General features: G+C 42.4%; 7 protein-coding genes, 2 long non-coding RNA genes and 2 pseudogenes across 21 annotated transcripts in view; 8 read left to right on the forward strand and 3 right to left on the reverse strand.

The window, feature by feature from the left end:
* Positions 1 to 13,275: 13,275 nt before the first annotated feature.
* Positions 13,276 to 15,516, reverse strand: CH25H (cholesterol 25-hydroxylase). 3 transcript variants are annotated; one of them, XM_005225361.5, is made up of 2 exons: positions 15,235 to 15,516; positions 13,276 to 14,764 (listed from the first exon to the last, which is right to left on the reverse strand). In XM_005225361.5, exon 2 carries the CDS (start codon positions 14,650 to 14,652, stop codon positions 13,840 to 13,842), a length of 813 nt encoding a protein of 270 aa, XP_005225418.1. In that variant the 5' UTR covers positions 14,653 to 14,764; positions 15,235 to 15,516; the 3' UTR covers positions 13,276 to 13,839. The 3 variants fall into 3 exon arrangements, with proteins under 3 accessions (XP_005225418.1, XP_005225417.1, NP_001068711.1); XM_005225360.5 differs by having other exon boundaries at positions 15,162 to 15,516; NM_001075243.1 differs by having other exon boundaries at positions 13,279 to 15,337.
* Positions 15,517 to 25,369: 9,853 nt separating this feature from the next.
* Positions 25,370 to 154,797, reverse strand: LIPA (lipase A, lysosomal acid type). 2 transcript variants are annotated; one of them, XM_059881711.1, is made up of 10 exons: positions 154,635 to 154,797; positions 63,993 to 64,104; positions 60,975 to 61,092; positions 43,773 to 43,971; positions 42,548 to 42,657; positions 39,792 to 39,928; positions 37,595 to 37,741; positions 36,619 to 36,690; positions 27,710 to 27,781; positions 25,370 to 26,843 (listed from the first exon to the last, which is right to left on the reverse strand). In XM_059881711.1, exons 2-10 carry the CDS (start codon positions 64,101 to 64,103, stop codon positions 26,610 to 26,612), a joined length of 1,200 nt encoding a protein of 399 aa, XP_059737694.1. In that variant the 5' UTR covers position 64,104; positions 154,635 to 154,797; the 3' UTR covers positions 25,370 to 26,609.
* Positions 74,349 to 82,206, forward strand: LOC112444523 (uncharacterized). The gene is made up of 2 exons (XR_003032885.2): positions 74,349 to 74,634; positions 77,577 to 82,206. It is a non-coding gene; the product is annotated as an uncharacterized lncRNA (long non-coding RNA).
* LOC100138795 (DNA fragmentation factor subunit alpha-like) lies at positions 93,304 to 96,516 on the forward strand (annotated as a pseudogene).
* Positions 101,730 to 109,914, forward strand: IFIT2 (interferon induced protein with tetratricopeptide repeats 2). The gene is made up of 2 exons (XM_002698356.6): positions 101,730 to 101,931; positions 106,990 to 109,914. Exons 1-2 carry the CDS (start codon positions 101,927 to 101,929, stop codon positions 108,374 to 108,376), a joined length of 1,392 nt encoding a protein of 463 aa, XP_002698402.1. The 5' UTR covers positions 101,730 to 101,926; the 3' UTR covers positions 108,377 to 109,914.
* IFIT3 (interferon induced protein with tetratricopeptide repeats 3) lies at positions 117,014 to 127,693 on the forward strand. Of its 3 annotated transcripts, XM_024985567.2 has the most exons (3): positions 117,014 to 117,096; positions 120,261 to 120,380; positions 125,516 to 127,693. In XM_024985567.2, exons 2-3 carry the CDS (start codon positions 120,376 to 120,378, stop codon positions 126,966 to 126,968), a joined length of 1,458 nt encoding a protein of 485 aa, XP_024841335.1. In that variant the 5' UTR covers positions 117,014 to 117,096; positions 120,261 to 120,375; the 3' UTR covers positions 126,969 to 127,693. The 3 variants fall into 3 exon arrangements, with proteins under 3 accessions (XP_024841335.1, XP_024841336.1, NP_001068882.1); XM_024985568.2 differs by lacking the exon at positions 120,261 to 120,380; NM_001075414.1 differs by lacking the exon at positions 117,014 to 117,096 and having other exon boundaries at positions 120,321 to 120,380; positions 125,516 to 127,434.
* On the forward strand, positions 141,302 to 151,114 carry LOC100139670 (interferon-induced protein with tetratricopeptide repeats 1). 3 transcript variants are annotated; one of them, XM_059881981.1, is made up of 3 exons: positions 141,302 to 141,400; positions 142,311 to 142,476; positions 145,936 to 151,114. In XM_059881981.1, exons 2-3 carry the CDS (start codon positions 142,472 to 142,474, stop codon positions 147,365 to 147,367), a joined length of 1,437 nt encoding a protein of 478 aa, XP_059737964.1. In that variant the 5' UTR covers positions 141,302 to 141,400; positions 142,311 to 142,471; the 3' UTR covers positions 147,368 to 151,114. The 3 variants fall into 3 exon arrangements, with proteins under 3 accessions (XP_059737964.1, XP_024841889.1, XP_059737963.1); XM_024986121.2 differs by lacking the exon at positions 142,311 to 142,476 and adding an exon at positions 142,937 to 143,059; XM_059881980.1 differs by lacking the exon at positions 142,311 to 142,476.
* On the forward strand, positions 147,464 to 151,114 carry LOC107131864 (eukaryotic translation initiation factor 4E-like; annotated as a pseudogene).
* Positions 154,772 to 164,734, forward strand: IFIT5 (interferon induced protein with tetratricopeptide repeats 5). Its single transcript, NM_001075698.1, is given in 2 exon segments — positions 154,772 to 154,946; positions 161,761 to 164,734. Coding segments are annotated over 2 exon segments (1,449 nt in total). The 5' UTR covers positions 154,772 to 154,941; the 3' UTR covers positions 163,205 to 164,734.
* Positions 164,735 to 175,682: 10,948 nt separating this feature from the next.
* On the reverse strand, positions 175,683 to 279,185 carry SLC16A12 (solute carrier family 16 member 12). 3 transcript variants are annotated; one of them, XM_010819766.4, is made up of 8 exons: positions 279,064 to 279,185; positions 250,087 to 250,157; positions 198,272 to 198,520; positions 189,931 to 190,034; positions 187,091 to 187,234; positions 184,699 to 185,278; positions 181,974 to 182,233; positions 175,683 to 178,488 (listed from the first exon to the last, which is right to left on the reverse strand). In XM_010819766.4, the coding sequence occupies exons 3-8, from the start codon at positions 198,379 to 198,381 to the stop codon at positions 178,226 to 178,228; spliced, it is 1,461 nt and encodes a 486-aa protein (XP_010818068.1). In that variant the 5' UTR covers positions 198,382 to 198,520; positions 250,087 to 250,157; positions 279,064 to 279,185; the 3' UTR covers positions 175,683 to 178,225. The 3 variants fall into 3 exon arrangements, with proteins under 3 accessions (XP_010818068.1, XP_024841659.1, XP_024841662.1); XM_024985891.2 differs by lacking the exon at positions 250,087 to 250,157; XM_024985894.2 differs by lacking the exons at positions 187,091 to 187,234; positions 250,087 to 250,157; positions 279,064 to 279,185 and adding an exon at positions 206,309 to 206,441.
* Positions 277,940 to 288,358, forward strand: part of LOC100847358 (uncharacterized) — a 12,216-nt gene continuing 1,797 nt past the window's right edge. The window contains exons 1-4 of one of the 4 annotated variants that reach the window (XR_009492957.1): positions 278,338 to 278,631; positions 279,566 to 279,858; positions 280,899 to 280,950; positions 283,077 to 283,257. This is a non-coding gene — a long non-coding RNA (uncharacterized lncRNA). The other 3 variants (XR_009492956.1, XR_815618.4, XR_009492958.1) reach the window with 3 other exon arrangements.

The raw sequence follows: 288,358 nt of genomic DNA on the forward strand, positions 1-288,358 counted from the left end.
AAACACTGTAATTTTTTAAATGAAAATAACAGGTATTGAGACGATATGAAGAAATTGGAACTTTCATGCATTTCCAGTGGGAATACAAGGTGGTACATTCATTTTGAAAACAGCTTGGCAGCTCCTCAATAATTAAACAGTTACTATATGCCCCAGCAACTCCATTCCTAACTATACTCCAGAGAAGTGAAAACACATGTTCCCACAAAAAGTTGTACATGAATGTTTATAGAAGATTACCTAAGTAGACCTGTATCTATTAAAGACATTCAGTTTGATGGTAGGAGGGGTGGGGAGGAGGGAATTATCCCACAAAAATACACTAGGTCCATGGCTTCACTTAGACAACATTTAAGGAAAACACAGTACAAGTTCTACATAAACTTTTCTGTAACATTTAAGAGGAAATAATATTTTACAGTTCATTCCATGAGGCTAGCATTATATTGCTATACTACCAGAAAAAATAAATAGAGGAAAAGAAAATATAGAACAATATTCCTCATAACCATACATGAAAAATTCTTAACAAAATTCTAGCTAATCTATCAATATAATGAAAGGATATTACATCATGACCGTGTAGGATTTATAATAGGGATGCAAATTTGGTTTAACATTTCAAAATCAATCAATCTGATTCGCCGTATTAACAGGCCCCAAATCAAAACCATATAATCATCTCAAAAACACAGTAAAAGAATTGGTGAATGAACGCTTTCCACCATTCATTCTCATAAAAACTTGGAAAACTAGGAAGAAATTCTTCAATCTGATAAAAGGCATATACAAAAAGCTGAGAGATAGTATCATATGTAACGATGAAAGAATGAACACTTTTCGTCTAAGCTCAAATACAAGTCAAGGTTATTTTGTACTATTATTTTTATTTAACAATTTACTGGAAGTTCTATCCTGTTAGCCAGAGCAATTAGGCATAAATAAGCCAGTACAATAAGGAATAAAAGGCATCCAGATTGGAAAGGAAAAGGAAAAAGTTTTCCTTATTTGTATACATACCTCCTTTGTGTATTTCCACTCCATTTCAGACTCCAGTCTGTCAGAATTTGACTATCATCTTTATTCTACAGGCTGGGATCTAGAATGGACTGGAAGCTCTCAAATGCAGCATCCTGCAGACAGTGACAATGTACACACCACCGCCCATCCCATAGTAACTGCCAAGACAGAAATGTTGTTTTTAAGGATGCAAAACAATCAGACACGTAGAATGCCTGAACCATAGTAAGCAATTGCTGTCTAAGAGCTGTTACTATTATCATTGTTATCATCCTTATTTATTATCACGCTGTAAGTGCTCCTGAAACTGTTGACTGAAGAAGAGCTGGGCATGAGGCCAGGGAGGCACACAGAGCAGTCCTGAGTGGGCTGATGTGTTGGGCTGTGCTCTAATGACATGGTCAAAAAAAAAAACTCCCCCCCTCCAACCCCCACAACTTAAGCAGGCCATTCATGTGGGTAAACCCCTGGACTTCCAGACCACAGTTTCGGCTGTTTGCAGCTGGCTGGCTGGCTGGTCAGAGACCAGGACTCATTCATGAGATCCACTTCCACAGTCCCTTACCAATTCCCTCTTTACTTCCCTTCAGAGGGTCACCAACCCATCTCAGCAGAAGAATGTATCTGAGTTACCAATGAAATTTCCTTTGCAAACTTCTTTCATTTGTGATCCCCTCTCCCTTTTGTCATTGATTTAGAAAAGGCAGAGCAACCAGAGATCAAATTGCCAACATCCACTGGATCATCAAAAAAGCAAGAGAGTTCCAGGAAAACATCTCCTTCTGCTTTATTGACTATGCCAAAGCCTTTGACTGTGTGGATCACAATAAACTGAAAAATTCTGAAAGAGATGGGCATACCAGACCACCTGACCTGCCTCTTGAGAAATCTGTATGCAGGTCAGGAAGCAACCGTTAGAACTGGACATGGAACAACAGACTGGTTCCCAATCGGGAAGGGAGTACATCAAGGCTGTATATTGTCACCCTGCTTATTTAACTTATATGCAGAGTACATTATGAGAAACACTGGGCTGGATGAAGCACAAGCTGGAATCAAGACTGCCAGGAGAAATATCAATAACCTCAGATATGCAGATGACACCACCCTTATGGCAGAAAGTGAAGAGGAACTCAAAAGCCTCTTGATGAAAGTGAAAGAGGAGAGTGAAAAAGTTGGGTTAAAACTCAACATTCAGAAAATGAAGATAATGGCATCTGTTCCTATCACTTCATGGGAAATAGATAGGTAAACAGTGGAAACAGTGACAGACTTTATTTGGGGGTGAGGGGGCCTCCAAAATCACTGCAGATGGTGACTACAGCCATGAAATTAGAAGATGCTTACTCCTTGGAAGAAAAGTTATGACCAACCTAGACAACATATTAAAAAGCAGAGACATTACTTTGCCAACAAAGGTCCATCTAATTAAAGCTATGGTTTTTACACTGGTCATGTATGGATGTGAGAGTTGGACTATAAAGAAAGCTGAGTGCCAAAGAATTGATTCTTTTGAATTGTGGTGTTCGAGAAGACTCTTGAGAGTCCCTTGGACTGCAAGGAGATCCAACCAGTCTATCCTAAAGGATATCAGTCCTGAATATTCATTGGAAGGATTGATGCTAAAGCTGAAACTCCAATACTTTGGCCACCTGATGTGAAGAACTGACTCATTTGAAAAGACTCTGATGCTGGGAGGGATTGGGGGCAGGAGGAGAAGGGGACAACAGAGGATGAGATGGCTGGATGGCATCACCTACTCGATGGACTTGAGTTTGAGTAAACTCAGGGAGTTGGTGATGGACAGGGAGGCCTGGTGTGCTGCAGTCCATGGGGTCACAAAGAGTCGAATATGACTGAGCAACTGAACTGAACTGAACTGATGGTGTTGGTCCTCCCATCCAGTCTTAAAATATCCTGCTGAGTAAGCCCAGTTGTGGGTAATATAGGGAAAAGCTGCCTCTGGAAATGTCCTCCTGAATGAGTTCATCTTCCAGCCTCCCTCGATGACAGTATAAGCCCTGCTTGTAGGAAGCCGTCTTTTTCTTGCAGATAGAGGAACAGGGTCACAAAGGAAAGACCATATACAAACTCTTCTAAGCAAAGTTTGGGCTTCCCTGGTGGTTCAGATGGTAAAGAATCTGCCTGCAATGTGGGAGACTTGGGTTCAATCCCTGGGCTGGGAAGATCCCCTGGAGAAGGGAATAGCTACCCACTCCAGTATTCTTTCCTGGAGAATTCCAGGGACAGAGGAGCCTCGCAAGCTACAGTCCATGGGGTTGCAAAGAGTCAGATATGACTGAGCAACTCACACACCCAAAAACTTTTGACTCATTTTTCTGCAAGAGCATGAGAATCTGACATGACAAAGGAAAAGCAAACTACTGAGGAAGAGTGGCAACAAGCGTGGGTTCTGGAACCAGTTGGTCTGGTATGTGTCACAGCTCTGTGCATACTAGCTGAGTGATAAGAGGTAGGTTTCTTAACCTCTCTTTCACTCTTGGGGTTGCTGTGAGAAATTAAACCAGTGACCATATGTACAACGAGTCGAATAGAGGTTGGCACACAGTACACGTTTGATAAACGTTAACTGGAGAACAAAGCAAAACAAAAATGAAGGAAAATGGCAACCGTAGAGACACAACAGGAGACAGAGACAAGGAAAGCACCAAGATCCATCAAATAGAAAATTAGGCCAGCAGAGGAAGTTGGGCTATGTGCTGCTGCTGCTGCTGCTAAGTCGCTTCAGTCGTGTCCAACACTGTGCGACCCCATAGATGGCTTCCTACCAGGCTTCCCGTCCCCAGGATTCTCCAGACAAGAACACTGGAGTGGGTTGCCATTTCCTTCTCCAATGCATGAAAGTGAAAAGTGAAAGTGAAGTCGCTCAGTCATGTCTGACTCTTAGAGACCTCATGGACTGCAGCCCACCAGGCTCCCCCACCCATGGGGTTTTCCAGGCAGGAGTACTGGGGTGGGTGCCGTCGTTAGCAAGCTGCTAACATCAGCAGAGACCTCATGCCCATGGAGACTCCAGTGGGCCCCTGTTGGGCCCATTACCTGTTAGGAGATAGAGATATGTCCCCTGTGGGGAAAGCAGGAGTTGTGTGGGTGTGGGCTTCCAAACAGGCTTTGATTCAAAGTCTCTTTGATGGGACTTAAGATGTCTTAGTACAAATTTGATCTGCACTTATAAAACAGCATTGCTTGCCCACCTCAGGCAACAGAAGGTCAAGATGAGATTTATTGCTACTATCAATAAAAGTGACAGACTTTATTTTCTTGGCCTCCAAAATCACTGCAGATGCTGACTGTAGCCATGAAATTAAAGGACCCTTGCTCCTTGGAATAAAAGCTATGACAAACCTAGACTGTTTATTAAAAAGCAGAGATGTCACTTTACTGACAAAGATCCGCCTAATCAAAGCTATGGTTTTTCCAGTAGCCATGTACAGATGTGAGAGATGGCCCATAAAGAAGGCTGAGCACCAAAGAACTAATGTTTTCAAATTGTGGTGCTGGAGAAGACTCTTGAGAGTCCCTTGGACAGCAAGGAGAACAAACCAGTCAATCCTAAAGGAAATCAACCCTGAATGTTTATTGGAAGGACTGATGCTAAAGCTGAAGCTCCACTACTTTGGCCCCCCTGATGCCAAGAGCCAACTCACTGGAAAAGACCTTGATGCTGGGAAAGATTGAGGACAGGAGAAGAAGGGGCGACAGAGGATGAAAAGGTTGGATGGCATCACAGACGCAATGGACATGAGTTTGAGCAAACTCTGGGAGATGGACAGGGAAGCCTGGCATACTGCAGTCCATGGAGTCACAAAGAGTCAGACACAACTGAGCAACTAAAAAGCAACAACAATCAACACATAATGTTAAAACAACGCGTGCTTCCCGTTCTCCTAAGAACCACGCAGGGTCAGTTTGTCCATCTGGGCTGCGGAGCCACACAGCCTCTGGCCATCACATATGATGTGCCTGTTCATTGTTCACTGAAGACAGCATCCATAACCCCTAGACTGATTACACCAAAGAGCTCTCCTACTTCAACCTAAAGGCAGGAGGACAGCACAGAACCCTCATGCTTTCATCAGTGTTCTCTGTGACAAGAACCAGAAAGCCATTTAAATAGTTGAGCAGTATTGGAAAGTCATGGAACAGGCAGGAAGTACAGCAGGGCTTACTTTCTGGAACCTGTAGAATCCCCAGAGGTTCTGCAATGGAGACTGTGGAGTCTCCATTTTGGAGAAACCAAAATGACCGATTGCCCTTACTGCTCTCTCTCCCCTACTCTCCTTCCCAGGCTGTATGTGTCTCATCTGTCCTCCTTGGAAATCTGCTCATCCTCCCTTTGTTCTGTCGATGATCTTTCTGTGCATTTCCATGCACATGGCACAGGACAGCAGACTTGCTTAGTTCCTAAATTCTTGGGAAATAATAATAATATTCCTATGTGGATCTGATTCCAACCCAGGACCAGAAAGCGGAGGCCACAACAGAGGATCAGAGAGTCAAATATGGCTGCTCCTGAACTCTGGGGAGAGGTTAGAAGGGCATGTTGGGGAGATGCTTAGAGAAAGCAATCTGGATTTTTCAGGATCTCACACAGGTCTTTTTCCACCTGAGGCTGACTCTTACAGGTCAGGAATGCAGATAAGCAAAGGACGGTTCTTAGACTGCTGATGTGTGTGCATTTCTGGCTATGATGTTATCATTAAGTCTCCTGCCATATTTTTTTCATGGCAAAATAGCTTTGAAACTAAAATTAAAATATAAGGTCCTGGATTAACTTATCATCACTGTCATCATTATCATCTACTGTAATTGATATACAATAAACTACACATATTTAAAGTACATGATTTAATACATTTCGATTATGTATACACCTATGAAATCAAACCCACAATCAAAGATACTGAGCAGTCATCATTTCTAAAACTTTCTCATGCCCTTTCATCCATCTTTGCAGCCACTCTCCTTCCCTCAAACTACTACAGTCATACAAATTTCTGTCCTATGAGTTCATTTACATTTTCTGGAATTTTATATACATGGAACCATATGCTACGTGCTAAGTTGCTTTAGTCATGTCCGACTCTGTGTGATCCTATGGACTGTAGCCTGCCAGTCTCCTCTGTCTCTGGAACTTTCCAGGCAAGAATACTGGAGTGGGTTGCCATTTCCTCCTCCAGGGGATCATCCCAACCTGGAGATCAAACCCCACATCTCCTGCATTGGCAGGCAGGTTTTTTTTTTTTTTTTTTTTACCACTAATGCCAACTGGGAAGCCCAGGAATATATATGGAATCGTATAGTATACACTTTTTTGGTCTGGCTTCCTTTACTCAGCATAATTATTTTAAGATTCATCTTTGTTTTTGTATGCATCAATAGTTCATTTTTGCTTATTGTTGAGTTGTATTTCATTGCACAGATGCTCTTAGATGTTTTCTAAAACAGGGTTTTCAGAGTTCACAGGAATAAAAGTTTACACCAGCTACCCATGAAGGAAAGCAAAATAGATCTCAGCAAAATTTGAAATGAACACTTCACTCAAGTTCCCACAAATCAGCAAAGTTGTTTATGTTGTATTTATGCAAATGATTAATGAAGAATACAGATTGCAACAATTTCTAAGCAGTGTCCCGTAACTGCACTTCTGCTACTCAGCAAGAGATAGTTTCCAGGACCCAGAAGATGGGAGGGAAGCAGCAGGGAAAAGCAGGAGAGCATGGGTCTTTGAATTTTAACCCAGCTGTGTGACCCCGGGAACATCACTTCCTATCTCTGAACCTCAGTTTCCGTATTCATAAAATAGGGAAACTGGAATGCGATGTATCAGCCTAAGCATTTGTAGACTCTCCAAGCTTGACAATGTCAGCACGTGAGCTATCTTCCCTTGGTGAGATCCTTTGATCTCAGACAGATCGAACCCACTGCCAAGCATGGGCCACTCTTCCTTTTTGCATCCTAACAGGGAATTCAAACTGCTGAGTGGAGGGTGACTTCTTTGCAGTTACTGTCCAATTCCAAGAGGCTTCTTCTTTTAAAAGCCTTTTCTACTTATCCAGCAGGCTGCAGCTCCTGGCTTGGAGCCTGTCCTTAGCACAGAAAGAAGAGCCCTCTCCTGGCGTGTCTCAGTCACTACTTCTGACTGTGGGACAAACATTATCACTGGCTAATTTTACAAACTGTGTTACCCTGGGGCCAGTTTCTTCTACTTCTGGTCTCTCTGAGGCTTCCTGCTCCTCCTATGTCTCCTGAGATTCATTCAGTAGGGCAGCAAGAGCCAGGGCGTGCAGAGGAGAGGAATACAAGTAAAGGGAAGTCTGGAGCCCTAGAGGCAGGAGCTTGATGGAAGAAGCCCTCCACCCATGGAGGAGTGTGGTCATGGCAGAAATGGAAGGAGATGGCAACCGTATAGCCTTCATGCCTCCATAGATGCGGAAGGTCCACATCATCCCATAGCCACTCAGCAACTTGTTCTATCTCATTGGAGAATCACAGCAGCCTGAGGAAGTAGGCAAGGTCAGTTATTACCCCAAACTCCACCCAATTCGCAGAGAAGCAGAGAGAGAAAAACTCGTGCTCAGAGTGATCCAATGAGTTCTCCCAAAGCAGAAAAATCAGGCAGCTCAACCCCAGGTATTTCAGACTCCAAGCCCTTGAACCTCCACGCCAGAGACATTTATTGACCTTATTTCAAGTGTAAGATCCTTGAAGGGATCAAAGATCTGTAAGACAGGACCTCTTCTTTCAGAAACCTTTTTCCCCTGGGAGAGAAGGCAATTGCTTTGCTAGAAGGCAGAGGGTAAAGCCACCGTTGTTGCTTTTCAGCCTCTAAATCATGTCAGACTCAGCAACCTCACTGTGAGAGGTGCCAAAGAAGTGCCACAGGCATGAGAAGGGGAAGCGAGGAAAACTTTGCTTTTCCTCTGGGCCGGACAGTTCAGTGACACCCATGCGACCTGTGGATGAGAGACAACTCGAGTTTCTCTTCTTGTTTTGTGTAATGATCAAAAGGAACAGAAAAAAGAAATAAGCAAAAGATGTTTAAAGAAAGGAAATGCTCTTGGGCCTTTGTCCAAAGAATTTCTGTTCACAATTTCCTTTTATGCATTGATTTAATGCAAACCATTGAATGCATCCCAGCTGATAGGGAGAGAGAGAAAAAGATACTCAGTGACTGACTTTGGGATTGGTATCCAAAAAAGGGTTAACTGTGATTATATCTGGGGTGGAAGTAAGTTCATTAAATGGAGATGGATGTTACTTTTTACCTTACACCGTACTCTAGGTTTGACATTTTTCTATGAGCATGTATTGTTATTGTTTCGTTACTAAGTCATGTCTGACTCTTTTGAGACCCCATGGATGGTAGCTGGCCAGACTCATCTGTCCATGGGATTTCCCAGGCAAGAAGACTGGAGTGGGTAGCCATTTACTTCTCTAGGGGATCTTCCCAACTCAGGGATCAAACCTGTGTCTCCTGCATTGGCAGGTGGATTCTTTACCACTGAGTCACGAGGGACGCAATGAGCATCTTTTATGTTAAGAGAGAAATCCATGTCTTCCTCTCCACCTCTCTCAACTTGTTTTGCAACACAATTATCACCTCTCACCTGAAATCCTAACCCTTCTGTAACAATTTCTAACGAAGGAGCTACTATTTACAGTTTGCTCTAGGTGGAGCAGAGTACTAAATTCTCTAAGCATCTTCCTTATTCCTCACTATACCTTCTTTTTCCAGACGAGGAAACTGAGCCTTAAATGAAGTAATCTGTTCAAACACACAAGTTCAAAAACAGTGGAGGAAGTATTGGAATCCAGGCAGAACCTGCAACGGTCCTAGCTAGAATCACCACTACCATTCTCTGCTGCCAGTTACTTTCTTCCACTAGATGTGATTATATCACCCCTTTGCTTAAGATCTGTGCAACTCTCACTCATATCCCACTCACCAGCCATTGCCTAGCATATCATTTCCAAGTGCAGTTTTCAATTCATCCAGAACTCATCATAAACCAACAAGCAATAGCAAAGCCTAACCTTCTTTTCAAATCAATTTTCCATACAATTTCCCAAGTCCCTGTGACAAGGGCAAATGAGCAAGCAGTTCTAGGCAGCTTCAACGGCTTGTCAAGCAGCAAGACAATATGCCTTGATGCTCCTTCCTTGTTCACCCAGTGCTCAGAGCTCTGATTATCTGTTTCTGTTATCTCATCTCTCTCTGATTTACAGTGCTGTTTCTTCTTCCAGGTATATCCTTTATCCCATCCAGTGAATGCACACAAATCCTTCATGATTTCTAGTGTTCAAATGACCAGTCTTTCTTCGGGCTCCCGTACAAATCTCTTAACACCATCCCTGCATTATAGCACAAACTACATTAGATTAGATGCACTTGCTTGCCTGATTCTCTTTCCTAATATACTGTGACCTTCTCTAGAACATGGGTTGTGAGTGTGGCCTTAGTCAGGAAGCGGAAATTGATGGAGGAGAGAATGAATGAAGAAAAACATGATTAATGGCAAATCTGTGTTTTCACTGCTTCCAGGATTCATGCAACACTGAACCAATATTTATCAAGAATGAGACATAGTACTAAGGGCACAGATAACTGATAAACAGGACAGAAATGATAGTATGTGTGTGTACTTAGAGAAGGAGTATATATATATACACACACATATACATATATGTGTGTGTGTATGTGTGTGTGTATATATATGGTGGATGTACATATACAGTATCTCTCTTTATGTGTATATATATATAATACATGCATACACATATATATGTCACATTTGTACATACATATATATTCATATTATGGGTACATATACATGTGTATGAGCTTCCCTGGTGGCTCAGTGGTAAGGGATCCACCTGCCAATGCAGGAGACACAAGTTCAATCCCTGGGTCAGGAAGATCTCCTAGAGAAGGAAACAGCAACCCATTCCAATATTCTTGCCTGGAGAATCCCACAGACAGAGGAGCCTGGTGGGTTACAGCCCATGGGGGTTGCAAAAGAGTTGGAAATGACTTGGTGACTAAACAACAACAAGATATGCACGTATAGGGTTATAAAGTGTGTTGTACACATAAAGTGTTTATGCATATATTGTGTGTGCTCATGTACACATATACAGTGGGCAAATACATGTCTGTGTCTGTATGACGGTATGTGGACATATAGTCTGTGTGTGGTAGGTACATGTACAGTGCGTACACGTATGAGGTGCATACAAGCACACTCACATGGCCTGTGCATGTTTGGGTGCCTGTGTGTTCACTAGAACGCAATGCGAGTGGAGATTTAGAGGGTAGAGCAGAAGGGCAGGAAGGATGGCCAGTGCAGGCAACATAGATGCTTTTCAGTAAAACGAGGAGAAGCTTGAGGCTGCCTGTCTGCCAAGGAGAGTGAGGAGAGTGAAGGAAGAAGAAAGAGCTGGAGAATTAAGAAGGAAAACAGCTTAGAGAAAGTTCACTAAACCCAAGCAAGAACCATATTCTGAAGGTTGGTAAGCAGACACAAATACCTTTAAAACAAAGCCGGGGAGGTGGAAAACCAAGGGGTGGGAAATAGGGAGTGAAAGCCTCAGGAAGAGGTGGGGGGATGACTCAGTGATGAGGAAACAGAATCAGACAAACACAGACTTGTGTCTCTTTCCAACACTTGGGCTTTGAAAGGATGATGAGAGAAGCAGCTTTGATAAAAGCAGGATCAAAAACTTGGCTTTTTTGTTTTGGTTCTCTGTAAATGCAAAAGGTCAAACATGTGTGTGGACAGAAGGTTATGATTCTGGTGCTGTCCCGGGGCTCACATTGTAAAGCTTCATTTGCAGCAAACACAAATACAGTCAAGACCTCTAACCCTCATAGCACTCACATATAGAAGCCCAAAATCTCTCACAACAGGTCTGGGAGGTAGGTTCTATAATTATCTACATTTTACAGATGAAGAAGCCAAGCACAGAGAGGTTAAGTAACTTGTCCAGAGTTGCTTAGCTAGTTAAGTCCCAAATTAAGTCCCCTTCCCTCTCCCAGGCAATCTGATGTACAATGAGAAATACAGAAAATAGAGCCTTTGACATGCTTCATGCTTTCCCAAGTCCTGCTAAGACTGACCTGGCTTTCTCCCCTGCCAAGCAGAGGCTTTGAATTTGGGGCGGGGGTGGGGTGGGGGGGAGCTGTGTTTGATGGAGGAGGAATAGCAGAAGGAGCCCATTTATTGGTGTTGCAGAGTTTGCAGCTCAATTGCCAGTTGTGAATATTATCATAAGCATCATCCACAGACAGTTACAGTACACACTATGAGACCTAGGTTCAAGAACTGCCTCTAACTCCAAATATTTTATAATCTAGAGCAAGTCACTTAACTGGTGCAGGTACCAATTTTCCATTCATAACATGGAAAAATAATAATAAATTATTCTACATCCCTTAGAGTGCAGTTGTGAGGAGCAAGTGAAAAGATGTGAGAAAGTTCAAGCAAATGTGCACTATTTCATTATTATTATTATTCTCTCAAAACTGAGAAATTGCTCATTCTCTCCACTTCCCCATTCCACTTTCAGAGGTATTAAAAACTGGTAAGACATCCAACTCTGGGAAAGTGTTTCTAAACCTAAGTAATTTCCATGTGTACAATTTGTCCTAAGTGGGAAATTCCCTTACACAGTGAGACAGGATGACCCATTTCAAAATTTCTCTGGAAGCAAGCTTTAATTAACTGTCATTATCTAAGATTTGCAGGCTGTTTTTGGATGCTTAAAGCTGCTCAAAGCAACTAATACTATATATTCTACACCAGTCTGTTCATCCTCCTTTTCTTTTTCCACTCACCATGTGGATCATGATATTAATACACTAACTCCAGTGCAGCATTTTCCCCTCACTACCTGCTTCTGTGAATTTCACTTTTATTCATTGATATAGTCTTTAAGTCCCAGCATGGTCCTGCTGCAGATGATCAAGGAGGTGACTTCAGCAGAAGCCAACAAGGTACAGGCATTGGAAGGGAATGTGAGAAAATCAGCCAGGCAGCCAGGCAATCTGATTGTATTTTGCCAAATGTTTGGAGCACCGATACAGAGTGTGGCTATCAAGTCTTCAGATGGATTTTTTCATCTTTAAACAAGACAGTTTGGTGCATATATAATGAGCCTAGAATTCCATGCAAAGCAGCTGTCCTTCAGATTTTTAAATCATCTTGATTCTTTTTAAAAACTTTACCCTTTCTATCTAAACTATGTCCCAAAGATAAAATTAAAACAATTAGGCAGCAGTATGATGGGGTATATGAACAGGTGACTGGTGTGTGGTCAGTTGTAGGCACATTACTGTATCTGTGAAAACATCTGGGCCACAATCAATCTTCTTTGCAGGTGAGAAACTAGGGATCCAGGGCGAAATTTCACTTTTTCTTTCTTTGAGAAAGGAGTATGCAGTTTGCATGTATGGCTTCATAAAGAAAAGTGAACATACAAAAATCTCAAATTGCAGAGACAACCTGTGTGATGGTCATTTGTATTAGACAGCTTTATGAAAGGTTGTTGGGGTGGGGGGTGCTCATTCATAATCCCTTCCCTATCTGCATGCAAGCTCAGTTGTGTCTGACTCTTTGCGATCCCATGGACTGCAGCCCGCCAGTCTCCTCTGTCCATGAAATTTTCCAGGCAAGAATACTGGAGTGGCTTCCCATTTCCTACTCGAAGCCATCTTCCTTACCCAGGGATAGAACCTGCAAGTCCTGCCTTGGCAAGAGGATTTTTTTTTTTACCACTGCACCACCTGGAGCCCCTTTAAAGCAGACACTTAACAGTTTTGCAAAGCAAAGGACTTCACTAATTCTATTCATCTCCCAAGACAGCCCTTCTCCCCAAATAATGAAATGGTGACCCCACTGTTAATCTCGCTGTAAAATTTTACAGAGAGCAAAAACTTTTAAAATTTACTCTCTGTAAAATTTTAGAGAGTAAGTCTCATTAGTTCCCTGTTATGCAGAAATCAGCTGAAACACACCCACAACAATGGTGTTTTCCCCTCTGTGAAATCTCTAGACCAAGACCAACACACAGCTCCCTTCTCCTACGGCCATCTTTCCTTCAAGTTCCATCACCAGATCCCTGTCTTTCCACAGCTGGGCTGATGCAGACTCGTGAGCCTCTACCATCCCACTGCTCTCTTCCATTCCAGTTTTTATCAGCCAAACTACTAGTGAAAAGGACAGAAGCCAGCACTTGTTGAAGTTAGGTGCTTTACTCTTTTTCAAGCACAAATAACATTTATTTCAATATAAATATACAAGTCTACAAAAATATTTTTTTAAAGTACAATAATCTGAGTCACTGCCCAGCAGGACCATGCTTCACTTTTACAGAGATCAGATGCTCCACAAAAATATATTCTTTTAGCCTAATTCTAGGACACCTTCAAACATAGTAAAATTCCTCATTCTACAAACAAATCTTTTTAGAGATTATTTACATATGCCAGTGATTTTGGATACTTTATACCCAGAAATCAAGACTATTGAAGTGAGTTAGAATTCCACGTCAAGAATACAACTGTTGATACACAAACATTACAATAAATTACCATATTAGATTGTGAAAAACACATCAGATTCTCTGTAAGTTTCTAGCAGATAATAAGTTACCCACGGGAACAAGAAACAACAAAATAAAACCACCTCAAGTCCACCTCAAGCGTGTCTCTCCTGATTCAAGTGTGAAATGTCCCAGGTCTGAGGTGCACCCACACCTCACCGCAGCACGCACTATGCCGGGAGGGGTGTGTGCACATTACTTGGCGTGAGCAGACCTCAGAGTTCCCAGTATTTTGTCCCAGTGTGTGAAGTAAGGCGCAAAGTTGCAGTTAAACTGGGAGTGATGCAGGTCGTGATGCGCCACGCCCCCAAACCACCCGAAAGGTACCAGTCTGTGCGTGGACCAGGGGAAGTCGTAGCCGGAGTGGTCCTCCACCGACAGCCAGATGTTGACAACGTGGAAGGTCAGGGAGGTGAGAGGGTGACACTGGAGCAGCAAGACGTTCACCATGTCAAAGACACCCAAGGAAAAGAGCTCCCCGACGCTCATGTACTGCGTGGACAGCGCGAACGGGGACGAATTCTGATGGTGCATCTTGTGGAAGGTCCGGTACAGCCAGGGCACCTTGTGATGCAGCAGATGCCACACGAAGAACTCGGTGTCAAAGAGCAGCAGGCAGAGCGCCACGTGGCTCACCAGCTGGAACAGTTCGGGGGCTTCGGCGGGCAGGAGAGCCGGGCTGACAGCCCAGTGCAGCAGCGTCATGGGGAACACGAACACCACGTGCTGGTAGAGCGTCTGCCCCAGGCAGGGCAGCAGCTGCCGCGCAGAGGGCGAGAAGTCCGGGTGGATCTTGTAGCGCCGCAGCGTGGGCACCCAGGGGCACAGCACGTCCAGCACCACGAAGGGCAGGCAGAAGCCCACGTAGGTGGTGATGGAGAAGACGACAGGAAAGAAGGGCGACTGAATGAGAGCGTCCCAGGTCCTCAGGCGGTCCCAGAGGGGCTGCAGGAACAGCTGGCCAGAGCTGCAGAGGACGTGGAGCTCGGAGCGGTTGTGGCTGTTCATGGTGAGGCTGTGGCGGCGCGGCTGCTCCGGTCCTAAGGCTTTTCTTAGGGCTTTCGACCCGCCCCCCGTGATGTCAGCCGCCGTTTGTCCTCCCTTTCCCGTCTTCGCGGAGCTTGCAAAGATAAATAATCCAACAGAATTGCGCTTAGTTGCTAAAAATACTCAAGTACAGCTGCGTTCAATGGCATTCAGATATGCAATTACGCAATGACACGTAGTAATTTCTATGCCTACAGGATTACGTTCTGATGTTTTAAGGGATGTACAATTTATATACGATACAATGCACAGAGCTTCAGTGCAGAGTTTCTACGAGTTTTGACAACTCAGTTTATGGATTATCACCATCCCCAAACAAGAGAGAATATTTCCATCATCACCAGAAACAGCTCCTTTGCAATCAAGTCAGAAGTACTTGTGTTTTTAATACATACATTAAATTGCGTCTGTGTGTTTTAATAAAGACAAATGTGGCTGCATTTAAAAAAAATCTTTAAAAAGCGACATACCTTTCCTACTTCGGAACTTTTCTTTCTGCCGGCGCGCTCTATTGATCTAACTAGCAGCGATCCGCAAACTAACCTTTCTTAAATGGAACCGCGCAGGTAGCTGGCCGCGAACCGTGGCGATGTGCGCAGAAAATCAGCCGGAAAGGGTAGCGGGTCGGGAACTCCTCCAGTTCCCGTATCTTTCCCGGGCGGGCTCGCGGAAAGCTCCAGACCCTACCGCACGCAGACTCCCTCGGAGGAGCCCCCCAAAACCCGGCCGGAGGGTCTTCCCTTCGCGGTGCGCCCGAGTCGCCCAAAGCAGCGACGGGAACCGGGAGGTACTGCGGCGAGAGAGGGGACAGCGACTTTTAGCCTTCGCGTTACCAAAAAAAAAAAAAAAAAGTCAAGGGCTGGATTTAATATCCAGAGCCTGCCCACCCAAATTTGGCTAAAAGCCGCTGCATCTCATTTGGGATAAGAGCAGTACAATCAGTAAACCACCCACTTTGAGGGGAAAAGGGAAGATTTTTGCGTTCCCTGAAGCCTACGGGGAGGCTGTTGATTGAACAGATGATGTCGCGCCCTCCTAGCGCTTCCCTTTGCTGGCTCCGCGACGCCAACTTGCCCCACGTCCTTGACCCCGCCATCCCCCAAACCATCCCTGGTGCTGCGAGCCCAGCGGCGAGGCCACCCCCACCTCTGCGTTTCTCCGCCATCAGCAGTGGTCAACTGGCCGGGATTGAGCCTGAGAAAGTCGGTATTAGGAGAGCTCAGATGGGTCGTGGCTGGGCCGGGAAGGGAGTGGGGTGTGTGTGACCCCAGGCCTTGCAAGAAGAGCAACCTCCGCGTTTGACCCGGGGGCCTGACGAAAGAGACGTCTAGAGGGTAGAAGTTTGAGATGGAAACTGAAGCCAAGGGTCACTCCTAATCCTAGCTTTGTCCATTCTTGTGTCTATGAGGTTGGGACCAGCGCCTCGCTTCCAGGAAGTTCTGCTTTATCTTAACCCCCCTTTCCAAAGGGAAATAACAATCATACCCATCTCATGAGGCTACTGCAAGCATTAAATGAGAAAATAGTAATAATGATATTGTTAAAGTTACCCTGTAATGTCTGCTAGACATTAAATGAGAAAATAGTAATACTGTTGTTAAAGTTACCATGTACTGTCTGCTAGACAGTAAATGAGAAAATAGTAATAATAATATTGTTAAAGTTATTGTGTAATGTCTGCTAGACATTAAATGAGAAAATAGTAATACTATTGTTAAAGTTACTGTGTACTGTATGCTAGACATTAGCTAAGTGTTTTACTTGAAGTGATTAAATGCAGTCCTTGGAAGAGCTGGGTTTGCCAGCTGCCAAGATTATTTTTGCCATAATCTTAACAGAAGTGAAAATATAGTGCCTGGAGCCCAGTTACAGAATGAAACACCTATTATTTTAAATGCATACTCTACGTTTTACCTAAGGAGCAAGTGAGGAAGCTTGCAATTAAAATCAAAGTCATATAACAAGAAATAAAAGATATAAAGCCATATGTTATACTACAAGGAAATAATAAGTACAACAAAAATACAGACCAATATATAGGCCTAGAAATGAATGATATATAATAGTTCAAATCGTAATATATAATAATATATCAATATGTAAGTCTCAGACTTACAAATGAATTCTGCTCAGAGGCAAAATATCACTCACATCTGCCATCAACAAAAATTAAGTCAACCTTCAACTTTCAGTTCAGCACATGCTGTTCTTTTGTGGTTTCAGCTTTATGCTAGAATGCTTTGGATTCTCTCACAGCTTTTTTTAAGTGGGTGGCTTAATTTGGACTTCATTATTAGATTGCTATCAGGACTGCCTGCTTTGAGCCCCCAGCCTCGACCAACCTGTTCTTTTACTTACTCGGTTCTTCTGTCCCTCTATCCCTAAACCTGTTAGAATATGCTTTGTAAAACGCTGAGCAGCAAGACCTGGAAGCCGCAGCTTCAGCCTGCTTGGCCCTGGCTCTCCCCTCTAACTTGCAGCACTTTGAAGAACAGCTACCAGCTTCTCTGCCTTTCCAGCCCACAGAGCGGCCCAAGTCCTCCTGTGTACAAATGTAGTTGTCTCAGGGAAAGCGGTCAGTTAACTTCTCATCAGTTGTCCACTCTGTGTCATGGAGGATGCTGAAAAGATAGGCACAACATTTTGACTAGTATCATTCAACTGACTCAAATAAAATTGAGCCCTATTTACTCTTAAGTAGTGCCATTTCCTAAACTGGCATGTACCTTTCCTAAACATGTACCTTTAAACACTTCTAATTTACACAAAATGTCTTTAATTACCTGCTAGATGAATAAGTCTTTTTAGGGCACAGAGTCCATCTCCTAGGATGTTTTTTCAGCGATGTCAAGCATTATACCTTGCATGTAATGAGGTTCAAAAGATATTTGTGTGCTCAATGCTCATTTTAGAATATATTGGCTTTAAGGGTTAAAAAGGAATCATTTTTTCTGGGTCACTGGTTGGTGTCATTTAGGTCTATTTACTTACTGGGATGGTTTTCCATAGAAAGAGATATTTCCTGATGTCTGATGGTATTAATCATAAGGGATTTGATTTAGGTCATTCTTGAATGGTCTAGTGGTTTTCCCTACTTTCTTCAATTTAAGTCTGAATTTGGCAATAAGGAGCTCATGATCTGAGTCACAGTCAGCTCCCGGTCTTGTTTTTGCTGACTGTATAGAGCTTCTCCATCTTTGGCTGCAAAGAATATAATCAATCTGATTTCGCTGTTGACCATCTGGCGATGTCCATGTATAGAGTCTTCTCTTGTGTTGTTGGAAGGGGGTGTTTTCTATCACCAGAGCGTTCTCTTGGCAAAACTCTATTAGCCTTTGCCCTGCTTCATTCCGTGTTCCAAGGCCAAATTTGCCTGTTACTGCAGGTATTTCTTGACATCCTACTTTTGCATTCCAGTCCCCTATAATGAAAAGGACATCTTTTTTGGGTGTTAGTTCTAAAAGGTCTTGTAGGTCTTCATAGAACCATTCAACTTCAGCTTCTTCAGCGTTACTGGTTGGGGCATAGACTTGGATTACTGTGATATTGAATGACTTGCCTTGGAAATGAACAGAGATCATTATGTCGTTTTTGAGATTACATCCAAGTACTGCATTTCGGACTCTTTTGTTGACCATGATGGCTACTCCATTTCTTCTAAGGGATTCCTGCCCACAGTAGTAGATATAATGGTCACCTGAGTTAAATTCACCCATTCCAGTCCATTTTAGTTCGCTAATTCCTATAATGTCGACGTTCACTCTTGCCATCTCCTTTTTGACCACTTCCAATTTGCCTTGATTCATGGACCTGACATTCCAGGTTCCTATGCAATATTGCTCTTTACAGCATCGGACCTTGCTTCTATCACCAGTCACATCCACAACTGGGTATTGATTTTGCTTTGGCTCCATCCCTTCATTCTTTCTGGAGTTATTTCTCCACTGATCTCCAATAGCATATTGGGCACCTACTGACCTGGGGAGTTCCTCTTTCAGTATCCTATCATTTTGCCTTTTCATACTGTTCATGGGGTTCTCAAGGCAAGAATACTGAAGTGGTTTGCCATTCCCTTCTCCAGTGGACCACATTCTGTCAGACCTCTCCACCATGACCCGCCCATCCTGGGTGGCCCCACATGGCATGGCTTAGTTTCATTGAGTTAGACGAGGCTGTGGTCCTAGTGTGATCAGATTGACTAGTTTTCTGTGATTAGGGTTTCAGTGTGTCTGCCCTCTGATGTCCTCTTGCAACGCCTACCATCTTACTTAGGTTGTTCTTTCTTTGGACATGGGGTATCTCTTCACGGTTGCTCCAGCAAACCACAGCTGCTGCTCCTTACCTTGGATAGACTGCCTGAGGAACTATGGACTGAGGTTCATGACACTGTACAGGAGATAGGGATCAAGACCATCCCCATGGAAAAGAAATGCAAAAAAGCAAAATGGCTGTCTGGGGAGGCCTTACAAATAGCTGTGAAAAGAAGAGAAGCAAAAAGCAAAGGAGAAAAGGAAAGATATAAGCATCTGAATGCAGAGTTCCAAAGAATAGCAAGAAGAGATAAGAAAGCCTTCCTCAGTGATCAATGCAAAGAAATAGAGGAAAACAACAGAATGGGAAAGACTAGAGATGTCTTCAAGAAAATCAGAGACACCAAGGGAACATATCATGCAAAGATGGGCTCGATAAAGGACAGAAATGGTATGGACCTAACGGAAGCAGAAGATATTAAGAAGAGGTGGCAGAATACACAGAAGAACGGTACAAAAAAGATCTTCACGACCCAGATAATCACGATGGTGTGATCACTCACCTAGAGCCAGACATCCTGGAATGTGAAGTCAAGTGAGCCTTAGAAAGCATCACTATGAATAAAGCTAGTAGAGGTGATGGAATTCCAGGGGAGCTCTTTCAAATCCTGAAAGATGATGCTGTGAAAGTGCTGCACTCAATATGCCAGCAAATTTGGAAAATTCAGCAGTGGCCACAGGACTGGAAAAAGTCAGTTTTCATTCCAATCCCAAAGAAAGGCAATGCCAAAGAATGCTCAAACTACCACACAATTGCACTCATCTCACACGCTAGTAAAGTAATGCTCAAAATTCTCCAAGCCAGGCTTCAGCAATACGTGAACCGAGAACTTCCAGATGTTCAAGCAGGATTTAGAAAAGGCAGAGGAACCAGAGATCAAATTGCCAACATCTGCTGGGTCACTGATAAAGCAAGAGAGTTGTAGAAAAACATCTATTTCTGCTTTATTGGCTATGCCAAAGCCTTTGACTGTGTGGATCACAATAAACTGTGGAAAATTCTGAAAGAGATGGGAATACCAGACCAGCTGACCTGCCTCTTGAGAAACCTCTATGCAGGTCAGGAAGCAACAGTTAGAACTGGACATGGAACAACAGACTGGTTCCAGATAGGAAAAGGAGTATGTCAAGCCTGTATACTGTCACCCTGCTTATTTAACTTATATGTAGAGTACATTATGAGAAACACTGGGCTGGAAGAAGCACAAGCTGGAATCAAGATTGCCAGGAGAAATATCAATAACCTCAGATATGCAGATGACACCACCCTTATGGCAGAAAGTGAAGAGGAAGTCAAAAGCCTCTTGATGAAGGTGAAAGTGGAGAGTGAAAAAGTTGGCTTAAAGCTCAACATTCAGAAAACGAATATCATGGCATCTGGTCCCATCATTTCATGGGAAATAGATGGGGAAACAGTGGAAACAGTGTCAGACTATTTTTGGAGGCTCCAAAATCACTGCAGATGGTGACTGCAGCCATGAAATTAAAAGACACTTACTCCTTGGAAAGAGAGTTATGACCAACCTAGATAGCATATTGAAAAGCAGAGATGTTACTTTGCCAACAAAGGTTTGTCTAGTCAAGATTATGGTTTTTCCAGTGGTCATGTATGGATGTGAGAGTTGGACTGTGAAGAAAGCTGAGCACCAAAGAATTGATGCTTTTGAACTGTGGTGTTGGAGAAGACTCTTGAGAGTCCCTTGGACTGCAAGAAGATCCAACCAGTCCAATCTAAAGGAGATCAGTCCTGGGTGTTCTTTGGAAGGAATGATGCTAAAGCTGAAACTCCAGTACTTTGGACACCTGTTGACTCATTGGAAAAGACTCTGATGCTGGGAGGGATTGGGGGCAGGAGGAGAAGGGGACGACAGAGGATGAGATGGCTGGATGGCATCACTGACTCGATGGACATGAGTCTGAGTGAACTCCGGGAGTTGGTGATGGACAGGGAGGCCTGGCGTGCTGCGATTCATGGGGTCACAAAGAGTTGGACACGACTGAGCGACTGAACTGAACTGATGGTATTAAGATTTTGGCCACATTATTTCTTCTGCTTCTCTAGTTAGTTTTGATTTCCTGTGTATTTTTACCTTGGAGTGGTCTTTGTGACAGGATTGGAGGATAGGAATTCTTTCTTCCCTAGCTATCCTAGAGATCATATCACTTTGCTGAGCATACACCCACTAGGTGTGTACATATTTAACACAATCTTAAAGCTGGTTGGTACCAACTCACCACAAGACTGTGTAAAGCACCATCTCACAGAAAATATAGAACATGTAGTTGGAAAAACCTTTTACCAATGACACAGTTTCTTTTTATGAGTGACCTGTATGATTTTTTTTCTTTCCAAAATTAGGTAAGACTGTCTTAGCAACTATGTAACTGAAATGATTATTCTTAGATATCAGAAATGAGACATGTTGTAACATCTTACAGTGGTAATCCATAAACTTTATAGAAGGGGAAGATAAAGATCACAATCTAACCCCTCATTGTGGAGAAGGCAATGGCAACCACTCCAGTACTCTTGCCTGGAAAATCCCATGGATGGAGGAGCCTGGTGGGCTGCAGTCCATGGGGTCGCTAAGAGCTGGACACGACTGAGTGACTTCACTTTCCCTTTTCACTTTCATGCATTGGAGAGGGAAATGGCAACCCACTCCAGTGTTCTTGCCTGGAGAATCCCAGAGACGGGGGAGCCTGGTGGGCTGCCGTCTGTGGGGTTGCACAGAGTCGGACACGACTAAAGTGACTTAGCAGCAGCAGCAGCAGCATTGTAAAAATGAAGATTCAGTCTCAGAAAAGTGAAGACCAGCTAGGGTTCAATAGGAGGTTACAGCCAAACTGAGAGCAGAACCCCATCAGTGTCAGTTTCAAGACTGACACCTCTACAGGAGGAGTTTAGTTTTGGAGTGGGACACGGACAATGCATTTATAGGGCAGTTTACAAAAGACTCCAAAAACCAAACAGTTTAATTACCAGCACCCAAACAGTAGGGTATGCTGATGATGGACATGGCAGGGGGTGGGCAGTGTTAACTCCCCCAAGAGATTCCTTGACGCCCTATTCGACATAGATGCTAATGCGTATTTAGTTTTAAACACTTTATATTTCAATCCATCTGTGTCATGTGTAAATGAGTGCTTCTACTGAGATTGTTGGAATTCTCATCGACCTGCATGAAATATAAAAGCATATAAAACCATCTCCTTTAAGAGGCATACCACTGTCCCTCACCCATCAAATGGGTTGTTGTAAAGATCAAAGCCTTAGGCTGCTGCTGCTGCTGCTAAGTCGCTTTGGTTGTGTCTGACTCTGTGCGACCCCATGGACTGCAGCCCACCAGGCCCTCTGTCCATGGGATTTTCCAGGCAAGAGTACTGGAGTGGGGTGCCATTGCCTTCTCTGAAAGCCTTATGAGAAGGCTTCAAAACCCAGGAAGGCACAGGGTAAAAATACAAAGTATTTGCTGTAATACTATTAAAACAAGTTGACAGAGAAAAACTTTTACTTGCTTAGTTTGAAACAGACCTTGAAACTTGCACAGTAAAATAAATACTCAATAAATACTCTTGAATGAATTATTAACAAACTTCTTAAAAATCAGTATTATTATAACCTGATGTCTTTCAGGGGTCACATTTTGAAAATCTCTCCATATATTAAAAAAATGAGTTAAAATTATAGGGTATTTTAAATGTTTACATTTAACAAGTTAACACCTTTCATACCCACAAACACAAAATAATCATTGCTTGAAGATAATGTCAACAGTCTTATTAAGTGTGAAGCCTCCATTTAAACCTTCCCCAGTTCCTCCCTCTTGTCTGAGTCTCTGACCACTCTTAACTATTAGGCAGGTTTTCATTTTTATGTCCCATCTGGGACTCAGTTATTCTTTGAGAACATTTTTCATATATTATGCATTAGGCAAGAATTAGTTGTAATCTTAGATAGAAATGACCACAGACATGGTTGGTTTAAGCAGTCCTCAAATTAACAACTGGCTCCTAAATCCACAAAGTTCTCGTCTAGTCCAGGAAATGGAGAACGAAATGGCAACCCACTCCAGTGTTCTTGCCTGGAGAATCCCAGGAATGGGGGAGCCTGGTGGGCTGCCGTCTCTGGAGTCGCACAGAGTCGGACACGACTGACGCGACTTAGCAGCAGCAGCAGCAGCAGTCCAGAAAAGGTGAGGAAGCAAAGCCAAGAGCGCCCCCTTATGGCGAATGAAAAAAAAATGACTTGATTCTCAACTGTGACTTCATGCACACGCACATGGGCTTTGCCCAAGCACACACAAGATCTTGGAGTTCCAAGCTGACAGAATATTAACTAGTCTTCTCCTTGCCCTAGAGGTCTCTGGAGATCTTTGTGTTCTGCTCAAAAGAACATATATCAAACACAGTGGAAAACAACAGACTCAGAACTCCTCCCAACCTATTACGGGACTTCTGAAGCCACAAGGTCCAACAGTGTTCTGTACTGTCGGCCAACCGTGAAACAAGCCTACATGAATCCAGTAGGGCTGTAAGGATACAAGAGCCTACACGACACATCAGGAGGAAGAGGCCGACAACAAAGGCAAATGCCCCACGGCCCCCAACCTTTCTGGCTCTGGGGACTGGTTTTCTGGAAGATCATTTTTTCCATAGACGGGGTCGGGGGGTGGTTTCGGGATGATTCAAACGCCTTTCATTTATTGTGCATTTTATTTCTAGTATTATTACATTGTGATACATAATCAAAGATCCAACTCACCATAACACAGAATCAGTGGGAGCCCTGAACTTGTTTTCCTGCGACTAGACAGTCCAATCTGGGGGTGATGGGAGATAGTGGAAGCCACCCCCTCCAGCATTAGCATCACTGCCTCAGCTCCACCTCAGATCAGCAGCCGGCATTAGATTCTCATAAGGAGTGACGCACCCTAGATTGCTCGCATGCACAGTTCATAGTCCCGTCGGAGCTTTGACAGGAGATCTGACAGGTGGCGCAGCTCAGCTGGTAATGCCAGCGGTAGGGAACAGCTATAATTACAGATGAGGTTTCGGCTCCCTCACCAATGCTCACCTCTGCTGTGTGGCCAGGTTCCTAACAAGCCATAGGTGGTCCTGGTCTGTGGCCTGGGGGGTTAGCGACCCTGGTGTAACTCAGCTGTAGTAAGAACCACCGTGCAACATCTCCACCTCTGGCTTGGCCCATGTACTGATGAAAAATCCCCAAAGAAAACTTTGGCAAGGAGGCGAAGAGCAAAACAATAAAAGGTGGACTCTATAGAACTTAGGCCCTGTTCCTTCACTCCCATGTTCCGGGGAGTGGCAGATTTACTCCCCACGAGTTCACCAGGGCATCTGAGGGAGACTCCGTGATAGCAACCAAAGAAGGGAAACCAAGTCACCTAAAACCCGGAAGCCATTCTCTGGCCAGCTCTCTCTCACTACTGGTGGGAAACAACAAAAATAATCATGCTATTTCTGGCCCTATACTTAAGGATCTTGTACCTGGTTGGCAAACCAGTTTGCCTTGGTCAAAGGAGAAAGAAGTGTTCTTCCTTTAGGGGAACATAAGACCAGCAGGAAGAGTGTCATCCCCCGGGGTCATATATCCTTCCCATCTAGCACAATTTTACTCTTTTCTGCACAATTTTACTTTAGTTGCCATGAAAAATCAGATTCCACTTCAGACTCTCCCAGCAGTTACTTGTGCATCTAATTTCATTCAGCTCAATGACAAAAGTCTGCCACTTTTCACACATTCTGTCAGTCCACATATATTTATTGACTCACGAATATTCCAGGCTTTGTGTTAGATCCTAGGTATACAAAGGTGAGTAAGACAGATCTTAAAGCTCACAGAGCAGTGGGAGAGATCACATTAGACCCCTAAATCTACGTTTTGGGAGCCCTGTGACGTTGCCTCTGCTAGCTTCGGTCGCTTCATTTGTTTAAGGAGAGCAGGTGATGGACAGAGCTTGAATCTAGGGTCCCGTCTGCAGCCACTACCTGCAGACGGGGTTAATCAGGGTTTAGTCTCCGCTCACAGCCTCGCTCAGCAGACCCTGAAGATTCCCAAACCATCCCCCGACTCCTTAGGTTTAAGAGCAGACCCTGAAGATTCCCAAACCATCCCCCGACTCCTTAGGTTTAAGAGCAGACCCTGAAGATTCCCAAACCATCCCCTGACTCCTTAGGTTTAAGACCACTCTCCTCCCTATGGGAGAGGACCAAAGGTCCACGGGCAGTATCAATGAGGTTTACAAAGAGTAAGGAGGAGCAGGGGGAAAGACAAGAAGGAAAACTAAGTCCTGCTGAAAGAAGGAAGTCCAGAATGACTATTAAATAAAGGCGAACTCACACCTGCACACAGTGCTTCAGGCCTGGGAGGCTGAGTTTTATTGACAAGTTTAAATAAGGTCACTTGAATGTTATAAAGTAGTCTTACATTGTCTGCACAGATTAACCAATACCAAGTGTTGTTTATTATCGCAAAGCAACTCTATCAGAAAACCAGAGCAACTGTCACTGTTCATCTGCCAGCACTGTAAGGAAACGGGGCTGCGAGAGAAGCAGGTGAATGTGGGTGTCCTGACACAGGGATGCAAATCAGGAGTATTAAAAATCTGAACACATACAAAAGGAAAAAACAATCCCTGAGCTTTACTGAAAACAACCAAGTTCACATTCACATCTCTTCTGTGCACTCCACCTGAGTGGCATCAGGGCTTCTGCTCTACACATGCCATCGCCAGGCTCCAGCAGCTAGTGAAGTGAACACTGCAATTTCAGGAAAAATAGTGCTATCGTGTCTTCATAGGACTCTTCTTCTGAAACAAGTGGCTTTATGGCCTGCCACACAATGAAAAGTTCATGCATATCAGTGGTTGGCTCTACCAGTCAAGTTACTTAAAGTATAGTGGTGGTTGTTGTTGATGAATGTATTTTTTTTTTAATGAATGTAATTTATTTTTGAAGACTCCAGAAAATTATTTCCCTCAGTCTGAGCAATTTAAATATTTGCTAAATAGCAGCTCTCGCAATTAGGCTTGATAAAATTCATCATAGGATCATTATAACCAGCACTGCTGAGGTGTCACTGAAGTTGATTTCGTACCTACTACATGAGAACATGAGGAGGTGTCACTTAGATCTCTAAATACAAGGCCATTCGACCGAGAGCCCTTTAAGGCAAGCAGGTAAGAACTGGGTACTTATATACTGAGCTTATTTCAAGTCTGTGTCAGATTATTTACTGATGAACAAGGCATCTTGAAAATTCCAACATGTGTCAATACGTCCTGTGTTGAGAGTAAAAAGGCAATATAGTGTATTCTAAATAGTAAGGATAAATGGAATGGTCATGATCGTTTATGAATCAGTGTCATTTTTAAGACTGGTTGAGGCACCAGCTTTCTATTTGGCCATGATTAAATGAAAAAAGCAAAAGCATTTCTGATCCTAACTGGAGAGAATCAGGCATCTTCAACAGCATAATTTCCTTGGTTATAAAAATATAAAAGGCCTGGGAAAGGAAACGAGTATTTTAGAGAAATTAAGCAAACACACTTGACAGCGACTTGACAGTGAATGTCTCCAGTCTGACACTCACTGGTACTTCCTCATTAGATTTATAATTTCATTATAGAGTTTCCACGGGGCATCCAAGCCCCAGATGAAGTCAAGATGCTCCCACTCAGGAATGCGCTTGTGGTACACCAGGTTGGAGATCTGCATCTGTAAGAGGACGATGTCCTTGTCGTCCGCGAGCCAGTCCCGACCTCCGCTCCAGATGGCAGTCGGCACCAGCATGTCTTTCACGTTGTAAAGGGGAGGGGAACTCTGTAATGAAAACCCACAGGAGCCTCTGTGTCTGTTGTTTTCATTGACAAAAATGCGATCCCCTGAAAACACTGCCTAGAAAATCTGATCCAAGAACAAAAGACCAAATTTTGAAAACTGCTCTCAGGTTACTTTTTAACTACTGCCAGAACAAACAAGAAGACTAACCCAGAAGAAAGAATACTATAATGACTGCTGGCTATCGAATTGTTACCCTGTGCTGGTAACATCCTTGAGAGGAAGGCATCATTCTCCCAGGTGGTTGATGCCAAGCTGCAAAACCAAACCAAGTGGTTGGGAAGGGGTTTTGAAGTCATATCCCAAACCTCTCCTCCCTCTGGAAGTCATAGAAATTCTCTAAGTCTCAGTTTCTTCCGCTTTAATAATAATAATGACATCTATGTCACACGGATATTCTGAGAATTAAATAAGGAAAATATGGGCGTAGGGCCTCACACTTTAGACTCCTTAGCACTCAAAAAAAAAAGGTCAATTTATTTGTATATGGAAGAACAGGTTTAGGCAATGTAATTTGGCCAAACACCACCCCCCCGCCCCCCGCCACCACCAGCCACCAGCTACCAGACCTTGGTTTGTCTGACTCTAATATCTGTGCCTGATCACTATCCATGACATATGAGCAAGACAGTTGCACATACAGAGCCAGAGAATGGACAATGCTCAAAGAGTGAACCAGGAAGCTTAGGCTGTTCTAGAATTGACTAGGACAAAACAAAGGCTACCTAGTCAACCCTCCTGGACATTTCCCCAGCACCTGAGCCCAGCCAGAATTCTCATAACTCAGGCTGGCTTCTCTGATGAGTTTTCAGGGCCCATTTAAATTCGAAAAACTTTGAACACTTTACCTGGTTGTAATGAAAATAATTCTTGGCACTGCTTCCCCAGTCAAAGGCTTGAAACTTGTGCAATTTAACAACCTAGATAGAAGATAATTGGGGGCGGGGGAGAGTTATCTAACATAGAAATTTGATTTAACATCATAGGTTGCAAGAGTTAGCCACCTCCCCAGATACCAAATTTATTAGTTCAGTTCAGTCGTTTAGTCGTGTCTGACTCTGCGACCCCATGGACTGCAGCAAGCCAGGCTTCCCTGTCCATCACCAACTCCCAAGTTTATACTGAAACCCAGTTCACTCTTCATTTCCAAACTGATTTAAAATAAAATGGCATTATTTTTTTCTCCATTCCGAAATGATTCAGTTTCGCACTGTATGATTGGAAAGTAGCTATTACATGACACAATAAAGCAGCTACACCTGTGTGCTGTAAACGATACTCGATCAACAGTGCATCCACTGGGTAACCTTTATGATGATGTTCTTACTGAAATTTGAATCTTAAACTTTTCTAAAGTGTTAACTATCTAACTTGGGAAAGGAATACATATTACAAATAAAATATAGATTAATATACATTTATACATGATTAATGTATATTTATATGGGTAATGGCAGAAGGCAATGGCACCCCACTCCAGTACTCTTGCCTGGAAAGTCCCTTGGATGGAGGAGCCTGGTGGGCTGCAGTCCATGGGGTCGCTGAGGGTCAGACATGACTGAGCGACTTCATTTTCACTTTTCACTTTTCACTTTCATGCATTGGAGAAGGAAACGGCAAACCACTCCAGTGTTTTTGCCTGGAGAGTCCCAGGGACGGCGGAGCCTGGTGGACTGCCGTCTATGGGGTTGCACAGAGTCAGACACGACTGAAGCAACTTAGCAATATATGGGTAAATATATTTATATTAGTATGTAAATATATTAATTGTATTAGCAAACATATATAGCCTAATATTAACACAATATACTTATATTAATGTTAATATATTTATATATTATTACATACAATTTCCATCATATTTCCTATATCCATTCTATTTGATTAGTCATATTACTTAACATTTTAATTATTTTATTTAATATTTTTCTTGAGTACCAGTACCAGTATAATCACCAAACTGTACTGCACACCAGAACATTTCTAACCACTTGAGGATACTGGAGCCATGAAATGATGTATTTGAAACTTAAATGTGTGCTTATTTTGAATAGCATGATATAAAAATATTAATAAAAAGTCACTTATTCATAAATTTTGAAATAATGCAAATTCATACTTCCTCTATATCCCCCAATTAAAAACATGTGGAGAAACAAATTCAAAATGGGCGAACTAAATGAATTGGAAACTGTTCACGTTTTGGCCAGAGGGTGGTGCCTGCTGCTGCTGCTGCTAAGTCGCTTCAGTCGTGTCTGACTCTGTGCGACCCCATAGACGGCAGCCCACCAGGCTCCCCCTTCCCTGGGATTCTCCAGGCAAGAACACTGGAGTGGGTTGCCATTTCCTTCTCCAAATAGTAAATGGAAAAAAATCTAGACATTTTTGCCAAACTGCTTTTGATTTATGAGAATACTGGAATGGATAGCCATTCCCTTCTGCAAGGCATCTTCCTGACCCAGGAATTGAACCCGGGTCTCCTGCATTACACGCAGGCTCTTCACCGTCTGAGCCACCAGGGAAGCCCCAGGAGAAGTTTTCAGCTCTTACCAACTGCATGAAATTCTACTGTTTCACGCAACAGAAAACAATGTGAGATGAGGTACTACAGGGGAAATATTTAGCATCTGCTTTTGTCATCACGAATGACAGAGATTAATATCTGAAGCACATTGAACAAGCAGAATAAGATATGAATTTACAGCACTTGTTAGTACATCTGTTCCCCAACTCTAATTGTCAGTGAAAATATATGAATGCAAGATTGTTCTGCCCCTGGAGACAGACATCAGTTTGTCCCTTTCTCACATATGTCTTGAAAGGGCATTTCAGAAGATGGGAAATGTGAAGAAGATTATTTATAGTAACAAAAATCTATTAATAAGCTAACATTCAATGACAGATACTTAGTTAAATATATCATATTGCAATATTCACATAGTATGCCACTGTTGTGAATGGATATATAATAAAATAGAAAGAGAAAACTGTTTATAAACAATATTAAGTGGAGAAAAGTCAGAAAATAAAACTGAACAGCACTATGGTTATACTCAGGGTCAACCTTTCTAAAGTACCATGCTGCTGCTAAGTCACTTCAGTCATGTCCGACTCTGTGCGACCCCAGAGACGGCAGCCCACCAGACTCCCCCGTCCCTGGGATTCTCCAGGCAAGAGTGGGTTGCCATTTCCTTCTCCAATGCATGAAAGTGAAAAGTGAAAGTGAAGTCGCTCAGTCCTGTCCGACTCTTAGCGACCCCATGGACTGCAGCCTACCAGGCTCCTCCATCCATGGGATTTTCCAGGCAAGAGTACTGGAGTGGGGTGCCATTGTACATATCTACAAGTCTTAAAGATATACTTATCCTCTGATCATTAAGTCTACCAAGACCATATCCTAAGAAACTCATCTCCCTAAGGTATAAGAACAGATGTCTAATTCAAGAATACTTATTCTAGGATGTTTTATTGCCCAAAAAACACTATCATTGTAATAATAAAAATAATAATAAATTCAAGCAATAAAAAGCTGTTCTCAGTTAAAATATTTCTAAGTATAGTTACTGACCTGGAAAAGTATTTTTGACTATGGCACAGACTGTTGTTTGTCCCCCCAGGACCCAATCTTGCCTTCTTCCTTTCAGTAATAAAATTTCTAGGTTTTTTGCTAAGGACCTAGCTGCCAGAGTAGGAACTCTGGGCTTCCTTCGTGTGGGCTGAAACTGCCATGAACGTGACCCAGTTTCAACCAGACGAAGAGGCCAGTGCCCCGGAGATGGTGAGCTACACTGCAGGGGGCACCGGGTCCCTGCAGAACTTCCTGGAGCAGTCATTCCCCCCACTCCACAATCACGGGCCACTCATGTCTGGACTGGATTCTGAGGAAGAAAACTATTTAGCTGCTGTATTTTAGAGTCTCTGATACAGCAACTTAGCCTGTACCTAAGAAATACAATGCTACTTAATTCAATAAAAATAAAATAATTAAAAAGTGCACGTAGCATCATTCTTCTTTTGTAATGGAAACAACTATACCAAAAAATTATAAGATTACACTGAAAGAGTTCAGGACATGCCAACTCAAAACATGCCGCTTTGGCATAATGATCATTTGGAGTTAAAGGCACTTGAAAAACAGCAGATGCAAGGAGGACACTGACCTTCCTTTTTCTTTCTAAAAGGAGACAACAAAACTTGCATGTGAATGAAGCCCTCCCTACATCAGGGGGAAGAAGCGTGCACAACACCAGAGCCTGAGAGAGGAGGCTGTGGGAAGCTAAACACACAGACCTTGTAAAAATCACTCTCATATCCTGTAAGTCTCCCCAGATATTTTATTTTTCCACAACTACTACTCTTTGTTCAACCTAGTATTTTAGCACCTCGGCAGAGTTACTTCTTTGGGTCTTCATTTTTCTTGTGAGGGCTCCCATGAACACAGAAAAATATCCATATACTTTACTCCTGTTAATCTGTCCCACAGTAGTCCCAGTCAGAAACCCTAAGGGGGTAAAGGAAAAATTATACCTCCCCTATAATACCCAAATACTAGTAGTAGTTATCATTGGTGGTAGACATGGGATGTATTTTCTTCTTTGTACTCACATATTTTTGAAAATTTCATAATGAACATATATATGTAATAAAGAATTACTAAATGTATCTTACAGTGTTTTGAAGAGCCTAACTAATGTATATTTCTTAAGCAGCAGGTTTCAAACAATAGAGAACATCAGATCTTACAAGGTACTTATTAAAAAACAGATCCCAGGGCCATACCCTCAGGAATTCTGATTCCTAACAAGTCTTGGATAGACCCAAGTTATCTTAGAGTGCCCTAAATAATTCTGAGGGCTTCCAGGGTGGCTCAGATGGTAAAGAATCTGCCTGCAATGCAGGAGACCTGGGTTCAATCCCTGGGTCAGAAAGATCCCTTGGAGAAGGGAAAGGCTACCCACTCAAGTATTCTGGCCTGGATAATGCCATGGACAGAGGAGCCTGGTGGGCTACAGCCCACTGGGTCGCGAAGAGTCGGACATGACTTAGCAACTACTACACACACTTCTGAATAGCACTGAAAAGATATGTTAGGACCTGCCTTTTTCAAACAGGAGCAAGGACCTGGGCTCTGGGCACAGCCACCAAGGCGATTAGAGATTCTGGAAGAAATCTGCAACACGTGAGGCTTATACTAGAGGATAAGATTTTAAGCTAAATACTAAAATCCAGTAAAGAACTACATTTAGAATTATTGAGCAGCGAATGCTAATTACTTAAACAAAAGATTCATTTCAAAAGGTACTATGAATACAATGGCCTTTAAGGGCCAAAAAAAGCAACTATCTTCTTGACAAAGGGAACGCAAGGAGCAGAAGAGCAAAAGGGTAGGGCCACCTTCTGCAGGGAATCTGGACTTCAGAAAGACTCTTGGGGCACATTCCAATGCACTTAGGACCTAAAACCACATGGTCACCCCCGGGTGACCTGAGAGTGCTGCTCGTATCCACAGCCAGCAGCTTCTGACTCCCACCAGCTATTTGAGAAAAGGGCTAGACAAGAGCAGGAGCCTGGCTTATAGCCCATCCAAGAGCTCCAGGCAAACCCAGAGGACAGGGAGGCGTGCAGCAGGAAAGGCCGAAGGAATGCCAACCTGGGGGGCAAACGGGGGAATCTGACAGCCCTGGCCGCCACACTCCCAGGGGCTCTGAGAAGCCAGGGCTGGGGGTCCCTGTGCTGTGCTAAGAAACAAGGGTGCAATGCCTGGACGCTCAGCATATGCTCTGAGCTCAGCTCAGTCATCCTCTGCACGAGGAGCACTGGCCTCTGAGATGACAGACGCTGGGCCTTCCTGAAAAATGTCCATTAGGGGTGAGGGTAAAAATGCTCATGCAGACCAGCAGACGTTGATGGCAGGGCATACAAAGAAAACCACTGGCTAAACAGAGATGTGGTTGAGGAGAAAAGCAGGGGCCTGAATGGATACTTAGCAGTGAACATCTGAGGACTTTTGAAGGTTTTAGGACATTACTTCAGAGGTAAGTGTGTGCTCTTCTGCCTGTCCCGAGCTCCCTGCCTTACAGATGCCTCTTCTAAGCCAGACTCTGACACTGAGTCACTGATGCTTAGCACTGGGCCTCATAGTCACCATGGCAATAAAAGCCTCACGCCCCATCCTGCCTGGTTCGTAGGGACAAGCCTAGGGGGAGGTGACCCACGGCACTCCCAACAGCCAGGGTTCCCGGGACATGAACGTGCCAGTAATGTCCTGAAGCAATGGGTCCCAAATCCTGTTGAATAGTAGAATCTAATGGGCAGAATTTTTAAACAATATTTAAATTCTCACCACTCGGCACCAAAAGCAGTCCATCCTAAAGGAAATCAACCCTGAATATTCAATGGAATGACTGATGCTCAAGCTGAAACTCCAATACTTTGACCACCTCATGCGAAAAGACCCTGATGCTGGGAAAGATTGAAGGCAGGAGAAGGGGACGACAGAGGACGAGATGGTTGGATGGCATGACCAACTCAATGGACGTGGGTCTGAGCAGGCTCCAGGAGTGGGTGTTAACAGGGGCCTCTGGGGGGAGAGAGATGTTTATTGTCTTGACTGTGGTGATACATTTGCAGGTGTATATGGCAAAACAGACTACACTGTACACTTTAAATACTGTATGTCACTTATACCTCGATAAAGTTGTTTTTAAAAAACAAAAGTTTAGGCTCTCCAGTCCGAATGAATTGGAATCTCTAGGGATGGAACACAGGAGTCTGTGTTTTAAAACACTGTTGTTGTTATTCAGTCATTAAGTCAGGTCCAACTCTGCAACCGCATGGAAAGCAGCATGTCAGGGTTCCCTGTCCTTCACTATCTCCTGGACTTTGTTCAAGCTCAAGTCCACTCAATTGGTGATGCCATCCCACCATTTTATCCTCTGTTGGCCACTTCTCCTCCTGCCCTCAATCTTTCCCAGCATCAGGGTCTTTTTCAATGAACTGGCTCTTCACATCGGATGGCCCAAGTATTGGAGTTTCAGCATTAGTCCTTCCAATGAATATTCAGGGTTGATTTTCTTTATGATTGACTGGCTTGATCTTCTTGCTGGGACTCATAGAGTCTTCTCCAGCACCACAGTTCAAAGCATCAATTCTTCGGCAGTCAGCCTTCTTTATGGTCCAATTCTCACATCTGTACATGATTACTGGAAAAATCATAGCTTCGACTAGATGGACCATTGTTAGCAAAGTGATGTCTCTGCTTTTTAACATGCTGTCTAGGTTAGTCATAGCTTTTTTTCTAAGGAGCAAGCATCTCTTAATTTCGCAGCTGTAGTCACCATCCACAGTGATTCTGGAGCCCAAGAAAATAAAATCTGCCACTGCTTCCACTTTTTCCCTATCTTTTGCCATGAAGTGATGGGACTGGATGCCAGGATCTTAATTTTTTGAAAGCTGAGTTTTAAGCCAGCTTTTTCACTCTCTACTTTCACCTTCATCAAGTGGCTCTTTAGTTCCTCTTCACTTTCTGCCATTAGAGTGGTATCATCTGCATATCTGAGGTTGTTGATATTTCTCCCAGCAATCTTGATTTCAGCTTGTGATTCATCCAATCTGGCATTTCGCATGATGTACTCTGCATATAAGTTAAATAAGCAGGGTGACAATATACAGCCTCATCGTACTCCTTTTCCAATTTGGAACTAGTCTGTTGTTCCATGTCCGATTCTAACTGTTGCTTCGATTCTAACTGTTGCCTCTTGACCTGCGTACAGGTTTCTCAGGAGGCAGTTAAGGTGGTCTGGTTTCACCATCTCTTGACAGGTTTCTCAGGAGGCAGTTAAGGATGGTCTGGTATCCCATCTCTTGACAGGTTTCTCAGGAGGCAGTTAAGGTGGTCTGGTATCCCATCTCTTGAAGAATTTTCCACAGTTTGCTGTGATTCACACAGTCACACAGTGCACAGTCACTTTAGTGCAGTCAATGAAGTAGAAGTAGATGTTTTTCTGAACTCCCTTCCTTTTTCTATGATCCAGGGGATGCTAGCAATTTGATCTCTGGTTCTTCTGCCTTTTCTAAATCCAGCTTGTACATCTGGAAGTTCTTGGTTCATGTACTAATGAAGCCTAGCTTGAAGAATTTTGAGCATTACCTTGCTAGGATGTGAAATGAGTGCAGGCTCAAAAGCCTGGACTGTAGTTAATCCAACGTGCAAGTGTGGTCAGTCGTGTCCGACTCTTTGCAACGCCATGCACTGTGGCCTGCCAGGCTCCTCTCTCCATGGGATTCTCTGGGCAAGAATACTGCAGTGGGTTGCCCATTCCCTTCTCCAGGGGATCTTCCCAACCCAGGGATCGAACCTGCATCTCCCACATTGCCAGGTGGATTCTTTACCACTGAGTAGCGCTACAACAAACCTACTCCCCCTTTCTTTTTAAAAACAGTATTTTATTAAAAAGTGTATTTTTAAAGGCAACTCACATGATTCTGATGCAGGCAGTGACTGCCAGATGTTTGGAAACTGCTATCCAAGACACCCCCTGCATCTTGGTTTGGTATTTAAATGGTGAGTTATTTCATATTTAAAAAGAATCTGGGGGGAAAATTGTACAATTGTACAAGGGGGAAAAAACACGCCCCAAGGTAGAAATAAGTCCTTGACATATTGTCAGGTGGGAAAAAAAATTAAGCTATAAGAGTAAGAAGAAAATAAATCAATCTATTTCTATAATTATGATCTCTATCTATATCTTTAACTACTACTTTTTGAAATGACATGCAGCCAGAAACAGTACAATGCAGAGACATTTCATATCCCTGGGTACACATTTTCTCCATGGGGGATTACAGAATGATATAAGAGAAACCTTATTATTATAGCCATATGTAATTTATACATTTTCTAGAATAAACATTGGAGAAGGCGATGGCACCCCACTCCAGTACTCTTGCCTGGAAAATCCCATGGACGGAGGAGCCTGGTAGGCTGCAGTCCATGGGGTCTCGAAGAGTCGGACACAACTGAGTGACTTCACTTTCACTTTTCACTTTCATGCATTGGAGAAGGAAATGGCAACCCACTCCAGTGTTCTTGCCTGGAGAATCCCAGGGACGGGGGAGCCTGGTGGGCTGCCGTCTATAGGGTTGCATAGAGTCGGACACTACTGAAGCGACTTAGCAGCAGTAGCAGCAGGAGAATAAACATGCATATTTTTGTGATATGTGATCATTCAATCAAAAGTCTATATTAAAACTCAGTGACTCTCATTTATATCCATGATTGATTTAGCTGCTCATCCACTGATGTTTCAGGTAAACTGTGTTCATGGGTTAATGCTGAAATGCTCCGTGTGCTTAGCTGCACAGTCATGTCCGACTCTTTGTGACCCTGTGGACTGTAGCCCACCAGGCTTGTCTGTCCATGGGGATCCTCCAGGCAAGAATACTGAAGTGGGTTGCCATGCCCTTCTCCGGGGGATCTTTCCAACTCAGGGATCGAACCTGTGTCTCCTGCAACAGCAGGCGGATTCTTTACCACTGAGCCACCAGGGGAGCCCTCAATAGCTGTTTGGTGAATCTGCATGTAATGCAGTCTCCCCAAGGAAGGATAACACAGACAACGCTGACACAGTGACAAGAGCCTAGGGCACTGGAAGGAAGGCAGCCCAGATGTGTGAGCAGACTTTCTGTTTCTTAGACTGCACAGAACTTTCCAATGCTGATTTTCTACAACCTCCCACCACGCTCCTGAAAGGCCTACCTGGAGCCAGTGTATCATGTTTTGCACAGAAGTTCCGGCAGGATTGTGTGTTGCATACACAGCCACTCTAGACTGCAAAATAAATATGTGGAAATAAAGAATGAAAATAGCATGAAGGAGGCATTGATATTAAACACAGTTCATACTGGGAAGCATTAAAAACTACAGAGCCATAACCTCAAATACATGAGATTGAGAACCAGAAAAAATTCTTTGACCACAAGTATTAATACATCCTATAAAAATATGCATAATCACACACACACAAAGGAAATACATAAAAAAATTAAAAATAAATAAATTAATTAAAAAAAAGGAAATACAGCAACATTGCAACTGTGGTGCTTACCAGCTGAGATTACTGGTCATTTCTATTTTCTTCTGCATGTTTTTCTGAATTTCCAAAGTTTTCTATGACAATCACACCCTGCTTTTTATTCATCAGAAAAATCAACATCCCTTAAAAATGTCCTTGAGTCTTCCACTTCAGAATTTTAAAACTTATTTTCAAACTATAACTCAATAAATTACAAATGTAACTTGTAATTATAATATATCAGCACATTGCTGGCCAAAGGTTTACATTTTATAAAATAAATAAGTAGATGTATATAAATGGGTGTTTGTGTATCAGTGGACATTCCAAAAGTTAAACACAGCTAAATGTGTCTATTATTTTAAAGAAAAAATTCCTTAAAAAATATAAATATCAGAATTTAGATGATGAGCAATCTCCTCATTGCATAGTTTTCACACAGGTGCAAGGCAGGAACCCGACAAGCACTGGCCAGAGGCTGGCCGCAGATGGTGCTTCAGGCACCTGCCAAGGTGGCTTCTCGTGCCTCTGCAATGAGATTCTTGAGCTCTACTGAGGTCACTCCTGCCTCTCCCACATCCTCCAACACAAAGACACATATTCACAGATAAAATAAAATCTCTGAAAGTTTAAAGCAAGTGTTATTGTAAACATACATACCATATTCAAATTTCTCTCATTAAATCCACACAGAACAAAAAAGACATTTCCGCAAAGCTCCTTCAGAATGACGTGAGTGCACATATGGGTACTCAGCCACTTCAAAAACGTATTCTGTGGAAAAAATTCTTTGATCCCAAATAAATCCTATAAAATAAAAAGACTGTCTCAGCATTTCATTATGATGTAGCGGCCTCCATGTCCCGCCTCACAAGCAGATACATGCCACCTATCTCCACAGAGGGACTCAGACGAGAAAGGGCAACCAGTCATGCAAACCAGGATTCCTGGGTGATGTGCTTACTAAGGCAACAGCAGATGTGACACGTGTGAAAGTCTCAAATGCAAACATGAAGGCAGCGAATCAAATAGGTCCACAGAAGGCTTTTACAGAGGGAAAGGGCCTGAATGATCCCTCATCCCAGGGCCATCCCCAGAAGGTTTCATCTGACGTTGATAGATGGCTAGTGACTTCTGAGAAACAGATGAAACTGTAATTGGTCAGCAATGTGTTTCCTTAGAACACATATGTCTAATCCAATTCCTACTGGCCAGTGCGCCAAATCCTGCCCACTCCTTTTGGGGGCTTTTTAATATTTGATATAAAATTTACCATTTGAACCATTTTTCAGTGTTCAGTTCCGCATCAGTACATTCACAGTGTTGTGTGACCATCACCACTATCAGTCTTCAGAATTCTTTTAGCGTCTCGGACTGAAACTCTGTACCCATTAAGCAATAAAGCCCCATGCCTCCTCTGTCAGCATGCCGTTTTTATAAAGCTTTATGAGAACACAGCTGAGCTTATCTCTTTACACACTGTCTCACATGATAATGGCAGAGTTCGGTGGTTGCAATGGCAATGATGTGACCCATAAAGCCAAAAATATTTACAGAAAATGTTTGCTGACTCCTCGTGTACAGCAGGCTTGATCAATGGCCCCTGGACCTGTGCTCAAGTATTTCTGGGGTAATCACCATGCCTTCCAGGCAGATCTTCACAGATGTACATACCATGAAACAGGAAAAAGATCTTCCTTATAGTGAACTCAAATTATCTCCTTATAATTTACACTTTTGCTAATGCCTATCCAGAAGGATAAGCAGAATGAAAAATTCAAATGCTTATAAAGGCAGTTTTATGGGTTGAATTGTGTCCCTTCCCCAAAAGACATTCCTTTTATCTCACTATGTGACATATTTGGAAATAGGGTCTTTATCAAGGTACTCGAGTTACACAGTTGAATACGTTAAAAAAATATGTTTCTCTCTGGACCTATACAGGTATGTAAATTCACCCACAAGGTCCATAGGAAAAGACCCCAAACTGAGCACCATGAGGAAAGTACTAGGAGAAGCCTTGGTAGTTGAAGGTACTTTGCAATCTCTAATTGTTTATAATGAAAACTGAAGCTTCTATTATCCAAGGTACTTAAAATAAATCTGGTTAGAGGGACCCATGTCTTATCTGCCTGTCTGACCACTGGTACAGAGAATCTGGGTTCTGAGGTCAGAGAAGGGTCTGTATGTCCTGTGAACATACTTCTTAAATGGCCAAGAGATATGTATACATTAAGGGTATATTCCTGTATGGGGTTTCAAATGTGTGTGTATAAATGTATCATGTCCAGAATATAGATAGTGCATCTGGCCTCAGCTGGTTCTCAACTTCTCATAAAAATTACTGCCTCCCTGAGTACAGCTTGGGGGCTTCACGCATTGATCTCTGATGACGTTATCAGCCCGCGCATAGGGGTCATATAATAAAATATAATAGGAACTGTATCTTTAGATCACCATCAGTGTGGCCAACGTCAGGCACGTGGACGCTCCCATCTCCCACTTCCTGCCTATTCCTCTACGCTCAGGCCCATCCTATGGAATAGAGGGCAACTTCAAGGAGGTTTAAGCTGCCTTTCTCCTGGTCTTCCTCATGCTCTCTTTCTTGGCAGGTAGGGCGCTGCACTGATATGTTAACCATGAGAACAGGAGGCTCCAGTGTAGAGTTAAGGATACCTTCCCTGACTCCCTAGGATCTGGAAGTAGGGGTGAAGCAGGGAAGAAAAATCATGGAAAGAAGGAAACCCGCTACTCCATTGGTGGGGGAGGAAGACACATTCTTCCACTAAAGGCCAGTTCTTCAGCACCAAAGGAAATCTGTGAAGGAAGGGAGTGGGGGTGGGGTGGGTCCAAATACCTTGAGAAAAAGTTCTGGAATTTGTGCTAATTTAACTACAGGACCAGTCATGAACTCGGTTGAAGCCACAGGAGCCAGGGCAAAAAACATTTTAATCTTTTTGGCCAGCTCGGGGATCCGTGAAAACGTTATAAAACCTGTGAGAACAAAAGGAAAAGAACAGAATTCCATCTTCCAGGACTCCCCTCTGCAAAGGCAAGGCTGGGTGTGCATGCTGCCCTCTAGTGGCACCTTGAGAACCATGCAAATAATAGTGAAGGCGTTCAGGTTGTTGTGCCTGACTCTTTGCAACCCCATGGACTATACATACAGTCCATGGAATTCTCCGGGCCAGAATACTGGAGTGGATAGCCGATCCCTTCTCTGAGGATCTTCCCAACTCAGGGACCAAACCCAGGTCTCCCACACTGGGCTTCCCTGGTAGCTCAGCTGGTAAAGAATCCACCTGAAATGCAGGAGACCCCGGTTCAATTCCTGGGTCGGGAAGATCTGCTGGAGAAGGGATAGGCTGCCCACTCCAGTATTCTTGGGCTTCCCTGGTGGCTCAGCTGGTAAAGAATCTGCCTGCAATGTGGGACACCTGGATTTGATCCCTGGGAACAGCTAGCTACCCAGGGATCAGCTAGCTACCCAGGGCTCAGCTGGTAAAGAATCTGCCTGCAATGTGGGACACCTGGATTTGATCCCTGGGAACAGCTAGCTATCCCAGGGAACAGCTAGCTACCCACTCCAGTATTCTGGCCTGGAGAATTCCTTGGACTGTATGGTCCATGGGGTTGAGAGTTGGACATGACTGAGTGACGTTCACTTTCACTAGATACTGAGTATGGTTCCCTGTGCTATACAGTAGGTCCTTGTTGATTATCTATGCAAGCGATGCCAGGAAGCAAAACTCTAGAAATGAGGGCCTCTGAAAGCCTACGTAGCTTCCCAGGTGGCACAGTGGTAAAGAATCTGCCTGCCAACGCAAGAGACTCCAGAGACACGGGTTTGATCCCTGGGTTGGGAAGATCCCCTGGAGAACGGAATGGCTACCTACCGACTCCAGTATTCTAGCCTGGAAAATTCCATGGTCAGAGGAGCCTGGAGGGCTTACAGTCCACGGGGTTGCTAAGATTTGGACACGACTGAGCACACATGCACACACAGACACCTACGTGTGCACACACTGAGTTTGGTTAAATCAGTAAATCAAGTATTTGTTAAGTGCTTGTTTCGATTTTCAACCTAGATATACACTGGAAGAAATCCAAGTTGCTAGAACCAGGAGATGTTTCCCATTCCTTTATGATGTAAGCCAGACTGAAGACTGTATTCGTAATAGCTCCACCCCTGGTCCCCATCCCTTCACGCTAAGAATGATGTACAAAGGTACTCAAAGCGATCACGATGGACTCAAAAGGAACTCACACATTTAGGGTTCTCTAGCTCTAAAATGGAGAAGGCAATGGCACCCCACTCCAGTGTTCTTGCCTGGAGAATCCCAGGGACGGGGGAGCCTGGTGGGCTGCCGTCTATGGGGTCGCACAGAGTCAGACACGACTGAAGCGACTTAGCAGCAGCAGCTCTAAAATATCTTTTAGCTTCCTTTTGGGTCACTTCTTGCCTTAAACTTGGCCCCAGAATGTCAACTTTGAAAGCAGTGGAGCAAAGGACACAAATAAACAAGTCAAGGAAGAAGGAATATAGACGAAAAAGCGGTTAAGTCCATTAATAAGAAGAGCAGTTATGTCCATGTCACTTTTTGCTTGAAGGCTCTCAAGCTGGCTAAGAGCGGAGGGGTGGTAATGAGAGCACGGCTGCTTGACCACATATCTGGAGACACTTTAAAGTATTTTTACCTTTCATATCATAGTTTTCTTCTAGAGAAGTATTCTAAGGAGATTGTGTAATAGGAACACAAAGATATTAGTCATAACTTACCCTTAAAGAGGGAATTAAACCAATTATGACACAGGTCTCTAGTCCGTATTCAGGGGAACTCGTTTGCTCAAATTATGGGCAATTCTTTTTTTTCTTGAAACTTTGCTAAATTTTGTTTCTGTTACAATGAACACATATTACTTTTATCATCAGCATAAATTAAAAATGCATGTGACTTTTAAAAACTGTAAATAAAGCATATTATGGCATCCTTATAATTAGTTTAGTCTACTTTACTTTTAAAAATCAGCATATTTCCTTGTTTTCTTTATAAAAGCTCCTACATTTATACAACTCCTTGTTGTCTGTCTGCCCTCTCACATCCCCATAGTATTTAACTAGGAAGATATGTAATATGCGTGTGTGTGCGTGCTCAGTCATGTCCTACTCAGTGGCCCCCTGGACTGTGGCGTGCCAGGCTCCTCTGTCATGGAATTTTCCAGGCAAGAATACTGGAGCGGGTTGCCATTTCCTGCTCCAGGGGATCTTCCTGACTTGAACCCACATCTCTTGTATCTCCTGTTTCTCCTGCATTGGCAGGTGGATTCTTTACCACTAGTGCTACCTGGGAAGCCCCGTAATAGGCTGTGGCTTACATTAATTCCTTCAATCAAGGGAGCCATATACAGCATGTTTACCTATTTACGTTTAAGTCTGAATTTCCAGAGAAGACTCGGTTTTACAAAAATTCTTTGCCCTTTTCACTATTTCTGCTTGGCATTAAAAAACAAACATAAAACTCCATCTGAACTAACCATTTTTTAATATTTCACTTTTAAGGGCAAACACTGTAACGACATTTTATCCACCTTCCGTTTTTACTATATACATACCTATTGTGGTGCCTTGAGAATGACCCACATAATACAGTTGTTCTTGGCCAGTTTTATTCAGAATGAAGTTAATTGAAGCTGGTAGGTCATAATTTGCCATCTCATCAAAACTGTAATCCAAATAAAAGGAAATCTTTCATGGAGACATGGTACACAAATACAACAGAATACAAATAACAAGTGTGTGGGTCTGATGAGTCATTACAAGCTGAACACAGCTGGGTACACCAGCCCTGAGTGCAGAAAACTGAACTTCACCGGATTGCAGAAGCCTCTCTGGGCTTCTTGATACCCATGCCTCCTGAAAATAACTGCTTTCCTCACTTTTCAGAGTGTGATCCATTTTTGAAATTTTCTATGATGGCAGACTTCATCTCTGCCATCGCATATAGCTGTCGGTTGGTGACTGTGTCAATACATCACACTTTATTTGTCCATTCACTGCTGATGCGCATTTGGGAGTTTGCAACTTTTTGCTATTACAAATAATGTAACAACAAATATATTCCTGGACAGGCCTTTGGTAAAAAGCTCTCATTCTTCTGTTTTACGGCCTTGGGTAGGTTCTGGTATTACAAATGGGAAGCAAGCCCGAAGGAGTCCCTGGTGCTGACTTTCTCCAACGCCTGGTTTGGGGACACAGCCCTGAGCCCGTGTGCACGCGTGCTGTTACCACCACTCCCAACGTGTCAGGCTCTCTGCCAGTCTCTTTCCAGCTTGCATCTTCTCTGTTAAGCCCCCAGTGACCTTACAAGATAGGTATTTATTATCCCCATTTTACAGACACAGAGCATGCCGCATGCATGCCTAATGTCATGCAGTGATTAACTGGTCCAGCTGGAATTAAAGAGAGAAGAGAACTTCTGGAAATAAGAAAAGTGAACACTTGGAGGACACGTTTATGAAGGAAAGGAGAAGGTTATGGGACACAATTTACTCAGCAGAACCCACACCACCAGGAATGCCAAAATAACTAAAAACTCCTTACTGAATCTAATCCTTCAATGTAACCATTTATTTATAATTTACCTTACTGCTATTTATTAAATTCCTCATATTTGGAGTACACGTTTATGAAGGAAGGGAGAAGGTTAAGGGTAGAACCTTCCATAAACCATCGGTTTCCTGTCATACGGTCTTGAATTCCCCATCTATTAGCCTCCCCAGTGTTTACACTGAGGGTACCAAGGAAATAGACCCCTGCCATAATCGACTCAAAAGATACCTGAAGGCCCAGAATTCATCCTGAGAAACTGAAAGAGTCTTGTGTTTCCGAGACCAGGTGTTTCCCCTGCTGTTCCCCATCCACACGTCAAAACCAGCATCTGCCAGGATGAAGCCCAGGCTGCTGTTGGGCAGGTTTGTGACCCAGTCGCTCGAGTCTGCCAGCAAGCCATGCTGCAGGAACACCACTGGTTTGGGACCTGGAAGGCAATCATGTGAAGAGTTAGCAGCACAAAGCTTCAAAACTGACATGATATCAGGCTAACCAGATAAGTCGCAAAAGATCACAAAGCAAATAATGAAACAGAAACAAAAGACCGAGGTGGTGTTACCATTCAGGGGTAACTGTACTGTACATAATGTGTGAAGAGAGCGTGGGAGCTGTTTTTCTTGGGCACATGAAGACACTTCTCACCCATCAAAGGTGTTTTGGTACTGGGCCGTGGGAAAGGGAAAGTGAAAGTTGCTCATCTGTGTCCGACTCTTTGCGACCCCTTGGACTATACAGTCCATAGAATTCTCCAGGCCAGACTACTAGAGTGGGTAGCCTTTTCCTTCTCCAAGGGATCTTCCCAACCCAGGGATCGAACCCAGGTCTCCCACATTGCAGGCAGATTCTTTACCAGCTGAGCCACAAGGGAAGCCCACGAACGGTTAGCCTATTCCTTCTCCAGTGGATCTTCCTCACCCAGGATTTGAACCGGGGCATCCTGCATTGCAGGTGGATTCTTTACCAACTGAGCTATCACGAAGGTCATGGGAAAGATGATTGGACATTAAAAGACCAGGAAGTCAGGCTGACCAAGGAAAGACCTTAGGGACCAGTGGGGCAGGACTGCCTTGTTCCAAGAAGCTCTGGTGCTGGTCCTCACTAACAGAAGGAGCGTCTGTGCTCCGTGGTGTCTGCTGGGGAGGGTTAAGGGAAGGCAGGAGGTTAGCACACAGGGAGCGAAACTCCTAGCTGCTGGTTCCAACCTGTGCCTCTTCAGATCCTTAATGGAAAACCTGAGGCTGCGTAGTAGCAAACTTCGCAGGGCAGAGTCTTGAGAAAAGAGGATGGGCTCCAGTGGGTGTGGGAGAACCGAGGAGGGGACAGCAGCATAAAGGGTGGGGCAGCTAGGACTGAGCGGGACGGGGAGGCAGGCGCCAGTTTGTGGGGACCAGGAGTCAGCTCCCTACCTTTTCTTGAGGGAATATTTCAAATGCCTCTGAAATCTCTCTATACTTCCCTCCCTATCCCCCCAGAAGGTTCAAAGGATTTTTGAAACGTCGAGTTGGCAACTTGAAGATATACCAGGAAACTCTTTAAACGCCACCAGTAAATAAGTTCTGGATTCCCACAAGCAATTAGGAACCACAGATGCTTTTGCAAGAGGTGACCGTGAAGCCCAGAAAAGTGCAGGCTGCCAACTCAGGCATGTGCCCACCATACACGGTGAGCCGAGGGGCCAATTATGGCAGCTAAGGGGCTTTCAACAACATCTGCAAATACTTCTACTGAACCCCGAAGCTGCCATTACCCCTGTATGAGGCTTACAACGTTCCCAGACCCCTTGCTCTGTAATGTATGGAAGGGTTTCCCAAAACTTGTATTTACCCCACATTTTGAATTTCCATGGACTTGGCCTTGCCTAAAACAACCTCTATTGCAATCCATGGTTAAAAGGAGTCTGTGTGTAACAGAAAAAGAAAGAAAGAAAATTGTTTCAAAATGAAACAACCCAGGTACCTGGATTGCAGTTCAGTTCAGTTTAGTCGCTGTCATGTCTGACTCTTTGTGACCCCATGAATCGCAGCACGCCAGGCCTCCCTGTCCATCACCATCTCCTGGAGTTCACCCAAACTCATGTCCATCGAGTCGGTGATGCCATCTAGCCATCTCATCCTCTGTCGTCCCCTTCTGCTCCTGCCCCCAATCCCTCCCAGCATCAGAGTCTTTTCCAATGAGTCAACAGGTGGCCAAAGTATTGGACTTTCAGCCTCAGCATCAGTCCTTCCAATGAACACCCAGGACTGGTCTCCTTTAGGATGGACTGACTGGTTGGATCTCCTTGCAGTCCAAGGGACTCTCAAGAGTCTTCTCCAACACCACAGTTCAAAAGCATCAATTCTTCGGCACTCAGCTTTCTTCACAGTCCAACTCTCACATCCATACATGACCACTGGAAAAACCATAGCCTTGATTATATGGACCTTTATTGGCAAAGTAATATCTCTGCTTTTTAATATGCTGTCTAGGTTGGTCATAACTTTCCTTCCAAGGAGTAAGCATCTTTTAATTTCATGGCTGCAATCACCATCTGCAGTGATTTTGGAGCCTGACACTGTTTCCACTGTTTCCCCATCTATTTTCCATGAAGTGATCAGACCAGATGCCATGATCTTTGGTTTCTGAATACTGAGCTTTAAGCCAACTTTTTCACTCTCCTCTTTCACTTTCATCAGGAGGCTTTTTAGTTCCTTTTAACTTTCTGCCATAAGGATGGTGTCATCTGCATACTGAGGTTATTGATATATCTCCCAGCAATCTTGATTTCAGCTTGTGTTTCTTCCAGCCCAGCGTTTCTCACGATGTACTTTGCTGCTGCTACTAAGTCGCTTCAGTCGTGTCCGACTCTGTGCGACCCCATAGACGGCAGCCCACCAGGCTCCCCTGTCCCTGGGATTCTCCAGGCAAGAACACTGGAGTGGGTTGCCATTTCCTTCTCCAATGCAGGAAAGTGAAAAGTGAAAGTGAAGTCGCTCAGTCGTGTCCGACTGCTAGCGACCCCATGGACTGCAGCCCACCAGGCTCCTCCGTCCATGGGATTTTCCAGGCAAGAGTACTGGAGTGGGGTGCCATTGCCTTCTTCAGATGTACTCTGCATATAAGTTAAATAAGCAGGGTGACAATATACAGCCTTGACATACTCCTTTTCCTATTTGGAACCAGTCTGTTGTTCCATGTCCAGTTCTAACTGTTGCTTCCTGACCTGCATATAGGTTTCTCAAGAGGCAGGTCAGGTTGTCTGGTATTCCCATCTCTTTCAGAATTTTCCACAGTTTATTGTGATCCACACAGTCAAAGGCTTTGCCATAGTCAATAAAGCAGAAATAGATGTTTTTCTGGAACTCTCTTGCTTTTTCCATGATCCAGCACATGTTGGCAATTTGCTCTCTGCCTTTTCTAAAACCAGCTTGAACATCTGGAAGTTCACAGTTCACGTATTGCTGAAGCCTGGCCTGGAGAATTTTGAGCATTACTTTCCTCGCGTGTGAGATGAGTGCAATTGTGCGGTAGTTTGAGCATTCTTTGGCATTTCCTTTCTTTGGGATTGGAATGAAAACTGACCTTTTCCAGTCCTGTGGCCACTGCTGAGTTTTCCAAATGTGCTGGCATATTGAATGCAGCACTTTCACAGCATCATCTTTCAGGATTTGAAAGAGCTCCACTGAAATTCCATCACCTCCACTAGCTTTGTTCATAATGATGCTTCCTAAGGCTCACTTGACTTCACATTCCAGGATGTCTGGCTCTAGGTGAGTGATCACACCATCGTGATTATCTGGGTCATGAAGATCTTTTTTGTACAATTCTGTGTATTCTTGCCAACTCTTCTTAATATCTTATGCTTCTGTTAGGTGCATACCATTTCTGTCCTTTATCGAGCCCATCTTTGCATGAAATGTTCCCTTGGTATCTCTAATTTTCTTGAAGAGATCTCTAGTCTTTCCCATTCTGTTGTTTTCCTCTATTTCTTTGCATTGATCGCTGAGGAAGCCTTTCTTATCTCTCCTTGCTATTCTTTGGAACTCTGCATTCAAATGGGAATATCTTGTTTTAAGCAGGGGAGGATGTGGTAGAGAAAACTCAGAGACTTGTTAAGATACCTGTCACAGGGGATGGGAGTGGATCAAAGTCAGGTTTTTTTCTAATTCTCTTTTTGTTTTTTAGGGTTCCCCCATCCCTCCCTTCAAGCTGGATCCAAAAGCCTAATGAACCACAGATACAAAGGTGAAACCAGACAGGAAGAAAGGAGTGAATCTGATCTTTCAAAGTCAGGTGTTTTCAAATCTGGAGGATCTGGGCCAAGAACTGCAAAGGGGAGGGCAGACCCCACAGCTTTCTCCTGGGAAATGCCAACAGGGGAGGAAAGGGGCTGGCATGGAGAAGCACATGGTTGAGAAACGGCTCCGCCTGACAGCAACCTCAAGCCTCTCAGCTATGTCCTTTTCAATCATTTGAGGAATGTTCACTGAGAGTTTCACTGGATAATAAGCAAAACACTGGAAGTAAAAAAAAAAAAAAACAAAACAACAACAAAACATCAAGTGATTCAAAACACACATTACATTTTCTGTCCTGGTACGTACTCTGTGGCAGTCACTGAGCTAGCTTCAGGGATAAGAAAGTGGGTAAGCAGTGCTCCCTTCTTCATGGAGCTTCATTCTAGTCAAGGAGACAAACACGATTACCCTCCAGCCCAGTGTGGAAGGGGCTAGACTACCACACAGTAAAACTCAGAGGAAAGATAAATTTCACTCCGCCAGGAGATGAAGAGTTGAGACAAATCTCAAGTGACAGACAGACTCCCCACAAAGGGCTCAGCCGCGTGGATCTGCAGAGACCTGACATTGTATCCGGGGCCTCAGCCAGACGGGACCCCAGAGGGCACTGTAAAAGCGCTGAATCACAGGGGTTTGGGGAACCACTGGCAGGGCGTGGTGCCTTATCTGATCTGGGCACAGAGGCGATATGAAGGACTTCCTTCAGGGGCGCATATCCTTGCACGTGGGGCCAGCTCCCCTTCCTCCCAGAACGAAAGGGGCCTCCGAGGAAGAAGCCACAGAGAATATACCCCACTGGGCTTCCCATGCCTGTGACTCCAGGAGACATGGTGGGCCACCAACAAAGAGAAAATACTAACAAACCCAGGCCTGGGGTGGAAAATACGTGCTGAACTGCCTGTCCCTTCCCTTTGACATTTAGCGAATGCAAAACGGCAGCAGAACAGACAAGGGCACTGTGACAGGCCTACCCACCTGTCTGCCAGCTTCTCCTACCTGCTCCTACCTGGCTCCCATGAGATGGGGCAGGCGGAGGAAGGAAGGCACGATGTCATCTCCTCCAACCCGCCACCAGTCAAGGATTTGCTGGAAAAAGAAGTTTCTCTCCAGGAGGGTTAAGCCTACTGTCATTCTCATCTTCCAGTGAATTACTTTAATCAGATTTCTCTTCATCCTGCTGAGAGAAGCTAACTGAAGTAACAGCTAACTATTACTGTGCACCCCTCTGTACACAGGCGATTCTCCCAAGGACCAGCCTATCCACGCATGCCAGCACCTGCAGCCTGGTATGTCTGAGCAACAGACCAACACAGCGGGACAAGGGCTGTCTTTCCTGAAGAGCCCTACTGTGAGTTTGTCCAAACTGGCCGTACGAGGGCTGCAGGCTGAGGAAAAGGCCTCCGGGCACCTTTAGCCCAGAGAGGGTGAGTGACTTTATCGGTTACCTACGTAGTCAGCACAGAGCCAGCAAAGAGATGCAGTCCCGTGATGGCCCTGATAGGGCCAAACGTGGGTGGGAGCCCAGAAGGGATTACTCAGGCTTCAAAAATGAATCTGCTGAGCCCACAGCCTCACAAGACAAAGATGACTGGGTGCCTACGGAAGTTCCTCCCACCTCCCAGGGCACTGGCCTTCTCTACCAGTGCAGTGTGCCTCCACCACCCTGGAAACCGCTGTGAGAACTCAGCTGAGGTCCAATGAAGAACTGAAAGGAGGAGGTGGAGGAGCAGATCACAAAGATCAGGACATTGGCATGAAACAGACTGTGGTTCTTACTGGGTATGAAGCCCTATAGGATTTACTCAATCTCTCTGGAATATAGATGTTCTTATCTAAAGTGGGGGATGACACAGTGGTTGATAAATAATAGTGACTCATAATAATAATACTAATAAATGTACTACTGTAATTAATTATTATTAGAACAGTTCTGTGAAGAAAGACAACATGAACGGGCATTCTTTGGCCACGGTAACGTCATCTCAGTTACAGTAGGAGTGAGAGAGTCATTTCCTAGGCAGGTTGATAGGAAATCTAGGGATCCCCAAGGAGAGAGGGGTCTGGAATTCTCAAGGAGGAAGAAAGGACAAACTTTTCACAGTCTTTGTAGACCAGGACCTGGGGACTGGAGTCGATGAAAATGAGAGGGTAACAGGCAGGAAGGCCAGGGGTCTCCAAATGGAGGAAATAGCCTGCAAGTGTCAGACATTTTTATCTCTCTTAAGCGGCAGGAGGAAACAAACTAGCAATACTTTTTCCTTCTCTATACAAATTTAAAGGGAGGTTTCTCTTAAAATACTGTGTTGCCATAATGACACCCGGTTTCCCCTGAAGTTAGCTATTCTTGAGCCTAGAGATAACCAATGCCTTTTTCTTATGGAAATGTTTGTCTTAAGCTATGCTAATGTACTATGCCTTTACCCCAAACTCTGTCTCCAAGTCGGTTCCGCCTCTTGGCCCAGAACCTACTTGACAAACAGGTATGTTATACTCAGATATTGTTCCCCTAATCTATGTAAATGAAACTATTTGTATGGTGGTCTGCCCTTCTTCAAGATTCAAGTTAATCATTTTATGGCCCAGGATAAACCATTTGGCGCCAAAATTATCCCAAAATGCATCTTATGGGTGAGGGGCCTGGTGCCATTCTGAATTTTAAGACATTCCTTTCTTTCATTAACAGACTGCTAGTGACTATATAACATCCAGCTGAAGACTAGCAGGGGGGTACTCTTTCTGTCCCCTTCTGATGCCTATGTCAGAAGCTTTCTCTATCTCCTTTATACTTTAATAAAACTTTATTACACAAAAGCTCTGAGTGATCAAGCCTCGTCTCTGGCCCCGGATTGAATTCTTCTCCTCCGGGGGCCAAGAATCCCGGTGCAGTCCCGTGATTCAACAACAACCTTTCAGGAGCGCACTAAGTGTTGACTGGGTCAGGCACCATGCTACATGCACCATCTCAGATAAGAAACCATGCATCTTGCTGAGCTGGGGCAGCAGACTACACGGTGGCCATCAAAGATGTTGTGTTGTCTAGTCACTAAGTTGTGTCTGACTCTTTTGAGATCCCATGGACCATAGTTGGCCAGGCTCCTCTGTCCATGGGATTTTCTAGGCAAAAATATTGGAGTGGGTTGCCATTTCCTTCTCCAGGGGATCTTCCCAACCCAGGGATCAAACCCACATCTCCTGAATTGGCAGGTGGATTCTTCACCACTGAGCCACTGGGGAAACCCATTCCCAATTCCTGGAACCTGTGAACATGTTACCTCATGTGGCAAAAGGAACTTTGCAGATGTGATTAAGAATCTTAAGATGGGGTATCATCCTAGGTTATCCAGTAGCCCCAATAAGGGGGGTAGCTTCCAGATGCTGGAAAAGGCAAGAAAAGGGATCTTTCCCAAGTGCCTCCAGGAGGCAGCCCTACCTTGATCTTAGGACTTGCGACCTGCAGAACAGTAAGATAAAAAAATCTGTGCTGTTTTAAGCCACTAAGTTTGTGGTGGTTTGTTACAGCAGCAATAGGAATTTAAGGAAATAGTTGGGTACTAGCTTTTACCCTCATTTTTCAGATAAGAACTCTGAGATACAGTGTAGCTAAGTTATCTGTGCAGAGTTACGCAGCTGGAAATCCCAGATCAGGACTCTCTGCAATCCCATGGACTGTAGCCTGCCAAGCTCCTCTGTCCATGGGGTTTTCCAGGCAAGAATACTGGAGTGGGTTCCCATTCCCTCCTCCAGGGGATCTTCCCAACCCAGAGACTGAACCCAGGTCTCCTACATTACAGGCAGATTCTTTAAAGTCTGAGCCACTAGGGAAGTCACTGCACTCACATTTCACAGTCACCCTGCTAGAAAGGTCATGACCCTCAGCAGGAAGGAACACAACAGTGCTGGGATCACAGAGCAGGGAAGAAAAATACCCCGTCCTCAGGGCGCCTCTCTCCCCAGCAGTAGCCATGGTCACGATGATTGCTAAGCAACAAGAAGGCAGAAACCATTCGTCTCATCCACTGCAGCATCTGTGGCACCTGATGCTGAGTCTGCCATGTGGTGCTCACGGCAGGGAAATTTGATAAATAAATGCAATAGTGAAGGAATGAAGAAAGGAAAGGAAAGAAAAACAAAACAGTGCATACTCAAAGCTACGGATTTTCCAGTAGTCACATATGGATGTGACAGCTGGAACATAAAGAAGGCTGAGCTCTGAAGAAATGATGCTTTTGAATTGTGGTGCTGGAGAAGACTTTGATATTCTTTTGGACTGCAAGGAGATCAAGCTGGTCAATCCTAAATGAAATCAACCCTGAATATTAACTGGAAGGACTATAGCTGGAGCTCCAATACTTTGGCCACCTGAAGTGAAGAGCCAACTCATTGGAAAAGACCCTGATGGTGGGAATGACTGAAGGCAGGAGGAGAAAAGGGTGACAGAGGATGAGATGGTTAGACAGCATCACCAACTCAATGAACATGAATTTGAGCAAACTCCAGAAGATAGTGGAGGACAGGGAAGCCTGGCATGCTACAGTCCATGAGGTGGCAAAGAGTCAGACACAATTTAGCAACAGAGCAACAACAACAAATTCACACACACACACAGATACACCATGTGCACTTTCCAGGGCACAGCCTTCATTAGAGCTTACTATGTACCCACGATGGTGCTAGACCATTTATGTTACTCTTCCCGCGTTATAGATGGGGTCTCTGAGGCATAGAAAAAAAGAAATAATTTGCCCCAGGATGCAGATACAATTAGTATATGGTGGAGCTGGGAACCATGTGATCACGTGACATTAAAGTGCCCATTATCTCCATGCCAAACTGCCCTTCCACTTTCCATGCCCTTCTCTGTTACCACAGCCTGCCTTTAAACAGAGGTGCCGTGCCTCTGAGCTCAGGAGGATCCTACCCCGCTGTGGTCATCATAAAGTGTAGATGCTTCGGTCAACCCAGGCCCCAGGAGGACCAGGACTGCACTAACAGGCAGACTAAAGCCCTGGACCAGAGAGATTATCAAGTAATCAGAAAAGGTCTGGGCCCTCCGACAGCTCACAGTTTAGTGGGGAAGCCAGAGATTACAAGCATCATCACCCACATAAGCTAAGCTAAGCTAAGTCACTTCAGTCGTGTCCGACTCTGTGCGACCCCATAGACGGCAGCCCACCAGGCTCCCCTGTCCCTGGGATTCTCCAGGCAAGAACACTGGAGTGGGTTGCCATTTCCTTCTCCAATGCAGGAAAGTGAAAAGTGAAAGTGAAGTCGCTCAGTCGTGTCTGACTCTTAGTGACCCCATGGACTGCAGCCTACCAGGCTCCTCCGCTCATGGGACTTTCCAGGCAAGAGTACTGGAGTAGGGTGCCACTGCCTTCTCCGCACCCCCATAATACACTATTATTTATTGTCTTAACTGTCTTAACTGCTGTGAGGGAAACACACAGAGAGCTATGAGAATGTGTAGCCAGAGGCCTGACTGGGTGTGAGTGGCTGGGGAATTCCTCCCTGATACAACACTGAGGTTAGACAGGAGGAAGACAGGGAGTCCAGGGGAAGAAGGGGTGCTGAGCCAAGCATCTCCTCTTTCACTCTGACTCTCTGCTCCTGGCCCCAATCTGCAAATACAAAAGAAAACTGCTGTGCAGCTGACACTGCCCCGCGGCACTCAGTTAGGCAGAGGGTCTGAACACAGCCCCACACCCAGTGCGTCATCAAGGTCCCAGGGCATGAGCTCAGAGAGCCAGAGTCAACACGTCCAGGCACTGCCTAATGGCCCTACATCTTCCCAATGCCACCCCGGGGGGAGGAATTGCATCCTAGTTGATCAAGGCCTCTGTTTAGCTTGGCAGGGCACTGCATTTTGGAAATGGTTTCCTTAGGAATCACATATAAGAACAGAAAATTCAGAAATTGGATGGAATCCTAAAACATATAACCAAAATTAATTAAAAAAAAAAAAAAAACACAGGCTGATGGACTTTTCCTGCAAAACCTAACTCACAAGTCAGGTTGTGTATTTTCAATTATAACTCAAAAAGTACAATGGGCAACCCCTGAGGAGTTTTACCAAGGCAAAGTTCAGAAAGCCTGTTTCTTCACTAAGACAATTACACTCCAGAATGCACTTCACTCATCAAGCCAGTAGAACCACCGCTTTTCAGATATGAATTTTCACTGTTGGTACTTTATCTGATGGCTGCTTTAGTTTACAGTTTATTTCGCAGTTAAGCAAGAAGTCTGCCTCACTGATATTGTTGCTATTTTACCTATTTGGGACAAGGCCTTTATTTCTGTGTTGTAGCCAAATAAAATAAATATTTTGACTCCCATAGATCCAACTTGCTCATTACTTATTAAACACATAAGGTCACACACTCCGGCTCAAAGAATACTGAACTGGAATCAGACTGGCTGGGCCACTAGCCTTTGATGTAAAGCAAATTCCTTTCCCTCATTGAACCTAACTGTTCTGCCCAGTAAAATGAGGGTGCACTGCTCTAGAACCCGAGTTCCCAAACCCTAGGATTTTACCTTGGAATCCACTAGGGAGTTATGTTAAAAATGCAAGCTCTCCAAATCCTCGGTTCAGGCAGGACTCTGAGATCCTTCCAGTGCCAGCATCCCATGACTTTCTGAAATAAGGCTCAGGAGATGAAAATATGACCACTTCCCTATAAAGGATGAATTTTTGAATTTCAATTCCCTTACAAAATTAGTGTAAAGGAGGGGGAGCTCAACACTTGAGAGAGAAGGTTGTGTAACACAGAGAAACAGCCCACACATGCTCTACTGGTCACCAAGAGCTTTCTAAATACACATTTCAAGCCACCTTACTCCTTAGAAGGAAAGTTGTGACCAACCTAGACAGCATATTCAAAACCAGAGACATTACTTTGCCATCAAAGGTCCATCTAGTCAAGGCTATGGTTTTTCCAGTGGTCATGTATGGATGTGAGAGTTGGACTGTGAAGAAAGCTGAGTGCCGAAGAATTGATACTTTTGAACCAACCAGTCCATCCTAAAGGAGATCAGTCCTGGGTGTTCATTGGAAGGACTGATCTAAAGCTGAAACTCCAATACTTTGGCCACCTCATGTGAAGAGTTGACTCATTGGAAAAGACTCTGATGCTGGGAGATTTGGGGGCAGGAGCAGAAGGGGACGACAGAGGATGAGATGGCTGGATGGCATCACCGACTGGATGGACGTGAGTCTGAGTAAACTCCGGGAGTTGGTGATGGACAGGGAGGCCTGGCGTGCTGCGATTCATGGGGTCGCAAAGAATCGGACATGACTGAGCGACTGACCTGAACTGAATTAGTAGAGGTCTGACTAGACAGATTGTAAATGATTGTCTAAATCAGGGGATTCTCCACTGGGTGCATAAACTCTCTGCATCTGAATATAAAACCTGTGTGTGCACAAGTGTCTATTCTATTTTACTTGAGAGAGGATCTGCTGCCTTCATCGCCCTCAGAATCCTAGTTCTGATGACTGCCAGGTACACCTCTGAACGAGGCCAGCCATGCAGACAATACGGCCATGCTCCTTGCTGTGAAGAATAGAAAGGTGATAAAGACGCAGCCTCCTCCTTCAAAAAGTGGCTGCGGGAAGGACTGGGGGCGGGATAGAGAGAAGTACACACCTAAGCCAACCCCACCACAGAGTAAGGCAAGGACCTCAAGAGGTGTATCAGCAAGGCCTTTGGGAGTTCAGAGGAAGTGGTCTCCTTCCTGCTCAAGCAACCAGGCAGAGTGGCCAACTAAGCCGGGTGGGATGGCAAGGGTGGGGAAAAAAGCGTTTTTACGGATGTGTAGAAATGAAGATGGTAGGCACAGTGACCACCGTTCCAATGGGTTGAGTCACCAGCTGAGGCCCAGAGAGAAATTAGCAAAAGGGGAATAAATTATTTGGATTTGAGAGTGTGAAAGAGTGACTCTTTAATACTTACAAACTGATACAACTTAAATGATACCATTTGCAATTTGGCTATGGTGCCAATTTAAATCTGTGCCAGTAAGAAATGTTTCTTAGACAATGGGTAAAGATCAATGGTTCTCAAGCACTCCTCATAAACCAGATGAAAGAGACAGTCTATCCCATTCTACAGAAGAAGACACCATAGACATCCTATCCTATGACTGTAATCACTAACTTGGGGATTCACGAAGTTCTCTGCACACACCCAAAGTGAACTTCAAAACTCCACTGCTCTACAAAATGACGGTGAATAGTACAGACATCAGCCAGGACACAACATTAAGGAATGGTGTTATCTTTATTCATTAGATTCATGAAGATTGTTGAATGGCAGTATCATATAATTATACTTGGGCTCTAAGAAACTTAATCCTGCAGAACTACATGAGATGGATGAGAACAAGGAGATTGGCAGAAAGGAAAGCAGTTGACATGGTAGAGGAGTCATGCAGCCAAGGCCTGTGATAAAAATCTTTTGATGATCCCCAAGTGAGGCTCTACATAAAATCGGAGGGGGCCACTGAGACAGGATTGAAAGATGCTCACCACGCAGCTTTAACTAAGGTTCCACAAGGAATGTGGTATCTATAAAGTAATGGAGGTGACATTGGCAAGATGGAGAAGGGACAGGCTACCCACTCCAGTATTCTTGGGCTTCCCTGGGGGCTCAGAGAGTAAACAATTTGCTTGCAATGCTGGAGACCTGGGTTCAATCCCTGAGTTGGGAAAATCCCCTGGAGGAGGACATGGCAACCCACTCCAGAATTCTTGCCTGGAGAATCCCCATGGACAGAGGAGCCTGGCAGGCCACAGTCCATGAGGGTGCAAAGAGTCAGACACAACTGAGGGACTAAGCACAGCACAGCACAACCCTAGTCCCCTCACAGCAACTCCAACTTTGCAACCACCTATAGAAGGGTTGTTAGCATCCCTGAACCCAGGGGTAAGGTTGTTACCCTTAACACAAAAACTGAGAAAGAAATGAACTACACTAAGAAGGGCAGGGGCTTCCCTGGTGGCTCAGTGGTAGAGAATCTGCATGTCAATGCAACAGGTTTAATCTCTGATCGGGGAATATCCCACATTCAGCAGGCAGAGCAACTAAGCCTGTGTGACACCACTACTGAGCCTCTGCTCTAGAGGCCTCGAGCCCCAACTACTGAGCCCAGTTCAGTTCAGTTCAGTGGCTCAGTCGTGTCCAACTCTTTGCGACCCCATGAATTGCAACATGCCAGGCCTCCCCGTCCATCACCAACTCCCGGAGTTCACTCAAACTCACGTCCATCAAGTCGGTGATGCCATCCAGCCATCTCATCCTCTGTCATCCCCTTCTCCTCCTGCCCCCAATCCCTCCCAGCATCAGAGTCTTTTCCAATGAGTCAACTCTTCGCATGAGGTGGCCAAATTTCAGCTTCAGCATCATTCCTTCCAAAGAACACCCAGGGCTGATCTCCTTTAGAATGGACCGGTTGGATCTCCTTGCAGTCCAAGGGACTCTCAGGAGTCTTCTCGAACACCACAGTTCAAAAGCATCAATTCTTTGGCACTTAGCTTTCTTCATAGTCCAACTCTCACATCCATACATGACCATAGGAAAAACCATAGCCACTACTGAGCCCACTCGCCACAAATACTGAAGCCTGCCCCCCTGAGCCTGTGCTCAGAAAAAAAGTGAAACTGAAAGTGAAGGTCACTCAGTCATGTCTGATTCTTTGTGACACCATGAACTATACAAGTTCATGGAATTCTCCAGGCCAGAATACTGGAGTGGGTAGCCTTTCTTTTCTCCAAGGGATCTTCCCCACCCAGGGATCGTACCCACGTCTTCCACATTACAGGCAGATTCTTTACCAGCTGAGGCACAAGGGAAGCCCAAGAATACTTGAGTAGGTAGCCTATCCCTTCTCCAGGGTCTCCTGCATTGCAGGTGGATTCTTTACCAACTGAGCAATGAGGGGAGCCCACAAGCCACTGCAATGAGAAGCCTGAGAACCACAATGAGAGAGTAGCCTCTGCTCATCACAACTAGAGAAAAACCCACACAGCAACATAGAGCCTGGATGGTCAAAAATAAATTTAAAAAAAATTATTTTTTAAAAAAAGAAGAGTAGGAAGAGCAGCTTCACTTCATTCTTGATAAATGAATTATGTTTTAAAGGATCATGTAATGACTTATAAATAGTACAGATATATGGCATTATTCTCTTATGCATTAAGAGCATTAATCTCTTAAAAGATAAGCAGAATGAACAGCCCTATTCTTGTTTTGAAATTATTTCTCTCTCTCAGATTCTGAGTTTATTTCAGATGGCCAGGTAAGCAGTCACAAGAGCATAAGGTAGGGTGGTGGCCTGGCAGACAGGAAAAGGCTAAACGGAAGCCATGTAACATGGGAGCCTAGAGAGGACTTGTCAGCTCCTGGAGGATGGGAGTCAGGAGTGACTGTGCAGTTTCTGGTCGTGGTCATTAGGACAATGAGGGTGTTATTAACAGAAGAGGAAGTCGGGAGACGGAGCGGCATGGATGAGCCAGCTTCCAAGCTGGGTGTGAAGAATTTTATGTATTCTTTCTGTCTATCTGGCTTAAATAAGCCAAACTAGCACCACTGACAACACTGCTCCAGGATGGGAGTGAAGGACAGGGCAGAACCTCAGCGCCATGCTCGGCCGTGGACCAAGGAAACGCAAACCATCAGAGAAGAACCTATGCAGCTCTGAGGACAATCACAAACTCCTTTAGATAACTGACCACCTTCATAGATCGCTTCCAGACTTGTCTCTGAGCTTAGCTCATAGAAGGTGTTACACACACATCACTGATCTACAGGGAGGCCTCTGCAGAGCAGAGGAAAAGGGCGGGGACTTGATGCTATGACCAGACTATGAGTGCCTTCGATCTGTTCCCCATTCTGAAGACCAAAGATAGTCACTGCCCCAATCCACATACCCCTGCCAAAAAAAAAAAGAAGAAATCTAACCCATATAACTAGGGAGCAATAAAGACTAATGGGGAACTTTGAGATCATCTCAGGCAATCGACTATTTTTAAAAATGAAGAACCCAAGACCTACAGAGGTGAAAGCACAGAAGTGCTTATGGGCAGACAGAATTCCCCCGTCTCTTCTTCTATCACCTGAGAACAAGTCAAGAAGGATGCTCGCTTCCTAGGGTACAGCAATTTCACCTGCGGTGGCTGAGATAAATACCACAGGAAGCCACCTGGCACTATTTGCTTTGATTGCTATAGGAGAGAAAAGCCTGGAGGAAGGAGGCACATTCTTTAAGCTTGTTTTCACTGAGGTTTCCTGTATCTTTTAACAATGGCTCACATTAGTAATTATATTAGTCAACTAGCCACTTTTAAGAGAAACAGTATCAATACATATCTTTCTTTATATTGACTCTGAAATCTGTATACAAAGTTCACTTTAAAAGTAAAACAGAGGAAGGAAATCAAGATCATATGTTCACTCTGAAATGTTTTGCATGTCTTGAGCAGAAGAAAAACAGAAGCCCTTGTTGTAACTCATTTCCGATTTTGTAACATACATTTAGCAGGATCTATAAATCATAAAACTCTCAAGAGTCAGAAATTAAATTTCAAAAAGAGCACTGGCTGTCTTCACCAGGTAACATCATCAAAAGACTCATTATGGCTAGAATTTATAGGAGAAAAACATAGATAAGTCAGATTTTATTAAGAGAAAAATAGACAATGATATAAAGCTCAATTAACACAGAGGGCTTTTAAATTCATTTTGAATAAATATTTTCTACTCACATAAAATTTTGAAGAAGACAGTTATCCATTTACCTTAATCTCACCTTAGTAGCCTAAGGAAAGTTTCTAAAAACAAAAAGTGTTAAAAAAGAAAAAAAATCTGTATCTAGAGAGACAATTGACTAAGGATCAGATCCTTATTCTGATGTCTGTTCAGTGATTTCAAGAAGTCTATCTAGAAATTCTTCAATCTGCACTGGAAACCACAGTTTTGCTTGAGTTATGAGACAGAAAAAATATGCATATATTTTAAGCCAAAGCTCAAGTATTCCCAATAAGTGTAGTTACCAGAACAAGACCACATGGAAAGTAATTTAACAATATCTGGGTCTTCCCTGGTGGTTCTGATGGTAGAGTCTGCCTGTCAAGGCAAGGAGACTTGGATTTGATCCCTGGGTTGGGAAGATCCCCTGGAGAAGGGAATGGCAACCCACTCCAGTATTCTTGCCTGGAGAATTCCATGGACAGAGGAGCCCTGAGGGCTATAGTCCATGGGGTCGCAAAGAGTCGGACATGACTGAGTGACTAACATACACACATCAAAATCACAAATCCACATATCCTCTGACCCAAAAATTCTATTTCTGAAAGTGTATCTTATAAATAAACTTGCACACAAACAAGGTTATTTACAGCAGCAGTACTTGTTAAAGGAAGAGTAGAAATAGTCCAAATGCCACTAAGAGAACACTTGCTAAATAAATCATGACAGTTATACAGTGGAATACTATGTATTGGTAGGGATGAATGATCAAGTACTCTTTGTACTGTATGAAAAATACTCAAAACATTAAACAAAAAAATTCAAGAAACAAAAATGTGCGTTATATGCCACATTCTGAATTAAAAGGCAAGCAGGGAAAATAGTAATTTATGTTTGTTTCTAAAGAGGCTTTTTTAGAGATAAATTTAAAATAAAGAAATTTTGGAAGGATACATAAAAAAACTGGGGAGGTAAAGAATGAAATAGGAGGGAGGTATTTTACTGTGTAGCTTTTCATTCTCTTCAATTTTTGAACTATGTGACATTACCTACTCAAAAATTAAGTAATCTTCAAATAGCAAGAGCTATCTACTTAATGTTCAAATCACTTTATTAAATAAAATGCTTCCTTATAACAATGAGATATTTTAGCATATTCTCAAACAAACCTGACCTTTGAATTTTTAAGTGAAAATGAAATTAGATGATTCTTGTCCTTGCTTCTTTAAAAGAAGTGTTTTTATATATCTGGCATAAATTTAATATGTTGAGTACTTTGATCTAAAAGACAATCCCATTTCAATGTTTTCATGTTAAATCTGAACTTGTGACTGGTATAAAAACCAGCCAAATTCCAGCAATGCAATTAGATTTTCAGAACTTTCCTGTCTCAGCACTGAAGATACCCATACCTTTGTCGGAACGGTTTTTCCTCCCATGGGGAATTCGGTTAAGGCAAAGAATATACCCATCTGCTGTCACAACCAGGTGTTCCTCACTAGGGAATCCCCAGTGAGAGATAATTTCACTCTGTGGAGCAAAGGAAAAGACAAAATGTCAATGACCAAGTTTTATTTAAGAAACCATTACTGAAATTTTAGTCTGCTCTATCTAGTAGCCAATCTCCATCACAAGAGTAAATCCTCCCCTTGTTTCACCCCTGCATTCTACTCACAGATGCTTACTTAAACCTTGGATTCACCATTCTAACATGTTCTGCACCAACTGTGCCTTATTTTACCATAGCTTTGGGCTTCTTTGATTCCATCCTGGCTCCCAGGCACAAATAACCACTTCTTTCTTTCTTTTCTAAATATGCCAGTTAATTCTGTAATCTACAATTTTCCTTGTTTCAAGAGACCCCATCCTGGGAAATGAAGGATAAAAAATATTAATCTGTTTTTAATCAGTGGACCAATAAATCTACACTAGAATGTCAAGGTAGAGTTGAACAAGATAAAATGATATAGACCCAGAGCAAATCACTATCTTGTACATCTTAAACTAATTCAATGCTATATGTCCATTACATTTCAATAAAACCAGGGGGAAAGATGAAAAGGAATAATGATCAAATTCACATAAGGAAAGATCCATCGGGCAATTAGGTTTTCTTTCTTTTTTTTTTTTTTATTGAGGGAATGCTCAAACTACTGCACAATTGCACTCATCTCACACACTAGCAAAGTAATGCTCAAAACTCTCCAAGCCAGGCTTCAGCAGTATATGAACCATGAAGTCCCAGATGTTCAAGCTGGGTTTAGAAAAGGAAGAGGAACCAGAGATCAAATTGCCAATATCCACTGGATCATCGAAAAAGCAAAAGAGTTCCAGAAAAGCATCTACTTCTGCTTTATTGACTATGCCAAAGCCTTTGACTATGTGGATCACAATAAACTGCGGAAAATTCTGACCACTTGACCTGCCTCCTGAGAAATCTGTATGCAGGTCAAGAAGCAACAGTTAGAACTGGACATGGAACAATAGACTGGTTCCAAGTAGGGAAAGGAGTACATCGAGGTTGTATATTGTCACCTTGCTTATTTAACTTACATGCAGAGTACATCACGAGAAACACTGGGCTGGATGAAGCACAAGCTGGGATCAAGATTGCCGGGAGAAATATCAATAACCTCAGATATGCAGATGACACCACCCTTATGGCAGAAAGCGAAGAAGAACTAAAGAGACTCTTGATGAAAGTGAAATAGGAGAGTGAAAAAGTTGGCTTAAAGCTCAACATTCAGAAAACTAAGATCATGACATCTGGTCTGATCACTTCATGGCAAATAGATGGGGAAACAGTGGAAACAGTGGCTGATTTTATTTTTCTGGGCTCTAAAATCACTGCAGATGGTGACTGCTGCCATGAAATTAAAAGACACTCTTTGGAAGAAAAGTTATGAGCAACTTAGACAGCATATTAAAAATCAGAGACATTACTTTGCCGACAAAGGTCCGGCTAGTTAAAGCTACGGTTTTTCCAGTAGTCATGTATGGATGTGAGGGTTGAACTATAAAGAAAGTTGAGTGCCAAAGAATTGATACTTTTGAACTATGGTGTTGGAGAAGACTCTTGAGAGTCCATTGGACTGCAAGGAGATCCAACCAGTCCATCCTAAAGGAAATCAGTCCTGAATATTCATTGGAAGGACTGATGCTGAAGCTCAAACTCCAATACTTTGACCACCTGATGGGAAGAACTGAGTCATTTGAAAAGCCCCTGATGCTGGGAAAGACTGAAGGTGGGAGGAGAAGGGGATGACAGAGGATGAGATAGTTGGATGGCATCACCAACTCAATAGACATGAGTCTGAGTAAACACAGGGAGTTGGTGGTGGACAGGGAGGCCTGGCGTGCTGTGGTTCATGGGGTTGCAAAGAGTCAGACACCACTGAGCGATTGAACTGAACTGATAGTTGATGTTTAATATAAGTTTCAGGTATACAACACACTGATTCATAATTTTTAAAGGTTAAATTCCATTTATAGTTATTATAAAATATTGTCTATATTCCCTGTGCTGTACAATATATCCTTGAAGCTTCTTTATTTTACATATAGCAGTTTGTACCACTTAATCCATTGGGCAACTGTTAATTAGGAGCTCAGTGGCATACAGCTAACTCAGTTATCCAGAAGACAATGTGAATAAGTGCTTGTGATTCTCTCTACCACAAACACTTGAAAGGATTTAAGTTTATCATTCTTACAGAAAAAATTCAAAAAGAAAAATGCTTTTAATTTTAAAAAACCTTAAAAAGAAGAAATCAGGAACAAGAGATAAAATGCAACCTTAAGACCCTGATAACAGGTCGCACTCTCTTGACTATAAATTTATCAAAATCTCCAAAGCTACCTGGTTCTTCAGTTGTGTCATTGTTTTAAACCTGCTGTTTTCTGTAGCAATCTACACTTTCCTGATATTTTATGCCTAAATAAAGTGTCTCCAGATTTAATTGTTTGCTTAAGACGAATAACTTTCAAATGTTTTCATTACTTGACGGATTATATTTTTATTTGTTCTAACAAAATTGTTTTCAGATACTTTGATTTTTGTACTGAACTATGAACACCGGTAATCTGTCCTTGTTCAACACACTCAGTATTAACATTCTTCGGAAGTTTTAACACTTTTTTACTGTTGTTTAAACACAATCAGTGAGATTTAAAAATGAAATGCATGTCTAAAAATATCACTTATCTTATTAAGAAGTATATCATTTCATCAGTAAAAAGAGGTTTGTAAAATACACATTACCTAGTGGGTAAAGTCCAGCTAACTGAACTGGAGATTCAGAGAACATGAAAAACACAATGAGATATAAAGAGAATGGAGTTTGTAGCTTCATGTAGCTGTGTAACTGGATTTCAGAAATAACATTGATCACAGATGCGTTTTAAGAAGCAGACGCCTTTAAGAAACTTACCACATTCATATTTGTTTCAGGATCCACAGGTGTCTGCTTCCATCCAGATGCCTGGGAAGGCAGGGTCCCAAGGACCAAACAGACCAGCAAACCCCAGAGCCACATTTTCATTCTGTATAAAACAGTCTGTTGTTATTTGCCCACACCAATTTTACTACACAAAATTACACTGGTAAATAATGCTCCCATACGAGGTTCTGAACCAGTTTACGTCAGCTAAAAGTTAGGCAAAGGCCAAATAGGGAACAAATGACTCAAGCCACACCTCAAAGAAAAAATTCAGGAATTCTTTTTAACTAGGAAACCTCCCACCCACCACCCTCAGTTAATTTGTGACACATGGAGCCCAGAACACCCACCCACCTGCTCACCACAAAGTTAAACGTAATGTTCCTGGAGCAAGAGCGGAAGAGAGGACTATACGTTAAGAAAAGGGAAGATCCCCAAAATTCCAGAGCCTGTTAACCTCCCACCTTTTCCTCTCTAACTGTGATTCAAATGTTCTGAAGTTCAGCTGATATGAGCTCCTATTCTCGCTAGTTATTCACTTCCCTTCTTGCACAAAGTTACACGTTAGGATTTGAATTTGTCACCCAAGGGGAAAAAAGTGAAATGAAAAAAATACGAGAGCATGCAGAAGAAATAGAAGGAAAGAAGATTGCCCCTCTCTGCTTCTGAGACCCTCTCCAGGGATCAGTTCTAACAGTGATGGCACAAAATCACAGCACAGCAAAGACCTTGGGGATGGATATTAAAGGCAAAATGAAGTGACTCTTTCAAGGACACGCTGATGGTTAGAGGCAAAAGTGGGACTACAGCCCCAGCCTCCCATATATTTTAAAATAAATATAGTCCCTTAAAGATATGAATGATGGCAGATGAATGGACAAGAAGTTGTGGCACATATACACAATGGAATATTACTCAGCTATAAAAAGGAACACATTTGAGTCAGTCTAATGAGGTGGATGAAACTGGAGCCTATTATACAGACTCAGAAAGAGAAACACCAATACTGTATATTAACGCATAAATATGGAATTTAGAAAGATGCTAACAGTGACCCTATATGCAAGACAGAAAGACACACAGATGTAAAGAACAGACTTTTGGACTATGTGGGAGAAGGAGAGAGTGGGATGATTTGAGAGAATAACATAGAAACGTGTATATTACTATATGTAAGACCAGTGCAAGTTTGATGCATGAAGCAGGGCACTCAAAGCCAGTGTGCTCTGGGACAACCCAGAGGGATGGGGTAGGGAGGAATGTGGGAGGGGGATTCATGATGGGGGGACACATGTGTACCTGTGGCTGATTCCTGTCTATGTATGGCAAAAGTCGTCACAATACTGTAAAGCAATTATCCTCCAACAAAAATAAATAAATTAATTTTTTAATAAGATATGGATGAGTGTATCCCAATACAAAGACTTGTATAAAGATGTTCATAACAGCTCTATGGGCAATAGCCAAACACGAGAAAAACCCAAATGCCCTGAATGGGTGAATGGATCAATATATTATGATATATACATACTATTCAGCAATAAAAAGGAATGCACATAAATAACATGGATGAATCTCAAAATAATCCTGGTGAGTGAAAGTCCACAGTCCCAAGCACATGATGTGTGCAGTCGCTCAGTCGTGTCCAACTCTTTTCGGCCCCATGGACTATAGCCCGTCAGGCTTCTCTGTCTATGGAATTTTCCAGGCAAGAATACTGGAGTGGTTTGCCATTTCCTACTTCAGGGGATCTTTCTGATCCAGGGATTGAACCTGCATCTCTTGTGTCTCCTGCATTGGCAGGTGGATTCTTTACAAAGCCAGATCAAATAAATAGATATGATTTCATTTCTATAAAACTCTAGAAAATGCAACCTAATCTCTATTGACAGAAAGTAGATAAATGGCTGCCTGGGGAAATGAGGGGCAGGAAGTAAGCATTGCAAAGGGGTACCCAATGCACAAGGAATCTTTTGGGGGTAACGGATGGGTTAATGACGTTGAATAATCATAGTTTCACATGTATAAACATATCAAAATGCATAAAATGTACATTCTAAACATGTCCTGCTAGTACTACATGTCAGTAATTCAACAGAGCTGTTTTTAAGATGGGCTTAAACCCAGAATTCCACAAGTCTTAAGAAATTGGTTCTCAGATGATTGCAAAAGTGAACTAGCTCCCGTCTGCTGATGCATCTCCTGCTGGTGATGGAGTGATTTCTCCCAGAAGTGGTGAACCTGCAATTTCTAGACAGGAACAGATATTATCTTGAATCTGTACAGACAAAGTCACAAGTTTGCATTTCTTTATGGTGGTTAGGAAGGGCTGTACAGTTCAGGTCTACCTTTATCATAAATACAACCTTCCGAAAGCCTATTATTACTAGGGAATACCAAGTAGATTGAAAAAGAAAAGAAAAAGTTTGTAACCACAGTTTCAAATAGTAACACCTCCGGTGGCAGCTGCTTTTCCAGTCAGTGCCAATGCTCCTGGATTTGGGGCTGCTGCTGCTGCTAAGTCGCTTCGGTCGTATCCGACTCTGTGCGATCCCATAGACTGCAGCCCACCAGGCCCCGCCGTCCCTGGGATTCTCCAGGCAAGAACACTGGAGTGGGTTGCCATTTCTTTTTCCAATGCAGGAAAATGAAAAGTGAAAGTGAAGTCGGTCAGTTGTGTCCGACCTCCAGGGACCCCATGGACTGCAGCCTACCAGGCTCCTCTGTACATGGGATTTTCCAGACAAGAGTACTGAAGCGGGTTGCCATTGCCTTGGCAGCTGTCTGCAAAGAAAGCTCCAGAAGGATAACATCTGAAGCTACTCAACTAGAAAAATCATCCAACTGATTTTTCCCTCCAACAAAACACTGGACAGTTTCTCAACCTATCAGTCAAGTAACTGTCATAGGATGATGACTAAGAAGTTCAAGGAGAAAAAGCCTCCTCCAAGATGGATTCAGTGGGCTCTGCAACTTTATCTCAATTCTTTTGGTACTGTTAACAGCCCAACTAAGTACTTGTCTGTCTTCATTTTACACCAGCCTGAGGGCAGAGCCAGTCTCTGGGTCAACTCTTAACTCCCAGGACCCAGCAAAGGGTGGACACAGAACAGATTCTGAAAAACAGGATTGGGGCAGTCCAGAGTTCAGTAGCTGAAGAAAAGATAAGCTCCAAAGCAGCTTGTTATTCAGCTAACAATAAGAACAACACTAGTAATTTTGACTCCCATTTAAGCTCTTGCTATGCTCCAGATTTCGCAGGCAGCGCTTCGGTCCTACTATGTTCATTACGCCTCCAACAACTCTCTGCAGTACCGTTAAATCCTTTTTCCAGGAAACTGATGCTGACCCAGGTTTATTACTGGAAGCAAAATGTCCAGTGGTTAAATAGTATCTCCGGGATATTCACCAGGACAGGTATCAAGCCGTTCCTTGACTATGCCTTTGGCTAAAAAGTAAGCGAGGTCTGGGGGCTGCCTGGCGGAGCTAATGCGAGTGAAGGACGAGGAGGAAGTAGGGGAACTGGGAATCAGAAATCCCGGGTGTCGCTGCAGCGCAGAGAAGGACGGGCTAAAGTTGCCCGTCCTCGGGTGCTCCGCGAACCAGCGCAGAGGGGTCCTGCAGAGGTTCACAGGCGGTGAGACTGAGCACCCGGCAGGGTGCGAGGCCCTCGGAGCCCGCGGAGGAAGGCCGATGCTGCGGAACCCTAGCAGTGCAGCAGGGCCGGCACTCACCTGCAGCCGTCCTCCCGGGCCGCTGTCGAGAGCCGCAGTGCCTGCTCGAGAGGCTGGGGCGGCCGCAGGGAACCTGGAGGGGGCGGAGCCTTGCTGGACCCGGGGCCCGCGCCCGCGCCGGGCTCAGGCTCTAGCGCTCCCAATCAGATCAGCCTGCCGCCGGGAAGTGCAGCGGAGACTCCTTCGCTTCCGAGCGGGCTCTCGGCTCCCGCGGAGCATGCGCCATGGGCGCGCTCGAGAGCTGCGGCGTCCCGCAGCCGGCTCCCGGGCGGAGCGGATCACCAGCTCCACCCACTGGCCGCGCCGGCCGGGTCTAGTAGGCTGCGTGGGCTCCACCGCAGGAGCTCCTGCAGAGCCACTAAGCTCCGCCCCTGCCACAGAGAACGTGGGCTCTGTAGATGTAATTACATGCTACTTATGAATCCCTCAGCGGCGTGCCTGAGGCAGGGCAATCTTGCTGTACATTTTATTTTTATTACTAAAATGCCCTAGTGGATAAAGAGTTTGCCTGCAATGCGGGAGAACAGTGTTCGATCCCTGGCTTGGGAAGATCCCCTGGAGAAGGAAATGGCAACCCCCTCCAGTATTCTTGCCTGGAGAATTCCATGGACAGAGGAGCCTGGTGGGCTACAGTCCAGAGGTCACAAAGAATCGGACACGACTGAGTGACTAACACTTTAACTTTTGAAGATACTAGGGGTATAGCAGCCAAACAAGAACCGTCATCTCCTGCTTACATTCTAATGGGAAGAGACATCATGAATAAATATAAAAATGAAGTAGTGAAAATGCCATGATGAACAATAAAGAGATAATGAAGGTGGGTGCTATGTTATGTCTAAAGTAATCAGGAAAGGACCCTCTGATGGCACTTCGAGCACAAACAAAAAGAAGGTGATTTCGAACCATGTGGATACTGGGAAGGAGCATTCTGAGATGAGAGGATAGCAAGTGCAAAGGTCCTGCGGCAGGAATATTCTTAGTGGTGTTTAATAAGCGGAATTTGGTCAGTGTCGCTGGAACAGAAAGTGGGAGGTGGAGAGCAGTAGATCATGATGTCCTAGAGGTAACTGGGGGCCTTGGGGACCAACTGGAATGACTCTATTACTTCTTACCAAGAAGAGAAGCCATTGGAAGGTATTCAGGAAAAAGCAACATAACTTTGTTGACCATATCGTTTGTAACTATTGCCACCTGTTCCATAGATTGTCCTTTTATCAGTGATGTCCTTTGCTATGCAAAAGCTTTTAAGTTTAATCAGGTCCCATTTTTAAGTTTTTGTTTCCTTTGCTTCAGGAGAAAGATCACATATATAAAATATAATTATAATGTTATATATATTATATATATTGCTGTGATTTTATGTCAAAGAATCTTCTGCCTATGTTCTCTTCTAGGGGTTTATGGTTTCAGGTCTTACATTTAGGTCTTTAAACCACTTTGGGTTTATTTTTGTATATGATATGAAGGAAATGTCCTAATCTCATTGTTTTGCCTGTAACTGTTCAGTTTTCTCAGCACCACATGTTGAAGAAACTGTCTTTTATCCATTGTATGTTCCTGCTTTCTTTGTCATAAATAAATTGGCCATAGGTGTGTGGGTTTATTTCTGGTCTCCCTATTCCATTTCCTCTTAATAGTTTAACTCTTAAGCAGGCCATTTTTCACTTTATCACATAGAAGGGGATGGTTGAGTCAAGCTGAAGGAAATAGGGAGCTTGCCCTGTCAATATCAGAGCAGCAGAGCATACCAGCTAGAGATTCAGAGGATGGCAGGGATGGGGGTAAGGATGGGGGAGCCCATCATTTATGTATGTGAAGTGAAGTGAAAGTCACTCAGTCGTGTCTGACTCTTTGTGACTACATGGACTATACAGTCCATGGAATTCTCCAGGCCAGATTACTGGAGTGGGTAGCCTTTCCCTTCTCCAGGGGATCTTCCCCACCCAGGGATCGAACCCAGGTCTCCCACATTGCAGGCAGATTCTTTACCAGCTGAGCCACAAGGGAAGCCCAAGAATACTGAAGTGAGTAGCCTATCCCTTCTCCAGGGTCTCCTGCATTGCAGGCAGATTTTTTACCAACTGAGCTATGAGGGAAGATTGTATTCCCATCTTCAAGAGATAGGAATATACAGCCTTGATGTACTCCTTTCCCAATTCGGAAACAGTCTGTTGTTCCATGTCCAGTTCTAACTGTTGCTTCTTGACGTTCATAAAGATTTCTCAGGAAGCAGGTAAGGTGGTCTGGTGGTCCCATCTCTTGAAGATTGATTCCCATCTCTGCGAAGAACTGATTCATTGGAAAAGACCCTGATGCTGGGAAAGATTGAAGGCAGGAGGAGACACGGATGACAGAGGATGGCATCACTGACTTGATGGACATGAATTGAGCAAGCTCTGGGAGTTGGTGATGAACAGGGTAGCCTTATGTATATATGGTCACATAAATCCTTCTGAGAACTTTGGCTTTTACGAATTTGGAAACGTTCTTATTCTAATATTGGTTATTATTGAGTTTGCAGTTGTTCTATAAAACACATGATATTTTTAAGCAATGAAATTGTGCTGATATCTTTAACAATTTGTCTGCAGCTTCTTCAATACCACCTGTCACAGTATAATCCACAAGTTTCTGTTGGAGTTCCGTAACATTATCATTTTTAAAATGATTCATGGTTCAAATGAATCATTTGACAAATGAAATGAAAATGACATTTCAGACAAATGAAAAAAGGCAATATTAAAGTAGAGGGACAGTAGGCAATTACATTTTTTGTCTGTACCATTCATTTTATTATAGAGAAAGAATCTTTCAAACCAGAGAAGAACCAGGCTAAATCCCTGGGATCTTCAGGAGAAAAGGAGTGAAATGGAGCAGACTGAGACCTGAATAAAGGCTACAGTGGTCAGCAGTCCTGAATTCTTCCACAAGATCCTGGTTAACTGTAAACCCTGGGAATATGGAAATCAGTGTCAATTCTAAGTGCCAGTCAGTTCCAGACAAGCCAATCTCACAATTACACTCATGAAATTTGTCTTTTCAAGTATTACAGAATTTATTTGCATTTTATAGAAAGCACAGATCTGAATATAGTTAAGAAGCAACTATAGACAGAACTAGCAGATGCAGCATTAGCTTTAAGAGATGATCTGATGGCTTTTTCCTTATTTGTGCAAGTGACTTTCTAGAATCTCTTACTCTCCACCTCCTCCTCCAACCCTTTCCTATGTGAGTCAGAACTCAGCTGTTAGAGCAGAGAATTAAAGGCTGTGTCCTTGCCTCAAATTTCGAAGAAAAAAAAAAAAATATATATATATATATATATGGAGAGAGAGAGAGAGGGAGGGAGAGATAAAACTTTTGTATATTATCACCGTCAATCTGTTGGGTACAACAGAAAAAGGCAGATGCCTCAAGGGAGTGGAAGAGTGACCAGGTCATGACTTGTGGTGTTTGGCTATTGACGTCTCAGAAGTTGCAAGTCCTCAAACATCTGTTCTGCTCAGACTTGTAAGAGTTCAGTAGTTAATGAGAAAGGTCTCAACATTAGAGGACTGAGAAAGCAGGGAAGGAACTGTATTATTATAGCTTTATGTTATCTTGAGCAGAAGATAAGTCCATAAAACATTCTGACTCAAGTCTGTCTCAGCTTCTATTTTGTGTTTCTGTTTCTAGAGAGGTCCTATCTAATGACCTCGTGAATCTGTTCCAAATAAAGAGTTGTCTATAAAATGCTCTATGATTCAATGTCCATGCGTGTCACAAGCTCTGTAAATTGCTCTGAAAACCAGTGTGAGAATTACTTTGCTATAATTACTTCTGACACGGAGATTGCAAAACTTCAGAGCGCATCTTGATCGCCATGCAGCATGCTTTACAGACATCTCTACAGCTAAAGAGGAAAATAAGAATGGAGAATAAGATGCAGGTGGCCAGGAATATGCAACTTAAAACACCTTAGTTTGTAACCATCAACCTTACTCCTACAGATGATCTCTTTTTATACAGTCTTCAGCTTTCCTGTTCCTGAGGTATATGCCCCAAGTACTCTATGTCAGCTTTTTAAAAACAGAGATCACACCTTGCATCAGTTTGGATTCTAACTAGGACACTTAAAATGGGATGTTTGAGAGAGCTGATTTACAAAGGGGCAATTTAACTGTGGTTGGATAGGAGAATCACAAGATGGCACAGTTGTTAGCCATCCCTAGGCCCAAAGAGATGAGATGGTTACCGGAAAATGGAAGGAAAGCATCTCATAGAAGCCCCCGTGAAAGGAACAGAATCCTTCTTCAGAATGACACAGCCCTTAGCCTCTCAGCAGGGAGAGAAATAAACCCTGTGCCATCACCATCTCCCTCCCTTCAGTCTTCTGCAAAGCATTCCCTGTTGACAAAACCCAGCCAGTAGCTGGAGGATCAAGGAACCTGTTAATATAGTCCATTCCATAATCTTCCCACTTTACAAGGCTGGATGGAAAAGGATGAAAAGTGGAGCCAGAGAGGGAAATTCAACATAATGTTCACATGATCTTTCTATATTCTATGTTGGCAAAGTAGGAGGAAGTCCAGAATTGTGGTCAGGAGTGCAGACTCAGGGGTCAGACCACTCAAGTTCAAGCCAATATCAACAATTTGTTAGCTGTGCAAATTTGGGCAAGATTTTTAACTTCTTTTTCTCAGTTTTATCACCTGTAAAATAAAATTAGAAGGGTCAAAGACCATTTCAAAGTTTAGACAGGATAATATGTGTAAAGCACTTAAAATTGGTCTGGCATATAGCACTCAATAAATGCTAGTTAATCGTTTTTTTTTTAATGTTTTCTTACAGTAAATTCCTTTCTATAAATACAATTTATCTTATTATTAGTGGCTTCTAGTTATCATATAGGTTCAATGTATTTCCACTTGTGTGTATAGCATCTAACCCTATTCTCCTCTGCATACATAATTTTACAAAACTGGGCTCAGACCACATATATTATTTGTCTGCTTTATTCCCACTTAATATTGAAAATCTTTCTATGTCATTCAACATTTTAAAAATCATTTTTAGTGGCTACATGTATGATACTGTTATTTGGAGTCACAATAATTTACTAACAAATCTCCTTTGTTGTATGTTTAAGTTATTTTTAAAAACCAATATCACCTACTTATCCATGGTAATTCCATTAGGATAAAGTCTCTGAAATAAAACTTGTAGGTCTAACATAGGCTCTCCTTTAAGAATTTTTTAATTCTAATTAATATTTTACAATTCTTTTAACATTGTTCAAAGGTGCTGACATATTAGATAAAGAAATCTTTGGTAACATAAGTGTTACCTTCTCTGGAGACAGCCGTACAATCCTTTAAGATGACATGAAAGTGTGTATAAGTGAGACTGACGTTTCTGTAGCCTAGATGTTTCCCCATCTTGGGGAAAATTTAAAATGACATATTAGCAATATGGCAGTTCAACTGTAGCTTTTGAAAATATTTTCTTGCCAAATGTTAACATCCAATAAATGAACATATTCCTTGTTAGATCAAAGAACTCAACACAGGAAAAATACAAGCTTGGGTATTCCCTTCACCTCCATTCATCATCTAAGACTTTTCTGATACCCCTGGCTGCTTCAGGAAAATATGATCACCTAGAATGATCCTTCACCTCTACCTCCTATGGGAAGTACTCCTTATTCCCAAAGAGATGCAAGATAACAGTCTTCCTAAGGGAAGGCAGAAGGAGGAAACATATTTGTTAAGCATGTCTTATGAGTGTCTTCCTAAGTACCTCACATCCAATATTTCAATAACCCCTTGCAAATATGCATACAATTCTCTAGACTGCTCACTTCTTTATGCAGAAAAGAAGGACGCTATCTACGTCTTTCTAATTCATCTTAGGTGACACCTGGCACAACTAAGTATTTTACTGAGAGATAAGTAGTAAGTATTGGACTTACTTGCTTTCATCTGGCTTACAGTAAAAAAGAAAATACTCTATTAAAAGCAGTACTCAGAACTTCCTTGGGTGGCTCAGTGGTAAAGAATCTGCCTCTTAATGCAGGAGACACAGGTTCAATCCTTGATCAGGGAAGATTCCACGTGCCACGGAACAACTAAGCCTGTGCGCTACAACTATTGAGCCTGTCCTCTGGAGCCCAGGAACTGCAACTACTGAGCCTTTGCTCTGAAACTTCTGAAACCTGTGCACCCTAGAGCCTGTACTCAGCAGCAAGAGAAGCCACACATCAAAATTACAGAGTAGCCCCTGCTTGCTGCAACTAGAGAAAAGCCCACACAGCAACAAAGACCCAGCACAGCCAATACATCAAAAAGCTAATAAATAAGTAAAATTATTTTTAAAAAAGCAGTACTCAGACCAATGCATGATATAGTACAAAACTTTAATGCACTACTTAAGTACATGAAAGTCATCTTCTGACAGATGAACTGGAAATTTTTTTCAAGTTTCCTTATATAATTGTAACCTTATAAAATTCCTCCTTTCAAAAGTGACACCGATCCTGATACTTGTTGAAAAGTCTAAGATACATCGCTACAGTGATTTAGGAGATTATCCTAAAGCCCATCTTTTGAATACATCATCAGAATGTAACAGAGCAGGGTGAGCACAGCCCTTAGCAGGCAGCCATTGCTGTGCCTCATTGCTGCCCCGCCCTCCACTCTGTCACTAGGCAACAGGTCTAGCGAAGCCATTGATCAGTGCCTCAGTGGGCCCCGCCCACAAGCAACCAACTATCAGTGAGACACCGGGTTAGTTGTCCTGCTCAGCTATTGGTCAGCACCGCAGTGGGCTCTGCCCACAAGGAACTGTCAATGAGGGGCCATTAAGGAAGTGATTGAGCCAAGAGTCAGTGGTGTAGTGGTCATCAGGTGGAGAGTAAGGTAAGAGGCAGATTCAGACCTTTTCCTGGAAGCCCTCCAGCTCACCCAGGTTTGGGCCAGCAGGTGAGCTGGAGGGCCCAGGGAACAGGCTGAGCACTATTTCCTGCAGGGCTCTAGAGCCCTCACTAAGGCTTTCTAGTAGCCATAGCCCAACCCTTGAGGTAGGGGTGAACCTCTCCTCTATCCCTGTCTCTGTGGTCTAGTAACAATGAGTAGCAATGGCTGTCTGCATGGGTTGCAGTCTGTGAGACCTGGTCTTACCATTTGGGTTGGCCTGAGGAGACTGAGGGCCAGTTGTGTTGGGTGTTTGGCTCCCTTAGGGGTTGCAGCTGGGAAGCATGTGGGAACCTGGCCCTGAAGGAGCTACCAGCTGAGATCTGCCTCCTCTTAGCCAGGACTGGGACCTTGGAGGGTGAAAGTTGTATCTTGGGACCTTGCCCTTTCTTGTCAAGACAAAGAATAACATTCCTTTAGTAGAGATTTATGGGAACATCATTACCTGACCATGCAATGACTCAAGAGCAAAAGATCTGGCATCAAGAAGTTTGCAACAACTAACCAGGCCCCTCCCTCACATTTTGCCTTTAGAGGGGCTTGCTGAACGCTTTCTGTAACATAGGGGTTCTTAGTGCATGAGCCACCCATCTCCCTGTATGAACCTCTAATAAAACCTTTTTCTGGTCCAGATTCCAATGTTCTAATTTTGATTTGCCTCACAGTGCGTCAGGCACTCGGACTTGTGATTTGGTAACAAGAGAACTGATCACTGTCTTCATCACTTCTTGGGATTTCCCCCAAAGTCTGATTCAGTTCAGTTCAGTTGCTCAGTCATGTCCAACTCTTTGCGACCCCATGAATCCCAGCACGCCAGGCCCCCTGTTCATCACCAACTCTCGGAGTTCACTCAGACTCACGTCCATCCAGTCAGTGATGCCATCCAGCCATCTCATCCTCTGTCGTCCCCTTCTCCTCTTGCCCCCAATCCCTCCCAGCATCAGGGTCTTTTCCAATGAGTCAACTCTTCGCATGAGGTGGCCAAAGTACTGGAGTTTCAGCTTTAGCATCATTCCTTCCAAAGAAATCCCAGGGCTGATCTCCTTCAGAATGGACGGGTTGGATCTCCTTGCAGTCCAAGGGACTCTCAAGAGTCTTCTCCAACACCACAGTTTAAAGGCATCAATTCTTCAGCGCTCAGCTTTCTTCACAGTCCAACTCTCACATCCATACATGACCACTGGAAAAACCATAGCCTTGACTAGACGGACCTTTGTTGGCAAAGTAATGTCTCTGCTTTTGAATATGCTATCTAGTTTGGTCATAACTTTCCTTCCAAGGAGTTAGCATCTTTTAATTTCATGGCTGCAATCACCATCTGCAGTGATTTTGGAGCCCAAAAAATAAAGTCTGACACTGTTTCCACTATTTCCCCATCTATCTGCCATGAAGTGATGGGACCAGATGTCATGATCTTTGTTTTCTGAACATTGAGCTTTAAGTCAACTTCTTCACTCTCCTCTTTCACTTTCATCAAGAGGCTCTTTAGTTCTTTTTTACTTTCTGCCATAAGAGTGGTGTCATCTGCATATCTGAGGTTATTGATATTTCTCCTGGCAATCTGGATTCCAGCTTGTGCTTCATCCAGCCCAGCGTTTCTCATGATGTACTCTGCATATAAGTTAAATAAGCAGGGTGACAATATACAGCCTTGACATACTCCTTTTCCTATTTGAAACCAGTCTGTTGTTCCATGTGCAGTTCTAACTGTTGCTTCCTGACCTGTATACAGATTTCTCAAGAGGCAGGTCAGCTGGTCTGTTATTCCCATCTCTTTCAGAATTTTCCACAGTTTATTGTGATCCACACAGTCAAAGACTTTGGCATAGTCAATAAAGCAAAAATAGATGTTTTTCTGGAACCCTCTTGCTTTTTCCATGATCCAGCGGATGTTGGCATTTTGATCTCTGGTTCCTCTGCCTTTTCTAAAACCAGCTTGAACATCAGGAAATTCACAGTTCATATATTGCTGAAGCCTGGCTTGGAGAATTTTGAGCATTACTTTACTAGCATGTGAGATGAGTGCAATTGTGCAGTAGTTTGAGCATTCTTTGGCATTGCCTTTCTTTGGGATTGGAATGAAAACCGACCTTTTCCAGTCCTGTGGCCACTGCTGAGTTTTCCAAATTTGCTGGCATATTGAGTGCAGCACTTTCACAGCATCATCTTTCAGGATTTGAAATAGCTCAACTGGAATTCCATCACCTCCACTAGCTTTGTTCATAGTGATGCTTTCTAAAGCCCACTTGACTTCACATTCCAGGATGTCTGGCTCTAGGTCAGTGATCACACCATCGTGATTATTTGGGTCGTGAAGACTTTTTTGTACAGTTCTTCTGTGTATTCTTGCCACCTCTTCTTAATATCTTCTGCTTCTGTTAGGTGCATACCATTTCTGTCCTTTATCGAGCCCATCTTTGCATGAAATCATGAAATATTCCCTTGGTATCTCTAATTTTCTTATTACAGGTCTGCATTTTAATATCCGATCTTTCAGCTAATCTTTGTCCTGTGAGCTTGGTTCTCATCTCCGCATAACTATTTCTGCTGTTTCTGAAGTGCCAAAGATCCTTCTAGAAAAGCAGCTGATCAGGTGTGTGGTGAAGTGTTACAAGTCTGGCTTCTGCGATGCCATCAAGATGATGCTTCTCCCTGTGCCCTCCTTCCTCAGAGGAAACAGTCCCCCTTCTCGCATAATGGCAAAAGCTAATACATTTGATTTAAACATATGCCATGGGGGCACTGGGTTTGGGGTTCAAATTCCTAGAACTTCCACGGATGAGGCTTCTTCTGGGTCCCACTATGGAGGTACTACTGTCAAGGTAGAGTACTTGTGTTTTCTGCCTGGTGATGTTCACCTCGTGATCCTTTGTAACCCATCAATACAGGAGCTGTCAGAGCTGGAGTCTCTTACAAGTCACCTGAAGATGAATGCTGAGGGAAGGTGCTCACCGGCTTCAGAAGAGGGAGGCGCCTGGGCTCTGCAGCAGGAAGGTCGGCGCTCACCCTCGGGGGACTCGCCTCTTCTGTCTCCATAGCTTGTGAAGGGGGCCTGCAGCCCCATTGTGTGACGTTGTTTTAGACGACCTGCTGTTACCTGCAGAAGAACAACCAGAAACTGTCCCGAAATGTCTCGAGTAGCTGTCAGCATCCTGGGCCTTCTCCGTGTCCACATCCTCCCGCTCAATGGCTCTCGCCTTGGTGCACCGTCTCCGGGGTGAAACCCTTCACTCTTCCTCCGAGCTCCTCGCGTTCTGCAGTTTGGTCACAGAGTCGAAGTTCCCACCCTCAGTGGGCAACTTGTAAGTGAATTTGTCGTGGTCATGGTCTCTCCTGGCGCTTCAGCGCCTCCCAAGCTCTGCCGGGCTCCGCGGTCCGAGTCCCTGGAGCTGGGGCTCAAAGCGCGGCCGGCGGACCCGGGTGAGGCCGGAGGGCAGTAGACACTTGGCCGCTCGGCAGTCCCGCCGCTCGCGCTGTCTGAGCCGTTAAGGATGTTGATTGTTACCAAACCGCCGGCTGGGAAGCCGGTCACAATTCAAACATCCATCAGAGATCATCCAGTTATTGAAGGATTGTATCATATTTTGGGCACCTACTTTTGCAATCTCTTAATATTTCACATCGGAGAAGGCAATGGCAACACACTCCAGTACTCTTGCCTGGAAAACCCCATGGACGGAAGAGCCTGGTAGCTGCAGTCCATGGGGTCGCGAAGAGTCCGACACAACTGAGCCACTTCACTTTCACTTTTCACATTCATGCATTGGAGAAGGAAATGGCAACCCACTCCAGTGTTCTTGCCTGGAGAATCCCAGGGACGGGGCAGCCTGGTGGGCTGCCGTCTATGGGGTGGCACAGAGTCAGACTCGACTGAAGTGACTTAGCAGAATATTTCATATTGGAAAGAAGGTGAATTTTTTAAATTTTCTTCACCAAAAATTGAGAAGTCCTAGTAATGAATCCGCAGGTCCAATTTGTGATGGCAACTGGATATGATTACAGAATCACCGAGGTCTTATGATGTAAGGACATGGGCTTAGACTTAGGGGCCAGAATTCTGGTCGGAAATCAAAAGGGGGCAGGGGTGGTCTTCTTCCCTCCAGGCAGCTGGCTGTGCTGTGGTCCTCTGCCCTGTCCCCTGATCCTCCCCCAGATCTGCCTTCCTCCTCCAAGTGCTCTTGGTAGCAGTTAAAGGTGGGGATGTGGTGCTTGCAGTTGGCAGGGACCCTGTGCTTCACCTGGGGTGTGGGCAAGGAGGGCTGCTGTTGGTTAGATTGTCTGATGGCTGAGGCTTCAGGGTGATCGGGCAGCCCTCTGGCCTCAGATCTCTTATAACCGGGGAGTGATACTAGAACATTACCTCTTATTTCTGGCCTATCAGTGAGTCCTGGATCTCCAACTCCACGTGAAACTGTGGACGCCAAGAAGTCAGTCTGCCCAGTCCTTGTAGCTCCATGTAAAGCTTTAGTTCCTCATATCCATGACCCACAATAATCCTCGGATCCTTCACAATCTGCTTTAAAGTGCCTCTCTAGTTGGGATGGAGAATGAGAAATTCCCCCAGCAGATTTTCTCATTCCATTGACAAGAATGGAATGTGATACGTTCTGCTCAGACCCTGCGTCCATAGCTCCTTGAGTTTCCATAATTCTAAAGGCAGGGAATCTCTTTGTAGACAGGATGACTTCCTATGGTTCTTCCCTGAGAGAGTTCTGGGGCAGCATGAGGGGGACCACCCCAGAAGGTGTCCAGTTTGTTGTAAAAGGTGAATTTGCTGCTGAAGCCAAAGTATGATGCTTGTGCTCACATCCAAGAGCAGGTTTTCTGCTTGTAAATCTCTGTGGACAGAACCCTCCTGGTGACCACACAGCACACACTACTGGTGGACTCTGCCCTCAGCCTCTCTGCTTTCCTACTGCCCTGAGCCACGGGTGCTCACCCACCTCTCCTCCACAAGCATCCTCTGAACAAGGCAGGGAGTTTCCTCAGCCTCTGTCACTTCAAATATTTCACTATGTTGGGATGATCCAAGCCTTCATGATTCCTGCTTTGTGGCACAGTCAGCAGAGGCTGGAGAGTTCTGCCGAGATCAGTGATCTTTATGGCTGTCGCTTTCCCATCCAGGACGTGCTGGCCAGCTTCACTGGAGCCCAGTCTCCCTTACTGACAGTCTCGAGGGCCTGGGGGAGACCATGTGAATCTGAGTGTCTCCTCAGCAGAGAAGGCTCAGAGGGCCCTTGGCATGGTGAGACCCCTGGTCTAAATCAAAACAAATTCAGTTCAAAATTCACCCCATGAACTGGTCTTTATGATGAGTCAAAACACAGTGCCAGACAAGAATAAAATAAGAAAAATGGGAGGTCCAGTGGCTAAGACTCTGTTCCTAATGCAGGGGGCCCAGGTTTGATCCCTGGTCAGGGAACTAGATCCCACATGCTGCAACCAAGACTTGGTACAGCCAAATTAAAAAAAAAAAGAAAAAGAAAAATGGGAACAGAAGTAAAAGAATAAAGAAAAAAATGAGAAGAAAAAAAAAGAAACAGACAAAAATGCCAAAGAAGAAACAGGGTACCTCTTCAAAGTCTCTCAGGTGACTGAGAAGCAGCTACCTGAGCCAGAGGACTGACAACCTAAGCCCAGTCAGGGACTTAGATACATGCTACGAACTCCAAAGCCATAGTTTCATATGAGGTCATGGAAAGACATGAACCTATCAACAAGGCTGGCATAACCCACTGTGATTTTCTCACTGTTCGATTTCACAACCTCCTTATTCTTAAATAGTAAGGATCTCAGAGAGCTTTTTACCTGGGTTAAAGTGACATTACCTTATTAGAAACTGAAACTTGTAGGATGCTTCAGTGGCCTTTTCTAGTTTGGAAAGGTGTGATTATTTTTGGCTTTTGAAAGCCTCATAAAGGTCTACACTTAAAATATTCAATTTCCTTTAAATTCTGAATGACTGGGCTCAAAACAACATCACAACTTAACTGGCATTATGAAACACATGTGATACTGTATGAAGTGCATCAGACACAATAAAGAACCTTGTTAGTATCTCTAAAGCCAAGGGGAAGCTAGCAGACATCATAGTTTAATTTCTTCTTCACAGATCTGCCCATTTCTTTGAAGTACATTTCTCTTTTCCCACAGTCCAACCTCAAGACTCTGCTCTAGCTCCTACCTCTTCCTGAAACATTCTCGGAGAGCCATACGGCTCCCTCCCCCACCTCATTTGCTCCAGCGTCATTTTCTTAGACTCTGGTGACAGTAGGCGCATGAAACCAGTTACATTTGCTGAAAGCCTGTCATTGATGGAACTCATTGAAAGCAAGCCTATTTCACAAAGCCAGCGAAAAGAACTTGTAAGAGTTGTTGTAATTTAATGAAATTGATCAATGCAAATAATTTACCTTGTATAGATGTGAGGTTTTGTAACTTGAGTTACAAAACCCCCAGGATTAGAGCCCATGATGGACGTCATATACTGTCTTCTTTTTCCATCATAACCTTGTGGTCGTGTGGCCCTCCTCTGTCCCTTCTGTCTCTCTCAGCCATCTCAGACCTATTAGGAGGTGTCCAGTATCTGGAAACATTTCGGCATCTCAGGCCTCCACTGACCCAGCAGCTGCTTGCAGAAGAGCAGCTGGGAATCCTGGGGATCAGCGACTCTCACTGGGTCACCATTAATTGTGAGGAAATGTTCTGGCTTTTCCATCAAGTGTTGTAGTTACCATGATCAAGGCGCTGTGCTAGGCAGAGAGGGGGACTCTACGTCTCCACACATCTTTAGGAGTGTTTGGGGAGAAAGAACACACACTGAAATTAGAAAGGAAGAGAGGGGCATCCCTGGTGAGCCAGTCTTTAATAATCCACCTTCCAATGCAGGGGATGCTGATTCGATCCCTGATCAGGGAACTAAGATCCCACATTCCACAGGGCAACTAAGCCTGCATCCACAACTAAGACCTGATGAAGCCAAATAAATTTAAAAAAGGAAAAAAGGAGAGAAGAAAACAGAAGGACAATGTCAGGTAGTGTGTATGTTCTGATGCAATCTTGGTTGTTTACTTTTGCTTTTAGTGCTCGTGCTTCTGGTGTCATTTCCAAAAAATCATTGTCAAGACAGATGTCAAGGAGCTTTTTCTACAAGGAATATTTTAAGAGACGCTGGAGGGGTCGAGGGCGCTGTCCGGTTTCCCCACTAGGGGGCGGGCTTGGTCACTAGTTGATTGCAGTGTTTTTCCCACTTGTGCACACACAAGCTCAGACTCCTTCCCAGCAAACCATTCTAGTCCTTTGCTACCAATTCATGGGAGTTGATGTTCAAGACGAAATGTTCTGCTCATCTTGACTTAGCCATAATATACATTCTATTGAAGCCAGTTCTCTTACAATGCCTCTGATGGATGATTCAAGACTTCCCACATTTGCCTCCAACTTTTCTAACTCTAAACAATGACATGCCATCAAATGGAATGCTTTCTGGTGCTCAATAAAGCCTTCACTGTTCTTGTATTACTGTGTAAGTCTTTGGAAGTCTCCAGAATTGCTCCCATCTCAATAACATTCCAGCATCCTTCAGCCAGCGTTTAAGAGCTGCTTCTGTAGCAAAGTCTTCTAACCATTTAGGCCTCACAGAATTTTATATGATCACTTCATTTAAATGGGAGAAGGCAATGGCAACCCACTCCAGTACTCTTGCCTGGAAAATCCCATGGACGGAGGAGCCTGGTAGGCTGCAGTCCATGGGGTCGCTAAGAGTCGGACACGACTGAGCGACTTCACTTTCACTTTTCACTTTCATGCATTGGAGAAGGAAATGGCAACCCACTCCAGTGTTCTTGCCTGGAGAATCCCAGGGACAGAGGAGCCTGGTAGGAGGCCATCTATGGGGTCACACAGAGTCGGACACGACTGAAGCGACACAGCAGCAGCAGCAGCAGTGTTTTGCCACAAGATTTCTTCCTTGGTTAATGCTTTTTTTTTCTTCCTATTTAAGAAATCATGTCTGCCCCAATTTACCTAAGTATCAATAAAAATGCTAAAAAATCAGAGCTGACAACTAATACATTTTTGACACCCAGGAAAGAGGTCTGCTAGGAAAAATATTGTAAAGGGGAGCATCGAGGACCCTGCTAAGGACAGGCTCAGGTCACAATTGTCAGGACTATATTGATCACTTGGTCGAAAGATTTAGCCAATGTATAGATGGAGATGGTATGTTTGGGATGTTCAATGACATTTTCCTGAGCTTTAGGTCATTTGTAGTAATAACAGAAATTCGAAGCAAAAGGAGGTAGACTGGATAACTGTTGCTGTGCTGTGCTCCAGTGTGTTTGACTCTTGGCAACCCCATGGACTATAGCCAGCCAGGCTTCTCTGTCCATGGAATTTCACAGGCAAGAATACTGGAGTCGGTTGCCATTTACTTTTCTGGGGATCTGCCCAACCCAGGAATCAAACCCATGTCCCATGCGTCTCCTGCACTGGCAGGAAGATTCTTTACCACTGAGCCACATTAGGTGCCATTTCCTCAAGATGCTCTGTGACTATGAAGAACATATTGGGCCACAGAGCAAGGACTAACTCCCAACAGCTAGTGGACTCAGTATAATCAGCTACTTGCTTATGTAAACAAGTTTTACTGGAACATATATTGTCTATGACTGCCTTTGCACCTTAACAACAGAGTTAAGGAGTTGAGGCAGAGACTGTATTGCCCACAATGCTGAAAATATTTACCATCTGGCCCTTTAAAAAAGTTAGAAATCTCTCCTAGAGAACATTATTATAGCTGTGAATCCCATTCCTGGGATCCTTGACACTCAGCATCTGGAAGAAACTGCTGATGGTGTGCTAGTAATCCCTGGACAAAATACAGGCACCCACTGAGGTATTTTTTGGCTATTTGAAATGTTTCAATGCTTTGCATGAGATATAATTTAAATAATAAGAATCTAAAATAGAGCAAGGATTATCCCTGGTCTTGCACTCTACTGTAAGAATATTTGCACATTTGTTGCTTTGAATTGTCTTTGTTAGAGACAAGAGAATGAAAACCCAAATGAAAATGAGAAACTTATATATGGCTGTAGACGTTGTCAGTCATTTGGGTATAATTAGAGAAGTAGACGTGACCTCGAGGGAAAGGACTATATTCATGGACACAGGATACATTCATGGTACCTGAGTCCAGACAGCCTTTAGTGTTGATCCTCTTAGAAGGGGGGATGTTCAAGTCTCTGCTCTGCTCAGTCCTCAAAAGCAGCTCACAAATTACAAAGAGAGACCTCTGCATTGAACAGCTAAGAAACCAGAGCAGGTCATTGTCTATACTATCTTGATTAGGATATAAAAGAATTAAAAAAAAATTATTTTGATTGATGTCTGCCCCTTAGCATCCTAGACCTTGTATTCATTGACTCATCCAACACTACCGTTTACGCTACTAAAATCTGGCAAGATGAATATTTCCCCTGATCCTTGGACCACGACAAGAGACTGTGGATAAGGGTGGGGACCAGGGCTCCCAGGAGGAACTGTCATTTCTGTGTCTGATGGAAGGTAAGTGACTTCGTTGAGGACAGACTTCCTTGGAGTTTTCTTCAGAACCCACACAGAGGCAGAATGATTGCATTTGTCAGTGCTGCTGCTGTCATCAGAAGAGGCATCTGGTGCTATGATTGCTTTTCATCATCCCGTTGCTCAACGCTGACCTTTCTTTCCCTATATTCTGTTCCACTTTTTTTTCTGAAGTTAAAAGAAACAAATGAGTTTCTTTTTCTTAGGTTTCTTTTCACCTTCTCAGCCGCAGATCTTTTCAAAGATCCGCAGATATTTGCAAACATTAGGTAAGCTGCCAGTTTCACATTTCTGTGGAAATCACTCACAGGACCCACTCCTCTCTACACAGCTTGCTTTCCAGGTGGCTGCAAAGTAGCAGATATTTCTGTCCCTTCCCCTCCATCCAGAGTTCTTCCTCCAGCTCCCTTAATTAAGGTTTTTAAAAATATTTATTTGACTGCATCAAATATTTAAATATTTATTTATTTATACTTACTTATTTAGTTGTGTCATATGGGATCTTTCTTTGTGGCGCATTGACTCTCTGGTTGCAGTGCCTAGGCTTAGTTGCCCCAGAGCATGCAGGATCTTAGTTCCCCGACCAGGGATCAAACCCACATCCTCCACGTTGTAGGGTGGATTCTTATTGTATGGACATTCTCTCACACTGGGTCCTGTGTCTCCTAAATTCTATTTCTTTATTCACTCCTAATTTTGATGGGACAATCCCTCTCAGCTTCCTGAAGAAGAGGGCACGGAAAGGAAATTTTATTTACATGTATAAAAGTATATTTTTCCTCATATTTAAATAATTACTTGGCTATGTTTAGAATTCTAAGTTAGAAACTATTTCTCCACAGTATTTCTGAAGGCATTTCTCCACTGTCTTCTAGCTTTTACCAGTTGTTGAGAGGTCCAATAGCATGTGGATACTTGTTACCAGTTGTTGAGAGGTCCAGTAGCATGTGGATACTTGCTTACATTAATCCTTTTTCCCCTAGAACCTGTAGAATTCTCCTTGTCACCAGTATGTTCTAAAAGTTTACAATCGTGTAGTTGGGAAGGATTTATTTTTATCCATTTGGAAACATACCGCTCAGCTCAGGGAAATTTTATTGGATTTTTCTTGACAATTTTTTCTTCCTTTCATTTTTCTTTGGCCTCCCTTCCTAGCACTCTTTGGTTAGATGATGGTCCTCATAGTCTGATTCTCTAATTTTAAAATTTTATATATGCTATTTTCCTTTTTTAGTCTGTTTTTCTATTTGAAAGAATTTTTTTCTGTTTTGTTCTAATCTTTCTTTTGAGTTTTTCCACTCAATTGTTGCTTTAATTTCCAAGAGTCCCTCCAAGTTCTTTAAATGTTCGACTTCTTTCATAGCATTTTATTTTATTTTATGGATGCAATGTCTTCTCCAATATCTGAATTTACTGATGGTAGTTTGTTGTTGCTGCCTTAACTCTTCTCCCTTCAAATCGCTTGTGTTTGGCCACTGTCCTCTATATTTGAGGCTTTCTTAAACTATCTGGGGATCCTTTGATTCTAATTCAGAATTAAGAGTGGAACACTAACTGGCCAGAAGCATGTGTGTGGGCTAGATGACTGGGTTTCCTTTTCAGGTGATCTCACTGTGCCATTTTACTGAGGTCATGCTGAGACCATGATCTTTAGGCTTTTTCCCTGGACTTCCCTGATTTCCTTCATCGGTCCAGTTCAGTCACTCAGTTGTGTCCGAGTCTTTGCCAGCCCATGGGCTGCAGCACACCAGGCTTCCCTGTCCATCACCAATTCCCGGAGCCTGCTCAAACTCATGTCCATCGAGTCGGTGATGCCATCCAACCATCTCATCCTCCACAACTGTCTTCTAATCTCTTGCCTGGAGGGAATAAGTCTGGGTGCAGTATCTGACTCAGGAAGAAGACACGGTCTCAAAATTTGATATACAAACATAAATTTAGCACTCCTGTTTTCAGTATAGTATCCCAGAGTTTCAACTGTGCCTGTAACCCCAATCCAGGCCCCTTCATTTTATCTTCTATCTAAAATAAACCTACCATCTTCTACATAAATTGGGGAGTGGGAGTTGCAAAGACTAGAGGGAGAGTCTTTAGGTATAGATTCTCCTTAAACTTTTCATCAGTCCTCCTAGTCTTAGCTTCAGTTCATCCCTACATACACATATACATTCGATTGATTGAAATGGCAATGTATTTGCTTTGTGATATTACGTAAGTAACTAGCTCTTTGAGTTTCACATCTGAAAATGGGAATACTGACCACCTACCTCCTGGGGCTGCTGTGAATATGTGTATGGCCTCATTTGATTAACATAACTTATTGTTACCCATAGAGATAACAATACTAATAAATAGCCTTTTCAGATGCTTTCTATGTGCCAGGCAATGTTACAGGCACTTTTTATGTATCTCATCACACCCTCACAAAAAAGATGAGAAATCTAAGCTCAGAAAGGCTAAACAACTTGCACAAGGTCACAAAAAGAATACTGTAACTTCATCTGCCAGTTAGTTCTCAGGTTCTGAGTCCTGATTTTTAAAGTTTCCTTCCTTTTTCTAAGTCAGATTCCTGGCAAGAAACTGACAAACTCAAGCTGAGTCATTGAAGAAAGTTGAATAAGGAAGTCCCTTGAGAGTCCCTTGGATTGCAAGGAGATCCAACCAGTCCATCCTAAAGGAAATCAGTCCTGAATATTCATTGGAAGGCTGGACACTGAAGCTGAAACCCCAATACTTTGGCCACCTGATGCAAAGAACTGACTCATTGGAAAAGACCCTGATGCTGGGAATGATTGAAAGCAGGAGGAGAAGGGACGACAGAGGATGAGATGGTTGGATGGCATCACCAACTCAATGGACATGAGTTTGAGTAAGTTCCAGGAGTTGGTGATGGACAGGGAAGCCTGGCATGCTGCAGTCCATGGGGTCACAATTCTGCTTTATTGACTATGCCAAAGCCTTTGACTGTGTGGATCACAATAAACTGTGGAAAATTCTGAAAGAGATGGGAATACCAGACGACCTCACCTGCCTCTTGAGAAACCTGTACGCAGGTCAGGAAGCAACAGAACTGGACATGGAACAACAGACTGGTTCCAAATAGGAAAAGGAGTACATCAAGGCTGTATATTGTCACCCTGCTTATTTAACTTATATGCAGAGTACATCATGAGAAACGCTGGGCTGAAAGAACACAGGCTGGAATCAAGATTGCCAGGAGAAATATCAATAACCTCAGATATGCAGATGACACCACCCTTATGGCAGAAAGTGAAGAGGAACTAAAAAGCCTCTTGAGGAAAGTGAAAGAGGAGAGTGAAAAAGTTGGCTTAAAGCTCAACATTCAGAAAACGAAGATCATGGCATCCGGTCCCATCACTTCCTGGGAAATAGATGGGGAAACAGTGGAAACAGTGTCAGACTGTATTTTTGGGGCTCCAAAATCACTGCAGATGGTGACTGCAGCCATGAAATTAAAAGACGCTTACTCCTTGGTAGGAAAGTCATGACCAACCTAGATAGCATATTCAAAAGCGGAGACATTATTTTGCCAACAAAGGTCCATCTAGTCAAGGCTATGGTTTTTCCAGTAGTCATGTATAGATGTGAGAGTTGGACTGTGAAGAAAGCTGAGCGCCAAAGAATTGATGCTTTTGAACTGTGGTGTTGGAAAAGACTCTTGAGAGTCCCTTGGACTATAAGGAGATCCAACCAGTCCATTCTAAAGGAGATCAGTCCTGGTTGTTCTTTGCAAGGACTGATGCTGAAGCTGAAACTCCATAATACTTCGGCCACCCGACTCATTGGAAAAGACTCTGATGCTGAGAGGGATTGGGGGCAGGAGAAGGGGATGACAGAGAATGAGATGGCTGGATGGCATCACCGACTCAATGGACATGAATTTGAGTGAACTCCGGGAGTTGGTGATGGACAGGGAGGCCTGGAGTGCTGCGATTCCTGGGGTCACAAAGAGTCGGCCAGGACTGAGCGACTGAATCGAACTGAACTGAGCCACTGAACTGAATAAGGAAGTGGGTTGGATTTAGAGATAAGAAGAGGTGATATAATACCCTGGGGCTACTAACAAACTAAGCCCCACCCCAGAGGGTCACGAAAAAAGGAGAAGTTATAGCAGCGTAAAGAAATAGAAGAAAACAATAGAATGGAAAAGACTAGAGATTTCTTCAAGAAAATTAAAGATACCAAGAGAACATTTCATACAAAAATGACTCAATAGAGGACAGAAATGGTTTGGACCTAACAAAAGCAGAAGATATTAAGAGGTGGCAAGAATACACAGAAGAACTGTACAAAAAAGACCTTTACAACTCAGATAATCATGATGGTGTAATCACTCACCTAGAGCTAGACATCCTAGAATGTGATGTCAAGTGGACCTTAAGAAGCATCACTACAAACAAAGCTAGTGGAGGTGATGGAATTCCAGTGCAGCTACATCAAATCCTAAAAGATGATGCTGTGAAAGTGCTGCACTCAATATGCCAGCAAATTTGGAAAACTCATCAGTGGCCACAGGACTGGAAAAGGTCAGTTTTCATTCCAGTCCCAAAGAAAGGTAATGCCAAAGTATGCTCAAACTACCACACAATTGCACTCATGTCACATGCTAGTAAAGTAATGCTCAAAACTCTACAAGCCAGGCTTCAACAATACGTGAACTGTGAAATTCCAGTTGTTCAAGGTGGTTTTAGAAAAGGCAGAGGAACCAGAGATTGAATTGCCAACATCCGCTGGATCATGGAAAAAGCAAGAGAGTTCCAGAAAAACATCTATTTCTGCTTTATTGACTATGCCAAAGCCTTTGACTGTGTGGATCACAATAAACTGTTGGAAATTCTGAAAGAGATGGGAATACCAGACCAGCTGACGTGCCTCTTGAGAAATCTGTATGCAGGTCAGGAAGCAACAGTTAGAAGTGGACATGGAACAACAGACTGGGTCCAAATAGGAAAAGGAGTACATCAAGGCTGTATATTGTCACCCTGCTTATTTAATTTACGTGCAGAGAACATGATGAGAAACGCTGGGCTGGATGAGGCACAAGCTGGAATCAAGATTGCAGGGAGAAATATCAATAACCTCAGATATGCAGATGACACCACCCTTATGGCAGAAAGCAAAGAAGAATTAAAGAGTCTCTTGATGAAAGTGAAAGAGGAGAGTGAAAGAGTTGGCTTAAAGCTTGACATTCAGAAAACTAAGATCATGGCATCCGATCCCATCACTTCATGGCAAATAGATGGAGAAACAGTGGAAACAGTGGCAGCCTCTATTTTGGGGGGCTCCAAAATCATTACAGATGGTGCCTGCAGCAATGAAATTAAAAGACACTTACTCCTTGGGAGCAAAGTTATGACCAACCTAGACAGCATACTAAAAAGCATAGACATTACTTTACCAACAAAGGTCCATCTAGTCAAGGCTACTGTTTTTTCAGTAGTCATGTATGGATGTGAGAGTTGGACTATGAAGAAAGCTGAGTGCTGAAGAATTGATGCTTTTGAACTGTGGTGTTGGAGAAGCCTCTCGAGAGTCCCTTGGGCTGCAAGGAGATCCAACCAGTCCATTCTAAAGGAGATCAGTCCTGGGTATTCTTTTGAAGGAATGATGCTAAAGCTGAAACTCAGTACTTTGGCCACCTCATGTGAGGAGCTGACTCTTTGAAAAGCCCCTGATGCTGGGAAAGATTGAAGTTGGGAGGAGAAGGGGATGACAGAGGATGAAATGGTTGGATGGCATCACCGACTCAATGGGCATGAGTTTGAGTAAACTCTGGGTGTTGGTGATGGACAGAGAGGCCTGGCATGCTGCAGTCCATGGGTTTGCAAATAGCCAGACACAACTGAGTGACTGAACTGAACTGAAAAAGGGAATTGTAAACAAGCCAACTGATGGCATCTGTGGGCTTCAGGAGAGGAAAGTTCTGCAGTGTGGAAGCCCCAGAAGTAAATACTCAGGGATACCATTCCCTCTCTCTGAGATCTGGTTGTGTCTCCCTTTGGCCAAACCCCTTGGGAAGCCAGAGACCATAGAGCTCCTTGTCTGACGGTGACAGTCAGGTGGAGAAGGATGCAGAGTGGAGCTGTAGGGGCAAGTAGAAACTATCATGTCCCAATTCCATGGACTCATAAGACCTACATTACTTAGTTTTCAGAAATGCATTACAGCATTACAGCTCAAAAGCAAAAACTTAAAGGTGGAGGATAAAAACACAGAGAAGTAAATAAAGATGAAAAATATCTTCATCAAATACTTCCATCAAAGTATTTCACCAAAAGTATATTTTGGTGTCAAGTGAAAGTCACTCACTCATGTCCGACCCTTTGCGACCCTATGTCCATGGAATTCTCCAGGCCAGAATACTGGAGTGGGTAGCCGTTCTCTTCTCCAGGGGATCTTCCCAACCCAGGGATTGAACTCAGGCCTCCAGTACTGCAGACAGATTATCAGCTGAGCCACCAGGGAACATTTTGGTGTAGACCTTCCCTTAGAAGCAGACTTAGAGAATCACCCTCATGTATCACTACCAAATCTTCTGCCTGTGTAAATCTGTGGCTTCAGGATGCCTTCCCTTCCATAATTTGGATGAATTATTCCTAGTATTTTTTTTTAAGTCAAGCATCATAATTTTGTTCTAGTACACATCCCATTTCACCTACTTAAAACTCCTCTCCGGCAATTATGAGCTCTTTGGTATCCCAGTTTTCCATCTCTCTGATCAGCACATATACATTCATTAAGTGAAGTGAAAGTGAAGTCGATCAGTCATGTCGGACTCTTTGCGACCCCATGGGCTGTAGCCTACCAGGCTCCTCTGTTCATGGGATTTTCCAGGCAATAGTACTGGAGTGGATTGCCATTTTCTTCTCCAGGGGATCTTCCCAATCCAGGGCTTGAACCTGGGTCTCCCTGCATTGTAGACAGACGCTTTACTGTCTGAGCCACCAGGGAAGTCCATTACATTCATATCACCCAATTCAAAAGCAATATTGCCTCAGTCCTCTCTAGTTTTACCCACCCAAGTTTCTGCTTTTACAGTGAAATTTAGAATTGTCTCCTTACTTCTTGTTTTTTTGTTTACTCATTCCACACAAGCATTTGTTTCATCACTCTTGATTCACACACAAAGTTACCAGTGACCAACATGTTGCCACTTTTCTGTCCTTGTTGTGGTTCTTTCTCAAGAACTAATTCTACAGCTTCCTCTTTGGAACTTCTGTTTTTAAATTGGTTCTTAGAGCAGCATCACCTTCTGGTTTTCTTCCCTCCTCACTGGCCACTCCTTACCTCTTCTGCAGTTTTTCATCCTCTATCCAATTTCTCTGACTGTCACTGTGTACCAAGTCTTCATCTGGGCCAGCCCTCTCCTCTGCCTCTAGTCTTTCTATAGGTAATGGCTTGCAGACCCAAGGCTTTCAGAACTACCTACACGCTCAGGAATTCCAGATTTATCACTCCAGCCTGGACCTTTGAAGTCCTGACTCAAATATCTAGCTATTGCCTTATTAGTTCCACTTGGATATCTACTAGGCATCTCAATTTGATGATCTCAAAACAGAACTCTTAAATCTACTCCCAAAGTCTACTATTCTCCCATAAATCTGCTATTCCTGTTGTCTTCATCTCAAAGTTATCAGGGTCTATCAAGTTGCCCAGGTCAAAAACTCACTATAATCCCAATTTCTCTTTTTACCTTATACTATATACCATCAGTTCAGTTCAGCTCAGTCACTCAGTCATGTCAGGGTGACAATATACAGCCTTGACATACTCCTTTTCCTATTTGGAACCAGTCTGTTGTTCCATATGAAGTTCTAACTGTTGCTTCCTGACCTGCATACAGATTTCTCAAGAGGCAGGTCAGCTGGTCTGGTATTCCCATCTCTTTCAGAATTTCCAACAGTTTATTGTGATCCACATAGTCAAAGGCTTTGGCATAGTCAATAAAGCAGAAATAGATGTTTTTCTACAACTGTCTTGCTTTTTCCATGATCCAGCAGATGTTGGCAATTTGATCTCTGGTTCCTCTGCCTTTTCTAAAACCACCTTGAACATCTGGAAGTTCACAGTTCACGTATTGTTGAAGCCTGGCTTGGAGAATTTTGAGCATTACTTTACTAGCGTGTGAGATGAGTGCAATTGTGCGGTAGTTTGAGCATACTTTGGCATTGACTTTCTTTGGGATTGGAATGAAAACTGACCTTTTCCAGTCCCATGGCCACTGCTGAGTTTTCCAAATTTGCTGGCATATTGAGTGCAGCACTTTCACAGCATCATCTTTTCAGGATTTGAAATAGCTCCACTGGAATTCCATCACCTCCACTAGCTTTGTTCGTAGTGATGCTTCCTAAGGGCCACTTGACTTCACATTCCAGGATATCTGGCTCTAGGTGAGTGATCAAACAATCCTGATTATCTGGTATTACCATATAACATAGGGAACTATATTCAGTATCTTGCAATAACCTATTAATAAAAAATAATATGATATACATACGTATATTATATATATAACTGAATCACTTTGCTGTATACCTGGAACTAACACAATATTAATTAACCCCCAAAAATGTAGGCTTTCAAGCTAGACTGCCTAGATTCAAATTCTAACTCTACCAGTTAATAAACTATATGACCTTGCACAAGTTATTTAATGCCCCATCTGCAGATAGTAGCTCCTTCCCTACAGAGTTGTGAGGATTACATGAATTAATACAAGTGAAGTCCCTAGGACAGTACCTGGCATATAATTAGTGATCAAGAGATGTTAACTCTTATTTTCATTATCATTATCTATCTTCTTTCTCAAAGTTCTATCATATTTTACATTCAATAGAACACATGATATCCTGCATTTGTCTTAGTCATGGACTTTGACCATTTCCTCACACCAGTTAATGCACTTCTGCATGTTTAATAAATATTCTTGAAACGCCACCTGCCTTGGTGTGAAGAAGGTACACTGTGAAACTTTAGGAGGTGAAAGAATTCAAAATCAGTATAAAATAAATTAGATTTGAGTATAACATTAAAAATCCAGGCTCTTTAAAGCAGTGTCTGCTGTGCTGCAACAATAGCCAGGAACAGCATGGTGTGGCCATTTCTTGTCTCAAACAGCTGAGGAACAAGGCTTGTGACATTCTGGCCATTGATAAGTCCCTGGCACCAGTCACCCTGCCTGGCAGACGATGTCACTATAGCGGATGACAATGATTACTTCCTGTGTCTTCCTACCAATACTAAGTTTGTGGCTTGGCTGGGAATGAGAAGTGGACACACAATTCAGATGGAGGTACAGCTTGGATTACCCAGGAATCCTTCAACAGAGGTGAAACAGCAGGGCAGGGTTGAAGTGGAAGAACGTCGCCAGGCAGCTGAAGGAAGACCTATCCAGTATCATCCTGCTGTCTGAGGAGGAGCTCCAGATGCTCATTAATGTCCTGTGTTTGGAGCTGGCTCAGGAACTCGGCCAAAGTCATGTGGCAGTCCAGGGGCTCCAGCAGGTGCTTGACCAGAAAGAGGAAGCCCGTCAATCCAGGCAGCTCCTGGGACTTTACCTCTGGGCTTTGGAGAAGGAAGGTAGCATCTTATTGAAGCAGCAAGAGTCCAGAACTGACCTCAGGGACAAGAGGGAAGTTGTTGACATGAGTGTTAGAGAGAGCTCCTCCAAAGTTACACCTGCGAGCCAGATCCTCTTGGAGCTAAAGGAGAAACCTGCCCCAGAGCTGAGTTTGTCTAGTGAGGATCTGGAGGTGGGCGAGCACCAGGGACCCTGACCTTTGCAGGGAGACACTTGTATCGGGCTTTTTTCACCTCTGCAAACCCTGAATCATAGCTGCCAATTTGCCTATTATTATGTGCAAAACTTACCTTGTTGCTGAGTTGGTAAAGAATCTGCCTACAATGCAGGATACCCAGGTTCAATTCCTGGGTTGAAAAGATCCCCTGGAGAAGGAAATGGCAATCCACTCCAATATTCTTGCCTGGAGAATCCCATGAACTGTAGCCTGTCAGGCTTCTCTGTCCATGAGGCTGCAAGAGTTGGACATGACTTAGCAACTAAGCCACCACCGTAACATTAAAAATAAAGATCATTATTTGGGCACAGAGTGAATTTGTGAGCTATTGATAAATATGCTTGTCTCCCTTGGATGGTCACTTGACAAAGCAAATTCTTTTCTTTCCCCCTGTCCCCCTTTGCTTCCCCTCTTCCTGACTCTGTAGATATGAGTTTGTCTTCCTTTCTCTCTCTTTCTCTCTCTTGTCCCCAGACTGATATGCATGCATTTAGAAAGACTAATGGAAAGAATTCAATCAAATCTAGGAATGAATCAAATCTTGGTGAATAAAATGGTCTCTTGCACATGGATTGATCTGGGAAGGACTGCTGAGCTAATTTTTAGCCACTGTTGTCTGGAATGAATGCCAGCTCCCTAATTAGTACAAGAATTTATCCTTCTCCCATGTCTTGTCTGTCAGGTAATATCTTAATACTGTCTCCTCCAAGACAAGTTGAAACAGCCTGCAAAAGAAACCACAAGGTTCATGGTTCATCTTACTACTGTGTGAAGGTAGATGAAGGACTATAAATCGGTACATCTTCTGTATATTTAACCTCTTCTAAGAAGTGGCCCAATGCCTACGCCTTAAACCTGTTACTTTGTACATCTGCTTACTCACATTCCTAGATGTTCACTTTCCTTAGCTACTGTGAAATCAACACACATTCCTTAGAAAATATCTTTCTACAACTGAAATGCCATTTTACCTGGAATGTACGTGGTGAAGAAAGCTCCTTAGATGATTTAGAAGACAGAGGATATGATCAGGTAGAGTTTTTAAACACAGAATTCAAAGCAATCATGTACAATCTGTTTGCCTATATTAAACACTGCAGAGGCCAATACCAGGTGGCTCTGGAATACTTAGAACCAGCAGAGGAATTTATCATGCACAGACAGGATCACCAAGGCAAAATTTGGACATCTGGTCACCTGGGGAAGCTATGCCTGGGTCTGCTATCACCTGGGCAGGCTTCTAGAAGCACACACTTACATCTGTGCATGCGTGCATGGTAAGTCACTTCAGTCATGTCTGACTCTTTGTGACCCTATGGACTGTAGCACACCAGGCTCTTCTGTCCAAGGGATTCCCCAGGCAAGAATACTGGAGACATTTACATCCACAGGGTGGGAAATCTTTGCAAGAAGTGTACAAATTCCTATAGAATTGAATGTCCTGAGATTGACTGTGAAGAGGGAAGGACACTTCTAAAATGGGGAGAAAAGTACTATGAACAGGCTATGCAGTGTTTTGAGAGGCTCTGGAAAAGAAACCCACCAGCCCAGAATTCTCCCTGGGACTGCCCACACACTCTACTGTCTGCATGACAAAGCACCAACAGAGATCACCATTCACCGTCTGAGGCAGGCCACCAAGTCAGAGCCAGATAACAGGCACATTAACACTCTCCTGGCTCTGACTCTTCAACCGATCAAGAAAGAAGCAGAAGAGACAAGCTAGTAGATGAAAACACCAAGTCCAACAGACATACTCTGTGGTGCAGCCAAATATTACTGAAATAAAGGCACTCTGGACACAGTTATAGAATCATTGATACTTAAAAGGCCTTAGAAGCAGTGCCAAACAACATTGACTAACATCCCGAGGTTGGATGCTGTCTACAGAGCAAAAATCAGATGAATACAGAAACCAAATAAATGTTCAACGAATAAGGACAGAGAACTACAGGAAATTATGAAAGGCGCTGTGCAGTTGAATATTAACCCCCCTGTACCTGCTCAGACCTTGCCTGCCTCTACACATCAGATCGGTATGGTGAGGCAGAGTATTGCTTCTAGAAAGAATCCAGTAAGGATCTCTCTCCAGTGGAGAGACAAGTGCTCAGCTGCACTATGACCACTCTCAGAGGCCAGCAGATGTGCAAAGACCACACCATCTGCCATTACCCAGAGGGCTACACCACTACAGCAAGTTAAAACTGAGTAGGAAAAACCGATCCTAGACCTAAGAAGAATTGCCAGACTCTGAAAATGCCTCAGACATTGTGGGTTGGCGAGTCTCCAGATTCCCTCCTAAAGTGACTAGGAAAGGGCACCCAAGAGCTGATGGCTGTTGGCCCATCCAGCCTCCAACCCTGGCAGATTTGACCCCTCCTCGTCTCTGGCTGAGAAGGGCAGTAAGGAAATGGTAGAGGGTGCAGGGGGGCCCACGACTCAGAAAAGCAGGAAGCCCTAGAGAGGCCATAAGCAGGCCTCCGGGCTTCAGAGAGAGGGGGGGAGAGCAAGCAAGGCCTGGTGTGGTGGTCACAAAGGGCAGGTTAATGGGGGAGAGAGAGAATCTGAAACCTCACAGGAGTGCGGCTGAATGGTGGGGCATTTCATTTTGCTGTTGCTTTTTCCTGGTTCTGAAAATTCTCTCATCCAAATCTGGAAATTCAGAATCACATTTCCTCTGCTATATAGATGTTCTGGGGGCTTCTCTGGTGGCTCAGAAGATAGAGAATCTGCTGCAATGCGGGAGACCCAGGTTCAATCCCTGGGTCTTGAAGATCCCCTGGAGAAGGGAATAGCAACCCATCCCAGTACTCTTTCCTGGAGAATTCCATGAACAGAGGAGCCTGGCTGGCTATAGTTCATAGGGGTGCAAAGAGTTGGACATGACTGAGCAAGTAACACTTTCACTTTCACAGATATTTTGAACAAATGTTGCTTTGAGGGAAAGGACTTGCTTTGGGACTATATGATCCAGGCTTATTCTCAGTTTGCGTCGTCCAGATTTCCCAGCTCTCACTCACCCAGTGACTTGCACACGGCCTGACATACAGCATACATTCAACATTCGCTGAGTGAATTAGTGACTAGAACGTCACTCCAGGGTGGTCCTCTTTCCTCACTCTTTAAACTCCAAAATAAATTCCATGTATGTCAAAGTTTTAAATGTTTAAAAAGTAGAAATCATAAAATTACTATCGAAGTGTTGAGATATTTGTAATCATGGGGTCTAGAAGGTATAAGTATGAAAAAACACAAAAGGGCATAAAATATTAATACATATACATTAAAAACATATTTCATGGAAGAGATAACTTCAGAAAGTCAAAAGATAAATGACAAACAAAAATACTATCTCAACACATTACTAGGTAAAGGACTAATTTCCTTAATGCTGAAATAGTTTCTGTTTATCAATAAGGGAAAAGAAACTCAGTGGGAAAATGGACAAAGGTCAGGAACAGACAGGAAATGAAGAAAGCTGGTAGACATGTAAAATGATATCAGTGTCACTTTTGTTAAGAGCAAAGTACACCGACACTGCAAGGGAGACTGTCTCAGGTCAACAAAGAAAATGCCCTTCCTAAGTGTAGACTAAAAAGGACTTGGAAACAGGCTGTATCATGCACTGCCATTGAGATTAGAAATTGTATAGCTGGAGGGAATTTGTTGATGGTTATTAAGTATTTGTGAATCCTTCCCCAGCAATTTCACTCATTAATTTACTCTGTATTTGCATGTGTGTGCAAAGATGTGTACATGGATGTTCATGAAGCTTTGTTTATAATAACAAAGGACTGAAAACAACTCAAACATCCATCATTAGGGGCCTTACTTATTCAATATTAACATTTCATAACATGAAACAGCATGTCCATACTTTTAAGAAGAGTTCTAAATGTAATAATACAGAACATTATAGCTAAAATATATTTAAAAAATAAAGTGAAAGTGCAGAAAAGCGTGTACAGAATGCTAACGTTATTTCCCAATATTAGCTTTGTCCATCCCATGTTCTTTTTGGTTTTGAAGGGCTCACCTCTCTGTCATCAGATGTGTGAAAGTTTAATCTTGCAATCAGATTGTAAACTCTAGAAAGGCAAGAACCAGGCTTTTTATTTCATAGTGATACTTACCTTCCCTGACTTTGAGGGGCAATCTTAGCTGGTATTGCTTGGGCCTCACATGAATCTTGGGGTCTCTGCCTTCAGCGCTGTAGTAAGCATAAAAGGAGTCTAAAAGCAGGTGCACAGATGGGCTGGAATCTGTGAAGTACCCGTGAAGCTTTGCCCAGACTGGGGGAGGCAGCTGAGGAGAGAGGTGAAACTGCTCCTACCACTAATTTCAAGAACTTTCTTCAAGAATTCATATCCATGCAGAGAACACTCAATCCACCCATTTCCTCTGACTACTCTCCCTGTCTTTTGTACCTTTAGGTGGTCTTTTTCATCTCTCTTTTACCTACCAATGCTTCCATGAAATTATATATTTTTCAAACGCTCTTTATGCTCAGAACCAAACATTGACAAATATCTGAGGCATTCTTTGAGAGTATTAATATTTTGGATAAATGTTCTCCTTAGAATGCTATCAACAAAAGTTTTATGTGAGTATAGGAGTCTCTGGTACCAACAAAGTGAAAACAGAACCCCTAGGTAAGGCAGGAGAGGTGAGAATAACAGAGAAAATGAATGAACTCCCAGAGGCTGGAGTCAGGGATATGGAGAACAACGGCAGAATTGTTCCCATCAGAGAGCACAATCAGGATCTAACTAAGAAACTTCCACCATTGCCAGGATAGAGGATCTTCAGAATGTCTTCCCATCAGAATGTCATCATTGCCACAGACTTCCGCCTTCTGAGATTTCTCCATGTTCCCTTTCTTTCAACTGAGAGTATTTATTACAGTTATCATGCCCCACCGTTGCATGTGGTACACATGAGTTATCTAATCTTATCTAGTCTTTTAGGTTTTGTAATCATCAGACTGAAAGGAGTCACGCCCAGATCATTGGCAGCAGATCCCTGATCATGAGCTGGGTGCAATGATTGCCTTGATTCCCAAGGGCTGACTCCCGTGGAAAGGTCTGAGTATGTTTGGAAAGAAGGATACATCGTGGGTATTTAGGACCAGAGCAAGGTACTCACGGCCCACCCAAATTAGTGCTCCCACTTGCACAGTATGAAGTTGTCATTGGTAAAAGCAGTCCCCAGTTTGAAACTACATTTTCCAGGCTTCCCTTACATCTAATTGGTCCCTGAATTGCTGGTCCATGAATTCCACCTGAGAATTTCTGATTCATTTGGTCTGGACTGGAGTCTGAGAATTCGCATTTCTAGCAGGGCCCCAGGTGATGCTGATACGGCTGGTGGTTGATGACAGTGTTCAGACTAAGGCATTACACCACTTTGTAGCTGATGCAACCCCTTAAGGTGGCTTTCCTCATTCTTGGGAACAGCAAATCAGGACTCTCCCTTAGTCTATACTGAGACAGGGGCAGCCCTAGGCCTATATTTTAGGACACAGAACCATAAATATTGGTAATGAGCTGAGTAACCAGAACTCTCACTGTCTCACTTTTTTCAAAACAGAAATACTGCTAGAGGTGAACTGATTTTCTTCACAGTTTCTGTTTTGCAATCACTCAGTGAGTTCTCGAATTAACCCAGCTGCCAGCTCAGCTGATGCATTCCTGTTGTGAAAGCATTATACACAGGCACTGGCCACACAGATTTCTAAAGAATAAACCAGCACCTCTACACACTTTGAAACACAGTGAGCATGTTCTTTCTCTGTGCCTCTCCCCAACCAGGACCTTTATTAACAAGACTTACACATTTCTATCCTATAGTTTTCTTGAATGTAAATTCCAAAAACCAAAACAAAAGCCACAGTGTTCTAGTTCCCTGATCAGCATTTCTTGTACATCTGACCTGCATTTCTATAAATACATCACAGAACTTGTTCATAGAACTAGAACTTGTAACTCTTGAGTGAGACCTACAAGTAAGGGTTACCAGCTTAGCTGTAATCCTAATGAAATGGTAGGGAATCTCCAAGAAGCATAGGTTCTGCTTTTACCTTGCCCTAGGCAGAAAAATCCACCGTAAATAATGCTTTCCCCAAAACTGAATAACCTGCCTCAGCAACCTCGGTTTTACTGGGAATGTTTCATCTGTTCTCTGTGTAATTTCCTGACCTCAAAGACAGTTGGTGTGATTACCTTTTCCCTCTTGGGTCTACGTACATTGTAATTCCTTTATGATTAGGGATATGCATAAGGATAAAGCACATTCCCTCTGTTAGAAGAAACCACTCTGGCTGCAAATTGTAGTGTGCAGATGCTAAATTCTAAGATGACCCACGGGGATTCAAACTGCGGAGCTCAGGAGAGCCAAGAATGTGTAGAGATGCTAGGAATTGTTTTTCTTTGGTTAATGATTCATTCCATGATGGATCATGGAATGTCAAACCGAGGCTCTGGAAAAGATAAACATCCGAAGTTTCCTTCCTGGTCTCTTTGGTTAATGATTTAGTTATTAATTATAATAAACACTGACACTTATTATGTTCCAGGCATTATTCTAATGTATGAAGCCATTCGATCCTCACAACAAACACCACAAGATCGTGGCAGTGTCTTCATTTCACAGGAGAAGAAACTAAAACACAGAGACATTCAGTAATTTCCACATATAAATGGAGCCTGGTTTCCAATGCAGACAGACTGACATCAGAGCCCACAGTTCCAATCACATATTCATTCATTCAGCTACTACTTTGTGAATGCCTGCCATGTGCCAGGAGGCATGACTTCAGGAACTGGAGATTCAGTACTGAGTAAAATAGAAGAAACACCCCCTGCCCTGTGGAAGTTACATAACTGTTCATCACAGGGGCCAGCAGGACTTCCCAAGTGGCGCTAGCGGTAAAGAACCCTCCTGCCAATGCAGGAGACATAAGAGACGTGGGTTTGGTCCCTGGGTCGGGAAGGTCCCCTGGAGGAGGGCATGGCAACCTACTCCAGTATTCTTGGCTGAAGAATCCCCATAGACAGAGGAGCCTGGCGGGCTACAGTCCATAGGGTTGGAAAGAGTTGGCTGAAATGACTTAGCACACACTCAGCATGCACAGGGGCCAGCAGGTCATCTTGCTGTTAATAGTGGACAGAGTGAAGATGGGTTAACATTCCAATAATGAGGCAGCTGCTAAGTCACTTCAGTCGTGTCCGACTCTGTACAACCCCATAGAAGGCAGCCCACCAGGCTCCCCCGTCCCTGGGATTCTCCAGGCAAGAACACTGGAGTGGGTTGCCATTTCCTTCTCCAATGATGAAAGTGAAAAGTGAAAGCGAAGCCACTCAGTCGTGTCCAACTCGCAGCAACCCCAGGGAGTGCAGCACCAGGCTCCTCCGTCCATGGGATTTTCCAGGCAAGAGTACTGGAGTGGGTTGCCATTGCCTTCTCCAATAATGAGGCAGAGTACTTGGTAAAAGTATCCTTCCTGGAGCTGGTAGCTTCCGTTGATGGCAGCTGATATTACCACATCAAAACAATTCACAAAGAACTTCTGACTAACTGTAGGGGGAGGGGGAGGAAGTCACCCTATCAGTTTGGCTCTCACTTAGCACCCAAGATTCATTTCCTCTTAGAGTCTTGTCAATTTCAGTTTCCAGTTTCATTTTCTCTTTCCTAAAGTCTATTTTGGCAAAGGAATCTGGTAATGCATTCATATATAAGTCTCTTAACATTCCACTGAAGCAGAGGAGGAAGATTTCTGAAGAGCGCAGAAGCCCTAACTGCAGTCTTTCAGAACAGCTGAGAAGTGCACGGCAATCATGAGGTAAAAGACTCTCTCTTCTCTGATTGTGGTGAAAATGCCTAATCCTTCTTGTTGTGGAAGCTGAATTGTCAATAGCCATGCTCCTAAAAGACAAATTTCTAGGTTGTTTTGCCTTAGTATTTGATTACAGCCTTACACTCTTCTATCTTCTGTAGGTCTTTAGGGTGTTGGCTTGTTTACTCCTAAATTATTTCTGCCTCACACCTTCAAGTTTCCTGCAGGATCTCTCACCGGGAAGCTGAGAATTGAGGCTGGAGAACAATGAGGCAGGAAGGGAGGGGCAGAAGGAGAGAGATTAAAGCAGGCAGGTGCTTCACTTAAAGATCCATCTAGAGAAATTGCTCCTGTAGACTGCCCTGTGTTTCTTATCCAAAGGAATAAGTGAGGGGCTTTTAATAAGATTGTTTTTTAATGATCTAAATGTTTTTCATTTATTTTAAATGCAACTTTGTTTCATAAAAATGAATATTTTTAATGATAAAAGGTACACTTCACAAAGAAGATAATCATAAACCATTAGATACCTAACAACAAAGAAGCAAAGATACATGAAGCAAAAATCAGAAGAAATATAAGGGAAAAGAAAACATATATATAACCACAGTGAGACATGTCTCTTTTTAGCAGATACTGTTAAAAATGTACTCAGGGTAGCAACCTCACTTCATGCTAAGGTGGAACATTTTTAATGTATTCATGCATCTCAGATTTGTATTAAGGCTGGCAAAATAACAAATATTTTCACCCCAAAATGCTACTGACTGGCTAGCATCCTCCTACCTGACATAAGAATTGGAGATAAACTGCTTGGAGAAAACAGTCCCCACTTCTAAAATCTTCTCATATTTCAGAAACATCAGATTTCCCTGGGGAGGAAGAGTTCCCACAGTGAGTAGGAAGAAAGCTTTCTATTCTATTTTCTCCAGTTTAAGGGTCAAGAAGTCAGACTGGATAGCTAAGCCTCAGTCCTAGGAGCTCCAGAATCTAGGGATACCAGCCCTGGTACTTACTTCCTAGAGGAAATACATTTTTTCTGCTAGTTTGCACCTCTGCCTGATAGGAAGAAAATAATAGTTTGAGATACTTCCAGATGTCAGTTTCTATAGTAATTCAGAATTTTTAGAAACTTTCTTCCTGTTTCTTAGAATTTTAGCATGTCCTTCTCTTAGAGTCTTTCCCATAATAATACTGACCCATCAGTTCATTTTCTCTTTTCCTTTGATTCTTTAGCTACAGGGATTGTTATTGGGCATTGCTCCTGTGGTGTAAGAGAATGTGTAAGGCTCAAACTTGAGCCTGAGTAAGATTCACAGAAAGCTTGTTAAAGACTGATACTTGAGCTCAAATACTAACCTCCCCAAACCCCAAGACTCTGACTTGGTAGGTCTGGCTTGAGATCCAAGCCTGTGCGTTTCTAATAGGCTCCCCCACCCCCAACCCCACCCTGGTGGTGCTGGTACTGCTCTAAGACAATGTGGGGGCAGCACTGGCTCTGAGCCTGGCAGACAGTGGGACTGTGGCTTTCATTCAGACAAGAAGCAAGGGGAGAAATTGTTTGCTGTGTAAATACTTGGAATTTCTAGGGGCATCAGGGGCACAAATCTCACAAGTCTGAGTTCAGGATGCAAGGATCTGGGACCAGGTTCTAATTTACCAGTAGAAATAAAAACTCAAAACCACACAATAAAATTGGATGCCTTTTGAATGACCACTCAAAAGAATTTAACATACATGTATATATTAAATGTATTTATCTTGTAAATGTAGAGTTGACTATATGTATTGTATGTGAGAGATAATCTCAACTGTATTCACTCTCTCTGCTCCTGTACACAATGAGAAAGGAGCTAAAGAACCCATGTGCTAAGTAAGAGAATCTTCCCATAACCTCACTAAGAAGGAAGAGAGACCAGATTGGACATAAACTTTGCAAGGAGAGGCTGGTGTCATTACAAGGTCAGATAGCAAGTGAGGCTCTCTCCTGGCTCACATTCCCTGTGTTACATCAACAGCCTCAGACAACCCTGATCTTCACTAAGATCTTCCTGATCCCTGGTTCAAGAAGATGCCCTGGAGGAGGGCATGGCAACCTACTCCAGTGTTCTTGCCTGGAGAACCCCATGGACAGAAGGCTTTGAAAAGAAGAGTTTTTCCCTAAGCAGTAACTCCTACCCATTTTCCCTCCTAGTTTTTGTTTATTCTGCTTGGGTAATTATAGCTCCATTTCTTACAAGTAACAGAAATGAGCAGGAACTGATTTAAAGTTCCTAGAATGGCGCAGAGAACCCATGCACAGGATCTAATGACCCCAGGAGACTAGACTAGGACACTGGTGAGCTTGGGGGACCCAGTCACTGAGTCTTCTCCACGTGTATCTGGGTCATTCTCTCTACAGCAGGTTGTATGGAACTTGTCCACCATCAAACCCCAGCATGCACAGAACTCTTCTTAATGTATGAAGACTCACTGACTCCCTCTCAGTTGCATTTCCAGCTTCCACTTGAATCTGGGTACCTGGCCCTGGTCTAATCAAACTGAGGGGAGGTATAAAAAGTGAAAGATAGAGAGTAGGAAAAAATGAAGGACTATTATCTTCCATTTAGACGATTATTTCAAAAGTGATCCTTGCCACATAACAAGACTTCCCAGATTTCTATTGGTTGTCTATGTCAGAATCCATAATATATAGAATATCAGCTTCTGATATGAGAACTGATTAATGTATATCATGAAAAACTTTGTAAGTGAGAATAAACAACATTTCAGGGACCCTAATACATAGACAACATTGAAAACAATTTTAGGTAATGAATGATTTTTAACCTACTCTTTTCCAAATTTACTCAAGATAGGGATTTTATTTGATTGCTGTTTCTGTTGGTTGGTTTTTGCTTATTTATTTACTTGTTTGTTTATTTAGTGGACTAACACAAAGGAATAAAAAAAATCTTTCCAGAAGAGTTGCAAAGGCACCCTCAAGGAGAAAGAACATTTCCCATAATGAAAGATGCTAGCTGCCCATGACACTCCTGTAGCCCCCTGCTTGCTCTTTTACGAAAGTGTATGTCTGTGCATAGTTGCTTCAGGAGTGTCTGACTCTTTGCCACCCTATGGACTGTAACCCACCAGGCTCCTCTGTACATGATGGGATTCTCCAAGCAAGAATATCGGAGTGGGTTCCCATGCTCTCATTCAGGGGATCTTCCTGACCCAGGGATCGAACCTATGTCTCTTATGTCTCCTGCACTGAATCTACTGGGTCTTGATTGCTTTCCACTCAAAACAGTCCACTTGCCAAAATGGCACATTTTGGGAAGACTTGTTCTAAACTCCTTCAAAAGCAAACCATAGGAGGGTCAAAGTTAAATTTCAAAGGAAAATTAAAACAAGTACAAAATTATTAATAAATCAAATCAGTGAAACATTTTAAAAAAAGGAATTGCCAAAGAAGTAACACATTGAATGGCTCTTTGTTTCTGTATTTCCTTCTTACCTAGCACTTACTTTGAAATTTCAACTGTATAGTTTTATAGTTCTTTATTGTTTTAATAAGGACATCCTCATCGTGCTTCTGAACTTCAACTCTATTTTCTCTTCGATGTTTTAAATTCTTTAGTTCTCCCTACTTTGTCTTTTTTTATTTTTATTACTTCATGTTTCCTGTCTAATTATGTGAGCTTGTTGTAAATCCTTAACTGATTTTCTTTGTCTAGCCAAACTTTTGGAGCTTTTATCAAATTGGTTTTGTTTGGTTCTTTTATTATTTTGACAGTCTATATTCTCTTTTTTTCCAAAGTTTTCTATTTTGACTATTACTTCTTTAAAACTATATAAAATCAAACCTGAAATCAGTTACCAAAGATTTGGCTGCTCCTGTAGAGACCCTTGGGCTTCCCAGATGTCACTAGTGGTAAAGAAAGAAACTGCCTGCCAATGCAATAGATGTAAGAGACGCAGGTTCAATCCCTGGGTCGGGAAGATCCCCTGGAGGAGGGCATGCCAACCGACTCCGGTTTCTTCCCTGGAGAATCCCATGGACAGAGAAGTCTGGTGAGCTACAGTCCATAGGGTCACAAAGCATAAAAGTGACTTAGCATGCACACATGCATGTAGAGACCCTCGCAGAAAGCCAAGAGCCAGCATTCCTAATAAAAATTCCCTTTTTCAGGAAAGACTAGCCTCAGACTCAGATTCCTGCCCACTGCCCTCTCCCTAATTCTTTTTTTTTTTTTTTAATATTTATTCATTTTACTGTTGACTGTGTTGGTAGGGCTCTTCGTGCAGCACGCAGGCTTCTCTCTAATTGTGACCTGAGGGCTCTGTGTTGCCCCAGGGCACATGGGCTCTTAGTTCCCTGACCAGGGATCAAGCCTGTGTCCCCTGCATTGGAAGGCAGATTCTTTTTTTTTTTTAATTTAAATTTATTTATTTTAATTGGAGGCTAATTACTTTACAATATTGTATTGGTTTTGCCATACATCAACATAAATGAATCCGCCACGGGTGTACACGTGTTCCCCATCCTGAACCCCCCTCCCACCTCCCTCCCCATACCATGGGTCATCCCAGTGCACCAGCCCCAAGCATGCTGTATCCTGCATTGAACCTGGACAGGCGATTCGCTTCTTATATGATATTATACATGTTTCAATGTGGAAGGCAGATTCTTAACCACTGGACCCCCGGGAAAGTCCCTTCCTAATTTTTCTGCTGCCTGTGATCACCCCATTTCTGCTTCCTTGTGTATTTGACACATATACCAAGACTGGAAAAAAAAAAAAAAGAAAGGATATTCTTTTTTTTTTTCTTTTTTGGCTGAGCTACACACAACATGGGATTAGTTCCCTGACCAGGGATCAGGCTGCAGATGCCCCCTGCAGTAGAAGTGTGGAGGCTTACCACTGGACCATCAGTGAAGTCCAAGGAAAGGATACTCTTCTTTTTTATTGGAGTTAACACTGTTAAGGAGAAGGAGAATCCTATTTGTCATGCTCCCCTTTTCTCGTGGGTAAACCTGTGCTATGTCTTAGAATGTTCATTTCTGTTTTTCCTTCACAGTGAGACCACAAAGAACTCCTTGGAGCATAGTCTTCAGCAGCTCAAGAGCCATTTCACCTGGAACTTGGTAGAGGGAGAACATTCTTTGGATGATTTTGAAGACAGAGTGTGTCACCAGACTGAGTTTCAGAACAGCGAATTCAAAGCCACGATGTGCAACATACAGGCCTTCATAAAACACCGCAGAGGCCAGCATCAGGCAGCCCTGGAATGCTTGCGGCAAGCCGAAGAGTTCATCCAGCGAGAGCACGCTGACCAGGCGGAAGTCAGAAGCCTGGTCACCTGGGGAAACCACGCCTGGGTCTACTATCACCTGGGAAGGTTCGCAGATGCTCAGCTTTATGTAGACAAAGTGAAACGAGTCTGCCAGAAGTTTTCCAGCCCCTACAGAATTGAGAGTCCTGAGCTGGACTGTGAAGAAGGGTGGACACGGTTAAAGTGTGGAAGAAACCAAAATGAAAGGGCCAAGGTGTGTTTTGAGAAGGCTCTGGAGAAGAACCCCAAGAACCCAGAGTTCGCCTCTGGACTGGCCATCGCGAGCTACCGGCTGGATAACCAGCCACCATCTCAGAACCCCATTAACCCTTTGAGGCAAGCCATTCAGCTGAATCCTGACAACCAGTATGTCAAAGTCCTCCTGGCCCTGAAACTTCAAAAGATGAATAAAAAAGATGAAGGAGAGAGATTAGTTGAAGAAGCTCTGGAAAAAGCCCCATTGGCCACAGATGTGATTCGAGGGGCAGCAAAGCTGTATCGAAGAAAAGGTGACTTGGACCTTGCTATAGAACTCCTGAGAAAGGCTCTAAAATGCATGCCCAACAACATCTACCTGCATTGCCATATTGGGTGCTGCTATAGGGCCAAAGTCCTGGAAGTAGAGAAAATGGGCGGGGAGAGAGAGGAATTACAGAAATTAGTAAGACATGCTATAGATCATTTAAAGAGAGCTGATGAGAGTAATGGAAATTTCTTCCGTATCGGCTCCTATCTCGCCTGCCTCCATGCACAAGTCGGTCAGTATGAAGAAGCAGAGTATTACTTTCAAAAAGAATTCAGCAAAGAGCTTCCTCCCGTAGCCAAACAAGTGCTCCACCTGCGATATGGCAACTTTCAGCTGTACCAGAGGAAGTGTGAAGACAAGGCCATCCACCATTTCATACAGGGTGTGAAAATAAACCAGGGATCAAAGGAAGGAGAAAAAATGAAAAACAAACTGCAAAGATTTGCCGACATCAAGCTCTCGAAAAACAGAGCGGATCCTAAGGCTTTGCATCTCTTGGCGTTTCTTCAGGAACTGAATGAAGACATGCAGCCAGCAGAGGAAAACTCTGAGAGGTGTTTGGACTCTGGAAACCTCATCCCTTTAGCATCTTTAGCTGAGGAATGAGGAAGTGGAATGTGGTACCCACAGGGCTACTGCTAGAGAGATCTGAAACCCCTCCACCAAGTTGGTATTCAAAATATTTAACAATTGGCACAGGCGTGGACTTAGACCCTGGCCACACAGTACTTGATCAAGGTTGGGAAGGAACTCTGCTGGGCCAGTGTTAACATCTGAATTGGGTTCTGGGAGGGGGACTGGACTGGGGGCAGGTCCGGGGGCTCAGTAAAGGGGCTATTTCCCAACTGACCTCTTGGGAACATTGGCATTCCCTCTGTGGGGTGATGTCATGGCTATGTTTCTATAAAGTAGTCAGATGTCTCACACCTATAACACTGTGGTCGCTTTCAGCAATGTTTTTCTGTTTTTGGAGTCATTTTAGATCCTGTACAGGTTGGTCCTGTGATACATTTCAGGGCAGGCTTCCCTCAAATATGCCAAAATGGAATATTGATTATTTTGAAGTTATTACTTGAGAAAAGTCTGACCCTTCTCTCAGAGCAGGAAATAAATCTCCCATGAGAAAGGTACCTTCACTATGCCAGGAGGCAGAGAGACATCCTTGTCACTGGCGGTAGGGAATTGAGGGCTGGGAAGGCTACATAAATCAGCTCTGCTTAGATTCTCCACTAATTAGTACCCAAGCCCAAGTTTCTTTGCCTTGCCAGTTTCTCATGAATTTATTATTTCTTTGTCTAAAAGGTATAAAAGCTGCCAGCTTTGGTCACTTCTTAGGCTGTATACTAGGAGACCTCCATATGTATGAAATTAACTTAGAGTTTCTCCTGTTAATTTGTCTTGAATCGATTTAATTATTAGATCAGCCAGAAGAACCCTGAAGGGTAAGCAGAAATTTCCCCTTCCCAACACCCTGCACAGACACTAGAGTGCTGTGTCCATCCAAAGGCTGGGGGATGGAAGCCTAGGGAGGCCTGGGGGGTCCTCTCTCCCTTCTTTCTGCCTTCTGCCTCGCCTCCCCAGACAAGTCTTAATCTAGGACTGTTTATACAAACTCTATACAACATGAGTTCAAGCGTCCCATTGACTGAAGGGAGGAAAGAGGTGTTTTTTTTTTTTTTTTTTTTTAAAAAAAGAGAGAGCAGAGAACATCAAATCTGGAAGGAATATAGCTAGAAGAAGTGGGGTCAGGTGACCAGAGTACAAGTGTTTCAGGAAGCAGGCAGGGAGGTTTCCCCCTTCTCTGTCCTCCCTGTAACCACAACACAGCAAGTGAGGGTAAAAAAGGTAGATTCTGTACAATACGCTAGAAACCAAAATAATGCTTTTCTTTAAAATATCTTGAATTGGTTTATAGTGCTCTTCAGGTCTACTATATGCTTCTATTCTCTGTATATTCATTCTTTTAATTTTTGAGAATTTGATATTGACACTCCAACTAAAAAATCTTATCTGCTTGAAAAATAATTGTAATATATAGTGAAACTATATGTAATCTTGTTCTGTATTTTCCAAGTCTCCTATAGATGTGTTATAATCTTTCATAATTAAAAAAATAAAAAAGAGAAAAAATTCTGACTCTTAAATTTGTCCATGGAGGTTTGAATAAAAAGAAAGGGGGGGAAATGTGTATGGAAAGATGTCTTACCAGTAGGGAGAGGGAAAGAGTAGGCAAAAGGGAAGGAGAGAAGAATGCTGCTTTGTCATTGTAGATTATAATCATATGGAGAAAATGTCTTGGCAACACAAAGACTTGCTTTGATGAACTCAGTTGCTTTGATGAGCCCAGATTCAAAACGATAGGGAAGCAGCAGGACAGGGGAATTATTTGGTGATTAAGGACCTAGTGCTCGTTTCTGGGAAATGTCGTCAATAATGGAGGTTCCCCCCATTAGAAATGTTGTGTATTAGGTGATATAAAACTCCATTTAATCCTGAAAGTCTTCAGGGAAACCATGAAAGTCATGGTATGCCTGGGGCAATTGGGATTTTCTGGGTAAATACTGAATGACCAGGGATAGACATCAAGGTTGGTGTGAACCAAAACAGTCAGGTGACCCAGCAAGAGACTATCAATCACCCTCTGGGTTGCAAAATGATTGCCTGTTGGAATTAAATTTAGATGGTAGTTACCAGGGGCTGGATGTGGGGGAATAGGAGAGATGTAGTTTAAAGGTATAAACTTACAACAAGTAGATAAATAAGTCTTGGAGATTTTATGCACAGTATAGTGAATATCTTTTGTATTAAAAATAGTGTAGTGTGCACTTGAGATCCTCAATATACATAGCGTGGATGCCTGAAAAATCATTAATTAATAAATAACTTAGATGTGATCAAACATAAAGGTGTGTTCTGGTTTTTCTGAAATTTGGCTGTACCTTAAATCTTCCAGACTCAGCTACTGAGAAATGCAATGTTACACTGGGCATGAACTGGTTCCAACTAACACAGACTGGTCTAACACTGAGGGGATAACAGGCAGGAAGGACAGAGGTCCCCAAGTGGCAGGAGGAAATAAACTGCAAGCTGCGGACGGTTTTTTCCTTCTCTACACACACACACACACACACACACACACACACACACACACACACACACACACACGGCCTCTTTTAATTCTGTGCTGACAACACTTGGTTCCACTTTGAGCTAACCAATGCGTTTTTCTTATGGAAAGGTTTTTCTTAAACTATGTTAATGAAACCATGTATTTGTTTTGGAATTTGCCTTTCTACAAAATGGTTCCACCTAAGACTACATTTTTTTCTCTTCTCACACCTTGGGCTGATGATAGCTTCACAAACCAGTATTCCTGTCAATTTTTTTTACGGCCATCCTATCTCAAAAGGCATATTGTGGGAGAGGGGCCTGGTGAAACTCCCTCAGCCTTGAGGTGTCTCTCTTATCTGATTAATAGTTTTCTAACAGACATAAAACACCTTGCTAAAAACTAGCAAAGGGGCACTCTTTCTTTCCCCTTCTGATGTCTATGTCAGAAGCTTTCCCTATCTCTATTATATTTTAATAAAACTCTGCTACACAAAAAAGCTCCAAGTAGTCAAGCCTCATCTCTGACCCCAGATCGAAATCCTCTGGAGGTCACAAATCCCAGAGTAACACATAGCTCGCAGCAGCAACCTTTCAACAATCTTTTCACTGAATATCAGAACAAACATTTTTCCCTACAGCTTTTAGAGTCCAGGGCTTTATCTTACATCCTGACACCACCATGAGGTACCTTTGTGTACATAAACACCCTACCCTGCCCTCCACAGAAGCAGATCTTGTTATATCTTGTGTTCCATCCCTGTTCTCTCTCCTTTTCTGATGTCGATTAGGAGAAATGAGGAAGTATCTCCAGTTCTGTTTTAGGCCCCATCCTGGAGGCAATCTAAACACATGTGGGAGAATTTTTCCTGTTAAGTAAAGAATAGAAAGAAACATGAAGCGGTGAAATCTTTGTTTGTCAAAAGGCTTCTGATGGAAAATACAATTCACATCAGCTGCAAAGGTAAACTCATTCCATTGGACTGACTGGACAAGTAACCATTTCAAAAGAAGGTTTTAGCTTACTTGGCCTGAGTAACTTATTATCAGGGGCACCCCACTCTAGTACTCTTGCCTGGAAAATCCCATGGATGGAGGAGCCTGGTAGGCTGCAGTCCATGGGGTCGCTAAGAGTCGGACAGGACTGAGCGACTTCACTTTCACGCATTGGAGAAGGAAATGGCAACCCATTCCAGTGTTCTTTCCTGGAGAATCCCAGGGACGGAGGAGCCTGGTGGGCTGCCGTCTATGGGGTCACACAGAGTCGGACACGACTAAAGCGACTTAGCAGCAGCAGCAGCAGCAGCATGGTGCCTGGGGGGAAGAACTGGGAGTGTTCTTAGTGGAAGGTAAGATGGGCAGGCACACTGACCTTGAGAGAGGAACCCTGGCACCTGTATAGTGCTAAAGAAGGCACACCGGGTATCTGTAACCTCGTCCTCGCAAGTCATGCCACCAAAACCTTTGCTACAGCAGAAGCCCCAAAAGAAAAAAGGAAGGAAGGGTAGAGAAGAGATATATGTCATGTTACACTTAATATTTATTTGAGGACTTAAAGTTGAAAGAAATGATGGGAAAACAATCAACAAAATTACATATATAATTCATGTTTCTTGAAATCTCACTATCCACGAATAACAAACAGAAACACATTAATTGGAATTACTTTAATTCCCTGCCCCTTGACCACATCTCTCAGTGCATCTCCCTCTCCTCCAATACCAAGGACTGACTGAGGAGAATGTCTCTTATCCTGGTCTGGGTTCTTAGTAATGCCAATTACTTAGTAATTACAGTTACCTCGGTCCCCAGCCCCCTTTTTCACAGCGCTTTCCTCTTTCTTCCCCATCACGTCCACTGACCTGCACAATTGTGCACAATGTGTGTCCGGTGCGACTGGAAGCGTGGAAGTGTGAGAATCCTGAAGATAAACAGGACTGTGTCAGGATCCCTACTATATGCACAGTCAACCTGGGATGCCAACCTGAAAAATGTGGGATCCAACCAGAGACCATATGCTCCCGTCTTCTCCCCTTCCCCCACCACTTCTCCCATCATCTCTTTTGGGAAAGGAGGTAACTTGATTTGTCTAATTGCAAATTTTCCTTATGATTTACAGCACAGCTGCCTCATTGCTGGTAGTCTACACCTTCTTAGGAGGCAACAAAGAGGGAGACCGACTAAAACCTTTACTGTAAAAATGGTGCAGTGCCTTTGGAAAAACAGTTTAGTAGTCCCTCAGTTGGTTAAACATAGAGTTACCACATGACCTAGCCATTTTATTCCTAGGTATACAAAGAGAAATGAAAACATACATTCATACATAAACCTGAACATGAATGTTTATATCAATGTTATTCACCTCAGCCAAAAGGTGGACCCATCAACTGATGAACTGATGTATTAAAGTATATCTTCACAGTGAAATATTATTCATCAATGAAAAATAAAGTACTGTACATGCTACAGCATAGATGAAATCTGAAAATGAAAGAAGCCGTTCACAAAAGGTCACATATTGTATGATTCTATTTATATGAAATGTCCAGAGTCGGCAAATTATAAGAGATAGAAAGTAGCTTAGTGAAGAGATAGAAGTAGATTGTCTAGGGCTAGGAGGACCGGTTGCTGTGCTTTGTCACTCAGTCATGTCTCACTCTTTGTGACCCCATGGACTGGAGCCTACCAGTCTCCTCTGTCCATGGAAATTCTCCAGGCAAGAAAACAAGAATGCCCTCCTCCAGGGGATCTTCCCAACCCGGGGATTGAAGCCAGGTCTCCTGCATTGCAGGTGGAGTCTTTACCATCTGAGCTATCAGGGAAGCCCAGGAAGACTGGAGGGGAGAGCAATGAAGTGTAGGTATCCTTTTTGGGGTAATGAGAATGCTCTAAAATTGACTATAGTTATGGTTGTACAGCTCTATAAAATACTGAATTGTATAGTTTCAGTTCAGTCTCTCAGTCATGTCCATCTTTGCAACCCCATGAGACGGCAGCACACCAGGCCTCCCTGTCCATCACCAACTCCCGGAGTCTACTCAAACTCATGTCCATTGAGTTGGTGATGCTATCCAGCCATCTTATCCTCTGAGGTCCCCTTCTCCTCCTGCCTTTGGTCTTTCCCAGAATGAGGGTCTTTTCCAGTGAGTCAGTTCTTCGCATCAGGTGGCCAAAGTATTGGAGTTTCAGCTTCAGTATCAGTCCTTCCAATGAATATTCAGGACTGATTTCCTTTAGGATGGACTGGTTGGATCTCCTTGCAGTTCAAGGGACTGTTAAGAGTCTTCTCCAAAATGGGTGAATTGTATGGTATGTGAATTATGTTTCAATATGACTGTTTAAAAAAAGAATGAGTATTCTTGTTGTTAGTTAGTCGCTCAGCCGTGTCCAATTCTTTTCCAACCCCATGGACTACAGTCCACCAGGTTCCTCTGTCCATGGGATTCTCCAGGCAAGAATACTGGAGTAGGTAACCATTCCCTTCTCCAGGGGATTTTCCCAAACCAAGGACTGAACTCGAGTCTCCTGCATTGCAGGCAGATCCTTTTACCATCTGAACCACTAGGGAAGCCATCCTTATTATAAATGTACATAAAGAAGGTAAGCTTTTCTTTCAACATCTTCTATTTTTAACCTCTAAATTTGTTGGCACTGTGTCGTGCCCTTCTTATTATTCCAATTTTAACTACCATCATTACTTTTGCTCTCAAGAGACATGTTGGAGAAATTCTATATTGTATTTTCTGGATAGGGTGTGGGTATGAAAATCTGGTCCCACTTGATTTTATTTTTAAACATCCATTCTCAGGAACCATTAATCAGCAAGTTGGCACCAAGGAAGAGTTTAAAAGCAGAAGAAAATATGACTCAATGCGTAAGTCTAAATCTACAGGTGTATAAGTCTAAGTATACTATGAATTTCTTAACAGGCATAATATTATTTAACTACCATATGCAGCTGTTGCAAATACCATGCTTATTCACGAGCACTTCATAAGCCAGGGATAAGAACAAGAAGAGAAACAAGAAATGGGCAGCTGGTACAACTACCCTGGAAAATAACTTCATACTGTAAGATTGCAGTTGGGATGAGAGGACGCCTTCGGCCAGTTCAATAAATTTGCCTTTTCTCTGATCTAACGACTTCTGATCACTTCTATCGTTCAAAATAGTGTCTATCCCTAAAATCAGCACCCTCACAACACAGAAACCTTCATGACACAACTTCCTTTCTCTCTGAGCAAAGAAGGCAAAAGATAGAGACACATTTTCCCTGGGCTGGATGTTTAGGGTTTCATGTCTGGCTATGCCAGGATTAAGCACCAGGTTCTCAGTAACAGAGACACCATGAGTTATTTTTGAAATGTACATTTTGTTGGGAATTCCCTGGCGGTCCAGTTGTGTGATGCAGTCAAAAAAGCAAATAAATGAAAATGTACGTTTTATGTGTCTGTGGTGTGTGGGGCCCTCTAAAGCACGGGGCCAAATGCAGGAGCCCCTTTTACCTGGGTGACACTGTAAAAGATATAAAGGTACGTTACTTTATCACTACCAGTGTAACATATTGTTAAGGAAGACAACCAACAAAATTACATACTTTCCCAGGTGCAGGTTACTTTGGCTGGACATAACACAGTCTCTGAACTTGAAGTATTCTATGATGCTCCCATTGGTGCAAAAAAACAAACAAGTGTCAGTCTTGTTACACGAGAACCTCTGCTTGCTGCAGCTTCAGAATAGAAGGAGTCTTTCTCCTAGGCAACTGACATTCCTTGATCTTCAAATCAGCCTTGAGAATTATCCTCCATCTTTTTTCATGGATATTTACATCATAGGAAATTCTATTTTTAAAAAAATCTCTCAGGGTATTATCACTCCTTCAGAGCTCAAAGCATATATACCTAAATTTATCAGCTAGGCAGCTCACCCAACAATACTACATGTGTTACTATTTCTCAGTTTATAGCTGGGAAAACCGAATGATTGCTTTGGATCTCAGAGACCCTAAGTGCCCAGGGTTTATTCCAGGGCTTGGCTTCTTATAGTTAGCATGGGGGTGGGGGGCGGGGGGGACTCAGGCTCAGTGATTTGATTCATGGATAATCCCAGAGATAGTAAATAACACACTGAATTAAATCCAGGTGGCTCAGATGATAAAGAATTTGCATGCAATGCAGGAGACCTGGGTTTCATCCAAGGGTGGGGAAAATCCCCTGGAGAAGGGAATGGCAACCCACTCTAGTATTCTTGCCTGGAGAATTCTCATGGACAGAGGAGTCTGGTGGGCTATGGTTCATGGGGTCACAAAGAGCCAAACATGACTGAGAGACTAAGCATAGAGGCGCCTGAGCCACATACATCAAGGTGCAAATTGTCTCCCACAAGTAAGATGACTTGTCTAAGCTACTTTTTACAACAGTATTTCTTGAGCAGTCTTTCACATCATGTGCTCCCAGAAACCCTTACATAAGAATCTCCTGGAAAAAAAGTGAAAGTATTAATCACTCAGTCCTGTCCCACTCTTTGCAACTCCATGAACTGTAGCCTGCCAGGCTCCTTTGTCCACAGAATTCTCCAGGCAAGAATACTGGAGTGGGTTGCCATTCCCTTCTCCAGGGGATCTTCCTGACCCAAGAATGAAGCCAGAGTCTCCTGCATTGCTGGCGGATTGTTTACCAGCTGAGCTACCAAGGATGCCTTTCCTTCTCCTGCTGCTGCTGTTGCTAAGTCGCTTCAGTCATATCCGACTCCTACATACTATTAAAAAATGCAGTTTCCTGGGACACACCCTAGCGTTAAGGTTAGATTCCTGAAATCGCGATTTTTATTTATTTGCCGCTACACACCTCTTGTGAGGTCTTAGGTCCCCCACCGGGTATGGAAACCTGCACCACCCCAACCCCCACCCCAACGGTGCTCCGCTTGCTCCGCTTCCCCAAGTGGAAGGATTTGCTTCTTCTGAGTCATGATAGATTTCAACCTTGTTTCCTTTTCCTCCCCTTGATTTTAACACAGCTTCACTTTCCATTTCTTCTGTTTCATAAAGGCAATCACTCAGAAACTGAGAGAAAGCATCAGCTGACACATTCTCCCCACCCCATGTCCCTTTTAATAGCTCCTTCAGTCTTTGCTTGAGGCAGACTCGGAAGAGTTCTGAAGAGCAAACCAGCTTGGACCCCAGCTATTCAGAACAGCAGAGAGCAGATCGCCATAATGAGGTGAGTTAAGGTGCAGGCAGCCTTAATCTTGAATGCAAATTGTAAGCCGAGCTTCTCGAGTGCAGGCAAGTTCCGGAGTTTGTCCTGTGCTTGTGGACTAAAGTTCCTGTATCAGTATGGGCACATTTTATTTCTGTGACTTTTTCTGGTGTGTGCACTCACACTCTCTAAGCTTCACGGGGAGGAGCTGGGAGCAGGGAGCTGGATGAGAGGGAGGTTTGACAGGAGTGATTAAATCCAATCAGGCACTAAGTTTGCAAATTCAAATTTAGATCTAAACAAATTACTCTTTGGGGGCTTTTCTGTTGTTTCCTTTAAAAGAACTAAGAGGCTTTCTTTTTGTCATTCTAAAAGGAAGCATTTCTTTTCAGCAGATGTTATTAAAGATGGAGTTGGTAGTATAAAGCCAAGTCGTGTTGGGAATTCTGCCCTGAAAATTTGATCACTTCAAGATGGGAAGTGGAAAAAACAATCCTTACAAATGGACATTTTTTTCCATTTCTTATACAAAACAAACCCGAAGCTTAGAGTTTATTTTTATTGCTGTAATGAAAGCTTGTGAGCAACAGAAAATAATTTTTCTTCAAAACTTAAGGATGTAATTGCCTTCCTATGTGTGTGTGCTTAGTTAACTCAGTTGTGTCCAACTCTTTGTGACCCCATGGACTGTAGGCCGCCAGGCTCCTCTGTCCATGGGGATTCTCCAGGCAAGAATACTAAAGTGGGTTGCCATGTCCTCCTCCAGGGCCTCTTCCCAACTCAGGGATCAAACCCAGGTATCCCAGTTTCTTTCCTAGTACTGATCTAATTTCTAATGAATGAAAGCAGAGCAATTATTGCCTGGGGATGGTGGAGGGTGGGATTGGGCTTGACTAGCAGGGCACACCAGGGATGATACAAATAGTCTACAAGAAGGTAGTGGTGGTGGTTACATGGGTATATCCATTTGTCAGAATTCATCAAACTATAAGTGGGTACTTTTTAGTAAAGTATAATCGTGGTAAACTTGATTTTAAAAGATGTCCATAGATCTGCTTGAGTTCTACCATCAGATAGAGCCTCAGGAAAGATACAGCCAAAAAAAAGGAAAACTTTCCCATCAAACAACAATGGGAAGGAATTGAGAAGCTGACTGACTGGGGAGGGGCATTCTAGTGATCTTTTAGCGAGTGAGTACAAGGAGCCCCAAGGGCTCCCAGATGCTCTGCAGGCTTGTATCTGGGGATGGGTGGTTAGAGGAATTTACCGTCAAATGCCTCAGATCAGCTTTCCTATATAATGCGCTCCCGGTTAAGAATATGTTAACTGTGTCTGCATAAGTGAGTTGACCAGAAAAACCTAGCCCTGCCCAGTGTCTTGGTATCCCGTCTGCCTGAGAAGTTTGGTAGTGACCTTTGCTTGGGTATGTCCAAAGCCACTGGCCCAAGGAAGTCTGAGAGAGGCTCTCTGGACTATGGTGGACTGAAGCCCACATCAAGGTGCCTGTTCCCAGTTGTTTAATCGCTCAGACATGTCCAACTCTTTTGCGACCCATGGACTGTAGACTATAGCCTATCAGACTCCTCTGTCCGTGGAATTTTCCCAGGCAAGAATACTGGAGTGGGTTGCCATTTTCTTCTCCAGGGGATCTTCCCGACCCAAGGATGGAACCGGAGTCTCTTGCTTGGCAGGTGGGTTCTTTACCACTGAGCCACCAGGGAAGCCCTGTTCCCAGAGGCTGTGCTAAAAATTACCAAACAGGGAAGCCCCCTGGGGAAACACCTCACACCTGCGGGCTGAGTGATGAGTGCCTTCCTCTGCCCAATCCACTGTGGAACTCTGTTGGCCCCCTTGCACACTCAGAATTCACTTAAAATGATAACACTGATACGCCAGTGACCATGGCAGTAACAGTTTTCATGTGATCAGTAGTTGCTAAGAGGTCTACATGCCTTGTATCATCCTACCAATAGCCCCAGGAAAGCAACCCTATTATTTTTAACTAGGCTCATTTTGTAGATGAGAAAAATGGGTCTCAGAGGGCAAATTACTTGGCCAAGAGGTCACATAAAAAGTAGGTGTCAGAGCATGGTCATTATCCAGGAGCCACACTCCAGTGCCAAGCATCTTCTGGCTCTGGTCAGTAGCGCAAATGTCTCCCTTATGCTTGTGTTAGAGAGGAGGGGCAGGGACTGGACGGTCTAGGCCCTTGGAGTCCCTAGCTGGAGAGGGAGGACTATTCCTTAGAGTGCTCAGAACCATGCCTTAGATAAGGGTAAAAGCGTACCCCTAGGGCACGGTCTCCTATCATTTGGTTGTTAAGAAAAAAAAAGGTAATTTAGAAGATATCTTCTAAAATGGCCTGGAATAACTTATAATTTTGCTGATTCGGTGTTTGCTAATAGATTAAATATGTATTTCATAATTTGATCATAAATCTACCTTACCAGTTCATGCATTTTCATTTCTGTGGCTCTTTCTGATCTACAGAGTCAGGTGCTGAGGACGTCCTCCCAGCAGAGCCAGCATCTGGTAGCTGGGCAGGGATGGGAGCTGAGGAAATGAGGCTAAGTGATGTGATTCAAGAACTTTCCCAGAGGCTGGTCAAAGAGAAGACTGAAATCCAGGATTTCTGGGGTTATTTTCCTCTCTTCCAGATTGTCTGCCTCACTGATACATTACATGATCTCTCATAAGTAAATGGAAAACTTTTCAAAATACCTCCAGGGACTTGCCTGGTGGTCCAGTGGGTAAGACTCCACACTTCCACTGCAGGGAGCATGGGTGTGATCTCCTGGTCAAGGAACTAAGATCCCACTGGCTACACAGCCAAAAACACCAAACCAAAACAAAATAAAGGAGCTCCAGGACTATGCTCCTCAAAATGTGATACAGGGGCTCCTACAACAGAATTTCCAGGATGCCTGTTAAAATGCAGACTTGCTGAGCCCAGGTCCACCTCCAGGCTGCATCTGAGTCTCTGGGAAGAGAGCCTGTAATATGCACAGCACCCACAATGCCTTCTTTCAAACTCACAAGCAGTTACAGGAGCTGTGTAGAAGGGTACTCCCAGCGGGGAACTGAGTTCAGCTCTGCACGTTCAGTTTCAGTTTTCAGTTTCTCCTCAGCAGGAATCTCACTAGCACTGCCTCAGTTTTTTCCTTTTCTGTTTTTTAAAAGCACAGACCTAGCAGCTAGCATCCTGAGTGGGAACCTGCTCTGCATTTGCTTGTGATCCACAAGCAGAAAATAAAACCTGCCTGAACCCCAGCTTTTCAGAATGGCAGGCAAACAGCCATCATGAGGTAAATATTCTCTGCTTCTCTGATAGGAAGTTGAGAATCTCGTCCAAATCTTGTTCGTGAGTGTGATGTCCTTAAGTATGCTGATCCAGTGTTTGCTAATAGATTACAGATGCATTGCACTCATTCGATCGTAAATCTGTTATTGACTCACGCACTTTTATTTCTGTGGCTTGTCTTGTGCAGAGTCAGGCACTAAAAACTTCCTCCCAGCAGAGCTAGCAGCCGGTGGCTGGAAGGAATGGAGGCTGTTAAGACAGTCTAGGAAGGCGTGCTAAGATCCCTTTAGCAGCAAAATCTGGTCCGTGGGAGCTGGGGCCTGGAAGAAAGTTGCTAGGGGGATCCTGTTCTTCTTTTGTTTCTTATATTTGAAAGGACTAAATCAGAGGTTTGTGTGTTTTGTTGTGGCTATCCCGGTCATTTTTAAAGCATTTCCTTCTCAGCAAATGTGCTAAGGATTAGTTCACTGCTGTAAAACTTCATGATGAGACTGTTTTTGCCTTGAAATCTGCCTTTTAAGGACTGGAGAATATGTCTCTCTGAACGGTCTTCTTACTGACCTGCTAGACAGGGAGTAAGTGTCTCAGAGACATGACTTAGCGACTAAAAAACAACAACAACTATATACATATATATATATATCTGTGTGTGTGTATATACATATATATATAGAGAGAGAGAAAGTATTTAAAGCAACTTGCAGAAATACATGAGCTAAATTAGTAACTGAGGATACTTTGGCAAATGGAGTATTAGTTTTTGAAAAGACAGCAGTATTTTTTTTTTATTAAATCAGAATTATCTTCAAATATTTTATTTTGATCTACTCAAATATGTTAACATCTTCATAAACATCAATTACATATGACACATGTAAACATATCAACTAACATACAGTTAATAGGTAATAAAAATACAAAAGGTTTTGGGGGGAACTGAGTATTTCACGTACCTAAACTATATAGAAGTGACCAGAATGTCTAAGATAATTCTTTTTAAAAATGTTTATAATTGATATATAAAACTGTAAGATACTGAAAGTGCACACTGTAGTGATTTGATATATGCGTACATTGTGAAGGGATTCCTCCATTTAGTTAATTAACATATCCATCACCTCATATATTTTTTGGAGGGTGAGACCATTTAAATTCTACTCTTAGCAGATTTCAATTATACAACAGTGTTATCAAGTGGGCTCGCCATGTTTCACATTAGCTCCTCCAACCATATTCATCTTATAACTGAAAGTTTGTGTTCTTTCACAAACCTCTCCTTATTTCCCCCTATTTCTTTTGTACATTTATCATAAATTTTTGCTTTGTGGTTACCGTGAGGCTTTTTACAAAACATAATAGTCTATTTTAAGCTGATAACAAGTTCAAACACATACTAAAACTCTACCTTTTTAACTCTCTCCTCCTCCCATAGTTTATATTTTTGTTGGCACAATTTGTATATTTTTACCTAGTGTGTACATTAACAAATTACTGTAGTTATAGTTATTTTAAAAACTTTTTCCTTTTAATCACTAGATTCACAAATGATTCACCCACTGAGGCAACAGTATTTTAACGCTAACCCCTGGATACTGGCTCTGGGTTTCATGTTTCTTCTTATCCAGATCTCAGGACTCCCAACCCAGTATACTCTGCTCTAAATCATACTTCCAGGGGAGATCAGGTATCAAATATCTAAGCAAACTGGCAACCTAGGGTGGAAGGCTTAGGGAAATCAACAGACCTGATTTCTAACATTCAATAGGTTTTGTGATCATGAAGCCACATACATAGCTGGCTATCCTCCTGAATAAACTGTTCAGCGTTACCACACATTTCTTAACATGGCCAGCTTTAGCATTGGTGAACTGGTGGTATGGATGCAATGTCCCCAGGAGTTCCATACTCCAGGCTCTCTCACAGGTTTAGGAATGTTGGGTGAGCTTTTCTGCTTGCCCTACTTTCTTGAGCAATTGAGATCTTCTGAAGTTTATGAGAAGATTGGAATATGTTTCATCTTGGAAGAAGAATATCAATAAGTGCTTTTAAATTTGATGTGCAAAGATCCCTCTGGTTCATTGATACATCAAAGCCTGCTGTCTGCCCCGACAATGCACCCCCACTACTACCCTTGGGGGGAAAAAAGTGTTATCAGACTGGTAAGGTGATTTCTGGTTCTGCTGAAATGAAAACATCCAAGGTCACCTGTCTTTCTGCAGACTCACTGAGAAGTTGGATGTATATTCTCTATTAATCCTTGGAGTATTCACCTGTTGTTCTCAGGCACCTAAATAACACCTACAAATCTGCAGACACATTTTATTGACCTGAAACTCATGCTTTTTTTTTCTCTAAACTTCCTAATTGGGCAGTTAGCAAAGTTAACATGTGTTGAAACATGAAATGCCTTTCATATTTGAACCCAGGTCTCCCACATTGGGCTTCTCTGGTAGCTCAGCTGGTAAAGAATCTGCCTGAAATGCAGGAACCCCCAGTTCAGTTCCTGGGTTGGGAAGATCCCCTGGAGAAGGGAAAGGCCACCCACTGCAGTATTCTGGCCTGGAGAATGCCATGACTGTGTCAGTCCATGGGGTCACAAAAAGTCAGACACAACTGAGCAACTTTCACTGTAAGGGCCAGTGCTGGGCCACGGTAAACTGCCAAATACAGTCAGTGGCTCCTCTTACAGAAAAATGTGTTTGACAATTTAAAGAGCTTTCCTTTATTCGGAGGTTACAGTCTCACTTCTTCGGTGATAATAAAAGTGCTTCTTTTCTCTCTTTTTCTCTTATTTAGATAAAATTTTAGCAAACGTAGATGGTTGGTTCCTTTTGATGAATTTTCTCCCCACGTCAGTGTTGCCAAAAAGTTGGCGGCCCTGTTTGCTTCAACAATTTTCTGAAACTGTGCCAGTCCATGAAATCCAAAATTGTGGACAGTGGTGGGTTTAATGATTCTGGAGGTTCTTTCCAATTTCATGGTGCCAAGAATCTACTGAGAAAAAAGGAAGAGTACAAAATCCATAAACTATACCCCAAGCCCCAGGAAAATATAGACATGAGAACACATTTTGAGAATTTAGGTAATTTATTTAACTAATTAAGGCAACTGATTTCCCTTGGTATCCTCCAACTACAAAACACAAATATGTCCATTTTGTTTGTCATTTTTCAAAATAAATGTATCCTCTCTGGGGATCTGGCCTATTTAGAGTGACTGCTTCAATCAAACTGAAACCAGGCCTTCATGGGTCTTTGTGTCACCGTAGGGAAGTGTGGAAAAGAACAAAACCATGTAACACAGTGGCAAACATCCCTGGGCTTTCGTTTCTTTCTTTACGTGGTTCCTAACCAGATTGTGAGCTCTGAGGGTCAGAGATTACCTTTATTTTTCTCAGCATCCTTAAACACTAGCAAAGTGACACCAAGAGGCAGCCTTGTGAAGGGTCACTGGATGGCTAAATAAACCTGACTTCATAACTGAAACAGGCAAGAGAGACCTCAGTTCCTCCAACTGTGGCGCTCTCCTCTTATCCACCTTAACCCTACTTCCTACATAGCTGCTCACACGATAGAAGGGATGGGCTTTGTGGGTTTCCTGCATAGACCATAGATGTAGAAAGGTAAATCTAGGAAGCAAGAGAAAGTACTGTCTCCTCTGTCTTGGAAAACTTAGAGGTATGTATTAGTGAGAGCTACACACACACACTGCAGGTTGCTGTCAGCCCCAATTCATGAAGGCTGGACGTAGGCAAAAGGCATTTGCTAAATGCTGTTGTTCCAGGCTCTCCCATGTGTTTGCTAGCCAAGAAGTAAACTATTTTGAGCACTGGAGTGGTGGGAATCCATTCAGCCAGGGATAAAGCTGAAGGTCCATTCTGGTTTCACTGCTGAAAAACATACAGAATAACACAGGAAAACCAGCTGAGATCAAATATGTAAGCCCATTCCTGGTACCTTCCCACTTAAGCTCTGAGGAAAGCTGATGACCGCAATGCAAGGCAAAGCTGGTAGGTGGGCAACCAAGAATTCTCCATCCCAGGAATCCATCCTACATTAAGGATGTAAAAGCTAGAAAAAGAAGGCTTTAGTGAATTTTGAGCTCAAAATTGGTTTTTCTATGTTATTCTGTATGTTTTTCAGCAGTGAAACCAAAATGGATCTTCAGCTTTATCCCTGTTCCTTGTAAGGAAAGAAGTTTTATATAACTGGACACATTTTGGTTTACCCTCATTGAGAATTTTAACCTGTTTTTGTATGACTGCTACAAGAATTTAAAAAATTTTTTATTTATTTACGGCTGTGCTGAATCCTCGCTGCTGTGGAGGCTTTTCTCTAGTTGCCGTGAGTGGGGGCTACTTTCTAGTTTGTGGTGCTCGGGCTTCTCAGAGCATTGGCTGCTCTTGTTGAGGAGCATGGGCTCTAGGGCATGTGGGCTTTAGCAGCTGTGGCTCCTGGGGTCTACAGCACAGGCTCAGCAGTTGTGCTACAGGGGCTTAGGTGCTCCACGGCTTGTGGGATCTTCCCGGATGAAGGATAGAACCCGTGTCTCCTGCATTAAGAGCCAATGCACTGAGCCACCAGGGAAGCCCAATAATTTTTAAACATATTTATTTTATCAGCTTAAAGCATGAGGGCAACAGAGAGAGAGATTTACTGTAAGGAACTGGCTCAAGTGGTTATGAAGGCTGAGACAATCCATGATCCCCTGTCTGTGAGCTGCAGACGCAGGGAAGCCAGTGGCATAAATCCAGGCTTGAGTCCAAAGACCTGAACACTGGAGGGCTGACGGTGTAAGTCACAGTCAGAAGGGAGGAGAAGACCAAAGTCCCAGCTAGTGCAGACAGGCAGAGAGACCAAAGTGACCCTTCCTGTGCCTTTTTGTTCTACTCAGGCCTCCAACAGACTGGACGATGTCCAGCCACGCTGGGGAGGGCAATCTGCTTTACTCAGCCAACTGATTCAAATGCTCTTCTCTTCTGGGAACATCCTGGCAGACACGACCAGAACTGACGTTTAACTGGATAGGCTGGACACCCCGGGGCGCAGTCGGGTTGACACACAAAATCACCTGTACTTGCATTGCAGGGCGCCACGCTGGGCAGGCGCACACCACACTGACTGTTTCCTTTCTCCACAGTGAGGACAAGAATTCTCTGGAGCAAATCCTTCCCCAGCTGAGATGCCACTTCACGTGGAATTTATTTAAGAAAGGAAGTGTCTCTCATGACCTCGAAGACAGAGTGTGTAACCAGACTGAATTTTTAAACTCTGAGTTCAAAGCTACAAAGTACAACTTGTTGGCCTACATAAAACACTTGAAGGGTCAAAACGAAGCAGCCCTGGAATGCTTGCGGCAAGCCGAAGAGTGGATCCAGCGAGAGCACACTGACCAGGCGGAGGTCAGGAGCCTGGTGACCTGGGGGAACTACGCCTGGGTCTACTATCACCTGGGAAGGTTCGCAGATGCTCAGCTTTATGCTGACAAGGTGAAACGAGTCTGCCAGAAGTTCGCAAATCCTTACAGTATTGAATGTCCTGAGCTGGACTGTGAGGAAGGGTGGACACTGGTAAAGTGCGGTGGGAAAAAAATTGAAAGGGCAAAGGTGTATTTTCAGAAGGCTCTGGAAGAGAAACCCAACAACCCAGAATTCTCCTCGGGACTGGCCATCGCGATGTACTACCTGGATGACAGGCCGGAGCAGCAGTCTTCTCTGGAAATTCTGAAGCAGGCCGTTGAGCTGAGTCCTGACAATCAGTACATCAAAGTTCTCCTGGCCCTGACGCTGCAGAAGACAAATGAACAATCTGAAGGGGAACAGCTGGTTGTAGAGGCTCTGGAAAAAGCTCCTTGTCAAACAGATGTCCTTCTCAGTGCAGCCAAATTTTACCGAGGAAAAGGTGATCTAGACAAAGCAATTGGACTGTTGCTAAGGGCACTGGAATCCATACCAAACAATCCCTACCTCTATCACCAGATAGCATGCTGCTATAGGGCAAAAGTCAAGCAAATTCAACATACAGGAGAATCTGAAGCTATCGGGAAAGGAGAGAAGATTGAAGAACTGAGGGAACATGCTAGAAACTATGTGAGTAAAGCAATTGAGAAGGGACTAAATCCTCTGCATGCATGTTCTGATGAGTTCCTGGAAAACGAAGAATGTTATCAGACAGCTTTCAGTAAGGAGCTCCCCAGCACCAAGGGACAAGAGCTCCATCAGCATGATTGCAATCCTCAGGAGGATCGTGAGATATCCGAACACACTGCAGTCCAATGTTCTTTAGATGGTTTATCCATAAGCACAGAATCAACTGAGAAAGAAAAGATGAAATTCCAGCTACAGAATATAGCTAATAACCAGCTACCACAGAATGTACCATATTCTTGGTCTCTCCAAGGCTTAATTCACAAGATGAATGGAGACCTGCTTCAGGCGGCTGAATGCTATGAGAAGGCTCTGGATCACCTCCTAAAGAACAGCCCTTCGGGCATAGGCAGCATTTTCCTGCCAGCAACTGAGCGTGAAGAAGGCAGTGAGGAAATGGAGCAGGATGCAGACAGCTCTATACTCAGAGAGCTTCCCGACCCCTGAGCTGAGACAGAGAGGAAGAAAAGGAACAGAGAGTCAGGGAGCAAGCCTGGTATTGTAGGGGAGAAGGCTGGGAAAGCAGATCCCCAGTCTGAGCTTACTGAGCAAGATGGTCCTGCTTATCGCTTTAAGGCATATTTCTAGAGAGTGGCTTGCTCACGACTGTTTTCCCTGTCCATACCAGCTACACACAGTTCTTTGGTCTGCAGGTCTTAAACTGCCAGCAGAAACAGTGCTTCAGGCCTGCATGAGGCATTCCGTTCTCCAGACAGCCCTGTGTCTGCCCCTCTTGCCAGGGTCATAACTGGTGACTATCAGCAGAATCTCATGTCCTTCATCCCATTATTATCCAGGCTTCTGGGCCCCCTGGAAGACTAGCTTTTGACCAAAAGACTAGCTTTTGTCTTGCTTTTGGCTTCAGCTATATATTATTTTTGTTAGTGAAAGTACAATAAATATATATTCTTGATTTGTTGTTGTTATTTAGTTGCTATGTCCAACTCTTTTGTGAGCCCATGGACTGCAGCCCCATCAGGTTCCTCAGTTCATGGGATTTCCCAGGCAAGAGTACTGGAGTGGGTTGCCATTTCCTCCTCCAGGGGAATCTTTCCAACCCAGGGATAGAACCCATGTCTCCTGCATTGCAGGTGGATTCTTTACCACTGAGTCACCTAAGAAACCCATATTCTTGATAGTAACACTATAATAAATTTTTGTGATAGATTTAATCATATGGTGTGTGTGTGTGTGTGTGTGACTAAGAGTGACATCAATTCTCAAACTTTCTCTTGCAATGGATGGTAAGTAATCGCTACAGGCATACTAGACTATTCTCAACACACCCATTTTATCTTCTCCTTGGCACTAATACCCTCACCCTGTAGCCAGTCCATCTGTGGCTCTGGGAACTGTGACTCTCATTCTAGCCCAGGGGCCTCAGCTGAGCCCAGGGCCCAGTTAACATCTGCTGCTGTTGACCAAGGTGCACCAGAGTGTAAAGGGTACCAAGACTAGGCTGGCCAAAGATATTTAACCTCCAGGGTGAATAAAAACATCCAAGTATTCTCCTCTCAGCTGGGAAATCCACAAGGGTTGTTTGCTTTGTGCAACCAAGTGATGGACCAAGAGCCCTATCAACCTCCGCTCAACCCACTAAAAGGCTGGTGCTCATAAACTTTTCCAGTGATATCCTCTGACTGACTGTGTGCAGAGGAAAATTGTTAAATTAATATACCAGATCCCAGAGAAGACAGAAGAACTGGCATTCCCACTTGGACTGTGAGTAGAAAGCCAGAAAGTTGGATCTTTGTCATGCAGCAGAGTAATCCTGAAAAGCTATTTAGTCAGCTACACTGGCTGTGGGAGCAGCAGACTTCAGCGAGGGTGCCCCCCACCCCTGAGTTATCTGCTGGCTCCAGCAAGGCTGGGGAGCCATTAGGTGTCCAACAGTGAACTCTTGACTCCAGGCCAGCCTTGACCTTGAGCAGCACTGTCTCGTGTGACCAGTTCCAGAGGGGACACTGGGCCCCTATGAGGGATATGACCATGGAGACTAACACTGAAAGCCTGATTGAGGTAGAAGAGTGATTTGGGATGAAGGCAGGGCCTGGCTATTTCTTGCCCTGAAAGACAGCTAGAGCTCTGGGGTAGGTGAATAATTACCTATCTTTATGCCAACACATATACTCAAGGACACAAAGAGTTTGGATACTCAGGGGAAATTGGAGGCTTTCTGCACGGCTACTCTAACAGGGGTACCTAGTCCCATCCTCAGACTATATAGGTAGCTGACTCACAGAAGGATCATGAACACTGCCCAATGCAGTCCCTCTGCACTCTGAAGGAGTCTCATTCACTCTCCAGACGGTGCTGAAGCTTCCCAGAAAACGCAGCTGACTGGTCCTGACCTACAAACTGGGCTGTGATTTATTTTTCGCCTGGATAATGTTATTGAAAAGATGCCTGCAAGGCAACAATCTACCTTTGTCCAAGAACACATCCCCAACCCGCATTCCCTGGTGTGTGACTCTGATCTCACAGATCTTTGCCTCTGGAGACGCAGAAGGAGTCACATGAACTGCCGGTATTCACTGTCATCTGCTCCTTCTTACTACCTGGGGCTATACTCAGTGTTACCAAAGTAGTACCCAGTGGGGACTTCCAGATCAATTCCATTTTACCTCCACCCTGACTGTCACAAATATCTGTATGGCAGGTTTGACTTGCTATCACGTAGCATGTCCCAGGAGCTTCTAAGATTGTCCACAAAAAGACAGTTGGAGGAGTGGGGTAAATCTCCACACAGGCAATCGCGGACCTCTCCCCTTAAGTGTGTCAGACCAAGGAGGCAGGGACTCCATCTCCTTTGCTCACAACTGTGTGCGCATCCCCCAAAATAATGCCTAGAATGAATTAGGCCCTTAAGAATTTTTGATGAATGAAGGAACGTGTGTGCATGCTCAGGTGGTTCAGTTATGTCCGACTCTTTGCAACCCTGTGGACTGTAGCCGGCCAGGCTCCTCTGTCCATGGGATTTCCCGGGTAAGAATACTGGAGTGGGTTGCCATTACCTTCTCCAGGGGATCTTCCCGACCCAGGAATTGAACCTGCATCTCCTACACTGGCAGGAGGGTTCTTTACCACTGAGCCCCCAGGGAAGCCCTCTAAGCTCATTGCCGGCACCTAAAACCGGTAGGGAAGTTATGAGGCTCAAAAAGGTTTAGTAACCTAACTAAGGCCACACGGGAACAGACTGGCAAAAAATGATTAAATAAAGGAGGAACAGCGGGCGATGGCCTTGCAAATTGCCTTCTTTTCTGAAGATGTGATATAAAAGGCTTGAGAAAAAATAAAAAAAAATAAAAGGCTTGAGAGTTTACACTAATATTAATTTTTTAAAAGATGTATTTTTCTCTAAACGTTAGAGAACTGATATCTTCAATATCACCACAGTAATACCATTACCATATGCAAATGATTAATATGCACACTTCAAGACTCCCAGGTCTCCATGAATTTGACTTTAGAATGTGTTTCTATAAAGACAAGAGAGATCACTGGGGTAAGAGAATGGTCTCTGGTGTCAAGCTCCAGCATGACTGATGAAGGATGTCTTGATGTTTTCCTCCTCTCTTCCCTGGCCTACTGAATGCAACTGCACCAATTCCAAACATCTTCCTCTCTGCAAAAGAGGATATTCATGACATTTTCTGGAAAAGGGACAGTTTAACTGAAGTATATTTCTATATTAACAGCAGGCATGGCTGCCTCCCACCACCCCTTTTCTTGTCATTCCAAATCAAGCATCTAACAAGTCAAGAAAAAGGACTCAAAGGTAGCCATCTGCCAGTGAAGTGACAGTCAGATCTACTCCCTGACCCTGAGGATCTCTTTACTTGATTCAGTTTCAGAGTTTTTACAGCATCAGCACCTGGGTCCCTAAAATTGTTCCTGGCTCTCAATCATTGACTAACCTGGTCCTGACAGTTGTCCAAAAGAAAACAGTATGTCAGAAATACAATTCCTGGGTAAAAGCAAGCAAAGTTGCTTTCCTAATGACTCCTGTATTCTATATATATCCTGGACCCAGCATCCCATCTTCTCAAACCTTAAACTGATAATGGCTCAGCAAACCAGTACATCTTACTCATGGAAATGTTTTTCTTCAACTATGTTAATGAAACTATGCATTTGCTTGGAAATCTGCCCTTCTTCAGGATTCATGTCAATTGTGTTATGGCCTGAGATGACTCCCCTTGTGCCATTCTATCTCAAAATGCATGTTGTGGGAGAGGGGCCTGGTGCAACTCTCTCAGTCTTGAGGTGTTTCTCTTATCTGATTAGCAGCTTGCTAACAGGTATAAAACACCTTGCTAAAAACTAGCAAGGGGGCATTCTTTCTGTCCCTTTCTGATGTCTATGTCAAAGCTTTCTCTATCTCTTTTTATACTTTAATAAAACTCTGCTACACAAAAGCTCCGAGTGATCAAGGCTCGTCTCTGGCCCCAGATTGAATTCCTCTACTATGGAGGCCACGAATCCTGGGGTCATTCATGGCTCTCAGCCACAACCTTTCATAGGGGTGGGGAGTACACTGAAACCAGCTATTAGCTGGAGCTAATTTCTAACATCCAGGAGCAGTTAGGAATTCAACCACTGGATGATGCCTTTACAATCTTATCATAAGAAAGAGCACTGATATACTTTGCTTCCCTGTGATTGGCTTAAGGGCAGGTGAGCAGCAGAAAATATTTTGCCCTGGAAAGTGTACTGACCTAAAAAAATCATCAAAGGACACAGGAGAAGAAATGAAAGGTGTGAGGTTGGGGACTGTGATAATAAGCTCCAACAGTGCAATGAGGAGAGATGAGATCAGTCAGGGAATAGGTAGGGAACTTGCCATTAACAAAGGGGTCAGATTGGAGAGCAGGGCCTGACCCCTAGGTCCTCCCAGTTGCTCTGTGGTGCAATCACTCAAGTATCATTCAATGAATTTCATTAAGATTTTGGAAAGTGCCCTGGTGTTGGCTCTAGACCTGTTTGAGTCTCATCTCCAATCTGCAGTGCTGGGAAAAAGTATTTTGACTTCTGTGATTCTGAAATATCCCAAAATAAAACCTGAAAATAATAATTATTCCTCCCAGTGTTTCATAAAGATTAAATGGTTTCTTTACAAGTATTAAGGTAGACCAGATATACAAAGAATAAAGCCTATATAACACAATAAAAAGATCTGAGTAGTATGTAAAACGTATCTTTATAAATGCCTAGCTGCTCTGGGAAGGGACTAGAGAATTCCAGGAAGTCCAGAAATAACAAGAAAGAGAATGCACATGAATAAGAACTCACTAGCTCCGGTGATACACATCTCTTACTGTGGTTGAAGCCATTAGTTTTAACAGACCGTTATCAAGGAAATGACAAAGCCTGGGACCCACACATGGGAGGTTACATCATAGAGCCTATGTTAAACCTGGGTCCACGCAGAGGATGAATTAGAAAAACTAACACCTCACAGACCTGGATGTTGGGGAGACACCTGCTTTTTCTACTTTTGACCCTAGGTGGAGAAGAAAAAAAGTCTTTCCTCCGTAAGTGAAGGGAGTTGACTCCATGCTAAACACAAGCACCATACCCCAGACTGGGGACATCTGGGCTGGAACTCAAAATGGGGAAGTGGTGAGGGGGAGTGTTATGGAGGAACTTATCAGAGCCTTACTCAGCAGCCAGGCTCAAGAAATGACTACATCTGTTTTTTTTTCCCCTTTTTCTTTTCCCCTGGGAACTGATTTAACCTTTTCTTCCTCCTAAATAGCAATACAGACTTTTACTACTTTTGGTCAACCCAAACTCAACTTTAGGAATGTTTCAGCACTTTTTCCTCCCACTTACAGGAGGGAATTAAAGCCTAAGGAAGCGCCCTGCCAGCGTCTTTTTCCCCTCACTCCAGCCAGCTGGGCCTAAAGAAGCCAGAGAATCCACAAGCCAACTCTGTTGGGGCTGGATTTATCATTTTCAAATTCCACAGGTAACTGTTATCTCTTACCAACAGACAGGAGGTCAGCTACAATTTTAGGCAATTAGAGGGAGGTTAAGAGCTTTTCCTATACCTACTGACTCTCAATTGTCTTTAGCTCAAAAGTAATCCATATGCCGAAGAAGCATATTTTAGGGTGGCACATTTTGGTATCCTTCAATAACACTGTAATAGAAGATCAATAAATTTGCAGGAAAAAAATAAAATAAAATAAATTTGCAGAAAAACAATGAGACAAAGGAAAAGGGTTTTATGTTCTTAGGGGCAGTCAACTGTGGGCAGGTAAATATAGGGGAAAACTAATGGAAGACAGGGCTTCCCAGGTGGTACAGTGGCAGAGAATCCACATGCCAATGTAGGAGACACCAGAGATGGGGGTTCAATCCCTAGATTGGGAAGAAGCCCTAAAGCAGAAAACAGCAGCCTGCTCTAGTATTCTTGCCTGTGAAATCCCACAGACAAAGAAGCCTGGCGGGCTACAGTCTGTAGGGTCACCAAGAATCGGCCACAAATGGACGACTGAGCACACACGCAGTGGAAGAAGATAAGGGTTACTCTAGCAGGGTCTGTCTGCATAGACTCTCTGAATGCCATCTAATCTCTGGTAATAAGGTTGCAACCTTTTTCTCGGTACAGGAAATAGGAAGGCAAAGAGCTTTTCTTGTGTTTGCTGCCTTTTAACTGATTTCAGCTCCAAATAATCTTTATGCTTGACTGACATATTTTGGGGTAGGACACTCTGACCCTCTTCAACAACAAAAGGATACAAAGCAAAATCAGCAAGAGAAAGGCACGTGAAGAAAACCAAGTACGATTTTCCAAGAATCTTGTCCCAGTTGGAGTCACACAAGATGTGCTTAATTCCTGCTGCATCAAATTATGACAACACATGTAAAGTTCTTGTCTACCAGAAAAGCTCACCAGAGACCTAGCACCTAAGGCTTCTCAAGGAGGTTGGCCACATAGGCCCCATCTATCCAGTATGTAGCCAAATTCCAGACTCTCAGGAGGATAGCATGAAGTTGCCATAAACCATAGTGTTTGTACAGTTTAGGCACAGTGAAAGCTGTTTGTATCAGAAAACAGTGTTCCCAGAAACCAACTATCAGGTAGGCTTTTCTAAAAACAGTCTCAAGCCTGTTAACTCTTTTCTGCACAGACGTGTATCTCCAAGGAGATAGTGGAGTTGAAGTACTTAGATCATAATTTCAAATTCCCCAGGGAAGGGGCAGCCAGATGATCAAGACCTACTCAGAGCTTATTAGAAATCTACATGAATGTGGAGTAGTTGGACAGACAACAACTAAGATGCCATCACTAACACAAGCCTAGTTCCCAGCTCAAGCCCCAGCATGAACAAGTCTCTCTCCTTTTCATCACATACATTAGGAATTGGGCCCCACAGCAGAAGGGGAGCAGCTCACCATCACTTGCATTACCGGCTGAACCATCCTGCCCCCTCTATCCATGGAAAACTTTTCTTCCACTGGTCTCTGGTGCCAAAAGATTGAGGGCCACTGAAATGCATTATAAATTTTGTGACAGAATGGTATTTGGGGATCTGGGAAATTTTTCTGTAATCATTCTCCAAAAGTCAACATATTCAGTAACTACAGATTATATATACAGTTTAAATGCAGAGAAAACATATATGATTAAAAATGAAAATATTAATTGATTTAATAAAAATGGCATTTTTTATTCAAAGCATAGAATGGGTGCTTTAATTATGTTTAAGTTTTTTATGAGAAATGGAGTATTTCCTGCCATATCAGTAAACAAGTTATGTCACAGTCATCAGTGATACCTGCCCTCAAAATGTAAACTTCTGAGCCCTAGGCACAATCAGGAAGGAGAACAATACCTGCCCAATATGGCAGCCATCAGGCTGCAGCCACTCCCTATGGTGAGCACTGAGGAACTCAGGCTGTAAAAAGAAAACACAGGAAACTGGCCCCAGATAGCTGAGATGCTTATGAAAGGAGTAATTTCAGTGAGCCCAGACTCCTGCATCTTCCCATACATACAAAAGCACTAAATTCCTTAACTTGAGCTATCTGAAAGTGAAAGTGTTAGTCACTCAGTTGTGTCTGACTCTTTGTGACCCCATGGACTGTAACCCACCAGGCTCCTCTGACCATGGAATTCTCCAGGCAAAAATACTGGAGTGGGTTGCCATTTCCTTCTCCAGGGGATCTTCCCCACCCAGGGATTAAACCTGGGTCTTGCACACTGCAGGGAGACTCTTTATCAACTGAGTCACCAGGGAGCCTGATCTAGCTGGTTTTCCTTAATTAACAATAATCTTTGGATGTTCAGACTACTTGCCCCTTTGTTGCAAATGTCTATATAACCGGACTCCCCACCCCTGCCTCCCTGAGCAGTACTCTCAGGGTTACTTGAGATGCTGTCTCCCAGTCTTGACATCCTAAAAATTCCTACCGAATAAAACATAACTGTCAACTTTTAGGTTGTGATTATCTTTTAAGTTGACACTGAAGACAAAGAGTTTAGAATCATATGTGTGATCTTTAATAAGAGAAGAGGCTCATGAGTCTGGCAGGAACTCTTGTATGTTATCCAACAGGTTAAGCCAACAGGTTAAGGGGCTGAGGCTTAGCCAGTTTTCTCAAGCAGAGATGAGGATCAGTGGGTCATTAGGCAACTGAAACTTTTCTAATGAACGAGGGAATTTTAGCTCTTCTTGAGTAAGAAACACTAGGAAATAAGAAAAAAAGCACATGAAGACAGGTTCATATTTGTAGGAGAACACAGGCACTGCTGTATATGCACCGTCTCTTCCTAAAGAAGAGGACAGAGGTATTGTCCATTCTCTTGATGGGGGCAAAAAAGGCCAAAGACAATGAAGTTTCCAAAGCAAGGCCTTTCAGAGTCAGGGCTACAAATATGGTTCCAGGTTATATTTTCAGGAATTGTAAGCTCTAAAGGATCATGAAATTTCCCCTAATAACCTCTTTTGTTACAGTGATAGGAAACTGAGGCCCAGAGGATAAGAGTAAGTGGGTCACCAAATAGCCTATTTGCACAGGCCACCTAGCTCTAGGCCCAGTCCTCATTCCACAGTGCTGCATATTCTAAGTTCCAGTGCTGCTCTGATAGGCCACTTTTATCCCACAGAGAGGTAGTATGAAAAAGCTGCAACTCACAACTTCCCTCTCAGAGAGTTTAAAGTTTCGGTTTAATTTCCTTCAAATTGGCATCTCCCTGCCATATTTGTTTCCTTTTTTGCTTACAATATTCCTGCAGTTGTTATAGGTCTTTTCCCCCATCAGATCAATCAAATCTGACACCAACTCTACATCTCTCAGATTCTCTGAATACCAACTGGCTGTCCAACAATTCTACTCTGTTCTAATGCTAACTACCTGGAGTTAGCATGAGTCCCCACAAGTCTAGGGTGTAATCCAATTAGATTGTCCTCTCTTTAGTTACCACTTACAAGTAGTCGGTCCCCAAGTTATTTTTACTTCTGTCTGACTTAGCTACACATTCAGGAGTTCCCATAAACCCTTCCTCAGTTTTGATAATTCACTAGAACCACTCAAAGAACCCAGGAAAGTGTTTTACTTATGACTGCCAGTTTGTTATAAAGGATGCAGCTCAGGAAAACCCAAATGGAAAAGATGCACAGGACAATGTGCGGGTGAGAGTGGCACGGAGAGTGCACACTCTCTCCTGGTGTGCCATCTTCCCATATTGCCGAACATCTACATTACACAGGCGTGACTGATTATATGAGGTCACTTATATGTGGGATCTACAAAATAGTACAAATGAACTTATTTACAAAACCAAAACACTAACAGACATATAAAACAAACTTATGGTTACCAAAGGGGCAGGAGGGTGGGATAAATTGGGAATATGGGATTAACAGACACACACTACCACATAAAATCGATAAATAACAAGAATTTACTGTGCAGCTCAGGGAACTATAATTCAGTATCTTGTAATAAACTATAATGGAAAAGAATTTTAAAAAGAATATAGCTATTTACATGGAAAAAATATATATATAATTGAATCAATTTGCTATATACCTGAAATTAACACAATTTGTAAATCAACTATACTTCATTTAAAAAAACAGAATATGCAGAGGCACATTTCTTTTTTTTTTTTTAATTGTAGTTGATCTACAACGTTGTGCCAATGTCTTCTATACAGCACAGTGACTCAGTTATACATATAGATATATATACACTCTTTTTTTATATTCTTTTCCATTATGGTTTATCATTGGATATTCAACACAGTTCCCTATTCTATGCAGTAGGACTTAGTTGTTCATCCATTCTGAATGTAATATTTTGCATCTACCAACCCCCAAATCCCAGTCCATCCCTCTTCCTCCGCTCCCCCACCCTTGGCAACACCATTTCAACCTTGTGGATACTAAACAGAGCAGATTTATTAGATTTAGACAGAAGAAAACTACTAGAGCAGGAATACCATCTTTTCCTTGTAAACAAGGTCCGACTAAGTTAAAACAATACATATGCTGAAATGTTTTATCAGTTAATCATACTGATTATCTTCTTACACAACAACAAAATAAGATAAATTGATTGGTAGATCCAGAAGCTGATAGCTGAATATGTGACAAAGCAAACATAGTAAAATGTTAACTGTAGAATCTAGGTGGTGAGTACATTAGCATTTGTTGGAAAATTCTCTGAACTCTATGTTTAATGATGTTCATAATAAAATGTTAGGGTAAAAAAAAGTATTTAAAGTAAATCAAAACAAGGAAAATGAATATATATACATATATATATATATGGGATAAAGGCTAAAACCACATAGAGAAGTATTCCAAGTGATTTTTTTTAACACATTGTAATTCAACTTTTTAAAAGGATATATCTTGTGAACAAAAGAACAGCAAATAAGCAGTCATTGTGAATTGTTTTGTTATTCTGAGACTTCTTAGTGTATTGTGGAGTAGAACATATGTACACTGGTATCACTTAGAAATGAGATAGTCAATTCAGGAGAAAAGAAACAGAGATGTAGGATCAATTAGGTTAAGTAAAATTTTGGTAAATTTGAATTTGTAAGATGAAATCACAATATATTCTATCTTTAAAATATATACGGGGCTTTCCGGGTAGTTCAAATGGTAAAGAATCTGTGGGAGACCTGGGTTTGATCCCTGTGTTGGGAAGATCACCAGGAGAAGGGAATGACAACCCACTCCAGTATCTTGCCTGGAGAATTCCACGGACAGAGGAGCCTGGCGGGCTACAGTCCATGGGTTCAGAAAGAGTCGGACATGACTGACTGACTAACTCTTAACAAGGGATACTGAGCTAGGCTTCTAACAGACCCCCATGTAGTTTTCTGAGACTTCCCAAAGTAACTTTCAGGAGCATCGCCCATGACCGTACCTCCCTCTTTAAAATATACACACAGTACCAATATCATTTTCCTGGTTTTGATACTGTACTACAGTTACACAAGATGCTGCTATTGGTGAGGGGGGGTGGGTAGTCAGGGGCTGGTGGCTCAAGACTTCCTACAACTCCCTGTGAATCTATTCAAGAGAAGCCTGAAATGTAAAGGAGGAAATGGTACAAGTTCAGTTTGTACTTGACTGTGTTGCAACAAGCCAAACTGCAGGTCAAGGTGGGCTGAGTGGATGCCTGAAAACCCATAAGTATGTGAACATCTGGAGAAGGCAATGGCACCCCACTCGAGTACTCTTGCCTGGAAAATCCCATGGACTGAGGGCCCTGGTAGGCTGCAGTCCAGGGGGTCGCTAGGAGTCAGACACGACTGAGCGACTTCACTTTCACTTTTCACTTTCACGCATTGGAGAAGGAAATGGCAACCCACTCCAGTGTTCTTGCCTGGAGAATCCCAGGGACGGGGGATCCTGGTGGGCTGCCGTCTATGGGGTCGCACAGAGTTGGACACGACTGAAGTGACTTAGCATAGCATAGCACGTGAAAATCATCAGAACATTCACAACAAGAGACTTCTGATGTCTCTGAGTTCTTCACCATGGATGTGAGGGGAAGTATTTAGAAATAATCTCAAAAGCCAGGAACATACTCTTTCTGTTGGTTTATCACATTATGTAAGTTTTATATGTACAACACTATATTTCAACTTCTGTACACACTACAGTGCACTACCCACCAAATGTTTAGTTTCCACCTGTCACCACAGAGTTGACCCCCTTAACCATTTTGCCCTCTCCCATCCCTGTTTCCCTCTGCTGCTGCTGCTGCTGCTGCTAAGTCACTTCAGTCATGTCCGACTCTGTGCGACCCCATAGATGGCAGCCCACCAGGCTCCGCCATCCCTGGGATTCTCCAGGCAAGAACACTGGAGTGGGTTGCCATTTCCTTCTCCAATGTATGAAAGTGAAAAGAGAAAGTGAAGTCGCTCAGTCTTGTCCGACTTAGCAACCCCATGGACTGCAGCCTACCAGGCTCCTCCATCCATGGGATTTTCCAGGCAAGAGTACTGGAGTGGGGTGCCATTGCCTTCTCCGCTGTTTCCCTCTAGTAGAGGTCAAAACATTCAGAATCCCATTCTTCTTCCATGCCATCCTGTGAATCAGGAGGAAACTGAGGACTTCATTGCCCGCCGTGCAGGTGGGGAAACAAGTCACAGTCACGAACAGACTGAAGCTGGGCCTCACAGAAAGGGAAGGAGGCTCAGGGACTGAGTCCCACATCGCTCAGTCAGAGAATTTCCGTCATACAATAGACAACAGTACCTTGTTCTAGCCCAGGCATACATCAAAATCACCTGGGCATTTCCTTTTACTACTGAGATGGGGAGAGGGGCATTCCCAGGGATGTCTTCAATTGGGCCCAGGTGAGGCTGAATTAGCATTATTCTGAAGTCTCCCTAGATGATTCTCGTGTGCTATGATGATTGAAATTCAATAATCTATTCCCAATCACTTCTGCATCAGTTGAGGAAACTGAGGCTCATAGAGCTGAAGTAGTTTATCACAGCTGGCCAGTCACTCAGGGAGCCATCTAATCCTACTATACTCCTGGGAATGGACTTATAGCATAGCGCTGAAATTCCATTTCTGTAAGTCTCATTTTCTCCAGTTCTTGTTTTCTTTTCCTAGCTGTAAGTGTACTCTTGGACACACACATACACAGACTTTTTGGGGGGCTGTTTTCTTCTCTACTGCTTTGTCTTGTGTTGTTCAAAGATCTATTTACTCCACAGAGACACGAGGCAAGATTCCGAATATCTAATCAGTCCAAGCCACAGTCCCATAGACCCAGGACTGCTGCCAAATTCATGGCAATGGTGCGATAAACGTTTTGTGTGCGTCTCTGCGTTCTATCTAGTGCCCTGGAAAATTACAAACCCAACTGTTTTTCTTCACACGAATTCCAAAGACATCTCACTCCCCTGCAAAGAGAGGTTGGCTCTCTAATTAATTTATCTTGGCATCTGCTTATTGCCTGAACATTTATTAGAATACAGTTTATTCAGAAATTTTTATTTGTGTAGAACTTTCTAACCAGTTCAGGATGACATGGCAGATGAGCTGGGTGGGAGGGATTAAGCAGGAAGGGTTTAGATTTGGCAGTGTGTTTAAGTGTTTCTAAGAGGAACACATTCTTACAGTTCCTCCTTTTCTGATTCTTTTTTAAAAGAAAGAATATAGGTGTTGTGTGTGTTTTTTTTTAAGAAAGCACTATTTAAACTTGATGACAGAAAATACCACTACTACTACTACTATTATTACCACCATCATCAATAGTCACCTTTTATTTGCAAGCTTTTATGTGCCAAGTAGTTGCTAAGTACTGGATTGGCCAAAAATTCATTCGGGTTTTTCCATCATATCAGCACTTACTCTTCTCAACCTCTTACCACAAGCACCATGACTCTGTAAGATTACACAGGCCAGGCTGAGGCAGGCCAAAGTGGATGCCATGGGCACCAAGAGGATAACAGTCTTACACAGATATGATAATCATGTCTAGTGAATACGAACACTTTAGATGGCTACAACAGAGGGCATTACAAATAAGGAAATATTTTCATTCAGGCCCAACATGTTTTATTTGAAGTCTCAAGATTCTAGCAGATTTTCTTGGTTCCCATGAACAAATAAGCAGTTTTAGGACTCTTTTTTTTAAATCACTGATCATTCTCCAGAAAGAAGGGTATGCAAAAGCACAAAATAATTAGTAAGACTGATCTCTCAGAGAAGAGGAACAAATTTGAGTTAAGGCTCCAGTTTACTGACTTGCAGAATTTTATACCATATAAAGAACAATGTCTGTTTCCAGATGAGCAAACAAAGGCACAGATTGAGGGCATGACTTTGGCCAGTTCACAGAGCCAATTTTCACAGGACTCCCTGGCTCTAGGTTCAGTGGACTCTACATTACTGGCATCTCTTAGTTCCTGGGTTTCTAAAAGGCCTTACAAAGTCTGAGAGGAATTTGTTGTCATTCAGTCGCTCAGTCATGTCTGACTCTTTGGGACCCCATCAACTATAGCCCCCCAGGCTTCCCTGTCCTTCACCATCTGCAGGAGCTTGCTAATTCCCGAAGAGAGGAATCAGTACATCAAAAAGCTGCTTTCCACCAGCCTTTTCTCAATCCATTTTCAAAACAACAAAGGAAGCATTAGCTGTTTAAGTTTCATTTTCTGCAATTCTGCCTACTTTAATTTCACTTTCTACTTTCAGTTTCCAACTTATCGTTGCAAAAACACACCCACAAGTTACATCATTAGCTGTGGTTCATCTCCCATATATAGCCCTGACCTGGGGCATAAATTTATCTGAAAATCCGTAAGACGGACAGAACAGACCTCAGAGAAGACCATCCAGCTAGACAAAGCATTGCAGAACTGCTGCCTAATTCACAGCAACCATGAGGTAAGCCTTTCTCTGTTTCTCTGCCTTTCTGTATAAAGCTTCTGGAAAAAATTTTAACCATACTATATCAACAGACTTAGTCTCGGTGATGCCATTTCCTTATTTTTCTATTTGACCAACTGTTTCGGACTGAACGTATACGTGAGTGCACTCACACACATGCACATTCATACATGCCCATAAACTGTTTTATCAGTTCATTTTCCTTCTTTGTCAGCATCTTCCTGAGGAATTTGCTGAAACCCAAAGAAAGGGAGGGAAACAGAAAGGGTGGAAGGGAGAGAACAATCCCAGTCTCTGAAACAATTTTCCACCAATCTCCCTTCTGTCTGAGCTAGGGGGGGAATGGACAGTTAATCTGGATACAGATGTTGCTTTCTGGCTCCTCGACAGGAGGAAAAAAGTAGAGTGCACACAGCTGTGTGAGCCACAGCAGTGGCGTCTCTCAGCTATCTTGAGAGAAATATTGTGGTGGATGAGGAAGAGATGCTCACTGCTTAGAGAACAAGACCTTTCTCTGCTGGCATCTGGTCTCACTATCTGCACTGCTGGGCTCCTATGTCAGGCTTTGTCAATCTGACTGGATCTAAGATTCGCAGGTTAACTGTCCTCTGGGGCAGCCAGGTGGCCTGCGATCCTTGACAGCCTCCTGTTCACAGGGCTCGGCTAGAGTTCTGTGCTTGGGAACTCCCACATCTTCCTTAGCTAAAGGGCCTAAAGTAAACTGTATTATCTAAACTGAATCTTGATTCAAAGAACCTTGGATCTTATCAGATCAAAAAAACATTAATATTGGCCTGCAAATTTGCCCTCAGTGTTCCAGTGTACAAAACTTTGAAGGGGCAACAGTTTCAGAAAATGCATAATTACAGACCTATTGTCAACCCTTCTCCCCTCCTTTGGTTCACAGACAAATAAGAGTGGATTATCACTGATAAGAAAATAATAACAACAGCAACAAAAATCATCATCATAATAATAGAAAAGTAGATATCATGTCCTGGATGCTTATCAAGTGCCAGCCTGGCTTCCAAAGTATTATGTAAATTATTACATTTACAAAAGAAACTTATGAGGCAAGTACTCGTATTATACTTTTTTTTGCCAATAACGAATTTTAAATTAAAAAGTTAAGACTACACAGATAATAAGTGATAGAGCTAGACATGAACCAGAGTCTCTATTCAATGATACCTTATTTAATCTTTAAACTGATGTTTCTTAAAAGGTACCAACGGAGGTTCATGAGATCATTTCAGATGGCATAGTAATTAGCTTTTATATTTTAAAGGAAGATCCCCTAGAGGAGGGTATGGCAACCCACTCCAGTATTTTTGCCTGGAGAATCCCACGGACAGAGGAGCCTGGTGGGCTATAGTCCATGGGGTTGCAAAGAGTCAGACACAACTGAAGCAACTTAGCATGCATGCATGCATATTTACATAATTTGCAGAATTTTTACTCAGGCTAGTAACATGAATTTTTATAGTGATAAAATACATGTATGATAAAATTTACCATTTTAACTGTTTTCAGTTCAGTTGAGTTCAGTCATTCAGTTGTGTCCGACTCTTTGTGACCCCAAGGACTGCAGCATGCCAGGCTTCCCTGTCCATCACCAACTCCTGCAGCTTGTTCAAACTCTCGGCCATCAAGTCGGTGAGCCATCCAACCATCTCATCCTCTGTAAACTCCTTCTCCTCCTGCCTTCAATCTTTCCCAGCATCAGGGTCTTTTCCAATGAGTCAGTTCTCTGCATCAGGTGGCCAAAGTATTGGAGTTTCAGCTTCAGCATCAGTCCTTCCAATGAATATTCAGGACTGATTTCCTTTACAAATGACTGGTTTGATCTCCTTGCAGTCCAAGGGACTCTAAAGAGTCTTCTCCAACACCACAGTTCAAAAGCATCAATTCTTTGGCGCTCAGCTTTCTTTATAGTCCAACTCTCACATCCATACGTGACTATTGGAAAAACCATAGCTTTAACTATTTTAAGTATACAATTTTGCAGTATTTAGTACAACAATGTAGTGCAACCATCACCACTATCTACTTTAAGAAAATTTCGTCACTCTGAGAAGTCACTCACCTCTCATCCTTCACTCCAGGACCTGGTAACCATTAATCTGCTTTCTGTCTCTATAGATTTGTCTATTGTGGATATTTCATATATATGGAAGCATACAACACACGGCCTTTTGTGACTGACTTATTTAACTTAATGCCTTCAAGGTTCATCCATACTGAAGCATGTGTCAGAATGTACTTCCATTTTAAAGCTGAATAATATTCCATTGTATGCACTGACTACATTTTGCTTATCCATTCACCCACTGGAGAACACTTGGGTTTCTCCCACTGTGAATAATGCTGCTATGAATATAAGTATACAAATATCTATTCAAGTCTTTGCTTTATTTTGGGTATCTACCAGAAGTGGAACTAATGAAGTATATGATAATTCTATATTTAATTTTTTGAGGAATCATCATTTTCCACAGCAGCTGCCCCATTTTACATTCTCCCTAGCAATGCACAAGGGTTCTAATTTCTCCACATCCTTGACAACATTTGGTATTTTCTGTGTTTTTGATAAATACCCATCCTAATGGATGTGTAGAGGTATTTTATTATGGTTTTGATTCACATTTCGTTAATGACTGGTGATGTTGAACATCTTTTCATGTACTTACTGGCCATCTGTATATTTTCTTTAGGGAAATGTCTATGCATGTCCTTTGCCCATTCTTTTTATCAGTTATCTGTTTTTCTGTTGTTAAATTGTAGGAGCTGCTTATTAGTCTAAATATTAATCCCTTATCAGGTACATGATTTGAAAACATTTTCTCCCATTCTGTGGGATGTCTTTTCATTCTATTGATACTGCCCTTTGATGCACAAAACTTTTTAGTTTTGCTAAAGCTCAACTTGTTTATTTTTACTTTTGTTACCTTTGTTTTTAGCATATCCAAGAAATTATTGCTAAATCCAATGTCATGGAGCTTTTTCCCTGTTTTGTTTCTAGATTGTTATAGCTTTAGATGTTACATTTAGATCTTTGACACATTTTGAATTCATTTTTTGTATATAAGGAACAGGTCCAACTTCAATCTTTTGTATATGGATATTCCTCCTTTCTGCATATATCCCAGACTGAGTACTGGAGAAGCCAGAAACCTAGAAATGCTGGTAGGCATGAATAGAAAAGTCCCATGAAAAACCTGCTCTCTCTAGCCAAAGGACCCAAAAAGGAGACAGTCTAGCAAAACAAAAAATTTATAAACAACCACTACTCTAGCCAAATACCACAGAAAAAGTCAAACAAAAACTAAGGCCCCATTCCCAACTCTGCTAGTAAAGGCTGAGTGGGTAGCCAAGACTTCTATTCTCACCAGGCTATGAGCTAGGCATCTGGACTCTTCCACTCCGTCCCCCAACAGATGATGTCAGAGAAGGCCAAGTGGAGTGCATTGCCTTCTCTGGTTCAAAATCACTAGCATTAGGGAAATGCAAACTAAGACCACAAAGAGCTACCTCTACATCTATTAAAAGAGCTAATAACATTTTCTTTAAAAAAGTGGAAATATCAAATTCTGGTAAGAATACAAAGAACTAGATCATTCATACATTACTCTGTATGTGTGTTAGTTACTCAGTTGTTTCTGATTCTTTGCGACTCCATGGACTGTAGCCTGCCAGGCTCCACTGTTTATGGAATTTTCCAGGCAAGAATACTGGAGTGGATTGCCATTCCCTTCTCCAGGGGATCTTCCCAATCAAGGGATTGAACCTGGGTCTCCAGCACTGCAAGCGAATTCTTTACCGTTTGAGCCACCAGGGAAGCATACGTTACTAGTAGGAATGAAAAATGAACAGTGTGCATATTGTACCACTGTCAGTTTCCTAGTTTCGATGTTGTACTATAGTTGGATAAAATATAATCTTTGGGAGAAACTGGGTCAAGGATACACTGCCTTATGTTCTATCTTTGCAAATTTCTGTGAATATATATAAATAAATAAATATTTCCCACAAATAAATCCAACTAAAATAAATGGGTCAAATATGATCACATTTAGATAGTCTTAATTTGTTACATAATCTGTAGACTAAGGTCGTGATGTCAATAATATTTCCTAAGGCTCTGCGTTTTTTACTGGTCTCGACCTTAAATACAGCAATAGGAAAACAGAAAACTCTTATATAACATGAAATATGCATGCTCTAAGTGTTTTACATAGATAGGCTTATTAATTCTCACCAAATCCAGTGTGCTAAGTTTATCTTCTGTGCTTTACAAAGGAGGTTCTGAAGCACAGAGAAGTTTCATGGCTAGAAAATGCTGGAGTCAGTGTATGGAGCCAAGCAAACTGCATTCAGAGGCCAAATGGATCTTAGAAATACAGGAACTCGATGGAAGATCAAAGCAGGCAGGCCCTTTTCAAGGCTAGGCTCTAAATAGGAGGTGTTTTACTTGGCTTATTTCTATTGGCTGTTTGTTACCTAACAAAGAAAATCTGCTTTTGTTTTTACAGTTATAAAGCTGATGAGGATCAGCTCAAGGATAAGCTGCTACTGTTGAGATGTCACTTTACATGGGATATGATCATTGCAGAGACAGAAATACCGGATTTAGAAAACAGGGTCTTGGAGGAGATTATGTTCCTGGACATCAAATACAATGTGGGAATATACAACTTACTGGCCTATGTGAAACACCTGAGAGGCCAGAATGAAGAAGCCCTGAAGAGTTTACAAAAAGCTGAAGACTTAAGCCAGCAAGAACATGCCAACCAATCAGAAGTGAGAAGTCTGGTTACCTGGGGCAACTATGCCTGGCTGCATTACCATATGGGCCAACAGGCAGAAGCCCAGATTTACCTGGACAAGGTGAAGAACACTTGCAGGAAACTTGGGAATTCCTCCAGCTATAGAATGGCATGTCCTCAGATGGACTGTGAGGAAGGATGGGCCTTGCTGAAATGTGGAGGAAAGAATTATGAACGGGCCAAAGTCTGCTTTGAAAAGGCTCTGGAAGTGGACCCTGAAAACCCCGAATTCAGCACTGGGTATGCAATCGTTGTCTATCGCCTGGAGGGCTTTAACAAAGCACAGATTAGTGCGGAATTTTGTCTGAACACCTTAAAACAGGCTGTCAAGCTAAATCCAAATGATGCATACATTAAGGCTCTTCTTGGCCTGAAGCTTCAAGATGTAGAACAAGAAGCTGAAGGAGAAAAGTACATCAAAGAAGCACTGACCAATGCGTCCTCAAAGGCTTATGTCTTTCGGTATGCTGCCAAGTTTTACCGAAGAAAAGGCGTTCTGGATGAAGCTCTTCGGCTCTCAAAATTGGCCTTGGAGGAAACCCCCTCTTCTGCTTTCCTGCATCACCAGACAGGGCTTTGCTACAAGTCACAAATAAGCCAAATAAAGTTCGCTACAAACTGTCAGCCTAAAGGACAGGATAAAGAAAACATCAACAGAATAATACCATTAGCCATACATCATTTGGAACGTGCTGTGCAACTAAAGCCCACATTTGAGTTAGCTTATACAAGCCTGGCAGAAATGTACGCAGAAGCAGGTGACCACAGAAAAGCTGATGATACTTTTCAAAAAGTGCTCTGCATGAAAGCACTCGACAAAGAAGTGCTGCAACACATACATTTGCACTACGGCCGATTTCTGGAATTTCACAAAAAATCTGAAGTCGATGCAATTAGCCATTATTTAAAAGCAATAAAAATACAAAGCCCATCAACAGATAGGGATAAAAGCATCAATTCTTTGACGAAATTGGCTTCAAAGAAACTCCGGAGAAATCCATCAGATATAGAAAGCTTGAGTATCCTTGGGTTCATCCACAAAGTAAAAGGAGAAATGAATGAAGCCCTGGAGTATTATGAGCGGGCCCTGAGGCTGGCTCCTGGCTTGGAGAACTCTGCTGTGATCCCTAGGCACTGAAATACGGAATCATCTTTTCTGCTTGTGACTTTCAGAAACGCATTATGTAACTCACCACAATGCTGTAATCTTTGAACAATTACTCAAACCTGATAAAACATTAGTTGTATTCAGAAAATAGGGAAACAGCCTTCAGGAGCGACTGTGCGATCAGATCGATCTAAGACGGCGACTGTAGAACCGGAAACCACCCCTATTCCCAATCCCCCGCCTACAGAAGAGAAGACAGAATCTAATCAGGAGGTCACTAACCCAGAACACTGGATTAAATAAACACCCTTTACAGAACAGATGGGCACTCTGGTTTTTTAAAAATGATAAAGGCAAAACTTGGCAAGCAAACCTTCGATTGACCTCTAAGTTTGATACTATTGAAGACTTCTGGGCTCTGTACAACCATATCCAGTTATCTAGTAATTTAATGACTGGCTGTGACTACTCACTTTTTAAGGATGGTATTGAGCCTATGTGGGAAGATGAGAAAAACAAACGAGGACAATGGCTAATTACACTGAACAAACAGCAGAGACGAAGTGACCTCGATGTTTTTTGGCTAGAGACACTGCTGTGCCTTATTGGAGAATCTTTTGATGACTACAGTGATGATGTATGTGGAGTTGTTGTTAATATTAGAGCTAACGGTGATAAGACATGGACACGAGTTTGAGTAAACTCTGCAAGGTAGTGATGATCAGGGAGGCCTGGCGTGCTGCAGTTCATGGTGTTGAAAAGAGTCGGACCGACTAAACGACTGAACTGAACTGAAAGGTGATAAAATAGCAATATGGACTACTGAATGTGAAAACAGAGAAACTGTTAGACATATAGGGAGGGTATACAAGGAAAAGTTAGGACTTCCTCCAAAAATAGTAACTGGTTATCAGTCCCATGCAGACACAGCTACTAAGCAGCTCCACCACTAAAAATAGGTTTGTTGTTTAAGAAGACACCTTCTGAGTATTCTCATAGGCAACTGCCTCAAGCAATCAAGATTTGGGAGCTGAAGGAATGCCTCTTCAAAAGCAGAATGGACTGCATTTAAATTTGAGTTCCATCTAAATGTTGCTAAGATAAAAGGAAGTTTCATTAGCCTTTGTCTTGTACTTCTGTATTCATATTTTCTTTTTTTTTTTTAGCTAGAGTGTCCATTATCCCAATCAAAGTATTACAGTACACATCATATCATCCCCAGAATCCATACATGTGTTCCTGGCCCACTTTGTAATAGCTTAATAGAATTAACCATTACAAAAACATTTGACCCATCTACAATATTAAAAAAAGAACTTGCATTTCTATACCTTACAGGAGAATGATTTTGCTTACATTCCTTTATATGAAGGAGCGTATTTTGCTGGTTTGAAAGAGTATAATGCATAGTTTTCTGGCAATTTTCTTTGTTTCTTTTTACAGCATTATCTGTCCTGTACTCTTGCTGATGGCTGCTAGATTTTATTTGCTTCCCTACTTGATAACATTAGTGATTCCGATTTCAGTTTTTCATGTGTTTTGGTTTAGTTTTTCTTTCTCATGTAACATTGGTGAAGAATCTAGGAATATGACATAAAGGTAGAATAAACAGTAGTTTTGTGCATTCTTTGGTAATTTTTTTTGTAACTACAATGCTTTGCTACAAATTTATGCTTTTCATTCAAATCACTGATCTATGTTTGTGTGATTTCCTAAACTTAATTGTGTATTATAAAAAATATAGTATCATAATTACATTCCTAATTAGAATTAGTATGTCTGTTTTTGTATCTTTACGCTGTACTTTAACACTTTGTATTACTTAGGTTATTTTGCTTTAAAAATTGCCTCAAGTAGAAAAGCAATCCCACTCATATTAAGACAGTGTACAAAACTGTAAATAAAATGTGTTCAGTGAGTTGTCTTTAAAAAAAAAAAGAGTCAATCAGAACATACATGCCTCTACATGTGAGAGAGAGAGAAGAGAGAGAAGAACCATTTCTCTGTGAATGTTATAGAGTAGGGAAAAAAAGAAAACAAATAGTAGTTTGTTGAGTAGATTTAAAGCAAAAAAAAAAACAACACTGGACTTACATAAAATAAAATGTTCAATTCATTCACTTTATCAATAAATAGCTTTCAGTGCTAGATACCAAAAGTACTAGGGTGAAGGAGCGAAGAGAAGGTTCTTTCAGCTCTACCCATCTTAGGGTTACTGGCTACAGCCTGAAATTAAACTGTCAAAAGACAGATTAACAAGAGAACAACCAGTTTATTAACACATGCATCAGGCATATACATGAGTACCCAGTGATGGGTAACTCAAAGGTGTGACCAGAATGTGGGCTTATATAGCATCCTAACAACCAAATGATACATTTTTAGAGAAATGATAAGGCAAAGGCAAAGAACTTCAAATTGCTGAGTCGCAAATTGTATGAAGGCAAATATCGGGGAAACTAATGGAAAGTAAGAGTTTGCCTATAAGGTTTGTTACATGTGTCTTTCTGTCAGTGTCTCTGGGCTGTTTAGGGACTAGAGCTGTCTCAGGTGATTAACTTCTGTCCTTCCTGGTAGAGAGAGGAGAGACATTATTTTCCAGGCAGATGGGGGAGAACAGAGAGCTTTTCTTATATCTGCTTCTTTTCAATTGCCTTCAGCTCAAAATAACCCTTATGGCAAGGTGGCATATTTGGGGATGGCATATTCTGCTACCCCTCAGTGAACAAAGCAGACATTTTCCTCCAAACCTCAAGCAGCTTACCATCTAGTGAGAGAGACAGACAGGAAAACAAATACATAGTCAAAAAAAAGAAAAAAACAAATACATAGTCAATGAAAGGTCAGTTTTCTACATGAAGATGTTTGAAATGTAATTCATTGTCAAATTGTTCCAAGCAATTTCTATTGCTTTATGCCATTTTGCTCGAAGCACTATTGATTCAGTCATTTGCTAGCACTGATTTAGTTAGATGAATAAATAGGAAAAGGATGCTAAAGAGTCTGAGAGACCATCTGTAGCAATCACCTTTGATTATAACATTTTGTTAAAAGACAATGCCCTATAAATAACATTTTTAAAAGGAAAATTAAGGAAACAATGTCATTGTTTTTTCATTCTTGTCCGTCTTTGGGGGGAAGATGTATGCATTCCTATTGTGGCTCTCTAATAAATTACCATGAACTGGGTGGCTTAAAATCACACTCATTTATTATCTTACAGTTCTAGAGGCTAGAAGCCTGAAATGGGTTTCACTGGCCTGAAATCAAGGTGTTGGCACATCCAAATCCCTTCTGGAAGCCCTAGGAGACAATCCTTGTGGTACCTTTTCCACATTCTGGAGGCTGCCTGTGTTTCCTGGTGGGAATCCTAAATCCACAGAAAAGACAAGTCCCCAAGGAATTCACAGACCTACTGGACAAGGCTTTGGATTTCTACTGAAATTCTATTGGAACTGAAGTGAGTAAGGTTTGTATCAGGAGCAGGCCTGAGAGTTACAGAGAAGCAATCTTCACAATTTCCGTATCACTAAAACTAGAGGTTTATTAGATTAACAAAAACATGACTTAAAGCGCTTGTGTTTGAGGAAGGAGGCTGTAAGGTACTAAAATAAGTCTACCCACTGCCAACTCCTCCAGGTCAGAAATATGAAAATCAAATAGTTATTGGATAAGTGTCAATTCTTGAATGGCTAACTCTTCTCCAATATTGTTATACACCATCTGTACCCAGAAAGCAGAGCTCATTAAGGCAAAATAAATCTCTGGATTATGCAATGTGTTTGTGTGATGTGTTTGACAAGCTTCAAGGATCACATTTACTTATTGTGTTTAATAACCTAACAACCATCTCTCTCACCCATCTTTCCCAACTCTGGAAGACATCTCTGCTCTTCGGGCAGTTCAGTAAAACTAAAATGTGGGACAGCCTGGATGTCTGCAGAGGAAAACAAGCAGTGAATCCAGGAAAAGAGATGCTTTCTGGTATTGAAAATACTACTGCCGAATTTACAAATGAGGATCTCCAGGCATTACCAAGAAGTTTTTAAATTGACAGCTGAATCTCAGGAGCTTGTTACTCCCATGTAAATGACTGGCAGAACCTCAGTTATTCACTGTCCTTATTTAGAATTCCCCGAGTGCCCAGGGAATGTCTCTCATGTACCCTAAATCAGGCCAAACCTTAGCTCAGGCCATTCACTACTATTATAAGTGCCCCAGCCTAGGTCTTTGATAACCACTGTCTACACACCACCACAGGATCCACCTACTTGGGAACCATCCTGGCCACCAGTATCTCCATTCTCCTGAGGCTGCTAGAACTGGACCTGCATAGGGACTAAGAGCCTCCACCCTACGGCATGCCCCAGCTTGAACTTCCCACCTTCAGTCGGTGTCCATAGCTCTGCACCTTGTCCCCAGTCAGGCCCAGCCACCTCCACTTCGGAGCTGGTGCTTAAGGGAGTAAGCATTCTCTGACATTGTCCTGGATATCAACTCTTTCACCTGGGCCACCTCCTGAACTCCAGTACCACCCTTGACTTTCTGTGATCTGATTTCAACTTTTCCTCTCCGACCTAAAGTCCATCTTCTATCTCTTGCAGCTTGGGCTGTGAAGACTAATTCAAATAAATTAGGTATATACATGAGGGTGTTACATGATTCTCAGTTGTGGGGGAGAGAGAAGGATTTTGCCCCGAAGGCAAAAAAAAAAGTTGGGTTTGGCAATCTTTGGAGTTAATTTCGTTTGTCGTAACTGCAGGGTGCTACTGACATCTAGTGGATAGGTGCAAGATTGCTGCTTAAACATCCTAAAATCCACTGCACGGCTTCCCACAACCCAAATGTCAATAGCACCAAAGTTGAGAAACTCCGGCTTAGATCTGTACCTTGGAAGAGTTACGAAGTTTTCAGTTTCCCAAACAGATTTTCTATTAGTTGCCATTTTTCATGTTCTACTTCTCTTTTTCTCCAGTTGCTGTGTTTTACAGGTTGATAAGAATAAATTCAGAAGACAATACACTGCTAATTTTCCCAAGAATTCACCCAATCCGACAAATTATGAAAAAAATACTGATATTCAAATTCCATCTAAAATTCAGCATGTTCAACACCTACTCAACAGCTGGGTCTTTGCTTCTTCTCAATCCTGATAATGCATATTCCTTTAAACTTTTTACAGATCGTTTTAGTCTTTCTGAATCTGAAATCCTAAACAAACAAGCTGATAATCAGGATTTTTTTCCCCTTTTGATTTTTATCATTTACTGTTTAGTTGCTGTTCATTCAAACTGATAACCAAAGACTATCTCTTGGCCCTACAGCTAAAAGAAAGGAAAGAAGTAGGAACAAGGAAGAAAAAAACACAATCAACAAACTGGAAATATTTTTCAACAGAGGTCTATTAAATATTCTAAATCTTCAGGAAGGAGGAGATTCTGGGCATATCTTTGTACCTCCAAATAAGTCATTCAGTACTTTTTCTAAAATGTGGTTTCCCACTTAAAGGTTACCATAGCCTACAGACCCACCACATCCACATTACCTCCCAACCTCATTTCTTAGGACTTCTTCCCTGCCCTCTCCACTCCAACCACACCATCTGTGCATGCCAAGTATGCATCCATCTCTAGGCCATTGCAGTTCCTGTTCCCCCAGTCTGGAAGGCTCTTCCCTGACCCCATATCCACAGTGCTCACTTCTTCCCCCACCTCAAACCTTTCCTCCCCAATATATTTATAACAGTAAAACACCAACCCTCTCTCTGCTTTTTCTCCATAGCACAATCTGACATAAAATATTATGTTTGTTCTTTACCTTCACCTCTCACACTAGAAATTAACTCCTAACAAACAAGTGTAACAAAATCAAAAAGGCACAACAACCTACCGTTCCGGACCTACACTGTTAATTAGCCACGCTGAACTTAATTCTGAGGGAGCAACAACTGGCTTTAGGCATAAGCCCCCTTTTCTTGCAAAGCCAAAGTCAGCATTATTTAAACTAACGGACACATAGCAAAACCTGTACATTGTTGTCCATTCATTTGAAAAACAAAGTGCCCAGCACGGCATTTTGCCAAGGCATAAAAGTGATAAGCTTGTGCCTTTTAAACTTTGTGATGATGAACACTTTTTCTCAAAGTTTGAGAACTATCTCCACCCTGTGCATAATCAGGAACAAAATGCAGAAGACAGTGTGTTGGGCGAGGAGGGAGGAAGGAGGAGGGCTTGTCCCTTGTCTGTTTTATTCCATGCTATATTGACTGGGCCTTGAGCAATGTCTAGCTCTTAGCAGTTGTTTAATAAAATGTGTTGAGGGGCCTTCCCTGGTGGCTAAGACTCCGCACTCCTAATGCAGAGGACCCGGGTTCGATCCTTGGTCAGGAAACTCAATCTCACATGCTGCAACTGAGAGTTTGCATCCTGCAACTGGAGATCCTGAATGCTGCAACCAAGACCCAGTGCAGCCAAATAAATATTAAAAAAAAAAAAAGTGTTGAAAGAACGAATGAGTGAATTTGAAGGGGGTAAAGTGTATGGGCATTCGATATTTTCTGCTTAGGTTCCAAACCACCCCATCTTTGTTGTGTGTGTTAGTCGCTCAGTCATGGCCGACTCTTTGTGACCCCCATGGACTGGGCTCCTCTGTCCATGGGGATTCTCCAGGCAAGAATACTGCAGTGAGTTGCCATTCCCTTCGACTGGGGATCCTCCCTACCCAGGAATCGAATCCAGGTCTCCTGTATTGAAGGCAGATTCTTTACCATCTAAGCTACCAGGGGAAGCCAACTCCATCATAAAGATGGGACCTTATTATAGGATTATTATTATATTATTATAGGACCTTATTATAGGAAGCTCAGTTGTCAAGGGCATGGAAGGGAAGGGAATTTTCATAGAATTGTGGGTGGGGTGTAAAAACCTCTTTGCAAAGGGAACCTGGAATAGCTACCAAAATTTTGAATATATACATGTTTTGGCCCCCAAATTTCTCTAGGTTTACCCAGTGAAAATCACGGCACAAATGCACGGCATTGCACTTGTGTTTGTTAACTCAAGACTTGAGTTTTAGCCTAGGATGCACAAAGCTATAAAGAGCATCGGTGCCACCCAACAAAAATAACGCTGAAATATTTCCAGTCATCTTAGCTAAGGAAAAAAAAAAAAATCCAACAAATAACAACCACCCGCAAAAAGCTAAGGCACGTAGACTCAGAAGGCAGCTGAGCAGCCAAGACCAAAGTCTCAAGGCCCAGCTGCAAATTCCACCCGGAACGTCCCCCTGCTGCGCAAACCTCTCACAGCGGTTCCTCAGCCCGGCCGGGGGGCGCCCCGACTCAGCTCTTCCAGAAGTTTCTGTTTCCCGGAGCTGGACTCCGCCTAGTCGGGGATCAGATTCACTTTCTAGTTTCCCTTTCCCGCTCCTGTCCGCCCTTTAACAAAGACGGCCGCCCTCGCGCGCGCACGCAGCGCTGCGGTCACCTCGCCCGCGCGCCCACGCACACGCACGCGCGCCGCCGCTCAGCCGCAAAGGAGCAGAGGGCTGAGGAGAAAGCCCGAAGGGACCTGCACCTCCCGGCACTGCAGCAGAGCCCAGCCACCATGAGGTAAGGGCTTCTCCCCGCCTCTCCTCCCCAACTCCCTGTGGCCTTTGTTTTACACGCCATTCTCTCGTGTTCCGTTTGCCGGGCAGCGCCGCGGCCCTTGAAAAGGCCGAGCCCCAGAGCCCGGCCGCCGGGCGTCGGCGTTGGGGGCGCTCCCCTGCTGGGAGCTCGGTCCAGGTCCGGGGCGGCTGAAGGTGGGCCTGCGGGGGAGGGTGGCCGAGTGGACCCTTCCGCCAAGTCCCAGGCATCCGCGATCGGACTCTCGGGCCGAGTCGGGGGGCGGGGGTGGGGGTGGGGGCGCAGGGGCGACGCGCCCCGGGGACTTGTCACTTCCCTGCGGCTCCTGTCGCCGCCGCCCCCGGGCCGGTGCTGAGCTTCTGCGGTGCAGGTCCCCGCAGGCCGCAGCCTCGCGTCACACGCGTCCACTTCTGCCATTTTGCCTTTTTGATTCTTGGGTCTGACTTCCCCTCCTTTGTACCGTGGACAGATTGTTCCGGCTCCTCCCCATCCCCCGTTTTGTGGGGCTTTCTTTCTCCGTTTCCGAGACTGGCCTGTGGTGGGGGTCCTTGGCTGACCCCTTTTCATCTGGTCCCCTGCCCTGCACGGGGATGGTGAACGGTCTGCATTTAGGAAGCTGAGGCCTGAGGAGGTTCAGATGGTGGACTCCTGCAGGCCTTACAGCCTTTTGTTCTAAATCCTGACTCCGACCACCTACTAGTTGGGTGACCCAAAGCAAAGTTTCTTCAACTCGGTGAGGCTGTTTCTTGTCTGTAAAAAGTGATGGCATCCATCTCTTAGGACTGTGGAAGCGGTTGTTGCTGAATGCCCAGCTCAGCTGAATGCCCATCTGCATATATTTGCACATGTTGACTTTTGTTAGGTATAAAACTGTTTAATAAATGCCTTACTTCTACCCTTTGTAAGAAAGGAGGGAAGTGGGAGGTATAGGGAGGAAAAGGCCGATGGTGCCCTGCGAGTGTCTGGTGGATGGGATGAAGAGGGGTGAACCCCACTGGGCACTAACTGTCTACCAAGGAAAATGAGACTGCTCCTTCCTGGCAAAAAAAACAAACACAATAAAATAACTCCCCACCACACACACACAAAATGGCCTAAAGATAAATGTTGCCTCTTCAGACACAATAGCCTCTCTCTGCCAGCTTCCCAGAGACAAAGTTAAAATAGTAAGTAGACAGAGTTGAAAAAGTAAAATTTGTCATAGTGCCCAGTTGTGCGTAAATTCCATAGAGTGTAGGCAAGACACTTACATGGCTGACTGAATGTCCCCTGGAGATCTCACAACCACATGACAATCCCTGGGCAGCCCTCCCTCCTCATCCGCCTTGGGCAGAGGCAGATGTTCATTTCACTCTGTGGATGGGCAGAGGCTGGTAATGGTAAGCCCATATTGTGGATCTGAGCAGGCTGTTAAGGGCGTGGCATGTCTTGCCTATGATTTTGGTGCATTTACACCAGAGAAAGGAACAACTACCCAGGGACAGTCATACCATGTTTCCCAGTCAGGACCTTAGGACCTTAGTCCAAAACCTATTTTCAAAATCTAAACAGAGAGCCAGAGAGCATGCCAAGATGGAAAAACAAATAGGACAGGGAAGACTGAAGTGGCAGAAAGTTTGGAACCAGTAGCAGGATGGAAAGAACTAGCAGGAATTCCCTCATCTGAAATTCAGGTGCTTTTTTTTTTTAATGCTAGGCTCATGCCTCTGGGTTGAAAATGCCAGAAGCTACCAGTATATAACTGCATTCATTCATTCATTCACTCTGCAAGTATTTATTATTGAGCTCCTCTTATATACGGAAATCATAGATTCTGGGGACACACGGGTGAAAAAAATCAAACCAGAACAAAGTCCCTGTTCTCATTTAAATGGGAGAAATAGACAACCAAAAATAAGTGGGTAAATAATCAACATAAATAACCAAAAATGAATGAATATATAACATAATTCAGAAGGTGGTAAGAGCTATAAGGAAAATAAAATGGTGTAGTGGGCTAAGAGAGTGACCAAGAATGGAGGGGGTTGTTTTAGATACCTTTGCCACAGATTGCCACTTGGATAGGGAAATTTTTGAGCCAAGTTAAAGGAAGGAGCTAGTCACACAAGGATTTGGGAGCAGAGCTTCTCAAGTAGAGTAAAAACAAGTGTAAAAGTCTTTGAACTTGATATGTTCAAGATAGGAAGAAGGTCAGTATGTCTAAAACACAATTAAGAGGAGGAAAGGAGAGATGGTTGGGTGGGTACACAGATCTAGCATCTTTAGGGACTTGTAAGACGTGGCAAAGGCTAGATTAAGGTTTCAAATCTATTGGGAGTTTTTAAACCAAAAGACTGACATAACCTGGTTTACATTTTCAGAAGTTTACTAATATTATATGGGGACCAAGAGTAAAAACAGGGAGACCAGATTTTTACCCCAGCTCAAAGGAAAGGTAGTAGTCTTTTAGACTAGGAAAATTGAAGTGGAAATGGGGGGAAAAAGTGGATGGATTTGATATATCTGGGTGGTAGAATTAACAATTTCCCATTGGATTAGATGAGGGGTTGAGAGAAGAGGAATCAAGAGATTACTTCTAGGTTATTTGGCCTGTGGGACTAAGAGGTACCAAAAAAAGGTGGGGAAAACTAAGGTATGAACAGACTCAAGGAACCCAGATTTCTGTAATGAATATATTTACTTGAGATCCCAACTGAACTTCTAATTGAAAATGTAAACTAAAAACTAGAAGTCTGGAATTCAGGAGGAAGCAGAGATAGAGGACATACCTTAGGAGATCATCAGCATATACTATATCTTTAACTGGTTTATGGGGGAAAAAGATGTTTTAATTTCCTTACATTAATAATGATGATAATTATATCTTTGATAACTACGATTTTTAGTCTTTCTTCAGATCAGTTTTAACACATTTCTTCTCAGATCCTTTATTACTTGAAATAATCAATCCTCTCTGTCACTCCACAGCATGTCCTAGTGAGCTCCATCTCAAAATAATTCCAACAATGTAGAATGCTGTGACTTCAGATTGAGGGCTTATATTTGAAACCATTGTTTTCTTATCCCGAGACTTTTAACTGTTTGGCATGTCTTTCTCAATGAGCAGTTACACAACCTCTACCCGCTCTTTAAGCTGCTCTAAAATCTCCGTTTTTCTTCTAAGTCCTTCCCAGGCAAAGTGAATTTTACATACATTAGACATAGCCTGTATTTTAAAGCAAATCATTTTTTAAAACGAACTCCAATTTTTATATGAAAGATGTTGTATAGTATTATGGTTAAAAGGCATAAGCTTTTGTTTGAATTAGAAGTAACTTTGAATCTGTACTTGGCCACTTTATAGTATATAACCTTGGATATGTAATTTAAACTCTATTTCCCAGTCCTCATCCATAAAATTGTAAAAATAATAAGAAGTTATAAAAGTAAATATAATTTGTGTAAATTGCTTGGCACTCTGCCTGGCTTGGGTAGTGTGGCAAGTGAATGGTTTTGGGGGATGTTTGGGTTTTTTTCTGTTTTGCTTTTTTTTTTTGAGCTCTCATCTGATTCTGGAAGTATATGTTACACGTGTAACATTTGTACTTTTGAGTTGAATCTGTAGTGAGCCTAGGTCATATGCATAAAATTTTCTTCTCAAGTATATCCTTGTTTGCCATTTAATTTAGCTTTTCACCTTGAATAAAACGGGGAAAATTTCAAGTTAAAGGAGAGGTCTAACCTTTCGAGCTTAAGGTTTTCTTATGCATTAATCTCTATAGGCCCAGTGTCTTCAACTCTCCTGTCACATACAATAACCACTAGTCATGTAATATTTAAATTAACTAAAAGTAAATAAAATATAAAATTTCAGTTCATAGTTGTACTAGCCACCATTTCAAGTGATCAGTGGTCATGTGTGGCTAGTGGCTACCATACTGTACAGCATAGATAAGAACATTTCCATCTTGGCAGGAAGTTCTGTTGGAAAGCTCTGGTCTAGAACCTGCAATCGCTAAAATGTGGGACCTGTATATATATGTTTATATGTATACACAGATGATAAAAGAAAGAAAATAAGAAAAAAATTATAAAATTAATAATATAAGTGAACATGTCTACTAAATATCTAAATATATTAAGTAAGCTATTAATGTTTAAATTTAGTATTTATAAAAATTGGGAAACATTTCATGAAGTATACTATTAGGTTATAAATATGAAGTGGTTTTATTTTTCTGATCACTACTACTAATTCTGTTAATTAACCCGGTTCTCTAACTCTTCAACCACTTTTGGCTATTAGGGCAGCCTCTTTCCAGTTCCTGAAACTCAGCCCAATTCATTTTAAAGCCTCAATCTCATTTTGATTCAAAGCCCACTCCCCTTCCTCCTCAGCTCCCAGAAAATATTGATAAAAGTGCCATGAAGAACAGGAAAACGTGATAGACTAGACTTTAGAATGTCAGGCAAGGTGGAGATGCAGTTTAACCTATGGTGGTCAGGAGTCAACTTCTTTGAAGAGCTGAGATTTGAGCCAAGGCCAGAATTATGAGAATAAGTATGCCCTCTACTCTCCTAGGGCTTCCCTGGTGGCTCAGATGGTAAGGAATCCGCCTGCAGTGCAGGAGACCTGAGTTCGATCCCTGGGTTGAGAAGATCCCTTGGAGGAGGGCATGGCAGCCCACTCCAGTATTCTTAGCTGGAGAATCCCCATGAGAGAGGAGCCTGGCGGGCTACAAGTCCATAGGGTGGCAAAGAGGTGGACACCTCTGAGCAACTAAGCACAGTACTCTCCTAGGGAGAGTTCACAGAGTGAGAGAATTAAAAGTGTATTAAAGTACACCACCACATAATCCCATTACTCTGATTTTTTTCTTAACACTTATTAATATCTGGAATTATGTTGTCTGTTGATTTGTTTACATGTTTATTTTCTGTCAACCTCTATTGTTCCTTCCTCTCCTATAATGGGATTACCATGGAGAAAAGGCCTTTTTCTATCTTGCTCATTACTATATCGACTACAACTAGCATATTGCCTGGCATGTATGACATGAGGTGATCAATAAATGTTTCTTGATAGAAATATTACTATAGTTCTCATAAACATTTATACAAATATGCATACATATATATAAGGGAAAGGGTCCTGTGTGCAACAGAAAGGGAAATAAATACACACACACTGTTCATCCAATAATTAGAACATTTCCTTCTTCGAGAGAAGCCTTAAGCAGCTTTGTTCTGTAAATTTCTTGTGACCCTTAATTATGCCCAATACTAGATTTAGAAAGTCTTTCCTGACTGCCTCAGCACTACCATAAGCAAAACAAACAAAATTAGGTATATTAATCAGCTTCAGACAGGAGAAATCCAGTTCATACTGGCTTAAGAAAAGAGAGATTATTTCCTTAAAAAGGTAGAAGTACAGGGATTGACAGGGTGATCCAGGCAATACCTGATTTCAGGAATTTAGTCAGCATCACAAGCAATCTGTCTTTGTTCCCAAGCTCTGTTTTCCTCTGTGTTTGAGTCTCTCTTAGGCAGGCTGTCCCCAAGGATTTGGAAAGATGGCCACCAGCAACTCCAGCTTGTATTCTACCAGCTTAAAATTTTTGGAAGAGAGAGAGTTCCCGCAAAGCCCCATTTCAGCAAAATTATGTTTTAATTGAATAAATCTGAATAAATCACTGAGGCCAGGGAATGGCTGGAATACTGTGTGCCTTCACATGCTGGAGGAAGTGTAGGCAGCCTGTCTCAAATCACATGGATTGAGACGAGGGGGAGATGTTGCTCCGCCAAATGAAAGCCACAGATGTCTACATCTGGACTGTGTGCCCTTCCCGAGTCACTTCCATGGCACTGTATTGGAATGCTGATTTGTAATTGGCTGTGTACTTATAAGCTGTGTATAAGTAGGCCTGTGTCTTATTCACAGTTACACCTCCAGGGTTATTCAGAAGATCTTGGGCATAGAAGCCTATCAGTAATGAGTAAATATTTCCTAACCCCTTCCTCTTCATCTTCCTGGTTTCAGAGATGAAACTAGGCCCTGAAGAAATTACACTATGTTTCACAAAGGGAGTTTAACAAATATTTGTGACGAACATTAAGGGCAGTAACAGGTGACAGTCTTTATTGTTGCCCACAACCCTAAAGGTCAGAAGGATGTGGCATTTAACATTAAAACCTACTAAGCCTCCTTTTGCCTTTTCCCCATTTTCTCTAAATCTTTGTTATCTCTCAAACGTATACTTCCTCCCATCTCCTGGTGTACCTGTTCCTATCTGACTCTGCTTTTTTTCTGTGTGGAGTTCCCTTTCTTTTTCTGCAAAACTTATGTATTCATGTGGCTTCACTCTCTCCTTCAGTTTTTTCTTTTTCTTATTTTTCACTTTCTCCTCTTTCCCTTCACTATTCATAATACAGAGATGAAATTTTTATGTTATTTATTGTGTATATATCTATTATTCTTAATTTTCAAAGCTAGTAAATAAAATAATTTAAATTCCCCTCTCTAAAAACAGGTGTTCCATATGGGTTAGTGACTGCCTAAAGGAAATAGATACCTTGTAAGATAGAAAACACTGTTCTCTGTAGAATTGATTTTGCAATAAATAATGTGAATTTAATGGAATATTTCTAGAATACAAGTATACACAGAGGAAACTAGTATAAACTTACAGAAGCCTAGTGCTTTAACTATAAAATCAAGTAGATAAAATAGGTTGTTAAGCAAAGAACTGTATTTAAGATTTAAAAATTTATTATTTTCTTTATTTCTTCAGAAATTAAAAAGTGTTTTTATCTTTAACAGTGAAATTCCTAAGGACTGCTTGAAGACCATTCTTTTGGAGTTAGAATGTCACTTCACATGGAATTTACTTAAGGAAGACATCGATCTGTTTGATGTAGAAGATACTATTGGGCAACAGCTTGAATTTCTTACCACAAAATCCAGACTCACTCTTTATAACCTATTAGCGTACGTGAAGCACCTCAAGGGCCAAAATGAAGATGCGCTAAAGTGCTTGAAACAAGCGGAAGAAATCATACGGCGAGAGCACTCGGACAAGGAAGGAGTACGAAGCCTGGTCACTTGGGGAAACTATGCGTGGGTTTACTATGACATGGGTCAGCTTAAAGAAGCCCAGAAGTATATAGGCAAGATAGGGAGCGTCTGCAAGACATTGTCTAGTCCTTCTGACTACAAGTTGGAGCGTCCAGAGATTGACTGTGAGAAAGGATGGGCACTCTTGAAATTTGGAGGAAAATATTACCAAAAGGCTAAAGCCGCTTTTGAGAAGGCTCTGGAAGCAGAACCAGACAATCCAGAATTTAACATCGGCTATGCCATCACAGTGTATCGGCTGGATGATTCTGACAGAGAAGGGTCTATAAAAAGCTTTTCTCTGGGCCCCCTGAGGAAAGCTGTCACCCTGAACCCAGATAATTCCTACATTAAGGTTTTTCTCGCACTGAAGCTTCAAGATGTGCATGCAGAAGCTGAGGGGGAAAAGTATATTGAAGAAATCCTGGACCAGATATCAGCCCAACCTTATGTCCTTCGTTATGCAGCCAAATTCTATAGGAGAAAAAATTCCTGGGACAAAGCTCTAGAACTTTTGAAAAAGGCCTTGGAGGTGACACCAACCTCTTCTTTCTTGCATCACCAAATGGGACTTTGCTATAGGGCACAAATGATCCAAATCAAGAAGGCCACTCGCAACAGACCTAAAGGAAAGGATAAACTGAAAGTTGATGAGCTGATTACCTCGGCTATATCTCATTTCAAAGCAGCCGTGGAGCGAGACTCTATGTTTGCATTTGCCTACACGGACCTGGCCAACATGTATGCTGAGGGAGGCCAGTATAGCAATGCTGAAGACATTTTTCAGAAAGCTCTTCGTCTGGAGAACATAACTGATGATCACAAACATCAGATCCACTACCACTATGGCCGCTTTCAGGAATTTCACCGAAAATCAGAAAATACTGCCATCCACCATTATTTAGAAGCCTTAAAGGTCAAAGACAGGTCATCTTTGCGTCCTAAACTGACAAGTGCTCTGAAGAAATTGGCTACTAAGAGACTTGGGTACAATGCTTCAGATGTGCAGAGTTTAAGTGCCCTAGGGTTTGTTTACAAGCTAGAGGGAGAAAAGAGGCAAGCAGCTGAGTACTATGAAAGGGCCCAAAAGATAGATCCAGAAAATGCAGAATTTCTTACTGCTCTCTGTGAGCTTCGACTTTCCATTTAAGTACACACTAGGAAATTAGTTCTAAGCTTTTCTCTCCTTTTTGCGTTCTTATATTTTTGTTTATTGCTTTAATCCATTGTTCATTTAGACCTAACTTTTATTGAATGGTTACTGTGTACCTGGCATCATGCTAAATACTTTATATACATGATGATGAATCTTTTGTTTTTAAAAAAATTTCCATTGAGAAACAGCAAAATTTCAGCTGTTGTAGCTTTTAAAAATCATATGGTCATGATGACTTTATATCCTTTATCTGTGCTATTTATAATTTCTGATTAAGTTTTGTCAGATTTTCCATATGTATGCCTAAGTTTAATCCTACACAAGCTTTTGACACCTAAGTCATGAGCACTCTTTCAGGAGTGCAAAATTATATCAGTTAAGCACTTAACTTGTAGCTTGCAAAGATGGAAACTTCCAAGTTACAGATGTTCTGACTTTGATGAGGATATTTAACCACAAGCCTGATAGTTATCTAAAGAATCCTCTTTGTTGGAAGAAAAAAGTTTATAATAATAAGTTTGTCATCCCTGATGACTTCAATAAAAGGAGGAAAAATTAGAACATGAGAGAAAAGATCTTCCCAAATACAGAACTTCAGGGACTCATGAGAAATCCAAAGTATTAACTCCCAGAATGTTCATCAAGTAGCTAGAAATAGTGATGAGAAAAAACAAGGATGGGAAAATCATTAGTCTCAGTTTTTTCTAGTTGTTTTAACTGGAAGAATAAACCTAAAGCTAATTAGATGGAATTAATTTAATTCCTTCCCATTAAAATTGCAGTATTTTTAGGGTAAAATTGAGATTAAAAAGCAGACCAATTGAAAATTTGGGAGAAATAATAAACAAATGGGTAAAATAGATACCCCTAACCTGTTTCCCTAGATTACCAAGACTTCAGTGATTTAGTTTTGGGTCTGAACTGGGTCATTTCTGGCCTTTGGTTAGCTGTTTTAGAATTCCAGAGTTACTTCTGTGAAGCTTTTCCTTTTGTCTGAAGTTTTCAGATTGACATGTTTTCCTGTAGATCCTCTAGAAACAGTTAAACCCTGTTTTCAGTTTTAATATTCACCTTGAAGGGTCACTGCTTAAGGGCTCTTATCCCAGAGGACTTTTAAAATTGAGATGTTGCTAAAAGTATGCAGTTATATTTACCACCACAGTATTAGTGGGGAAATGTGCCATATGATTTAATTCTCTGTACCTCCAATGAAGCTCTTAAAACTATTGTATATATGTGTGTGTTTTTCACTTTTTCTTACTATGTTTATTTTTTAAATTTCTATTATGGTTTTCATTATTATAAAATTAATAAATTCTCATTGTACAATTTCACAAAATACAGAAGTGTAAGAATTTAAAAATAAGAGCACTGTCTTCACCCTACCCCAATTCCACATGCCCAAGGTAAACTGTTAATAATCTGATATGTATCCTTCCAGATATTTTTTCTATGCATATTCAAACATACCTAAATACTTCAGTGTATCTCATAAATTAAAATTTTTAATGTTTGTTTTACTTACATCCCTGCTGTTTTTATTTTGCTGTTTTGTTTATTCAAGAAGGAAGAATAGGCAAGGAATGATTTTATGTATTTCAGTAATTTAGGACTGAAGTCCTAACCTATCAGTAGAAGTATTTGGCCTGTTTTGTAGCAAATGTTTTATTTTGCAGTAAGTCATTTTTCCCATAGAGAACAATACTATGATTAAGGCTGTGTTCCCAAGTAGAGACTTCACAGTGAATAAAATTACAGTTGTGATATCAAAACAAAGATACAACTATAAACCTCTATATCTAAACATTAGACTTTTAGGTCTATTAAATGACTTTAAAATCCACTAGATACAAAAATTTTGAACTATATAAGAAGCATAACATACTAAGAAAATGTAAAATCAGTACAAAATCATATGAAAAATACAACTCTATTAACCTAAAATTAATTAACTTTAAATTTTGTCAATAATTGTGCTTGCCTACTTAAAATTTGTAAGTATGTAGAGATACTTTCATAGACTCATTTTTTAAAAAAGACCTCAAACTTCACCTTTATTAATTAACCATCAAATTTTGAATACTGAATTACCTTCCTAAATGATAATTTCATCTTTGAGCCACCAGGGAAGCCCCAATTTCATCTTCAGATAGTCCTTATTCTTTGAAATTTGTTTCTTCCATTTAACAAGAGACGTCTAGCCTGTAGTCTACACATTTTGGTCTATAGGGACCTCAGAGATCTAAGCCTTCCTAGAGATTTTGCAGTAGTTAAAACTCTTGATTGCAAATCAGAAAACTCAGCTAAAATGACCTAAGCAAAAATGAGAATATAGTGGCCGATGTAATTTAATAGTCCAGGGACAGCACTAATTTCAGATAAATTTGCAGGGACAAATAAATCACCAAATACATATGGCTATTGTTGGAAGTCAAGTAATGCTGAATAGCCAAAAACCAAATGTCTACTACATATATCTTAAAGTAATTGAAGACTATCGCCATGTGTCCCTGAAACTTAAATTTAAGTTAAACATGCAGTTTTCTTCCACCCACGCTCATAAGATATTGAAGTCTCTTCCTCATCATGGTTATTTTGAATTCTCTCCAAATTGTCCTTATCCTTTGCCTGGGTTTAACTTCATAACCAAAATGAGGCTTTAGGACTCTGGTAGAATGATCCCTTGTCTGTTTTTTCTAGGGATTATATGTATATTAATTTAGGGAAAATAATATCCACTTACTACCTACTTACGTGTAGTTTTTTCCACACACGCCATTTTAAGACATGTCTTTCATATCCTAACCCTGAGCATTTGGCTTTTGAAAGTGTTTTATGTTACTTGGTAGCATTTAACACTTCAATTCAGATGATCCATATCTCTTCAAGAAATTGTTGAGGAAATGTTTGTATCTAATATGCTATCCATTGCAAATAACAGAACAGATAATAGAAAACCCAGGTTAAGCTGTCTTTAATAAAAACCAGTACATCATGTTTTCCAACAAGGCTTGATCTCAAAACAGTGTAATCAAGACAAAGTCGCAGTCTCTCCTCAGTACTGAGTTATCAAATTTGGCTCTATTCTGAGAAAAATAACTGTGATCCTCATATGGAAGACACATGTACTCTTGTCTCTATGCAGTGGAAAAGTGCACATCTCCTCCCACAACCATCTGAGAATGCCAGGTTTGCTCTGATAGGGCCATCTTGGCTTATATAACCATTTTCAAATAAGTCATCCTGGCCAAAGAGAGACAACGTTCATTAGTTAGGCATGAGTCACAGCTGACCCAGAAAGCCAGGAATGAAGACAAAGTTGACTTCCCTGGAAGCATATGGACTGCAAGAGGTAGGGGTGGAATTACCAAGAAAATCAGGATTGGAACACTGACAGCCAAAAATACCAAAAGTACGTAGATTCAAGTTGTGCCTTCTTACCCACTCCATACGTTTCTCTGTAGCAAGTAGAGTATTTCAAAAAGGAGCTAGTCATTCAAACTCTAGTCAATAATGAAGGCCCCGGTAAAGTTTTATCTGTCGGGATTTTAGTCTGGTCCTCTTATTCCTCTTTATCCCTTCAGATCTGTTCTCAGCATCATTGAAGGCAGCCTGGTAGGGGCAGTAGTGTGTGGAAGGTGAACCGAGGGAAGTTATACTCACATTGTAGTAACTGCCACCAACTGTGATTCAGACAACTTCAAGAAATAGGTAGAATAACCAGAGGCATTACAGCTTGTGAGTGTACCTGAAGTACCAGAGATGACTGTGATGACCGAAATAATGACCTGTATTCAACAGAGCTGAGCAGCCCCAGAAGAAGCCTTCACCAGCTTATTCACAGCTGCCATGAGGGCTACAGGCCTTGAACCAGACAAGTCCAAATTCAAAGTGACAAAGGGAGATGATAAAAGTGAGTGTGGGATGATTTAGACATCAAAAGACAGATTACCCATGTGGTCAGCTTGTACAAATATATATGTCTGTAATGGTAGAGGCCCATATCAAAATAACTGCTTTGCATTCATTAAAAGGTACTTCAATACGTTACCTTATTTAACTATATCAACACTGCAAATGAATGGAGCAAGCAACTCCTCAGAAGTCAGTTAAGTAACAATCAGAATCACACAAGGGAGGATCTTACCTCTCCACTCCCCTCTCAGGACCACAGCCTCTTGTTCCTCTGCAGTTGTCTTCTTAGCCAAAGTTCTCTGGATCATTGAGATGTGGTTTCTTTTCCGCCTTAGTTTCATCTTGTCCTGTGATCAAGCCACACATACCTATCCCACCCCAAACAACTCCAACCCTCTCTGGCAGTGTCTTATTTCCTAAGATAAATGTGTTCATAAAGTATTTTATTGTACTTCAAGTGAATTAAAAAACAGATCTAATTACTAGAAACATGTGCAGAAGTGCCATGTATATATTCCTCTATTTGCTCTGAACTTAGGGGTCCTCTATAAGTGATTAACTAGAATCTTCTTCTTAATATCTCCTATCATGATGGCCTAAGCAGAGTAAGCAGCAGAATAAGGAAGGTGAGACGTGTGTTTTGGGAAAGCCATATCTCATGGGAGCACACAGGTGCCTCATGGGTAAACTCTGAAGGACGAGCATGGATTGGTGTCTCTCGGATTGAACACCGAAGACTGAGCACACTGGCTTTTCCTGTCCTTCAGGAAAAGCGACGCCTGTCTAAGCTGCTCCCAGCATCAAAGGGTAAAATGGGCTGAGGGTAAAGAGAGAGAGATGAGTACTCCAGAGTTCAGAAGTGAGCTGATAGGTCAGTTTCCTCCAAACATGTCCCTAACTCACCACCAGACTGGAGCAAAGCCCTGGGAAAGAGAGAATGCTAGTTCAGCCATATATTAGACTCTAGTTGAATAGCCGTAGCTAACTCATAGCTACATAGAATATAATGTGTACTATGCTGTTCTAAGTGCATTGCATGTATTAAACTTATACAATGTTCACAAAATCCCTATAGATAAACATTTTTGTTATTTCCTTTTGCATATGAAGACACTGAAATTTGGAGATATTAACTAAGCTCAAGGTCACATAGCTAATAGGTAAAAAAAGGATTCAAATCCTGGATGTCTGGTTCTAAAATACAATATACTATACAATATTATCTAGATAGGTCTGAAATTTGGAATGAAGGATGTGGGGAGATAGGACCAATCTTTATAGAAACTTAGGAGAATGCCACAGAGAATGACATGAGAGACAGACGTTCTACAGTCATAGGTCACCCAACACTTTCACAGAGAGTTCCAAACTCCCTGGAAGGAATTGTGAAAGGGACAGGGATTAACAACTGCTCTGAAACCACTGGAGAGAATGGCCCAAGAAATCAAGGGACTCAATCGTCTTACGAGTTGGATGTTAAAAATCAGAGATTTGGGATAAATTCCTCGAAAAAGAAAGCAAGCCTTGCCTTGAACCTCCAAGCCATGGACCTTGGAAAGTACCTCTGAGCCCCTAATTCCACTGATTATTCCTTTAGCTTAAGAGACACTTCACCTCCCTTCACATCCTTTCCCTCTTCCATACCATTTTAACTCTAGCAACCTTACCCCCAATCTCACCAAAACAAACAACAAACATAAAAACCAAACAAACCCTGAAAATGAAAACTGCTTACAGGTCATTTGTATAGAAAAGCCTTTTATTGACAAAGTTTAGGAGAGAATCTATAATTTAATAATTTAATATTAGATAAACACTTTTTTAAAGGAAGAGAAAGGAAGAAAGCATAGAAGGAAAGATGGAGATGGGAAAAAAGAAGCAAAGAAAGAAAAGAGAGAGATGGATTGAAGAGAAACAAGAAAGAAGAAGGAAACACCCTCAACCATTTCTTGATAGTTCCACCTCTTGCCCTGATTCTGGGCCTTACCTCCTTCCCTCTCTCTACTGTTCTGAAATAAGAACCAATTCTACTGATTTCCTTAAAAAGAACAATTCAGTTTTCTCTTATCTTCATATACAGACCCACTTATGCACAACCAAATTCAAGTTGCTTAGTTCAACAAAAAGTTCTTAATGCTTATATGATACACTCTCATTTGAAGGCAATTGTTGCTATAAATAAATAGCAGCCCCTTACAATTTCATAGGAATTACACATTTAAAAATAAATTCAGTCACTAAATCCAGCATAATTTGTATACAGTAAAACAAGGATGCTTTATGCTTCCAAATTACACAGAATACACTCCTCTATTCATTTGGTTTCAACATTTCTCAAATTCGACTCTGGTATGTGTTTGAGCTTTATCTTATACTTTATTTTTTTTCTTTATCTTATACTTTAATTAAATCCTTTATCAACTCACATCAAACCAATTAACACAATAGTAGGGGACCAAAAATGGGAACCAGGACAGCAACCTGAATTCCCAAAAAAGTCCACAAAGGGCTCAAACACTTTTTCACATTAAATTTTGCCTATGGCACGCTGCAGTCCATGAGGTTGCAGAGTCTGACATGACTGGGCAACTGAACATAACAATCCCTCGTTAGGTCAATTACAATCATCACTTATTTTAACTTTGATATGCTAAATAGAGAAGTGACCTAGGAAATAAGAATATATACAGAAAAATACAACACAGCACCTTTATCCCTATATTTGTATTGATACTTGCAAGAGGAAGAGGATAAATGTGGAATGGGTCGCAAGTAGGAAATGAGGGAGGGAAGAGAAGGAAATAACAAATTTTAATATTTGTTCTAAGCCTGGTCTTGTCCAGTTAAGCTATAATTGGAGGCACCACCAACTTTAGGGACGTGGTCTCAATAATTCCAGCAGATGGCAGTGCAGTGCTGCATAACAGGTATTATAGTTATTTCAAAATAAAAACCACCAAAAAAACCTTCTTGAACCTCTGGACCCCTTAAGAAGAAAAAAACATACAAAGTATTCCTTTTTAGGGTTGAGAAGTAATTATTAAAGTATAACCCCATGCTCTGAACATCTTTTTAATTTGTGAAGTGAACGTGAAAGTGTTAGTCACTCAGTCCTGTCAGACTCTTTGTGACCCCATGGACTGTAGCCTGCCAGGCTCCTCTGTCCATCCGATTCTCCAAGCAATACTGGAGTAGGTAGCCATTCCCTTCTCCAGGGGATCTTCCTGAACCCAGGGATTGAACCTGGGTCTCCCGCATTGCAGGCAGATTCTTTACTATCTGAGCCACCAGGAAGGTTTTAATTTGTAGACAGCAAATGCAACCCCAAATCCCAGCAGTCCCCAAAGTTCCAGACACCTCTGTGGATCCCCTCATCAAGGTTTTTATTACTGTCAGCTTATGCATGGTTTTGCATTGGCCTCAGGAATTGGCTTCCCTTGTGGCTCAGCTGGTAAAGAATCCCCCTGCAATTCAGGAGACCTGGGTTTGATCCCTGAGAGAGAAAAGGCTACCCACTCCAGTATTCTGGCCTGGAGAATTCCAGGTCACAAAGAGTAGGACACGACTGAGCTACTTTCACTTCTAGGAATCAACTAGAGCCCCAGGTAGCTGCATAAAGCAGCTTCCCCACATCCTTTCCCCTTACTCCCCAGCTTCTTCCCCTGAAAACAGAACAGGCTGTTTCCAACCCACTCAGTTCCATACCAGAGTTCCTCAGAATCATCTCAAAATTTGGCCCTTCATGAATTCTTCCTCTCCTAACCTCCAGCGTGTGCAGTGCCCTTAGCCCCAGGTCAGCATTGAAAACCTCTTGTGATCATTCTCACCTGTGTTCGTTTCAATTTACCGATTAGTCAGTACACCTGAGACCACTGGACAGGGCAGTACGTGTGTTTTGAATTCCCCGCTATATATAACATGGTGCCTGATTCCAAGGAGGCGCTTAATAAATAGTTGTGGTTGATTAACTCCTCTCACCAACTCTTTAAAGAGTTTGTCAGCATGCCATCTGATTTTCAGTCACACCCGGTGAGTTAGAAGCCAGCCATTAGAGCAGGTTGACTCTAGCGGGGAACTTCTGCTACTGGCTGAATCCTGGTGCAAGGTTTTCGTGTCAAGTAAAAGCAGCTTGTTTGGTCCCTGTAACTGAAACCCCAGCTTTTCACACTTGAGGCACATGTGCTCCACTTTTTCCCAACTTTCTAGGGTTTCCTTGCATGGGCAGTGCTCCATGCCTGGGCCTGGCCCTGGGCCTAATTTAAGCACAACACAGTTATTTAATTAAACTAGTCTCAGTTCAACATTGGAGAAGGCAATGGCACCCCACTCTGGTACTCTTGCCTGGAGAATCCCATGGACAGAGGAACCCGGTGGGCTGCCATCTATGGGGTCACACAGAGTCGGAAATGACTGAAGCGACTTCGCAGCAGCAGCAGTTCAACATAGTCGTATCATTTTTACATTCAGGCCTCAATCTAAGTTTTATTTAGTGTATTTCTACCAGCTCTTCTCTTTGCCACTTTTATTCCCTTTCCCAAACCTGCCCCATGATACTCAATGCTCTGGAAGTCCTGCTTCTTATATAGGACACTTCTCATCAGGTGTCCTATTTCGGCCCACTGAATTGGGAACATCCAACATATCCTACCTTGGGGCTTCCCTGGTGGCTCTGATGGTAAAGAATTTTGCTGCAGTGTGGGAGATCCAGGTTTGATCCCTGGGTCAGGAAGATACCCTGGAGAAGGGAATGGCAACCCACTCCAGTATTTTTGCCTGGAGAATCCCACAGACAGAGAAGCCTGGTAGGCTACAGTCCATGGGGTTGCAAAGAGTAGGACACCACTGAGCTACTAACACTCGCACTGTCAACATATCCTGTGCATTCTGAGTGCGAAACTTCAAGCAAACCTGACCTTCTTTAGCCCCACCCTTGCTGCATTATAATTCTCTTTAGTAGCTGCTTCCTTTGTTCTTTTTTGTTTGTCCATTGGTTGTTTTTACTCATTCATTCACCAAGTATTTACTGAGTGACTATGGATTAGGCACTGGACTCCGGCAAGTCAGTCAGTATGATCTCTAACCCCAGAAAGCTTGTGATTTTGTAGAGGTGACATTTAAAAATAAACACACAAATGAATATGGAATTATAATTAAAATATGTTCTCTGGTGGGAAAGAGCAGGGTGCTATGAGAACGTGTCGTGTGGGTGGTGATAGTGTGATAGGCAATTTGTGTGCCTGTGTGCTCAGTCGTGTCCAACACTTTTGGGACCCCATGGACTGTAGACCACTAGGCTCCTTTGCCCATGGGATTCTCCAGGCAAGAATACTGGAGTGGGTTGCCATTTCCTACTCTAGGGACTCTTCAGGCACTGTGATTGAACCCACGTCTCTTGTGTCTCCTGCAGTGGCAGGCAAATTCTTTACCACTGCATCACCTGGGAAGCCCATTAAGTAATTTAGATGGAGGCAACAGTTCAGGGTAGTGAAGTGACATTTATATTGAAGCCCAAAGGGTGAGAAGTGAGTATCTTGAGGGATGACATATGCAAAACGACTTTGGAAACAGAACAGGGCACTGCAGTGTGGTGAGAACAGTGTAGCCCAACAGGAGGTTTGGAAGTGAAGCAGAAGCTCACCACGCAGGACATCATGGGCCATATTCCAGTGTGTAACGTCAGTGATTCTGAAACAGGCTTGCCCTGGGACTTCCCTGGCAGTCTAGTGGTTAAGATACCATGCTTCTAAGGCAGGGGAGGGGTGTATTCGACCCCTGGTTGGGGAACAAAGATACTACATGCCATGTGGTGTGGCCAAAAAATTAAAGAAAAAAAAAAAGGCTTTCCCCCTCCCTGTTTGACCTTTAGAAACTTTTGAGTCAGATGTCCAAATTCTCCCCCCTCGGTGTTCCCACCTGATACACATTCAGACTCTGCTTAGGTCCCTGTTGAAAAAACAGGGACTGAGAATATGTCTTCACTTTTCCTAGGGTCGGGACCACCAACCCATCCATCATTTCAAGTGCCAGGAGGAAAAGACCTAACCTGCCATCACAGGAGTAACGGTTTTATGGGAAAACTTTAAAGGGGCTGCACTTTAAAATGCTAATTTTAATGCCTTTTAATGTCAATGCATTTTCAATGCATTACTTTGCCAACAAAGGTCCAACTAATCAAAGCGATGGTTTTTCTAGTAGTCAGTTATGGATGTGAGAGTTGGACTATTAAGGAAGCTGAGCACCAAAGAATTGATGCTTTTGAACTGTGATGCTGGAGAAGACTTGTGAGAGTCCCTTGGACTGCAAGGAGATCCAACCAGTCCATCCTAAAGGAAATCAGTCCTGAATATTCATTGGAAGGACTGATGCTGAAGCTGAAACTCCAATACTTTGGCCACCTGGTGCGAAGAACTGACTCATTGGAAAAGACCCCGATGCTGGGAAAGATTGAAGGTGGGAGGAGAAGGGGACAACAGAAGAAAATATGTTTGGATGGCATCACCGACTTGATGGCCATGAGTTAGAGCAAGCTCTGGGAGTTGGTGATTGCTGGCATGCTACAGTCCATTGGGTCACACAGAGTCGGAAACAACTGAGTGACTGAACTGAATTGAACTGAATGTCAATGCAAATCTTCAGTGGAACATACACTAACTCCTCAAAAATAGGGAATTCCCTGGCAGTCCAGTAGTTAGGACTCCATGCTTTACAAGTGCCTGGCTTCAATCCCTGGTTGTGGAACCTTCAAGCCTCACCATGTGGCCAAAAAACATTTTTAAGGAAAGTATAAAAGTGTTTGTATTTAATTTTAGACCAATCTTAGAGCCTGGATCCCTCAGAGAGGCCTCTGACACTTAAATAATTAACAGTAATGAGTGAGTGAGTGAGTGAAGTCGCTCAGTCATGTCCAACTCTTTGCGACCCTGTGGACTGCAGCCCACCAGGCTCCTCCGTCCATGGGATTCTCCAGGCAAGATTACTGGAGTGGGTTGCCATTTCCTTCTCCATGGGATCTTCCTGACCCAGGTCTCCCACATTGCAGGCAGACGCAAGTTAAAAGTGATCACTCTTTTCCAGAATTGAAGCACTTTTCACTTATTTGACACTTCCTTAAGCTTGGTGGTGCTAGTGGTAAAGAACCGCCTGCCAATGCAGGAGATGTAGGAGATTCAGATTCCGTCCCTGGGTAGTGAAGATCCCCTGGAGGAGGGCATGGCTACCCACTCCAGTACTCTTGCCTGGAGGATCCCATGGACAGAGGAGCCTGACGGGCTACAGCCCATAGTGTTGCTAAGAGTCAGACATGACTGCAGAGACTTAGCATATAGGACACAAGCTTCAGGTAGCTAGATCACATGGGGGCTAGGAAAGGAAGAGTTTTAGCCTGCAATTCAGACACCTGAAGGAAGTCCACAGCAAGGGGTCCCCATCAGCCTTGTAGGTAATGATGTGGCCCTTTAATATGTGACACTGACCACCCATACCCTCGACTAGCATGAATAAATTGTTCTTGCCAAATTTAGTTATTCCTTGACAACTGAAGGAAGACATGTCCTGTCAACATCTCAAATGGCTTCATCAGGAGTGGAGGCAAAGACGTAAAGAACTGTAGATGCTGGGACAATGGGTACTTCAAGTACATTGTACTTTTCTTTCTGGCTTTGTCTATGTTTGGAAAGTTTCATTATTAGTAAAATGATCTAAATGTTTCCTTTTATGTCATTATTTATTATTTTCCTCACTTCTCCCACCAAATGTTTCTCTGTGCTAATGGGACAAAACCCCAGTTATCTCTTACTGGGAGCTGCTCTGGCAACAGGTTAAAAAAGACTCACAGCTTTGAAGTATAAGAAGAGAAACTCGGGTATTTATCTTGAATTCACACTATTTCACATCAATGAGCAGTTTCTGCGTTAGATCTATTTGGCCCAGAAAGGTGAGTGCCAAATAGATATCACCATCTTCATCATCACGGGGCAATGGGGTTTCAGAAGGAACACACTGCCTGGCTGAGTAAGCATGACTTTGGTTATGCACAGCGTGCTCCCCAACCTTTTCCATGTGCCCCCACACGCAAACGCTCCCAAAGAGGAGTCTGGATCAACAGACAGCAAATTAAACCACTAAGCCTGAAGTAGTGGTCTTAATAGAACCAGGCTCTTAGGAAGTCTTGGAAATTTCCAGTCCAGGGTCTTCTCATCTATACTCATTGGAAGACTGAAGCATAATCTAAAGGATTTTATCTGCCCAAGGAAGGGCTTATTTCCAAATGGTGCAGTGACTACTGAGTCAGAAGTCATGGGACCTGATGCCTCAGTTTCCATGTTCATGAAAGGGTGAAAAGATAGGTTATTATGGGGATTAAGTAAGACATTGCATAGGAAGCGCTTAACACGGCAGCTAACACACTGAAGTACTCAATAAACGGTTTTGGCTTTTGTAAATTATTTGATTACTTACAACATCTTTATATGCCAGTGACATCTTGGCTTGACCCCAGATAGACCCACTCATAATCCAATTCAAACCCCTCGTGCAGGGGAAAAATGTTTTCCAAACATGACTATAAACTCATTTTATTATGCTTTTGAAATAAGAAAATATTATCATAAATATGTGATCTATTAGTGAAGTCACAATCTGAAAAAAAAAAAAGTCAAATGGTACAGTGTATCTGCAGAAGTTACATATTTCTTTTGCTTTTTTTAACTCAATTTCAAAGTAGAACTTGCAGTGATATAAAGAAATATTTAAGATGTAAAATCATCCCACCACAATTTTGTTCTTGATTCCACAAAACAAACACATCATTCTCATGAATCTCTCCATTTTAAAATAAACAGTATAGGCACATGGAACGTGACAGTAAAATTTTGTATAGATGACAATGGTAACCTCTAAAATCTACATTTTCCTTACTGGTTTTATAAAAATGCTGCTCCAAAAAGAAAAATAAAATACAAATGTATGCCTGTATAAAATCAGAATATCCCAAATATTTTATACAAATTTTTAAAAGCTCTGATCTCTATGCTCATTTTTCATGAATATTTATAATACTTTAGAGAAATTACATTGCAGAACAAGATAAACATAATATTATTGTGACCATCATAGGAAAAAACATGTATAAGAATATTTATAACTCTTCATATTTCAAACAATCTTTAGGTTTGAAGATTTAAGAAATAACATTTAATATAAAGTGTTATTCCAAACACATACAACTTCATTTTAACTTTGACTGTTTACAGATATTTTCCAAACATTGCTTTTAAATGGCAAATGACAAAGAAAGTGGTTTCACAACTAAATCTTCAAACTAAGTATAAAAATAACAGGAAACATTCAAATTTCTCTTTGGAAAACATTTATGAGATACCAGCTTTCTGCTATCAAATCAAGTCAGCATTTCATTCTGAAAGCACTGTATTAATATGTAATTTTTAAAATAATCCAGTTATAGGCAAAGACTCATGCTGAATATACTTAGTCAACCTGGGTGCCCCTCATGGCTGTGTTTTTGCTTTCAGTACCTGTGTCCAGGCATTTGTGAGACCTCTCTGGAGACAGTGGATTGAATGACCTTCAGGGTCAAAATATTTCCTTGAGGTTCAAGACTTAATTTTTTTTTTTTGGCCATGGGGCTCAGCACGTGGGATCTTAGTTCCCCAACCAGGCATCAAACCTGAGGCCCCTGAATTGGAAGTGTGGAGTCTTAACCACTGCACCTCCAGGGAAGTCCCCAGATTTAAATTTTTTAATTAATTAAAATCTCCTTTCAAATGTATAACTTGCCCCTATTTACAAGTGCAGCATGATTTGGATTCAGGATTATAGTTCAGAGGACTTAAAATGGTTAGGGACAGGCTGGGGGTCTGACCTCTCTCTTATCTCCCCATGCCCTCCCCACTTCAATCTGAAGACCCAAACCATACGGAGATAGGGTACTGGGAAATGAGAGAACTCTTCTAATCCAGTGACTTAAGGTGTGTGAAAGAGTTCTATGAACTATAAAACAACACACCACTAGCCTTCTTAACTTTGTCCTTCCTCTCTCCTGACCAAAGCTATAATTCGTGAGAGGGCCATAGTGCTGAGGTTAACTCCCAAAGCCTTCTCATTCAGCTGAGAAGGATCACCAAGTTGCTAATGGTTATCTATAAAGAGATGAGGAGCAGTGGACGCTGGAACAATAATTGACACAGGGAGAAAGGAATCTCACTTTCAGAACATCTCTAGAATAATATTTTTCAGGCAAAACTCTCACCCTGTTTTGGATAATGATGAAGTTAAATGTCTGATCTGAAATGAAAACTCTCACCAGAGACCTGCTGATTCAAGAATTCAATTCCTGCCCAGCTGGAATGCTGCCAACATTTTCCCATTCCTAACAGGAAAGTCTACGGTTAAAATAAGTGCTTTATTTCTGAAGAAAAAAAGGGAAATGTTAGTGTCAACATTTCTGGTAAGATTTAGGAATCACCCATGTGACTTTGTGTGTTCTATCAATTTAAAGTATCATATGTGATAGCAACAGAGGCGAGCACCTGGCCGGAGGAAATGAGCTTTCAGTGGTGGTGGAGGGTGAGGATGCTAAGCCTTCTTCCTAGTGGAGCTTCTCATTAGGATATGAAACAGAATGCTTAAGCAATAGATTCTTCAAACAGCAGTGATTAAAATGGGATGCCCCCTTTTCCAAACAGCATAAAGAAACCACATGTCAATGCTTCTGGCTTACCTTCTAACTGAAGAAGGAAGGTGGAGGGACAGAGAGTTTGAAACAAAGCTGTTCCAGTGTTATCTGCTTTAGTCATTCATTGAAATTTCTCCTGTTTTCAGGAAATTATGTCAGTTGTGTCCTAACATTCTCCTTGGTGTGATGCTCTTTGAGTTCAATTGTGAATCCCAAATAGGGAAACTCTCAGCCAGTCCAGTTTGCTTTGTTATTTGCTATTTTCCACCCCGCTACAAACATATTAATAAAACAATAAATTTCCTTGGAAGGCAATGCTTCTGCCAAAATAAAGTCCTTCAGAAACATATACAATCCGGTGTCCCACCTCTCTCAGCCCTGAAGATTCCTAGGCTCAAGGCCACTGGTCATGTGGGGCTGGAACCAAGCATTGCTAGAGCCACAGATTCCCCATCTCTCTGATCTAATTCTCTTGCTACAGAATAAGCCACCGAGCCATTGGTCCATAGCTGCAGCTTGGGATCTGATTCTTTGGCAAGGAACCGCAGCTGGGTTCTTTTCATCTTCTTTACAACTCTAGCAAAGCCAAGCAACAAAGAACTAAATATCATTGAGAATCCACAGAGAAGGAATGCTGCAGTGTAGCTGCCAGTCGTATCTACGAGCCAGCCTGTAACAAGCAACAGCAAAATGATATTGTTGAGGTGAAAATTTGACTATTTACTCCCTCAAGTCTAATAATTTGTGAGGATAATAACAATAGATTGCTAGCACCACCACTATCATTTTGACACAAAAAATAGATCTAAAAGCATTTTGCAACAACTGAAAAATGCATTCTATTTTCTAGAGAACTTCTAAAACAGATTGTTGTTATTATGTAAAGTGTTTGGAAGTACCACATTCTATACTAAGAATAATATTATTCTTAATACACAATAAATATTAGTTATTATTAATTCCATGAAATATGGTAGAAAAGATAAAAACATCATTCAAATTACAGAGCTTAGGATGATCTCTACCTAGAGTGTGAAGAGAATATAATTGTACAGAACCCTAGTAGTCATGTTCCCAACACTCATATACTGTCTATCTTGAGTAACTGAACACGCTCCTAGATAAAGCAGAATCCAAATTTCCTATTAGATCCAGACATTTTACCCTATCCAGTTTGAAAATCAGATCGTTGGGCCATGTTAAAGTTTCAAATGCAGATTTCAGGAAGCGTAATTCTGTAATCACAGTTTTTTAAAATTTACCTGTTGTTGCAACAAATTAACCACAATATCGACTCCCGCTCTAAATTTTGAGGAGAACCAGAGTATATGATATGCAAAATGTAAGTCCCAATAATCAGGGACTCAATGGGGTAAAATTAGACATTGGCAGGAAATTATTTTGTAATTAAAAAGGTTTTTAAAGTTCCTCCAAACTTTACTTATGTGCCAAGAAAATCCACCACAGAAGTATATGACTTCTGCTCTCGTCTACTTCAACAATTAGTCAAAAATGGCAGGCAAAAATTATTAGAAGCCCCATAAAGTTTCCTACAATCCAAAGTGAAAATGAAGGTTGCTCAGTCATGTCCAACTCTTGTGACCCCATGGACTATACAGTCCATGGAATTCTCCAGGCCAGAATAATGGAGTGGGTAACCTTCCCTTCTCCAGGGCATCTTCCCAACCCAGGGACTAAACCCAGGTCTCCCACATTGCAGGCGCATTCTTTACCAGCTGAGCCACAAAGGAAGCCCAAGAATACTGGAGTGGATAGCCTATCCCTTCTCCAGTGGATCTTCCTGACCCAGGAATTGAACCGGGGTCTCCTGCATTGCACGTGGATTCTTTACCAACTGAGCTATGAGGGAAGCCTACAATCCAAACTGTTACTCTCAAATATTTTAGTTATGTGATTTACTTGTACATTTCTTTAGCAGCAAACAAGAGACTGAGTAAAGAACTGTCATCTTAAAAGTCACTAAATAAGAGAAGTATTACAACAGGAACTCACACACTAATCCTCTAATACCTAGCAATGAGTATAATGTCTGATATGCCAAATGCTGGAGAAGACTCTTGTGAGTCCCTTGGACTGCAAGGAGATCCAATCAGTCAATCCTAAAGGAAATCAGTCCTGAATATTCATTGGAAGGACTGATGCTGGAGCTGAAACTCCAATACTTTAGCCACCTGATGCACCGACTCATTGGAAAAGACCCTGATGCTGGGAAAGATTGAAGGCAGGAGGAGAAGGGGATGACAGACAACAGATGGTTGGATGGCATTACTGACGCAATGGACATGAGTTTGAGTAAACTCCAGGAGTTGGTGATGGACAGGGAAGCCTGGCATGCTGCAGTCCATGGGGTCACAAAGAGTTGGACACGACTGAGCAACTGAACTGAACTGATGCCAAATGAAGGCCATGGTTTGACAAAAGGATCCAGGAATCCTCATTTATGTTCCATGACTGTTTAACAGAATCACAGCGTTCCTAAAGGTTGGTAAATACAAAAACTGTCTATGGAGGGAGGATGTGAGAACATATTGGGGGTATTTTCTAAAACTGAAGCACTAAACATATCCTTCTATATCATGGAGTTTAAACTGACCAGGAATTTTATCCGTAGCCATCAAGCAGTCACAATTTTCCCTGGTTTGACACTTTAGCAATTGCTGGGTTTGGAAATAACTTGAACTGTTGTCTATTTACAACAGTTGCTAAGGCAGAAATCCTGCCTTCTTCAAAATATCCCCTTCTTTCCTTCTAGGCAAATGTTTACTTCATTTCTCTTTTGCCTGTCTTCAGAGACCTTCTTCACTCTCAGTTTTAATCTAGGCAGGTAATAATCTGGACCAATCATTCTCATTCTTTAGTGTACGGGAGCATCACAAGAAAACTGCCTGAGAATGTAGGTTCCTGGAACTCACCCCCAAAGATCCAAATCACGGGTGGAGGGTCATGGAATCTGCAGTCTCACAAGGGTCCCAGGGGATTCTGTTGCAGTGATCTTAAGACCTCATTCTGAGAGACGCTGGTCTAGACTACACACCCCAAGAAGACGGAATGGGTTCTTACCTGTTTGCTGCTACACCAACAGCACCAGACACAGTGCTGATGTACCAGCAATAAACATCTGATGAATTACTTGTTTAAGGCATGCAATACGTATTTCTTGAATTATTTAATACACTCAATGAATATTTGTGGAATTACTTAATCATGTTTTTAATGTCTGTTATCATTTTACAAAACATTCTAGATGCTTTATCTTGAGTCCCAAACCTGTGTATCCAAATCTGGCCTCCCTCTAATGCTCGGATTTCATCCTTAAATACCTTATTGGGTATTTCAGATATCTGAGTATGTCTAAACATTACATTTATTATTTTCTGGCAAAGCTACTCTCTTCAGCTTCCTTATTTCTTTCAAGTGTGCCATCATCTCCTGATATATTGGAGTTGTTTCCCTCCTTCATATCCCCACGTGCTAAAATCAGCTGATTCCACCCCCCCAACATTTCCTCCTTTGACCCCAGAGTTCATTCTCATTTCTGCTACAGAAGCCATAGTTCAGGCCTTTATCAGACGGCTCCTGAACTATCAGAAAGAAATTCTGCTTCTCCACTAAAGTACTAGATCATCTTTCTAAAACACATCCTTTGCACAAAAGCTGTAATACTTTAGAGACCCATATTCTCTGACATATATAGGGCCCCACCTCCTTTAGTGGGCACTGGAGACACTCCACTATGACACCTGTACATTAATATTTCAGCTCACCACCTACCTCATCATTCTACCTCTATGGCCGCCAACCTTCCCTCTGAATGTGCCCAACTTATATTTAAATCTGAACAGCTGTTTCATTCCATTGCTCCCATCATTTGTGTGGAACAGAATCAAGATCCTAATTTGGGACTTTTTTTCCCCAAGTACACTAAGGTCCTCCATTAGTTGGAAGAAGATTATAGAACAAGGATGTAGGTGAGACCATGGTATTTTGGTGGCTCGGCCATTCCTTTCTCTTTCATTCTTCCCAACTTACTTTCACTTCTCATAGTATGTTGTGTGAGTTCACTGTTTTTACATCAATATGACGAAGAGAAGAGGTGACTGGGGTGCGGGGAGGGGGTTTCCTCTGGAAACTTACCTGCGATGGGTGGGCTCACCAAGTACGGCACTGCATGCAAGAAGTATACCACGCCGAGCGCTGATGACAGAGAGGTGGTCCCCACAATTTCTGCGGTCACTACTGGGATTAGAGTCACGTAGGCACCATCGAAGTAGCCAAAAGTACAAGCGAAAGGCACGAGCAGGGGAAGGCTTTGAAGCATTGGGAGGCAGAGATAGCACAGCCCATCCAGTCCGATGGCAAAGAGGTAGCAAACGTACTGGTAGTTCTTCAGACACCTGTGGATTTGAGACCAAGAATGAGTGCAGGATACACAGCTTCTATCAAAGAGCTCTAGAATCCTGGCCATGTAGCAGTAAGCACTTCATTTATAGAGATGGCCTCCCCATTGTGTGCTTTCTACCTTGTCTTCCTATCTTTCTTTTGGTATATGCAAATGCAAGAATGTTATCTTCCCAGGAAGCATTATGGTAGAAAATAACCCATGCACTAAGATTAGAAAGATAAGACGTTTGAATCCAGTTCTCCCATCTACTAACTGCCTAACTCTAACCTCAATTCCTTTAGCTATCAAACAAGATGTTGTCTATCTCAGAGTTAATCAAGGAAATTTGTGAAATAACACATAGAGTGTCAGGAGACTAATATTTTCTATAAGTCTACCATATTAGATGCTTTCACATATGTCATCCACTAGTCTCCAGCTCTTCATATATGTTCAGTAACCCAAGGGGTTATACAAAGAGGAAGCCATAACATGAAGAAATGAAAATGATTTGCCAGAGATTATGATGGAAGGCAATGGCACCCCACTCCAGTACTCCTGCCTGGAAAATCCCACGCATGGATGGAGGAGCTTGGTAGCCGTCAGTCCACGGGGTCGCTAAGAGTCGGGTACGACTGAGCGACTTCACTTTCACTTTTCACTTTCATGCATTGGAGAAGGAAATGGCAACCCACTCCAGTATTCTTGCCTGGAGAATCCCAGGGACAGGGAGCCTAGTGGGCTGCCATCTGTGGGGTCGCACAGAGTCGGACAGACTGAAGCGACTTAGCAGTAGCAGCAGCAGCATGATGGTCATGCATTAGGACTAAGTCTTATTTCAAGATCTCCCCAGTGGTACATCCATGAATATTTTCCCTTTGTAGATCCAAACCCATCTATGATATCAATTATTACAAAGACTCTGTATTATATCAGCATCAGCAATTTACACTTTATAAATTATGTAATAAAAGCAATTTATGCTTTTCTGCTTGTAATCTCATTTGAGCCTCACAAAATGCTATAAAGTCCTTAGGCAAATATTGAACTGGTCCATTTTACAGATGAAGACCCGTGAGGATCTGAGAGTTGGGTGATTTTCTCTAAGTCTCAAGGATAATATGGGGCAGAGCCAGGACAAGAACTTGGGTCTTTTATATCTTAGACTAGAAATCCCTCTTTCAGATCTGTATCAGACTGCTTCTGGTTGGGTTATTTGATTGTAAAGAAAGATACCCTTTTCTCTTCCCCACATTCCTTAGCTATTAAAACTGTGGCTTTTATATTTAATCCTAAATATTGTATTCATGATACCAGTGAATGGCAGTTGGATCCTGATTACTTCCCAAAGACATAACAGCTAAGAAGCCACATGATGATAGCTCTCCCAGCTCATAGCTCAAGTGTGAAAAGTCTGTCATTTAGGAGAATATGAATAGTTTGCTCTCTTCAATCTAGATTAGCATTAGCTGAAGAAACTGCTTAGATTTCTTAAAATACTGGTTTCTAAGTCTAAAATTATAATGAAACGATTTGCTACTTGCACTGTCAAACATAAATATGTGGTGCTACAGATAATGTGTTATTATTGACCTGGTCCTCCTACCTAGACTGGAGTCTATTCCTCTGTCTGTTGCCAGCCAGTCTCTGGGGTGGTTCAAAAGACACTAAAACCACAGTGACCAGTCAGAAGTTGTTTTACTGGAGGACTGACCTGACTTAGACTGGAATTAAATTTGTTACCAGAACTTGTAACTATCCTTTGCTTCTGCCATTTAGACATACTCATCATTCTAAATGATCTAGATCAGGTGTCAGCAAATATGGCCAAATCTGGCCCACCACTTGTTTTTTGGACTTAGAATGGTTTTCCCATTTCTGAATGATTGGAAAAAATCAAAAGAACAATAAAATGTTGTGACATGCAAAAACTGTATGAGAAACTAAAATTTTAGTGTCCTTAAATAAAGTCTTATTGGAATATGGCCACTCTCTTTTGGTCACATATTGTCTATGGTTACTTTTGTGCTACAACAGTAAAGTTCGGTGGTTGGGATCATATGACCTACAAAGTCAATGAGACTTGATCTGTTTAATGTCTATCCCTGTACAAAAAGTTTGCTGACGCCTGACTAGAAGAACCAACATGGGAGTTGCCTTCAGATATTGAAAACCTGTTAACATTATTTAGACTTAGGTATTCTAGAGGGTAAGGTGATGAAAGTGAAGTTAAAGTCATTCAGTCATGTCTGACTCTTTGCAACCCCATGGACTAGAATTCTCCAGGCCAGAATACTGGAGTGAGTAGCCATTCCCTTCTCCAGGGGATCCTCCCAACCCAGGGATTGAACCTGGGTCTCCCACGTTGCAGGTAGATTCTTTACCAGCTAAGCCATCAGGGAAGCCCAAGGTGATGAAAGGAAACTCAAAGCTTAAAGTTCCTTGTGGGGAACCAGCGGTGGTTTCACAGGTTTTTACCTTCTGTCAGTTAGCCATCCGAACGTGATATTGCCAATAATGTCAATCACCCCAAGAATAGACATAAGAAAAGCAGCTTGCTGATGAGTCACTCCGACACTCAACGCATAAGGCACGAAGTACACAAACAGAGGACTACAGCCATAAGCCATAAACAGAACAGAGACGGCCAACACAACGAAGTCCGACATCAGTAAAAAACTGTATTCCTGCTGCAAAGAGCCACAGAGGCAGGTCTGCACCCATTCTTTAGTCCAAGTCGAACAGGGAGACGCCTGCTTAAAGTCTTGTGTCTGAGTTCTGCAGACATGGTTCTGCTCTGGAGTGGTTTGGTCCTCTTTAAGAGTGATTGGCCGCATCAAGGCACCGCAGACACAGAGATTCAAAACGAAGCCCCCAAGGATGAGTAATGCTCCCCTCCAGGAAAACTGTTCAATGAGGAGCTGAACCACAGGAGCCAGGATGAAGATGCCAATGCCACTTCCTGACAGGGAGATCCCATAAGCAAGGGCTTTCCGTCTGCTGAAATACTTGCCAACCATGGCAATAGCTGGAGAATAACAAAGTGCAAATCCAAGACCTGGTGATAAAGAGAAGTCTATGAGTCTAATGGCATGTCATGAATAGCCACTGAAAGAACGTCTCTCAGAATCATACTATTGATAGAGAGAAGTCTATGAGTCTAATGGCATGTCATGAATAGCCACTGAAAGAACGTCTCTCAGAATCATACTATTGATAAAGAGAAGTCTATGAGTCTAATGGCATGTCATGAATAGCCACTGAAAGAACGTCTCTCAGAATCATACTATTGATAGAGAGAAGTCTATGAGTCTAATGGCATGTCATGAGTAGCCACTGAAAGAACATCTCTCAGAATCACACTACTGGCATTTAAGAGGATCTGAACCTCAGGTAAATCCCTTTAAAATTGCTTTCTACATCAAGCTGAAAATGAGTCTCCCCTCACCAGCCATCCACAATTTGGAAAGTATAGCATCTGTATGACTTTCTTCTTGGGAAGAAAAGCTTTAAGGGACTATGACTTAAGCAAAATAAAATGAAGACTTTAAAAACTATTATACAAGTTAAATTTGAATTAACTAGAAAATCAGGGTAACACTGACCTGAGAAATGTATTCTCACCACAATGATTCTTTTTTAAATAAATTAAAGTTAACTTTAGTAAATTAAATGATCTCTGGGTAATTTAAGTAGTGTTAAATTATTGACAATACTTACATTATTAATAATACTTAAATTATCCAGAGAATTACTTCAACTCTTCACTGCACGTGAAGACACAACCCTGATTATCTGGACCACTTTGGAATTTGTGTTTAAATAGCATATGTAATCCTGTGAAAGTTCCAGAGTACTTTCAAATATTAAGAAACATGCTCATTTTATCCATGAACATAGCATGTACATAGAGCAACCTGAAAATACCTCCAGCAGAAAGTCTCTTCAAGATTTTCCAGTTCTATTTTTTTTAAGTCAAGAAAATCAGAAAGGCTTTAAACCTGGAATTTAAACATCAAGGAAGGAAAAGGAGAACTGCCTGCACCTCCTATTTCCATCTTCGGAGCAGGGTGAGCAACAATCCCAGTTTGCTTGGACGGGGGTTTCCCACATGTGAGGCCTTCAGCACCAGACCCAGGACAGTTTCTGGTAAACTGGGAGGATGGGACACCCTAGTGGTCAGGCCTTTTGGGTGACAGGGGACAGACACCTTTTTAGCTGACAGAGCTAGATTTATAACCTCACTGTGAGATTATATCTTTTATTGGCCAAATCATGCTAGTCCCTCCAACCAATCTTGATCCTCTGCAGTCCCTGTAAGTGTGATTTATGGAATGCACATCGGTTGCTTCTCTTTCTACGGACTTCATTCTCTAACATATATTTCCATAACATTGAAAGAGAATGTGTGATGTAAGAATATTCACAAGAGGCTTTTTTTTTTTTTTTAACTGTAAACCCCCCTTTATTGGACAATGATACTCACTAAAAAGTAAGGGCAACTCAGGTCAACCACAGATAGTATTTCAATGTCTTGGCAAAGACGTTGGGAGAATGATCATTGCTAAAAATTTATGTTGCCCTGGCTAATGTTGCTCTGCTTCTGAGTGAAGGATCTCAGCCATACATGGTTGCCCAAGGAAAGTCAGCAGTCACTGTTCTCACGTGGCTGAATTAAAGTGGTGACACAGTTTCATTACGTATGACAGTCCATTAAATTTCTAGCCCTTTTGTTTAATGTTTGGTAGGCAGACGTTCAGCTAAATTATACATCCAACAATATGAATATTTTATGAATTACTGCTCTGTGGGAAGGCTTAATAACCCCTGGATAGGGTGGGATGAGAAGGGTGGTAAAAAGTGCCCTTACCTGTAAGAACTCCCAGAGTGAGGTAGAGATGCTTCAGGCTGGTGGCAAATGAGCCCAGGATGAGACCAGTAGATGCAAGCAAGCCACCCAGCATGATTCCCACTTGACAGGAAAAATGGTTACTGACAACACTCCCAAGTGGAGCTTCAAAAACAATAATAAATAGGTTCAACATAGAGGCCTTGAGGGCGCTGTGTGAAGGCTGTGGTGCATCAGTGGAGCAGATAACCCTCCATCCTCAAATCCTTGAGCCCACCCCACTCATTCTATGGATAGAAACCGAGGGGAGAGGAAAGGACTTGTCCATGGCCCCACAGAGAACAAGTGGCAGGGCTAGAATCAGGATCAGGTTTCCTGACTAGCATTTGACTGCTCATTCCATTTCTCCATTTAGAATGGTCATAATCCCAGGAGAATGGGCTGCTTTTCAAACAGCAAGTCAGCTCCTTTAAACAAAGGCCTTGGATAGAATGTAAACACACTGCATCTAGTGTGACCCTGATTTAGCTCAGCGGTTGCACAGTGATATGCCTTGTATGTTTCACATAATGTGGATCATACACAGTTAACGATAGTCATGACAGGTAAATGGTGGAGAAGAAAGTGGGCAGCACTGCATGGCCAGCAGTGTTATGCGAGAAAAGGCCAGGGAGAGAGATCATAGACACGCTTCACAATCTGGCACTGCTTCCGGGCTTTTGGAAACCCTGTGCATGAGAAATGAAAGCCCAGAAAATCTAGGAAATGCGATAACATTTCAGTTAGCCTCATTCTATCTATGGTTTAACAATGTGTCAGAATTATGCCAACTTCCAGGTTTATAGGATAATAATTAAAGCTGGAAGAGACCAAAAAGAAACTAAAGTTCAGGGGAATATGACATACCCAAGATCACTAAAAAATATTCAGCTCAGGGAACCTGACACCGAGCACAGTATTATTTCACCCTATTATTCTGGCTTCTTGGGTCTTTCAGGCAGAGGAGATGGGTGGAGGAAGCATGTGAATTTCTTTCTAAAGAACAATTCATGCAGACACCAGTACTCATGGTAACAAGATCAGAACAGCCAGTTCTCTGGGTATCTGTGGAGTGTAATTTTTATATAGATCAGGTTAAAATTGGGGCTTGATTCAAATGTACATGATAGAATCAGTCATCAGCCTAATATCCCATCTAGTTAGAATAGTAGCTGGATGCATATGTAACCTCTAGATAATAGGAATGAGCAAATCTCCTAAAAATATATTTAATTCTCCAGGCTGATGCTGTGATGGCTGTTGGAAAGTGACAAGATGTATATGAGACTCCATGAAAAATGTTCACTTCTCTGCCCATCATAGTGCAGATATGGCCCCAAGTATGTCCCAGATTTGATTCTGCAGCCTCTTGTCCATACTCCGAACTCAACCAATGAGCAAACGGTATACAGTAATTGTGTACAAGAGGACTCAAGGCCTTGGATAGAATTTAAATACACTGCATCTAATGTGACCCTGCTTTAGCTCAACGGTTCACACGGTCATTGTAACCACAGTGGTCACTGAAGGCCATTTATTCCTCTTTGGGGGATTATAAATATTCTCCAAAAGATAACAGTGGGAGAAATGAGTCACCTGCATCCTTCATGAAAGATAAACATGGCAGTTCTCAGTGCCATGAGCACAAGTGTGCTCACACAAAGACAATGACTACTCATCTGACCCTGAAAATCAAGTGATCATCTTACCGTTTTAAATTAAAAAGATAGGCTAGAAAACCCGAGTTACGATTTTCTGATCCCTTCTGACCTTCCAGTGTTATCAGTAGTGTCAACTTAGTGGTCTTGTGAAACCTAGAATGGCACTCAAATTCCTTCCAACCAAGGAACTACATCAGAACAAATCAACCAGCTCCTGATTATGTACACTTTTCTAAAAATAAATATGAATCAGAACCTAGAATGGAATACTGATGTTATTTATATTACTAAACCATATAGTATTTTCTTCTGCAACCAAGATATGGCCTGAAGAGATCACAGTTTTTTAAAAATATTCAGGAGTCAATAAATGAAAGGATTAAGTGGGTCAAGCCTGCAAATAGATGATTTCAACTGGACCCGATCTCATAACATTTCTATGACGCTCATGTAGTAACTTTGGTTGGAAATTTTTAAAAATTTACTGTACAGATGGAATGAGAGACTCCATGAATCTTGAGATCACTCTACACATTATATATAGCACCTCTGTGGTTCTGGAAGGATACAATAGCCATTGTGAATACGCTTATCTTATGATTGCAACATTCTATTTTTCCACAATACTTCTCTAAGAATGAAGACTTATGCATGAAAAATGAATCAGTGAGCCAAATTTTGAACCCTCTGGGAAGGAAAGAGAGTGAAAACAAAACTCGAGGCATGATGTACATGTTACTGGCACTTATTTAAGGAGACTGCATGGAAATGACTCACAGTGCCTTTTAATGGCTGTTTACATGGCTGGAAAATAAGGGGGCAACAAGACAGAGTGTACAGTGTACAGTTAGCTGCGTCCAAAATCAGGACGAGTCCTGTGATGCCTGGCTCCCTAACTTGATACAGAAGAACCAATGGTAAGTATCCAACCGACTGTACTCACGACCTGGTCCATCCGACATCAACCAAGAACATGAATTCCAACACCATGTCTGATTGAGTTTGGTTAAAGGCAGGATCATATTTTTCCTTTATATACTTTTAGTCAATTTTTACCATAGCCCTTCTACTCAGAAAAACAGGTCATCAAAGACAGTGGAAGGTCACTGTTATGTACAGTTCAAAGGGAGCCACTAATTGTCTATCCCTGGAGATACTTACCACAGAGCATGGTCACACAGTCTACAATGGAATGGATCCAGGCTGTCTGTGCATAATCCTGAGAGAAGTATGTCTGGAACTCCACAAAAAAAATTGAAATACATCTGAAAAAAAGTGCAAGTATTTTATACAAAAAAAAAAAACCACAATGAATATAGATTTGAACAAGAGCTTCAAGTTTTGGTTCAATCAGCTGTTCCAGTCTCTAAGGGTTTTAATTGATTTTGACTGATTTTCAATGATACATTGCTGGTCCATTGTAAGTGGGAAATCAGAAGCTAACCATTGGACATTCTAAGGGATAAGACCAAGTGTTCATTCACTACAGGGGCTGTGAAGCCAAGTAGATGTGAAGATCACTGCTGTAGGAAAAGTCTTGTGGAAAAGACGGCAGGTCAAACACATGGGTTCTTACTCAGCTTAGTGTTTCACTAACATCTGTAGCTTCTAAGAGATGGCTGTACAAGTTATGATTTGACAATAAACAGTTATACATCACCCAGCAATTTCACTTCTAGGTTTTAACCAAAGTTAATAAACAGATAATGGTGATAATAATAATAGAAAATAATAATACAAAAAAAAGATACACATATATTGTGGATAACTATTTATAATAGCCAAATGTTGTCACCAACCTATTTGTCCACCAGTAGGGACTGGTTTAAAATTAAAAGATGCTGAAATGATACGGGACTGAAGTTAAAAGATGCTTGCTCCTTGGAAGAAAAGCTATGACAAACCTAAATAGTGTATTAAAAATCAGACATTACTTTGCCAACAAAGGTGTCTAGTCAAGTCTGGTTTTTCCAGTAGTCATGGATGGATGTGAGAGCTGGACCATAAACATGGCTGAGCACCGAAGGATTGATGCTTTTGAACTGTGGTGTTGGAGAAGACTCTTGAGAGTCCCTTGGACTGCAAGGAGATCCAACCAGTCCATCCTAAAGGAAATCAGTTCTGAATATTCATTGGAAGGACTGATGTTGAAGCTGAAACTCTAATACTTTGGCCACCTGATGGGAAGAGCTGACTCACTGCAAAAGACCCTGATGCTGGAAAATATTGAAGGCAAGAGGAGAAGGGGACGACTGAGGTTGAGATGGTTGGATGGCATCACCAACTTCATGGACATGAGTTTGAGCAAGCTCAGGGAGTTGGTGATGGACAGGGAAGCCTGGCATGCTGCAGTCCATGCGGTTGCAAAGAGTCAGACATGACTGAGTCACTGAACTGAACTGAACTGAGGGACTGCTTAAGTAACTTAGACATAGTAGACATAACGTCCCATGTCTGGCCTCTGGGAAGTGAGGTCACTCAGTCGGGTCTGACCCTTTGTGACCCCATGGACTGTAGCCCACCAGGCTCCTCCATGCATGGAATTTTCCAGGCAAGAGTACTGGAGTGGGTTGCCATTTCCTTCTCCAGAGGATCTTCCCCACCCAGGGATCGAACCCAGGTCTCCCACATTGCAAGCAGATGCTTTTACCATCTGAGCCACGAGGGAAGCTCCCTTGTGGAGTTATAGCATATTAATAAAATGAAATATTTATTAGGTATTTGATTTATTGACTTGGAAATAAAGTCATAATATAATGTTAAGAAACAAAGTAAGTTACAAAATAGTTCACATAGAAAAGGCTTATTGTTATAAAAACACAGTTTATGTAACAAAAAAAGCCTCAAAGCATATAAACCAAAACGTATCCAGCCATTACATGTGCATGGTGATGTTGTAAATGTTTTTTATTTTGTTCTGCACTTTGAATTATTTGACAGTGAATATTTCTTATACAGAAACTTATGTGTGTGTACATATACATATATACGAGAGTATGTATACACAGACAGAAACAAAGAGACAGAATTTTTTATGTTGAAAAACAGAAAACTACTTGGGAAAAACAAGACATAAGTGAGTCAGAAGCAACAGTTTATACCATCGTACAACTCAGAAGGAACCTCACACAGATTAGTAGGGTGTCTAATGCAGGCCAGGAAGCTTTTAGAGCTCTAAGATACAGGGAAAGAAATCAGGCTTGCAGCTGGGGATGAGATAGAAGGGTATCTGCCTCCTGGGACAGGCCTTACATTCCAGCTCCTTATGCTTCAACAACTCCTGTTGCTGCTTCTGCTGTTGCATCGCTTCAGTCGTGTCTGACTCTGTGCGACCCCATAGACGGCAGCCCACCAGGCTCCTCCATCCCTGGGATTCTCCAGGCAAGAACACTGGAGTGGGTTGCCATTTCCTTCTCCAATGCATGAAAGTGAAAAGTGAAAGTGAAGTTGCTCAGTCATGTCCAACTCTTAGTGACCCCATGGACTGCAGCCCACCAGGCTCCTCCATCCATGGGATTTTCCAGGCAAGAGTACTGGAGTGGGGTGCCATAGTAGCCTGTTATTTATTCTCCCTGACTCTCCAGTTGCTGTTGGAAGTGAAGGTGAGTAGATGGGAAAGTTAAAGAAGAGGGAAGAGAATGAGGAAGCATGAGGACAGCAGTGTTAGGCAGATCTGGCTTTACAGTTTACAACCTATACAATTGCACAGAATCTGACACTTAGAGGCATAAAACTTGGTTTAACTCAGCTGTCACTGTCTTAAAATTCCTTATAATTTTATCTTTGAAGTTGGGTTTGTAAGTGAAGTCCACTGGGATAATGAAGCATGCGTGTGAGCAGAGAAGAGCCACAGATTCTTCAGTCTGCAGTTCTTAGAGATGCTCCAGGGCACAAAACTCCAGTAGACTCTTGTGTGGGAGTCCAGTAAAGCTCAGACCGAGTACAAGGTAAGTGTGTTATACCTACAACTGAGTGATCATGGACAAAGGGCAAGAAGAGAGGCCAGGCTTTTCTTTCAAACCAAATCTTGCTTCAGATGCAGAAGGCAGTGATGCTGTAAGAAACACAAAGGTCAAGGATTCCTATCAGATCCTTTGTTACTCATGTTGCTTCTCTGTATTATTTGGTCCCGTATGCTGAAAATGATGACACAGAAGGAAAGAAAAAGATGGGGCTACTGGTAATATTAAGATGATCAGTGGATCTGTGCTAGTTTCCATTTTTCTTTACTCAGAACAACACTAAAGAGAAAACTAAAAACATCATGAAAAATCAAGATAGATTACTGAAAAAGGAAAAGCTTCCTATTTTAGTACACTTTTGTGTGCATAAGTCTGTGCTCAGTCGCTAAGTCATGTCTGACTCTGCAATCCCATGGATTGAAATTCACCAGGCTCCTTGTCCAAGAGATTTCCCAGGCAAGAATACTGGAGTGGGTTGCCACTTGCTACTCCAGGGGGTTTTCCCAACCCAGGGATCAAACCCAAGTCTTTTGCATTGGCAGGCGGATTCTTTACCACTGAGCTACCTGGGAAGCCTTTTAGTATATTTACCAGCCCTTTATTTCCTGCCTTTTGGACAAGAGGCCTTGCATTTTCCTCTTGCATTGCTGCTGCTGCTAAGTTGCTTCAGTCGTGTCTGACTCTGTGCGACCCCACAGACGGCAGCCCACCAGGCTCCCCTGTCCCTGGGATTCTCCAGGCAAGAACACTGGAGTGGGTTGCCATTTCCTTCTCCAATGCATGAAAGTGAAAAGTGAAAGGGAAGTCGCTCAGTCGTGTCTGACTCTTCGCAACTGGGTCCTGCAATTATGCTGCCAGTCCTGGTGATAGGAAAGAGCAAAGGGATGGGATAGGATGCTAAATTCTAAGTCCCAAAGGTGCTGGGGTGGAATTTGATGTGCAGAGGATAGATTAGGTTCAGCACTTGTAGAAGTGTCTTCTCTCCACTAGACAGTTTTGGGAAATTTAAAATCTGTGGGGCTATGTTTGTCTCTTGTGACTTTTTTTTATCTTGTTCTATTGTCATTTCGTTTTGTTTGATGCTTTTTTTTCCAACTGATATGATTAGTCATATCAAACTGTAAGCATGCAAAATTCAAAAGTAACACTTGAGATTCTTATCTAAACATGTGAGTAGGCTTGTCAGAGGTAACATTTAATAACTACATACACAGACTTCTGAATGACTGTGACTTTTATGAAATATGAGAGGGATTATTGTTGTCCTTTCCTTTATTCTCCAAATGGAAAGGACCATGGAACTTTTTAGATGGTAAAGTTTTATGATTTATGCCTTCTAAACACAGACAGTGAAAACTAGGAGTCCTAACCACTAGAGCACCAGGGAATTCTCTCTATAAATATTTTTTGAATGAGGAAGAATAACAGACAAGAAAGGTACTTCGGCTCAGATTTTTCCAGAAGGTGAGAATCACAGGCATGCATATTGGCTTTGACAGGCTTTACCCAAGTGTTGGTGCCAGAGGTGTTTGCCTCTTCAGAATTGAGAGGCCACCAAGAGGGGTGCTGCACAATGATGAACGCACATATTACAGAAATATAAAATAAGCCTAAAGCTCCATGGATATTCAGTTGAGGAATTAATCTAATTTTGGTCCATTGGGAGTGGTGACTAGACAATCAGGAAGTCTCCATGAAAGGGGCTTCCCTGGTGGCTCAAAGGTAAAGAATCCGCCTGCCAATGCAGAAGACTCAGGAGATGCAGATTCAATCCCTGGGTGGGGAAGATCCCCTGGAGGAGGAAATGGCAACCCACTCCAGTATTCTTGCCCAGAGAATCCCATGGACAGAGGAGCCTGGAGGGCTACAGGCCATGAGGTCACAGTCAGACACAACTGAGCGCACACACAGGCTAACACTGGCATGACCTTAAAGAAAACAAATGTTATTGGCTGTACATGTGCTTCTCACCCCAGATTATTTTTGCTGTCCCTTGGAATATTTGGGCATCTGACAGATGTCAGCAGACCTGGTTTCTGATCTCTGATTCCCATGCTGAATAACTGAGGGTTGCAATAAAGCTTCTAAATCTCTCAGGGTCTTGATTTCCTCATCTATAAATTAAGCATTTGGAGAAGCAAGACTGTATCAGTCAGATTGGATTAGATTGTGCTGCAATAGCAAACAACCCTGAACAGCCTCCAGGGGTTAGTAGGTTTTGTTCATGGTATCATCCAAGTGGTGTCTGCTATATCATTCTCAAAGATACTTTCTCTCAAGGGGTCAGCATACCTGCAGCCTCTGTCTTGTCACTGTGCTGGAAAATTCTTCTCTGGCTCCTGGAGAACTGGGAGCTGACAACAACTGATATTTGGTGAAGACTTTTTTTCCCGGTTGATGACGTTATCCACTAAGTCAGCACAGTAAGTAATCCACTGGGCAGCGCAGCCCAGTGGTTAGAAGCACTGTCACTCACCCACCATGCGACTTTGGACACATTATTCAACCTCTGTGTGTTATCATAAGGATTAAATGACTTAATCAATGAAAACTGTTTGGAATAATGCCCAACAAACACAGAGTAAGTGCTCAGGTAACATGAGAAATTATTTACAGGAATTGAGCTGTTGCTATAAGAGCTTCACAGTTTCATAGGACTCTAGATATCTATTACAATTAAGTTAATTTAGCCCCAGAAGAATTTGAGAAAAATAGGTCTCAGAGATGGGGGTTTCCTTTAAACAAACATTACTTTTCAAGTATCAACTCCAATTAATTTTTCAAGTACTAATAGAATGCCATGTAATTCCACAATGAAATGAATTTATTAACATAGACAATGTGTTTGGTAATAAGACATCTTGAAGCAAAAACAGGTAATCAATGCATATTAACAAGCACAGGGAGCAAATAACAAGAATGACTGCTTTAACAGCCTGCACAACCTTAAGCTTTTTATAAATTTTATGTGTAAGAAAGCATTACCAGTTACAAGGCAAGAGTGAAATATGATTTAAATGGTAGATTTAATGGTAGCATTATTTGTAAAGCAAAAGCCAGGAGACAATATAAATGTCCACCAATAAAAACATTTTAAATACATTATGGACTCATCTATATGAAATCTTAAGTACCTATTTTCAGTGAGGTAACCCTTGTGCATTGTTGATGGGACTGTAAATTGGTACAGCCACCATAGGAAACAGTATGGGACCCAACAATCCCACTGCTGGGAATAGATCCAAAGGAAATGAGAGCCCTAACGAGAAAAGATACCTGCGTCCCCATGCTCACAGCAGCGTGATTTATAATCGCCAAGACGTGGATGGATAAATGGATAAAGAGGGTGTGGTGTGTATATACAATGGAATATTATTCAGCCAGGAAAAAAACACAAGGAAATCCTACCACTTTGCAACAATATGAAAGGGCTTTGAAGGTATTTTGCTAAGTGAAATAAGTTAAACAGAGAAAGAAAAATACTGTATGATCTTACTCATATATGGAATCTAAAACAATAATCAAACTCATATAAAAAGAGATCAGACTTGTGGTTACCAGAGACAGAGGGTGGGGGAAAGCGGACTGGTGGGAGGTGGTCAGTTATGAGATAAATAAGTAGTAGGGATGTCACGCACAACATGATGACTACAGCTGACACTATGGTATGACATACAGGAAAGATGTTAGAAGACTACATTCTAAGTGTTCTCTTCAGGAAGAGAGATTTTTTTCCTCTTTTCTTCTTTCTTTCCTTTTCAGTGTAGTTATATGAGAAGGTGGATGTTAGCTGAACCCATAATATATGTAAATCAAATCATCATGCTTATAAACGATTATATATAAAGTAGATAAACAATAAGGTCTCACTGCATAGCACAGGGAACTACATTCAGTATCTTGTAATAAACCATAATGGAAAAGAATAGGCGTCCCTGGTGGCTCAGTTGGTAAAGAGTCTGCCTGCAACGCAGGTTCGATCCCTGGGTAGGGAAGATCCCCTGGAGAAGGAAACGGCAACCCACTTCAGTATTCTTGCCGGGAGAATTCCATGGACAGAGGAGACTGGCGGGCTACAGTCCATGGGGGTCACAAAATCGAACAGCTGAGTGACTCACACTTTGACTTTGCTGTACATCAGAAACTACCACCACACTGTAAATCAAACATACTTCAATAAAAAATCATCAATATGTATGCCTCGAACTTACATAGTGACTAAGGTTGATTATTTCTTAATAAAACTTGAAAAAAGTGGAAAAAAGAATTAACTGCCCGGTAGGCACTGATCCTCTGAACTGACAAACCCCCGTGTAGGCTGCTCTCCTTGCCTCTGTCTTCAGTTCTCTTGGCTGCTTCCTGGTGCTTCATACTTTTCTCCTCCAAGCTTATTCTGCTCAAGGACCCTGCTCTCAGCCTCTCCCAGGAAGCTCTGAAGACAAGTCTTTGCTGCCAGCCACAAGCCTCTTTTTTAATTTCCAGCCGCCCTTCTTATAAAGCACCAAGCTCACTTCCAGAACTTTCCTCTCATCAAATTATATATAAAATAGATCAACTATTGATGAAATGCTTAAATGAATGATGAAAGCTTCTGCATGGAAGAACCAAGATGAAAGATTCCTTTTAACTCTATGACCCCTCACTCCCAGAACACAGGATCCATAAAATAGATGGGAGAAAAATCAGACTCAACCATCACATTATTTTAAATAAATCTACAGTTTATGATGACACATAACAAAACCTTATTGTAGCAAAAACAAACACTGCTTCTTTCCTGCATTATCTGTTTGTTATGGGGAACACATCGATGCTTTTATGGATGGTGCCAATCAAATAAAGTTATGTAGAGCAGCCTAGGGAGAGTTGCCAGAGAAGAGAGTTCAGTCTGAACAAAGGTACCTCTAGAGGAAAGAGCTGGCACATGCAGATTTCAAGTGTGTATTTATTCCAAACGTAAATAAGGTGAATGCATCTCAGTGTATGGCCATTTAATGCAAGTATATTCAACACTATGCTCTTGAGTAAAAGAAAAAGAGGACCCATGACCAAAAGAGATGAGAATCCCTGCATTTGTGCTGTTTCTCTCCTTCAACCTAGAGTTCAGCCTCCACTACCACAGCCAAGTGCAAAATGAAGCAAAAGAATTTCAATTTTGGGCTTTAAGCTTCCCATGGCTTGGTATCCTGGTGAGCTGAGAGGCTCTCGTGGCTGTTTTGAACTTATAATTTTTGTCCTTTGTGGGATGAACTGCTTATGAAAATAAATGTCCGGCAATAGCCATGATATTTAGTCAAAAGTGTCGTAAAACTCCAGGTTTATAGGTCAGATATTATAAAAAGAGATCCCTATCCAGTGTCAGAAAATGACATTCCTTGCAAAGAAGAAGATATCTGAGCAGTCAAAGGAAACACACACACACATAACACACATATACACATTTATTTTCACAAAGACAGGTTCAGAGATAGAATGAAACTGAGTTAGGAAAAAAGACAAGCCAGATCATAATAATGAATCAAGAAGAAAGTCCCGCCTACCTGGTTACCGCTCGGGTGCAGATGGTAACAAGGAAACAGCCAGCCACGATCATCCAGCCCCAGCCTCCATCGGGAGGGGAGGTAGACCGAGCTCTTTTTACTTTAGCCATGCTTTCAATTCCTCTTTCTTCTTTTCCAAGTTACTCCAACAGCCCAGTTATGATCTTGGAAGGGTTTGCCGTCCAGTGACTTCCTGTTGGCATTCAAGATTGGCATAGAGTGCTACCTGGCACATGGGTTATTGGCCATCTAAAATAAAAAATCAGGACATATTTGTATTTCATTGCCATATCCAAAGATAGTTCTTCACTTGCTGAAAATGATTATCACCTTTCTCTTAAATATGAGTATTTGTGACTATGAAAACTGGACTGCAGCAGAGACAAGTAGTTCTTCTTGGAACCCATCCCTCATCTTCTTTTTAATAACAGATCCTCTCAACTTTCAAGTCAAGTCTAGGATGGCTGTTTAAACTATTTTCCATACCTTGAAGGTAGATGTGGCAACGTGGTTTAGTTAGACTAAAGGGATGTGAGCAACATAATACATGCCACTTCTGGTTCCTCAGCTCAAAGGCAAAGGATGTCTCAAGACACGCACCACCTCCTTTCCCACAGACCGGAACATGGATGAGGAGATGAGACAGCTCCAACCATACATGCCTGAACATTGCCCTGGGGGCTGGCAGAGCTACGGAACAGGAAGAGCCTGAGTTCTCAAACGACTCTGTGGGGAAGAGGTGCCTCTCCAGGTCTGGGTTTCACCTACTCACTATTATGCCAAAGGTAAATATGCCTCAGCTGTATTTGTGCTGTGCTGTGCTGAGTGGTTTCAGTTGCGCTGACTCTCTGCTACCCTATGGACTGTAGCCCCCCAGGTTCCTCTGTTCATGGGATTCTCCAGGCGAGAATACTGAGTGGATTACATGCCAGCTCGCTATGCTGGAGTCTTTCAACAGCTTAGGCTATGTCTTAATTATTATACTAAATGATTCTGACAGTAACTGCTTTGGCATTTCTGACCAAGAATGCTATAATTCTTAGATGGAAAAAACTGAAACGAGAATGAAAAATAATGAAACAGAATACAAAGCCCAGAAACCAGTACATAATAATTCAATAAAACTAAATAAGGTAGCGAAGAGGGATGGATGGAAAAAAAAGATCATTTGCTACATCCTGTTATAACTCTCCATTTAATTTTTGACTTTCTAGATAGATCAGAATTACATGGGAAAAAAAAGTAATTTAAAATCTAGGTGAAAATACAGGCAAACATTTATCTGATCTCTGAATGGGAAAAGGACTCCCTGCGGTGTAAAGTGATATCAACAAATTAAGGGAAACTTTTGTTGATTTGTCCAAATCAAAATTTAGCATTTATATACATTAAACCATATAATAAATACAACCAAAAGGTAAACCATAGACTTGGGTGGGGGAGGAAATTAGCAATGCATGATTCAATATCTGCAATGTTAATTCATTAATTCAACTACTGACACTTATGGAGTATCTAATATATGTTAGGCATTATTCTGGACACGAAGGATTTGATGGTGAGCAAGACACAAACACATCTCCTTTGGGAGATTCTAAGGCTCCCCTATGGTCTCACCTCCTGCCGCTCTGTTCTTTGTATAATCCTGTTCCTTGCATTTCCGCAGGACCTATGATTCCCTTCTCACCAGAATATGGCACATGTGATGGGACAGGTGTGACTAGTTCATGCTGAGTAAGACTCAGACCTGGGCTTCCCTGATGGCTCAGTAGTAAAGAATCCGCCTGCCAATGCAGAAGATGCAGGCTCAATCAACGGTCTGGGAAGATTCCACATGCCACAGAACTAAGTTCATGCTGCTGCTGCTGCTGCTGCTAAGTCACTTCAGTCGTGTCCGACTCTGTGACCCCATAGATGGCAGCCCACCAGGTTCCCCCGTCCCTGGGATTCTTCAGGCAAGAACACTGGAGTGGGTTGCCATTTCCTTCTCCAATGCATGAAAGTGGAAAGTGAAAAGTGAAAAGTGAAAAATGAAGCTGCTCAGTCGTGTCTGATTCGCAGTGACTCCGGGACTGCAGCCCACCAGGCTCCTCCGTCCATGGGATTTTCCAGGCAAGAGTACTGAAATGGGTTGCCACTGCCTTCTGAACTAAGCCCATGAGCCACAACTACTGAAGCCCTTGAGCCCTAGAGCCCATGCTCTGCAACAAGGGAAGTCACTGGAATGCAGATAGAGAGTAGCCCCCATGAGCCACAACTAAAGAAAAGCCCATGCAGCAACGAAGACCCAGAAGAGTCATAAACAAATCAATAAATATTAAAAAAATAGATGTTATATCTATATATAGTTTTTTTAAAAAAAGCCTCACTCTTGCCAGCTGACTCGCTCTTGCTCTTTCACAGGCCTTAAAAAAGGAAGCTGCCGTGTTACATGCTGCCATGGAGAGGGCCATGTGGCAGCAAACCACGTGGCATCTGAGGACAGCCCCCAAAGGCTAAAGTGACAGCAAAAAGCTAAAGTTCTCTGTCCTACAAGAGAAAGGAAATGAATTCTGCCAACATGCCAAGTGAGCTTGAAAGCAGATTTTTCCCTTGTTGAGCCTCCAGTAGAGAACACAGTCTGGCTGACACTCTGCAGCCTTGGGAGACCCTGAGCCAAGCACCCAGCTAAGCCAGGCCTGGGTTTGATCCCATAAGAACTGTGAGATCAAGTGTTTCTTATGGTATACTTTGGCATGTCCAGCAAGCTTCTTAATTAGAATTAAAGATGAATTCTTTATGCGGCTACATAAGAGTTTTAACAGGTGATTTTTCCATTGGATTGAGCCAATCACCAGTTTTGGGTAGAATTTTATTATGATCAACAGAAAAAATTTTAAGTAATATTAATTATATGAAACATTATGTCAAGTATGACTAAGCATGTATTGTTTGGCGAACACAGACCATGCACCATCTGATAAATTATAGACAAACCAATTTAAAATTTAAATTTACTTTAAAATCACAACTTTCTCAAGAAAATGGCACACAGTAAAATCTTGCAAGCATGGATCTTTTAAGCTACTGGAACAAATTGGCAGCTTTGAGTTCAAAGAGCAAATGCAAAACAAAGATAGGGAGCCCAAGACAACAAGAGTGACTCCATGTAGACAGACCTCTTAAATTTGCTTCTTTTCAAGACTCAGAAGGGCCCCTCCTTCATCTTAATTAGCCATCCTGTGAATGTGGAGAGACTGACAAAGCAGATGGAGTGAACGGCTGGAGAGGATAAATCTGTCAGAAGTACTAGAAGAGCAATATTGGTACAAATATTCAGTCTACTGATTGACAGAAAGTCAAAATTATTATCTGAAATGCTAATATTGCTAATCACTGGGCTGGGGACAGTGAAAGTGAAAAGCGAAAGTATTGTTCAGTTCAGTTCAGTTTAGTTCAGTCACTCAGTCATGTCTGACTTTTTCAACTCCATGGACTGCAGCATGCCAGGCTTCCCTGTCCATCACCAATTCCCAGAGCCTATTTAAACCCATGTCCATCTAGTTGGTGATGCCATCCAACCATCTCATCCTCTGTCATCCCCTTCTCCTCCTGCCTTCAATCTTTCCCAGCATCAGGGTCTTTTCAAATGAGGTGGTTCTTCATATCAGATGGCCAAAGTATTGGAGTTTCAGCTTCAGCATCAGTCCTTCCAATGAATATTCAGGACTGATCTCCTTTAGGATGGACTGGTTGGATCTCCTTGCAGTCCAAGGGACTGTCGAGAGTCTTCCCAACACCACAGTTCAAAACCATCAATTATTCCGTGCTCAGCTTTCTTTATAGTCCAACTCTCACATTCATACATGACTACTGGAAAAACCATAGCTTTGACTAGATGGACCTTTGTTAGTAATGCCTCTGCTTTTTAATATGCTATCTAGGTTGGTCATAGCTTTTCTTCCAAGAAGCAAGCATCTTTTAATTTCATGGCTGCAATCACCATCTGCACTGATTTTGGAGACCAAAAACATAAAGTATCTCACTGTTTCTGTTTCCCCATCTATTTGCCATAAAGTGATGGGACCGGATGCCATTATCTTAGTTTTCTGAATGTTGAGCTTTAAGCCAACTTTTTCACTCTTTTCTTTCCCTTTCATCAAGAGGCTCTTTAGTTCTTCACTTTCTGCCATAAGGGTGGTGTCATCTGCATATCTGAGGTTATTGGTATTTCTCCCAGCAATCTTGATTCCAGCTTGTGCTTCATCCAGCCCGGCATTTTGCATGATGTACTCTGAATATAATCACTGCAGATGGTGATTGCAGCCATGAAATTAATAGATGCTTACTCCTTGGAAGAAAAGCTATGACCAACCTAGATAGCATATTCAAAAGCAGAGACATTACTTTGCCAATAAAGGTCCATCTAGTCAAGGCTATGGTTTTTCCAGTGGTCATGGATGGATGTGAGAGTTGGACTATAAAGAAAGCTGAGCATGGAAGAATTGATGCTTTTGAACTGTGGTGTTGGAGAAGACTCTTGAGAGTCCCTTGGACTGCAAGGAGATCCAACCAGTCCATCCTAAAGGAGATCAGTCCTGGGTGTTCATTGGAAGGACTGATGTTGAAGCTGAAACTTTAATACTTTGGCCACCTGATGCAAAGAGCTGACTCATTTGAAAAGACCCTTGATGCTGGGAAAGACTGAGGGCAGGAGAAGGGGATGACAGAGGATGAGATGGTTGGTTGGCATCACAGACTTGATGGACATAGGTTTGGGTGAACTCCAGGAGTTGGTGATGGACAGGGAGGCCTGGCGTGCTACGGTTCATGGGGTCGCAAAGAGTCAGACATGACTGAGCGACTGAACTGAACTCTGAATATAAGTTAAATAAGCAGGGTGACAATATACAGCCTTGATGTACTCCTTTCCTGATTTGGAAATTGTGTTCAACTGTTTGTGACCCCATGGACTGTAGCCTGCCAGGCTCTTCTGTCCATGGAATTCTCCAGGTAAGAATGCTGGAGTGGGTAGCCATGCCCTTCTTCAGGGGATCTTCCCCACCCGGGGATTGAACCCAGGTCTCCTGCATTGCAGGTGCATTCTTTACCATCTGAGCCATCTGGGAAGCCCCAGGCTGGGGACAGAGTCATACCCAAAACACTGGGCTAAGCGAAAACAGCATGGAAGTAGCTTTTCAGACCATTTCGATAGGCCACGCTGCTATGATGTATCGTTATAGACAGTATCTCATTTAACTTTTACAGTAACCATAGGTGTGTGTTTTAGTTGTTCAGTCATGTCCCACTCTGCAACCCCATGGACTGTAGCCCACCAGGCTCCTCTGTTCATGGAATTATCCAGGCAAGAATATTGGAGTGGGTACCCATGCCCTTCTCTGTGGGATGTCCCCCACCCAGGGATCAAACCCAGGTCTCCTGCTTTGTAGGCAGATTCCTTACCATCCGAGCCACCAGGGAAGCCCACAATAACCACAGACAGTAGGTATTATTATCCCTATTTTATATATACACCAGCTCAGACTAGAGAGAGTCAGTAATTTTCCTATTATTAACACTATCAAGCAGCAAAAGTGGGACATGAATCAGTCTTTTCCTAACAATGCCTGACACTGTTTCCACCACCTTTCATCACTCCTTGATGTAAATTCATATACACTTTTATTTAATCAAATGCAAGTAATTCTTGCTGAAGACACACCAGTAGGATGACATTAATTACAGCCTGATGCAGCTAGAAATACAGTTCTTTAAATGGTACCATTGGCATTCCCCTGGCATGCCTAAGGTCACTGACTTAATCAGCCAGGGAACTCGCCAATGTGATGATATTTGGAGATGGGGGCCTTTGGGAAATGATTAGGTCATGAGGGCCCCGCTCTTGCAGAATGGGATTAGTGCCCTTTTAAAAGAGACCCCAAAGAGCGCTTTTGTCCCTTCTGCCATATGATGTCACAGTAAAAACAGGACCCATGAAGAGGGTTCTCACCAGACCCTGAGTATGCCAGTGCCTTGATCTTGGAATTTCCAGCCTACACAACTATAAGAACTAACAATTTGTTGTTTAGGCAACCCAGTCTGTGATATTTTTGTTGTAGCAGCTGTATCAAGAAACCTAAACATTCAGATTTCCAAACTGTCTTGAAAAACTTAGAGCACTGAAGACATTGGTCTGGCATTCATCCGTGGCCCCATCAGCTGGAGCCAAGAATGGCACTCCTCCTTTGGATAAGGCCTGTACATCCCCCTCCACCCTCCCCTGACCTCCTGTGCTGCCCAGTCTCTGCGCCGTTTCACTCATGTATGACCCCTGCCGGGTCCCTGGAGGCAATAAGATCTTCCACTTCAGCCGGTTCTGTGTCGCTATAAACCAGCTTCTTGAACAGCCACATCTGAGTCGTGTTCGTGGCATGCTTTATGTCTAGCCTCTGACACTTTCAATAGGACTAGCATTCGAGTTCTACCAACACTTGCCTACAAATGCACATGATGTAATAACTCACAAATTGGACACAATTAGGTGTCATGAAATGACAGAATCCATTGTACAAGTGAAAAAGCCAGAGCTTAGAAACATCTGCCTTGGTATAATCCTAGCCTCTTCCTAGGGTTCTCCATTAAAATAGTCCCCAAGGTTAAACTGTCTTCCAATTTAAGATTATGGATCCATCTACCCATAAATGGCCTGTGTGAGACGTCTGTGCTGCCTGGCACTTGAAAAACTTTGAGACAGGCAGTGCGATGCAATAGCTCTTTGGAAAGCAACATAGTGCAACATATCAAGAATTAGAAAGTTATTCATGTTCTTTGAAGAGTAATCTCAGTTCTGGGAAGTTAGCCTAAGAAAACAACTCAAGAGAAGCTAAACACTATGAGAAAAAAATAATAGCTGTGCTTTGAATAACATGTAAAACCAAACCAGTGTAAATGCTTGACAACTGGGAAGTGTCTGGAGAATCATGACATATGAAACAAATGGGACAGTAGTCAATGCTTTAAATTATAAACTAAAAGATGATACTGTAATATGGGAATCATTTATGATACAATGTTAAAACAAAAAGAGGACTCTAGAATTGTGTGTACAATGTGAGGTAAGCCATGCAAAATTTCTATAAGGGTTGTATACTTGTGTCATATGGAGTGGGAAGACTATACAGAAATATAGCAGGATGGTATAATTAAGTTGGGCTTCCCTGGTGGCTCAGCTGGTAAAGAATCCACCTGCAATGCAGGAGACCTGGGTTCAATCCCTGGGTTGGGAAGATCCCCTGGAGAAGGGAAAGGCTACCCACTCCAGTATTCTGGCCTGGAGAATTCCATGGACTGTACAGTCCATGTGATAATGATTAATTTAAAAACTTCATTCAATACCATAATATATACAATTTTCTGAAATAAATATTTCAGGTTACTCCTGCCGTATAAATATGAACACAAAAATCTCTTTTGTATAGTTTCTCTAGGACTAAAAAAACCCGTATCATTTATTGATGCTGTACATTAAAAATTAGGTGATTATCCCATAAAAGACACAGGGAAGGTAACAGCCCCTGGCAAAATAAAATGTCCTGTTTCCTTACAAAGATATTAAACATCATTAAGTCCTGTTTCCTTACAAAGATATTAAACATCATTAATTTTTACTTTGCCTCTGCTATCCCCAGATGATTCCATTTTCATTTGTTTCAATTAGACATCTTCTCTTTGGCGTTCCCACATCTTATAAGTTAAGAACTAACTGGTGAGTGTCTCTCTAAAAATATAATTGCATAAATCCAAATTAAAAGGTAAATAACAGTATAGTAAGCAAAGGTCTGCTGATTAGAGTCAAGCTGGGCAAAACCACAGACCACGGAACCTCCTCACAGGGTTCCAGGGTGGGAAGAAGGGACCTCTCTGAAAACATCAGTATGCGAGACTATTAATAGTTCCTCATGAATAGTCACTCTGGAGCCTCACAAATCTCAGAGATAGGCACAATTTTCCCTCTTCCACGAGGATGAAACCGAAGCTCACAGAAGCGAAGGCACTCACCTGACAACACTGTATGAATTGAAATGGAGATAAGGAACTCTGGTAGAGTTTAGATAGCACACTCGCCCATCTGCCCTCCAGACTTCAAAACTGTTATTGCGCATTTGTGTCAACAAGCCACGGTAAAGCTTGAGCACTCGTTCATGTGAGTGAGTGACCAAGACCAAAGGAAGTGGGGGTGGGGGGGTGGGGGTGAGTTGAGGAGAGAGGTTAACCACAGGGTTAACTCAAGAGTATGCGGCTGCTCACAAAACAACACGTGAGTCTCTTTCAAAACAAGTCATGTAATAGATTTATATGTATTCAGAAGAGATGCACAGGTTAAACAAAGCTAATCTAGTTTCCTAGACACTTTGGAGCAGTCTGTGGTTCCCCTGGAATATTAGCCTGAGCTTCTTGTAAATAATTAACCCACCTGATATGACACAGATATAATGGAAACATCGTTATTAAGAGCATACCTAAAACTATAGGCAAAGAGAGTACATTTCCATCAGGCCATTCTTCATTTTCCCAAGCAGCCTTCCATTTATTTCATTTTAACATCCAACCACTAAAATATAATTGCATTCTGCATTTCATTCTGGCTTCAGGAAAAAAAAAATTGAAACAAAAGACGCTCTATATCATGATGTTCCTCTAAGTGAACGTGAAGGTGAAGTCGCTCAGTCGTGTCCGACTCTTAGCGACCCCATGGACTACAGCCCACCAGGCCCTCTGTCCATGGGATTTTCCAGGAAAGAGTACTGGAGTGGGGTGCCATGGGATATATGTTCCATTTCACTTTGTCCCCTTTCAAAAATCTACTCATTTGCAAAGAATTCTTGCTAACAGTCAATCACCTTCAAATAAAGCACTCCATTTGTAGGGCAAATCTGTCACATTGCCCTCCGTAAAGTTTTCTGAAGTGATCCCTCTATCACTAGAAAAACTGCACATCTTATAGACAGAAAAGGCACTTATTTGGGTAGGCTTCCAACACTGTCTTTCCGTTATTCTTCCCTCCTCAATCCCTCCTTATTTCCAGTGTCTTAACTTTCAGTAGTATCCGTACTTTTTAAATTGGTTTGCTGCCTTGAGAGGTAAAGGTGAGGCAGAAAGATACCAAGAGTGGGATTCGAGACCACTGGGTCTGAGTGACACTACTTACTTGCACGACACTGCGTGATATCACTTCCTGTCACTGGTCCCCAATCCATAAAAACAAGCCATCAAATTACTGATGTCAGACTTCAAACCAGTTGGCTGATTGTTAAGTGTCTCTCCCCCAATATCTAAGATACCTGGTAGACGTGGTATCGTCTTTTTTACTGTGGAAAACAAGGACATGGATTCCATCCAGAATAAATCCATCTGTAAACAAGAAGTCACAGGAGTGTGTTGCAGGGGAAGTTCCCACCACACAGAAAGGGAGTGTAGAAACCTATGCCACGAAAGGAAGCGGAAATTTTTTTTTGCCACTATGAGTGGCATGTGGAACTTCCCCAGTTTGTGTGTGTGAACGGTCTCTTGTGTCTGACTCTTTGTGACCCTGTGGATTGGGCCCACCGGACTCCTCTGTCCATGGGATTTTCCAAGCAAAAATACGGGTGTGGGCTGCCATTTCCTACTTCAGGGGATCTTCCCGACCCAGGGACTGAACCTGTGTTTTTGCATGCCCTATGTTGGCAGGCATTCTTTTCCACTGCCCCACCTGGGAAGACCATGGAACTTCCTGGACCAGGGATCAAATCTGCCACCCCAAATAGTGGAAGTGCAGAGTCTTAACCACTGGACCAGTAGGGAAGTCCTGAAAGAGGTTACTCTAAATGTGAAAACCTGTTAGAAACTTTTTTAGATTGAGGTATAATTTACATACAGTAAAACACAACCATTTTATGTCTACATTTTGAAGACATTTGACAAATGTACACACTCATGTAACCTCAACCACCACAATCAAGATACAGAACACTTTCATCACCCCAAACATTTTTTCATGCTCCTTTGCAGTCAGTCTCCACCAGCCTCAGCATTGCATTACCACAGGTTTGCTCTCTGTTGATAAAGATGAGTTTTGCCAGTCACTATTTTCATAAATATGGAATCACACAATATGGACGATTTTGCTTCTGGCTTCTTTCGCTTATGATAATATTTTGAGATTCATTCATGCTGCTGTGCATATGTGCACCTGATTCATTTTGTATTGTGAGCAATAATCTGTTTTATGAATATATTACAGTTTATTTATCTGTTGGTGGACATTAGGGTTGTTTTCAATTTTAGACCATCATGAATAAAGTGTCTGTGAACATCTGTATACAAGTCCTTTGTGGACACATGTTTTAATTTTCTTGAGTAAATACCTAGGAATGAAATTGCTGAGTCATACTGTAAGTGTATATTTAAACTTAGAAGAAACTGCCAAACTGTTTTTTGACATAGCTGTGTGGTATTACCAGTAATATATTAGAGCTCGGAGGAGGGCATAACAACTCACTCCAGTACTCCCACCTGGAAAATCCCATGCTCCCAGAGGAGCTGTGGGGTCACAAAGAGTCAGACATGACTGAGGAGACTCAGCACAGCACACGTATTAGAACTCCAGTGTGTAATGCAGTCTCATTGTAGCTTTAATTTGTACTTTCCCGACTACTCATGATGTTAACCATGTTTTATTAACTATTTATATATCTTCTTTTGTGATGTTTCTGTTCAAACAGCATGCTCATTTTTAATTGGGTTTTTATCTTATTGAGATACAAGAATTATTTATATAGTCTAGATATAAGTCTTTTGTAGATATTTGTATTATAAATATTTTTCCTTATCTGTCAGGAAGCATTTAACAGGAGGCTTCCTGTGTGCTGTTTTGGATCTGTCAGGAATTCTCTGTTCCTTATTAATTCCTGAATACCCAGGAATTAAGAGGAGAGGCAAGCCTCTCCCGGGGGCTGAGGAATCCGGGCATTTCCTTCATTAGTGTTTCTATATGGTGATAAGTACCCTCTTCCTTCTTGTGAACCATACGGTAAAAGTGATTGTTTACAACTCTCTCTCTCCTTAATATGGATTGCCTATGTTTTGTAAGTCTGGAATTTTAATCTTTATCTTTGCTGAGAACAACTACATTGTAAGACAGTATATATGCCCACACCATGTTGATTAAAACACCTTTGCTCCATCAGAGCTCTGGTCCCCGTGTCTTTCTTTCTCTCTCTCTCTCCCTCTCTTTTTCAGGCTGATCCCCTGGAGCACAGAGGCTCTCTGAGTTCACTTTCCTGCCCGGGCTTCTAAGACCCTCTCGAGAAGGCGCTCTGCACCTTCACCCCATCGAGAGGGCGCCTGAGGCCTTCGTGAACAGAGCAAGCCCCGTGTAGGGGCTTTATTGGCTTTCTGTGTAAACCAAGGAATATCAGCCTCTTTCTCTCCTTTACTTTCTTATCGTCGACTCTGGACCACCAGGTTCCGGTCCATTAAAGGACCTCAACACTTATCCTGTGGCTTTCCCATTAACTTCTCAATGGTGCAGTTTTGAAGAGCAGAAACTATTACTTTTGGTGAACTGAAATTTATTATTTCTAAATATTAGTAGCTGTTGCTGAAACTCAGCAAACTGGCACTCAACCCGTGCCAAATAGAAACACGGGAGTGGGGTTTTAGGTTAAATAGAAAAGAATAGCTCTTACTGTTTTGCCAGGCAAAGGGCAGCACAGTAGGCTAATGCCCTCAAGATTATGTGTCCCACCCTGGAGGGGGCAGTGAGGACTCTTATAGTGTTCAAGTAGCAGAGCACGATCAACTTGTGGACAATTCTTGGATTGGTTGGCATCAGGGTGAAGTTTCGAACATCATCAACCTGCTAGTTTCAACCAATCTAGGTCAATCTGGCCTGGTGGCCAGCAATTTTCATTTGGTGCAGGTCTGCTTCCTGTAAAACAACTTAGGAATGTGTGCCAGCCCTTTATCTATATAATTTGATGATTCTGTTATGTGGTGGATTTACAGTCTAAATTGTTACCAGTTTCCCAGCCCAACAGCTATTCTTTGTTCCTGCATCTTTACATGTACCAATCATTAAATCTTGATTTGATTAAATCAGTATTTTGCTTCAAGGGCATGGGGGCTTGTACACAATTTTAGAGTGAACAATTAGAAATTGGAATTTTAAAGTATTGCCTTACATTATATTTCATCAAAAGTCATGAGATGCCTGCGAATGATTTTAACAAATGTATGCATTATTTGCTCATTGCTGTTGTTACTGTACAGTCGCTAAGTCATGTCTGACTCTTTTCAACACCATGAACTGCAGCATGCCAGGATTCTCTGTCCATCACTATCTCCCAGAGTTCGTTCAAACTCACGTCCATTGAGTCAGTGATGCTATATAACCATCTCATCCTCCATCCCCTCCCTTCTCCTCTTGCCCTCAATCTTTCCCAGCATCAGGGTCTTTTCCAAAAGGTCAGCTCTTTATAACAGGTGGTCAAAGTACTGGATCTTCAGTTTCAGCATCACTCCTTCCAATGAATATTCAGGACTGATTTCCTTTAGAATGGACTTGTTGGATCTCCTTGCAGTCCAAGGGACTCTCAAGAGTCTTCTCCAACACCACAGTTCAAAAGCATCAATTCTTCCGTGCTCAGCCTTCTTTATGGTCCAACTCTCACATGACTACTGGAAGAACAATAGCTTTGACTAGACGGACCTTTGTTGGCAAAGTGATATCTCTGCTTTTTAATACACTGTTTAGGTTTGTCATAGCTTTTCTTCCAAGGAGCAAGCATCTTTTCATTTCATGGCTGCTGTCATGGTTTACAGTGATTTTGGAGCCCAAGAAAAGAAAATCCGTCACTGTTTCCACTTTTTCCCTATTTGCCATGAAGTGATGAGACAGGATGCTATGATCTTAGTTTTTTTTTTTTTTTTTTGATCTTAGTTTTTTGAATGTTGTGTTTTAAGCCAGTGTTTTCACTCTCTTTCACCCTCATCAAGGGGCTCTTCAGTTCCTCTTCGCTTTCTGCCTTTAGAGTCGTATCATCTGCATATCTGAGGTTGTTGATATTTCTCCCTGCAATCTTGATTTCAGCTTATGAGTCATCCAGTCTAGCATTTCACATGATGTACTCTGCATGTAAGTTAAATAAACAGGGTGACAATATACAGTCTTGATGTACTCCTTTCCCAATTTGGAACCAGTCTGTTGTTCCATGTCTGGTTCTTAACTGTTGCTTCTTGACCTGCATACAGGTTTCTCAGGAGACAGGTAAGGTGGTCTGGTATTCCCATTTCCCATAGTTTGTTGTGATCCACACACTCAAAGGCTTTAGTGTAGTCAATGAAGCAGATTTTTTTTTTAAATTCCTTTGCTTTTTCTATGATCAAACTGATGTTGGCAATTTGATCTCTGGTTCCTCTGCCTTTTCTAAATCCAGCTTGTACATCTGGCATTTCTCCGTTCACATACTGTTGAAACCTGGCTTGGAAAACTTTGAGCATTACTTTGCTAGCGTGTGAGATAAGTGCAATTGTGTGGTAGTTTGAACATTCTTTGGCATTGCCCTTCTTTGGGATTGTAATGAAAACTGACCTTTTCCAGTCCTGTGGCCACTGCTGAGTTTTCCAAATTTGCTGGCATATTGAGTGCCGCACTTTAACAGCACCATCTTTTAGGATTTGAAATAGCTCAGCTGGAATTCCATCACCTCCTTTAGCTTTGTTTGTAGTGATGCTTCCTAAGGCCCACTTGACATCACACTCCAGGATGTCTGGCTCTAGGTGAGTGATCACACCATTGTGGTTATCTGGGTCATTAAGAACTTTTTTGTTCAGTTCTTCTGTGTATTTTTGCCATATCTTCATAATCTCTTCTGTTTCTGTTAGGTCCTTGCTGTTTCTGTCCTTTATTGTGCTCATCTTTGCATGAAATGTTCCCTTGGTATCTCCAATTTTCTTAAAGAGATTTCCAGTCTTTCCCATTTTATTGTTTTCCTCTATTTCTTTGCATTGTTCACTTAGGAAGGCTTTCTTATCTCTCCTTGATATTCTCTGGAACTCTGTATTCAATTGGGTATATCTTTCCCTTTCTCCTTTGCCTTTCGCTTCTCTTCTCAGCTATTTCTAAGGCCTCCTCAGACAACTAGTTCCCTGACCAGGGATTAAACCCAGGTCCCCTGCATTGGGAATGCAGAGTCTTAACCACTGAACCACCAGCAAAATCCCTCATTTGCTCATTATACAAAACAAAGCTAAGAGAAACTTACAAAGGCCTGAGAGAGAGAGTGTGAGTGAACAAATTCATTCCACGGAAGATGGAGAAGATGTCATATCTACACAAGTCGGTTGTTTCACTGAAATCCCAATCAGCAGCCTTATTTCAAGCTGACAAGCTGATTTCAAAACTCATACAGAAATGCAAAGAACCTAAAAAATAGGAAATAATTTTCAAAAAATAGAACAAAAGTTGAAGAATTACACTAACTGATTTCAAAGACTTGCTCTAAAACCAAAGAAATCAAGAATAATATTGGCATATTAGATTAGTGGAACAGAATAGAGAGTCTAGAAATAACCCCACATGTTAATTCATATGGGAAGAAAATTACTCTCTAGTCTAACCTCACACCATATATAAAACCTAATTCAAAATAACATATCTAAATATGAATGCAGAAAAAAAAATCTAGAAGAAAACATAAGAGAAAAACCTTCGTAACTGGGGGAGAGGCACCAGATTTTTACACAGGACATAAAAAGCAAAATGGACTCATCACTCTCACTTTCATAGAGGCTTGTGATGAAATTTTATTTTTTAACAGCAACAAAAGTTAAAGTGAGTGCAAGTTGCTCAGTCGTGTCTGACTCTTTGCAACCCTATACAGTCCATGGAATTCTCCAGGCCATAATAGTGGAGTGGATAGCCTTTCCCTTCTCCAGGGGATCTTCCCAACCCAGGGATCAAGCCCAGGTCTCTGGCATTGCAGGCGGCTTCTTTACCAGCTGAGCCACAAAGAAGTTGTTATTTCTTTCACATCTGTGTCCTTATAGAAGCAAATCTCAACCCCACCACAGCTCACTGCTGCTGCTGCTGCTGCTAAGTCGCGCCAGTCGTGTCCGACTCTGTGCGACCCCATAGACGACAGCCCACCAGGCTCTACCGTCCCTGGGATTCTCCAGGCAAGAACGCCATTTCCTTCTCCAATGCGTGAAAGTGAAGTTGCTCAGTCATGTCCGACTCTTCACGACCCCATGGACTGCAGCCTACCAGGCTCCTCCGCCCATGGGATTTTCCAGGCAAGAGTACTGGCGTGGGGTGCCATTGCCTTCTCCAATACAGCTCACTAGAGATTTCCAAATGAACTCTATTATTGCTTCTACAGTGGGATAATATTGTTTAATAGTAGATTGTAGCCCTTAGGGTGTCCCATTTGAAGTTCCTTACCTAGATACTCACTCCGGTCTCTGTAAAAACAAGAGGAAAACTCAATGTCCTCAACGACGGCATGTTGGCTGAGGACTGTCTGGTCCCATCTGCACCCCATCTATATGACCATGAACTTAGTCAAATATCAGCCTCACTCCCAGTCCTGCATCCCACTCCCACCTCTCTTATGATACTATAAGTTCCTTGCAACCCACTAAATACTCAAGCTTTAGTATTTTTTGCATGCTCTCTTCCTTGCCTTCAAATTTCTTCCTTCCCCACTTTCTCATCAGACTTATCTATCATTCTGCTTCAACTGCTGCCACCCACCCCCACTCTTCAAAATAGTTATCTCCCTTCCCCAGACTCTTGGAGCTCTCCGCACATACCCTTCCTGGCCCTTATCAAATGCAGTGTTGTTATCTATTTAATGTCTCTCTCTACCACTGGACTGTTTTAACTCCACAGAACAGAAGCTACCTTAAGTTGTCCTTGCTTTTTTTCCCCAAATTTTCTCCACCATCTTCTAACTCCAACACACACACGCACACAGTCTGATGCACAGTAAGAGCTCATCAGTGTCTAATAAATGAATAAGTTTTTCCTTCACCAGAGAGAACCCCAGCAAGTCATAAGAAATAAATTAAAAGCATAAATAACAGTCACTAGTTCTAAAATGGTAATTCAATTGAAAGAAATAGGAAAAGCAGTTCATCTGCATCAGAAAGTTCTAATCTTCAGACATCAAGCAGGAGAATCAATCACCGGCGCTAGAAAATGAAGAATACTCATCACAACCAGGTTCTCTCTAAAGGACACACACCCAGGGCCAAACAGTCCAGTCACAGAGGAACCAGCCAGTACTTAGAGTTCAAGTCTCTGATGCCAGTGCCAGAGAGTAAGGCACACAGTACAAGAGAAACAACAGTTGCCGTTTGGGGCACCTAATTCACCAAGCTCTGAATTTACCATTATACGTATGTTATCTCACTTTAGCTTTATCCCAGCCCTGTGAAGGAGATATTATAATTTCCATTTCACAGATAAAAAAATGCTCTAACTATCCAAGATTCAGCCTTGGCCTGAGTCCAAAGCTTGTGGTCTTCATCTCTGGATCCTGCTGCTCTCCACTTGGCCTCCAAGCTAGCTGCTGCTGGAAGCTAGCACGGTTATGTTCAATCTTGTGTCTCCAGCACCTAGAGCAGTGCCTGGCATATATTTGCTAAATGTTGCGGTGAAATATGTATGAAATATGTATGGCAGAAAGTGAAGAACTAAACAGCCTCTTAATGAAAGTGAAAGAGGAGAGTGAAAAAGCTGGCTTAAAACTCAAAAACATTAAAAAAACTAAGATCATGGCATCTGGTCCCACCACTTCATGGCAAACAGATGGGGAAACAATGGAAACAGTGACAGACTTTATTTTCTTGGGCTCCAAAATCATTGCAGACGATGAGTGAAGCCTTGAAATTAAAAGATGCTTGCTCCTTGGAAGAAAAGTTATGACCAACCTAGACAGCATATTCAAAAGCAGAGACATTACTTTGCCAACAAAGGTTCGTCTAGTCAAGGCTATGGTTTTTCCTGTGGTCATGTATGGATGTGAGAGTTGGACTATAAGGAAAGCTGAATGCCAAAGAACTGATGCTTTTAAACTGTGGTGTTGCAGAAGACCCTTGGGAGTCCCTTGGACTACAAGATCAAACCAGTCCAACCTAAAGGAAATCAGTTCTGAATATTCATTGGAAGGACTGATGCTGAAGCTGAAACTCTAATACTTTGGCCACCTCATGCAAAGAACTGACTAACTGGAAAAGACCCTGATGCTGGGAAAGATTGAGGGCAGGAGGAGAAGGGGATGACAGAGGATGAGATGGTTGGATGCCATCACCAACTCAATGGACAGGAGTTGAGCAAGCTCCAGGAGTTGGTGATGGACAGGGAGGCCTGATGTGCTGCAGTCCATGGGGATGCAAAGACTCAGACACAACTGAGCAACTGAACTGAGCTGAACAGCGAAATATGGGTTTCCCAGGTGGTGCAAGTGGTAAAGAACCTGCCCGCCAATGCAGGAGACATAAGAGATGCAGGTTCGATCCCTGGGCTGGGAATATCCCTGAAGGAGGGCATGCTAACCCACTCCAGTATTCTTTTCTGGAGAATCCATGGACAGAGGAGCCAGGTGGGCTACAATCCATAGGTTAACAGAGTCAGATACGACTGAAGCAACTTAGCACACATGCACAGTGAAATATCTTCTTGGTAAAAAGAGACCTCTCTCCTAGTCCCTGGACATTTTTATTACACCCTCTAACCAAGGACTGAATGTCTGGTTCCATCCCACTCCAAGCCTCAAGGCCCCACTGAACACGCAAGCCTGGGGGATGTGCATTAAATGGCCATCTTCCAGGTGTGATGTGAGGGAATTCCAGCACTTTCCTGCACAGCCTTTATCGCAATGGAGCAAAGCATCACAGATGATCCTTGCAGACTTTTATCCAGGGCAAACTCAAACCCCAAAAAGGGCTGAAAGTGGGAGGGGAATTAATGAAAACCCTTCTCTACTCTGCTCAGGTTTGTGTAGTCGCTGCCTCAAGGACTCAACTTGTTTTTTTTCCCACATGGACTCTCTGGGTCTTAGGGATATCTCCTAATGCATGTGGATTTATTTATTTATGTTGCCCAGTGAATTACACATATGCTGTGAAAAAAATATATTATTCTTAAGTGCAGAAAAACTAAAGACTAAAGTAAAGTGTTTTACTTTTTTGCTTTTCCTTTCTGCTTAGTCTTCACACAGATCCTGGTAACAGGGGAGTAAATAATTACTGTGTTCAACCAGAAATTTTTGAATGTCTGTCAGGACCTTTGGGCACTAAACTGAAACACTGACCTTAGATAATAAAGCTGCCGATCTTTCCACATTGTCTTTTAAGACTTTGAGGATAGGAATACCTTACATAAGATGTAGAATAAATGGCAGAGTGATTGATATGGTATTTGGACTACAGAAAAAGAGAAAAAGGTACAATTCGTGATTCATAAGAGGCAGAAGGTAGAAAGCAAGCTTCTTTCTCACCGTGTCAGTCCCTAAGCCAGAATCTAGGTAACATCCGAAAAATGCTTACTCCAGAGTCCAGCAGTTTGCTGACAGTGCAATGCATAACCAGGAGCTTGCCCCCAGTAACCATTTTCTACAAAAATACAGCTCTTTTCTCTCCTATTTGGAAATACAAGTAAAAGCAGTGATAGGCCTGAGCTGTAGCTAGCCCTCTTTGATAAAAAATATAACATGTTGTTAATATTCCAGCACTTAGCACAATGTCTGACAGAAAACTGGTGTTCAATATCTGTGCGGTTCAAGGAAGAAATTTTTGTGTCTAACTCAGTGACCCTGCAGAACTCTTTCTAATTTTATACTCTTAAGAGCACACAGAATTATTAAATCAGATTATGGTCTATCAGAGGCTTCTTGCTACGGAGAAAAAACGTGGAGCTTGAGATGCATTTCACAGAGTCGTTTTGATAGTTGACAGAGAAGCTTTTATTGCAGAACGGCGCTGCCTGCTTCTACCACATTTTCCTCACTCTGTAATCATTGCTCCCGCCATGGTGCTGACATGGGAGGGGAGCCGAGTGAAATATTTCAGTTGGCTGGAAGTTAACCCCTCAAGTCACAGAATGTTACAGAGAACCAGTGTTGAAGAGAATGCAGGCAGGGACTTCTCTGGCAGTCCAGTGGTTAGGACTTGGCGCTTCCATTGCATGGGGCACGGGTTCAGTCCCTGGCTGGGGAACTAAGATCCCACCAGCTGTGTGGAGCAGCCAAAAATAAAATGATTAAACATACAAAAGAGATAGCAAGTGGGAATTTACTGTGTGACACTGGGAGTTCAACACAGTACTCTGTGACAACCTAGAGGGGTGGGATGGGGTGGGAGAGGGGTTCAGAAGGGAAGGGATACATGTATGCCTGTGGCTGATTCATGTTGATGTATGGCAGAGGCCAACACAATATTGTAAAGCACTTATCCTCCAATTAAAAAAAATAGAAAAAAAAAAAGAGAGAGTGCAGGCAGAACTCAGGTCTGCACTCAGAGTGTGAGCTCCCTGAGAGCAGGGAGCCTCAATGCTTCAGTGGCTAGCATGGTTCCTGAGAGAGAACAGGACTCAATAAACAGTAACAAGACACCCCCCCAGTTCTAGAGTTCTGGGTGGGAGCTTGAGGAAGAGGGGCAAGAAATCATCCATTCTTATTTTGTTCTTTTTTTAAAAAAATTGTTTTGTTCTTTTTAGCCAGATTAATCTGTCCAACTAGATTAACCAGCCTTCCCAGTATCTGGGTTACGGAGCCCTAAGTACAGAGATGTCACTGAGAACACGGCGGGGCGAGGCCAAACCTGGAAACAGAACTTCACTGCCAGGCTGGCCGTCTCCTCTTGCTTTTGCAGAGTGACTGAAAACGAACGTGGGCTGCCGAGAGGCTCACCTACCAGGTCTGGCACTCGGCCCACTGTCTGGCCCACGCTGCACAGGCCATCAAATTCCACAGGCCCTCAGAGATGTTTATTTTTGCACTCTGTAGACTCTGCTCGCTGCTGGAGCCAGGGCAGGTCACACAAAGGACACGGTGTTGCCAAGCTGAGAATGTGGGGTGCTCCTCAGTGCAAGACCCAGAATCTGAATTTCTTCCTGGAAATGAACAAGTTACCAAAGTTTTTAGGAAAGTTCCTTCAAGATGTAGGTGATTGTCTCTGTCTCTGCCTTGATTGAAATAGTTAGGACTGAACCCATTCCTCTTACTTCCTTCTGGCTTTGGACTCACGGAAAAGTCTGATTAAAAAAAAAAAGGTTGGAAGTAATTCCCAACATTTTTGTATGTGAGGTCCCTGTATACATCGCAAGGTATTTCCTTAGCCAAGTAAGGTAATAGTTTTATTTTTAGAATAAGTTATCTGTTGATTCATAAAATATGTAAAGGCAACAGTTAAAATGAATTTGAAGGCATTTTCAGATACATTTTATTTGAAGACTCACTAAGACACTTACAAACGTGAAAAATCGTGGTAACTGTGTAAGACATTCTTCTGTCCATTGACAGGATGCTGTCATGTACGTGTGGATTTGTACACCTTGTACTAATTCTGTTGTCTTCTCGTGAGTCTGAGGACACCCCCCCCCCACCAAGATTAGAAGCCTCTGTTTATTAAGGGTAAGCCTAGTGCCTTGAAGAACATCAATTCCTTCTGGTTTACTTGATATATTATTTATTAAAGGTCCCAGTAGGAACTGAAAAATGGGAGATTCAACAAAAGTACTATTTAGAAAGGTGTTGGCAAGTGTTCATAAGATCTATCGAAGGTCAGCAGAGTCCTCAGGGACTGGTCCCATTACCACCTCTAGGCCAGAGAGGCTAAGGAAGAGAGAAGTTACTGGACTCTTCTGTAGAGTCACTGGGTAAAGGAAAATAGCCAGTTCGTGAGGATCTGACAGTGAAAAAAAATCAAGGAAATAAATACACCAACCTCACACTCCACCTGACTTCCAAGTCCCATCAGTGGCTGAACCCAACAGGAATCCAATTGATGTAGCCCCTACATGTCATGTGGAAAATTCTGAAAGAGATGGGAATACCAGACCACCTGACCTGCCTCTTGAGAAACCTATATGCAGGTCAGGAAGCAACAGTTAGAACAGGACATGGAACAACAGACTGGTTCCAAATAGGAAAAGGAGTACGCCAAGGCTGTATATTGTCACCCTGCTTATTCAACTTATATGCAGAGTACATCATGAGAGACGCTGGGCTGGAAGAAGCACAAGCTGGAATCAAGATTGCCAGGAGAAATATCAATAACCTCAGATATGCAGATGACACCACCCTTATGGCAGAAAGTCAAGAGGAACTCAAAAGCCTCTTGATGAAAGTGAAAGAGGAGAGTGAAAAAGTTGGCTTAAAGCTCAACATTCAGAAAACGAAGATCGTGGCATCCAGTCCCATCACTTCATGGGAAATGGGGAAACTGTGGAAACAGTGTCAGACTTTATTTTTTTGGGCTCCAAAATCACTGCAGATGGTGACTGCAGCCATGAAATTAAAAGACGCTTACTCCTTGGAAGGAAAGTTATGACCAACCTAGATAGCATATTCAAAAGCAGAGACATTACTTTGCCAACAAAGGTTCGTCTAGTCAAGGCTATGGCTTTTCCAGTGGTCATGTATGGATGTGAGTTGGACTGTGAAAAAAGCTGAGCGCCGAAGAATTGATGCTTTTGAACTGTGGTGTTGGAGAAGACTCTTGAGAGTCCTTTGGACTACAAGGAGATCCAACCAGTCCATTCTGAAGGAGATCAGCCCTGGGATTTCTTTGGAGGGAATGATGCTGAAGCTGAAACTCCAGTACTTTGGCCACCTCATGCGAAGAGTTGACTCATTGGAAAAGACTCTGATGCTGGGAGAGATTGTGGGCAGGAGGAGAAGGGGACGACAGAGGATGAGATGGCTGGATGGCATCACTGACTTGATGGACGTGAGTCTGAGTGAACTCTGGGAGTTGGTGATGGACAGGGAGGCCTGGCGTGCTGCGATTCATGGGGTTGCAAAGAGTCGGACACAACTGAGAGACTGAACTGAACTGTCAGCCTGCCAGGGCAGAGAACTGAGTGGAAATGGATGGTCAGTGAACTTGGAGGCGCATGTCGAAACTGTCCTGCACACCAGGGTAACCTAAAAGCTTGCCCTGTAGTGCACAGGGCTATGGTTAAAAACGAGGTCAAGTTCTGAGCCAATCAACACCTTAAAATTATATTAAGCTACTCAAGGTTACTGACTCAAACCTTCTGGTGTATTTCAAATATATAACTCAATTGCACAACCAAACTCCTCTGCAGCTCATATTGAAATGCTCCCTCCATTTCAGCCCGCGATCACTTTATAAGGACAACTCTGCATCTCTGAAGCTAATCTTTCTACCAAGTTACAGATTCAAATTTCCAACAGGCTACAGGGTACCTCAGACTCTATAAGATATGCCTATAAAGCATTGGCTAGTCTCTCCTGGAAACACATTTTATTTTCATGCTGTTACCATTTCCCAACTAGGTGCATTAGAACACTCTGAGGCTTTTGACTTCTCCCCATCTCTCAGAAGAAGTGAGTGAATCTCATACCACTTCTGCTGGTAGCCGGCTCAGATCTGCCCTCCCTCTTAATTTCCCAAGACCTTATACCTGAACAAAGTAAGAGCCTGTCTTGGCTGGCCTGACTAATCCTGACTCCACCACTTAGAATTAAGACTTCCCTGCACTTATTAATTATGACTCTTATTTTATGCTTCAAGGCCTCAGTTCCCTCATCTGCAGGGTGGAGCCATGCATAGCGTCCTACCACTGGGGACAGAGACCTCCTCTCCATTGATTCAAAGGGGCAGAAACTCCAGCACAACTAGCCTCTCCGGCCTTTCTTTACCTTCTCACCTACTTTTCTCCCCAGGAGAAGGAGTTGGTTATCTGATTCATGGGTGTGGGAAAAACAGAGGTACATGCTCAGCTTTTTGTTTTCTTCTTCAACATGGGATCTGCCTGCAAGCAGAGAGTGCTCATTCTTTTCAGCTCTTTCACTCTATACATAAATCCGGGGCAGACGCCCATCAGACGAGGCTTGTGGCTGCTTGAGGGCTGCCAGGGTCGGTGACAGGGTAGCTCCACCTTTAATGTGGCTGGAGTGTTGCAGTCCTTCTTGGCTAGTAGTTCTGAGCCTCTCTCCCCAAGTATCAGCACACAAGGCAGCATTTTAGGAAAGAATAGTTAACATTTATTTGAATACATACTACGGGCAGATCCTATGCTTTGTAATATAATATGGATTACCTCATTTCATTTTCTCAACAACTCTGTGAGGTAGGAATTGGGATCGAAAAGATCAGTAAACCACTGGTCTCCTCACAAGTTCAAAACCAATTTAGAGTTAGAAACAAGAACCAGTCAATACTCTGGCCACCTGATGCGAAGAGTCGACTTAGTGGAAAAGACCCCGATGCAGGGAAAGATTAAGGGCAGGAAAAGAAGCAGGTGACAGAGGATGAGATGGTTGGATGGCATCACCGACTCAATGGACATGAGTTTGAGCAAATTCCGGGAGATAGTGAAGAACAGGGGAGCCTGGCATGCTGCAGTCCAAGGGGTTGCAATCAGACAGGACTGTGTGACTGAACAACAACCTTCTTACTATGACGATTGTTGATGTAACAGACCACCTCCATGAGTCTTAGGAAAGGGATAGGAATTTTAAATTTCAATATTCTTTGATTATCATAATATTTCATATCAAGACAGTGCGGAAAATAACAGTGACATCAAGTAGAACTTTATAAACTGCAAAAGAAAATCTATCACCATTTCCTGTCCAAAGACTTCACCGGGAGGCATTCACATGGATCCTGAGGCTGGGTGTGAAAGCTGTTTTGAACACACATTTCTCTGTGGAGGCTTACAAGAGGCCCTTAGGCCATGGTGCAACTGTAAATAGTAACACAACACAGCTCAGGGAAAAAAAAGTCTTAAAAATAAAAAAGAAACTCACATTCCTCTGACAGGATACTCCTCTCCAAAGAGTTCCAGAGGTTTCCCCATCCCTCAGCTATACCACTGCCCTTTGAAGCCTTTTAGACTGCTATAAATATGAATGCTGAAGCACAGACCAGGGCACTTGGCCTGGGGTCAGACACGTCTGGCTTTGAATCCCAGTGCTGACAGTTAATAGCTGTATGAACTTGACATTTGATTTAACTTCCTGAGTCTGTCTCCTGCTCTGTACTTTGGAGTTAATAGCTCCTCTTTATTAGGGCTTTAATGAGGATTAAAGGGCAAAATATGTGTTAAAGTGCCTGACAACTATTAAAATATTCACATAATAACATATATTAATCTCCTTCCCTATTATACCAGCTGGTACATTTTTCATCTATATTTGTACCTTTCAATAATTTTCCTAATTAAAAAGTGAAGCAAAAAGAAAAAAAAAAGCAAAGCAATTATACAACTATACAGTAGACACTCAAAAAATGCTTACCTAAGTTAGACATATACCAGTTACGATTTCAAATAACGACATAGTTGCTAAGTCGCTTCAGTCGTGTCCGACTCTGTGCGACCCCATAGACGGCAGCCCACCAGGCTCCCCCGTCCCTGGGATTCTCCAGGCAAGAACACTGGAGTGGGTTGCCATTTCCTTCTCCAATGCATGAAAGTGAAAAGTCAAAGTGAAGTCGCTCAGTTGTGTCCGACTCTTCGCAACCCCATGGACTGCAGCCTACCAGGCTCCTCCGTTCATGGGATTTTCCAGGCAAGAGTACTGGAGTGGGGTGCCATCGCCTTCTCCACGACATAGTTAGCAAAGTATTAATAAATAAATATCTTTATCATGGGCTTCCCTAGTGGCTCAGCAGTGAAGAACCCACCTGCAATGCAGGAGACACAGTTTCAATCCCTGCATCAGGAAGATTCCCTGGAAAAAGAAACGGCAACCCATTCTAGTATTCTTATCTTGGAAATCCCATGGATGGAGGAGCACCGTCTTGCAAAACAGGCAGACAAGACAGCATCTAAGTAACAACGACAATCTTTATCATAGCTGAAAGCACCCGTATTTCTTGTCATTTAGCCAAAGGAAAAAAGTCAGGGAGAGACCCAGAGATTTTATCTATGTCAATTTTCCCTTACATTATTGGGACAAGACAAAGAAGTTAAATAATTGAATGAGGGAGAGTGGCAAAGAGAAAATGATGGGGAAAACAGTAAATTCAAGAAATACTATGTTCTTTGAACATTTAAACTAATTTTCACTTCTCTGCAATATTTAGTTGGTTCTTTCTTTTGAATTGCACACTGAAATGCTTTGCAGGCAAATATCTATATATCAAATAATAAATACGTCCATGTTCTCTTCCCTTTTTAATGACTTTTCCTAAGTAGTACACAGACGGCAAGTCCCATCCATGGATAATTATAAAGCCTTTACAAAGGACGGTTATGAGGACTGTAGCAGCACCCAAAAAGGCCCGTGTTGGGCTAACTCTTAATCAGAAGATGAAATGTACAAGCTATGAGTACAACCACAAAAATGCATATGCGCAAGGGCACCAAGAGAAAGGAATGCAGAGAAAAAGAAAATAGCTGTGTGAGGAAAGGAAGATTATGAATGATTTCTTCCTATATTTTCTGAACTTCTTGGAATATTCTTATACCCTTCTTATAAAAAGTAATAAAACCACTTTTACACATTGTAACTAAGTATATTCTTACTGCTTTTTTTGTTTTGCATTCAACATCGATTCATATATTCTTTTTCACATTTGGACAGATTTTACATTTGACATTTCATATCTGTATCATGGTTGTGTTTGCCCTCTTCATTTAAACTTGTCAAGATCTTATTCTCTGGAATACTTAAAGGGGCTTTTTACTTGGGGCCAAGTACATACACGTGCACTAAAAGTTACCCTCACTTCTTTTCTTCCCAACAGACCGAAAATAAGACATCTATCTGTGGAAAGAGAAAATTTATGATCATATGTTAAGGCTGTCTAAAGGAAATAATTCAGTTGACCAAGTTCAATTTTAGGGTTTTTTTTTCCCCCAAAAAGTGAATGTGTGTTGTGTGTGTGTGTAAAATAAATTTATTCCAGCATGCTCCTTCACTATAATTTTCAAAACTGCTTTCCTCTTACAGAGTGATGCAATATTTGATGAGTAAATAACAAGGAATGAAAAAGTCCACTTTAGGGCAACTGTAACCAGACAAAATGAGAATACAATGTTCTTTTTGTGGCATTTTAGGCTCACTCAGGGATATCACTCCCTTTTCTTTGACAGACTTCTTGAGAGAATGCTGAAAATGACAGAACTGTCTTTGCTGGGGGTTAGGAGAAGAAGAGTTCTTAATATTTTCAGGATAAAAATAAATAAATGCTTGATTTATACCGAAAGAGTTTTAGGATCATAGGATGAGAATAGAAGATAAATATTTTAATGTCTAAAAAAAAATTAATCACCTATAAAGATTGAAAATTGCAGTTTTGTCTGTAATTAACCATTCATATCTTAAATCCTTACTCTTCGCTTAGAAGAGAATGATGAATGGCTGAGGTCTATATTCCAAAGTCCAGTGTCATTTTTACTGGTAACAAGGCAGATTTTATGGGTGTCAAGCCTACCAATGATAAGCTGTAAGCACAGTGTGAGGGAAAAGATATAACAGACAAATCTGTAGTCAAGCACAGAATCATTGTAAAGAGTCTAATGGCAATAGAATCAACCAAGTAAAAAGAGAAAGAAAAGAGAAAAAGAAAATTCAACAGCTTGGAGTCATTTTGTGTAGAGAAAAATACATCAGCGTGTCTTCATTCAGAGCTTCCCAACTGCTGAACGTGTGGGACATGGATCTGTATTAGTCAACTTAGGCTTGTATAACAAAATATAACGTAAGACCACTGACTGGCTTAAACAACAGACATTTATTTCTCACTGTTCTGATGGCTGGAAGCCGGTAACCACGGTTCCGATTAATCTGGCTTCTGGTGAGCACTTTCTTCCTGGCTCGTTGATGGCTGCCTTCTTGCTGTGTTCTCACATGGCCTTCCTTGGCAGGTGGGTGTAGGGGGTGTTTGGCCAGAAATAGAGGAATGTGGGAGGAGCTCTCTGGTGTCTCTTCCTATGAGGACACTAATCCTATTAGAAAGGGCCCCACCTTTATGACTTCACTTAGCCTTAATTATTTACTTAGAAGTCCCATCTCCATGGTGGTTAGAGCTTCCATATGTGAATGTGAGGGGGTACATTCAGTCCATAATAGGATCCCTCAGCTGGGCAGAACCTTGGACTGGGAAGGGCCCAGGCCAGAAACAGTCTCATGGTTTTCCCAAGTGTGGCTAAGAAGATCATGATTTTTGAGGTCTGGATCCATGAGAGAGGTTGGGAAGCACTGGTTTATGGACCCTGAATGCACCACTGCACTGTTAACCATTATGAGAATAAACTCAGTGATCCCTAGGAGTGAAGAAAAATCACAATAATAATGCTTAAATAACATGCAGTATATGCCACACCTGATCTTAGTGTTTCTTTACGCGTTAACTCATTTAATACTCACAACAGCCCTCTGATATATAAAGTATTATAACACCAAGCTTAAGAGAGAGTCCTTGATCTGAATCCAAATCTTGTCTTCTGCACTTTTAGCTCTGTAACTGTGGTTAAATTACTAAGTCTCTCTGAATCTGTTTCCTCTTCTATAAAATGGGACGGATATATAAGCATAGAATTCCAAAAAGCTGTGAAAACTGAAAAATTTCCATACATTAACAGTGTACTCATTTCATTGCTAGATCTAAACACTCATGGTTTTTATTTACCTTTCTGGATGGGACAGTCTTAAAGGTTTCAACTCATAGTTGTGACAATTTAGTTAATTCAATTAACACACTTAGCATAGTGCCTGGCACATGTGGGAAATGATATACTAGTATGAACTATTATTGTTGTTGTTCTTATTATTATTACTACTGCCGTTCTCTAGATGAGGAAACTGAGGCAGAGAGAAATCAGTCTGTCCAAGCATCAGCCAGCATGTGGCGCACTGGAAGTGAACCCAAACAGTATGGCTTCGAGGACTGTGGTCTTAAGCACTGCACCATCTCTACAAATTACATACATTTCTTTCATGTTTACATACGTTCAATCATGTTTAATGCTCCATGTTTAAGAACTATTACTCAGTTGAAAAAAAACAATGAAAGCCTGCCATTTGTAGTAACATAGATGCACCTAGAGGTTATCACACGAAGTCAGACAGAGAAAAACAAATATAATATCACTTATATGTGGAATCTAAAAAAAGATTAAAAAAAAACTGTTTTATAAAACAGACTCACAGACTTCAAAAACAAACTTATGGTTACCATAGGGGAATGGTATGCTGCTGCTGCTGCTGCTAAGTCACTTCAGTCGTGTCCGACTCTGTGCGACCCCATAGACGGCAGCCTACCAGGCTCCCCCGTCCCTGGGGTTCTCCAGGCAAGAACACTGCAGTGGGTTGCCATTTCCCTCTCCAATGCATGAAAGTGAAAAGTGAAAGTGAAGTTGCTCAGTCGTGTCTGACTTAGCGACCCCATGGACTGCAGCCCACCAGGCTCCTCCGTCCATGGGATTTTCCAGGCAAGAGTACTGGAGTGGGGTGCCATCGCCTTCTCCACGACATAGTTAGCAAAGTATTAATAAATAAATATCTTTATCATGGGCTTCCCTAGTGGCTCAGCAGTGAAGAACCCACCTGCAATGCAGGAGACACAGTTTCAATCCCTGCATCAGGAAGATTCCCTGGAAAAAGAAACGGCAACCCATTCTAGTATTCTTATCTTGGAAATCCCATGGATGGAGGAGCACCGTCTTGCAAAACAGGCAGACAAGACAGCATCTAAGTAACAACGACAATCTTTATCATAGCTGAAAGCACCCGTATTTCTTGTCATTTAGCCAAAGGAAAAAAGTCAGGGAGAGACCCAGAGATTTTATCTATGTCAATTTTCCCTTACATTATTGGGACAAGACAAAGAAGTTAAATAATTGAATGAGGGAGAGTGGCAAAGAGAAAATGATGGGGAAAACAGTAAATTCAAGAAATACTATGTTCTTTGAACATTTAAACTAATTTTCACTTCTCTGCAATATTTAGTTGGTTCTTTCTTTTGAATTGCACACTGAAATGCTTTGCAGGCAAATATCTATATATCAAATAATAAATACGTCCATGTTCTCTTCCCTTTTTAATGACTTTTCCTAAGTAGTACACAGACGGCAAGTCCCATCCATGGATAATTATAAAGCCTTTACAAAGGACGGTTATGAGGACTGTAGCAGCACCCAAAAAGGCCCGTGTTGGGCTAACTCTTAATCAGAAGATGAAATGTACAAGCTATGAGTACAACCACAAAAATGCATATGCGCAAGGGCACCAAGAGAAAGGAATGCAGAGAAAAAGAAAATAGCTGTGTGAGGAAAGGAAGATTATGAATGATTTCTTCCTATATTTTCTGAACTTCTTGGAATATTCTTATACCCTTCTTATAAAAAGTAATAAAACCACTTTTACACATTGTAACTAAGTATATTCTTACTGCTTTTTTTGTTTTGCATTCAACATCGATTCATATATTCTTTTTCACATTTGGACAGATTTTACATTTGACATTTCATATCTGTATCATGGTTGTGTTTGCCCTCTTCATTTAAACTTGTCAAGATCTTATTCTCTGGAATACTTAAAGGGGCTTTTTACTTGGGGCCAAGTACATACACGTGCACTAAAAGTTACCCTCACTTCTTTTCTTCCCAACAGACCGAAAATAAGACATCTATCTGTGGAAAGAGAAAATTTATGATCATATGTTAAGGCTGTCTAAAGGAAATAATTCAGTTGACCAAGTTCAATTTTAGGGTTTTTTTTTCCCCCAAAAAGTGAATGTGTGTTGTGTGTGTGTGTAAAATAAATTTATTCCAGCATGCTCCTTCACTATAATTTTCAAAACTGCTTTCCTCTTACAGAGTGATGCAATATTTGATGAGTAAATAACAAGGAATGAAAAAGTCCACTTTAGGGCAACTGTAACCAGACAAAATGAGAATACAATGTTCTTTTTGTGGCATTTTAGGCTCACTCAGGGATATCACTCCCTTTTCTTTGACAGACTTCTTGAGAGAATGCTGAAAATGACAGAACTGTCTTTGCTGGGGGTTAGGAGAAGAAGAGTTCTTAATATTTTCAGGATAAAAATAAATAAATGCTTGATTTATACCGAAAGAGTTTTAGGATCATAGGATGAGAATAGAAGATAAATATTTTAATGTCTAAAAAAAAATTAATCACCTATAAAGATTGAAAATTGCAGTTTTGTCTGTAATTAACCATTCATATCTTAAATCCTTACTCTTCGCTTAGAAGAGAATGATGAATGGCTGAGGTCTATATTCCAAAGTCCAGTGTCATTTTTACTGGTAACAAGGCAGATTTTATGGGTGTCAAGCCTACCAATGATAAGCTGTAAGCACAGTGTGAGGGAAAAGATATAACAGACAAATCTGTAGTCAAGCACAGAATCATTGTAAAGAGTCTAATGGCAATAGAATCAACCAAGTAAAAAGAGAAAGAAAAGAGAAAAAGAAAATTCAACAGCTTGGAGTCATTTTGTGTAGAGAAAAATACATCAGCGTGTCTTCATTCAGAGCTTCCCAACTGCTGAACGTGTGGGACATGGATCTGTATTAGTCAACTTAGGCTTGTATAACAAAATATAACGTAAGACCACTGACTGGCTTAAACAACAGACATTTATTTCTCACTGTTCTGATGGCTGGAAGCCGGTAACCACGGTTCCGATTAATCTGGCTTCTGGTGAGCACTTTCTTCCTGGCTCGTTGATGGCTGCCTTCTTGCTGTGTTCTCACATGGCCTTCCTTGGCAGGTGGGTGTAGGGGGTGTTTGGCCAGAAATAGAGGAATGTGGGAGGAGCTCTCTGGTGTCTCTTCCTATGAGGACACTAATCCTATTAGAAAGGGCCCCACCTTTATGACTTCACTTAGCCTTAATTATTTACTTAGAAGTCCCATCTCCATGGTGGTTAGAGCTTCCATATGTGAATGTGAGGGGGTACATTCAGTCCATAATAGGATCCCTCAGCTGGGCAGAACCTTGGACTGGGAAGGGCCCAGGCCAGAAACAGTCTCATGGTTTTCCCAAGTGTGGCTAAGAAGATCATGATTTTTGAGGTCTGGATCCATGAGAGAGGTTGGGAAGCACTGGTTTATGGACCCTGAATGCACCACTGCACTGTTAACCATTATGAGAATAAACTCAGTGATCCCTAGGAGTGAAGAAAAATCACAATAATAATGCTTAAATAACATGCAGTATATGCCACACCTGATCTTAGTGTTTCTTTACGCGTTAACTCATTTAATACTCACAACAGCCCTCTGATATATAAAGTATTATAACACCAAGCTTAAGAGAGAGTCCTTGATCTGAATCCAAATCTTGTCTTCTGCACTTTTAGCTCTGTAACTGTGGTTAAATTACTAAGTCTCTCTGAATCTGTTTCCTCTTCTATAAAATGGGACGGATATATAAGCATAGAATTCCAAAAAGCTGTGAAAACTGAAAAATTTCCATACATTAACAGTGTACTCATTTCATTGCTAGATCTAAACACTCATGGTTTTTATTTACCTTTCTGGATGGGACAGTCTTAAAGGTTTCAACTCATAGTTGTGACAATTTAGTTAATTCAATTAACACACTTAGCATAGTGCCTGGCACATGTGGGAAATGATATACTAGTATGAACTATTATTGTTGTTGTTCTTATTATTATTACTACTGCCGTTCTCTAGATGAGGAAACTGAGGCAGAGAGAAATCAGTCTGTCCAAGCATCAGCCAGCATGTGGCGCACTGGAAGTGAACCCAAACAGTATGGCTTCGAGGACTGTGGTCTTAAGCACTGCACCATCTCTACAAATTACATACATTTCTTTCATGTTTACATACGTTCAATCATGTTTAATGCTCCATGTTTAAGAACTATTACTCAGTTGAAAAAAAACAATGAAAGCCTGCCATTTGTAGTAACATAGATGCACCTAGAGGTTATCACACGAAGTCAGACAGAGAAAAACAAATATAATATCACTTATATGTGGAATCTAAAAAAAGATTAAAAAAAAACTGTTTTATAAAACAGACTCACAGACTTCAAAAACAAACTTATGGTTACCATAGGGGAATGGTATGCTGCTGCTGCTGCTGCTAAGTCACTTCAGTCGTGTCCGACTCTGTGCGACCCCATAGACGGCAGCCTACCAGGCTCCCCCGTCCCTGGGGTTCTCCAGGCAAGAACACTGCAGTGGGTTGCCATTTCCCTCTCCAATGCATGAAAGTGAAAAGTGAAAGTGAAGTTGCTCAGTCGTGTCTGACTTAGCGACCCCATGGACTGCAGCCCACCAGGCTCCTCCGTCCATGGGGTTTTCCAGGCAAGAGTACTGGAGTGGGGTGCCATTGCCTTCTCTGGGGAATGGTATAAGAAGGGATAAATCAGGAGTTTGGGGTTAACAGAAGCACACTACTGTATATGAAACAGATAATCAACAGGGACCTACCTCTATAGCACTGTGAACTCTAGTCAATATTCTGTAATAACCTAAATGAGAAAAGAATCGGAAAACCTGTAAAACTGAATCACTTTGCTATACATCTGAAACTAACACAACACTGTAAATCAACTAAACTCCAATATAAAATAAAAATTTTAAAAAGGCAATGTTTTAATAAAATATTTTAGAAGTTTTGTCCAGCTCAGCTTCAAGGGAATTCAGCTCCATCATTCAGAATGATCCAAGAGCAGGCCCTGGGGAAGGGGGCCTGCAGCCATGTCAGTGCTCTACGATCTGAACCCCTGGCCTAGCTCACCAAACCAGGAGTCCACACCTGATCCCCAAGAGCCAACCAAAGGCTGAACCAATTCTACATCGTTTGAACAGGCCATGCATTCTTGCCTGGAAAATCCCACGGACGGAGGAGCCTGGCAGGCTACATACAGTCCATGGGGTCGCAAAGAGTCTGACACGAATGAGCGACTTCCCTTCTTCTCCAATGGGAAAATGAAGTGACTGAGTCAGGCTGGAGCTGGAAGGTGCTGAGTTAGGCTGGAGAGCCATCCTCTGCCATGAGTATACCCAGAGGAGCTAAGAACCGGGAAAGGAAGATCGCAGTTCCAGGGAGACCAATGGTTCTCAACCAGGGACAATATGAGCCATCAGGGGCCATCTGCAACGGCTAGAGACACATTCTGCCATCGCAGTCAGAGTACTTTTTTCAGCATCTGGTAGACAAGTTAAAGGTGCTGCTTCAACCCCACAGTGCACAGCACAGCTCTGCCAAAAAAAAAAGTATTATCTGGCTCAAAATGTCAATTATGACAAGGTTGAAAACTCTGCTTTAGACTCGGAGGAAGCAACCATGTAGCACAAGGAGAGGGTGAGATAGAGGAGTTATTTGCTTTAGTTCCAGAGGCTCCTCAGGCCCCGATTCCAGCTGCTCACAAAGCTGCATAGCTCTTCCAGCCCTAAATTCACCCGAGCTTCTTTATGGTCCATGTTCCTCCTGTCCGTTTATCATTCCATAAAAGTTCCCCTTTACGTTATACCCGTTTGATGAGTTGATGTTTCCTGCAACCAAAGACAACGGCACCCCACTCCAGTACTCTTGCCTGCAAAATCCCATGGATGGAGGAGCCTGGTGGGCTGCAGTCCATGGGGTTGCTAAGAGTCGGACACGACTGAGTGACTTCACTTTGACTTTTCACTTTCATGCATTGGAGAAGGAAATGGCAACCCACTCCAGTGTTCTTGCCTGGAGAATCCCAGGGATGGGGGAGCCTGGTGGGCTGCCGTCTAAGTGGTCGCACAGAGTCGGACACGACTGAAGTGACTTAGCAGCAGCAGCAGCAGCAACCAAAGACACTAGAGCAGGTTTAGGGGAGAGCAACTCAGGATGGTGGAAAGAGTGCTTCAGGCAGAAGAAATAGTATATGTAAAGGCACAGAATTTTAGAAGGCAGGTGGAGAAACACAGCGGGGGAAATGAAGAATAAAACAAAGGAGAGGAAAAATATGAGTCAAAGCACAGAAGCAGCATTAAGCATGGTATGTTTTCATGTAGAAAGGAGAGTGGTCTCACTAGGTCAGCAGGTGCATCCTGGGGAAATTAAAGAAATTAAGTGAAAACGAAGCATCAGACTATACAACTATAATTGGAGAAGGAAATAGCAACCCATTCCAGGATACTTGCCTGGAGAATCCCATGGACAGAGGAGCCTGGCGGGGTACAGTCCACAGGGTCTCAAGAGTCACATACGACTTTGCAACTAAAACAACAAATAAAAACATACAACTACAATACAGGCTTGAGCTTCCCAGGTGGAGCTAGTGCTAAAGAATCTGCCTGAAACGCAGGAGCTGCAGGAGACTCAGGTTTGACCCCTGGCTTGGGAAGATCCCCTGGAGGAGGAAATGGCAACCGACTCCAGTATTCTTGCCTGGAGAATCCCATGGACAGAGGAGCCCATCAGGCTCCTTGGGGTCTCAGGTCCATGGGGTCTCAAGGAGTCAGACACGACTGAAGTGACTTAGTACATAGCATAATACAGGCTTGCATATCAGTGACTCTCTTAGGCCTAATTCATCCTTTGAATGGATAAAAGAAAAAAAAATATCGATGTGTTTGGGAATGTATACTTTCTTGGCAAGCCATCTCTACTCAGTAAAAACATTGCCCTATCAGTTAAAAGAAAAGAAAAGGAAAAAAAAAAAAAAGCAACAAGCAGGATTTCCCCAATATGTGAAATAAACTAAAGCAGAGGCAGAAATCTCTATAGCATTTGTGGCAATCAGACAGAAGTTTTTAATCAATAAGTTCCTTGATTCCCCTTTCTGTACTGTAGGGAGGATGCAGCATTCTCACTGTCTGGCACTGAGGAGGGTCTGACGTAGTACCTAAAAGCCCCATATGACTCACTTTCTTTTTTAATGAAAAAAGAAAAAGTCCACAAAGACTGGGAAATGGGCTTCCCTTCACCTCAGTCAAGGAGAGAGAGGATTCGCAAAAGCATCATTAAATCTTTCTGGGGAAGAAAAAACAAACAAAAGAGGGAAATATACATGTCAATTACGTGACACTGACATGGAACAGAAATAAGTTTAGAAACAAAGAGAGAAAAGGAAATGAATGTTATTAAAGCAGAGGCCCCCACAAGGCTTTGTTTCTCTTTTTCCTTCCTGCTTTCTAACAGGGATAATGTGATTCCCGAGGAAAAGCTGCTTTTGTAGTCAGCAGGTCAAAGGTCTTAGATCCAAAAAGAGTGGATACACAATGTTCCAGGAGAGATGTGTGTGGCTTCCTGGTACTGAATCGACCCCTGCAGGTCAAAAGACACCCGGGATGAAACACCGAACTGTGGAATGAAATGCATACCCCTTCACTGCCAACAGGCAGTTCTTCAAGGGTGGTGGACAGCCACCAGGAACCTTTTGACAGCTGGCTGGGAAGGAGGCCTGGGCTCGGTGGGATCGGTACAAAGGGTCAGATTCCTCTGAGTGAGCACCGCCATCCTGGGGAAAGGCAGCAAGGCTCCTCTAAGAGGAAATAACATCCGGCTGATGCATTGGGTGTTTAAAGGAAATGCCCAGGATGGTGTAGCAAAAAAAGACAACTCAACATTTTAATTTCATAGGTGAACATCATCACCACAACAGCAGACACTACTTTTTGAGCACTTATCTGTGAGCCAACCACTGTGCTAGGAGAGTCACAGACATTAGTTATAGTCATTCAGAAAGGGATCTGAAGGACCTCCCTGGTGGACCAGAGGTTAAGACTCCATGCTCCCAAGGCAGGAGCCCCAGGTTCAATCGATGGTGGGGAACTAGATCCCACACGCCACAATTAACTATTCCACATGCTGCAACAAAGACCTGGTGTGGCCAAATAATTAATTTTTTTTAAAGTATGGTATCTGGATACCTGCACTTCAGCATCAGTGCAGCTTGGCATCATGGTACCACAGTTTTATACGTCAGAATTTCACTGTCCTTTCTGAATTAATGCCGTGCCTATAAAAAGTGCTAATAAGGGCTTAGGAGCCAAACCCATCCCTTCCAAACTGGCAGGCGATGGGAGGGGTTCAGTGAGACTTGGGAAACAAGCTGGCTTTCATTAGTCGGGTCACTGCAATGCCCATGACTGAGACAGCGGCAGTGATAACAAACCGACAGTCCCACCAAAGGATGCCTCAGAAATCTAAAAACACTCCTTCTCTGAGCAGTTTGGAGGATTTTCAAAGAATTACCTCCCTCATGAAAAGGAAGCAGGGGAGCTTCCCTGGTGGCCCAGTGGTTGAGAGTCCACCTTGCAATGCAGGAAATACAGGTTCAATCCCTGGATGGGGAACTAAGAGCATCCATGCCACAGAGCAACTAAGCCCGTGCGCTGCCAACCGCTGAGCCCACACGCTCTGAAGCCCACGCGACACAACTAGAGAGCCCGAGTGCCACAACTAGAAAGTCGGTGTGCCACAACAAAAGATCCTGCAGGACGCAATGAGACTCCGGGTGCCACAGTATAAAAACAAAATTAAAAAAATAAAAGAAGTTCGGAGGAAGAATGACCAGGATGCTGAGCGCTCATGGTGAACCAAGACACAAACTATACCCAGAGATATCAAGATCTGGTTGAACTTATTCTGCACAATATTAGGATAAGTAGAAGCTCTGACGTGACAAGAGTCAGAAATGGGAACTGATACATCCGCAAAGTGACCGGAAAGTCACTTTGCCAACTCACACCCCTGTTGGCACAAGCCTCTTGAAAGGAGTCTTTTGACAGAAAAGAAAGGGTGACTGTACTTCTTACTTTTAAATACTCATCTCTAAAAAATCTGACTATTTTTACAATGGCATTAAATTCTGAAAAATCCTTTGAAATTACTCTTTGTATTGTTTTCAAATCCAGGTCATTTAAATAAGGAATTCATGCTCACCATTTTGTAGACAAAGTATTTTGACCCCAAAGTACTGCCTAATTTGATCATCAATAATGCAAATCAGACTTGGTTCCCAATGACCTTTGATGTTTCCAAAAATTATATTCACCTTCTTGAAGACCAGACATTATTGAGGATATTCAAAGAATAAATTAAAAGTTTAAAGTAGCTTCAAAAAATGAAAGTTCTAAAATATAATGAACAATGATAGCTTGACCTTAAAAGTCCCTAAGGCTACTTTTAAGAGGATAATATCAATTGGATATATATTTCACACTATATTTTTGAGTCAATATTTTACTACATGTATTTATACCTGTGAATATTTAATAAGGTCTGTTATTTCAAATATGCTGAAAAAAGGTATAAAAGTTATTGTTAACTCACCCCTAAAGATATCAGTCCAATGTCTTTTTATGATCATAAAAGTCAGTATAATTGCTGGTCATCATCAAGGAGAAAGTGGAATACACTGAAAAATATAATCCTGCTTGTATCAAACATCAGCATCCATAATGCTGCATATAATTCTGTTCACTTGCAAATAATATATATTTCAATCTCAGAAGAGTCAGATGACTAAAGTGTCTCAAGATATGAAGTCTCCATGTGAAGAGGAATTAAAAAGTAGGGAGTTTCTTCAATAGCAGAGAAATAGATCAAAGAGTGATGGGCTTGAATCTCACAAATTACAGGGCTCAGCCCACCAGACTGCCCCATGCTGGTCTCAGGCCCTGGGGAACCCGTACCTGTGGCTGATCAACTAGATTTCTGGGTGACCACCCCCTTTTCAGGTTCTAAAATTTGCTAGAATGGCTCACAGAACTCAAGAAAACACTACTTACTTTTACTGATTTATTATAAAAGATATAGATGAACAGCCAGATAGAAAGATACATAGGGCGAGGTCCGAAAGGGTCCTGAGTTGGAAGCTTCTGTCTGTGGAGTTAGGGTGTGCCACCCTCCCAGCAAGTGGATGCCAAGTTCACCAGTCCAGAAGCTCTCTGAATCTCTAGTTCAAGAGCTTTTATAGAACTCAGTCTCCAGCCCCACTTCTTTCCTCTCCCAGGAGATGAGTGAGTAGGGCTGAAAGTTCAAATCCTCTAATCACTGAGTCTTTCTGGAGACCAGCCCCACCCTGAGGCTATCAAGCCACCCCTCCAACTGCCACTGCCCCCCTCCAAAATTATCTCATTAGCATAAACTCAGGTGTGCTTAAAAGAGCTTCCCTGGTGGCTCAGTGGTAAAGAATCAGCCTGCCAGTGCAGGAGATGCTGGTTCGATCCCTGGGTCAGGTAGATCCCTTGGAGAAGGAAATGGAACTCATTCTCCAGTATTCTTGCCTGGGAAATCCAAAGGACAGAGGAGCCTTGGACTACAATCCATGGGGTCGCAAAGAGTCAGACACAATTTAGCAACTAAACAAGACAACTAAGTATAACAAAGTACACTCCAATCGCTCAGAAAATCCCAAAGGTTTTCAGGATGCCTTACCAGTAGCTAGAGACAATAACTATGCTTTTTTATTTACTATAAAATTTTATTTTTACTATACCTCAAAGTTTCAATTGAGGTAATGATATAAAATTAATGTGAAATTATATTGTGATGAGCCAGATGACCATCTTTAGAATTTACACCAAAAAACCTCATTTCACATCTCTTGGGTTCCTCACTCAGCTTTGAAAATACAAAAAGGCTGGGAGAGTGAAGATTAAAAAAGAGGCTTTGGGGGAATTCCCTGATGGTACAGTGGTTAGGACTCAGAGCTTTCACTGCTGTGGCCCCAGTTCAATGCCTGGTTGGGGAACTAAGATCCCGAAAGCCATGTTGCAGCTTCAGAAAATAAAGAAGATTTTTTTTTTTTTTTAAAGAGACAATTTCTTTATGGAGGATGGCTCGACCCCTATCTCATGCTTAGAAAAACGAGGGTGTCAAGGAATCCAGGGCCTAGTTGGGACTCTGCGTTTGAAAGCACAGTGGAGGGGGATCAGATTCCAGGCCCAGAGGACCAGAAGAGAAGCTGGAAAATGACTCTGACCCTGGCACAGAGGAGAGTTGCCCGCTTCTGGCAATAGTAACTGCATGTTCCCTTCTTCAGGAGGACTCCAGGGATCCAGGAAAGTTTCCCACAGGTCATGACAGACTTTGCTGTGGAAAAAGCTGCCTGGAGCCATTATCTATGCTAGCTGAGTCACTTAGCCTTATCTGACTCTTTGCAAGCCCTCCAGGTTCCTCTGTCCATGAGATTCTCCCGGCAAAAATCCTGGAATGGATAGCCATGCCCTCCTCTAGGGGGTCTTCCCGACTCAGGGATTGAACTAGCATCCTTTTCATCTCCTGCATTGGCAGGTAGGTTCTTTATCACTAGGACCACCTGGGAAGCCCTCACAGTCCCACCAAGAGGGTCTCTAGGAAGGGGAAGTGGTTCTCTCATGCACGGCAAGGGTCCATAACTATCAGAGAGCCAAGAACTGAGGGGGTTACAAGCAGCCAGGGAAGCACCTCATGCCTCGTGCTTGTGCCTAGAGGGACAAGCAAAAATAAAATTAAATTAAAATGAAACCAGCCCCTGGATAAAGAGCGTACATACCAAGTAAGATTGTGCCCTCATCTCCTAATCTCCTCAACGACTGAACTAAGCCCTAGTGGAGCTCAATTTTTTTTTTGTTTTACAACAAGCTGGGAGAAAAGAAACACTAGTCCAAAAAAGAAGGAAGGATGATGCCTCCCTCTCCCTCTCCAAACAGCCAACTTCACAGCAGTGCTGCCTGGGGAGAAGGTAAGACAGCATTATGTTAAATTTTACATTTTTATCATTTGCGTGGGTTCAGTTCAGTTCAGTTCAGTTGCTTAGTCGTGTCTGATTCTTTGCGACCCCATGAACCACAGCACGCCAGGCCTCCCTGTCCATCACCAACTCCTGGAGTCCACCCAAACTCATGTCCATTGTGTTGGTGATGCCATCCAACCATCTCATCCTTTGTCATCCCCTTCTCCTCCTGCCCTCAATCTTTCCCAGCATCAGGGTCTTTTCTAATGAGTCAGCTCTCTGCATCATGTGGCCAAAGTACTGGAGTTTCAGCTTCAACATCGAGTCCCTCCAATGAATACCCAGGACTGATCTCCTTTAGGATGGACTGGTTGGATCTCCTTACAGTCCAAGGGACTCTCAAGCGTCTTCTCCAACACCACAGTTCAAAAGCATCAATTCTTCGGCCCTCAGCTTTCTTTACAGTCCAACTCTCACATCCATACATGACCACTGGAAAAACTATAGCCTTGACTAGACAGACCTTTGTTGGCAAAGTAATGTCTCTGCTTTTTGATATGCTGTCTAGGTTGGTCATAACTTTCCTTCCAAGGAGCAAGCGTCTTTTAATTTCATGGCTGCAATCACCATCTGCAGTGATTTTGGAGCCCCCCAAAATAAAGTCTGTCACTGTTTCCACTGTTTCCCCATTTATTTGCCATGAAGTGATGGGACCAGATGCCATGATCTTCGTTTTCTGAATGTTGAGCTTTAAGCCAACTTTTTCACTCTCCTCGTTCACTTTCATCAAGAGGCTTTTTAGTTCCTCTTCACTTTCTGCCATAAGGGTGGTGTCATCTGCATATCTGAGGTTATTGATATTTCTCCCAGCAATCTTGATTCCAGCTTGTGCGTCTTCCATCCCAGCGTTTCTCATGATGTACTCTGCATATAAGTTAAATAAGCAGAGTGACAATATGCAGCCTTGATGTACGAATTGAGATGGTGTGACTTGAAGTGACCAAGGGTGAACAGAAAGTTACAGAAACAGTTCACGTTTTCATCCAGAGATAGCGGTGGGCTATTCTCTACTGAACAAGTTTTAAAGAGAAAATGGGAAATGGGGGAAAAAAAAAAAAGAGTTGCAGTTTCAATACAACCCACAAAGGAGGGCTGTTCAACATCAATAAGAGTATCACTGTGACCCATAAAAATTTTACAAAATATCTCCGGAGGCAAAACCAATTGAAGTAGAAACAGTCAGGAAAAGTTTAGACCAATTCATAGATAATATAGTAAGTCCCCTACCTATGATCGTTCAAGTTTCCAACTTTCAAAGTTGTAAGCGTGCATTCCCTCAACATTAGGCTTGAGTGAACTGCAGCTCAACCTCCGTCTCCTATTGCTGACAGTCCTTCGGCTCTACCAGCTCCCACCTCCTCTCCCTCCCCCAGTCCGCAGCTCTACTTGCCTGTTCACTCGATGCCACCCTGTGTGCCAGCTGTTCTACTGCACCACTGTACATTTCAAGGTTATGTACTGTAAGATTAAAAATGTCTATTTTTTCTGCTTTTTCGGTATTATTGTATGAAAAGTATTATAAACACAGCACATAGAGCCGATTGTGTTAACTGGGTACCTAGGCTAACTGTTGGACTTACAAACTGGACTTATGAACGAGCTCTCGGAACATGTGTATGTGGGGACTTATTGTATCAAAATAGGTTTCCCAGACCAAGAGGGAAGATGTTTGGAAGCTGCTGTCACACTTTGATGCTAACATGATATCCATGTCCTCCCACTGGCTCCATCTGTTTGTGGTGTCACACTTACAAAAGAACCACAGGGCAATTTTAATGTTTTAAAGCTGCACATATCTTAATTGACCATAACCATAATATAGCAAAATAGAGCACTCCATCATGATCGGTACTTCATTGACCAAGGCACTTTAAATAAGACTCTATAAAGATGATGATAAATGTATATAGATTATCCACTAAAGGTTAGTATTGATTTTCTCTTGAAGTCATCCTTTATCTTATGTGGCCTGAGAGAGAAGAGCAGTTTAGGCACAAAAGTGGGAACAACCCAGCCATGCCTAAATGAATTAGCAAAAATTGTCTATAAATAATTTATTTTAGTAAGCCTGTACTACTTTGTCATGGTTGCACATCCATAAAATAAAAGAATAACTTACATTTGTTGTACAGTGCAATGGACTTCCTATCCATAACTATTACTGTATTTAAGTCTCAGAGATCTAGTGAGGAAAATAGAGGAAGTAATGGTCATATCTTGTTTTTCCTTTTTTTTCTGCCCAGCATCCAGGCCAAATCACTTAGACCACAGCATCTCATTTTTCCATCAGGAATCTTACCCATTCTCAGATAGTGTGCTTTGGGAACCTACATGTTCCTGGAGAGGCATGGCTGGTTAGAGGCACAATGATTCATTCAGAGACTTAGGAACCAAACTAGACCAGTAAGAGTCAGCCTTGCAGCATTTGCTGGAACAATTGGGAAGAAGTGCCTTCATTGCATGGGATTCCAAGTCATAGAATGGATACAGTGAGCTGCTGGTGGCCATTTTTGTCTCCACTGGGAGACACCCCACCTAAAATGAAGTCAACCCAGGAAAGAGAAGGAGTGAGATAAATACATATTTCTGAAACTGTGTAAACATTTGAATCAGCCCTAACTAAATCCCACCCTTGGAGCTCTCTGTTCAGTGAATAAATGAATTAGTTTTTGCTTATAGTCACATTGACTTTTATTTCTATTATTTGCACCCAAGCTCCTGATTAGTTTTTTGATGTCAAATTCATCTTTTCAATTCCTCAGCTTGGCTCCCCATCCCATATAGTTGTACTGTCTGTGTAGCTGTGCTGTGCCTAGTCTCTCAGCCCTGTCCAACTCTTTGCGACCCCATGGACTGTAGCCCGCCAGGCTCCACTGTACGTGGAATTCTCCAGGCAAGAATACTAGAGTAGGTTGCCATGCCCTCCTCCAGGGGATCTTCCCAATCCAGGGATTGACCCCAGGTCTTCCGTGTTGCAGGCAGATTCTTTACTGTCTGAGCCACCAGGGAAGCACCACCAATGTTTTATAGGCTTAAACACTCAAATAATCAGATAAGCCAGCAATCATCAGAACCAGGAGGTTCAGAAGAATGAGTCTGTAACATACAGCAGATATTTTAAATGCAGGGTTCTCACTAAAGTAATTTTGTCAAAACAGACTAGTACCAATCAATCCATTTCCCCTAATGCTAAGTTTTGGATGCCTGGGAAATTGAAGCATTGAGAGCTACAGAAATACAGTAGAAATAAAAAAATCCAAGTAACTATATTGGTTCCATTCCTGTTAGCAAACAAATTCAATCATCCACACACTATTTTTTCTTTTCTTAAAGAACTGTTAATAGCAATGTTTGGGATCAGGTTTTTCAATTATATAATATGAAAATCTGCCAGAATTATTACATAAAGCAAATATTTTAAATCTGACAATGAAACCAATCAGTCAAGGATCAAAGAGGACATATATAGCTAGTTCATTAACAAAAACATATGTTCTATCTTACACTGTTGATAGGATATTAGTTGGTTCGATTTTTTTGGAGTGATATTTTGCAGCATCTAGCAAAAGTTTAAATGAACTTAAATTCTGACCCAGTACTTCTACATTTATTTAGGAATCTGTCATATAGTAACACTCCCCTAAATGCTCTAGTATATTTGGATAAAGGTGCATTAGCACAACTTGTAACTACAAACACACTGGAAGTAGTTTCTATTTGCAGGGAATCAGCTGGATAAATTGTGGTACATTCAGACTCCAATTTACTACAGATTGAATATAAATGTTTATCTTTGCTCTCTCCTAAAATGCCACTGATGGTAAAGGCATAAAAAACAGAAACAAGTCACAAAGATAAAGTGAACAGGAGAGATGATGACAGCAGATAAGAAATGTGAACCAAACACTGGAAGCTGGGAAATAAATGAACAGATGGTATAGGACTTAGCCAGAGAACGCTGAAACCTAAGCCAGCAGGGAAGGAATACAATAAGGAGTCAGCCAATTGCAGAATCACAGGAAGAGTCAGAAATGGAGGAACAGAGGATTTCTTAAAGGCAGCAAATGTGGTTAAAAACAGGATAGACAGAAAGTCTTTAAAAGTTCTCCTCCTCCCCACCCACCCCAGAATCAATGTCATTTGCAACAACACGGACGGACCTAGAGACTATTACAACCGAAGCAAGTCTGCTGCTGCTGCTAAGTCTCGTCAGTCGTGTCCGACTCTGTGCGCCAGCCCACCAGGCTCCCCCGTCCCTGGGATTCGCCAGGCAAGAACACTGGAGTGGGCTGCTATTTCCTTCTCCAATGCATGAAAGTGAAAAGTGAAAGTGAAGTCACTCAGTCGTGTCCGACTCTTAGCGACCCCATGGACTGCAGCCCACCAGGCTCCTCCGTCCATGGGATTTTCCAGGCAAGAGTACTGGAGTGGGGTGCTATAAGTCAGACAAAGACAAATAACCATAAGATATCACATATATGTGGAATCTGAAATACAGAAATAAAGCTGTCTACAGAAGAGAAACAGATTCACGGGCTGTCAAGGTGGAGAGGGTTACGACAGGGATAGATTGGGAGTTTGAGATTAGCAAATGCAAACTATTTTATAAATAGGATAGATAAGCAACAAGATTCTATTGTACAGCACAGGGAACTATACTCAGTATCCTGTGACACATCTTAGTGGAAAATAATATGAAAAAGAATACATATATGTGTATATTTTATATATATATATATAACCGAATCACTTTGCAATACAGCAGAAATTTTAATATAACATTGTAAATCAACTATATACTTCAATCTCTGGAGTAGGAAATGGCAATCCACTCCAGCATTCTGCCTAGGAAATCCCATGGACAGAGGAGCCTGATGGGCTATAGTCCATGGGGCAGAAAGAGTCAGACACAACTGAGCATGCACACTGATACTTCAATAAAACTTTCTTTAAAAGTTCTCCCCCTCACACCATGAGAAAATTGGTCTCCCCTTCTCTGGAGAAAAAAATGGTGTTTACTCTGGAAACACTGCACACTATGATATTGGAAACTGCAGATACAGTTGGGGGTGAAGGGGGAAGGTGAAGCCCAATATGACAACACACAGGTTAAATGAAAACCATACTGAAAGGTGAAACACTCTGTCCCAAAACCTGTGCTTCATTTAACTCCCAGAACACCACCAGCCAAACTTCTAATATCGGGGCAAAAGACTGAGATATATCTTTGGAGAAACTGACCACACTGAGAGCGAAGGTACTAATTTGGGAGATGCAGGAACTACATTCTACAATACTGCTGGATCCAGAGCCCCTCTTCACAATGCGGCTTGCCAGTTCACCAATTCTTCCACCCAATCAGCTTTCTAGCACCTCATTCTTGAATGAATAGACAACCACAGATCACAGATAATGAAAGCCTCTAGTATAAGCTAGGATAGAGGGAAATCAGGAGGGGGATGGAAAAGTCAACTCAGAGGAAACAAGGATCATGACAGTTGAGGGCATGAAAGAAAAGGAAAGGTCAGGAAAGAATTAAAAAGAAAACACACAACTTTTGTTAGTATCTTCAAAAAGTTAAAGAAAACAGTGTAAAAATGAAGCATGAAATGGTAGGCTATAAAAAGAACCAAAAAAGAACTCTTGGAATTAAAATATGACTCTTGGAATTAAAAAGTTTATGGAAGGACTGGAAGATAAAGTTGCAGAAATACCCCAGAAAGTAGACAAAAACACAAAGATAGAGAATACTAGAGAGAAAGAATAAGAAAATTACATTGGTCCGGAAAATTAAATAGTCAAATAATAGGTGTCCCCATAACAGAGGAAACAGGAGGAAATACGTGATGAAAAACACTATAAAAACATGTCCCACATTTGAGTATCCAACAAAGTTAATGAAAATCCTCACAGCTCCCAATCTCACACCATTTACAAAAGTCAATTCAACAACATATGAAAGGCAAAATGATTAAGCTTTAAGAATATAATACCTTCATGAGTTGGAGGTAAGGAAAGAATGCTAGAACAGAGCTCAAAGAGCCTTAAGCACGAAGGGAAGACACTGATTCATTTAACTGCATTAAAATTTATAAATCAGAAGATATGATTAAAGAGTTAAAAGACAAAACAGAAAACAGAATATATCTGCAACAGATATAACCCACAAAGGGTTTATATCAAGAATATAAAAGAAATTCCTATTAATCAATATGATTAAAAGGACAATACAATAGAAAATGGACTTGCACAGACAATCCACACAAATAGAAATCCAATGGCCAGTGAATATATGAAAAGATGCTCAACATTATCTGCAGTGAAACATACAAATTAAAACACGAGATAAATGTGAGCCCTAATGTAAGCTATGAACTTTGGTAAATTGCTTCAGTCGTGTTCAACTCTTTGCAATGCTTTGGACTGTAATCTGCCAGGCTCCCCTGTCCTTAGGATTCTCCAGGCATGAATACTGGACTGGATTGCCGTTTCTTTCTCCAGGGGATCTTCCTGACCCAGTAATCATAATCATAATAATAACATATCAATACTGGTTCATCAACTGTATTGAATATACCACATCAATGCAAGATGTTAATAAAAGGGGAAAACATGTGGGGCCAGAGAAAGAGTATATGGAAACTCTGTATTTTCTCTTCAATTTTTTATAAACCTAAAACTGCTCTAAGAAAGTCTATTAATTAAACACAAACACACACACACAATGAGATACCAACATACATGCACCACACTGACAAAAAATTTTAAAAGGCTGGTGATCTCAAGTGTTGGCAAGGATGTAGAGCAATGAGAACTCTCACTTACTATTAGTGGAAGTGTAAATGGATACAAATATTTTGGAAAACCACTTGGCACTATCTAATAAAGTTAAAGACAGGATTTCCACATGACCTCTCCTAAGTGTGTATCAATAGAAATGCATATACAAATGTATGAGAGCATGTGTATGAGAGTGTTTATGCAGCCATCTTTTGTGAAAACCCCAAACTGGAAAAGTCCAAATGTCTACTAATATCAGTAACTGGAACAAAGGAAAACCAAGTTGCAATGAAACATGCACCCATACAGATGAATCTCAGAAACTTAATAATAAGTGAAAGAAACAAGTCCCCAAATACTATGCACAGTGGTATTTCATCCTCATGAATTTCACAAAATTAAAACTAAATTGTATTATTTAGAGATGTACACAAAAATGATAAACATATAAAGAAAAACAAGGAAGTGAATTCCACAAAACATAAGACAGTGGCTACCTAGCTGGGGGAAGGAAATGTGATCAAAGAGATTCAGCACACAAGAAGTGGGGCTGAAGGGGGAGTATCTTCTAAGATATTTGCAAAGTTCTATTTCTTAATCTCCGTGGAGTTAGAAAAGGAAAAAATAAAAAAGAGCAAAACACGGAAAATATAACTAGTCCCTCTGGTTTTGTAACTAGTGGTTGCTTGCATTCTCCAGATCAGTCATTCTCATCGCAGCCACGTTAGAAGACCAATAAGCAGTTTTGAAATTAAAAGATGCTTACTCCTTGGAATCAAAGCTATGACTAACCTAGACAGCATATTAAAAAGCAGAGACATTACTTTGTCAACAAAGGTCCGTCTAGTCAAGGCTATGGTTCTTCCAATAGTCACGTATGGATGTGAGAGTTGGACTATAAAGAAAGCTGAGAGCCGAAGAATTGACACTTTTGAACTGTGGTGTTGCAGAAGACTCTTGAGAGTCCCTTGGACTGCAAAGAGATCCAACCAGTCCATCTTAAAGGAGATCAGTCCTGGGTGTTCATTGGAAGGACTGAAGTTGAAGCTGAAACTCCAATACTTCGGCCACCTCATGCGAAGAGCTGACTCATTTGAAAAGATCCTGATGCTGGGAAAGACTGAGGGCAGGAGGAGAAGGGGATGACAGAGGATGAGATAGACGGTTGTATGGCATCACCGACTCAATGGACATGAGTTTGGGTGAACTCCGGGAGTTGGTGATGGACAGGGAGGCCTGGCGTGCTGTGGTTCATGGGGTCACAAAAAGTCAGACACGACTGAGCGACTGGACTGAACTGAACTGAACTGAACTGAACTGAAGCAAAGTTCTAGGGCCAGAAGAGACTAGCTCCCTCAAACTTTCATAGAACTCTGTGAACTGTTCCACTCTCCACCTTCATAAAGGGTTCTTAGGAGAGCTGTCTGGTTGAACCAGCGTCGTAAAGTGAGGGTAGTTGGCAACAATGTGGGGGGTACCAATAAGACTGACTGTTAAACTTTTTGTTAAAAGCAAAAATGAAATGAAGCAAGACCCTATGGTCTTTGCCCTCCACATCCTCCATCTGCCTTTTGTCTGTGGAAAAACTTATGCCAAAGAATAAGTTTAATCAAAGTGAGAAAATGTAGAACAAAAGAAAACAATCAAAGGAGACCAAATAATAGTTCAGTCATCAAGCAAAGTCAAGGACCTTTAGTTCCTCCTCAAGGGCTAAAGATAATATTCTGAGCCATATCCTGTGAGCTGCCCTGTAGATACTACAATGCTCACCATGTGGAAGAAGTTAACTGCATGATGACCAGACTGCAGCCATAAATAAGCTGCTACAGTTCTGAGAACTGGCCTCAAAAAAATGGAAACAAACCAACCCTGGAACTGAAGACTAACTTTACCCAAAACAATCAAAATGACGCTGGATTAGACCACCGATGATCTATTTCAAAATGACTGTCAGAGCTAACGGTGCTGCTTCTGCATGTAGCCCTCTCCCTGTGGCTCTCACGGCTTTTGCCCACTGGTTGTCAGTGGGGTGGAGGGAATCGGCTTTTCGACTGAAGTCGGCCCTCCTCCCCGATTGCCGGATTCCAAAATACGGCAAACTCTCCTTTCCACCAACCTGGCCTCTCTATTGGCTCTTGAGCAGCAGTTGGACTCCATTTTCAGTTCCAAAAGGATATGATCAATTCTAAGCAAAAGTTTTCTTAGTGATTTAAGTATTTATTATTCAAGTGGCAAGAAATTTAAGAGCTATCTTTAACCTGATTGGTGGCATTAAGATATTGAGAGGGGAAAAAAAGAGTTGGATTAAGGATGGATAAATAGGCAAAAGGAATAAAATATTATAAATAAGTAACATAAATAACATAAAATACAAGAGAAAATGCACTCTGCATAAATCCACTTTGATACTGTATCAGAAACTAGGGGTTATAATCAATCCATTATAAAGAAAAAAGTGTTCTGGAGCAAAAAAAAAAAAGTATAAATTACAATTATTCTCACCACCACTACCAGAACATTAAATAATGTTTCTGATTGGTTCTTACCTCTGTAATGACGGTAACTCTCAGGACTAAGAAAATTTAGAGGACCGTGTTTTACTTCCCTACTTCCTCACTCAATGAGAATGGGTCACTCTCTCAAGAAAGCTGCATTCACAGTGGCATAGTTTAGTGCTAAGTTGCTTCAGTCATGTCCAACTCTGTGCGACCCATGGATTATAGCCCACCAGGCTCCCCTGTCCATGGGATTCTCCAAGCAAGAATACTGGAGTGGGTTGCTATGCCCCTCTTCAGGGGATCTTCCAGATCCAGGGATGGAACTCTTATCTCTTCTGTCTCCTGCATTGGCAGGTGGGTTCTTTATCACTAGCACCACCTAGGAAGCATAGAGTTGCATAGAGTAAACCATATAATGCCTCCTTGCCCCACTTATCCACATTCTTATGCCACTGGATACAGGAAAATCCCACATAGGCCCACTCTCTGATCCCACCCCTCATTCACTTTCTCTGGAGTTTGAATTCTGGAAGGGAAGCCAGTTCATCAATGTTAAACTGAATCAAGACACATGTAGAAGACAAAAACCACAGATCAATAGAGTTCTAAGGAGACCCTAGGAGTCACTAGATGAGGCATGCATGATCAACTGGCATCCATGGGCCACATACAGTCTCCCAATATGACCTGTTTGACCCTCATGCTGATTTTTTAGAAATTAGAACCAGTTTCCAATACTTAAGAACCAGACAATTCTACAACGATCCAGATTTCTTGCTTTGCTTTAAAAATCTGGAGATTCTAACAACTCTGTGTCCCAAAACTTATGACATGACATGATCAGCCCCTGGTGTAGCTCAAGATCCTCATTTTTCAGAATGGAAAAGCTGATGCTCAACAAAGGGAATTCATAGATATCACACAGTAAGTTAGAACCATTAATGAGATGAGAACAGAGGCTATCGGGCTCTTGACTACATAACCCTGGAGACAACCCTGGAGACGTCAGCCAACTTGCCAACACATCGTCCCTAACGCTCGGACCTGTCTAGTCATATAAGCCACAGAGCAATGTCTTGACGAGGAGCCTGGTCCACCTGCAAGGAGCTCAGGGATTCAGAAAGCTGAGAAAAGCATGGTTCTAAGCTTACCTTTCTACTTGCTGGACAGGAAGTAAACTCCTTTCATGGTTGCAGCTGCATGTCAGGGAGGCTGAGCACCGAATCCCCAGGAGGTTCTGACACTTTGTGAGCTGGGGAGGGAGGGGAACTGAGCGAGAGGAGGCCTGTGCGCCTCTACCTCCAGTCTGCACTTTAATTAAAGTACACACTCTGTGTCTGTTCAGAATTGCCCTGTTTGGCCATGTGCCATGTTGATAAACATTTTCTCCGGATTTCCTGACTCCTCATCTAGCACACATCCTATTATATGCTATTGCTATCCTGCGTGCAGCTACTGATTTAAGGATTAGACCGGGATAAACATCAGAAAGAGATTAAAAAAAAAAATGATTTCATTAAGAGAATGTTTCTCTGAAAGAAGACACTTTCTAATCAGATGTAAAGTAACTTTTTCCTATGGAGGTCAGAATTATATTTTACGTATGTATGTGAACTATGTAATTATTCCCCCAAAAACCTAAATTTATAAAGGCACACAGCCTACGTAAGATAAAACTAAAAGTACAATTTTCATTTTACCTACTTCTGTACTATTTGAAAATTTAACAGGAAACAAGTATTACTGTTATACCCAATAAAAATACAGTAACATTTCTAGTTCGACTGACTGAGATTAATTACATTAGCTATGATCTCTAATTTATATACCATTGGCTGAAGTATAATTACTGACAAGGGAAGTTGTTCCAGATATAATAGTTACGTGAACAAATTAAGTTGCAAAACTGTGTACCATCTACCACGTTTTTATCAAATATATAATACGTAAAATATCTATAAAACATCTGAACATTTTATTTTTAAAGGATAAGATATAAAAAGGAAAGACTAAGACAAAGGTACAAAATAAAATGAGGGAGAATATTAACACAGATAAAATCAATCCACTTCCTATAGGGAGGTCACAAAAGTTGGCCTTAAAATTTCTAGACATAGACAATAAAGGAAAACTAGCCTGAAGCTGAAGCTCCAATACTTAGGCTACCTGACGCAAACAGCTGACTCATTAGAAAAGACCGTGACGCTGGGAAAGATTGAAGGCAGGAGGAGAAGGGGACAACAGAGGATGAGATGGTCGGATGGCATCACCAACTCAATGGACATGAGTTTGAGCAAGCTCCAGGAGATGGTGAAGGACAAGGAAGCCTGGCATTCTGCAGTCCATGGGGTCACAAAGTGTCGGACGCAACTAATCGACTAAACAATAGCCAGATACGTGATCTGTAATGTCCCCAAGGTAATGATAAACCAACTAGACTAAAGCCATACAAGTTTTCCTAACAGTAATAATAGTGACGCTTACATAGTGTTTATTGCATGCCTGGGAGTCATTCATTTAATCTTCTCTATGATGACCAAAGGGAGTGCAAAAACTACTAGCCCATTGTAAAGATGGGGAAACAGAGGCACACAGAAATTAATGCATGACTTACCAAAGGTCACACAGGTGTTTAAATCCTGCCTGGAGTGCAGGCTCCAGAGTCTCCACAACTTCAATTTGAGGCTGAAATTCAGACAGAGTGACTTTTAACCACTGCAGGATCTCTTCCATCCCTCACAGGAAAAACTATGTTGTAAGACTAACATTCTCAAGATCAGTCTTACAGGAGGCACCGTGACACATTTTGGAAGGCTTTTCATTTTTTATTTAATTATTATTTTGCCATGCTACATAGCATGTGAGAAATCTTAGTTCCCCAACCAGGGATCAAACCCATGTCCCCTACAATGGAAGTTCGGAGTCCTACTCCCTGGACCACCAGGCAAGTCCCTTGGAGGGCTTTTTAGATGGGACTGTACCTGTATAGCAATGGCACCCAACTCCAGTACTCTTGCCTGGAAAATCTCATGGATGGAGGAGCCTAGAAGGCTGCAGTCCATGGGGTCGCTGAGGGTTGGACAGGACTGAGCAACTTCACTTTCACTTTTCACTTTCCTGCATTGGAGAAGGAAATGGCAACCCACTCCAGTGTTCTTGCCTGGAGAATCCCAGGGACGGGGGAGCCTGGAGGGCTGCTGACTATGGGGTCACACAGAGTTGGACACGACTGAAGAGACTTAGCAGTAGCAGCAGCATACATGTATAACTGAATGGAAGGCAGCACCCTTTATCAGACCAACCCCCGTCCCACCCCCGGCCCCCTCCCACCCCCCCCACCCCCGCTGCCACTTCTTAAACTCTCCAGCGGTTTTCTCCATTGGCCTGAGAATACCACCGACCCTCCTTACAACACACAAGGCCTTGAAGGATCCCCTTTAAAGCTTCACTTGTCACCTCTTGCCACTCTTCCCCTCAGTCTTGCTAAAGCAGCTTCCCATGTCTTCTTTCTCTGAACATGCTAAACTCATGTTTGCCTCTGGGCCTTTGCAACTGCTCTTTCTTGCCTGGAATCCCTTTCCACCCCCATGGTCTTTAAAAGGTGGTCTCTTCTTGTCATTCAGATCTCAGGTCAAATGTCTCTTTCTAAGAGAGCCCTTCCCCACCGTAACAATGCATGACCTCCCTTGTCCCCCCACCTCTAGTAACTCTATTAAATCAGGCTCTTTCATCTTCTTCATAGTACATTTATCACTCTTGGAAGCTGTTGCATTCACTAATTTTTTTATTGTCTTCACTACAAAGCCATAAGCTCTACGAGCAGGGGTAAATCTTGCCTATCTTATCCACTGCTGGATTTCCAGCACCTAGAACATGCTAATATATAACAGGTCCCCAGTAAATATTTATTGAGATTAAAAAATGAGTGAAGTCAAGGTGATCCTTACTGTGCTGCTTCTCATTTCAGTTATCTAGGCTGGCTATTCACACGGCCCAGATCCTTAACTGTTTGAAAGCATTGCTTCAGTGAGGACAGTGTAGGGAATATATGGCCTGCACAACCACCATTTGATGCTGGAATTCAGGCAGGATTGGTGCCCCCCCAAGTATTCCGGTCCAGCTGCAAACAAAAGGCCACCGCGGCATTCACCAGCTGGTGGGCAACGCTCCCGAGCAGAATTCAGCTGCTTGCCCAGGAGTTTGCATTTCAGAGCCGTGCACTGGACGGTTATCAAACATGTGTCAAGTGCCTGGAGCCCTTGGGAAAACAGAAGCAAAGAAACATCAATCATCTTGGCCGTACATCTGCCGAGCCTCGATACAGTTAATACCACTTCTTCAAGGAGCATGTATTTAAGTTTCCAGCTGCCACATCACGTTGGCTGCTACAGATCTAGGCCAACACAATGCTTATAAATACTGATTTGGCAGAGGACCAAGAATTCCCCACCTTTGTATCAACTAGGCTTCCATCTGTCCGAAGAAGCTGGACAGTGTTGGCACTCAGCTTTCTCTTATCTCTTCATCAACGATTAAAAAGATGAGGAGCAATGGAGGAGCAAAGCTTGTAGGAAACGTGTGCTCTAACCAAGATCAAAACCACAAGCTGAGGTCAGGGAAGGAGTTCCTATTTGGTAAGAAGAAACTTGTCAAATAGACACATACTTAATTTATTTCTCTCTGGTGAACATTCTCAAAGCAGCCCATGTCATTCAAAACAGTAGGCATTAAGGAAGATAACGCAGCGCTCCCTATAACAAATCTTATTAAATGATAATCCATCAAATGATGTGTTTCTCACATAACTGGCTTCTACCTTTTTTTTTTTTTATATTATTTTCCCTTGACATTAAATGTGCTCATGTGCCTCTGCTGCTGCTGCTAAGTTGCTTCAGTCGTGTCTGACTCTGTGCGACCCTGTGGACAGCAGCCCACCAGGCTCCTCCATCCCTGGGATTCTCCAGGCAAGAATACTGGAGTGGGCTGCCATTTCCTTCTCCACATGTGCCTCAGTTATATCCTACTCTTTGAGGCCCCATGGACTGTAGCCCGCCAGGCTCATCTGTCCATGGAATTTTTCAGGCAAGAATACTAGAGTAGGTTGCCATTTTCTCCTCCAAGGGATCTTCCCAACCCAGGTATCAGAACATTGTCTCTTGCATTGCAGATGGATTCTTTACCACCGAACCGCTGAGAAATCCCCTTGACATTAGCAATATCTTCCTAAAGTGGTAGGTCTTTGACTAGCCTCATTACATACACATAGCCTTGTTTTATTTGAAAAGGTAGTCAAAATGTGCTTTGGCAAAGAAGAAAACTCACAAACAATTAATGTAGTGCTAATCCATAGCTGTACCCTAATTCCACTTAGAATTATAAAAAGGTCCCTGTAAAATCACACTAACTTGTAAAGAACCTCTCTTCCTGGCTCTGTGTCTTCTCTGAGTGGAAGCACAGAGGGATGAAGTAGATGAAATATGAGGTGATTTCACGTCCAGGAGGGTAGAGAAGGGAGCCCTTGAGTACCCGGTAAGCGCCTTGAGTATGTGGATTTCTAGATGTGCATAAAGAAAGAGATGCAAATAGGTGGGTCATGGGCAGTGACCTGAAAAATGCCATGGGGCCAGGTGGGTCAGGAGAGGCGGGGGTGTGCAGTCATTGGCCAGATGGAGAAGAGATTGGGAGGAAGGGGCTCGCAGGGGAGTCTGCAATTGTCCCCATATGATTTAGACTACTAAAGCCACACTGAGCTGGTGCTTCAGTGATGGACAGGAATGGCAGCCCTCAGAAAAGGCTCTGGAGGAAGGCAAGTCACATGTCTATAGGCTAGAAAGGGGCAAGGGGTCTGCTTATCTTTTGAGAAGTTTGGGAGAAAACAAAGCACAAGAAATGTTGAGATGAACAGAGATGTCTTATCCAGATGTAATGATTAAGAAGTGAAATCACTCTTGGGCCTCTGGGATATACAATCTGTCCTCAGCTTCACCTCCTTCCAGCTCTACAAGGCCCAAATTTAGTCATCAGATCTTACCACTCTTTCTCGTAGCCACACAAAACCAGCACAAGTCCTAACAGCCCAAGTTAAGACCATTGCAACTGTCTCTCTGACTCTGCTTCAAATTCTTCAAACAAGGCAGCCAGAATTATCATGTCAAGAGAAAACAAACCAAAAAAAAAAAAAAAGGTTCCTCAGACCAGAAAAAGCTCCCTTAAAAGGTCACTGATAACTGATTAAACCAGTCAATCACTTGTAAAGATGCCCTTAACTAGTGCCTTTCCTTATCACCTATTCCCTGGCTCATCACTCTATCTCTAAAAACAAAACATACTCTCTCTCACATATATTATTGTAAACTGAACAGGCCTTATTTTCATAAACGTAATTATCTCCATGTAAGGATTTCTTTCAACTCTTTCTGAATTGATTCCTATGCAATCTTTACGGCCTTTTAAGCTGACGAAGGCACTTGCTATGAGCCTTAAAACTCTTTGGAAAATTACAAAATACATAATTTCACAGACGAGGAAATAAAGAAGCCCTCCCTTTCATTTGCAATCAACCAAGATGACCAGTCATAACCCTGGTGAGTAAACACACCGAAAAAGGAGATTTCTTCGTGCTAAAAATCCAAATGGGGCAGGAAGACGCACTTGGGCACCAGAAAGCCACCTGCCGAGGCCTAGTGATAACCGTGCTCTGCTGTGCTTAGTCACTCAGTCGAGTCCAACTCTTGCGCCCACATGGACTGTAGCCCGCCAGGCTTGTCTGTCCATGGGGATTTTTCAGGCAAGAATACTGGAATGGGTTGCCGTGCCCTCCTCCATGGTATTTTCCCAACCCAGGGAGACCCTGGTCTCCCGCACTGCAGGCAGATTCTTCACCATCTGAGCCATCAGGGAAGCCCATGAATACTGGAGTGAGTAGCCTATCCCTTCACCAGGGGATCTTGCCGACCCAGGAATCAAACCAGGGTCTCTGGCATTGCAGGCAGATTCTTTACTAGCTGAGTTACCAGGGAAGCCCCAGTGACAGCAGGCTCTGTAGTCTAATCTGCTGCCAAGAAGCCCTGTTTCTGCTTCACTGAACAGAAGAACGTGTGGCAGCTGGGCCTCCAGCGCTGGAACATCTACAGATGGCCTCAACCCTTGCAAAGTGGCAACGTGACAGGGGCAGCACCGAGTCCAAAGTCAACAAGCATGAGGACTCACGTGAAGTCCGCACAGTCCAGGGTAAACAGGAGCTACTGTCAACCTCTGAATTAAAACAGCTTGATTCTGAGTTTCAAACATTTTAAATTATGTGCGTTATACACGCTAAATTGGGGAAAAGGAGAGAATAGAGAAAAAAGACAATAATAAAAAATATTTACATCCTGCCAACTAATAAGCACTGTTTTTATGTGGAATAAATTCTTTGAATTTTTTTAATATTATATATGTACGTAAATGGGCAGCTGTGCTGTGCTCAGTCGCTCAGTTGTGTCCAACTCTTTGCCATTCCGTGGACTGTAGCCCTCCAGACTGCTTTGTCCATGGAATACATCTTTTTTTAAAGCAAACCTGAGAATTCATACCCATTACCATGGTTATTATTAAAAACAAAACCAAAAAAGTTAGCAAGGGTTCATAAGGATGTGGAGAAACTGAAACCCTTATGTATTGCCGGTGGGAATGTAAAACAGTGCAGCAGCTATGAGAACCAGTGTGGCGGTTCCTCAAAGAGTCAAAAGTAGAATTATCATATGATCCGACAGTTCCACTCCTGAGCACACACCTAAAAGAAACGAAAGCAGGAACTTGAACAGATATTTGTACATCCTTGTTCACAGCAGCATCATTCACAGTAGCCTAGGGATAAAAAATGTGGAAGTGTCAGTCACTCACTCGTGTCCAACTCTTAGAGACCCCATGGACAACAGGCTCCTCTGACCATGGACATCTCCAGGCAATACCGGATGGGTAACCATTCCCTTCTCCTGAGGATCTTCCCAACCCAGGGCCTAAACCAGGGTCTCCCACAGTGCAGGCAGATTCTTTACTGTCTGAGCCACCAGGGAAGCCCCAGCCAAAAGACAGCAGCAACCCAAATATCCAGATGAATGGATAAACAAATACCAGAATACTCTTTAGCCTTAAAAAGAAACCTCTGACTCATGGTACATCACCGATGAACCTTGAAGACATTATATGAAGTGAAATAAGCCTGTCACAAAGCGGCAAACAAGGTATGATTGAATTTATGTGAGGTATCTAGAATGGTCCAATTCATAGACAAAACGAGAATGGCAGTTGCCAGGAGCTGGAGGAGGGAGAACGGGGAGTTATTGTTTAATGGGCATGGGGTTTCAGTTTGAGGTGATAAAAAATGTTCTGGAGACAGATGGTGATGATAGCTGCACAGTAATGTGGATGTACTTTAACATCAGAGAACTGTACTCTTGTTTACTGAAATATAGATGATTTACAAAGTTGTGTTACTTTCACATGTACAGCAAAGTGATTCAGTTATATATATATATATATATTTCAGTCTTTAGAACTATACTCTTTTTTAATATATTTAATTGGAAGATAGTTGCTTTACAATACTGAGTTGGTTTCTGCCATACATCAACATGAATCAGCCACAGAACAAGACTCTTAAAAATGGCTGAAATGGTAAATTTTACATATTTTTTACCAAAATAAAGGATCATCCTATCTGTAATTTGCTCTTTTCACTTCATTTGATACCATGAGTGTTAATAAAGGTACTCTGTCTGAGCATGCAGACATGATTGCAAAGTATTTGACTGTATTAAAGTACCATAATGGGTTTCACCAGTCCTGTGTATTGGACAGTTATTAGGTTGCCTCTGATTTCTCTCTTCCCAAAAGACATTGAATGATTCAATCATGAGACGTATCAGGTCACAGTACATTCCTGATGATCCTTCTTTGGGATTCATTCTGGTCTTTCACAAATACACTGTAAATCTTCCACATCAGTCAGCAAAATTTCCTCACTATTAAGAAATATTTATTAACTACTTGTCCCTGGTAATATATTAATCATTAATAACAAAGATAATGATTGATACTTAATTTAAAATATTTGTTAAGTACTTATCTGTTTTCAAACTTACTGGAGGAAGATTAGCAACATTACTGACAGAACATGACACCCTGGGCAAGATTCAAAATATCTCACAAGAGACTGAGAAAGGCACTGGTCACTCAGAGGAAAGGTTGGCTGGACTATGGGTCAGCCAGACCACTGCCCACCGCCTGATCAACTCCACAGAAACCATTTAACCAGGAGTATGGGATAAAATGGGAGTTCTAAAGTAAAATTTTCAGAACAGACCCTATTTTTTTGTCAGTTGCCCAGAGGAGAAAGGGGCTTCCCAGGTAGCGCAGTGGTAAAGAATCCACCTACCAGTGCAGGAGATGCAAGAGACATGGGTTTGATCCCTGGGTCGGGAAGATCCCCTGGAGTAGGACATGGCAACCCACTCCAGTATTCTTGCCTGGGAAATTCCATGGACAGAGGAGCCTGGAAGGCTACAGTCATGGGGCCGCAAAGAGTCAGACACGATTGAGAACAAGGACACAAAGAAGGAAAAGCATAACTGGGGAAAGAGGAGCCAGACTCTAGACTGGTAAAGTTAAATACCCCTATGGAACACGGAAATGGACAGTCGAGAGGTTCTGTTGGATAAGCTGGTCTAGAGGTCAGGAGAAAGATATGGTATCCAGCTCAAATGTGCACTTGGAAAAATCAGAGCACAGAGCTGGTCACTGAAATCTTTGAAAGCAGGGCTTTCAGACTTCTGTGGGCATCACCTGTTAATGTCAGAGTCCATTCTGCAGGTCTGGGAGAAGCCTGAAGCTTGCATTTCTGACAAGCTAGTGGGTGAAGGCCTATGGTGATGCTCAGACTATAAACTCAGGAATAAGGTGTCTTGAGGGTGGATAGAAAAGGAGAGAAAGAGTAGGACTTCAAGGAACCCTGAGGTTTAAGAGAAGATTAGGAGAAGAGGAGGCTGCAAGGAAATTGAGAAAGGAATGAGAAGTCCAAGAGAGTCTGGGATTACTGAGGTCAAAGAGGAAAGGAAGAGTATTATAGCCCTGCTGATGGGTCAGGTAAGACCTCAAGAAGAGGTACTTAGTCCACTTGGGCTATCACGACAAAACACCAACAGTGAGCATTTATTCTCCCACAGTTCTGGAGTCTGCAAGTCCAAGATCAGGGTGCCAGCCTGCTCAGGTTCTAGTGAGGGCTCTCTGCCTGGCTCGCAGTCAGCCACCTTCTTGCTATGTGCTCACATGGCCTCTCCTTGGTGTGTGTATGGACAGAGAGATATTCCTCTGTCTCTACTTCTTGAAGTGAAGTGAAAGTCGCTCAGTCATGTCCAACTCTTTGCGACCCCATAGACTATACAGTCAATGGAGTTCTCCAGGCCAGAATATTGGAGTGGGCAGCCGTTCCCTTCTCCAGGGGATCTTCCCAACCCAGGGATCGAACCCAGTTCTCCCGCACTGCAGGTGAATTATTTACTAGCTGAGCCACAAGGGAAGCCCAAGAATACTGGAGTGGGTAGCCTATCCCTTCTCCAGCGAGGAATCGATCCAGGGTCTCCTGCATTACAGGCGGATTCTTTATCAGCTCCGCTACCAGGGAAGCCCCTCTTCTTACAAGGACACTAATCCAAAGTCCAATCATGGGCTCACCCTCATGATCTCACCTAAACCAAGTACCTCCTAAAGGCCTTACCTTCTAATACTATCACACTGGAGGTTAGGGCTTCAATGAGTGAATTGCAGGGATGAGGGGAGGCAAGGAGGTGTACAAACACTGCACCCCTAACAGTGCTCACTGGACTTAGTCTGCTTGTGCTATCACAACAAAGCACCAACAGTAAACATTTATTCTCCCAATAAATGGGGTCTGCAAGTCCAAGATCACGGTGCCAGTCTGGTCGGATTCTAGTGATAGCTCTCTGCCTGGCTTGCATCCCAGCTCCATGCAGCACCCTCAACATAGAAGAGAAGACAGGAGCTCCTGGGTGGGTACACCTGCCAAGAGGCTCTGGAAACAGAAATCCAGGCCACAAACATTCACATCCCTCACACCTGTTAATTTGCTAAAAGGATACTTGCCCTGGGCACTACAGCCTGAAGAGAACAGAGTCAGAGGGCTCAAATCTCTGCCAGCAGCCTGCATTCTCTGTCTCTAAGACTACCAATTTTGCCTCGCTTTTGCAGGCCCAGCAGAAGTTCCGTTTGTGAAAACTGAAGACAAGTGCAATTGCAAATGCTTCTTGTCCCCATATTACCACAAGAAGCTCAAAGAAAAGGCACATGGGCTCCCAGGTCCAAGCTCCCAGGTTTGTTATTCTAGTTGGTCACTCTGCAGAAAGCCCTGCAAGAGCCTCACTCCCTTGGAACGGCTTCCTGGGGAGTTCCACGCTCAGCTCATGGTTCTCTGGTCCCAGCCTTGGGATCCACTGACGAGGGCAGCCATAAACTGCACTTAGCCATTATGAGTTAACCTTGGAAAGTCATCACAGTCAATATGAGAGATGGGATCTCCCACAGTGCTTTATTCTCAATTAAAAGTAAAGTCAAATAAACCAGGAGCTGCCTTGTACAGCCAACAATATTTTATACTGCAGTTATTAGAAAAATTAAGACAACAGACCAAGCAGAATGCTAATAAGAAGCTATCTCAATCTCCATTCCAACAATTCCAATAATCTCATTTATTTTTCCATTTATTTATTTATTCATTTATCCAGAAATATCAGCTATGTGAAAAAGGCCTAAAAGCTAACAACACCAAAATCTATGCAATTTATTCATAGAAACACATCAATGTGTCTGATTCACTTACTCTAGAGATAATTCTAACTGGTTTAGTTATCTGTTTTTCAAGGCAGCAACAAATTAGAATGTAAACTCCAGAGCAGGGATTTTTTAGGGTTTGTTCACTGATGTATCCCTAACACTGAGAACAGAACTCAAGTATCTAATGGATGGTGAGAGAGGGAACCTTTACACATTCTCCTCAATTTTATACCATATTATGTCACCACTCAGCTGCTTCATATACTTGAGCCCCCAAAGACCTCTGATTCCGCAGACACTGGTTTCAGTGCCATGACAGAACACTGGCTTGTGAATGGACATTCTAAATATTAATAACTAATACAAATTCTAGTAGGAATAAAAATATTCCCTCTGTGATCTTGCTTCCACTGGTTATTTGCTTAGCCGCTTATTTTTCCCAGGAAAATAAATGTCTACTTTGTTTCTTTCAAGATTATAAACTCGTTCACACTAGTTATTGGGGTAAATAGGTTGAATTGAGCTGGAAAGGGAAATTTTATCTTGGTCTTCAACATTTGAAGGCTTTCCAAACTGAAATCCACCTGGAGAGAAACAGGGTCTCACAAAAATTGATAAACAGAAGCCTCAATTAAAGAATCAGGAGATGAGAAAGGGGAGCATTTAAGCCCTGTGATGATAACATAGTCCAGCCGGAAGAAGAAACACTTCTCTTCTTTCCCAGCAACAGCTCAGCCAACTAAAAGCCATGGACTCAGTGTTTACTCTAGCCCTCCCAACTTCATTTTCCTCTCCCCTGGCTGTGTAGAGACTTACACGTGGCTCACCATGGGTGCAGACCCCAAACTGCAATTCTCTACTGATCCTGAATAAACCCATCTTGGTGAGAGAACTATCTGGCAGTTTATTTGTCTTAGGTCAACAGTGTGAGTAATTGTTTATAATCCCCTCTCATTACCTGGCATATCATAAGAACTAAGTGGCACTGTAATTACCCATTTGAAACATAGCACTTTTTTGGATTAACATTCTGATTAAGTTACAACAGTTTTGCGGCCAATCCGATATTTCCAATAATGGCCAGGAATCTACTAAATCCACGACATGCAAACAGCTCTTGCCAAGGTCTAATTCAAGAAAGATTCAAATGTTTAAGAGTCATTTTTTAAAAATTCAAAATGAAAATAGCTTATTGAATTCTATTGGAAGAATGGGGAGATTAAAAATGTACGTTCTCATAACCCAGAACACCAACTTTATTGAACAGGAGACTCACTACTTCTTTAATCAAGAAGTTCCTGTCTGGGCATCTCTAAGAAATAGCCCTGCAAGGGCAATTGGGTAGTTTTTCTGGTCTTTCATATTTATATATAACTCTACCATTCATGGGTTTCCCCAATGGCTCAGTGGTAAAAAAAAAAAAAAAAAAAAATCCGCCTATCGTGCAGGAGATATAGTAGACAGTTTTGATCCTTGGGTCAGGAAGATGCCCCGGAGGAGAAAATGGCAACTCACTCCAGTATTCTTGCCTGAAAAATCCCATAGACAAGGAGCCTGGCAGGCTACAGTTTAAAGAGTCAGACATAACTGAGAATGAGCTACCATTCACAAAGTGGGTTATCAGGCATCACTCGTTCTCTAAACCACTCCTCAAGGGATTGATTCCCATGTTCCCACAATAACAGAAATTATAAGTTGCCCCACAGACTTAAAAACAACTTTTCAAGATGAAGGAAAAATTAAGAAACTCCCCGGATATTAAATATATTCATCTACTGCTAATCACATCTTATTTCAGAAACATTAAAACAAGAAGCCAAAACAGTGTACCTTAGAAACCGAGACTAGAATCTTCAGATCTTCATGGGACTTGCCCAAAGCCACTCGATGATGTGACTAGGGCTAGCGCATCTTCATTTCTGTCGTGCAGCAGTACCACTGGTACATACGGGCACTGGGAAACAGAGATGAGCAAACGTCCTCCCCACCTCTCACTGGCAGGGGCTCTGCTCTCTACTCGGGCAAGGCAGGACAGAGCAAGGCAGGAAGTCAGGGCAGCACAGATGGCTCTCCTTCCCCAAAAGCACTGGCTCCCGGGACACTCAACTGCAGCTAAACCTGGGAGGATCCTGGTTCCCAGAGCCCAGCACCTAACTAGCCTCACCCAGGTAGGTCCTGGAGAGGACAATGCATTCCTGAGCCCCACCTCTGCCCTCTCGGCAGTTCTCACTGGAGACAGGCATGCCTGGCTCCTTTAGGTAATCTGTCCATGCAGAGAAGGTGGCCAGGGAGCATACCCACCAAACAGTTAGCTGTGTAGGCCTGTGCCAAGCGAGAAGCGGAGGTGGGGTGGGGAAGTAGTAGGCCCTTTATTCCCTTCTGCAAAGTCTGAATGATTTTAGAGGTAATTTTGAAAATGATAATCTGGAAAAAAGAAGCCAAGAGAAGCAAACACAAATTGTGCAATTTGGATATAGAAAGGTTTGGGTTGAAATCTGGGCTCTCCTATTGACTTGCTGGGTAACCAGGTCTCCATATTCTATCCACTTCACAGGGCTATTCCAAACAATGTAGAACCTCTCTGCCTCCCCTCTCCACCATCCTGGTCACACTGTGTGGTCAGTCTGTTAATCGGTTCCTCCAAGTGGTCCCACTCTTTGCTTTTTCCTGTTATCACATATGGCATATTAGTGTTTAAAATTACCGGGGGAAATACACAGACAGAGAACACAATTTGTATCATATACACTCCACTCCCAACTATGATTTTTAAGAATCTGTTTAAATATAGTGGCAGTTCCTTCCTCTGACTTTCTGTTGCTACGTAGCTCTGTATCTTGTAGACAATGGGAAGACTTGGGGAGAAGTATTTTAGGAATTGTTGAAAGAATTACACGGGGTCATAGGAATGAGTCTTTCTACTTGCTCCTCAAAACCAATAACAACTATTTCATGTTCATATTGCACCAGCAAAAAAAAAGAAACAGTATCTCTCACTTAATTTTTCCCATCAGTTTATTCACAGAATGTCTTAAGAGTATAGCAGAGGTCCCAGCATGAGGGCCAGAACCATGAATAAAAAGCAGATGTGCCTGAAAAATAGGCCTTTAGGGAGCCCATGTGCATGCAGATCAAGAAGTCTCAGGAGGGAATTCCCTGGCAGTCCAGTGGTTAAGATTCCACGCTTCCACTGCAGGAGACACGAATTCAGTCCCTGGTTGGGGGAACTAAGATCCCACATGCCACGCAGTGTGGCCCCAAACAAGCAAAAACAACAGACCAAAATAAACAAGAAGCCTCACGAGCAGGAACTCACACTATGGACAGGATGAATCAAGATGCGTAAGCTCAGTTTCTCTTCTGAACTTTACAACTAATGGGGAGGAATGGATGTGGGCTGAATTTCCTCAACATCCAGTACAAGTGGAGCCATGCAAGCACTATTTTTATGATAAGTGCAAAAGGGGCCTAGGGAAAAAGTATGTTATACTGTATCAGAGAAAACAGTTCAGATTTTCTGGAAATCTTTTATGGTCTTAGGCACTTATTATGAAATAGCAGAATGAAAAAACACATAATCCTCAAATAACGCTACATACAAGTATGGCATTTTCATCACTCAAAAGCCTTCCACGAGTCAATCAAGTAACTCATAACAATTTCAAACTCCATCACCCAGCTATTCTCCTTCAAAGAAACTATCGTAAGGATATAAACCAAAATAGTCCTCCAGGAAACGTTCACTCCACAACATTGTTCAGAGCAAGGCAATATGCAGCATTCGAACAAATGATGCCCCACACTCACTGACTTCATTACCTGCTAGATCTTTTGACCATGAAGCCTCCATACAATACAAATTCAGTCCTGACCTCTTCATAAGGCTCAGATGACACAACAGATACAAGGACCTGAGAAACCTCTGTAAACCCCTCTACTATTTCAAATGCATAAATATGCAAAAAGCTTATACTTGGGGAAAGAAAGCAACAGCGGAAAGAAAAGCGTCACGTGTTCTAAAAGCACACATACACCCACGTTGTGCAAATCTCCAGAGCGGTGAGCCCTGAACTAGTGAGCCAAAGATGACGAGCGACAGGTAACCGAACAATTGTCTGGGGCCCCACAGCCAGCTGCCGTTACTCAGTCACAAAGGCCAAAGCAATGGAAGCCCTGACTGAAACTGAGCCCACAGCTGTTCACCGTCCCTACCTTGAGCTGTACTGTTGCAATTTCTGCTTAACTGAAATCAGAAATAAAACGTTTTGTAGGATGCCTCGAGTTGCTTGGTATGTGTTTAATGAATAATAAAGAGCATGTGTTTAAGCCTGTAACATGCAAATGTCAGTAAATAAAAGTTGTTACTCTTGTTAATCATTATCGATGCCATTATTATTATTAAATAAATAATTATCATTTGTATAGCTCCTTAAAGTTTATATAAAATGTGGTCTGACAATGATCCTATAAGAGAAAAAGAGGCTCACAGAATTTGGTAATTTATTCAAGGTCACACTGCCAGCAAATGCTGAAGTTGGGATTTGACTTCCATTTGAGGTGTTTTCCCCTTGATGAGTCTGGAATCTTAAGAATGGCCTCAAGAGTTCTTTCTATCATGGACATGATTCCCAAAATCCAGTCCTTCCTAAATGGCTAACCAAGAACTACAACAATCCTGTTCCCCCTGTCAGTCACGGACTGACTTAAGGATAGGGCAGTGACTTGAGGAAAAGTCTTTTGGGAGATTCTGAGAAAGGTTTCCACACTCCTGAGGAGATAAGAAGACATGGCTTCTTCCCTTCCCCTCGATGTTTTCTATCTCAATATGAACCTTGAAGCTATATTCCATCTCGGGATCATGAGAGTCAGGCTGAAATCAAACCAATACAGGGCAAGAACAAAGCTAAAAGAATCACAGAGAAACAAACGCAGAGCCAGACACTCTGCTCCTGACTACACTCTGCTTCTACTACACAAAGGAATTCTCTCCCTGACTAGGAAAGTTAGAGTTTCTGTTCCTCACACCCAAAATATCCTACCTGATACATTATCGACACGTGCCACCTTGTATCAGACCAAGCTTACATATTTTTTTTCCCCATGTAGTAGCTTCATATCTTCACATGTGGGGATTTCTAAGCTTACATCAGATGTAATTTTGATCTCCCGAAATCCTAAATGGGCAGAAGGAAAAAGGAGACAGTGGTATGCACAGCTGTACAAAGGGAACATATACAGCTGGTTCCCACCACACGGCTAACTATAGAAGCAAAGGACACCACGCTGAGTCAGTGAAGTTTCCGGCCCCTCTCCCACGATCCCCACCCCCATAAATCACAACAAAGCTCGAAGCCTGATGATCTCAACTGCCTCTCTGTGCCCAGAGAGAGCACCACACAGCACACGACCAGAAGAAAAGAAAAAGGAAGGAGAAGGAAGAGGAGGAGGTGATTTCATAACAGCATGCCCTCCTTTCTTTCCAAGGTGATAACAGCAATTTGGCTAAGCACCCAAAATTCCTTGTGAAATGTGTTGTTTTGTCAATTAACACTTCACATTCTTTTTTCAAAAATTACAACGCAGAGAACCTACTATATTGCTCAGGAACTCTACTCAGTGCTCTGTGGTGACCTAAAGGGGAAGGAAATCCAAAAAAGAGTGGATATATGTATACGTGTAGCTGATTCACTTTGCTGCACAGCAGAAATTGACACTATATTGTAAAGCAACCATACTCCAATAAAAATTAACTTAAAAGTAAATAAATAAAACAATGTAATAGTATCATGAAATTCAAAAAATTACAGTGCAAAATAGAAGTAATTCAACAGTTCTCTGCCAATGTTCTACTGAGACCATTGAAGTGATTTTTATTGCATGTCAGGTGTCAGCGACCCTTATGTGCCTTTCCCTAAAACCATAACACACTTGAGTTGTAGCTTTCTAAACTCTAGACCAGTCTTCAGAGCTTCTCAGCACCACCCTCCCAGGAGAAGCAGGGTCTCCCTCTCCTGTTTGCTTTTATTGGCATCCTAATTATAATTGTTATTTTTTTTTAATTGAGTATTTTCTGTGACAAACATGCATGAAAGTGCTTTCCCCAAGTCTGTTTATTATAAACACATAGCGAGGCATTATGTTCATTGTTATTATTACCTTTGGTCCTTGCATTGAATTATTTTGTATAAATATTCTATTATTGACTACCTACAACAGCTCTCACATCTAATTTCTTTTGCTCATCTAGTTTCTACCCTACAGTTGTTCAAAATCAAAACAAGAAAAACTTGTAAAGCCCTATCACTTAAGCAGGAGGATTTAGTAAAAGGCTAACTTGATTGCTTGTATTATTCAGTGAACTAATCCTTGAAATGTTTTTAGAATTAATGGCTTTTTTATTCAGTAAATCAGAATCCACAGAAGAAAAAAAAACATCTACCCAATATCTCTAGTGATGTCAGCCTCGACCTTGACCTCATGAGGTTTACCTCCAATCCACTTGAGTCATCTCCTCCCAAAGCCACAACATCAACTTATCATCACCTGTGCCTATCCTTCTTTTTTTTTTAATCCTCACTTCTGAAATGTGGGGTTGTTGTGGGAATGAAATATCCCTCTCTAAGCCCAGCTTTCTATGCTCCCCAAGACTCTAGTTCCTCCAATCCTATTGCACCTAGCTTTCAACCTCCTTGAACCCTCGGGCCCCTTGATTCTCCGTTTTCTCCCATGTCATCAGCCAATCCTGCTCTAGATTCCTTCTCCTTAGAGGCTAAAGCTCATGATCCATCATATCCATTGCTCTCTTTCTGGCATCCCCAACCCTTCCAAGCCACCAATCTCCCACTCCACATCAGTCCAAACATCCAAACATTTCCACTCCTATAACTGGTAAGGCATGTTTTGCTAGAGGCACTCTCTCAACCTTGCAGATTAATGGTGTGACACAATTAAGATTTCCAACACAGGCTAAGTGCTTGGAGTGACTCAACAACAATATGTTACACCAATTCCATAAGCACTTGGGTTGAAAATCTTAAGTACTCAACGCACCTGCCATGTCCAGCAGGAGAGTGCAGTGGGGAAGAGCCTTGCATCCTGGCTCTGGCCCTTAGTAGCTTAAGACAGACAACTTGCTTAACCCTTCTATGCTTTGTCTCATTTGTAAAATTAGGATAGTAATTCCATCTTTAAAGTGTTGTTGCAAGAAATTAGCGAGTTAATATATGTAATTTTAACAAAGCTTAGATAATAAAAATTGTCCAAAACTATTGGTGTCAGTTACTATTTTAGAGAGAACTGGGGCCACTGGACAGGAAGAATGAGAGAAAAGAAAGAAGGGAAATGACAGAAAGAGAAGGGGTGAAAACTCCCCTTCTGCCTTCCCACCCTTTTTAGCTACCTCCAATCATTTTCTTTCTTCATGTTCCCAGCCTCTTAAGAACCTGTCTAGGCTGACTGTCTCCTCACCCCTTTTTTCATTCCCATCTCCATGCAATGGAATTTGCCACCTGCCTCCATACACACCATACAAGCTATTTTTGACATTATCACCAATGACTCCCAATTGTCAGTGATAGCTGTGCCATCCTTGATTAACTGACCCTCTCTGTATCATCTGACCCTGTTAACTTCTCTCTCATTGTTGAACTCTTTCTCCCCTGAATTTCCATGACAGGAGTCTCTCTTGTTGAGTTTCCTCCCCTCAAACCTGTACTTCCCAATTCTCTGGCTAGATCCTTCCTCCTCTGACCACTCATTAGATTTAATTCATTCATTTTGTGCTCAACCCTGTCCTACTCTTTGCGACCCAATGGATTGTAGCCCACCAGGCTCCTCTGTCCATGGGATTCTCCAGGCAAGAACACTGGAGTGGGTCGCCATTTCCTCCTCCAGGGGATCTTCCCAGCCTCGGGAGCAAACCCAAGTCTCCTGCGTCTCCTGCATCGCAGGCGGATTCTTTACCGCTGAGCCACCAAGGAAGCGTTTATTCGTTTTTTCAACACATGTACTGAACACTTACCAAAGGGCAGGTACCATGACAGCTGGTGAAACCAGTTAGGCAGGGACAGCTGAAACACAGCTCCAGAGGGCTCTATTCACCGTGAGATGCAATGACTCAGACATCTGAGTGGTACTTCAGACATCTGAAGTTGTGTGATAGCCATGACATGACTTAGCTCTTGCCCTCACACTTTTTCTAGGGAAAAGATCAGCACATAACTAGACAATCAGAAAACATAAAGAAAGGTACAGTGACCAAGGGAGAATGTGAACACACTATAGAGACTCTTGAAAGCATAAGTTTTTGATCCATTTCACACTTCACTCTTCACATGCTGCTGCTGTGCTAAGTCACTTCAGTCGTGTCCGACTCAGTGACCCCATGGACTGCAGCCCACCAGACTCCTCTGTCCGTGGGATTTTCCAGCCAAGAGTACTGGAGTAGGATGCCATTGCCTTCTCCGACTCTTCACATACTGCCCAGGAAATTACATCCCATCATGGGATGTAATTAACTGAACCTAGTAGCCAATGATGCCCAAATTTTGCATTATTTGCATAGAATATTATATTGCCTACCAAACTTCTCTACCACATGTCCTAGAGGGCACCAAGCACCAAAAATATAAATATAAACAAAGCAGAAGTCTTACCCTGAGGCATTAATCTTACTTCCCATCCATATCACATCAACACACTCGCTGATTTGTCACCCTCTTCGACTTTCTAGAAGCCCGATTGTCATCTGTTAAACACAAGCTGATTTTATCAGCAAACCCCTAGTCCTACCCAACTCCCGTGTTTAAAAGCTTTCAAGGATTATTCGTAGGAGCCAAAGCAAAACTGAAATTCCTTCTACCTTAGTGTCCCTAAATGACCTAGCTCCCGCCTGCTCTTCCGGCACCTACGTAGTCACATATAACACACCCTGCATGCCAGCCACTCCAAAGCACCTTGAAGAACCAGGCAGTTCTTTCAATTTACTGTCCTTTCCACCTCATTGCCTTTGTACCTACTGTTCCTGTTGCCTAGAACTGCCCTTCCTCCGGCTGCTCACCTCATGAATTTCTACAATTGTTTGACCACTCTAGGCAGAGTTAAGTGCCTCTGTCTCTGAACTCCCATGGATGGCGATCACTTCTGGGACTCATCATTGCTATGATTCTTTGTCCACACACTCGTCTCCCTGAGGACAATGTAAGCCTCCGAGAAAGAACCCTGCCTGTTCTCTGTGGGTCCTCAGCACTGGGGGCTGTGTCTAGCACGTGCTGTGTACTCAGCCTGGTAAAGAGGTAAACTCACTGAGTTAACATCCCTTAATCACAATACCGGGCTTCCCTGGTGGCTCAGTAGTAAAGAACCCACCTGCCAATGCAGGAGATATAAGAAAGGTGGGTTCGATCCCTGGGTCAGGAAGATCCTCTGGAGAAGGAAATGGCAACTCATTCTAGTAATCTTGCCTGGGAAATCACATGGATAGAGGAGCCTAGTGGGCTACTTAGCAACTAAACCACAACAATAACCACAATATTCTTTATTAGGGGCTTTTTTTTTTTTTTGCCAAACTGTGCATTTTGCAGGATCTTGGTTCCACAATCAGGGATCAAACCCAAGTCCTAACGACAGGCCAGCCAGAGAATTCCCCAAAAGAGAATTTTAAGAGTATTAAAACTATTAAAAAAAAAAAACTAAACTGAAACTTTTCCTTAATGTAAGCTGTATTTGGAACCAATTAGGTATACTATGGGGCTTCCCAGGTGGCCCAGATGGTAAAGCCTACAATGCAGGAGACCTGGGTTCAATCCCCGGGTTGGGAAGATCCCCTGGAGGCGGGCATGGCAACCCACTCCCGTATTCTTGCCTCAAGAATTCCCATGGACAGAGGAGCCTGGCAGGCTACAGTCCATGGGGTCGCAAAGAGTCAGACACGACTGAGCAACTAAGCACAGCACAGCACAGGTATCTTATCGTGCAAGAATTTATAAAGAGAGCAGAATATATCAGGACACTTCTGAGATGCCAATCTGGTGGCGTAAGATGACTCAATTTGAAATTCTAGAATTTGAAATTCTAGTTAGACCTCCATCTCTAATAAAATTAAATATATGGGGAGATCAGCCCTGGGATTTCTTTGGAAGGAAGGATGTTAAAGCTGAAACTCCAGTACTTTGGCCACCTCATGCGAAGAGTTGACTCATTGGAAAAGACTCTGATGATGGGAGGGATTGAGGGCAAGAAGAGAAGGGGACGACAGAGGATGAGATGGCTGGATGGCATCACTGACTCGATGGATGTGAGTCTCAGTGAATTTCGGGAGTTGGTGATGGACAGGGAGGCCTGGCGTGCTGCGATTCATGGGGTCGCAAAGAGTCGGACACGACTGAGCGACTGATCTGATCTGATATTTTATGTGAATGTGGAAGATAATCAAAGAAGTCAACCTAAAGAAGTAAAAAAGGAATAACCCATATTAGAAGATAATATAAAAAAGAATATATACATATGTATAACTGAATAAACCTGAAATGAATATAGCATTGTAAATCAACTATATTTCGATAAAATTTTTGTTAAAAGAAGTGGGAAATGTGTGGGGCTTAATTTTTGATCCAGTGACCAGTCCCTTTATCATTGGAACACCCTACCTATTGAGCAAAATATTTTTGACAGTATCTTGTTTATAAACATTTATTCTTTACCCAGGTCCTTTAACTTTTTCTAAGGTTTGTGAGTATTTCTTAATGAAGTTAATACACTGTTGCCTGGTGAGCCTTGTAACTAAAAGTGACAAACAGCTGGCCAGTATGGAGGGCAGGGTTGTGTCGATGAAACAAAATTAAGTTTCAGATCCATGTGGAATGAACCTTACCCCTGGGCTCACTGGGATCACACTCAGAACCTAACAGTCACTAGGTCCAATTGCAAAATAGAGAATGAAGACATGGGGAAATGTCTGCAGTTTAAAAGTCAAGAAACCACAATACTTAAATCATTTTATGCCGAAAATACCACAATGGTCATCTACACTGCCAAAGCCACTGGTTAACTGCTCGAGTTTACCTTCTCATTCTGCACCTCAATACACATACAGCAGGAGCCCTGCAGTTTCTGTATAGGGTGTAGGGTTTTGAAAAGTGGGAGAACTTCCTTGGGTGGTTTCCACACCCAGTGCTCCGGCTCCCCCAGGTTACCCTACACCCCACCCACCCACATATACATTCATGCTCCGACTCTTTTGACAGTTATGCACAACTTATGTGGGGAAATAGCAATTTAAAATATAAAAAGGAAACAGCACTGACCAATGTGTACTGGATTAATTCGAGGACAGAAGAGGGACCTGACCTAGCACAGCTACTTCTCAGGACTTAATCTTTATCGCCTCTTTATAAATACTCCCAGTGAGTAATTACTTCACACACACAGACACACTCACACACAACGTGACTTAAATTGAGTTTCTATGCTGATAACTTCCAATCTATTATATATTTCTCGCCCAGAATATCTAACTGTTCATTTGGCTCTCTATACCCACAAGCATGAAGGATATAAAGTTAATACGACCCAAGTCTTCCCCGTGCTTTTTCAACACAGATGCACAGTCACACGGGGCTTCCCAGGTGGCTGGCTCAGTGGTAAAGAATCCGCTTGCCAACGCAGGAGCTGCAGGAGACCTAGGTTCGATCTCTGGGTCGGAAAGGTTCCTTAGAGGAGGAAATGGCAATCCACTCCAGTATTCTTGTCTGGAAAATTCCATGGGCAAAGGAGTCTGGCGGGCTACAGTCTATGGGGTCTCAAAGAGCCTAACATGATTGAGCAACTGAGCATCATGCATGCCTGCACAGAAGCATCTAGAGAACAATTAGGAGCTACCAGAACTACATAAACCAAATTTGGCAGGGAAAGAAAAGCAGAAACTTAGAAACATGTGGCCTAGGGATTTACAAACTTGTTTTTGCCAAAAAAATCCTTTGTTCAAATAAAATCTTCCTTGCACACCCACAATGTGAAACCAAGAATAGCCCACCTGGTCAGGTTGCAGAACAGACCACTGAAAGGAACTCTAAATGAACACTGGACTCTTGGACACACTCTACTGTCTGTCCCCATGCCCTGGAATGGCCCCTGAGGCTCCTTGAAACTCTCAGAAATCTGAAAACCTAGTTCAAAAAACTACTGGTCAACATCCATGACAATGCTATTTTTAACACAAAAATGAACAGTTGAAGCACAATTTGGGAAAGCTAATTGGTAACTGTGGGTCAGAGTTTCTATGAGTATTAATAGATACATACTACAATACAGAAAATAAATAACCAAAAAGGACCTACAGTATAGCACAGGGAACTATACTCAATATTTTATAATAACCTATAAGGGAAAGGAATTTAAAAAAGAATGTGTATTTTTATACATATGTGTGCATGTGTGTGTGTATATATATATATATATATATATATATATATATATCAAACAGAATCACTTTGCTGGTTCAGCAACACAACACAGTAAATCAACTATACTTCAATTTTTAAAAAATTAAATAAATAATTAAATAAAAGAACAAATGTCATTAAATCTAAAGTCGATTCTAAGTAGTGAGCCAGATCGGTCTTTTACAGGTCCTACATCAACCACTTCACCACATTTTCTCAAAGACAGTAAATTGCAATGACAAGGAAAAAACTAACATTAGTCATATTTTGTCTAAGTCACACAAGGCCAGGTTTAAGCTGCTGCTTTCTTACATAAAGTCCTATATTTTCAAAATCAATTTGGTACAATTAAATGCAAAGTATCCAGAGGCAAATCTGAGCATTAGGATGAACAACTCGATCAACTTAAAGAAACACATAAAAACGAGAACATATCTGTAAGTCATTACAGAGGAAACACATTGTTGGAGAGGAAAACCCCTACTTGCTGTCCTCAAGAAATAGACCTTTATGACATTACAGTTACCAAAACATGACATAAGTAAAGCTGCCGACTGGTTGGTTGACTGTCATGATATCAGTTTGGTTGCTTTGGCTCTTTTGACACTGTAAGTTCAGTGAATCTCACAGAGGGGAAAAATCAGGGGAAATTCACTCAACCATTAGGAAAGCTTCTCATATACTGAATGGACCCTGTATAGAGAAATTACCAAACAAAAAAAAAAAAAGAGGAGGAAAAAATGATCACATTTAATTTTGTCTTCAGATATGATAAAACGAGCCTCTAACAACCATTTGTTTCAGTAACATTTATTTTGAAAAAGCATAAAATGATTAAGTATTATGTAGATTGGTGGTTCTCAACCCTGGCTGCACATGAGATTCACCTGAGCTTTAAAAATCCGTGATATCCTGGATCTATCCTAGTTCTACTGAGTCAGAATTTCTGAGGCTGGCCCTTGGCACCAGTGTTTTCTTTTCCTTCCTCAGGTGATTGTAATGTGTCACCAGGCTTCAGAGCCATCAATATAGTCTTGAATTGACTGATCAACTCAGTTGTCAAACATCAATCTGAACAAATCATTCTGTTGTGATAGCAGTGATGCCTGTGCGTTGGGGTCCCCCTGTTCATGATAAGTTAATAATGATGGGAAAGGGTGCTTGGGGCTTCCCTGGTGGCTCAGACAGTAAAGAATCTGCCTGCAATGCAGGAGACCTGGGTTTGATCCCTAGGTCAGAAAGATCTTTGGAGAAAGAAATAGCAACCCACTCCAGTATTCTTGCTTGGAAAGTCCCATGGACAGAGGAGTCTGGCAGGCTACAGTCCATGGGGTCGCAAAGAGTCAGATATGCCTGAGTGACTAACACACACATGCAAGGTTGTCTGGTCAACTCATATCTGACTAAAAAGGCTCTCTTTTCCTTTAAAGCAGATCTAACCTTGCCGAGTGTGGGTTTGGGGATTTAGGGGGTGGTTCTTTTGCTGGCTTCTTCATGAGCTGTGAATGTCATTGTTTTGATATAGGTTCAGCTTCCCTAGGGCTCAGACTGTAAATAATCTGCCTTCAATGCAAGAGATCGGAGTTCAGCCCTGAGCTGGGAAGGTCCTCTGGAGGAGGGAATGGCTACCCATCCCAGTAATTTTGCCTGGAGAATTCCAGGGACAGAGGAGCCTGGCAGGCTACAGTCCATGGAGTTGCAGAGAGTCAGACACAATTGAGTGACTAACACTCACTAACACTTAGAGAACTGAAATTGCTATTTCAATAAATACAACTGGTTTTGGTAGATAAATACGAGTCCACTTCTATGGAAGATATTTCATCAAATAAAAAAAGAATTATAAAATAAGCAATTATGGCCTTAATCTATAAGATGTTAAACCACAAGATGTGAAATGTGCTCAAAATATTTTGAAAAGTTATAAAGTCTACAAGTGTTTACTGATGGGTAGAGTTAAGATTTTATGTTGCTACTTTGTTTACATGTATATCCAGGAAGCCATAAGACAGTTTGGGGAAAAACAGGTTGTGATTTCTATGGTGATTTAGTAGATTGAAAATTAGGTTCCGGCCTCCTCTGCAAGCATAAGGGACTAATATGACATCCATAAGAGAACCTCATAAACATGGAATTTCCCTCTAGAGCCAAAGAGATGAATTATTTTCAAGATACACAGGGGTACCCTAAGAAGTTGGAACATTATAAGAGCTCATAATTGAAGCAATCAGAAGTCAGTAAAAGCAGGGAGTCAAAAAGTTGATACATCATGTTTCAAACATATTTCAATTTCAGTCACATAAATAAAGGGGAAATCAGTCACTAATTGTTGCATGTCCCCTGATGATTTCAGTTCTGTGTTGCCTTTCTTGGTTACACCATGGCCAGATTTCTTCCTTCCATGTCTTAAATGCATTTGTACCTTAAAAGGCACTTGTGAAAAAACCTGAGGGTAAAAATCCCTCTAGTTTTTTGTTTTTACTAAAGTTTTCTAATCTTTTATAAAAGCAAACTATTCCATACCTGCAGAGCAGCAGTTTGCTAATTTTTTAAAAATTTAGCCTTCTAAAGTATATTAAAAAAAAGTATATAATTCAGATGTTGTAAAACCAACACCACTAATTCCAGAATCCAGCCATCACCCCAAAAATAAATCTTGTACCTATTACCATTCACTCTCAATTCCTGCTACCCTATACCCTGGCAACCACAAATGTACATTTCGTCTCTGTATATTTACCTACTGTGGATATCTCATACAAGTGGAATCACAATTTGTGGTCTTTTGTATCTGCCTTCTTTCACTCATCATAATGTGTTCATGGTTCATTGAGGTGGTAGCCATTTATATTGTTTTTTAATATGGCTTATTTTTACAAGTCTCTGTGGCAATCAAGTTTTCACAGAAATAGCATTCCTTTTTGGCACTCCCATTATATCAGTTTATTTAATATTTAATTAAATCACAAAATTACAGTAGCAAGTATTATTAAAATAAACAAGACTGTGACCAAACACCACTGTAGGCGTGAACCTGAGCTGATAAAAGCAAAGTACACCAGTTTATTATGATGGCAGTTATTTGCCACAGTGGCCTCTGCGTTCTGAGCAACAACGGGTTCCTTTTTCAGAGGGAAAGGAGAGCAACAGTTAACACCATCAGGTGCATTAGTGTTGATGGGTACTCCATTACCTAGGATGAAGCGGTGTGTATGTAGAGGTGTAGAGGTGATCTGTGTCTATTAGATAACACAACATAACTTCAACTGTCCCAAAAGGAAGTCTTCCGCACGTCTAAGTCTTCAGAAGAAGCAAAGATGGGCTCCCATTGAGATAGGTATACCCTGCTCCCTCAATAAAAACTTTACCATCCTACTTATCTTTTAAGGATCAGCTCAAACATGTCCTCCTCCTAAGCCTTGACTCCTCATAGTGCCTACCTGCTCTCTCACCTTCCTTTTAATTTCTAAAACAGTTATCTATCTCTTATGGTCGTTATAACCGGTATTCTGTTGCTAGTTGTTTTATTCCCTAAGTTGTGTCTGATTCTTTTGTGACTCCATGGGCTGTAGCCCACCAGGCTCCTCTGTGCATGGGATTTCCCAGGCAAGAATACTGGAGTAGGTTGTCATGCATTCCTCCAGGGAATCTTCCTGACCCAGGGATCAAACCTGAGTCTCCTACACTGGCAGAGGATTCTTTACCACCAAGACATCAGGGAAGCCATATAGCTAGTTACACAATATCTTTTCTTACATATGAGACCATAGACTGCTTCAGAGGCAAGTAGTATGTTTTTATATCCCCTACAGCCACCGGCACAGGAAACAAGGGATGCAGGACATAATCTTTGAACAAATCTGTAATAAGAAGTTCAATAAATATTTGTAAAGTAAATAATGAATGAATACATTGATTAAATAATTAATTAAAGGTGTGTAACTTCTTACCTGGCTACAGAGCAACACATCTCTTTCTTCAATGTACATGGGGTGGTGGGGGGTAGGTAAGAATCTGACGGGGGCATAGTGGTAGGCAAAGGAGAAAATCAACTGCCCCTGGGTACCTAGCAGCTGTCAGGCGTCATGACTCTCCTCCAAGTGTTTAACAGAGATCACTTTCAAACAGGACATTGTTAGATAATGACACTTTCTGATGCCCTTTGATGAAGAACAAATTAAAAACAGAGACAAAAATCTTTGTACTCAAAACTGCCCAATGTCTTCAAGTGTGGATTTAGTTTCTCTAAATTAAATTATCATACAACTTGAATGGGTTTTTAGAAATCGTACAAAAAGGGACTCAGAAGAACATCGTTTCCAAATTGGCGATATTTAAAAGCAAAGCCATTGGTTAGGTAAGGAATGCATAAACAACCCCCAAAGCTGTATTGAATACTTTTTTTTGGCTATATATGCCCGAAAGACTGCCAACTTCATTTTGATAAGCCTTTGTTAAAAACAACAAACATGCCTGAGCTTGCAAACCATGCCATTCTGAAGAAAAAGCAATTGAGAAGATGAGGAAATGCTTAAAACGGCAACGTCTGATTAAAAAGAAAAACCTCTGTGGTAACAGGTTTAGCAATAAGTCACAACACTGTGCTGCCTATTAACATGGAGGGGAGCAGGCGACAACGCAAACAGAGAAAATCAAAGCACAACACTTACCTTCATAAATAAATAAGAAGCTACATCTTAAAACTAATACAATTATAGTCCACAACACTGACATCAGGGCACCAACATCATTGAGAAAACGAATCCTCTCATGCTTCATTAAGTTTAATGTCACCACAGTGATGTCCTTGCACTAAAGGAAGTGTCATTTCAGGGACTCTGAATGAACACACATAAAGTAACCAAGTGTGGGAATTTCCAGTCATGTAGAGTTCACGTACATCAGTTCATAAAAGTCAAAGTAACTTTACCTGAATTTGTTTCTGTATTTATTTTCACACTGATTATAAAATCAGCAGAATTATGGGATTGGAAGGTAGATAATTTGGAATATTTGTGTTCATTTCCCTATGGTAAAGAATCTGCCTGCCAATGCAGGAGAAGTGAGTTCGATACCTGGGTTGGGAAGATTCCCTGGAAAAGGAAACGGCAACCCACTCCAGTATTCTTGCCTGGAGATATCTGCCTGTTTTAGTCAAAACTGAAATTCTCTTCCATCTGCCAAACAATCCTGGAAAAATTCTAATAAATAAATTGTAACCTAAGGTTCATAAGACCAAAGTTCTTTGTTTTATTCACTGATATACCTTGAGTGACCATAACATCACTGGGCACATAGTAGGCACTCAATAAATACCTATTAAAGTAAACTGAAAAACATAAAAAATGTGTAATGTAACGCGGAAATGCTAAATGTGTGTGTTCAGTCCCTAAGTCGTGTTGACTTTTTCAGACTCCAAGGACTGTAGCCCACCAGGCTCCTCTAGCCATGAGATTTCCCAGGTAAGAATACTGGAGTGGGTTGCCATTTCCTCTGCCAGTATCCTCCCAATCCAGGAATCAACCCAAGTCTCCTGCACTGGCAGGCAGATTCTTTACCACTAAGCCATCTGGGGAGCCCCAAATGCTAAATAAGTCTCTTTAAAAATTCCTTTCTCTGAGCACTGTTATAGGTCATCATGTTAATCACAACACACAAACTGTCCTCATATAAGCCACTTTTCCCAAGCCAGCTCCAAAGTCACAAATCACACTCTGAATTCTAACCAATGATCAGCACAGGAAGGTAAGAACCCAAAGAGACTCCAAAGACAGATGAGGATACATTTTATCCATCTGTAGTTTTGATTACTTTTCTTCTCCTGGTGGTTTACCTGTAATGTACCTGCATATTCATCTTCATATTATTATTTAAATACATGCATTTAAGATGTATTATTTAAAATTAAGGGTTTGTATTTTTTAAAATTATCCTAAAAGGCGGTTTGATAGACCTCTCAACTATTTCAGAATCCCACCAGTTTAAAAACAAAAAGATGAAAAAAAAAAAAAAGATGGACAAAAAATAATAACAGGAAAATGACATGATCAGATGACTCTAATCATTAATTTTGTTCTAAATGCCTGAAAGTAATATGGTTTGAAAACTGAACTGAGTTGGAAGGAGAGGGCCTGGATTCTGGTACTGCCTCAGTCACCAATGAACTTAACCAATCCTTGGCAACAGGAATCTGAGCTTCCCAGGCTGTCTGGTGAAGAGTCTGACCAGACGATCTCTAAAAACCTGAACAATTTCCAAGATCCTGTGATTATAAGTGACCAAATCCAGTCATTTAATTACTACTTCTGGGAGGGTCAGACACCATTTGCCTAGTTTGACATGAGGTTTATGGCGAGGCAGTTGATTTTAAAAGCTAGTGATCTCCAAACACCTGATGAGTGTTTCTAAATATGGAGGGTCTGAAGACTCTGCTTCTGGGTTAAGCTGACTGCAGCCACCAGAGTGCCCAACTCTCAGCAAAGAAAAGGTAAGTTAAACTAATTAGAGTCCCTCCAGAATGGAAGGATTGAACCAGTGCCCTAGTAGGTCCCAACTGACTTATTACAAAAAAAAAAAAAAAAAATTTACCAAGAGATTCAGAATGAATGCTGAGTGGTGAAAGCCAAAGGCTAACCAAATAGCCTCAGGACTTACTGGAACCCTGCTCTCAAATTTTGCTTCAAGCACTTTTCCCTGAGTCTGCACTACTGGTATCACTGATTTTGAGGACAAGAAGCAACTAAGAAATTAAGCCAATGGAAATTAAGTAAACATTATCACCTGAGGGAAGGGAAGATCCGAAATAAATAAGATACGTTAGGTACAGAATCCAGAAGGAACCTTGCGCGATCTCTCCTGCACGAGAAGTCGGCATTTGGAAATCACAGGAGGTGAGGATCAAAGCCGCTCCCTGTCCAGCCGCCTGCCCAGAACCTGCCCGAGCACCGGCCCAGCACCGCCGGGGCAGGTGGGCATGTGTCTTTCCCCAACACAACGGGCGCTCCGAGGGACCAAGCTATGGTGGCGGGCTCCCGGTGCGTCGCGGGGCAGCCAAGGGAGCGCCCTCTGCCACCTCCACCCAGCCCAGCCCTAGAGCCTGCCGCCCGGCCGCGAAGGATGCCCGGATCACCTGAGCCACCGCGTCCTGAGAGCGGACAGAGGGTGTGCCAGTGGGCTCCCGGGCCGGTACGCTGGGGATCCTGGTGCCAGAGCGATCGGCGGGAGACTGCGCCCCGGCAGCCCGGTGGGCCAGCCTCCAGCCCTCCGCAGCCCGCCCAGTTAGTGCAGATCCCCCTCTCCTCCCGGCCGCTCCTCTGGCTCACCTCGCGTGGACCGCTGCAGCCCGGGCGGTGGCGTGCGGACATGCCCCCGGGGTGCACCCACCGTGCCGCGTCCCCGCGCGGTGGCCCCTTCCCGGGCCCCAGGCGCCGTGGTCCGCGCTCCCGAGGGGCGGGGAGCGGACGGGGTGGAGGCGCCGGCGGGGCTGGGGCGGGGGCCCCACGGGCAGCGCGGGGGGCGGAGAGCGTGGCAGGGAAAATCCCCGCGCCCAGCCTCCGAAATGCACCCGGGAGTTCAACGCCCCCAGCTCCGCCGTGGACTCTGGCCGGCGGGTGAATGGGATTTATCCAGGGATCCGCTCTACCGGCCGCGGCTTGGCGAGGGGTGAGGGGCCGCCTCGCGGTTATGTAATGGACCTGCCCGCTGTGACCCGAGCCACCTCGCTCCGGACTGCCCGACCCTCCCCGGGAACGGCGGTGCCTTGCTCCTGACCTAGTAGGCAGGCAGAGGGGGCTCGGTATTCTCAAAAAGAACTTTCCCCTGCAGGGTCAAAGAGCAAGCTCTGCTTCAGGAATCCAAGGACTCCCAGAGGTGAACGCGGCAGGGATCTCTGCCCGTGCAGCCCGTCCATTTCACAGCACAGAAAACTGAGGCTCCGACGTGTTTAAAGCGCTGTTTCTTCGAGTTGGAGGACCTAGATTCAACTCTCTCGAAAAGCCATGACCGTAGGCAAGTTACTTAAATCTCAGAGCTCAGTATCTCCACCTGTAAAACGAGGATAATAGTGTCCACTTCCTGTGCTTGATGAGAGGACAAAATGAATGAGGCGCAGGAGCCCGGTATGTAACACACCCCAGTAAAAAATTACTGCTGTTGCTCGTGCTAAGGTTCGCCCCCTCCGCCAACGTCGCTGTAAAGTCGGCTGTCCCACGGGCCTAAAGAGCTGCCCCAGGGACCTTCCTGTAAAGTCCACTTTTTGTCAGGAGCGAAGTCTCTGAACTGAGGAGGTCCGATTCCAACTTCTTGGGGTCTACATGCTTGCTACTCCATAGCATCAGTGTCATCTGGGACCTTGCTAGAAATGCAGAATTGCAGGCCCAACCCCAGAGCCACTTGTAACAAGAATCCCTAGGTGATTTAGTCGGTGGTACTTCAGAGTTTCACAATGAATCCGACTTTTTGGAAAATTTGAGAAGGGGACTAGAAAGTTGTGATGCAGTGGCCACACAATACCTTAGGGTATTTTTAAAAATAGACCGCCAAAGTCCTTCCTCTTGTACATCTGGCTGTTTTGTTTCTTCCCCTCTCCGCAGTTTCCTGTTCTTTATAAATCTGGATGAGCTCTTGTCACTTGTAAAATAAAGATCTAAGTTACCTGAAAGTAAAGGCAGTGAAGATACCTTTAAGGCACACTATAGAGGGACGTCCTTGGTGATCCAGTGGTTAAGACTCCCCTTCCAATACTGGGAGAAGGAGTTCCATTCCACAGGCCCGCAAAACTAGCAAACAAAAAATGCAGCAGAATTTGCAAATAGAACTTGTAAAAGAATTCATTAGCATTGCGTATGGACTTAAAATGTTGAGGTTGCGGGGAGCCCTGAGCTTTCAACTGTGAAGCTCTTTTGGTTAAAGGCTGGAGTACTTTTTGGTTCAGAAAAATACTTTTTTTAGTTAAACATTGCTTTGGGAGGCTGAGAAGCCCCATTTTCCACTTCAATAATGTAGGGTAACCAGTTGTTTTTAAAAGTTTTGAAGAAGAGGAAGAAACCTCACAGGCTTTCCTCCATCTACATCATTTGTCATAGAGGCCCTAGAAAAGCCAAGGACAGTTCTTTTATTTATGTCATGAAGTGTTGGTTGGTTGTGTTTGCTTGTTCAGGTTTAGCTCGGCTGATCCTGTCTCTGACAGAATGATTTTCATCTTTTGAGAGGTGAGTCTTGGTGGATTATTGATGATGGTGCTGATAGAGAAGGTCACTCCCATCTGCCTCCCCCTTCAGGGTCCCCCCCACCCAGCTCCCATGCAAGGATGGTTCCAAGGGGTGGGTGGTGTGGAGGTGGAGTTGGAGAAGATGGAAAGAGGAAAGGAATCTCTTTTCCGTGAGGCCAGAGGAACTGGGAAGGAGGGGGACAGACCCCTCTCCTTGCCTTGGAATCTAATGAGGAAAGAAGGGGGAAAATGCAGCATTTCTCTTAAAGAGTGCTATCCAATAGAATTTTCTGTAATGGTGGAAATGTTCTGTGTCTGTGCAGTCCAAAATGGCTATGAAATGTGGCTTTGTTGTTTACTTGCTAAGTTTGAGACCCTATGGACTCCCCATGGACTCCACCAGGCTCCTCTGTCTGTGGGATGTCCCAGGCAAGAATATTGGAGTGAGTCGCCATTTTCTTCTCCAGGGGATCTTCCTGGACCAGGGATGGAACCTTTCATCTCCCACATTAGCAGGTGGCTTCTTTACCATTGAGCCATCAGGGAAGCCCTAAATGTAGTTATTTACATTTAAATTTTAATCAAAATTCAAGTTTTTTGTGTTTGTTTCTTGTTGCTAGTCCATTGCAGCAATCACATTTCACGCTCTATACCAATATGTAGCTAGTACCGTACTGGACAGTATATCAGACAGTTCCTTCATCACAGGAAGTTCTGTTGGACAGCAGTGCCTAGAGGCCAGGATTTTGGTGAGGAGGTGAACCCACATATTTCACCCTTTCCAAATTCTAGTCAGACTCTCATCTGTCCTCTGGCAAGTGAGGAACTGATCATTAAACCTCAGCCATTGAGTCCTTGTGAGAGTCAAGCTGGAATAACCCATAGAATGTGTTGGTTGTCATGCCCTGCACATAGTTAAGTGTGCAAAAAGTCTTAACCAGTATTAATATTTCACAGTTTTTAAGTTTTATTAGTCAAGTAACCTTTTGCTGATGTGCTGAGCTGCTCTGGTCCCTCAGTGACCATCTATAGCTGTGCTCCAGCCCCCTCCGTTAGCTTCTTCCTCCCCTTTGTGAGCTGGGCACTACCTTTGCTCTTTTGGCCTGGAGATGCAGCCTACTTGGTCAAATCCCTACCATTTGTGCCCAATAAATAACAAATGTGTGAACTAAAGTCACAGTGTACCATGGTTCAGGGGAATCAATTGTCAAATGAGATTCTCAGAAGCATGACACCTTAGGGTACATCCATTATAGAAGGAGTTGTTTGTTCCTGTTATTTGGTCAAACAAGGATGTGTGGACTCAGCAGAGAGAAACGAGAACATTGGCTCCAGATAAGTAATATCTGGGCTGTCCACGTCAAGCTGGAAGCTACCAGGAGGTTGGAGGTGGAGGCGGATGGAAACATGAAGCTTTTACCTAAATAGAATTTGAAAGTTCATTTCCATGGCTAATAAGGAATCCAAGGATAAACTGTAAACAGCATAAAAAAAGATGCAAGTATTTTATGCCGTCAGGTATGCGAATGAGGGCAGTGCACAGAATGGGAAATCGTGAAATTCTCCGCAGAACACCAGGAAACAGCTTTCTGAATATCCGGCTTCTCAAATTCTTTCTCTTTGACTTCTTTAATAAGATCACATGCTGTGGGCACCTTTCAGATTCCACTTTGTGTATTGTCTTCCCTGGTTCCTGTTCCATCACATCACTTCTTCTGAAAGTTTTAGAATTCAGCATCTATTTCTCTGCTTTTCTTTCTTCACCCAAATCCTTACTCCTGCCTTGTCATGACAGTGACTGAACACCTGCCTGTCAGAGGCTGTGCATTCCCAGTTCTGACCTCTCTCTGAGCCCCCAGGCCTCCAGTGGATATCGTCACTTAAATCTTCCCCACCCCATCACTTCAAATGTTAATTTATCAAGAACTTGCTAGCTGGGTGACCTTGGGTAAGCTGAATAACAAAACTTCCGTTTCTTCATTTATGAAACAGCAAAATAGCACCTTCCTTCTAGGGCTATCTCGAAGGTTAAATCAGACATATATAAAAAAATAAAAAGAAAAAAAAGAGACGTATGTGTGAGTACCTAGCACAGTAGCTAACGTATTGCTGTTTTTGTTGTTTTAGACCCACAATCATGTACGACTCTTTGTGACTCCAGGGACCTTAGCCCACCAGGCTTCTCTGTCCATGGGACTTCCCAGCCAAGAATACTGGAATGGGTTGCCATTTCCTTTCTCAAGGGGTCTTCCTGTGTTGGCAGGCAGTTTTTTACCACTGAGCCACCTAGGAAGCCAGCTAGTGCATAGTAAGTACTTAATCCATGTTAGCAGAATGATTCTCAGTAGCCAAGATAGGGAAACAAACTTTGTGTCTGTTGATGGATTAATGGATAAAGAAAATGTGATATATATGTATATTATTCTCATAATAAAGAAGATCCTGCCACTTGCAACTGTATGGTTGAACCTGGAAGACAATTTGCTGTATGAGTAAGCCAGACACAGAAAGACAAATACTGTATAATCTCACTTACATGTGGAGGCTAAAAAATTTAAGTTCATATAAGCAGAGAATAGAACAGTGGTTGCCAAGGCCTGGGTGCCATGGGAAGTGGGGAGATATTGACCAAATGGTATGAAGTTTTAGTTATAAGATGAGTGAATTCTGGGGATCTAATGTACAGCGTGGTGATTATAGTTAACAGTACTGTATTTTACAGTGAAATTTGCAAAGTGAGTAGATTGTAAATGTTTTTACCACACACAAAAAGGTAATTGTGTTATATGTTAGTGATTTAGTTAGCTTGATTGTGGTAATCATTTCACAATGCATACATATATCAAATCATGCTGTACACTTTAAATATGTTTAATTTTTACTTGTCAATTATACCTCAATAAGTTGAGGGGGGGAATTAAAAATAAATGCTAGCTGAAAATACACCAAATACAAACACTCCTCCTCCCTTGACCGCATAGAGTGTAAACTGGTTGATGGCAGGAGACTTCCCTGTCTCATTAACTATTGCCCCAACGCTGACAGAGCAGGAACTTCAATAAATCTTTTGGAATGAGTAAATGTTAGTTACGCCTCACCTTTGCGGTCACCTCTGTGATTCTTCCTCTTCTAGATTCATTCAATTAGTACTTATAACATTTACCCTGAACTAAGTCACCAACCAAGGGCAGGACCATGACAGCCCCACATCTAACTCAGTGCTGCAACTTGCTCCCTGCCTCAGGGCTGATGTGCGGCTTGAGAGTTCCCTGACCCAGCTCGGTTGTCTTCTGAGGACACCTGAGATAAGAAAATTTACATGGAGATTGGAAACGAGAGAGAGTAGCTGCTGGTTTTTTCACTCGACTAGATGTGAGGTATGACCCAAAACACTGGTGAGAAATTCCCTGCGGTCTGACCACAGACCTTGTGACCTACCCTTTCTTGACCCATAGGATCAGCACACAGGGCCTACTGATGTCAATAACATTGAGCTTCATTTTCCAGTTAATTTCTTCAAAATCTTTCAAATTATTGCTCAAACTTTTATGTCATTTTCCCCCTGAAATGTACATTTTGAGTTTAGCACTTTGTATCTCTAAGTCAAACTTATATAAAATTATGTAATTTTCATAATGTTAAGAGATGTCATATACCTCCTTTCCTTATCTGAACAGTTGTTGGGAGAGTTGTGAGGAATTTATTGATATTTATTGAGTTCCTTTAATGTCCCCAACTCTGGGTATAGATTTCCTTCCATCCTCACAGGACTTATTTTCCTATTGAGGGACAGAGCTCAGAGTGGTTAAATAAATTGCTCAATATTATGCAACTAGAAAACTGTGCTGCCATATGAAGCCAGGTCTGTTTACTCTGGGGTAGACTGATTGCAAAAACAGCTGGTATTCTCCATTCCTGTTTCCATATCCTTCGCAATGTGAGTTAGCACCAACCATCAAGAAGTGGGGCCTTGTTTCCCCAACCCCTTGAATCAGGGCTGGTCCAGTGACTATTTTAACCAGTGGGAAGGAAGAGTGGTGGGCCAATACTGAGTCTAGACCTTAGGGGCCATGCCCCCGCTGGCTCAGTCTCTCAGTACCCTTCATTGCCGCAAGAATGAGCCTGAGCTAACCTGTTGGAAGATGAGCAAACACATGGGAACAAGCTCAGTCAGTTCAGTCACCCCAGCCAAGTCCCCAGACACCAGGAGAGCCAAGCCAAGGTTAGCAAAGCTGGCTGCTAGCCCCACAGCAGGCTCTGGGTGTACCAGTGAGCCCATCTAGACCAGCTCAGATCAGTAGAACTGCCCAGCCAACCTACACAGGCTCACACATAAAGGTTTCCTATTGTAGCTACTGTGGGTTTGTGGTGGTTTGTCACGCAGCATTATTTAACCAAGAGATAAGTAAGATAAATTCACAACATCTGCAGATCTTGTTTTTACCTTGTAATAGTATAAGAGAAAAGTTTTTGCAAACATGTCTATCAGAAGTCTTTCTTCCCCAGGGTTTATCATGCTATTATGCTCTTTTCAATGACTCGAGGGGAAAAAAAACTCTGTTGTGAGCAATATATTAGAAAAAGGAAAGTATTTGTGTTTAATGGGCCAATTTAATGAGCGACCGAATTGCAAACTGAACTACAGTGTGTGTCTCTTCATTTCTATCATCAGACAAATCCAGCATAAACAAATGAACCAGTTTTTTGAGTGTCTAGGCTGTGCGTGGCACAATAGTATTTTAAGACAGGGTTCCTGTCATCAAGGAATTACAATCTAGTTGAAGTAGAAATGCAAATGAGAGAAGCTGAATAACAATAAAAGATTTCAAAAACACCATCACCACAACCTACCACTTCAGAAGGATAAGGTGCATGATCATTTTGGTAAAGGAAGTCAGTGTTTGCTCTAACTCAGTTGTTGCTGTTCAGTTGCTAGGTTGTGTCTGACTCTGCTAGAATTCAGAGGAGAACCTAAACGCTTGGGACAGAAACTAGATAAATGCTGACTTTACAGGTGGTTCTGGAACTCCTTGGAGCAAGTCAGCAAGCAGATAGGAAGGCCCTCGTGGTAGTGTGAAACTGCAGGTAATAATATTAGCAGTGAGAAAGTGCAAGGTGTGTTTGGCGGTGAGTAAATAAGTCTTTTTGATGAGAACAGGGAAAATCAATAGGACAAAGTGACTGATTAGATAGGGAGTGAAAGAGACAGAACAAGCACATGTGTCTCCAGCTGGGAGGACAGTGATCATTAACAGAGAGAGGGGTTAAGAGGTAGCAGTTGGTGAACAATTCAGTATACACGTGGAGCTTGGGGTGGGTGTGAAATACCCATCAGGCTGCTGGAAATGTAGGGCAGGGGCCAGGAGAAAAGGTCAAAGTTAGAGATAAGGCTTGAAAATCTTCAGTTCGAGAGAGCTGAGATGAAACCATAGCGGAAGGACAAGGCCTGGACCTTGGGGAATGCCCACAATGTCTAGTGGGGAGATAAGGGAGATGCGTAGCTGACAGCTAAGCAGGATGGAGCGAGTGCTACATGAGTCACAGGAGAGTGATAACCATTCAGGGCTACGAGAGGTGTACAGGAGCAGAACAGAAACTTTCTCTTTCAGGAGAAGAGTGAGTGAGAATAAGCAGGGCCTGCTCCCAGAGGGCTTCTGGAAGTCCTTTGAAGAGGCACATGGTTCCAGCTAGACAGCTCACCTGCTAACATCAGAAACACAGTGAAGACCGATTAGACTTTAATTGCCCCAAAAAAAAAAAAAAAAAAAATCAGCCAGCTTTGTTTGGGGCTGATTTACCCTTTTTGACTCACTCTGTTGATCTTCTTAATGGATTAATTAGCAAGTTCCTGCTTCACCTTTATTCATTTTGATAAATTCAGAAAGTGCAAAGTGAACAAACTATTTGATGAGGATAAAGCCAACCCAAATAGATAAGGCATCAAAGTAAACAAAGAGTGGACACACCCCCTTTTAGTTTCTATGCTAAAATTTCTTTTACTGCTTACTGCTAAGTCACTTCAGTCGTGATCGACTCTGTGCGACCCCATAGACGACAGCCCAACCAGGCTTCCCCGTCCCTGGGATTCTCCAGGCAAGAACACTGGAGTGGGTTGCCACTTCCTCCTCCAATGCATAAAAGTGAAAAGTGAAAGTGAAGTCGCTCAGTCGTGTCCGACTCCTAGCGACCCCATGGACCGCAAGCCCACCAGGCTCCTCCGTCCATGGGATTTTCCAGGCAAGAGTAGTGGAGTGGGGTGCCAATTGCCTTCTCCAAAATTTGTGTTACATAAATTAACATGTACTAACTGGGTGCTGCTGTTTCTGGTTTTTCATCGAGACACATTTATACATCCCTATGAATTAGTCTCATGATTATAGATGATGCCATGATAGCATCATTAAGTGAAGAAAATACAATTCATTCCAACCACTGGAAGAAACACTCAAAGAGTTTCTAGCAATATAAATAATAGCCATTGGTTATATTTTATTTCAGTAGAATGTGAAGAATAGAAAAGCACAAAGTGAAAAAAAGGCCACATTGGCTTTTATACGTTTGTTGAAAGAAGCCAAAATCTGCCAGTAAACTGCTTTCCAGTTGCTTAGAGTGTTTTCAACCAATGTGAAGGCTAGTTGAAGGCAGTGTACTTGTAAGCAGACTCATCCTCGTTAACCTGGTGTATACCTGCTCCAAGTGCTATGCTCCAGAAAAACTGCATGAAGGAACGGGTACATTCATAATCTTTCCAAATGGTCCAGAGTCCTAAATCTGAGAATCATGACCCAGGTATTCTAGGGAGACCCAAGGATGGTTGGAAAGAGGGAAGGCACCCCAGTGGACCGGACCTTCTTTCCCTTTTCTGCCTCTTTGAGTAAAATAGTTCTCCTTTATGGTTTTATTGTATTGGGCTTCCAATTCATTCCATTCATCAAGCCAGAAATCTAAGTTTTCTTTTAGAAGTCTTAAGTAATCTTACCTCCCACATCAATCCATCTGTTGCTGCTGCTGCTAAGTCGCTTCAGTCGTGTCCAACTCTGTGTGACCCCATAGACGGCAGCCCACCAGGCTCCCCCATCCCTGGGATTCTCCAGGCAAGAACACTGGAGTGGGTTGCCATTTCCTTCTCCAATGCATGAAAGTAAAAAGTGAAAGTGAAGTCGCTCAGTCGTGTCCGACTCTTCGAGACCCCATGGACTGCAGCCTACCAGGCTTCTCCATCCATGGGATTTTCCAGGCAAGAGTACTGGAGTGGGGTGCCATTGCCTTCTCTGAATCTGTCTGTAAGTCCTGTCAATTATCTCATCAAAATATAGCTCAGAATCTGCCTCCCTTTTCTCCATTTGCACTGCTGACACCCTAATCCAGTCTGCCGTCTTCTCTTGCTAACTCCTGCTATAGCATCCTAA

Source organism: Bos taurus, chromosome 26 (genome assembly GCF_002263795.3).
Source record: "Bos taurus isolate L1 Dominette 01449 registration number 42190680 breed Hereford chromosome 26, ARS-UCD2.0, whole genome shotgun sequence".
Classification (NCBI taxonomy): domain Eukaryota; kingdom Metazoa; phylum Chordata; class Mammalia; order Artiodactyla; family Bovidae; genus Bos; species Bos taurus.

Coding starts and splice junctions, on each gene's coding strand:
- CH25H (XM_005225361.5), bottom strand. CDS start 14,652: ATGAACAGCCACAACCGCTCCGAGCTCCACGTCCTCTGCAGCTCTGGC.
- LIPA (XM_059881711.1), bottom strand. CDS start 64,103: ATGAAAATGTGGCTCTGGGGTTTGCTGGTCTGTTTGGTCCTTGGGACC. Junction 43,972..60,974: donor GAAAAACCGTTCCGACAAAG/GTATGGGTATCT, acceptor ATTGCCTTCCAG/GTCCCAAACCAGTGGTGTTC. Junction 36,691..37,594: donor ATGAGAGAAATTTGAATATG/GTATGTATGTTT, acceptor TTTATTTTGCAG/TCTAGAGTGGCTGTGTATGC.
- SLC16A12 (XM_024985891.2), bottom strand. CDS start 198,381: ATGGCTAAAGTAAAAAGAGCTCGGTCTACCTCCCCTCCCGATGGAGGC. Junction 185,279..187,090: donor CACTCTGGGAGTTCTTACAG/GTAAGGGCACTT, acceptor CTTTATCACCAG/GTCTTGGATTTGCACTTTGT. Junction 178,489..181,973: donor GGTGAGCCCACCCATCGCAG/GTAAGTTTCCAG, acceptor TGCTTGTTACAG/GCTGGCTCGTAGATACGACT.